Below are 257,667 nucleotides of genomic sequence, written 5' to 3' on the forward strand. Positions count from 1 at the left end.
TGTTTCCCCTTGTGGGGACCAGGCTTCGGTCCCCACAGGGAGCAGTTAATCCCCACACCGTAGTATGTGTCAGGAAAGTGGTCATTTATTACACAAGGTATTACAAATGCACACACAAACATACCCAAAAATTTGGGTCAAACAGTGAGCTGCAACACACTAACCATTTTGGAGTGTTTTGTTGCGGTGGATGGGGCAAAAGACCAACAGCAACATCCGTGATCCGATCCCATCACGTTGCATTACAGAGAAAGCCTCACCGACAGGCTGAACATCACAGCGGATCAGACAGTGCTGGTAGAAGCTGCATGGGGCCGGATGTTCACACTCATAACTCAACTGCATACAGGCAGATATTCTTCCTCATGTGGTGAGATGGAGGTAATGGAGGCTTTTACAGAAAATGTAACTTTATATTACAAAAGAAAAGCTTGCACTGCTGCCCTCTTGTTTTTCCATGATCAGATTTTGATGGACATCACAGTAGAAATTTTTATTAATTTTTTTCTGTATTTGTTTCTCTTGGGCTAACTTGGAACCGTGGAAATTTATAAAGTGATTTCTGATACTTTTGTTGAATCTAAAAATCTGAAAGGTGTGGCCTGCTGCTTGTCTATTCAGCTCTCTTTACTGTAATACCACTGAGTAAAGTCTAATTGTGTGTGTAATTCATGCAATCATATAGCAAGGCTTCTGTTGAAAGAAAATCAATTTTTGACCTACATCCAAACTGCTAGATGTAGTAGAAATCCTGGGTCAAAAATAGTGGTGGCAGCATCATGCTTAGCAGCAACACCAGGCTTTTGAGGTGTGCCTTTCTCATTTCCTAAAAAAACAAACCCCATTTTCATTTTGGTTGAATGAAAATAATTTTCGTGCAAATAATTTTGGGTTTAAATTTGATATCAAATGATTTAAATCCAAGTATACTTATGTGGTAGAATGGCCTAGTCAAATTTCAGACCTAAAAAGTGCTGAAGTGTTCATCGTGGCAAACTCTGAAACAACCTTTTGTATCTTATTTATTTCTGTATTTAGATTAATTAAATACTAGTCTAAATACAAGCTACTTCGGGCTGGAGTAGTCTGTTTTTTTCATTCCAGAGTGCAAAATAACAAAAACAAAAACAAAAAAATCCTTTCTGTGCTTTTTATTACACAACACATGAGTTTATAGAAGCATGAAAATATTCACAGCAGTCTGGCTGTATCGACTGCTGAACTTTCAGGGCCACCATAAATAGACAAGTAGTGGTCAGAGGTCTTTGGACGCCAAAAGAGAGAACTGCAATCAGACTTGCATGTGTCCCTCCGCCCCCAAGACTAAGAGCACAAAATGACATTTGACAGCAGCCCCCCGGTGGGTATCTTCATGTCAGCTTGAAAAAAATCCTCTCGCATGATTAGGAGGTCACACCAGGCCTCACTTCCACATGCGACCACTCCCGTTCCATCTGCACAAATCAAAACCGTTTCTTGGTGTAGGAAACAAATGCGCAGTGACAAACACGACGCTGTCCGCTCGGTTCGGCAAAGGTCCGCGGTCCCTGTGCTGCAGTTTGGCTGCAGGACAGAGAAGGAGTCATCGTCTTCAGCCAGACACGCAGCCGTCTCTGCTTGTCGGCCTTTTTGTCTGACGACCTTCAGGATTCGGTTTTGGGTTTTCATTTATCTGATTTATGCTATTTTATTTATTTATTTATTTATTCATTTTTACTGCTCATCAAAACTCAGTATTTCTTTGTTCTCTGTTTAACCTTCTATTAGATTTGAATTTCTGATTCTAGGCTTTATTTTCCTTTTCAGCGTCCATAAGATGACTTCTAAAAATATTAGCTGTTTAACTTTTCAAAGAAATTGGTAACACTTGTTGTATGGTGTTTATTTAAAGTAACTACAAAATCTATAAATTATGTCTTGCTAAAGTATTTGCCCCTCTGGAACTTGTTCACTCTGTCTCACATTGCAACCAGGACTTTGAATTTGTGTTATTAGGATTTTATGTGACACAGAACAGTATACATTTGTGAATTAAAACACGGTTTTCAAACTTTTTTACAAATTCATTTTAATAATTTGTATTCAAAAACAAATTCAGAGCAACTCATAGCATTCAGTAGTACTCCAGTGTGAAGAGAGAGTCCAACTGAGCTCTCAGAGGTTTACAGACATCAACATGAAATAAACAAAACTCTTTTGGTATGTACCGTGTGTACATTTGTCTACTAGAAAAGGGTTTTTCTCTCCAGACGTGACTCCACTTTTTTAAACAGGGCTTTTAATTTGCATAATTTGCAAAGCCTAACCTTTGCAATCTTCCCCTTTTTGCCATCTTTATCTTTCTCGTTTCTTCCCCACCCCTCCAGGCCCAGCCATGGGCTCCATACTCCCCCATGTAGTTCTGGGTCAGCCAGAGGATCATCGGGTGGGTTCCTTGCCATCACAGCAGTGTGGTTGTATTCCGCCAGTCTAGCCAGCAGATGTTTCACCACCTCTGGACGAACCTCGGCAAGGTCGAACCTCTCGTACGGGTCCGCGCTGACGTTGAACAGCCACACCGACTTCCCCGGCCTATTGCGCCGCTTCTCAAGCTTCTGCCACCGTTCCGGGCCGGCTGGAAGAGCCTGCGGTGGTATCCAGTCTCCATCACCCACATTTCCTGTCAGTAGCTTCCAGTCACCCACCCTTAGCGCGGCTCTCACAGCTGTGTCCCAGATCCCGAAGCCATTGAGTTCCAGCGCCTTGTCGTATGGCTCCCCGGGTTTCCTGGACACAGGGTCAATGTTTAAAAGGATTTCTGTGCGGGGGCAAGGCAAACCCTCGCTGATGCTAGCCCAGACATTATGACCGTCCAGGTTGTGGTGGGATTGCAGGGTCTCTGCTAGCCCGAGTAATGTGGGATACCAGTCAGAAATATGGATTAGGGCTCTGCTTACGATCCCCTTCCTCTTCAAAAGGGGACTATGGACAAACCCCACCGCCCGGATGCCTCCTTCCCAATAGGTCCCCTTCCCTCCTCTCAGTGGCCAGTTGCTCCCGCCTGAGAGCGGCTGTCCGCCGTTATCGGATGAGTAGATCAAGACGGAGTTTTGATAGAGACCGCTAGTCTTCAGCTCTTTGACAAGCTCTGCAATCCCCTCGTCCAAACAGCTAAGCATGGCTGCGTAGTGACGCCTTTGACGATTGCTCTGCGCGTCATAGTGGTGCAGAAAAAGGTCCGGTGCCTGCAGAGGAGTGTGTGCAGCCTGCAGGGACAGGTAGAGGAAGAGTGGCCTTTGGGAATTGTGGCTCTGCAAAATCTTCTTGACTCTGGATTGAAAAACAGAACTTTGTAAGATGCAACACCTTTCAAAGTATCTTTCTTTTGTTTACATTTTGTCATGTCAGAAAAACAAGCTTCAGTTTGTTCAGTGTGACATGCTGGAGGGATTATGTTTGGGAACACCTTGGGAAGTCTGGATCTCCCTGCTTAGGTTCTCTCCCCACAGATAAGTGGAAGACAATCGATGGATAGAGTTTATCTTAATAAACTTTATCCATCATTAAGTGGAATTAACTTAGGGTATTCATTTGTATATATTTCCTCTACTCTTGATACTCCTAACAAAAATCTTGCATTGTTAGTTTTCTTCAGAAATAGAAAGAGTTTGGGACACCTGCCAAACTACCAAGACATACAGCAGAGAAGTAACCTAGACTCCATTTGTAGCTCTGGAGGAGTTGCAGAGACCTACTGCTCAGGTGGGGAAATGCGTTTCCCGTATTTCAACGATTAGTCGCTTTAGCCAATCGCTGATTACTCAAAAAGACATGGCCATAATAAAGACCTGAAAGTCGTAAGAGGTCCTATTGGTGAGCCAGATTACATGAAAACTATATCAGCGCTGCACCTTCGCCGGAACATACCGTCCCCGCCTTAAAGCATGGTAGCAGCAGTATCATGCAGTGGTGATCGTCAAGCAGATGAAACCGGTTGCTGTCTACCATTAGCAAAAATTTTAAAAACTATCAAACATTTTTGTTCCGCTTAGCAATTTTGCACTACTTTTTGACACAAAATGTCAACATCATTTCATCACCTTTCTAAACTAATGGCCACATTGTTCTTATTTAGACAAAAAATAAAATAAAATAAAATCACTTGTTTTGTCTTTTGGCTAATATTTTAGGAAGGTGATGATTTGTGGTTGTAATAGTAATAAGTTACAAAAGTAAAGGTTGAAGAGGCATGGATGCTTTAGCATGACATTGTGTTATGCTTTGCTCCCCTTTTATGGATAATTCCGTTTATTCCTCGCCTTTCAATGTAGAGCAGAGTAGAGTAGTTCCCTCTCATCTCCCAGGCGGGTCTGTTCCCATCATGCAAGTCAAATCCACAAGCTTCAGCCCCATCGCAGCTCTGATAGGAGAAGTGGTCGCCACTGCCCGTCAGGGTTCCCAGGAAGCTCTGAAATCCGCGCCGTGTGGGCAGGCAGTTTGGCCTGGAGAATCCCAGGTGCCATTTCCCAACCATGTGCGTGGCGTATCCAGCCTCAGCCAGGCGCTCGGGCAGAGTGGGAACGTCTGGGGGCAAACAGAGCGGCTGACGCGGTCGGATGATCGAATGCTGTAGTCCAGTGTGAATTTGGTAACTGCAACCACAGAAACGCTACATTAGATTGTTTTAAACCAAGATAAAACTGATTTTAAGGTGATTTCTGATTCTATATCTCTCTCTCTAAAGTCGTGCTGTTTGTTTTTGTCCTTTGAACTAAAGGTGCGGGTGTTGGGTCTCTTTTTTTGCGCATAAAACATTCACAAACACAGAGATGTTTGCCAACATGTGATGTGTGCACAAAGATAAAAATAACTTTCACCAATTCTATAATCAATCCATTAAATCTTTTCAAAAAAAGTACTAGTTAGTACTAATGGAACTAATAACTTTTTCATCAGGATTAAGGAATTACTAACTCAAAACAAGCTCCCATATTTTGCAGAAACTTACTTGTAAGTTAGTTTAGTCTTATTTCAAGTGTACTGAGATATTTCCACTGGAAACCCGACCAAAAATACTAAGTAAGATTTTGTGCTTTTGCAGGCACTATTGTCCTTTTCCTGTTATGAATGTAATATATATTGACAAAAAGCCTTCTGGTGCTAAGTTAAAAGTCATCAGATGGTAACAAGTAGAAGCCTACCGTCCTGTCATGAGCTGACTGCGAGAAGGAGAGCAGATAGGCTGGACATAGTAATTTTCCAGCTTGACGCCTTCTGCTGCGAGCTGGTCCAGAGCAGGAGTGTGGACGTCAGAGCCGTGATAGCCAATGTCTCCGTAGCCCTGGTCGTCCACCATGATGAAGATCAGGTGAGGGGTCTTCGACTGTCCAATGCCTCCTGTGCTCACTTTGCCATCGTGCTCACACAAGCAGCCAAGAGCACTCAGTGAGATTACACTTGTCCAAAGGAGAAGCACAGAGCAGAATGCCTTCCTCATGCTCTCAAATGGTCTGATGTTCTCTCAGTGTTTTATGTTATTAAGCAAAGATAACTCCTGCTGTTAAATACATTTTTAAATGATCTGTATATCCCGAAAGTTCATCCAGTATACTTCTTTGTGAATTCAAGACGAGCCAGAGAGGCTTTTAAGGAGGCTGCTGCAGTGGGTGGAGGAAAACTGTCTTTGTGAGCTGAGAAGCTGGCAGAGGTCAAATGTTTGGGAAAGAAAGACTTATTTTTGTCATCAACTCGCAACATTCCTATGGAGGGTTCCAGGTGCCTCATAAGGTGGCTTGGATGAGTCTGGAAAGTAGAACTTTTGCTGTTGAAAGCTACTTTACAGTACGCTGTAAACTGTGTGTAGACGTTCTGGCATTGAAAACCATAATAAGAATAATTTTATATTCGCAGCAGTTTGATAAACTGACAATAATCGAGAAAAAATGTTTCAGATGAAATGGCATTTGAAAAACATAAGTAGTTGAATCATGGCCTTTCACCCCCTGTTACATTACTTCTTGCAATTCCTCATTTCCCATCACAATTCAAGTACACGTTCTAAAAATAAAGCTGGTGAAGAGCCAGTCCAACTTTGAAGAACAATCTCAATAGTAAAAAAATAAAATAAAATACGGTGCTGGAGGTTTCTGTTTGCTCAGTTTCTGTTGCACTCGGAAAGGGGCAGTTTGCAACGACGTGGGAGGTCAAGTTGAGGTCAGGGAGACCGAGACATATTTCTAGGCTACTTGTAGGACTGCCAGGCAAGCAAATCAGAATTCATATTTGACTGCCAAAGATCCACAGGAGGCTGAGCTGTTCTGAGTAGCAGAGAAAACATCTACAAATCTTATCATAGTCTGAATACAGATCGGAGGAGTCTGTTCTGCACCATCAAAATTCAGCTTTAAAAAGTCTGAAAATAAACATTTGCTGGAGTTGAACAATAATCAAAAAAACAAAACAAAAAAAAAAACAACAACTAAAAAAGTCATTTTAAGCATAAAGGGGTGATATATGTAGCTACTATCTTCCTGACAGGAGGTTTGCTTCACTTAGCATAAATCTGGATTAGTGGGTCCAGTAGCCGAAGCTAACAGCTAGCCTTAGAAGAACCAAGATCAAAGTGGGCATCCAAGTCTTAAAACAACTCCTGTCTCAAAATGTCTCGTAAAAACAAATGTTTTATTGACCTTTATATTATTTACCCAGAGGTCACTAATTATTTACGCAGGAAAGAAAGCTAGAGGTGTTGCACTGCCACTGAGCTTCATGTGGGGAAACACGGCATTGTGAAGATTAAACATTGTGAAGATTAAACATTGTCAAGATTAAACATTGTGAAGATTAAACATTGTGAAGATTAAACATTGTGAAGATTAAACATTGTGAAGATTAAACATGTCTGCCACAAAGTCACTGCACACGACAAATGGCAAATATAAATATTTTTTCACTCTTAGTTGTCCATTACTAAAATCTGCTGGTCCTCTGCTCTGAGGATTCATTCTCTTTTCTACAGGAAATTGAATTATTACTTACCTTTTCATTAGTTTTGCTGACTGGAAACACAACATATTCCATCCTTGGCACATGTTGGTGTCAGGAACATAATTAATGCCACACTGCTTTCTGCCTCCATTTCCTGTATGAATTATTATGACGTTCGGTGTAAATACCCTCTAAATGCAAACAATATTAATGGTTCAAATGAATGCTCACATGAATATCTATATGTCTAAGTCCTCTTTGGTCATGACTAGACTCAGACCAGAACAAATTAATCTGGATTTGGACAAACTAAAGATATCAATAGAGTTAGAGACTATGGGTGAGAAAAGTCCTTTAAACAAAATCTTCTTTAAAAATCCCAAAACTATCCCGTTAAGTGATTTTTGAAATAAGGTTTATGTTTCCACATTCACCACAAACCTGCATCAGCAATGTCAACATTTTTGTAAACCGTGAAGAGAAGACATATCAACCGTTTTTTTCCATCAATCAAAATTGTTAGCGTAACAACTAACAATTTTGACTGGGTCTTTCTCTCATTGCATTCAGGGCTGCCATTCCCACTAAAGAGACACATTTAACATGCCCACTTTAACTTCCCGCACTGCACACTTCAAATTATTTCCCACGTCCATAACGAAAATCAAATAATCTCTGTCATTTACTCTTTTTTTAAATTTTTTTTTTACCTTGTGGCTTTGTTCTACAAAATTAATAGAGTTACCTGATCAGAACTGCCGCCCACACAGTATGGGTCACTGAAACCTATCAGGGGAGCATCAGGCATTGTGATGAGAACATGTATCGACCACTGGGCTCTTAGCCCTCACCTCACCGCCACCTTCTTCCCATTATGCTCGGAGGAAATCAATGCCTCGGATGCGAGTCCATTTCCTTTGCTGGAGAAGCAAACTCGTGTTGCCTTGCCCTGTGGGAAATTTCACAAGCATTTTCTCCCCAAAGTGATAGTGGGAGGTCAGGACGATACGTAAGACTGGGAGATGGTGGGAAATGAGAGCGAACAAAAGAGGAATACAGGGCATTAAAGGCGCGACAAAAACAAGATGAAAGCTGGAAATGCGGACATATTGGGGATCAGAACAGCTTCGGTGTTCATGACAAGGGAATGCAACGAAAAAAATAATAATAATAATAATAAAAATGACACAAACACCCATACAGCAAGGATGGATGTTGGGGTTTTGGGGTTTAGCCATCAGTGTACCTAAGGGAAATGTAGGGAGACGTGAACCACCAGGAGAGCGCAGGACTGGGGAGTGTTAAAAATGGAAAGTGACAAAAGTCTTCTTGAGGTGTACGCCAACTTTTTCAACAACTGGATGAGCTGAGAAGGTAGAAAAAACTATACATGGTTGTCTCTGTGTTTTCTGTTCTGTGGACTCATGGTGACCGATTGTGCCAGAAATAAAGCATTTCACTTTTCTACTTTTAAAGCACCTTTCACATCGGTCAAATTTAAAATAAATAAAGAAATAAATAAATAAAGAAAGAATGGCAGACTCGTAAAGTTTTCGTTCTTCTGGATCACAGCACAGAGGAGGCCTTCATTTTATGAATTCAAGATCAACAGCAGTGTGTGTTTGCACGTTTGTGTTGGTGGGTTTCTGTGAAGCCAGAGTGGAAGGGTGTGATTTATTCATGACAACGAATGAATGAGTCACTCAGAGGCTGCAGTAAAGGTGAGCGGGGACGTTTGTGCCTTTTTGTGACTGGACTAAAGCTTTTTTGTCTTTGGCCAAATTCCATCATGAGAGAGATTTCTGGAGTCTTTGTGAATGCTACTTTGTGAATGGCCAAACTGATTGATATTTACAGGTTATATTGCCTTTCAGAAGTATTTATATCCATTGAATATTTTACACTGGTCGCATTAAAACCACAAACTTGATGGGTTTTATTCTTTCAGCAAATAAAAATCTACAGAGCAGTATCCGTTTGTTTTCCCAAGTTGCCTCTAACATGACTCTATTTCTTTTTTTTTCTCCTTCTTTCCCACAGCATGGTGGCGTCACCACCATGTTTCGCTATGACAGTGGCGTGTTCAGAATGATGTGCAGCCTTATTTTCCCCTCACACTGTTTTTTTGTTGTTGCCAGTAACAAAAGGGGAATCTTCTGCATGTTTGCTGTGTCCTCTCTAAAAGGCTTATGTAACTTTTCACAACTTTCTGCATGGGTCTTCCTAACGCTTTCATTAAGGCCAGACTTGTGGAGTGGACAGTGAGTATTAAGCTTCTCCCACCCGAGTTGTGGGTGTGCGCAGCTCCTCCAGGGTTACGTCTCAGTTGTTTCTCTGATTAATGTTCTCCTTCCCTGCCTGGCCAGTTTAGTTTTTGTTTCTTTTCTGATGCTCTCCAACAAAACCTCAAAGAGCATCTGAAACCTCGGCTATAACTGTCAGCAGGTTTAATTTTGCCTAAAATTGTGCAAAATTAAATTTAACTTAAATTTCTACTCCCGCCATTTTTATACATTGTGTAATCTAAGACTCAGGGATGGTTGAGGTCAAGTTTGTCTTCTCTTAGACGGACAGTAGAGCCTGACGGATCACACAGACGCCCGTCAGACTTGAAGGTGACACTGACAGAGATCTTAGCCCGGCTTCTCCTCAAATACTTGAGGATCATCTTCCAGCCAGCAGAAACTCTATCCACTCCTTATTCTCCTCGGCTCACTCTGTGATGGATTGACAGAGATGAGGCCGAGTGGGCGAAGGGCACCGCTCATGCCGTGGTGGCCACTGCTAAACTTTGAAGAAACTTTTTCTCCCACTTTGTCACAACGGCTTCACGGTCAGCTTATTTCATCTTACCAGACGTCTCCTGTCAGCAGCATCATGCTGGCTTAGATGCAATGAAAACAACGTGATGAATCACAAGTGCTTGTGTATTTTTTGATTTTTTTTTACAGAAAGTGGAGAGAGACACCAAGGGGATTTCAAGAAGTACTGCAAGCACTTTTGCTTACCAAAACCGAAACATTTGGCTTTTGTTAACTGAAACCAAAACATCTGTTTTTGTTCAAATTACCATGAAAATATATTTTTGTTTCACAGTGTAGCATGTTGTCCAGCTAATACTTTATTTTGTCTGACCAACTTTGAGTTTGGGTTGCTTTCCAATCTGGCTGCACATATCAAATTAAACTGTGATTTTTTTTCCACTTCACAATCAACATTTTTTGTTGGCCTATAACATTTAATTTTCTTAAAGTACATTGAAATGTGAGTGTTGGACGTTTAAACCATATTTGACAATGCCATGTACTCTGGTGTGTTCTAATTCAAAAGCTTAGACTTTAGAGTTGGAACCCTAAGTACAGATTCAGTTTGACTTCAAGGCATGATTGAGTTGTTTATAAGTCCAAACAACTCATTGAATCAGCGAGTGCACGCTAAAAAATGCTGGGTTTGAAAGAATACAACCTGTAACCCGGAGCTGGATCGAATTTGAGCCAACACAACGCTGGGTTGTTTGACCCAGAATATTGGGTTATGGAAACAACCCAGAGGTTGGGTTAGATTGACCATTGCTTAAAGTTAAAATGAGCCAAAAACACATGACAAGGGTTATTATACCACAATATTTAGGTTATTTAAAAAAAAAAAAAAAAATCTTTCTCCTTTCCTCCTTGTGAAGTCTCTAATATGCCAACTCATCAGCTATAAACGGTAAACACACTAAATCAATTGCCTATTTTTAAATAATTTTTTTCTTAGCTGAGTAGAAATACCTTCGTCTCTCATGTCATCCCCAGATTGCAGTTTCATTGACAACGTGAGGCATCTCTGGAGTGCTTGCAACCGTTCCCCCGCCCTCATACTGACTTTTTTTTTTTTGCTGTGTTTGATGTTTCCAGTTTGCCTCCCTGTCGTGTGTTGAACTCGTGACTCTGGTTTGTGTCCAGATTGACCTGCATCCCTCCCAGGACTCCCGCTGCCCAGGGAGCGAAGTGTTCACCCAGCACCTGCTGCTTCAGACAGACACTGAGCCAGGTGGCCGCCGAAAACCTGTGCATGCTGCCACCGGTGAGTCAGGCGGACATGCTTGCACACTCATCTGAGCTCACACACGAAAAACAACAATTGGGACCATCTGTCTGAGAAATATGTTGCACAAGAGATCGCTCTGAATAAGCCAAGACTGGTCAAAGGTGAAACCGGCCCAGGGTTTTTTGTCAGTGTGTCAAAATCTTTGGGTCTTTGCATGTTGGGTCTCAATTTAGGTCTTTTTTTTGTCTTTTACTGGTGTGTCTCAGTATTGGTTAATTTATTTGTGTTGAATTTCTAAGTAGTTGTGCTTTTCTGTGTGTTATTGCTTGGACTCCTTTATTGGTATCAATCCTTAGTTTTTGATTAGTTGGATCTTCTGTTTCACCTTTCTCAGTACCAAGCTTAGTGTCTTTCTGCAGCTGTTCTTTATTCGTTGATTGTACTCACTTGGTCCCACAATCACTTCTCCACAGGATATAGGCTTCTTGGTTTCATTCATTTACTGCTGGATTCTTCTATTACTTCCTTCTCTCATGTTCTGTAAGTTTATTCACTTTCATCGCTAAATTCAATTCCTATCATGCGTCTGCCTCTGTCCAGCTCCCATTTGGGTTGAAACATGACATTAAGGTGGCTGTGCTGCACCTGAAGTGATTATTTCAACCTCCTATTTGAGGGTTTATGACTAATAAGCTGTTGAAATCAGCGTAGGCAGTCGGATGTACTTACTAATGATCTGTGGCCATGACAGGAAACCTCTCATGTAGCTCCACAGTATCATCTTTGCTGTCATAATCACACCAGTAAAAACCCTTTGGGACATTGAAGATTCAGTAAATTAATAACTCACTTAAGGAGAAAGAACAGCTACACACGATGCTGTGGGAAGCTTAATTGGATTTCATGTATGCTAATGAGTGAAGCTCACACTTTTGAGAACTTGAAACTAAACAGTACTGTTTTTTTTTTTGTTTTTTTATTTTTGTTTTTTGTTTTTACAAGCTGAACTTCCTAAATGTGGATAAAGCAAATATCTACACTGCAGTTTTTAGGTGGAAGCATGGGGCTTTTGTGGAAAAACAAGCAGTGGATATTTTTCCCCCCTGGACACAGTGTGTGCTGGGTGACTTGAGTTTTAGTGTGTTTGCATGCAGGCAGTGTTAGCAGTCTTTTCGAGGACCCAAATTGGCAATTTAGACCTGTGGCTTTAAGCTCGACTACATTCAAGTACGTAACAGTAGTAATTAAAAATGAAGCATCAATCCTAAAAACTTATAGATTATACTACAAGTTTTTTGTAGCCTCTGGGAATACAGTGAAGATCATAAACTGCAGCTACATTTTGCTACATTTCTACACCTTCCCTCAGATTATCCTACAAGTATGAAAAACCTTTCCACAGCCTCCAACAAGGTTTCTTCTAGAATTGCCCTTCATTTAAAATCTAGTAAAAGATGCAGAAGGAATGCTGAAAGTACTGTATGATAAATAAATAATATCATTCAGAAGTAAGCAGAGGAACATGAGCTGACAAGTAGCTATTCTGTTCTTGACCAGTAGGGGGAGTAAGAGGACGAAGTGTTTTTTTTATTTGTTGTTGTTTTTTTTCAGCTTAATTCTGAATATCGTAGCGCTTTTTGGTGAATTCATACAAAAAAAAAAAAAAAAAAGAAAATCTGTTGTCATACAGTCCTCTTATTTGTGGTTGAACATTTTTCTGAAAACAAAAAGCAAACAGACTATGACTAGTGGACTGTCATGTTTTAGAGTGTATGTGACCCGGGGCTGATCTTGGTTACCATCCTGAGGTCTGGAGACAGGTGCAGAGCACGGCTGCCAAACGGAGCAGCTATCAGTAATGTATGCCTCATTGGCAATAGCAGTGTAACCTTCATGAACAAATTTATTCTAATGCCGAGTCCTCCATGAAAAAGTCAGCATACTTTGATTTGTTTACGTTTTCTCCATTTTGTTTTTCATTAATCAATTACTTTATGCTTTTTTGAGCTTGAAGTTTGGGATGAATTGAACTATAACTTTGGAGTAAAGTCAAAAACATTTGCTGTTCTTGTAAATTAGTTTTAATCTAACTGCATGTTCCCATAAATTATACGTGGACGAAGAGAGTAGTGCAAAAGCCAAAACACACTTTCACACAACTTCAGCATTAACATGGTCAAAATCTGATGATCTTGGGTTTTATTGTTCTTATTTGTTGCAGTGCAGATGTACAAAAAAAGCTTTTTACACAAGGCACCATTCTGATGTTTGAAACACCCAAGAAAACAGCAGTAGAAACAGATAGACTCCAAGGAGAACAACATGCAGTGAAAGGGCCCAGAAACACAATCAGTCTGCTATTTCTCAACATCACTCATTTCTATCAGCACCCTTTGGCATCATTTCAAAAACTATTTGAACGTAATTGTCCGGGATTAGTGTGCCCTTTCGCCGCGAGTCTCAGACATGAGATTTGAGAGACTGGCTGAGGGCACACTGAAGGATCCGTGATGGCCTCAATGTCAGAAATGCAGCACCATTAGGATGGTTTCAATGCTAACTTTACCTTGGTCTGCAGAGAAGATGGTGGAGCAGAAGAGGTGGCAGGGTCCTATTTTTGGAGGGGCTATCATCAATCCAGAGGCATGGGTCTGAGTGACAGGACAAGTGTTGGGCTGGACCTTCCCCCTCGCTCAGTTGGGGCAGACATTCTTCAGGGTAAGCAGCGTCAGGACACCCCCTCCCTCCAAACACACACACACACATGCACACACACACACACACATCATGTATCCCTTTCCCTCTCCTCCCCCCTCTACTGAAGTTAAGATGGAGGCAGCACTCTACTTATGGGTGGATTGCACAGGAGGGGTGTGTAGGCGCGTGTGTGCGTGTGTGTGTGTGTGTGTGTGTGTGTGCGGGTGCGTGTGGGCGTGTGCAGGTGTGAGTACTGGCCGTGGAGCTCAGACGGCAGACGGTCCGCCAGGAGAACAGCAGATCAGAGCTCTGTGAGGGGGCTCTGACTGCTAACCATGGAGCCACAGCACTGAGGGGCCGCCCTCAGATAAAACATAAAAGCCAAACAATATTGGATAAATTAACAAGAAAAGAAAAAAAACTTTAAAAAAGGAAAAAAGACAGAACAATGGTTGCAGAAGAAGTGATCATCACCCTGTCCGGTGGGGCACCGTGGGGCTTTCGTCTGCAGGGAGGCGTGGAGCATCAGAAACCGCTCCAAGTGGCGAAGGTAAGCAGGTGACCCAGAAAGGGGAAGAGACACCTGTTACATCTTGCTTTGCTGGGAAAAAAAAATATAAGTTTAAAACTGTGCCTTGGAGTCTGAATGAAGTCATGTTGCAACAGCAGCTGAGACATATCTGGCGCTGATTTAAAGAGCTGTGAAGTGGAACATTGGCTGCTGTGCAGGTTGGTGCTGGGCCTGAACATGAGTCATGATTTGGTTTAAGACGAGGCTTCACGCAGCGGCAGATTAATGATTGATTAGGCAGAGTCTAATCTTGCACTACAGAGTGTTAGAATAATTCACCATTGTACTTTTATTAAACACCTTAAGCAGATTATGCAAAGTTGAAATCATGCTGGCCCAGAACTTAGAACCAGCTTTATATTTATCTGCATGTAATGTGCACTAGAGGATTTTAACATGAGGTCAAAACTGTAAATGCAACACCACATATCTGTGCATGAGTCATATTTTAGCTGGGAGCTTGACTGAGGGTTATTTGAAAAATATTAAATGAAATTTGCTTGATTAATGTGACGTACTGGAGAAAATAACATGGATGGGAACACAAAGAATGCTGGTCTTTATTTAAAATTTGATTTGCTAGATTACACAAAGCAATGCGTCCAATTTTCTAGAATTTTAAAAACTTTACAAGAAAAGTAAAGTTTTCTTGTAAAGTCTTTTAATCTTGGCACACTCAACTCGATCTGAGTTAAGTCTTATTCTAATTTCTTTGAAGTTCCTCAGTACAGAAATTGCAGAGTGGGTTAGATAAACTTTTATCAAAAGTCACTGGATGAAACTAAAAGCACATAGAAACCGTCCTCATTCATGAATGAAAATTTATCCCAACTTATCATTTAACATTAATCAGATATGCTTCAGATAATCATTTTATGAGTGACAGACTGTCTGTAACATATGTAGTAAATAAAAATCCATACATTTAGGAAGAAAACTTTTACTTTTGGGTTTAAAATTAAATACTTGATGGTTATTATTATTATTATTATTAGTTTTTTTTTTTTTTTTTTTTTTTTGCTTCTTATGCCCTATTGGCTGGTAATCCTAAAATGTAAAATATATAGATACCCAGACATTCTCCTGAGTGAAGATTTTAAAATACTGCTCCCATTAACCTATTCAAAAACTCCTTTCCATTATACTGGAAATATTCTCAATTTGCCTTTCCAAGCATATTTTATAAGGTGCTTCTTGAAATTATTGGCTAATATTGCAGACAGATGACCTTTATGGTGGACAGCTGATCTGACTGACCGTCCAAAACCTCCTACTCCTTCACCCCTGCAAGCGACGAGGCACAATCATTGCTCGTCAGGTCTTGTACTAAATGGTTTTAAACAGGTGGAGCTGCCTAGCGTTTCAGTATGTCAGAGTTGGGTCTGTGATTGTTAGCCTGCATGCAGGTAATTGTGTGTGTATTTATAAGACAGAGTGTATTTCTGTCGTTTCGCGTGGTGCATGCAAAGAAGCACGCAGGAATATTATGAGTGTTATCATTTGCAACCACAAGGTGACTGACTGAACAAATAACTTGACATCCTGGGCCACAAGTCGGCACAGATCACTTTGAAAGGCTTTAGCTAAATGGGGAGGTGGGATTTTATTACAGGCAAACCAGAATAGCTGAAAAAAACTAATTAGGGAAACCAAAGCCTTAGGCCACGTTTAAATACAAGATGCGCAGTGAAATAAGTGCTAAATTACTTTTAAAAAATGGTCAAAATGAAAAAAAAAAAAAATCAACAAAGAAACATGTTAGTCAGTTTATGTCGGCTAAACGCCATGTTCTTCTTAGATGTCAGGAACAAACAGCGAAAGAACCCCATGAAGATGGCCGCTGGCTGGCATTTCCTTGCCAAAGTGTGTGTGAGTGCTGCCACTTGAGTTATAATTTGTGGCATTTGTCCACAGCAAGACCAGGCTGTCATGCCAGAATCTGTTTCCTGTCAGTCACTGTCAAAAACCAAGTCAGGGCAGAAGCACGGCTCAGGTCAGCCTGTTATTTCCAATCTCAGCTGTGAAAACCTAGAGATCCCGGGGAAATAATAACTTTTTCAATGAGCTACCTTGACAAAAGACTGACAGAAATATTGGTCCTTTAAACCAAATCCTTACACCTTAGAATTGTCCTAGAGTGACTTTAAGTAAAACTGAAAACATACTGGGTAGTCCATTCACATCTGCACTTTACAAATGTTTAATCATTTGACTATAATGAGAAGATTTGTTTTGGACAAATAAAAGAGCGTGCCTATGTTCTTCAGGTTCGTATTCAGATGTTTTATGAAGACTTCATGTGAGAGTTGCCCCAGGCTTATCCCTTAAATATAAAAAAGCCACATTTGCTTGTAATCAATCATAGTTCAAGATCTGTGTAACATCCTTTCTCCTTTACAGGTGCGTAAGCGTAGCAAGGCCTGCCGGGCTGGGCTGCGGGAGGCGGATGAGCTGGTATCTATCAACGAACAACCATGTGGATCTCTTTCCCATGCCCAGGCCATGAACCTCATCGACAGCTCCGCTGGAATACTAAACATCCTGGTCAGAAGGTAATGGTTTACCAACACTCTAAATGATGGGTGACAATGGACATCTTTTTAATGTTGCTAACTACTTGTCTCTATTTAGTCCAGAAAAATGTGTATTGAGAACTAGGCTTGCTTTAGCCAGTATATACAGTCCTGATTTAACCTAAATAAGAACACATTTGATCAACTGCAACCACTTTTTAAATAGTTTACATTTAGATGTCAGTGGACATTTTTGTTTCGATGTATTTCACTTTGAACCCCACCTTGTTGTTCTCTCTGTGCCTAATTAATACAGACCTTTGCTTTGGGGAGAAACATTATCAGATTATCATGCAGTTCAGAACCCGTAAAGACAAAAAGCCATACATCTCTGAAAACATCAGCAAAAAACACCAAGGCGTTCAAATATTACTGTTGTCTGTAGTCAGATTTTAAACAGTGAGCCTCCATTACCAGACCACTGGGTTAACAACTTTAATTGTTCACAGGGCGCCTGCGGCTTTTCAATCTGTTGTCCTTGTCACCCGTGCTCCGTCTCCACGGATAGATAAAGAATACCGGGCGGCTCTAAAAGCCATGTCACCAACCCAACCCCACCATGCGCCTGTCCGCGAGGTCCACCGTAGTCGCTCCTCCTTGACCAGTGGATTAACTTCCCCACCTGGCAGCGAAGCTTATTACGGGGAGACAGATAGCGACGCAGATGTGGCTGGTTATGAGAGGCAACGGCGACAGAAACGCAGAAGCCCCAGCAACTCCAACTCCGGGAAACCATCAGGAAGGACATCTCCTGAAGGAGGGGAGACGTCAGAGATGAGTGGCTACGACAGTGCTCCGGATGCCCAGGCTTTCCCTCGTTCACTGGAAGGACGTGGGGGAAATGGAGATGAAGGAGGCAACCTTCCCGGGGTCACAAGAAAAGAGGTTGTTTACAAACCGCCAGGTCCAGGAATGTGGTCCTCCCAGACGTCCACTGAAACTTCCTCGATCATCTCCTCAGCAGATGACCAGGGGCCACGGGACGGAGGACAGGAGGAAGACAGTGGTTTTCTAGAGCCGGCCAATGTGCCGCTGGTGTCCCCCGAGAGGGCAAAGGAGGCTCTGATGTTGGGTTCTCGCAGTCAGCTTGTGCCCATGGTGGGTCCCTTGAATAAACCCATTGATGAGGAACTTACGACAACCTACATGGAAAAGGCTAAGCAAGCTAGTAAGTAAAGCTGAGGAGGGCCACTGGTATAGACTCGCACTCCAATCTAGATCAAGAAGTCCCAATCATTTTCCTGTCTCACATCAGATACTATCAGCATATTTAATTTAGTATTTTTTTCCTCCGCTCTTTAAACCTTACTTGAGAATCTCTAGGTAATGAAAAGATTCAACCTTCTTCTATGGTGGAATAGAGTAATAAAAGTTAGTCAAACCTGTTAAACAAAATATAGACACTATAGTTTACTATATTTATCTCAAGCTATGTCTGTAAAAAACCCCAGCAATCAATCTGTGAGCACTGAAAAGCCTCTGCAGCTGCTTTCAGGAGTCAAGTGGCAATGCGAAGAGCCATATTTTTCCTACTCTTAGGGTTAAGATTTCTAAAATGGAGCTAAAAATATGAAAGAAAAGATAAAACAAATAACAATTTCTCCAACTTTGTTGCAAATGTCAACATTTCAGTTGGTGACAGGGCATAATAAAACATAGCTGAAGAAAATCTGCTCAAATTGTCCATCCGTAGAAATAAGCCATAAACAACTGAGCTGCGCAATCAGCTGTTCTTAAGAACTTAAATGAATTTACTGAGAAATCCCTGAAGTCATCACAAGGTTCAGGATTAAATATAATGAATACTATTCAGATGACAATTACCTTTAAAGGAAGCGGAATAAGGTTGTTAATGATTGTTATTATTACAGTGCCAAGTTATACCAGAGGTGGGACTTATCCTTTAACATTCACATCACCGTAATTTATGTTTTTCCCACATAGATGTCAGAGTGTATGAACCTAATAATGTGCAAATTTATCCTTCCCCAGCTAAATTGGGGAGTTTAAGAAACTGCCTGGATTTTTTTTTCAGAAGTGCTTCCATGGCAAGTCCAGAGAAAGAAACCTGATAAAGGCATTTTGGTCAGGACAGTTTTAGATACTTACACCAGAGTCATTTCTGGGTTTGAAGGTTAACTCTTTTTGAGATTTATTACACTTATGTTACACAAATCTGATGTTCCTAATATTTACACTTTTTATACTCTGCAGAACTGAATCGAGGGGACACACTTCAGGACAAGCAAGTAAAGGAAGCCAAGAGCAAGTGTCGGACAATTGCGTCTTTGCTGACAGATGCTCCGAACCCTCACTCCAAAGGAGTGTTAATGTTCAAGAAAAGAAGACAGCGCTCAAAAAAATACACCTTGACAAGCTTTGGGAGTGTAGATGAGGACAGGTTTCAGGACTCACAAGAGGATGACGGGGTGTTTCCTGGCAGCGAATCTGAGTTTGATGAGGAGGGCTTCTCTGGAGCTCCAGACCCAACTTGGGATAGCGACTATCTGGATAAGCTGGAAAAGAGGGCGACGGCAGGCACAGAAGGTCGTGAGGTTGGAACAGAAAACGCTTTGAATCCTGGTTTGAGTGACACTGTAGGAAAGGGTGCACAGTTGTTTGAGCAGCAAAGAAAAAGAGTGGATGAACTTGCAAAGAAAGGAGAGGCAGCACATTCTCATGCACCCGTTGACTCTCAAGTACAGGAGCACTGTCAGGTGCATCCATTGCATCTTGAAATTCCTGTGCAAGTGCAACCAACACAAGGACCTCAACAGTCACCATCTGGTCCTATACCTGCACAGGCAGTTCAGCCTCAAATTGTTAATTCCCCCCATGCAGTACCTCATGGGAACTTACCTAATTCTACAGTGAGTGCAGTTAGCATGGTGATGGCACCTCCTCCTGTAGCAGCCAAGCCAGCCACAGCCTTAGTTACTGTTCTGAGCAGTTCTGCACCCCCTCCTGAAACCCCATTGCCTGAACTGCCTGCAAGCAATGTTCTAAACAGAACAGCACGTCCTTTTACCCCTGGCTTCATCAGCATTCGAGCCGCAACTGCTCCTGTAACGTTTCGACCAGCTGTCTCTAAGAAGACACAGCGACCTGCCTCAGCAGCTGTTGTGACCCCACCATTTTCCACTGCTTCTGAAGTAGCCAATAATGCAACACCCGTTACATCACAGCGACCCCCTGGTCCTCCACCAGTGGTTCCCCCGCCATACTCCTTTCTTAAAGCTTCCCTACCTCTGACACCAGAAGCTCCTGTTACTATTCCCACTCCTGCTCTTTCTGCCCCTTTTGAAACAATGCAGTCATCACCGGGGTTAAGTGGTGTTCATCATTCTCCATTTTCTACTATGACCCCAGTGTCTGTGCCTTCAGTACCTAGACCCCCACAAACAGCATCAGTTCCTGTTTCTCCTTTGTCCAAAATCAATGACTCAGCTGATCCAATTGCCTCAGTTCCTCCACTCCAAGTGCCAGCGGCTCAGCCACCAGCTCCACAAGTTTTCATACCATCAGTTACTCAAGAATCTGCAATCACAAAGCCTGAAGCTGTTGTCGCAACCCCTGTCCCTGGTCCGACAGGTCGTACAGGAATCTTACTTGAAGCAAGACGGCGTAGTGGCAAACCTAAACCTATGTTTCATGTGCCAGAAGTGGTAAAGAAATCCCCAAATCCTGACTTATTATCATTGGTTCAGAACCTAGATGAAAGGTCCACCAGATACAAATATGGCCAAACAACTGCTGATGATGTTTATGAAGAGGAGGAAAGTGGTGAGGCTGGCACAGGAAGGGCGCCACCCCCAGTTGCACCAAAACCTCGGGTCATTCATGAGACCCCACAGATTCTTCAAGCTGGGGGCAAAGGGGCTCAATTGTTTGCTAAAAGACAGAGCCGCATGGGTATGTATGTAGTCGACACCCCACCTGAGACCTCTTATCAGCCAGATGTAGCCATGCAAAATACATCTCAACAGTGTGACTTCTATGTCAATTCTTCCCATCCCTCTCATTGGAAATACTCTCCAAACGTCCGTGCACCTCCACCTATAGGATACAACCCGCTATTAGCCCCTTCTCTTCCCTCAGGCCCTCAGAAAGATACAGGCAACCCAGACAACAAGGCAAGAGGAAGCTCCCAAAAGGAAGGCATCAAGGCCGTGGATTTCATGAAGAGGCAGCCTTATCAGCTCAACTCTGCCATGTTCCAGTATGGAGGCAGTGTCACCAATCTGTCAGCCATGCCTTCATACCAGGCCCAGCAGAACAACTATACAACAACAATGGTGGGAAGCTCACTGACCTCACCTCGGCAAATACCCCTCAAAACAGCCCGTGTCTATGAAATCAAGCGCTTCTCTACCCCAACACCTATGTCAGCTCCAACTATCACACCTAAAGTCATTGCTCCTCGCTCAGCTACCACTCTTGGAGAACGTTTGACTCGTTCAGGCATGACATCCCCACCTCCTGTCGCCTTTTCTCCAGCTTCAGCTCCTCTCCAGTCAGTCTGTACTTCAAAACCAGTTTTTTCTTCCTCCCAACCGACACGGCTACCCAACCTGCCAAAGTTCTCTGCCACCCCTATTCCATGCCCCGTACCTCCTTCGGTCCCCACACCTTACACTCCAGCCTCGTTCTCCAGTGGGCTGCAGACAGCCAAGCAGTTTCAGAGTGCTCCAGAACTTAGCATTCTTGCATCTTTGCCCCCGCTGAAAAACAACCCCGTTCAGGCCCCCAAACCACATTTTGTTGCCACTAGGGGCGGTGCGCAGCCCCATGTCTGGAGACCAGGAGCATTTTAAAAAGGCAACACACCTGTGGGGTTAGTAATTATCAACGTGAAACCTATTAGTATCAACTGTTATAACTGCTTACAAAAAGGAAAGTTTTTGCTGGCTGCATAAACAAAGATAAGGGTTTTGAGGATACTGATTTTGGAATTCTTTCAACATTTTACAATATGTTGAAATACCAAGGTATTACAAATTAATTTCCTATTTGGTAAAGAACAAAACATTAGGCAATGTTTAACCAAAAGAAATTATTTTATTATGAAGTTCAAAAAACGTCACATTAACAAATACCTATGTTCAAAATACTGAATTTGACATACGCCTTTGCTTTTGACATATAACTTGATGCTAATGGGGTAAAGTAGTACCCTGGACCTAGTTTTGATTAGGCATTTGCAGGTTTATGCCTTTCGTTTAGAAAGAATATAAACCCTAATGCTCACTTTAGCCTGGAAGGAATGATTTCTCATTTGCACAGGTCACATTATGTGAGCACAGTTAGAGCAATACTTGTCACCTGGCTAATTTTAGATGCCACTCAGGTACAACACACTCTCATTTTGCAATGTGGTTGTTTGCAGATATATGTACATTGTTAAATTTTATTAAACAAATTCTAAATATAAAGGATGTGTATTTTACTTGATTTCTGGTTTTAGAGGAATTAATGGAAAGTCGGCGCTGTTCAATTTTGTGAAAGGGCTTAAGGAATGAGAGCAGCTGTGAAGAGATGGCGAGACATGTAATGGAGTCTTGGTTAGATCGTTGTCCATTTGCCTGAAATGGACGTGGTCACATCTTTTAAAATTAAGTCTTCTGATTCATTAGATGCAGATTAAAATCTCACAGACTGTAGATGTGAACAGGATGGCCAGGGAAGTATGATCAGGTAAATTTGTGGTGGAGCTTAAAGAACTGATGGACGGAAGACAGAGGCTTTATTGGCATCTTTTTTCCCACAATAGTTGTGACAAAAAGCTGAAGTGTAATGGAAATGTACCTTGAAACAGATGCTTTGATGGAAGCAAGTAAGGCACATCTACAATTGTTTGTTCTTTTTTTTCTTTTCTTCTTTTTTTTACTAATGTAAGACATAATTTCTAATGAATATTTGCATTTATAATACAACGGCTAAAGATACTAAAATTTTGCATATAGTTATGTTGAGGTGTAAAATATGTTATTCAAGCAGCTGGATAGTTAGATTAGGTGTGAAACTATTTGTTATTTTTGCTGAGTTAGAGTTTATACTGAGTAAGAGAAGGCAAATATTTTGGAGAAATAAAGTTAGACTTGAAAGAACTTTGGTTGTCTGAAATGTCTGATTTCACACCACTGCATATGAACCTACATTCAGCTTGCTTTTGGTCCCTAAACAGAAATTTTATTGTACTGTATCAACACAGTTCTTAATTTGAATTTTTAAAAATGCTACAGAATAAATAAAGAAAAAAGTAATAATTATTTGGCTAAGCTTATAAGAAAAAAAAGGACTTGATCCATAACGACAGCACGTATGAAATCAAAATTAGTGTTCAGACATAAAATTATAAATACAACTAATAACTTTAAGACATGTATTTATCAGTTTAAAAGTGACTGAAAAGGAAAGAAATGCCATAGCAGTTTTTAAAAGGCAATGTATATCCATGCAGTATTTGAACATGAAATGCAATCTTTTCATAAAAATATGAACTGTACTCTCCCTATCCTTAAAAGAGCAAAGGATTAGTGTCCATTTGGAGATATTGGGAGAAAGTTAAATGTGGTGGCGTGTCCTGGTCAGATCAGCCTTCAGTCCCAGAATGGGGATCTGGAAGCCGACATAGCCGCTTAAAAATAACCTATGATGCAGGTTTATGAACTTTTGGGGGCCAGTGATCGGGGAGGTACTCAAACACCTATAAAACATTCAAACAGTCACAGAAATAAATACAAACTCCCATCAGAAATGTCTCAGTCACGCAGAAGGTTTGAAATCTGAAACTCCTCGGCGACAAGAGATAAGAACTGCACATCCATACCGCCCTCTACAGGAAGTAATGTGGAACAACAACTGACCTCAACCATCAAGCAATCTGGCTTTAAAACTCACAGCTGGCTCATAAAATGTAATATCAAAATTTTAATGGAGCACCTTTTATCGTTTGCCAGCATAATTTTCACAAGTCTTTTCAATAAGTCATAACATTTATTACAGCACAGGGTTGCATTAATTCTTAATGCGATAACAGGAGAGCTGGACCTCCTGTGGTGGGTCTGAGGTTCTGATTCCTTCGAGACAAATTGATAACTGAAAATTAAGCCCAGTGATCCCTAAGCCAAACTTTCACCATATAGGGCCTCATAGTTAATATAGTCTTTGAAGAAAATATAAAACATTGAACAGAAAAACCTGATTTCTCAATATATACAATATTTTTTTAATTACAAGGTTTTAATCAATCTAACTGTACCTAATGAATTATATCATAAAAAATAGGTGTGTCCATTCAATAACGTGTTTTAACACAAGTAGCAAGTCAAACAATCACAAAATGCATCAGACAACCATCTCTGAATGCACAATAAATTAATTGCCTTTTAAAGCAATTTAACTGACTAACAAGTCTGTCCCTTTAAAACCACAGTGTACCCATCCAAACAAAGAGGTACCGAATAAATCAAAGATAATACCATCATAATAGGTGTTCCTGTTCAGAGTGCACATCAATGCAACTGACCAATTACAATTGTTTTGCCCTGATTCCTAGTTTGATTTTATGGGTAGATTTCACATTGCATAAAATTATATACATATGTATGGTGATTTAAACTGACTTATTTTTTTTTTTCTCTGATCCTTATTTAACACATTTGTATTTCAAAGAAAACTGTCTTTCACATACAACTCGGAATGTCACCAAAGAACAAATCGTGAGTAATTCCTTTCAGTCATTTATTTTCTTTCTAGCGTGAACTGCAGCCACTGCGTGGCGCTGTGGCACCAGACAGATGCACTCTCCCCTGCCATTTACATTCACACAGTGCCTAATAATAGAGTTGTCAAAATCCAAACCAAATACTATTTATAATGCGCGAGGGAAATTACATGGCTATAATGAATTAAGTGTTAATATAACAACCAAAATTAAACCGAGCAAGAAATACAACTGGGTCATGATTTTGGTGAAGGTCATTTTTGAAAATAGCACACCCTGTAGTTTTCATAGGTAGACTCAAAATGTATTATTATTTTTGCTTCATATATATATATAGACCTTGTTTTCTACATTGGCTTTCAAATGTATTGCCTTTAATGTTATTATGCCTACACAACCACTAAGGTCAGTGTATTTTATTAAAATGTAATGTGACACACAAAGCAGCACACTGTGTTGAAGTTGAAGGGAAGTCTTGCAAGATCCTCAAGTTTTTACTACAAAACATCTAAAAAGTATACATTTGTCTATGGCCCACTTTACGAGGATAATCAAGAGAAGTCAGTTACCTTCGGAAGTCATCTCAGAAAATAGTCCAAATATGTGTAAGAAAATTGAAAATACGTTTGTCTGGTTAAAGTCTTACACGTTACTCTGAATGGATGCTTTTCTTCAGAACAGATAAGGGAGGCTAGTAGGAATTGATGGGAAGATGAATGGAGTCAAATGCATGGCAGTCCCAGGAGAAAATCTGCTGCAATATCGTTGGGTGGAGGTTCCCTCTCAGGTAGGACAACAATGGTAAACATAAAACCAACTGCAATAAAATGGTTCCGATCAAAGCATTTCCAGTGTTGGAACGGACCATTACAAAATCCAGACCAGAATCCTATTGGGAATCTGACAATTTTTAGATTTATAATTTTATAAACATCTTGAAAATGGATGAGATCGCTTTTTTAAATACTATCCCAGCAAGATGCTTTGAAGTTTGTGGTTACATCCATTTCATGGATGTTTTGTGCAGCATCAATTTCAACTTAAAAAATCAAGTACGTAGAATCAATCCATCCATCAGTGGTATGTTTTTCCAGTGGTTCTCCCAGCAGTTCTCAGGCTAAAGGTAGGGTCCACCCTGGACAGGTCACCAGCTCATTGGGACACACGGGACGAACAACCACTCATGTACACAATCATACCAAAGGACAATTTAGAGACCAAATTACAAAAAAGTAATGTTTTTGGACTGTGTGATGAAGCCAGAGTGCCTGGGGAGAGCCCATGCATACACATGGAGAACATTCAAACTGCATGCAGGAAGACCACAGACTGGGACTCTGGAGGGCTGCAAGGCGACTGCACCACCGTGGATATAAGATATAAGATACATCTACTACTTTTTGAAACTTTTTTTTTCAGGACTCTTTTTCTACATCTCTGATTTATATTGCGATTGAAACTGATGAGCTTGTGATGTTGGATGCCAGTATTATTCTACAATTACCTATGACTGTTAAGGACATGAGCAGTCCTTTGAAACTCAAACTGATTTGGCCTTCATGTATATCCACACATGTTCTTAACCTTTGACTTGCTCTCTCTGCACTCACTCTTGGACCCCTCCTGTTTTCTCCATGTCTTTCTTCGCACCCCAAACACGATTGAAAGTCCCCCCTGAGGCTCTGAAGTCCCGTTCCCCTCGTTCTCCGCACCTAAATATAGGCTGCGAAGCCATCTGCAAGAATGATTTTGTTCCTTTAATATCGCCATCAGCGATTTCGACCGGCCAAGAGAGACTTCTCCACCCCGGCTTAATGACCCTCTTTCCATTCCGTATTCACACTCCTAACTTCAGCCTCCTCCTCCCCGTCTTGACATCAACACTCCTACCGCACCCCCTGCAAATCCCCACCAATCCCCCCCCGCCCCCCCCAACCGAACCTTTCTGCAAGATCTGGTATCTGAGTGTTGCTTTGCACTTTCCGGGACCTGAGTCCAGTCATACGTGGGGTCAGAGGCACTAAGGGATTTGTACCTTTGTGCTTGAGATCAATATCTTCCTCTCTGTTTGGTATTTATAGGTCCTTCTCTCCTCACAGGATTACAACAGAATCCCGGTGAGTGGATCTAAACCTGTTGGTGTGCTTTTTTTTTTTTTTTGTCTTTCTTTTTCTGTAGATTACTTGACTGAACTTGCAGCCTTTCAACTCTGCATGTTGCATAGTGGCAAAAAAAAAGAAGAGGTTTTCCCAAACATAAGCTACACAGGCTATTCGGCTAATGATGGTGGGGGAAATAGATTTCTTTGTAAAGCCTTAAAAAGCTAAATAAAGAGCTGAATGTGCTGACTGTAACAGAAGTTTTATATAGTGTTATCAGAGCCGCCTTAGAGGTGGGTACCAAATCTCCACCGCTCTCCTGCCGTGAAACTATCGCACCGCATCAAAAATCCTCCTCATTAACAAGCACTCCAGTTCTGACTCTTGTGTGTCCCAAACGGGCAATTCCTGCTGATTTTCTGGAGGAGTGTTTTGTGTTCTTAGGAGTTTGCTTCAAGCCCGTTTGATAGCCTTATGACGCCATTGCATGTCGCTAAAATGTCTTGGCTGGAGATGGCTTTTAAAAATAGCCGCAGTGGGTTCAGTTACAGCCAGTAGATGTGATGTGATGTTTTGCCGCTTAACATGGACCTTAAAGTAAAAATGTTTATGGCTGAGTTTGGAGACATTTAGAATCAAATCTGCATGTGAAATGTAAAGTTAGGTACGTCTGATAAAGTAAGATGCTTATTAGAGGATGGGTCGCTTGGTAAAGCTGGAAAGTGATGTTCATGAGCTTCAGGTGGGAAAGGTCTTGACATGTGAAACGGCGGACAGTATTCCTTCGTTTTTACCTGCAGAAAAACCTGACGAGAAGTTTCTCGGCTTACTTCCGTTGACCCCGTCAGGTGTGAGAACAGATCTTGTATCCCCAAACAAAAGCTGGAGCACAGGTTGAGCTAAATGTTTCTTTCGAGGGGGAAGACGTGCGTCCCTCGGGGGAACGCAAGGAATCCAGAGGCTCTGACACTTCCTGTGAGTGTGAAGAATTAGGGGGACGTGTGTTGTCTGCAGGTGTGTTACATTGATCTCCTTTGAGCTCGCAGGGGTTGGCGGTAGGCTATGGTGTTAATGATCCTAAGTTATGCTCAGACGCTGGTGGAGATCAGTCGTAAATTAAAGCCATTCCCAACCCTCCTCGTCTCCTCAGAACCGTTTGCGACTCGCATTTCATCTTTTGAAGCTCTTTTTATTCTTCTTGCCTAGTAAATTTCAAATGCAGGAATGCTGTCCTGCGTTTCTGTACCCGCGGGTAACGTTCTATGGTTTCTCCCTCTCCCTCCAGCCATGCCTCTGGGAACACCTGCCCCCCTAAACAAGCGGAAAAAGCCCTCCAAGATCATAACCGACCTATCACATATCAGTCAGGATGGTAAGGCTGACGTAAAATGATGTGACTATGAAATTACCGCTGCTCAGTAAAAGCCTTTCGGGATGTAAAACGGGTGTACACACACACACAGAAGAGGGTTGTACACTGCAGACGATGTGCTGTGAAACAATATTAAAGCCTTAAAAACTTTGCTTCAGTCTAATTCTAACTCTTTTCCCAGACTTCCTCTGTTCTTTACAGTCATTTCACAGTATAAAACAAAGATTCTCTAAGAATTTAGATAGGCAGCGCCGGAAGTGGGACACAAACAAGGACAGAAAGACTTAAGGCAGGACACAATGGAGGAAAGAAGGACCGAAATGGTCGAACAAGGAAGGAAACGATGAAAAGACAGAAGGAAGAAGGAAGAGAAGGAATGAGAGAAGGGAAAGAGGTTTTAATGAAAAATTGGCAGCGAGACTGCATGGAAGAACAGCATGAAGACACAGAGGGAAAAAGACACAAAAAGGATAAGAAGAAAGTGAACAAGTAATAGAAGAAGGGCAGAAGGAAAGGCATGACTAAAGACACAGAGGACAGAAAGAAAGGATACAAGAAAGGAAGAAGAAAATGACGAGAGACGACGGAAGGAAGGAAGCGTTACATAAGGAAGGAGCAACACGAGGAAAAACAGAAGGATGCAAAGAGGGAAAGACAGAACAAAGTTGAACAAAGTCTCAAAATAAACCTATTTTTCATGGTCTCACCTTAATTTTCAAAACTTTTCCAGACTTCATAGGCATCCTGGCCACTGTGTGGTTTAAATAATAATATTGTAAAAAGGTAATAAACTTTGATCAAAATGTTAACTGTAATACAAAGGAAAATTATGTACAGCATAATTGATTAAATTGGCATTCTAAAATACGCTTTAGTAGTAGTAGTAGTAGTAGTAATAATAATAATAATAATAATGATAATAATAATAATAATAATAATAATAATAATAATAAAATAATAATAATAATAATAATTTATTAAACATTTCTTATTTCTTTTAAAATTTATTTTTATATTTATCTTTTAAAATTGTCCTAGTATTTAGAATTTACTGTTTATATGATTTGTATTTGTTATTGATTGATTGATTGATTGATTGATTCATTGATTCATTGCAAAACATTGACTGATAAGCCGCAATGTTCACTAAAACGCTGTTGGAAAAAAGCAACTACCATGTAAGTTTAGGGTTGCTGTTGCTCAACTGAAACCATTCCCGTTTCTACGTCTTCGGTAGAATTTGAGCTGGACCCGGAGGCATCCGAGTTCGATCTGGGAACAAAGATCAGGACTCCCAAAGAGATCATGCTGGAGGAGCTTTCCCTGATGAAGAACCGAGGCTCCAAGATGTTCAAGATGCGGCAGCAGAGAGTCGAGAAGTTCATCTACGAGAACAACCCGGATGTTTTCACCAGCAACTCGATGGTGAGGCAAAACCAGAAACAGGAGGACTTTTCTGTTCATTTCAATTAAACATTGATTCAGTTGAAAATTCATACAACACATTGAAATATCTATGAATCTTAAAAAGAAAAAATTGAGGTCTAACTCCTATATTGTTCTTATAAGCATTTAGTTTAAGTAACATTAAGTTATTTTCTAAAGGCTTGAAATTAACATTCCCAAAGTTAACCAAGGCTGTCCAGATTATTACATGTATAATGATGATTTTCATATTCTATATTTTTATGAGTACACTCCAACTGAATGTGTTATGAAATACTTAGAAAGTGCAGCATCATTAGTGACTCTGTCCTCCTGTACTTTGTGTCCTTCATATTCAACGAACTCTCGTATTTCAGGACGACTTCCAGAAGTTTGTTCCATCTTTGGGGGGTCAGGTGGGAGGTCAGTTTATCAATGTCGGAGGGCACCATGTAAGCAAAGAGACTAGACATCTGTATTTAGGAGCTACACCTGTGGGAGGAGGAGCACCGGTGCCTCCCCCCAAGCCCGGGAGCAAAGGAGCAGGAGGAGCAGGAGGAGCAGGAGAAGGAGGAGAAGGAGAACTGGCAGGAATCGACAAAGGCATCAAAGGAGAAGCAACGTGGGCATCCTCAAAAGGTTCATCCATTTTGTTTTTGTTAAAGAATTGTTGATACAAACTTTTTTTTTTTCCAAACAGGCAATCCCCTCCAAAATGTTGATACGTCTTGAAATGTTTCAAGTTGTGTCACTTTACAGTTGGCTTTTATTTATTTATTTATTTATTTATTTGTTTCACCGTTGCTCCATAAAGGCCAGTTTTCCAAATTCTCCCACCTGAGCTGTAGATTTATGCAGCTCTTCCAGAGTTAACATAAGCGCCTCAAAGGCTTCTCTGAGCAATGCTCTGTCGGGTGCGGTGGACAGATTCTGATTCTGTTTCTTTTTTTCTTTTGCTAATGTTCTCTATAAAACCTGTGAGACCTTCTTCACAAAACAGCTGGATTTAGACTTTGACTAAACTACACACAAGCAGATTCTATGTACTTAATGGCTTACTTCTGGAGATAATTAGTTTCACTGCATTAGAGTTTGCAGGGCTAAATATAAACGCAGAGCACAGTTTCCAATTTGATGTTCAAAAACTCAACAGGTTTTGGGCTTGTCATTAAGTAAAACATATTCAAGTTTGCGGTTGTAATGTGTCAAGATATGAGAAACTTTGAGGGAGAGGAGGACTTTTGCCAGGCACTGTATGTGAAAATGTTTACATACTTTTTTCCACAAGAAAAATAATTGTTTCTAATTTTTAAAAATTATCAAATTTTACCTTTTTTTTGTTTTTGTTTTTTTTGTTTTGATTGAGATGTATGTTTTTTTAATGCAGGTGCTGGAAAAGACGGCAAGGGTAAGACGCTGGTTGTTGTAAAGACGTACATTTCACCGTGGGAGAAGGCCATGAAGGGTGACGAGGGCCTACTAGCCACTCTAAAATCTGAAATGCCTGGCCCCATTGAGCGAAAAGACTTGCCCAAGTACAAAAGCTTCAACAGGTGGTTCCCTCAATACTAATTATTATTAGTATTATTATTATTTAAACTGTATCTTTGTGTTGCTTTGTGACGAGAAAAACTGTCGCTTTAATCTGTCTCTTCTCAAACACCTCATCTGGCTAGGATGGCGATGCCGTACGGCGGCTTTGATAAGGCCAACCAGTTCATGAAATTCCAGTTGCCAGAAACCGAGGTGACCAAAGAGGAGCCTGAACCCGCGGTGGTGTACCAACACGACATCAGCTGCCGTCCCTCCTTCAACCGTACCCCCATCGGCTGGGTGACCAGCAACGAGCCCAGCAGCATCCACATGGAGACGGATGCCGTGCCCTTCGACGGAGAAACAGACGAGCTGTGAAAACCCGATACTGTGATTGCAATTTCTTCCACGTTAGCCTGACTGTATGGATTAAGTTTAGCATGCACACACACATACGCGCGCGCTGTAGGTGAGCTAAAGGTTTTTTTTTTTGAGAACTGATCAAACTGAGAGACTCGGTGTGAATAACAGAAAGTGTAAATGCTCGTCATTTTCTCTGTATTGAGTTGCAAAGGAAAAGCCGCAGACGCTACTGTGTGATAAAACGTCGACTGTCGAGCCTAAATGATGAAACTGGCAGAAAAGAGAAACTTATGGATGGAGATTGAGATTTCAGCTATGTGATGTCTGTGTGTGCCCCCTCAATGTTAAAATGTTTATTCACTTGTTATTTCCCTTTGCCTTTTTGTTGTTGTTGTTGTTGTTGTTGTTATTGTTAAAAACAGATTATGTGTGGTGGTATGGACACAGCCCGCAATGCTGTCTGATTTGGAATGGAAGCTTTTGTTAAACCCTAGTGAAGCAACATCATTTTTGCCAAAATAAACCTTCCTCTTGTTGAGCGATGAAAAGAAAACTTAAATCCATTTTGTGGACTTAACACACAATTTCCACTGTTCTTTAAGAAAGTTGATTCAGACAGGGAGCTTTGAACTTGAAGGCATAATCACACGCTGAAATTTAAAAAAGTTCACTTTAATTTCAATTTGTTTGTTTAGTGGGGAAATATAAATATATATACATAAAAAAATTTTATGTTAAAAAATAAATGAAAAAAAAAAGACACCATGTATGGCAAGACGGGTTATAGCAAAGGTTAGGAAAAAAAACTACCTGTAAGCGAACTGTAGTAGACATCTATTAAATGAAATCCATATGCAGTTGGAAATAAACATAAACTTGCTAAAAGAGCTTTGGAGAAGGAAACAACAGAACCTATCCCACTGAAAAAAGGGAAGGGTAAATCAATAATTAAGAAAAAACAAATATAAACAGGACAATATGCAATGGAGGTAAGAAAGGAAGAAAACTAACGACAAACATTTACAAAGAAAATATTTATGAAGAAAGAAAACAGGAGGGAAGATGTAACAACGACAAGAGTGAGAGTTGGTCATAACTACTTAATTTAATCTTTATTTAATAATGAAATGGAAAAAGTACAACAACAGATAATGGGGAAAAAAGTAAATACAATACAGAATGGAGTCTAAAAGGAATTTTAGGAACAGAAGGGGATAAAGAGGAATCAGGATTATAAATAAAATATTCTCATTTTTACATAATGTCAAATGAACGCAGAAATTAGTAGTTGCAGGCTATGAGGTTGTACAGTAGGGGGCGGTGTGCCTCTGTGAAGTTGTTTGCAATCCGAAAATAAAACAAAAGAAGAAGAACGCGCTCCTATTCAGTTTACAGTTCATCAATGGCAAGTAGTCCATTGGAGTTAATACGGTAACTTCATAACTCAGTCTGCCTGCAGCTCACGGAGTGAACAGCTAAATTAGTTTATGGAGGCTTCCGGGTTCAGTTAGCAATGCGAAAACAATGTAAATTGTTATACAAAAATTAAGGTATCACAGGTATTTTTCAAAACATAAAATAACAGCACCGAACGAGACCTCCCAGTTCGGAATGCTGGAGCTATTAAAACCTTTGTGGAAGGTATTTAAAAGATTTACGGTAAGTAGGCCGCTTTTACAAGCATTCTGCCGGTTTAAATTATCTGGTTGTGTAAAACAGTAAATATGGTGTTTAGTTTATTTAAAATCCTTTTCATATTTGAAAAGGATGTATTATTATTCATAAAGGCATTTTTTTGGTGTTTTAGAATATTTTTTTTTACAACTCATATTCACAAATAGTCACAATTCAAAAATGTTTGTAGGCTGAAGTTAATATTTTAATGCTGTATTTACTTGTGGATTTGTTCTAAAGACATAGAAAACAAGTTGACGAACACCAGTTAATCTAAAAAAAAATTTAATTAAATAGTCATTTTGATTACAATATTCGTATTTTCTTCAATCCTAATGATTAAATAGGTCTTTGCTTCTAAAACGACATGCAAGACATGTACTGCTCGTTTCAGTCGCAAAGTAATTCACTGTGCTGTACAGTAAAATAAAGGATCAGAAGTTAATAAAATCACATTAAAAACAAGAGAACATCAAATGGAAAACTGAAAGATGCATTTTTAAATGAATAAAAATGAGCTGCTAAAATTAATTTGACATTGGGGAAACGGTCTTAAACAGAAATGTTTTCAGTTTTGTTTTAAAGGAACCAGCAGATTCAGCACACCCTTGGCTTTTAGGAAGTTTGCTCTCAAGCTGAGGAGCAAAGAAACTAAATGTTGCTTTTACTGGTTTAGTTCTGATCCAAACAGGTTTCTGAAACGCGCAGGAAGGCAATGGTCAAATTAAATCTACATGGGTTAAACCTGACCAGGAGTTATGAGATATTTTTGAGCTTAAAACAATTATTGCCTCACAGACTAGTACTAAACCGAGCCTGATCTTGAGCCTATCCTTTAGCCTACAAGGTTAACCCTCACTCAACTGTGTTGTAAAGAAATATTTGGATAAATCGGACTAAATCTGTGTATCTGACTCCCTCCTTTTCAGAGGCGTTACAGCAGAGTGACGTTACCCGATGCCATCCCAGCTGTCGCCGCTGCCACGGCCGGAGAACTTTGTCTACTGGCTGCTCTCTTTGGGCTCTCATTTTTACTCTTTTTACCAGCTGCACTTGTTCTCCAAAGGTGAAGTAGGCAGCAGTTGTTACATTGGAGTCGATGAAACAAGAATAAGAAAAATGTCACTGTTCTCTTCTGATTTCTACCTCAGAGCATGAAGCTGGTTTACAGAGAGAGTTCCAGTTGGAAAATGGCCTTTTTAAGAGCTTCAAAAGGGCAAGTTAAGATGTGAAATTTAAAAACACCACTACTCCATGCGCAGTGTATTAGTGGGGATTCGAAGGGGTTGTGAAAAAGAATGCCTCTTGATTTTGATTTTTTTTTTTCTGTCTTGTCATTATTTAATCACAAACCTTAATTTGATCTCATAGACAAACACAAGGCAGCACATAATTTGCAAAGGGCATTAAAAAGATTAGTTTAATTTTCTTTTCTAATTAAACTCTAAGTTGCTTGGAAATGTATTCTGACCATCTGTATCAATAGACTTCTTTGTAAAGCCACTTTCTCTGCAGTTGTAAAACAAAATGCATTGAAGTGACATTAACAAGGGAAAATGTAAAGAGTTCAAGGGATATGAATCCTCAATATTAAATATCTGATTATAATTTTAAGTAATAAACACGAGTCCCTCTCTGTATTAGTCCAGTAATATAAGACCAGTGTGAGAGAGGCTTATGTATGATGAAGTTGATTATTATTATTTTTCTTTAAATAAAGGACCCGTCTGACTTTGAGTGGAGCTTCTGGACTGAGTGGGCCAAAAAGTCTTTACTGTGGACTCTAGTCGGCCACGGCGTATTATCAAGATTGGCGGCTGTTTTTCACCCCAAGGTGAGGTACAATCCATACCCTACGGTACACTTAAAGCAAATAGAGTATGTTGAAAGATAGCTGTATTTTTTGTCTCGACAGCTTAAGGTGCTCGCGCTCGCAGTGTTCGACTTCTTGGCAGCCAGCAGCTTGCTGGGCTTTAAGGGTGTGGGGGTTCTGCTTCTACATCTGTCCGTTGCCTTCTCAGTGGCCCAGCTGCGAAAGCCTTCTTTGGCGTGGATCACTAACCTTCTGCTGCTCTCCACAATTCACATTCAGCCACTGCAAGACATCCAGGTGAGCCGCGTTTCGCACACTGTAGCTTTTTCCTAACGTTTGAGGCATTTTGTTTGTTTGTGTTTATACCATAGATAACGTCAAGATAATTACAGTTACCTTGATTTTGGCTGAGTGGAGGTGTAGATAAAAAACAAAAATGCCCGTCAGTTATCTAATCAGAAGCTAAGAGATTTAATGAATCTTTTTTTATTATTATTTTTTACCTGGTACAGCAGATCCACAGATACATTGTTTTTGCATGTTTTTATGTTCTCTGAATGTTATACCCATAAAGAACACAAGAGGGAAGAATATACTAAGAACATGAAGAGTCACTGAAGCTTTCCTTTTGGGTTTTGTTGAATTTCTTTGGCGCACCCTTCCTCACTCTGAGCCTTATTGCAGTCTGAATTGATTGACTTCAACATTTTATTTTAGTTCACGGCTGGAAACGCAACTAACAGCAATATCTGAACTAGCAAGGCATGCTACAGTGAAAATATTTCTGATTTAATTATGAAAACAATAGCTTGGTACTGAAGTTGAGCAAAGCGACACAGATCTAAAGAAACTCCTCGGTTAAAGATAGATTTGTGAAGAGATGCCCTCACTTTTAAGCTTCTCCTTTTGAGAAGCTTATACAATAAATGTACTGCAAGACTTTCATCACAATTGCCAGTGAATGTGTGTTACTCAGAGAGGCTGGTACAGCACAGAGGAGGAGTACTACCTGCTACTTTTCAGCGTTGCCGTCTGTGGCCTGCGATTCATCAGCTTCAGCCTGGAGCACTGCTGGAGCCCTTTAGAGTGCAGTCGAGTCGCTCACCTCTTCTGGCTGTTTTCATACACCTTCTATCATCCTTTCTTCTACAACGGACCCATTATCACTTTCAAAGCCTACGCCGAGCAGGTGAGGGTAAAATTGCCTCTTCTGGTGTTGCAATACAGGCTCGGGGTTCTGGTTTTAAAAACACTCAAGCAAATTTTGGTTCTCATCTCTTTATGTCTTTATATAATCTTTAAACGTAGGCTTTATAAGTACGTTTTGTTTAGATACAATATGCTGCAAGATCATTTTCATGTTTATCTTTTGAGCTTTTTCTACATTTTGTGTCATTACTACCACATACTTGGTGCATTTTAGTGGGATTTTGTTACTGACGATACTGACTTAGGGTTTTATCATGATATTTTGCGGTACCGTTATAAAAAAGATTATAAAAAAGATTAAAATGATGATTAAATAAAAAGCTTTTTTAGGAACTTGTATGACTCTGACTGCATGGTACAGCATTCATTTTACCACTCACACAAATATTGTTCTTGAAAACCATTTCCATTTGAAATCTGTTTCTTCAGGACAACATTTACTTAAAGAAGTGATTAATAACACTAACCCCCAAATTGTAACTGCATTTAATCATATTTTTGCATTTACTGCTATTTATTGATGCCGGGTAGTTGATGATAAAAACAACATTTCCTGTAACACAGTTTGGGTTTTTTAACCCCGTCATTAATTGGAAGTTATTGGGACAACAATAAATGAAAAGTTCTTGTATAAGACAATAAATGATTCAATAAACGCCCAGCAATGCAACAAAACCAATAAATAAAAGTGAACCTAAACAGTGGAGCTGGGAGATCAATGCATGGATACAATGTTCTGCAAAATCCTTTACTTGAATATTTTTCATCTTTTTCCATGTTGTGTCACATTACAACCACATACTTGAATGCATTTTGTTGGAGTTTTGTGAATCAGTCAATCAATCAAATTTATTTGCACAGCACATTTAAGCAACAAGGCATTTTAAAGTGCTCTACGTCATAAAAACGTTTTTAAAAATCCCAGCTTACAGTAAGCAAATTTGAAACCAGTAACAGATGTTGCATTTTGTAGAGTGCCATCATAAAGACATCAATGCAAGTATGTTTGCCACAATTGGTTTCACAAATTGTGAAGGATATGGAAAAGGATCTGTGTACACTCCTCTGTACTCTGACACCACTCAATAAAAAAATAGCAGTGCAGCCAACCGACTGATAAACATGTCGAAATATAAAAAAAAAAAGACGTTCCATTCCGCTGAAAACCCCAACACGTGTCTCATATGTTTAACCTTCCCTCCTTCAGTATGTGCTTCCTGTCTCTCCACTGCCAGATGAGGAAGTCGGCCGACGAGAACAGCGGGGAGGAATCTGTCTTTGGCTACGTGCTGGTCAGATCAGTCCGGGTCATTCTGTGGTGGATCCTGGCAGAATACATGATCCACGTCATGTACATGCACTCCATCCACTCTAATGAGACCTACATAGAATTGCTTCCTCCCTGGGCTTTGGGTAAGCCTTTCCACTCAGAGCTTGTTGTGTTTCATTGCAGCTAAAACGAGGTGTTATATCCAACACTTTCCTCCCACAGAAGACATATGTCGAACAATATATAGAGATTATATCTGCAGAAGACTGCTATTTGCTGTTACACATTTGCTAATTATCTTTGATTCATAATTTTATTAATCTGATGTGGGCCACTTTGTTTTGACAGCCGGTCATCAGCTCATTCATTCAGACATTTTCATTTCTGCTTGGGCTGAAACGATTGATCATGACGGATCGATTTATTGAAGTAATCGTCAACTAATTTAGCCGTCGATTCACCAGAGTATACAGACTCAAAAAGAGCCATTTGCAAAACGAACAACACACTGTTAAAGTGGATAGGGGTTCCACATGATTCCAGTAATTAAGGCAAAGCTGTACAAAAATATACACATTTTGCATTAAGATACAAAATAAAAAAACTCATTTATTTACAGAAAACTCCTTAGTTTTAGCTTCATCCAGTTCAAATTCTGTAAAAGGAATCCTATTGAGCGCATTTTCCCATCTAATTATTGATTGGTTATGTAAAATCAACAGCTGCTGTATTGATGTTAAGTCAAATGAAAAGGCCTGTGAGCTTTTCACATGTTGATGTTAAAAGTATTTTTTTTAGCTGCAGGTGCATCTTTTACTACAATTGATCAAGCACACACTGAAGGGATGCTGCGCTGTTGCAGTTTAGGCAACAAAATGTTTATTTTGTCATTGTGAAAAGGGATGACATTATTTGTTTATTTTCATCTTTTCATGCATTTCTAATTTTGTCCAAAAAATCCATAAGTGGTTAAGTGAAAAATCTGCAGAATCTGCCAATTTTTCATCCGATTAACCAATAAACCGTCGGGTGAATTGACAGAATAACCGCTAACTGAAATAATAGTTTCTGCTTTCAGTTATCTTTCTCTTCCTAGTTGTCAAAGCCAAGAAGTGAATTTTAAATGTTAGATACGCTAATTCGTAATCAATAATTTAGCAGCTGTTCACTCACAGCAGCGAATCACATTAAACCAAGTTAAAGTGCAGCTATTAATCTCCTGCTGTTGCTCCTCTGTTACATTCTCTAAATGGACAACTATTCATTGTTGTCTCTGTAGAACCTGAAATGATTTCAGCTCGGTGTCTCCTGTCTGCCTCAGGGGGTCTGGCCCTGGCTCTCGTCCAGTTCTTCTACGTGAAGTATCTGGTGCTGTTTGGGCTTCCGTCCATGCTCGCCACTTTGGACGGCCTGGTCCCCCCGAAGCTCCCGCGCTGCGTCAGCATCATGCACAGCTTCACAGGGATGTGGAGGTGAGAGCGCTCGTTGTCAAGTGAGTGACGGGGGGTATCTTCATGCTAGAGGCTGGACTAAAACTCGGGATCTTTGAGGAGGGAAAAAAAAGGGAACTCTTGACGCAAAATGTCTTTAAAGTGCAACTCTCTGCGTTAGCAGTCAGGTCCAGACTGGCCTGAGAAAATTGTCTCATCTTGAGTCATTACCTGCAAGAGGACAAGGGGTCACCCTCACATCAGCAGCAGTGTGTCTCTGTGTGTGCTTCACACTATAATGGTTCGTTTACTGGGACCAATTCACTGAATTTCATTTTTAAATTCTTTTTGTTTTTGTTTTTTCTAACTAAAAATAAAATAACATCAGCATTTGTCAAACTACAAAGTAAATCATAAGACTGAAATTACAGATTTTGAATTTTTAAAGAGGAAATTTAAAAAACTTATCATATGTTGCCTTTTGAACATCATTAGCATTTATTTGAGCATTGTTGTAAGATGGAGAAGACAATCGAAACAGTGTGAACTTGATTTACACAATTCTCTGGATGTACTGAAATGGGTTTGGCACATCAGTACATTTCTGATCTAAAAAGTCCTGCAATTCTTTATGGAATTCAGTGTTTAGTTTGAAGGCGTCACATTAGCACTGCCAGGTTTTGAAACATGATGCTAACTGCCAAGCTCCATTTTGTGAGGCTGTTTTTGCCAGTGGATGCAATGCACCAAGTTGGTGAAATATTGATGACGGAGGTCTAGCTCAAAGTTTGCTCAACTCTACTTCAGATCGTCCAAAGCAGACGGCTGTAACTTGGAAGCAAGTTGTTGTTCCGACAAGACGATGACAAAAATCTTCAAAAGCGGTGTTGGAAAGCCGTTACGTGAATACTGTTTACAGAAAAATGAATGGATTCTGATTGAAAACCAGAAAAACATCCAGTTTAAATTTTCTCTGCCGATTCTGCCACAAGGAGCCGTCATGTATCCAGCTAGAGTTATGACAGAAGCTCAGCCAGAGATTAGTAGTGGGGCATTTATTTATAAATGTACAAATTTGAGTCTTCTGCCAGCAACTGAATGTTAAGCCACAACATTTATTTGAAAAATACCACCTAATATTTTTAGGTGTTCTTTCTACAGAAGAGATTGTCCCTGTTTTATGCTGAAAGGGTCACAATTGCTCATGTTAACTGAGAGTCAGCAAGTGGTGCCTCTCACATTTGTATTATTCTGCATACATAAAGACCGAAGACATTATAGAGGAGTCTGTTATGTTATAAAAATGTTTTGTTTTTTTTGTGACATGACACTATTTGTGTTTAGCATCTAATCTCTGATAATTTAGCCTCTTTAGATTGGTTTATGCCTGTTAATATGATTTCAAAGTTTATTATTTAGTTCAGCTTTTCTAAGGATCTGCTAATTTTGCAGGATTCTGTTGTTAAATTCAACCTGTTTGAGTGCAAGTTGGCTAAATAAATAAATAAATAAATAAATAAAGCCTCCTGTAATCCCCTATGAAGCTGACAACTGTACTTCTCTCCAAATTTAAACCTGGTTTTATTTGTCAGAAAGCTTCAAAGTGTAGCAACTCAACTTGAGTTTTACCCGATGGCCACTTGCTGACTGCAGTAAGTCCAGTCAGCCTTTAGATTTGCTCACGTTTCAGATGCATGCAATTGTTGCTCCTGAATGTAATTAACCATGAGTAATGCTTCCTTAACTGTGAGCTCATAAAGTGGAGACAGGATGTGTTTGGCTTTGCATGATAAAATGTCCTCTCTGCAGCAGTCAGAGCCGATGTGCTGACGCCGATGCATTCCCATCCGGCTCTTATGTGCTGAGCTGGTCGATGCCGGCGACATTGATAGAATGCATAAAGCTGTCGGCCGACACCATCGAAAAACCAGTTTCGGTTTATAGATGCTGCCAGATCTAATCTTTGTTATGACAAAGTGCCGGCTCACAAACACTCGACACCGGACAGTCTAGCTACAGCACAAGGTTCACGTCGTTGGAAGCCCAGCGTTCACCTGTTTCTAACTTTGTGTTTTGTTGTTTTTTTGGGGGGTTTTTTACGTCCAGTGTACAGTGCCTTTAAATCATTTTAAATTTGTTTGTCTAAAAATTAAGGCCTTAAAATTACTTAATAAAAGAAAATATGTTAGCTACAGATCTTAAATTTGTTCGAGGTAGTGCTATTTAATGTCGTTTTTTTATCCTCAAACTTTTTCTGTCAGGCAAAATTTTGAGTCACACACAAACATTTTCATTGCATTCTATGACTTTAGGTGGTTAAGGCGGCTAGAAACTAGCTGCTAATATTCTCCTGCTATATAATAAGCTAGCAGGGGACACAAAGCTAGCTAGCAAGCTAGCTAACTTGCTAGCAAGCGTTTTGGTGTCTATCCTGGATAAATGCAAGTTTATCTCCAGTTGGCTGGTGCTACTTCTGCTGCCAATCCATACAAGGCTTGGTGTAAAAAAAAAAAAAATTAAGCTTGACACTGTGGGGGTTCAGGCTGTGAGAAGCACTAAGCTGGGTTCACAGTTTTTGTTATGCTTGATTGTAATGTAGCAAGTTCCCCCTACCATTCTATAGTGGTTTTTGAGAAGTTTTAAATTTCATTCAAGGCGATATTAACAAAAAGCCCTAAAAAAGACTTAAACTCGACTCGCTGAAACCTGCAGATAAGCAAATGTGGGCCTGAAATATTCATTTGTTTTCTGCCTCAGGCACTTTGACGAGGGGCTGTATCGATGGCTTATCAGGTAAGAGACTCTTCATCAGCGCTGGACTGACTAATTCACATGTTAATGCTCACTAAAGATGTGAGGCGCTGTCTGTATCAAAATATCTCCGTCTGCTTTTATTGCTTTATGATCGCCAGCGGTTTTGCCTTGTGCTCATTACTCACTGCGCTCTAAAGAGCGCATTTCCTCTGGGACACTGAGCTTGGCAGCGGAACAACCTTTTGAAAAAGCGTGCCGCTCGCATGCTGCCTGCTCACGTGTTTCAATACGACAGAGCCGGATGCTGTATTTCCACGCGGTGAGCGTTTCCGCTGTCGCCTTTCTGCTCCCGCACCGTGAAGAGAGGCTGCCTTGTTTAATATGTGCATGTAATTGGAGGAGTTTGTAGATTTCTCACTTTCACTTTGGACAACACACATTATTACTCGCTTTTTCTTTTAATGATGCACACTCAACTGGGTCCAGCCTGCTGGGAGTTGATGGTCTGCTTGTTAGACGCACATTTCTGCGTTGCAGCGACTCCACCGCTCCACGGTTGTCAGAACACACACACCAAAAAAAAAGTCTGTGAAAGTGATGTTTATTTTTTGCTATTTTTTCCCTCTTTAGTCTGTTTGACACATACACTAAGATCTGTCTTTTTATGTTGCTATAGCCTAGGAAACTTATTAAGGCAGCTCTAATTCATCCGCTCAAAATCCCTTCCATTTTAATTGCAAACTTACATGTTTCCATTTTAAGCAGAGCCCACTGAAAATGGGTTTTCTTCTGCTTAATGGCATCGCTCACAGTTGTCCTTCTGTAGATGCGAGATGATACTCGTGACACAATACCTCGACGGTTCCTCTTCTGAAGATGTTTTAATGCAGTTCCAAAAAAATTCTGCCGATGTCGTCTGAAGAGGGCTGGAGGAGCGTGTAGGTGTTAAACGATGTGCTCCACATGAGTCACTGGCACCTCGTCTCCCTGGGCAGCTAAGTGCCTCATTCTTTGCCATTGCATTATGCTTTCCAGGCCTCTGTGCCACCAGGTATCAAGTACAGCTGGAAAAAAAAAGAAAAGAAAGAAAGCTGCTCAGGGATGATTGATTGAGTTATTACATTTGCAACAGAGGACGGACGTTTGATCCTGCAAATATTTGTTTTTGTTGTAAATATTTATATTGGACTGCAGGTTAAGAGATCAACCTTAAGAATAGATTCTGATTATGTTAGAAGTTGAGTAAAAAATAAATAAAAAATCACAAATGCTTATTTGTGGGGGGCGGGGAGGGGGTTTGTTCACTTTATTTGTTTCTAAACCAAGTATGTCATCTTGAGAATCTGATAAAAACAGCTCTAGAGTTTTTTTAGGCTCCTTTTTCTTTGCCATATGTGAACAAAAGCCGTCATCAAGGACCTGAAATGGAGCCACTTTTCAGAACAAAAATATATTCAAAAATGGTTATAAGTTATTGCATTTGTTGGTAACAAATGGTACAGTATGAATATTATATTGTCTTTTCCTGGGTGTTTATGTGACAAGTAGTTACCTGTACAAAAACTTTTTGCTTCCTCTCAATACTTTTTGCGTTACCTCATAAAAACTTTGCGTTCCCTCAATACTTTTGCGTTACCTGCAGTTGTTAAAAAAACTTTATGCTTACCTAAAACTTTTGCGTTCTGAATACTTTTGCGTTACCTCTAATACTTTTGCGTTACATCTCGAAAAACTTTTGCGTTACCTATAAAACTTTTTGCGTTACCTGCAAAAACTGTACTGATCAGTTGTGCGGCATAATTGAATACTGTAAGACTTTCTTACGGTGGCCGCCTTTCTGATTTAATATAAGGTTATGTAAGGTTTTTCCATGAATGTTAATATCTCGTTGTGAAATATCTAAAGTTTTATATCTTTCTTTAGAATACAAAGGCACCACAAACCTGTTATATAAACAGAAACTGTGATATTCTGGGGTTGGAAGAAGTTAGCAGAGGGAATGTGGAGACGAAGTCTTTTAATGGTGGAACGCAGGAAAACAGACAGCCACTTCAGTACAGCTTTCTTGCTAACTCAACGCTAATAAGTTGGCCTAATAAGAACTATACCTAGAACAGGTATATCTGCATTTCTACCACTAGGGGCAAAAACCCACTCTATTACAGAAACCTTCCGTAAGTAGGAAAGAAATATAAATACTGTACATCCAAACTATATTTCTGAGTTATTATCGCGGCGTAATAAGTCATCTGACAGTTTTGATTGTGTCGCTGTTGTGTTGGTTAGCTAAATGGTTTAAAGAGCTGCTTTTATGTTCAGTTCCATCTCAACCTTAACAGACATAAATATGCGGTGAATGAATCGATTTTCAATCAGTTTTTTGCACCAAAGACTTCATAATAATAAACACGTTTTATTATTAAAAACACAACAAACTAATTATGGTAAAGCGTATTAGGTTAACTCGGGGAATCTCATCTGTCCGTGTATCAATTAGCTCCAAACCACTTCTTTGTTCTGTCACATTTATCGATTTATTCCATTTTGATTATTATGCTCCAGACTTTGCAAGGACTGACCAACCCGCTCACCGTTTCCTCATACACACAAACCAGCAGGCCAGTAAGCTTCCCATTCATACTTGATGACGTCACTCCCACACCCACCACCTAAGTGTCAAAATATACATTATTTTGTAATAAAATAACAAATGCTTTTAGTTATTTTATTTCAGTCACTCAAATCCTGATTTTCTTCTGGAGAGCATACTGCAGGAAATTGTAGGATACCCCTGAAAACATCTGCATACTGGAGACTTTCCCTTTCTGCAAAACGCTTGTTGTTATTCTGCACACACTGTTTGTTGTTGAGCATGCTGGAAAAATTCCCTATGAAATTTGTTGAAATTTACTTTTTGCAGTTGTTTAGAGTTAGAACCAGAAATCAGAAAAATGTTTTCCTGGAACAATAACAATTACAATCAACCCGTATGTCTTGATTTTTTTTCCTCTTCTCTTCTATCATCTCAACAAAATGTGCATCTTGTTGGACCACCAAGGACAGCGGGAGGCCATCCAACTGGCCAAATATAAGAAGTCGACATGCATAGTGTTAATGCATGGCACTGAAAATACAAGTTCTGGCCAAATGTTTAATTCAAAGCAGCACTCTGCCATTTTATATGTTGGGCAGTTCTAGTTACTTGGCACCCTGTGCTGCGGTGATGAGGTTTTGGCAGCGCTTGCAGATAAAACACTGGGCTATCTGGTCCTTTCATATTGAAGTGTTTTTGTGTGTGTGTGTGTGTTTTATCATTTTCCAGCTGCTCCTAAACTTCTCTGTGTGTTTTTGTTCCTGCGGCAGAATGAATTTTGTTGACTTAATCCTCGTTTTGAACAATGAATTTAACTGCTGTGGCGTCCGGCGGATTCAGGAAGAACCAGCCCCAGTTCTTGATCACCATTTTGATCGTCCTTTTTCCTACCGACGGTGCAGCCATAATGTCAAAGCACTCCTCCTGTCTGATGGCTCGCTCCATAAAGCCTGACAGCACGTTATTTGAACCTCCTACATTAAGTGTATTGGTGTTACATAATGGTGATTAGTCAGGCGGTCCTGTATGTCTTAAAAATGATTATCTTTTAACCAACATCTGCCTACAGCGCCTTTCTGTCCAATTAAATCGCCGATGATGAGCTGACGCCGAGCCGACGCCGAGCGTGTTCAGGTATCCGGTTTTCTTGGGTCCTGACGCTCTCCATCTGTTTTTGCTCCGACTTTCATCCGGCAATATTGCCTTGCTGGCCGCTCTATTTAGGGCTCAGAAAATGCTGGCTCATCTTTCACAAACATTGATTAGCCACAGGGAGGCTGAGATAATTAGTTTCCAGCGCGGGCGCACGCTGCGCACACACACACACACACATACAGCGAGATGTTTGCTAAGTGTGTCGCGCTTTTCAGGCTCTTGCAGCAGATGAGGTGCTCCCGGTATATGAAGCCATTTGTCACCGATTGGTGTTGCATTATGCACATAAAGTGGGGCTATCCCGGGAGCATGGCGCTGCTATTTTTACACCGCATACAGTGCAGTCTCATGCATGAATTATGCACTAAATTTTTAATGTTTGATAAAATACCACAACATAAATACTGCTTTTTCATCTATCTGCGCGTCTTGTTTATTACCCCGAAGGGCAAACTTACCCATGGAAGAAAGAAAAACAAAACATTGGAAGAAAAACAATAGAACAGCAAATCTGTGTCAAGGCTTTGGTGTGAAGCTCAGGTTTTCTATTTTTGGATTCATTAACACAGTCTGCTGTATTGTTAACGTCTTGGCAGGGATTTCTGTTCCCTGGAGCGCTTCTGTGCTTTCAGTGGACAGTAGAGCCACATTTGACTGTATAAATTTAAAAGAAATCGCGAAAATGACACGATAGTTTCTGTGTCGGGGCTTCACCGCATCGTTCCGCCTGTTATTGCCAGCAGAGATTTCATCGTTCGAGGCATAATAGCAGCATTTTTTTGTCTAACTTCTGGAGTGTTTGGAAATTGAGCAAATGCTTCAAAATGTCCAAAGTAAAATGAAACAATGATTTTCTCCAAAACAACTGAAAGTTGCAGAGCCACCTCACTCTGCATCACTGGAAGTCCTTATTTACGGTAAAATGCAGCTCATCTCCTTTTCTCCTTTTATAAAACAGATATTCCACTAGTAGTATTTTTTTTTTTGCACTCCTCAAAATATAGAAACACACCATTATATATTTGTATCCAAAAAAGTAATACAAATAGTACGAGAGTATCTGTGTATCTGTATCTGTGTGTATTCACAAGAGTAAGTAGACATTTCTGTAAACTCTTCAGATTTTTTACAGTCAGTCAGCATTTTCAAGTCTATCATGTTCCTTGACAGACAGGTTGAATGATCAAAAAGGAGAAAACAGAGTGACGTGAGGCGCTACGTGGTGAAGTAGTAGAGCGAGCGCTTTGTGCACACAGCCATCCTGCGTTTGATTCCCGACCCAGGAAGATTTGCTGCCTGTCTTTCCCCTTTTCTCTCATCAATAAAAGCCTCTTGTGCTGAAAAAAAGTCTTAAAGGTGGGATATTATGTACAATCAACATTTTTGAGGTTTATATTATGTTCTAATGTTATTCCGTCATCCAAAACATATCTGGGGATGTTGCTTTGATTCTTTCATTCGTATTTGAGAAATCCTTGTATCTCCCATGGCAACCGTTCGGGGATGTCTATACGTTTGCTCTCACAACGCTCCGCCAAGTTCCACAAAACTCCTCCTTTGAGTTGTAGTCTCCAGGCCGATCTTGCACCTCACAGAGCGACCTTTGCCCCACTCAGCTCCTCCAGACTAGCAGCAGCAGGTCAAACTACTTTTGAGGCCAACACACCTAAAATGGTTGTAAATGGCTGAATAGATAGAAATTGTTGTGACGGCACGCTGAAGGCAGAGTATCGGAATGAGCAGCAGATTCTTTGCCACTTTCAAGGCGTTAAATTGCGAAGCGAAATCTCTTTTAAATCATGTTTTGGTATATTTAGCACATTTATAGAGATTGAAGGTAACATAATCACTTGGTTTATGCTATAAAACGGCAATATGTTCCTAGAAAGGACAACACACTCAACAGTAAGTCTTGCTATGCTACATTTAGCCTTTCTCTTCACATGAAGACAGCAGCCTGGCTGCTCAGGAAATACGTTTTGTTTTTAAATGGCTTTTCTGCTTCATCTGGCATTAATTTTAAATCATTTTTCTGACAGCAAGAATAGTAAACGTCCCACAGTAATAACTTCCATACCAAAGGTTATTGTAGTTGTTGAAGCTTTGCTGACACTGATAAGAAAAATGTTGAAATCTTTATTTCCTCACCGCCAGCTTTTTGGTGCATGTCTAATTTTTAGTCACGTTTGTTGTCACATCTGTAATATTTGATTGTATTTTAATATCTGCATTTTCTTTTGTGTAACCCTTTAGTTTTCCTATTTATTTGTATTTTTCGCAGATACATCTATGTGCCTCTGGGTGGTTCCCGCCACGGTCCTCTCTCCAAAGTGTTTTCCACCGGCGTCGCCTTTGCGTTCGTCTGCTTCTGGCACGGCGGCCAGGACTACCTGCGGTACTGGGCCCTGATGAACTGGGCCGGCGTTCTGGTGGAAAACGCCATCAGAGCTCTCTTTGCCTCATCCCGCCTTCACTCTGTAGTTGTGAGTTTCTAATCAAGGCGTTAAATTCCAGCTGTGCAGCAGCAGCAGCAGCTCCAATAGATCAAATTTCTCCACTTATTTTACAAGGGAGGAAGTCATTAGGAACGTAAGTCGTGTTATTACATTTAATAAAGCAGACTGTTGATCGGCTTTACAGAGCGCAGACAGCAGACGAACCCATTGGGCCTCGTCTAATTGGCGCGACATCACTGTGAGCCGTTTGCATTCCATTAACGGGAATTTCTTCTTCCTCTGGGAGTCGGGCTCATCCTCAAAATAGTCCTAAACTCTGTTGGGGTGCCGTGTGATCCCCCCCAGTTTACGGTCACATGGATCATTTGTTTCAGCTTTTTGGGTTCTCTCGCAGAACGTCTCGTGGTCTTGCTTATTTATTTACTGATTTCCCAGGAGCAGAATTTCTCCTTGGCGATGCGAAGGCGCTGCGTCGCCCTCCTCTGCGCCTTCTCGACGGCCATGCTCATCCTGTCTAATCTGGTGTTCCTCGGGGGGACGCACGTGGGCAGAATCTTCTGGAAGCGCGTCTTCATTCAGGGTAAATTGCACCTCCACAGACATTGCATGTTTTAATCCCACCGTGTTGTTGGGGGGGGGGAGATTTTTAGATTATCAGTGCCGAATCTTTTATTCTAGGAGTCGGAGACGGCCCTGAGCTGGATGTGAATAAAAGTCATACAGCTATTTGACGCGGTGCTGATTTATGCTCAGTCTAATATTTATCCACACAGGTGCACAGAATAGCCTCCCGCTACTTTGAGCGAAGACCCGAAACTAACAATTAGAGTGGTGAACGTCGGAGGGGCACATCTGCTTCGTGGATGTGCCAGGTTCTATTTTGCTCCCTGCGGTTGTATTTGGTCCATTTGGTACCTAAAGCGAGATGGCAGGCCTTCCTGAAGCCTGTCCATTAACGATAAGCAGTCTAATGTGCAGTCACTGCTGGGCCAGGGGCTACGGGGGGTATTCAGAGCTGAAAATTCAACCCTTCGCCTCAAGAAGTTTGATTATTTTAAACCTTTCACGTGTTTAGGCTTTAGAAGACACTAAACCTATTAGTGACGGAGTAAAGCCTCTAAATGTTTGATGCAAATGTTTAAAAACTGTGTTTCTTGGTGTAAATTTAAGAGTTTTACAAATGCTTTATCAGTACTTCACACATTCCTTATACTGCGTGTCAAACTCGAGGCCTGCGGGCCGAATCTGGCCCGCCGTGGCCATTCATGTGGCCCTCAAGACGCTGGAAGGCCACATAAGTAGAACTTCAAGACAGCAGTTGTGTGCTGAAATGTTATTGAATCAATCAAACCAAATCAGTTTTTATGCGTCTGAATTATGTTGATGTGAAAAGAGGTTCAGTATTATAGAATTTTAAGAATAACTCACTAAAAGTCGTGTACTTGCAGTTTAACGGGTGGTTTTTGTCAATACGTCTGGCGCTTTGAGGACATTCATGGTCCCGATGGGACGCAAAATGAAAATGTACTGATAATTATGACGAAATGCAGCAATAGGAACCACAACTTAAATATGCACAATATTTAAAACTTGATTAAAATAAAAATACTTATTATTTTCCAAATTGTGGAAATCATCTCTCTTTATGTTACAGGATTCTTTCTAGTAAAGGTCAGAGAAATATAACTATGGTGTGACAATATTTTCCTGGCGTGAAAGCTTTTTGTAAGTAATTTTTGTAATTAAATATCTGTCAAAATATCACTTTGTCATGATAGTAATAGATGAGACAGATAATCTGTAAAAATCAAGCACCTCTGCCTCCTTGATAGGGATTTGCTGTCATCTGCTCCTGGTCAGAACCAACCAATCAGAGGCAGGAGGAGAGTCTTAGTGCTGCCAATCATGCTCTTCTACGCTCCCCCTTGCTATCACTGCTGCTTATTCTCAACAAGGAAGCTGGCCGTGAATGCTAAGGCTAGTTAGCATAGCCACCAATAATGGCGGATGAATAGTTTTCCTGTAACATTAAGTTGTTTCTCGGCCTTTAGCACATCGAGCAGCGTGCACACGAGGATTATTAACAGCTCTAGGAGCCTCCTCCTGGCTCTGATTGGTTGTTTCTGTACCTTCAATTCAGTCGTTTAATCATTTTTTTCCATCTGATTAAAGTTTTGAATTAATACTCCAATAACAGCTTCAAAGAAAGAAATGAGAAATCTGAACTGTTGCCATGAAAAATCAGCACGACACAATCCTGCAGGCGGCCTCTGCTGACGTTTTACTTGTTATAATGTTCTCTCGCTTTGCATCGCCGCGCATGACTTCCACCTCGTGCTCCTTCTGCCGTCGGATAAATAAATTAATAAATAAATCCATAAAAAAACTGCAGAGTGAGTGTTGGAAGATGCTTTGTCGCCACCATTTTGCAGACCTCAGATAAAGGTCGTATTCCAGTCGCGAGATAAGTTGTGTTGTGGCTGTAATAAATTGCTGGAAAGCTTATGGGAAATGGTGTCCTACCTTCTTCTTCCTGATCTGTTTTGAACTTCTTAAAAAGCAAGGTAAAATAAAGTAAAACAAAATCACTCGTGTTTGGAAAATATTTCCTCTTAAGAATTATTCGGATTCTTGGAAATAATTTCAGAATCCACTCGGGTGATTTAGGACTAGAATAAACGTATCCGCCGCCTGCCGCGCGTTCGACGTGTTCTCAAAAAAATCATGGAACAATCTGCTTAGTAACCTTTCTGTTTTTCTTCTTCTGCTCTAAATGTAACTGATCCAGCACTTTTCATGCCCTCTGGTGTCAACCAGGAGGATAGGGTGGGGGGGGGGATGGTTTGATTATCATGAGATCAATGTTTTTAAATCAACTCGACTGGGATTTTCACTTGTTCTGGCAGAGCCGTAATTGCTCTCTGACCTCTCTGGGTGAATTTCCTAACTACACTGTGCGTCTAAAGTTGTTCCTGTTGCCTGTCTCTGTGGGGCGAGCCCATGAACAGAGTGTGCATTTCTTCCGTGTCCTCTTGGGGGGAAGGACTCTAACGTTACAGTCAGTGTGAAGGTTCTGCTACGATTCTTCCAGAGGGCAGAATGATTATTAAGTTTCTGCTGTCCCAAACCAAAGCTGTTTTGACAGTTCATCGGTGTACGCCTAATGAAATATTGGCAATAAGATTTATTCCCTTGGCATACAGACTGTCTGTACAACAGTTGATGACAATCCATCAAATAGCATCTAGAGATTATTGTCTGGAGCAAAAACGATGAACTAATTGACTTTCAGCTCAACTCCAGCAACAAGATGAAAATCTTTGGTATATTTATTTTTTTTTGTAGAGCGTACATACGTTTGGCCCATGTTTAGAGAATTAAGTCTGGGGAAACGTTTCTTTGTCGATTTCCTCACATGGTTTGGGTCATTATCCTGTTGAAAGACCCAACGTTGACCCATTATCAACTCTCCGTACCAGATTTAAAACCTCCTGGTATTTCAAAAAGCTCAAGCCAACAAATGTGTCTTCCACTGCCCTTTTTTAAAGTTATTCATTCTTGAAAAAGAAAACTGCAGTTTGAAAGGGTGTGGGTTTTTTTCTGCTGCTGAAACTGGCAAATCCAAATATGTCTGTTGCGTTATCCACCACCTGATCCTTCATCATGTTTAACAAAGTTTGATTTGGAAACGGGAGTTTTAATGTTTGGCTACAACATGATATGTAGAAGACGTCAAACGTTTTGTCAAAATTGTCTATAATTCAACGTAACATTTTATGACGGTACCACAAATTTGCTTGCGCTAAGTCACATAAAGGTTAGAAAGTATTTTTCAGTTGAAAAATAAACTATGATGTGAATTGCTTTCTTTTTACTCGCTCAGCAATAAATTGAACATTCAACAACCCACAAGGAAGGAAAAAATAAATTTTAGGTCCAATTAAAAGGGTCTCTGATGTTTGGCCTAATAAAAGAAAAGTATTGTTTTCTATTTAGTTGGTCTAAAGAAACTTTCAGCAAAAATAGCTCCTGTGTTTAGCCAAGTTTAATAACGCCAAATATGTATTTTCTGTAAAAAGTAACGTATTTATGACCCTGCTTGCTACATCATTAAGAAGATTTACATTTTCCATAGAAAATCTCATTCTGAAAATCACTAAAAGCGTCCATCTGCATTACCTCCATTTGCTGCAGGGCCAAATTTGGAACCACTCTAAACTATTCTGACTTTAGCTCAGTTATTAAAGGATTGTGATGATTATTGTACCTTTATTTGTCCTGCCAGCGCATCTCTGTAAAAACAATTATGCTCAACCACTGAATGCATTTACTCAAATTTTAACATCACATTATACAACTGCATGGATAATGGTTTTTTTTTTAAACCCTTATTTTCCAGAATCATGCTCAATATCCACCTCTATTTCCAAGTAAAAGATAAAACTTGGTGGAAATAAAAACGTCTTCTCCTCATTCTCCTGTTTGAACCGTTCACTGTAGAGAAGTGGCTGACAGCTCAGCTGAGCTTTAAGCAGCTCATGTGTATGTGAATTAGATTTGGACATGAATAGAAGAGAATAGACCCTTGAAAAGCATTGTGGGTGCAGGTGCAGGTTACTGAGATAATTTGGACGGAGGCCAGCATGGGAGGAGGCGCAGACGGCCGTCCTTACCTGCTGCCTGCGCTCCAACCTCCAAGAATTGGCTATAAATAGCAAAACAGGAACAAAAGCACGTTATTGCAGAGCCTGTGTGAACTGAATATAAGTCGAGCTGATCAGTATTTATTTACGTAGAGGAGGAAATTGCACAAACAGATTTGATTGTAATCACCAGACGTAACGAGTGCGCTGCTTCTCGTTTCAGGGTGGTCCACCGTCGCTCCGCCGATGCTAGCCTTCCTCTACTGCTTTGCTCAGGTTGGACTTGAGCGAACGTCTTCCCCACCGTGAGTCACCTTGACGTCCTGGGAAAGTGAGAATCCCTGCCGCCCGGACAACCAGGACAACCCGCTGGCCGCAGAGCTGCGGCGACCTGACCCGACGGCCACGCCGAGTGTCCCAAACACAGCCCAAGTTCTGCTGCAGAGCAGAGCTGCACCGCAAAGCAAAAAAAACAAACAAACAAAAAAACCCCGCTGGATCCCGGAGTCTGTCTTCATTGTACGGCTTTGATGAGATGTTGCTCAGTGGTGCAGTAAATCGGAGAAGTGCAACGTTTGCTGCTGAAAACCGCTGGTCAGTCAGACTGCAGAGGGCAGCAGCAGAAACCTGACCCATGCTCTGGTCTGTACACATTTAATCAGGATGTAGCAGACATGTGAAATCACAGTAAAGTATTGGTTATGTTCTTCTACATTACAGACACGATGGGAAAAGAAAACATCCTCAAACTCACCTGTCAATACCAGTTATCTATGTAGATATTAGTTTGTTTCTGGTAACAAAAAAAAAAAAACTGCTGAAAATGTATAACTATCAATGTTCCAAATGGCAATGTCCATAATTTTAATAAAGATTACAATTTTTTAAAAAAGCCACTATTGCTATTTTACTAATAGGTATTACATGTTGTTGAGGAAATATAACTACTTTGAGTGTTTAATATAGTTAATTTCACAGCCATGTGCATTTAGGTAGATTGAACATTCTTATCTGGACAAAAACTAAACAGATGTAAGCTAGGAGACAGCCAGGAGGCAAGAGATAAACATTCTCTTGGAGGAGTTTAACCAAAACACTATTCTCTTGAAAGGCTTTAAATTAGGTGGGCCATAAACCATATCTCCCCGGCTCAGAGGTCGAAGGTCGGGGGTTTCTCAGAGAAGAGGGCTGCATCTGGAGTTGGTTACAGCCTGGTACTAACGTCTAATTTTAATACATCTTTAAATACTAATCGCATGTTTTTGATTAAAGTATATTACCCAAGTTAGAAGTATTAATCTAGTAGATGATTAATGTATTTGAAAATGTATTATCAGTGACAATTTCGGAATCAAAGGAAAATTGTTTGAATTAGAAAAGGAATTCTACCTCATTTTGTTCTGTGAGAGGACAAAGATTTAAGTTTCTGGAGATGCTGAAATCAGAAAAGCAGAAAACTAAGTTTGATGAAAATAACTTATAATTTTAACAAGTAGTAAACGACTTTTGATTTCTGCCTAAACTGAGGGGAAGGTCTAAGTCTTTCCAAGGTAGCTTTTGGTTGGTCAAAACAGGGAACGCCCTATTTGCATATATTAACAAAAAGAAACGCCTTCATTAGAAAAGTGAATGCTCAAGAATACGAATTCAGATAGCTGGTCGATTCTGTTTTTCTTGACAGCTCTCTCCAAAGACGCGTCTTTGTCCTTCTTTCTGTTTGTCTTTTAATTCTTTTCTCTCAGGTAAAGAATGTATATCTCTGTATCTCTGTAGTTTCCTTGTTAATTCATATGGTGTTTTCCCATTGGATTAAACTCTATAACACTGTGACGTCAGCACGCCTCGTTGTTTTCTTCCGGCCGTGAAATCATCCGCTCAGGACCCGGGAAAGAGGAAGAAAAAGAGAGCCAAGCTTTTTTCCAAAATTAAGCTAACTTAGTAAATTCTTCCTCAATAATGTTCAAATGACAAGACAAATGAAAAGCGGATTTTCTTTTTTTTTTTTTTTTTTTTTTTAGTAGTAGCACTTAATGCTGACAAGAAAAAGAACGACGGGCCATCATAAAGTATAAAATGTTTCATACACGCCTTACAACGTCCGTCAGCGAACGTGACATGTTTGCTTGTATTGTTAATAGTAGGCAGGAATCTCCATCAATAAGAAAACATTCTTCTGATCTTAAAAACACAATCTGTAAGCTGTCCAAACTATTCGATCAAGATAGTTTCACGACTTGCTGGGATAACAAGTCAAGCATGTTCCTCCAACTTGATTTCCAATCCATTCATTTGATTTGCGTTTTAAAATGAACTCTAATGTAAAGTTGTCTCCGTTGACGCTCGGGGCCGTTTCCATTAGCTGATTTCTTTCGGTGTGGATTATCACGTCTGTGGCAGTAAGTTGGATCAAAGCGAGCCGAGGGTCAGCCAGGAATCCTCTTAAATGAGCACAAAACTGCGAGGTTTATCTGACATAAGCAGCTCACGCTGAAGAATACACACCTGCTTGGTTACAGCGTCTTAAAGATTAGTGTTTACCGTCAGCAGTGGAGCCAAAAACAGAACGACACACACACACACAAACACACCGCCTGATTCAATCTCGTGGGGGGGGGGGTGAGGCAGAGAGAAAGGATGCAGTATGTATAAAATATTTATTATGAAGAGCACAGTATGTCACATTTCATAACAAAGAGCTCCCATTGTGCTTGAAATAGTACATCTCCCAACACAGGACGTGTTAACATAGAGGCATGTGCATAATACATACACCAAATTCAAACTTTGCTCTTTATGTAGAATCCTATCATTGCTTCATAACTTGTGCATATGTTGATATCTGTATCTTCTTCTTTTTTTTTTCTTTTAGGCAGCTTTCTAGAGCTGACCACAAAAATAGATCTTTGTTCAAATCATTTCAGTGGAGCGACGGTAATTTGGATGATGAACGCCGCTTTTCTGTCTGCAGGCTGGAAAAGGAGTCGGGTGGTGGTGGTGGACATTAATACAAAGGCACGAGTTTGCATGCTTCTCCAAGGTAACGTGAGGGTCGATGAGATGGGTTAGTGCAGTAGTTTAAGCATTTCCGTCACAAGGTGTGTCTAAATGTTAAAGCGCAGAGCTACATATTGCTTTTAAGGTTCTGAATTGTCAAATATTTATGGCCTTGAAACAAAGAGTGTGGGAGATGGTTTCCCCTCCCGGCTCCCACAAGCCGTTTCCGGGCTTTTGGGCTCTAAATATTAACGCAATGTCGAGTTTTCAGCTAAAAACAAATGCTAATTTTACAATAAAAAAAAAAAAAAAAAAAGAAACGACGTGATTTCATTAGAACCTAACAAAAGCAAAATGCGTCGCCAGTGTCCTATTAACATAACAAGAAAAATACATAGTCAAAGTGATAATATAAGAGAAAGTTTACAAACCATTTCATTCATCTGTGTCAGTGGTGAAACAAAACAAGTCGAAAGAATAAGATCGTTCACATTTTTTTTTTTTTTTTTTCAAAGTACAAGAAAAACATCTGTTGTAAAAAATAAATATCCTCTCAGCTGGATCAGGAGAAAAGAAAAGAAAGAAAGAGGGAAAATATCACCTCCTTCATGTTCATAAAAGTTTGTGTTTTCATTTCAAGTTCTAACATTCAAAGATATACAAGTTTCAACCCCGTGACTCGGGGTTTTCATCTTAAAGCTGTCATTGTGAGACTTAAAATCCGCACGAATAAAAATCCTCTCCTTACAAAACAAAACCATCTCACTTACAATCACTTTTTTTTTTTTACCGCCGTTAAAACCGTTTTACATGCTCGATGAAACAAGCTTCCTTTTTGGCGGATGGGAAGGTGAAAAAAATAAATAAAATCAGGACTCGTTTGAAACATTTTAGTCCTGGAAGTCCCAACGCCGGAGCTCGTCATCACACCGGCTGGAAGCAGAGGGGAAATAATAGCCTGGCTATATTCAGCGGGCTGTTAGTCAGCAGTGGTTGCATAGTAAGATGTTCGTGTCAGGGGTGAAAACAGCGAGTGCTGCTGTAACATGCAGAGTGAATCCCTAAATGTGTGGGAGTCGAGTCTGAGGGACGGCCAAACGCGCTTAACTGAGAAACTAAATGAGCGTTAATCCAAACGAGTCCAAGAGTGAAGGCGCCCAGTGCCACGGAAAGTATTTCAATAATAGTAATCGTAACCTGACTTTGTTTCAGCTTTTGTAGTAAAACCAGCAACAAGAAAATGCCAACAATCTGCCGTTTCTGCTGGAAATGTAGTGCAATACGCCTCATCTTCGGCAGCAGTAATTAGTCAGATGGATTGAAACTGCGCTCCTGTCTCAATCCATCGGCTCCGAGAGTGTTTAGTTGGGTTTCATTTTCTTAAAGCAATTTGGCCAGAGTGGGTAGAAAATAAGCCTGAAATGCGGCTGTCCGTGGGGGAAACGTCCGCCGCCGTCAATCAGCCTCACATTCCGACCCGCCATCCAAACTCGGCTGTTCCTGATGCACACCTGCTCTTTAAAAACACCGCTCCCGAACACAACGCACACGGTGACGCGCAAAAAAAAAAACGACGGTCATGCTGGAAACAGGAAGTTCACTTCGCTCTGTTTGGGGTTTTATTTGGCAGAGCAACGCAAAGTAGTGCGTGACAGTGAAGTGGTGGGAAGATTAGGATTTGTTTTCACGTTTTCCTCTTCACTCTGATAACCACAAATAAAATCCAATGCAAATAGTTCGAGGACCTGCCTAATTTAGAGGACATCGAGTTACGGAGAAGCAGAGTCGGGTTATTAAACTGTTTCCCAAGTTTGGCCTTCAGGGAAGAATGACAGAGAGAAACAATAACTATTTATTGCACATTTCAATGTACATGCGAAGCACTAACACCCTGAACACACCATCTCCATGGTGAAACTTGGCAATGGCAGCATCATGCTGTGGGGAAGCCTTTTATGAGAACATGGATGGAGCTAAATGAGGTGCAAACCCTGAAGGAAAAACTTGTGGAAACCTAAAAAAAACAACACTTGAACATTATGAATACCGTTCCGAAGCCACAGCTTTAACAAAGTGATTTTAAGCAATATTCATACGTTAGGATGGCATAGTCAAAGTCCCGACCTAAATCCAATTCCCATAGGGGAACAGACTGGGTGCTCTCCACCTAATCTGACTGATCAGGATTTATTTTAGAAGAGATATGGAAGAAAAAAAAATATTGTCTGGTCGAGACGTAACACAGAGGAAATGTAACGTAGGTAGAAGATTCAGTTTTGATTTGCTGCGTTTGTTGTAAAAAGTAAAAAAATAAAAAGTTTTCCTTCCACTTCACATTATTTTGCACTACTTTCTGTTGTCCCATCACATAAAAAAAAATAAAAAAAAAATAAAAAAATACTGTATTTGAACTTTGGAAAAGTTCAAGGGTTATAAATAGTTTTGTTATCATCATCTGTGTGTTACTTATATATTATTTCTTTACCAGATTTATCACCTGTGCCTCATGAACAAAACGACTACATGTCAAAAACATCCTCCCTGCTTTCCCATGGAATCCATCCGATCAGTCAGGATGTTCTAAAGAAAAGCCTGTGATAAATTCACATGTAATGAGCTTATTAAACGGTTTAGGATATGTCAGAAATGATTTTGCGGCTTTGATCACTTTTTGATCTTCTTCTACATAATTCTTATCCTCAAAGTGTCTAAATTCCCCACGTTGCTCACTGATCTCCCTTTGATCATCACCCTTTAACACGACCAACATCTCTGTAACTCCTTTGTGGTTTGAGCGCCTCCGTTTTTGCTCTTTTTTTTTCCTACCCAGCGACCAAATCGCTTGTAGAATCAGAAAAAAAAAAAAAAAAAACATGGCACCAAACCAAAACAAGTTCTCCTTCCTGTGAAGACATCCCCGTTTATTTATGCGAGCTCAATATTTAATGAAAATGGAAGCAACGGAACCGAAGCGTGGCTTTTCCCTCCGCTGTGTCCACTTCAGCTCGCCTTAAATGGGAAAGAAAAAATAAAAACAACATGCAGGGAACATTAAATGTTCATTCTAGACAGTAAATATTACAGAGGATTGCTTATTTTAGTCACAGAAAATGACTTTAGCTGTCATTTTAGGTTCAGCAAACTGTAAATTGTAAATCAGCTCAAAATGACTGGCCTGTGTGATCTACTTCAGTTTAGCCATTAACAACAGAGCATCTATTTTGGTTTCTAATATGCGCCAAAAAATGGAAAGGTTTGATTAAAAATTCAACATATTTGCTCATTCATTTTTAACTCTCATCCCTTTGTCAACTTTTAAAAGGTTTTGAGTAAAGCTTTAGCTCATTTCTTTTATTCGATGCTTCTTGGCTCCGTTATCTTGTAGTTGATGAATATTTTTTTTCTGACCTGAACATTTTATTTTTGTTCTTGTTTATGTTTACATCTGTAATGTTTAAGAACTACAGTAGTTCTTTTTGATTTCTTGCAATTATGGAATGAAGTAAAATATTTGAAATACACATACATCGTCATATCAAACATATTAGAATATGTGTTTTTCTGATGAGGGTCGTTGGTCAGAGTAAAAAAACTGGTTTTTAAAAATAACCTTTAAGCAGATATTAAACATTAAACATCAAGCCTACATTTATGTATTTCAAACGTCATGTTATTGCTCTCGTGGAATATTTTCATCTGAAATGTTTTTTTCATCATCATCAGGCAGAAAATCAACATAATTAGCAGAAGTAAAGGCTTGAAATCATCAGTCTGTCAGTTATTGAAGTAATATGTTTCACTTAGTGAACTGAGTTATTGAAATCAATAACTTTTCAACAACAATGTTGCCCAAAAATGCAGTGACAATTATAGGCTCAAAGTAAAATAAAAGAAGAATCAATTTTGTAGTGCAAATCTGCAGACTTCTCACAGTCAACTATATGTCAGATATGTACATGAGGGTTTTTTTAATATTAAATATAAACATATAAGTAAATGCTAATTAAACATGCAGCATCAGATCAGTGGCAAATGGGTTATTGATGTTTTTGTTGCATCTCATGTTACATTTTAAAATATTCTGTTGGAACCAAATCGAAACATAAACTGTATGAAGCGAAACAACTTTTTTCTTTATTCCTTTCCTATTTTCCAGGTTTTGGTCTTTTGGGATTTTTAAAATAATATCTTCATGCCTTTTAGCTATTTGAGAGAGCCAAATGACGATCTCATGACAAAAACTGAGCTAAATAAATAAATGTGTATTTTAAAGCAACACTAGAGTGAAAATATATCACTATTTTAGAAGTAAATGTTTATGAGTTTATTTTCATTCAAGATGGGATTTTTTCCCCCTGCGTTTTAAACACTGATCAGGAGTGTTTATGCTCAAAAAGACCAAACTGAAGGCTTTGCCTCCATTTATGAGAATGATAAATATTTTTCTGTAAAATAATCCATTTTTTTTCCCCCTGCAAGAGAAGCTGATCTCAGCTTACTTTACAGGTGTTACATCCAACGAAAACCGTGAAATATAAGTATATAAGTATTGTTTTTAGGACCAGAGAGAATTTAGGAGACATCTTGAACTATTGGGCTGCAACACAATGTCACTGTTTAAAAAAAAAAAAAGAAAAGAAAGGATTTTAAAAAATATAAAACTAAGAATCATGCAGAAGTACTTGAGTTGGAAACGAAATGCATCATGCACTGCAGCAGGGAGTTGAATCTGTGACACAGTTATGTAACCGCAGGTTATTATTGTCAGATGCAGATTACCCAGTGGTTTTATGCGACATTATGTCAGCCTATTCTTCGATAAATACACATTAGCACGTATTATTTTAGAAACATCGTCCCAGTGGGCATTCCTTTTCTAGGCTCATGAGATTTCCAAAGGAAGGTAAGGTGCGGAGCCACAACAAATGCTGTAGTTTGCATTATCAGATTACCCAACACATCCCCAAAGATAAAAATAAAAAAAAAATAAAAAAAAACCCCGCATAACTTTCACACAACAGTGCATCATGTATATGGCTGCAGCGCTCCCAGATGAGATTAGCGAATGCCAGACTTCAGCAAAGATGGATAACTTCCTCACTGCAGGCTCACTGGTTAGCATTTAAATTCATTTTCTATCTAGCACATCCATTAGTGCTTTATGCAAAAGACATTGTAAGTTCTCCTCAAAAATGTTTTTTTATTTTTATTTTTTTCTTTCTTCTTTTTTGGAAATCGGATTGCCCCGGCCAGAGTTATCTGTTGTATAATTCATAATGATCCCGGCAGATTTTAATAAGAGATGTGTCTGAGCAAATTACTGCGAGATTGTTCTAACATCTGGACGGAGTCGGCTCTTTCTGACTGAAATAATGCAAATGACTCGCTGTGCAGCCTCAATTAATCAAATATGGCCCCCGTCTGCAGTAACAGGGTACACATCTATTTTATATGACATGCAAAGAGTTTCATACGAATGATTCAATAACAAACCAGCGGGTCATGCTGCCTCCATTGGGGCTTCCCAACAGTTACGACTCTGCAGTAAGTTCTGAGATAAAATCGAACTAAGCACGGTATTTTCTTTCTTTTCACCCCCCAACATGGCACAGTGGAAAAATAAATTATGTACAAACATTTTTCTGTCATTTGTTACGCAACCTTCAAGCGTTGAGTGCTACGAACACCGTGACCGCTGACGGCCGCGCGTTAACCAGCAGGCACACCTCGTGTTAAGGTCGGTGGGTCTGTCGGACCTCGCCTCATGCAGATGGTGTGCCGTGCACCGCCTCAGCTATCCATTACTGGATCCCCGCTGAGCTCACGGATTGCCGTTACCTGACAAGCGCTTCTGCTCCTCATGAAAAAATGTCCTCCTTGTCCAGTTCCGGCGAAGTGGGCCTCGAAATGTCAAAAAGCGGCTGCTCTGAGCCGGTACTGGATTTCCTGCCTCTGAGGAGTTTGAGCACTTCGGCGAGCTGCGCCTCCAGGCCGGACATTCGCACGCTCAGGCTCTTGATGTCCTCCTTCAGCTCCATCTTGAGCTCCTGAAGCGAGGCCTGGAGAGTCTGCTCTGGGATGGGGTAGAAGGCATGCTTGGTTTCTGGAGGCTGGGCGGGACTGCGGTCCTGGGGAGTCATGCGAAACTCGCCCACTTTGTCCAGGCGTAGGTCACTTTTGGTGATCCCGCTGTCGCACGAGTCCGTCTTCTTGAGGGTGGTGTGCGGCTCGTGATCGGTGGTCCGCTCGGGTAAAGTCTCCATGGACTCGGCTTTAGCCACCTTGTTCCAGTTGTCGGCTTTGGCCATGGACTCCTTGAAGCGGCCCCAGCCTTTGACCTTGACCGGCTCTGCGGGTCGGCACGCCGCCAGAGCGACTGCTGAAGGCACCTGCAGCTTCGCCTTGTCTGTGGGGGGGCAGCTGGCTGGCGTTGAAGGTGAAGGGGCCGAGGAGGACGGCGTTGCTGGGCTTTCTGTCACCGTGACGATGCTGGTAGTCGTAACGGGAGCTTTCACCATCGACACGTCCACGTAGACCGGACCCTTCTCGACGTCCTGTTCGTTGAGTTCCTGTTTATGGGTTGCCATGCGGGCTTCCTTCTGCTGCCGGAAGCGCTGGAAAAGTTTTCGTACCGGGTGATCCGGAGGCAGGTTCAGAGGCGCTTCGTTTTTACGACGCTGCCGCTCCTCCTCCTCCCGTTTCACATCGCTGATCTTCCGGAAGACAATCTGCAAAAAAAAAAAAGTTACAGAGCTTACGTCAACCACAATGTTAGGCATCGTGTACATCTGATTGATAAAGGTTTTGACCGGACGCAAGAAATTCTGTTCTTTAATGAGCATTTTTCTTCTTCTTTGTTTTTTCCCAGTATAATTTCCACACTTGGACCAAATAAACATTCTTTTGTTAGGCCTTATCGTATCCATAAACCAAAAAATTAACGTCGTTCTACCCACGTCGATATTTTCTGTGAAATATCGGAAGGCAAAGTCGCTTTTTGTTTAGGAAGTGTATCGGTAGGCCAAGCTTATGTAGGCTACGCTAAGTGTACAGTCTATAGTAGCAGTAATCCAAAGAGACGGTGAAGCTGAACAAAATGGAGGAAATTTCAAATGTTGAAGTAAAAGCTGATCGAGTAGAAAGAGGAGCAGTTCATTCAATCATTTGGCAACATTTTGAATACAGTAAAAGAAAGTTGAAAGTGAAATTATTTCATACTTCTAAACTTGTTCATCTGTTCTTATTTGTCCGATACCTCTTAACAACAAAAAAGTACACACTTTCTCCATTTCGTTGCAGGCACTGTAGTTTTTAAGTTCATTAACGTGGCAAAAGTGGGAGACATTTTATTTATTTATTTATTTTTACATTTAACATTTACATTTGACATTTAGTTGTTTAACTAGGATTTTATATGATTGAGCAAACTACTGGATGAATGAGAACTGACAGCAGATGAACACGAGGTTTTCCAAAAGTTTTCCAAATTAAACTTCAAACTGTGTTTTGCCTTTGCATTCAGCCCTCCTGAGTCATTATTTTGGAGAACCACTTCTCCCTCCAATTACAGCTCTGTGTCTTTTCTGTTGTGTCTACACCAGCTGTGCAGATCTGCAGAAGGTTTTGCCCGCTGTTTTCAAATTGGCTCAAGCTCGGTCAGCTTCGATGGAGAGCATCTGTTAACGTCCACTTGTTAATAGTTGCCACAGATTCTCCAGTAGTGCTCAAGTCTGACCTTTCACTATGCATTTCTAACACCTGAAGATCCAAACCAGACTCTTGTCGCTCTGGGTATGAATTTAGTTTCCTTGCCCTGCTGAAAATTGGATCTTTTTTTCTCAGTCTCCAGAGTTTATGAGTCACTAACAGGTTTTTCTTAAAGAGTTGCCGTTTTTATGATGCTGTCTGTTCACTAATGTTCTCTAACACGCCTCTGAGACCTTCGAAGAACAGCTGGATTTACCACAAGCCAGTTGGTTTCCCTGCGTTTTATTTAGGAGTATCAGAGTAAACGATCTTCATACAAGTGCATGGAACACTTTTCGGCTTTGTAGTTTCATGGGTCTTCTTCCGGTTTTTGCGCGAAATCCAAATAAAAGACAGTGACATTTTCCTGTGACGTAACAAAGCGAGAAAAATCTGTATAAACATTGTGCATTCTTCACACGGCTCTGTCTTAAAGGAAACCATGTTTCTTCAAGGGGAGGGGGAACAAAAACAAGACGTCGGTTTGAAGGCCCGTGCTGACTGTAGAGATTTGTCAGGAAAACTGTCAACATTTCAAAGTGCGCGCATGTTGGAAATGTCACTCCTAAAGAAAACATTTCCCATAAGAGACACAGAAAGTTCACATCGAGCCTTTGGCAAGGATACACAGTGAGCGTACCGAGGCGGCTGGCTGCTACTACATCTTTCAAGACACTTAATCTTGGATGCTTTTGAATAAAAACTTCAGAAAAACGAGTTCTAATAGAATAAGGAGATAAGAAACGTACATACCGAATGACATCATCATTACAAACTTCAATGCAGCCTCTGTTCGTTTACCATCACAACTGTATCAACTGTGTCATGCAGTACCTATTGTGCAAAATGACACAGCGAGTCCTAATGCAGCAAACGACATCAAAACAGCTGCTGCATGTGAAGGAAAGCAGAAGCAGCTGTACCCGAGAAAAGGCGGCACAAAGGAGAAGGCATGCTGATAATATGCTGTGTGGCTGGAAGCTTCAAAAATGACAGAGCTAGCCAAAATTAGCAGAATACCACATTGATGTTGGTGTGTAGCTGGAGCCAACAACCTGTCCACTGACACTACTGCCAGCTTCCAGTAATGGAAATAAGGAGAGCATGCTGCGGGGATTTGTCTATCGCTTAGCAGTACACACAGACTCAAAGACTTAGCAAGAAATCAAATGTTCTTCCAGTCAGATTTGTACTTTGAGTTTGTCAGCAAAAGATTAAGATCACTAACAAGATCAGAAAAAGACAAAACAAAGCAGTGTTTAAAAAAAAACCCCAACCTACTAACGTGTTACTGTGGTTCATTATCTCCACTTCAGCCTCCTGTATGTTACATAATGATCAAGAAAACTAAAGCAATAAAAATCCAGCACATTGGTTGTTGGCATTTTATTTAACTCTGCGCCATTTGTGTGACATTTTTAATGCCTCCAATTACTGAAAGCTTTCAAAGGTTAATCAGAATCAGCTAAAATTAGAGCGCGTCAGCTAAGTTTTTCACTTATTTGAAAACTTATTTGAAGGCTGAGATGCGTTTACCAGGGAGAAACAACTTTTAAGTTGCAAACATGAGAATTTCTTATTAGCATCCGTGGCACGACACTAGCATAGTTACCCAGGCTACTATAATCAAACCAGAAAATTTAGACTCACTAAGCCACTAAAAAACAGGCAACACTTCAGCTCATCCATATAAAACCCACAAAGCAGTGAATGAATAATGATGTTTTCCCTGGTTTTTGTACAAAACTAAGCTTTGACCAATATTTGCTGACTGGAATATTAGTCAGATTATCATTAATCGTCTTAGCACAGCCAAACAAAGAATATTTCACAGCAGTTTTTTTGATCTTTTGTACAAAGCAGAAAACAGAATCAAAACGTGATATTTAGCAAACCTTTTTTTTTTTTTTTTTTTACAGATAGCAGAGATTCTACCACTGTTTAAAACAAGTACTGGATCAGTAAGGAGTACAACCAGGATAACAGAAACTAAACAGAATTGCAAAAACATTTAAAGGAAGGGAACAAAACTCTGGTTGTCCACTTGTTTAGATGTGATGCCTTAATACTTTCCTTGCTATACCTCCATATCGACACGCTGTGCTCATACTTGAGTTTGATATCTTCAATGTTGTGTACCGTTAGTCCTTTGGTACTAGTTTTGCAGTTTGAGAGTCACGATTGACTCTCACAAGCTTATGTTGGCTTTTCTTCTTCTTTATACCTCTGCTTATCATCCAACACAGCGCCAGAAAATAAATCCCAGTTCCCTCACTCATTCCTCGTTTTTTTTATAGCATTTTTAACAACATTTATTTCTCCTGAAAAGCAAGACGGTTCTATTTCTTTGTTCTTAAAGTCAAGCTGTTCTTATAACTGGTACCCGGACTGCATGTAATTTGCTGGTCTTTTTTTATCTTGTATGCTTAAAGGAGCCGAGTCTCACAAGCACTATAGGAACAGAGTATTAATCTAAATCCTCTCAATCCGTCTCTCCGTAAACAGTTTCCCCTGCAGTGTACATTCAGGAAACACGCCGATGAACAGTGACTCTGATGCAGCAGATGAGATTACTTTTTCATATGCAGGCAATTCAATCTTGCACTAACACTCTCCTGGACAGGCTAACCGGATGGATTGGTAGCGACGCTTGAACTGTTGATCACAGCCGTTTATATCTGAGATGAGGATTTAAGAGTCGCTTTAATGAATTACAACTGAGTGTTACACCTAGGTGTTATATGACGCATGTTCTGTAATAAGATTGGTATAAACAGTTTGCATGGACACCAGCTTAAGTGTCTGACAGAGCTAGCTTAGTGGTTATATCTGCAAATTTTCAATGTGGAAATCAAATAAACTATTCATAGAAAGGGGAACGAGTCTTTTTAATTAGACAGATCCAGCTGGTAAAGTGGTTGACTTTTTTCATTTAAAACTAACAAGCTCAAACAGCTTCAACAACAGTGAGAACAAGTGTCTTAACAACACAAGATTGTAAGTGCAGAAGGGGAAAGGGACAAATGGACCGCCTCTTATCTTTCTTGAAAACATTTTAGCTCTATTTTAAATGGCTTCCTGGGTCCTGAATGAGAACTGAAGAAACCATTTAGATGAGTGGTGAAAAGTCTTTATGAAACAAGAGAAGAAGTTCAATTGTCCTCAAATGACGTAGTCAGGACTCTCGTGCCCTGGATGTCTGAGAATCTACACCAACACAAGGTTACTCAATAAATTTATGACAGCATTTCTACAGCAATAAAAAAGAGCAACAGAAAATCACATGTCCTCCTGGATATTTAAAATAAAACTAATAATTATGCCAAAAGTGCTTGTCTCTGGGAAACATTTCGGTACTAAACATTCCCACCCTTTCTGAAAAACTGCTTGGCTTGAAATTTAATGCAGCAGCGGTAAACAATTTGCTGTTTCACCAAAGCCAGCAGCTATTTTATCTCTTTGTGCCCTGTAGTCCTTTTCTTATGATGTGTTTGTTCTGACAGCCTAAATACCCTGTATGCTTTTAAGTCGCTGCTGAGAAAAGAATAGTTCTAGTCGAACCTCCAGTGAATATACTATGTTATTTGGAAACATTTTCCACTCACAAAGGATTAGGATCAGAATCCATATTGATTTTTTAATTTTTATTTTTTTCTGTTTTCAGTCGGGGAGATGAGCTTATTATGTTCAAACGTGGCAACAACGGTTGCTCCTGTAAAGGTCTGCAGACAAAATGAACTGTAGACGCCCTGCTAGCTGCACAACTATTTACATGTTAAGATAATTACAGATTAGAACAGTTGGGTTGACTGGGCATAAAATCCTGGGACCAACTCGGGGAGCAGTATAACCTGCCGTACCATTTCTCATTGTTTCTGTGTGTGTGTGTGTGTGTGTGTGTGTGTGTGTATGTGTGTGTGTGTAGGTGTCTCTTCTCATGAACTGCTAGCGACGCTCTCACATGTCTCCCTTCCTATCCTCCTCTTGAGCAGAGCTGCCACTTTAGGCGCTCCTCTGAGTATCTTTTTTCCCCACAGCAGATGCAAAGCTGTGACTATGGAGCAGCATTTTTCTCTCTTTTTTTTTTCTTTTTCTCTTTTTCCTGTCACAGACGCAGGCATAGATGAAGAAAATAACAAAGCTGGATGTGCTGAAACAAGGTCCTTTTTTGTGGGACCTCCTCTTAGCAAATTTTGCACTGTGTTTTCATCTCCTGCAGAGAAACACGACATCTACAACCACGCAGGTGCTGAGTGACAAGGGGCTGGCTGCGTCATCAGAGAGGCTGCCAGGCTTCCTGGCAGGACGACGACGGGTCGAGTCTCAAACAGGTGCATCTCAATAAATTTGAATTTCATCAGAAACTTCTCTGTTTGTTTTCTTTTTTTTTTTTTGTATTTTAATAATTAATTTTTTCAAAAAAAAGGAAACGTGATAGTTTATTACACACAAATTGAAAACTAAAATGTCTGATGATTAGGGCTTACAGATGATGAAAACTTAAAACATCCCTTTCTTAGCTAATTGGGATATTGCATAAAACCAAAGGATTTGTTTTCAAATACAGGAATGTTCGCCTTTTGAAAGAATCTCCATAATGCTCTCAATAATGTACCTTTAAGTAGCGAATCAACAAAACGTAGCACGGAGGCGATCGGCCTGCGCCTCAGATTGCTCATCTGCATTGCTGGCTCTGGTGTCTCTTATCTTAATATCCTGTCATGATTTCTGTGTTCCTGCCATGTTTCATGCTGCTCTTTTGCTCTGACCCTCCTGCTACTGTTGGCTGCTGATTGCGTCCACCTGTGCTGCTGCCGATATGAACTCCTGCTCTGCGCTCAGTGCGAGATCGTCTGTCGTCATCCTTCTCACGTCCCCGTTGATGTCCCTGACCTTTTCCCGGCTCTGACCCTTCAGTGTTGCTTTGTGGATTCTGTTTCTAATTTACCTGCCTTGTTAACGACTTTTGTCGTTTCCCTGCCAACTGAATATTGGATTGTGGATTATTACCACTGATTCTTCCCCTTTGTCCTGAGAAAAGGATCCTGGCAACAAGTTAACCGAAGCTTCTGAACTTCCAGCTTATAGAGTTAACTCGTTTGCAGCATGAGGTCCCGCGGGTGAAACAATCCCCTGTTTTTTCCTGCAGCTACTTCTCCGAGGAAACAAATTGGCTGTGGGTTGATTCTCCTTGAAGGAGTTCCTGGTGGGTAATCAACTACTTCCTGTCCAGGCGATATTTACTATTTGTCGTTCACCATCCTGTTTGCTCTGTAGAGTCTGACCAGACACAGATCCAAAGGAGAAGCTGAAGATCACATTTATGTATTTATAAATAAAGATGTTTAAGGCGTTCTGGGATTGTAGCCTGACTTTAGTGTCCCATTTCCACTTGATTTATTGCATATTTAGTGGAAAGTAGCACTTTGTGGTTTTGCTTTCATGCTGTGGTTCATCCAACCTTGCAGACCCAGATGAGGTTACATTTTAAAATTCTTAGAAGAAGTAAACCCACAGCTTCAGAAATGATGTTCTTCAAAATTCATGTTGGGAAAAGGTTGAAATACTTCTATATTTACAGAACTGGGTTTCTGTCATTTCTATATGTAAAAGTGTCCAACGTGTATCACTCTGCACAGTGGCTGTGTTTCAGTCGAAATGGGGTTTTTAAATCCTTTTCATGAATGAATTTTATCACCCCAAAATACATGGAAGTAAATCAGATATTTAAAAAAAAGTCATTTCTGTATTAAAAGTGTGCTGGCATATCAACGCTGACCCGTGTTTGGGTGTATATTTTTCTGACCTTGTCAGGATGTCTCATACAACCAGTGTTGGCATAGTTACTTTGAAAAAGTAACTTTAATCGGACTACTGATTACTCCTTGAAAAAGTAACTTAGTTATATTACTGAGTACTTGATTTGGAAAGTAACTAAGTTACATTAAAAGTAACTTTTTAGTTACTTTCAGCAGCTGCTAACAACAACGCTCCGCCTCCTGTGAAAATCACATTGATCTTTGCCAATACTTAATTGTAAGCTATTTTAAAATGGTAACATCAACAATGTGTCTCCACTGATAAGGTTGAACTGAAGAGGAGATCGTACAAAAAACAGTACAAAAAATAAAAAAACGTGAGTAATTTGTGTGGTCCACTGTTGTCTGGAAAACTGTAAGTAGGATTTTAAAGCCCCCCTCCCCTCCAGGTTCTGTGTTACGGCCCTGCGTTTGATGTCGCAGCGCCCAGATCTCCTCCTGCAGCTCCACAGCTAAGATGGCTGCACAGATTTGTGACACTTATCTTAATATTAATAATTATAGTGGCGTTAAGTTGCCATTATAATTATTGGCAACTACGGACACGTTCATTCATGGCTGTTTTCACGTTTATTGCGCTGTTCAAATTATTCTCGATGTTTGCAGCGCAAATGTTCTGGAGCACAACGCGAAGCTCGAGACTGAGTAAAACTACCTTAATGACGGACAAATTCTGGGATTTATTATGAGTCTCTGCTTATTTCCAAGCCCAAATGAGCAACTTCACGTTCAAAAACGAGCCCAAAAAGCGCAACCCGCCACTCATTAAATTTGCAAACGACTTTAAAAAAATGAAGCCCAAAGCCGTTTATAATAATCGGACTTGGCGACAGAAACTCAAAATAGTTCCAGTTTTTCCACCAACAAAATGCTCGTCTCCCTCCATTGTTTACATTTCTGTCGCATAGAGACGTCGGTCACTCGACAAGACGAGTAGAGGAAATACGATTACGGTAAATAACAAAAGAAGATAGTAACGCACAGTGATTTTGATAAGTAACTGTAGTCTGACTACTTGATTTGAAATAGCAACGCGTTAGATCACTGGTTACTGAAAAAAGTGGTCGGACGTCAGTAACGCGTTACAAATTAACGCGTTACTGACATCACTGCATACAACCAACGATATTCTCTATCTGCTTGTTCCTTCTCTTTTATTATCAATCTACTGCAATTTCTCAAGGACCTGCTTCTTATGTGGGCCAATAAATGATGATGATGATGGTGGTTATCCAGTGCTGTTTCACCACACTGCACTCATTAAGCAGCTCTGCCCTCTGCACACTCTGTTCTGGAGTCATCTGCCTATTTGTCAGTATTTTTCTGTTTAAGGCATTCTTCTTGCTGTATCTGCATGGTGTTTTCAGCTTTTTCAAATTTTTTTTTTTCCTTATTACCAAACACCATTTGTCTTTTTTTCCCCAACCTGCTCCCTCCCATGTGACTGCTTGTGTTTCTCCAACATTCATCTGACCTTTGTTGTACTCACAGTCCCTGTGAGAGCAGGGATAAGCATTAAAACTGTCAGCCCGTATGAGGAATGATGCCAACTGTGCGGCCTGTATTAGAGAGGCACTGTCTAATTTAGAGCTGTAGTTATTTGCATGTCCATATGTAAACCTAAGGTTGACTGGACACATGAGAAGATTTGGCTCTCTGGAAAAGTCATCACTGATTAATTCACAGAATGTAATTCATCATCCGGACCTGCAGTCGATTTGCAAGAACAGATTTAACCTCATCCTTTGATGTGATTAAAACTGAATTAGAGATTAAAATCTTCAGACTTTACTTTATAAAAACACTCACTCGTCTTTGATCGTTTTGAAATCTCCGCTTTCAAAGAGCTGAGAACTCTGCTGAGTCGCCCCGTAGGGTAATGAAAAAGACACCCCTAGCAAAGGTGTCTGAAAAGCCCTGAGATACACCGTTGCTACGGCAACCTAAAATCCCCAGACGCTGCAGTTTTTTTCCCAACAGTTCCTCACTTTCTGGTGCCAAGATAAGTTTGACCCCTCGTCCAGTTTTATTGTTTTGTTTAAAAATATAACTCTGTCTGTAGGCCAGTAGGTCGTTGCTCATTGTTGCTCTCTCAATTTATTTTACGAGAATTTGCATTGGTGTCACTAATTGGTCTACTGGTGCTTTTATTCAAAACATCTATTTAATGACTACATATACTCAAGTCAACAATTGAACAACAAAACAATACAAAAATAATCCTACTTTGATGTGTAGTACGTAATATTTGGGAATACTGCGTTAATATGACTGCTGTGATAATGAGTTAATGACGATTCGGCTACAAGACAGTATTTACATCTCAACAAGGTTTTATTTTAAAAAGTTGCCTCTGGGGATGTCTCTGCATATATGGCATTAAAACAACTTAGTTGAAGCTGCTTCATGGCTTGACCACTAGCTTGGCTTGTAAAACTTTTTCCGCAGCATTAAACAACAAGTGACACTGAATATATTATACGGAGAGAGAGAGAGCCTCAATGTATGGAGCTTAAATAGTGAAATAATACTTCACAATATGCATACAGCATTAGGTGAGTCTGTGGAGTTGTATTTCTCTCTTCGCCTTTACTCTCTGGGAGATTTACGTTTTAAATTATTTTATTTTTTCTTTCAAGCAAGAGGTCAGATTCCAGCAGGAATAAAACAATAAAACAAAGTCAAAAATTATTTATACCCTTTGAAATATTTAGAAGAAAGATATAATTTTTGACTAAAGGGTATAAATCATACCCTTCCTTTATTTGTTGAGCAGCTTTTTGGATGTTTTTTGCTGGTAATTTGAGAAGTTATTTTTGACAGTGAGCTGCAAGTCTTCGCGGAAAGCCTCTGTGCCATCACCCTCATGTTTAGTTCCCTTCACAGATTCTCCACCAAATTCAAGTCAGAAGATTTGAATTTGGCAGAGAATCAAATTGGTGGAGATGCCATTTTGGCCACTCCAAAATGTTATCATTACGTCCAGTTAGGAGAACAAAAATGCCAGAGGGGTTAATAATTTTGCAAAAAGATGCAAAATAGTTGTTTGGAAAAGCTTTTTGTATAAGTATTTAACATGTTTCAGTGTCCGTACAGCTTGCTTTGGGAAATCAGCTAGACCTAAATAATCCAAATAAAAAAATGGATGAGTGTTTTTCTGCGGGGTCACTCACCCTCTTTCTCAGGTTGTAAGTGAGCAGCAGGTTCCTGGAGAAGTGGTTGGCGAACGCCGTGTAGAACTCCAGAACCTTCTGCAGGGCGTCGCGCTTAATGACGTGGAGGTCGCAGTAGGTCAGCGCTCTGACGTTCGCGCAGGCCTGAGCCAGAGTCACCTCCTTCCAGAAGACGTCCCCAAACACGTCTCCTTTACCTGCAAAGAGAGGACGCATTTTCAAACAGCCGAGTTACGCTGAAACGTGGTTTAGCAAAGGCAGAAGCAGGTGTGATGAATCTATAAAAAGGACCAACTGTTGTAAGAAAATATTTAAGGAATGTTTTAAAATTTGGTTATGCAGTCTATCCTTCATGAGAAGAAGTTTAAGTTTAGGTTTTCTGATTTCAGATTTAAAAAGTTAAACTCCCCATGTATATTTTTAAATACCAGAAAAGTCAGCAAATAATGTATCTATTTAGGGGTTTCAGAGTAAAAGGGGCTGAATGTACAATCGTAGTTTTTACTTGTAAAAAATCTTATAAAGCTTTGTTGTTGTTTTTTCGTTCTACCTCACGGTTGTGTACTAATTTATTTTCTGTCTGTCCCATAACATTTCAACAAAAATATTAAAAAGACTAAATGTGAAAAAAAAAATCAAGGAGTATAAATACTTTTAGCAAGTTATTGTGTCAATAAAAAATAGCCTAAAAAAGCAAAACGATTCATAACCAGTTTTACATTTCATCTATCTCATATTTTTGCTTTTCTTCTATACCGATTCTTGATTCTTATTATATCGCAAAGTTTCTACTTTACTGTACGTTGAAGGACGTCGCCCCATGAAAGCAGCTCTTTACAGACGGTTCATGAGCAGCTCACCGTTTTTTTTTCTTTTTCATAAATCAACACGTTATTTCCAATAAATTGTACCTGCCTGCACCCGTCATGACATTTACTGAAGACAACAACATGGCAAATGATTTGTTTGTTTTGTCAGATAATCTGTCTATGTGAACGTGCGCTGCTCAAACGGCTGCATTCACTCAGAGACGTTTAACTCCATGTCTTTTAACTAATAGATGACTGAGCCTCAATAAAACTGATTTCTCTTTCGTTTTAATTTAGAAAAACATGACTTTTATGAAATGAAATCTTAAAAGAGCAAAAAAAAAAAAAAAGAAAAAAGTCTCAGGCTTCATAAGAACAAGTTGTGGATTGCTCTGATAACAGGCCTTCAGCTGCTCAATAATGAGACCCAGTAAGTTATATACTAATGCTGAAAATGACTATGAATTATAGATTAGTCTCTTTCAAAAAGGTTGATTTAATAGAGAAGTTAAATGAATATCTGGTCGCTCTGCTGCCGGTTGTGACTCATGCGCAGAACTATTATGAGTTAAAAGGCTCAACATGACCATATGGGGAGTGAAAAACAAGAGGCATCATTTTAGCATGATTCAATATTATGTTTAGACCATAAAAAAAAAAAAAGATGTATTGGCTCCTTGTGACTAATCCTCTCTGATAGCAGGAATATCCTCTGATATTTGTTTACAAATATCAGTATGAAGACATTCGCCGCATGTTGTTTTTTGAGAATAACTCTGTTTGCTTAACGAGAAACCTTTTTAAGCCAGCCTTGTTTTCCCGTGTGAACGAAGGTCCTCGCTTTTAATTCTCTTCATTTGTTAATGTTGAGCGGCCGCTGATTTAGACGCCGAAAGAGCCTTATTTCACAGATGATGTCAAACCAGCTACAAATTGGCAAAGCCTTCCAAGACAATCAATACGAACTGGACCCAGCCAGGCGTCCAGGACATGTCACTGTCAGGAGTGTGTGACACGGGTATCGATCCTAACCCTACAAGGAGTTTTTCATTGTGGCGTTCTGCTCAAAAAGAGGGGGGAAAATTCCTAAAGCAATGTCTCAGAGGAAGAAATATTCCTCATATCTGTTGACAATTTTTAAAGAAAACTTCACAGTAATGACATAACTATATTAAATTGTACGAAATTGAAGTCATTAGCATCTTTCTCGGCTCCTTTGCCTCTACACTTCATGCATCCTTTGGGATAAATCTTTGTAAAAAAAAAAAATAAAAAATAAAAAAAAAGTGCCCCTGGATCCAGAATACGTAATGAGACTGCCGCTTGTTGTTGAGACTGAAAATGTCAGATTGGTCACAAAGTGCAGCAGAGAGGATTGTGTATCAGACTGGAGCAAACAAATTCTAGTCCAAATCCTGAATCATCACTCAGCAGAAAGTGATCCTCCAGCAGCTCAGTTTTCACTGCAGTCTGTCACAGTTTACAAAGTGCTACTGCACAAAAACAGAAAAGCAAGATTAGGAACGTTGCTACAAAAATGTTTTCTTGAGACTTTAAAAACCGTAGAAACCCTTTTTTTAAATTTTTTTTATTTCATCGCTGGCAGGTTTTTTTTTAAGCTAATGAGCTTCTGAGATAAATAACACAAACGGTGTCTTCATCAAAGCCTTAGAAAGAAACAATTTAAGGAGATAGAATCAAATCAACGCCTGTGATCCACTTTGTGAAATGATCACTTTGACCACATCTCTTTTTAGATGTCAAGAAAAAATGCATCATTTCACTTGGCGTAATAAACTCCATTGCAGATATAAGCTTAGAAAATAGATATGAAAACATCTCTAGACGTCCATAATTTGTTTAAAGAAAAGTTTAGCAGGGTAGCTAACTTGGATTAGCAACACATGCGAACAGCAATGTGTTTCTCTGGATTTTGCCCTTTCAAACACTAAATTCATGTTTACTAAAAGAACTTGTCATTCACTTCAGCTGCAACCCATCAGAAAAACAATCAATCTATTCCTTCTTTAGCTATAGAAAGCTAGCAGTATTGGCTTTTATGGTCATGGCTGGTCAGAAACATCAGCTCTTATTAGCATTCTGGCTTTAGATGAACCATTTACTAAGTTACACAATTTGAAGATGAAGATTTGAATTTGCATTTTAACTCTGGCACATAGGAGTTCCAGGTCCGTTGAAAGCACTGTTTTGAGAGCAAACGATTAAAGTCGGTCATAGGATTTTCATCAAACCTGTTTTCTGTCTTTCTTTATTGCTTTCTTTCTTTCTTCACAGTCAGGAGTTCTTTGAAGGCTCACCTAAAATAGCCACCACCTCGTCATCCTGAATGACTTCCAAGGAGCCGGACACCACAAAACAGAGGCTGTCCACACTTTCGCCGGCGTGGTAGATCAAGTCACCAGGAGCGCAGTGGATCGTCTGAAACTCCATAGCCAGAGCCCTGAGACACCCGTCGCTGGCCAGCCGGAAAGCCGGATGCTCTTTGAAAACTTTGCGGTTCAGGTGAACACAAATATCTGCTCTCATGTCCTTTGGACAAATCTGCAACACCTAGAACCGAGGAAGAGGGGAGAAAGCGAGTTAGAGAAGTTAGAGAAGACACACATCTCTGCTTTTGCTCTCTCGGTTACTCTTTCTCGTCATTCCAAATTCGTCTATATTTTGCCTCCGAGGAGGAATATTGTTAAAATATTAAAGATTAAAAATAATTGAATTAATCTCATTGCATTAATGTTGCAAATGGAAAGTCAGTTGCAATTATTGATGCTGCAGGGCAACAAGTGTTAATATATGTCAACTCAAAACTAATTAAAGGCCACTGAAAAACAAAATCCTTGTCAGTCAATTTGAATGGGACCGATTGCAAAGGAGGTAAAACCCTTAGCAGAAATTTAGCTTTGTGCTCAACCTCACGGGTTTGTCCAGAATACTGGGTCTTCTCTCAACTCCTGGTCTATCAAGCTCATCTTTCAGGTTTTAAAGACAATAATTTGTCCATTAATTTTTCTTTTTTTTTATTGCCGAAAAGCTCAATCTTAGTCTCACCTGACTAAATCGTAGGGTTCAGCAAACTACAAGTTACGTCGACTGGTAGGACAAAAAAGTGTTTTTTGTGGCACCACTTTCTGCATGCAGCAAGAATCAAATGGTTGTTATGGAGAGCTATAATATGCAGGTACATCTCAGTAAACTTCAATATTACTGAAAGACTAATTTATTTTAATGTCTCAATTCACTAAGTGAAACCCATTATAAAGTTAATTATACACAGAGGGATGTTTTCAAGCCTTTGTTGTTGCTAATTGTGATTATCTTTTTCTTCTGCTAATTAAAACATGATACTCTATAACATTAGAGCAAGAAAAAGAGGATTTCAGCACTGAAATATGGGCTTGATACTTAATTTAATCTGACAAATGAACCTCATCAGAACACATAACCTAATTCATTAGGTGTGACTGTACTTTAAATCATTTTGGATGTGCAATTTCTTCATAAAATGACAATAAAACCAGTTCACTACTCAATATCGATGCTTCTTTTACTTTTGATTTATTTTATTTTTTTTCCATTCGCCTTTTACACAAGCTTGCAAGGGATGCCAATAAATCTGACTGTGTTTGGATTCATTTCACCAAGTCAGCCACGGTTTGAGTCATTCCAGGATGACTTCAGCACTTATATTTCAGTTTCACAAAAGGGAAGCGTGAAGGTAGCAATCGGCTCCGCGTCTATTTGCCTGCGTGGCGAGTGTCACAGAGTGGCATCATGTTGTTCACATGCACCTCATCAACGGGATGCCAGGCTGTCGCACGGCCCTTCCTTTAAAACAAATCTCTTTGAAGATGAATGCCAAACAGAGAGAGAGATTATGTGCCATTTTTAGAGCCGTTAGCGCGGCCTGCAGCCAGAGAAAGAAAAAAAAAAAACTACATAAACTCAGAAAAAAGGAAGACCACAAGGACACAAAAAGGGTTTTAGTTTGCATTCGATTTCAAATTGATCATTAAGTCACACAGAAATACTGTTGGTAGAAATTTACATGGTTAAAGATTTGCTTCTAATTTCAAATGAAAACGGTCGGACTTAAGACAAGTGGATTTTAATGACTTGTAATGAACATTTTCTGGCTTCGAATCAGCTGAGTGGCTGCAGTCCAAATTAGCTGTTTGCAGCTTTGAATGCCTAATTTCCAAACACGCGGCTCATTTTACCGTCATCTGCATTCAGCTGAAATGTCGGATGTAAATGTCAGCCATTAAAAAGAGAAAATATACTCATTTGGTGAAAACATTTGAGATGATGGTAAGGAAACAGCGAGGTTTTTTTGAGACAAAGAATCCCCACCAAATGGTTTGCACATTTTCGGTGAGCAGAATGATTTATAATTTATTACATTCAAAATGTCAGTCATCAATTAAGTTAGATATAAACACATCCAAATTAACCAGCAAAAGCTCATTTTGCCTCATAAATGGCAAACATTTCCAAAAGACAGCAATATCAAACATAGCAAATGAAGGCATAAAAACATTATGCACGGTCTTCAGGGACACGGCTGATTATTTGTGTTTGAATAACACAAATAATTTTAAAAAGTCCTCCCATAACACTGAAGTTGAAATCTGACAAAGTTTAGAGTTGTGTGCAAAGCTTTTTAATTTACATTTCTACAAACTACATGGATCAATCTGAAGAAAAAATATTTCAACTATGCAGCTGGTAAAAGAAAAAAGTATAAAACATTTCCAATTTTCTGAAGGTGCATCCGACCTGAAGTTCTCCCCAGATGTCTGTAACAACCCATGCAGTCCACACACACACACACACACACACACACACACAAGAAAATTAAACTGTACCAATAAATTATGTGTAATTACATGGAACGACATGGGGTGAAAAGTATTGAACACGTGAAGAAACGGAGGTGTGAAAGGGAATGGAAAGTCATGGCACCAGTGGAAATCTATCAGCAATTAGAAAGCAACCCTGCCAATTAGTGCAAATTAATATCAGATGGGTCAGTCCCAGCGGATGGTCTATAAAAAGGTGCCTGACTACCGTGGTGTCACACAAGAAACATCTTATGAAGGGCAAAAATCTGTGAACTCTCTGTGAACAACGACATGCGCTCAGAATAAGAGAGCTTAACAAACACTCGAGTGATTGCTTCTCGGATCTTTTTCCCGTCCATAGTTCTTCCTCAAACACGCCGGTTAACCACTCTCCCACCAGGCCGAACAATTTCTGAATCAATTTTAGCACTTTCTGCAGTCTCCTGATTAATTGCTGGATGGAGATCAATAAATTAACCCTTCTGTCTCTTTCATCACGGCTCTTAAAAGGAATGGGAACTTATTCACCGCGCTGTTTGGGGCATTTCTTTTCTTTTGACAACTAAAATAAATTCCTGTGGTAAATATCCAGTGTGAAGCTCTTTTGGATGAACCACATTCATCTGGGAGCCTCTTTAGTCTCTTTTATCTGTCTGATAAGCATTATATTGAACGGTAATTGTGCTAATTTCTCTTGCCACAGAGGGATATTTTAGCATCTGGCAACACAAAAGAGGCTAAAAGATCATATGAAATAACACATCATCCTGATTTTAAAGAAATTTAACAACAGCAACGCTGTTCAAACAGAGAAAACATGTAACACTGTAGTGAATCTTTCCAGAAGTGGCTAGGAGATCAACATGTGATCAAGTAGGTCACAAAAAAAGAACATCCTTATATCACATTTGCCGGAAAAAAAAAAAATGCATCTTCATGATCCCAAAGATTTTCCAGAAAATATCATGTAGACTGACAGTTTCTTTGCTTCCTGGGGACCAGGATGATTTGTTCGAACTCACAGAGCCCTCAGTTCTGCTCTGCAACAAAAACTCCTGAAGAACAACGTGTGACCATTATTCTCTTTATCCTAAACTCAAGATCACGTTGGTCATGCAGCAGGAGAATATTCTCAAGTACACACAAGTAAGTCTCCCTCTTAATGAGCCCTTGATATCTATATATAAAAATATCACTAAAACAAAGCAAAAAACAATCCCTTATTGATGGCTTAATGAAATAATCATAGACTCATTGTCTTCTGCTGTAGACAGCCTGGCCAGTTATTGGCTTTTCAGGATTTTCTTCGACACACATATACCATGTTCCCTATAATGCTGCAAACTGCATTTTGTATTTATTACCCACTTATTATCTCTACCTGATGATAAAACGTGGTTGTGGATGATAAAAGTTTAAGTGTGACAAATAATCCAAAAACAGAAGAAATCTGAAAAGGGGCAAATATTTCTTTTCTTCGCACACAACAGTCACGTTTTAAATGGGACCAATAAAATGGAGCACTAACCCTGGCCTTTGCTGTGAATAACCATCGACTTTAATGCAAATAATCTCGTGCAATTGCGACACAGATTTAAGGATTGTAAAATAATTTTTGGCTTGGAGTTGTTTTAAAATGCCAGAGGTTTGCTTTTGCTCTCGTAAAAGTATTCCTGCTAAAGCCAATGTTTGGTTCAGTAAATGAAGATGTTGAGATAAATACTTACTGAAGGTAAGATATTTCTCCTCTCAGTAGAAATCCACTTCAAAAATATCTCTGGTTTGTTATAAGACCAGTAGCTCACGTTATGCCTTTGACAATCAAAACGCTTTGAAGTCAGAAAGAACAGAAATCTGTTGCTGCAGACGCGAGTTCAAGACTTGATGTCAAATTTATTAAATCCACATAAAAACTGAGGGGCGTATTAACAAGATTGCTAATGGTTTCTTCCTCTGGTTTAATCGAGAATACTAATTTAGAGCTCATCCCACGTGGATTACTGCAATCTGGGAGAGGAACAAATGAAGGCAGACTGTACAAGCTCCTGGCAAAAATCACTGGTTCCTCACGCTTGGAGAATGTTCATTAGACTCAGCTCATCTGGCTGGGTCAAATGTGCCTCCAAATGTTTATTAAATTCTTGCAATTAACACCAAATGTAGTTTTTTGATTAAGTAAATGTAAAAAAAAAAAAGTTTTAAAAAAAGGCAACAATAATAGAACATTTAAAAAGCTGTTTAAGGTTCTGGTCCGTTTACTTTTTCTGTCCACTGCTGTTAACTTTTCAACTGAAAAGACGACATTAAACAAAACAACTTTTATTCCCCAGTCATACTGTGGCGTATGGGGAAAAATAGGATCAAATCCACGCAGATGTCACGGATGCACAGACAAAAATTTTGTAATTATTCCTTATATTCATGTTTTAGCTTGCTGCTTAAAAAAAAACAAAAAAAAACGTATAATGAAAATCCACAGGGACTTTATAAGACAGCTGTGATTTCTTTTGGTCAGAAGTTGGAGGAGCAGAAACATATGAGGAATGGAAAGTAGGTATTATCTCAGGAGAAAACCGATTATGTATCCTGGACACGATTCACATTCAGTAAATAAAAAGCAAGACGGAATGTTATTTTCTGGGTGAATATGCATCAGAGTGAAGCTTAAAGAGTGTTCCAACCTACAGACACATTAACCCAAACATACAACCTGCACGATGTCAGAGAGATTTCCATTTCACTGGATGCGCACAGATTGGATTCATGAAAGCATTTCGTGACAATCCTGCAAAGCTGATCTGTCAATAAGAAGACTAGAGTCCAACTGATGACAAATGATCAGATTCTTTTGTTTTATCCACAAGTTCAAGCTATTAAAATCATTATCAAACAAGGAGCTACGTTAATTTCACACTATTTTCCTCATAACTAAGCATTTGCATACGGTACCTTTTATCAGAAAACAAAAACTCCCACATATTGCATCTTATCTGATTTCTGAAGAATAATACAGTCTCCGAAAAACATTATTCCATTATTTTGGCTCAAATATTTTAAACTAATGGACAAAGAAACGGACAAACGGTACCTTTTCAGTGTCTATGCCCCGTGACATGGACCAGGTAGAGGCGATATAGTCCATAACTCTTTCACTCAAGCCTTTGGGGACCTGGTAGAGTTTAAGGAAGTCCCGCACACTGTTGAGCATCTCATGGTAGCGATTAGTGTTGGCATACATCTGCTGGAAGATGGTTGTCACGTTACCAAAGATGGTGGCGTAAAGAAGCGCTGTAGAAACACAGGGAATTTACATGGCAGCATTTACTGAAAAACATTGTTTTACTCTTTTATTTTAAGTTTGTTTTGGTAATATATGTTTTGATTAACAAACAAGCACTTTATAAATGGTACAATCCATTGACAATTTCATTCTGAACTGTGATGCTTGCTGGTTTGTTTATTTGTTTAAAGAAATTCTCTACGTCTTTGACAAGGCTGGTTGTCGATTCGTCAAAACAAAAATTGAGTAAACGTATTGCTAAATCTATAACATTCTCTTTCAAAAAAAACAAACTAACTATATGAAAAATAATGTTTCTGTTATAACAATTGCATGATGTGAAAGTCGGCTGTTGAAACTGTGACACGCAGAAGTAAGAAAACCTGCAGCAGGGTTTCTGTTTTTATTGTCGGCTTTTATGTAATTATTTAATGATTTGCACAATTTATAAAAATATTCCAGTTTTAAAAGTTAAAGGGGAAAGAAAACTCCCTCTTAACACCCAGTGACTCCTAAAAACTTTTCCTGTTTTTTTTTTTTTTTTTTGCATCTCAAGCTTCAACACGACCTAGAAGAAAGTTACTCATACAAAGCCGAATATTCTCTGGGAGAGAAAAAAAAACAAAACAAAAACTTTTCCCGATCAATAAATACAGAGCAGATGAAAAGGTTTATATGCTTCTTCAAGTTCGAGACCTTTCGCGTTTTGCTTCTTCGGGGGGAAACTTTGGCAACAACTGCGGCATCAAAACTGTCTTCGAGGGTTTCTTTATGTATCCTTAAGCAGAAACATTCAGGCTCGAATAGGCTGGATGGATGAGGAGCATCAGTGCGTTACTATTTTTAGATTCCTCCAGTGATGCTCACTTTGACTTCAGACCTCTTCAGACTTTCTTTCCTCGTGGCCCCACTTGGGTTTTATTTTAGCTATCCTTCGCGTTATCGATTTGTCAAAAGCCAAACTTCCCCTCAGCGTGTGATACTTCCAGTCAAATTTAGCCATCCATATTTGACTCCGTGCTGACATGTTTAGCTGCTCATGTCATTGATAAAACATATAAAAGAGCCCCCAGAGGAAGAGTTTGATATCTTCACTTGTAAAGATGGTAGGAGCCCATTCACATTCAGTGCAACATATTGGCTTTCAGGCCTGAAGCTCCAAACAAACCTCACATCATCTTTATTTTAAAATGCCCTTGCTTAACCAAATAAAAGGAGAATTAGCTTCTCACTTTGTATATATTTCTTGTTTACTTCAAGGCTGAAGATGGAAAGTTTTAATAAAGCCTGAGATGTGAAGAGATTAAAATCCTGATCAGAGTCTCTCGTCATCTGTTCCAATAAACCTGAAGATTTTCTGTTTCTTGGTCTGTGAATAATTCAAGATCCTTTTGGCAAATTCCTATTAATGAGGAATGGCCTCAGTCTGGCCACTCGTCCATGAAGGTTTCATTGTTCTGCGCTGATGGCCACAGCTCTCAAAGACTCTGCCATTTTCAGTGCCTTTGCAAAAGTAGTCACGCATTGTGTCGCCGTAGCATCACAAACTTCAAAAGTATTTTATGTGATAGACGCAAGGCTGTGCGTTATTATGTGAAGAGGAAATAAAATGATGCACGGTTTTCAAAATTCTTTGTGAGCAAAAAAAAAAAATCCTAATAAAATTCTTTGTTAGGAAAGTGCAGCTTGCACTTTGAAGAACCACGTTTCTCTACGACAACACCTGAAAGTATTTCACGCTACATCTGCACAAGCTTTGCATATATAGACACCACATTTTATTATTATTTACAAAATAGCTTAGACTCAGTCAGATTGGATGGAAAACATCTGATCTGTAATTGGTAGCCGTAGCACGTCAAAATGTGAATAAAGTTTATAGGGGCATGAATACCTCATATTCATACGCCTTGTCAGGACCAAATATGCCTCCAGACCGAATATTATTTTATGCAGTGAACGCTTAAATTAATCCGTTGGGAAATTACAGAGCATTAATCATAACTGGGCCCAAACATAATCAAAGACCTCTCGCCAAAGGGGAAAACCTACTGTTTCAGCTTCAGCTCAACATGCCGTAAGCTGCTTCCGGGACCCTCCGTCCAACATCACAAGTCGACGCAAGAATCAAAACTCGTTTCTTCGATCACCAAGAAAGGCGAAAGGAAAGAGTCGAGCAGTGGATCAGAGGTGGCAACAGCTGGCGCGCGTGGATCAAAGCTATCAGATGTCGGCTCTGTGTGAACAGGGCTCTCTTGGCAAAGCAACCCTAATTAGCCCTGCTTGAAGGGACGGAGAGGGAAACATGCCAGCCAAACATTTCAATTATCACACGACGACGATGACAGTAACCTACGCAGGCACCAATGCGTGTTTGTTTATTTCGCTCTCAATCAAAGTGGTGAAAGAAGAACTGCACGTGGGGAATAACGCTAATTAAAAACAGCTCATGACTCCTTTAATGGGGTTGGGGGGGCATCACAATCTCTCAGCTGTAGAGACATGTTATCACAGGTTTTCAGACCTAAAACGTTCTTTGCAGCTTTCACTCCATTCACCGAGACTTCGGCGGACGACTGTGCGTGTTTTGGAGAGCAGGAAATGTTGCTACAAAAGAAACTTGATCTCTCGCCGCACACGGAGGAGTTTAATCTAGCTGGCAACATCCTCCTGTACTTCCTGCCGCACACACACAACTTCCCTGAATGCCATCAAACAGCTGGCTCATTTGAAGGTAGTTAAAGCACAGTTGATAGAAACTCCAGCCCCGGGGGCCACCAGTTGCTATGGAAACAGGACAAATGTACAGTACAACTCCCCCTCACCCCCTCTTACTGTTTCCCATGCCACCCTACAATCCCTCCCCACGCTGTGATCCTCTGCTGCCAGCGCCGATCCGATGCCGCTGGTAAAAATAGCAAGAATCAGCGCATCCATATTTCATGGAGAACAGCCAGGGAGTAGACTAGATTGCATCTACGACAGGATCCTCCCGAGGCGGTCTGGTTTTGAGAGATTTAAGGTGATTTGTCTCTCACAAAGAAAATTTGAGACAAAGATGGGTCTGAAAATGAGTTGTTTGTTTTGGGGTGTTTTTTTTTTTTTGCTGGGTCCACCAGCAAATCGGAGTGAAGGTAGAAGGAGGGGAATGGAGGGTGGAGCGACGGGGCGTGTGTGTGCAGGGTCGAGACTGTAGCTGAGAAAAAGTACAGCGGAGGTGAGGGGTGATTGCGGTGGGATCGGAGGGAGTGCCGCGCTAAATTGATCTGGCGGCGTCAGTTATTGCTGCGAGGCTGCTCTCTGTGTGCAGTAATGGCACCGTGCTGTACGCGGCTTTATGAGCTACAAAAGCCGAGATCCTCGTTAATAACGGTGGAAAGAAAGAACATTTCCGGCCCTTGTTAGCAGATTTTAACTTCCAGTCCAGTAATTGGAGCATAACAAGAACACCGAACGACACTGAGCGAGGGGGGAAAAAAGCGAACATACTCCGGTGTCTCGCAAAGTTATTCACACCCTTTGAACTTTTGCACAATCTGCTGGAGTCGTTGCAACTAGAAGTGTCCCAGTACAACTTTTCATTTCCGATATGATACAGACATTGCAGCTTTGAGAATGAGTCAGTACTGATATCGGCCCAATACATTATGAGCACAAATGTTATTACTTATTTGTAGAGTGGATTGTTAGAAACGACCTGATCAAGTCACATAACTCAGACAGACAATAATAGTCGACAACAATATGTATGAAAAGAATTGACCCATTTTTTTGTGTGCTGATACGGTTCGATACTTTTGGCCGATCTTCTTATCGGATCAGATCACACCTACTTTTCAGTGTTTCCACAAATCCTTCTATAAATTTGAACCCTTTCTATTATAGCTAAGGATAAATGTTTTTCAGCCTCCCACAAGTCTCCTTTCAGGAATGTCAAGTATTTTAATATCATGCATCTTCTCCGTGTGCTCTGACCAGTATCCACGTCTCTACAGCCTGGTGCTGCCACCATGTTTTAATATATAAATAATGTTTACAGGCTAACATAAGTTTCCTTGGCTTTCCTCCTTCAATACAAGGCTTTTCTGTTTAATTCACACATTAAAAACACCTAGAAAGTACATTTAAGTGTCTGGCTGTAACGTGACAGAATAGCTGTTTACGTTGCTCTAAGGTACAATTAGTTCCCTTCCTATCAACCTATGTTAACTCATCTTCCAACTGCAGCGACTAAAATGTCCTCATACTTCATGTCGTCGTATTGATTCGGACTGAGTGGATCTGACAACGGCGCTGATGAGGTTGCAAAAGAAAGTAAGGGGTGGAATTCATTAAAGCTCTTTCTGTATCACGTTAAATATTTGCTGCACGCTAACAGAACGTCAGCCCATATCGAGCTGCTCTGTTCAGCTTCCTTTCCACAAGAAGCGGTTATGTAACTCTGCGTATGTAGTGCTGAGGTTTCAAACCTGCTCAATTGTTTTATTGGTGTTGACAGTGGAGTCAATGGAAGTCTTGTTCGGTAAGATATAGCTCTGCTCAAGGCTTACGGATGGAGAGCAACCCGACAACAAGATTAGTGCCATACATCAGAATACTGCAGAGTGAGTGTAAAATTGATGTGCAGAAAAATTCCTACTCCTTTCTCTCCTTTGAAATGTTGTCACTTTAAAACTTCAAACCTTATTGAACAGGAATATAAAGAGCTTTCTCTGTTTCTAGTTTCAAAACTTTTTAAAGCAATGCCATGCATTTATATTCATCATTGTTTCTCCTCAAGCAAATATTTTAGTAAGTCTTTTGTTTTTGTCCATTCTTTTTTCCAAAACAGCTCATGCTCTGTCAGATTGGATGGAAGGCATCTGTGAGCTTCAGTTTCCAAATCTGGTCACAGATTCTCTTTTGCATTCAGGTCCGGGTTTTGACTGGACCATTATAACACCTGAAAATGCTTTGATTTCAATTATTCCTCTGTATGTTATTGTCTGTATGTTTGGGGCCACTGTGCTGCTGAGAGGTTGACCTCTGCCTCAGGTTTTTTCCCCCAAGACTGCCATATTTCACTCAATCAGGATGAAGTAACCTTTGTACAACATTTCAAACTTATTCCAAAAGGTGTGTTTGGTTTGGGGTATCAAAGTAAAGGGGGAGTGGATATAAATGAATGCCACGCTTTTCAGAAAATCAAATTTGACGTTTGTTCACAATTATGAGCTACTTTGTGTTGCTCTATTAGCCCATAAAAATCCTGAAGTTTGTGGTTGCAATGTGACAAAATATGGCAATAGTTTAATGGATGTAAACTATTGAATCTGCTCTAAAGTTTGCTATGTTTGCTTCTTAGTTACCATTTCGGGCCTACCATTTTCAGGAAGGATAACAGATTTTCTAGCATGTGTTAGAAAATCTAAATATTTTAACACGTTATCACACAGCAGACTGAGATAATGAGTGAAATGTCACTTTGCTTTATGCCTTTGTATTAAACCAGACTGAATGGAGCTGACAGCAGCGCTGATGAGATTGAAAAGGAAGCTAAGGGGTGGAATTCATTAGAGCTTTATCTGTACGATGTTAAACTTGTGCTGCCGTTGACATAAAAGTCGGCATGCAGTTATATATCTTCAAGAAGCTGTTACATAACTTCAGCTACAATAGTTATGAGGCTTCAAGCCATTTCTTTTATTGACAGTGGAGCCAATTGAACGTTTGTTGGAGGAAGAGCATCCTCATTTAAAGCTCCGGAAGAACAGGAATCCAACAACAAGATGAAGAATTGCTTTATACTCAGTTTTCTATTGTACATTTCTGTGATGATACAGGTCTTAAATTTCATTCATGATGGTCTTAAATAGCCTTAAGTTTGAGTTGGTGCTTTATACTGTGTATTTCACGTAGTAGTAGTGCTAAGCTTTTTTTGCACATAACATCGTACGGGTTCACATCAAAACTGAGCCAGTGGCAAAAGATGAACGTCGTCCCGGCGATCAAATAACACTAACCCATTTACTGATGGAAAAAAGCTAGCTAGCTAGCGATAAAGGTGCCTTAGTAGCTAGTTAGCAATAGCATCACAGAGCACAATGAAGATGTCTGCCTGCAACTCAAACTTCTGCCTGATACAGTAGCACAGTGACAGAAATACACTGCATAGAATATATCGGATTAAATCGTCCTGTCACGACAAAATGTAAGACCTGAAATTTAAGACATTTAAAGCCTTAATTTTAGGTACATAAATTTAAGACTTAAGTCTTTTTAAGGATCTCTGCACACCTATCTAATTAACCTTTAGACAGAGGTCAGTTCTTCTGAGATTTTAATGTCAGGTAGTTGTCAACATAAATTGTAAGATGTTCAAACTGAACAGCATAATGGACCACACTGCTACTCATCTGTTAGCATTCTGTTTTCTAAACTTCGACGGCTCCATTCATAATTTACTTCATCACACATGTCAACACTGTGGCTTTAAAAAGCATAACGCATCTCTGCCTCACTAGAAAGAACACATCCCACTCACATCCAATCATCATCATGGCCACGGCGAAGATTTTCTCCCCGTCTGTCGTCGGAGCGATGTTGCCGAAGCCGATGCTGGTCAGGCTGGTCATGGTGAAGTACAGGGAGGTGATGTAGACCGAGTCTTTGTTGGGCCCGCCCTCCCACTTCCCTGAACCGGTGGTGTTGAAGCGGTAGGGCCTGCCCATCGTCTCAGCCAGGATGTAGAGCCAGCTGTCCATGCGGACAACGTTGGTTTCTTCATCAATCACCTCGTAGTCTCCAATGCTATACCTGAGGGTAAATATTGATACAGCTGTTCAATTATGGTGTTTCATAATGTGGTTTTTACGCCACAAGGCACAGCGGGGCATAACTCTAGTGGGTAGGAGTTGGGGGAAATTTCAATGAAGGCCTAAGAGAAAGCAAACATTATTCTTAAAGAAAAAAGTTATTTCCAACAGCAACTCAAGTAAACACTGAAAATTTCCAGATCATCTTGAGACTTTAAAGAAACACATTAATTTATTATGGGAATAAAAATCCCAATGACCCAGTTTTGTGTAGTGAGAGTGAAGAGAGGGTAAAAATGCAACCACCCCAGAAGGCCGAGGCCATAATGAAACCTTTATTTAAATAAAAACTAAGCTGACGTCTACTGGGGACTGCTCTTATGTAGATGTGCTAAAGGTTAGATGTCCTCACTGAAACACTTCTTTGTGGAAAGCAATGCCTTCTGGAAAGGTTAAAGTGCCTCTTCTGCATCTTTATGTGCATATAAGCAACATTTTACTTAAAAAGCATCTAAAAGCCACGTTTTTTTTATCTAATTCCCTAATTAAGGCCTGCATATAAAAGGTACAAAAGATTTAGTGGAGAACAATTGACATTTTATAAGTTAAAGAGACTAAGACTTCAAAATCAGGAACATAGAAAGCTTAAGAAGCCCTCCGTTTTTGTGAGATTCTGTCTGTACGTTTTGTTTGTTCTGTATCACGACTTGAATGAGGCTCTAATCTACAAAGCAGGTCCAAGTAACCCAAGGGTCCTCAAACACATCTCACTAAAAGAACCCTAGCAGTGCATATTATGGTGGGAACCATGAAGCTGGCTATCAACTCAGTAAAGTAGCTCATGGTTTTAGATATTGCTTATGTCCAATTTCATGTAAAACGGGTGGATTTGGAATCTGTGACCCAATCACAGCGACACTAAAACAATTTAAACATCTGAGATTATTTTCTGTCTCTAAAGTCAAGTTAAATATGTGACAAAAAAAGGACATGATATCATAATATGATAAAGTGGTTTGGAACAAATTAAGTGCTTTGTGATACTGCTCTACAATTTGTAATGGATGAATGGCTTGTAAATGTTTTACTTTAGATGCTTCCAATACAGTTAGCATCAACTTCTAGATAAAAAAAAAAAACGCCTTTATACTATTTTACCAGGATGAAACCTATTAAGATGTAAAACCTTTGGACTTTTCACCTCCAAACAGGATTAAACAGTAATCCAACTCCAATTCAATTCTTCGAGTGTCAAGTCCAAGTCGAGTTTTAAGTTTCTCCTGACTAAAAACTAAATTTTACCATCAAATAATTGTCCTTCGTCCTGGACCGTCTGTCATTAGGCGTAATTTAATACAGGAACATTAAAGAGTTTATACATCTTTATTCATTTCCTCCACAGCTGAAGTTCAGATCTATGTTGAAGTTTTTGTTGGTGTAACGTCACAGCAATGCGTCTCTTTAAACTAAAAAGTCTAATCTGCTTAAAGCAGGTCAGCTTACCAACATCAGTTACCATGGTAACAAACTTAATTAAGAAGTGAACCAGCTTCGTGGAGCATGAGAATCCAGAACTGAACCACTAATCCTGCTTTGTAGCACAGATCCCAGAACGTGGGTAATTTATCACACGTGCCAGTCACGATCCTGCATTGTTATAATTCGCCTCTTGATGTCCTTCATATCCTGTCAGATCATTGTAAATCTTTTGTTTTTGTTATCCCGTTAGGCCATTAGTTTACAACATTTTTGTTTTGTTTTGAGTAACACTGTAGGCGTCACCAGTTTGGATAATCGTTTTTGAAATAAACAAACGAGGTGGCAAAAAATATTCCCCCGAGATGCAAAGTTGAGAACATGTTTGTATTAAAGTACACAATCAATCATATAAATGTGCAGTATGTAACTTTCACATTAAAAACATCATATTACATGTATTTGCTAAAACTGTCATGTCGTGACAGTATGATATGAGACAGAAAATCTGTGAAAAGATCACTCTCCTCCACCTGGAATTACTATTGACGTCTGAAGAAATGCACGGATCCTGGCCAAAAACAACCAATCAGAGGCTGGGGGAAGGTTTTATCGCCATCAGTCATCCTCATGTACTCGCTGCTAAATGTACCAACGGTGGAGAAACAACTTATTGTTACAGGAAATACCAACAATTGTGGACATGCTGACTAGCCTGAGCATTCACAGCAGGTTGTTCTAGATGCAGAGAGCCGGGGGCGGCCGAGAAGGAGAGGGTGATTGGCAGCGCCAAGATCAGCCAACTGGCTCTGATTGGTTGTTTCAAGTTAGCATGATATTAGGCAGAGGAGCTTGATTATTTTCCCACATATTATTTGTCTCATACCATACGGTCACGGTATAGTCAAAGTTTCAACGAATATGTACAAATGTATTCTTTTATAAAAGTTACACACTTTTATGTAATTAATAAATGTGATAAGATGTGCACTCCACTGCAGGTTTGACTTCAATTCACTAAGACTCGAAAGCATTTCAAAATGTAAAAACACTTTTAGCTCACAGAGACTCTGGTTTGTTCTTTACTCCTTTGTTTTTGCTTTTGTGCGCATACTAAAGAAAAGAAAAATGTGAATCCACACTGAAAAACATTTCATACAGCCCTTTTCATCCCCTGACTATCTGTAGGACTTGATAAGTCTTTTCACAAAGTCTGAACTGTTTGAACTCAACAAAACCGTCTATTCATTATACATCGTAATTTGACGAAATGAAGCTAATTGTTTTTCATGCAAAATGACCAGAAAGAAAAAGGTTTTTTGAAAGGAAGACAAATAGTGTCAAGAAAACAAAAGAGTAATAACTTTAAGGATACACAATTGAAAAAAAAACAATGATAGAAAACCACTCTGATCACAAATTAATTGATATGATAAATAAATAACCACAAAAGAAAAATCCCTAAAGATAGAAATACACAAGAACACAATTAGCAACAGATTGACCACACAAATATGAAACCCAAAAAAGACCTCAAGTTAGGATAAAAAGTACAAACAATAGTAACAATACAATAAATGCCATAGAAAAGAGATGATAAAGAAGAATGTGTGCCAAAAGAACAAAAAATAATGTCAAAACAGGCATCCTAAGCAAATGACAGCCGTTGCAGTTTGAGGCATTTTATTTTAGAAAAAGGGAAAAAAAAGTCCACTTTAGGGTTTATGTGGTTTTATGAGAGAATTTTAGTAATTCACTGTAACTGCTGACAGAATCCAGGGTGAATAGAAAAAACAATTCATCATCAGGAGCACCTGTCTGAGTTATCAATTTGCATATGAAAATACCAGGCTTCCTGTATAAAAGGTGCTTTTTTTTTTACTCTCCTTTTCTTTTTGTCTCCAGAATATAAATGAACAGAACTGGATGAGGCAATGTTTACACGGTTCCTTTTTTGCCTGATTTCCTTTATTCAACTCTTTAGAAAAATATTTTTGGGGGCTTTTTATGCAACAATAATATATATATATATATATATATTTTTTTTAAAAAATCTCCAGTGTTCTTATTCAGGAGAAAGAATATGCTTTTGTTTTTTCCAGCCCCAGAGTAAAACCAACACTTCAGCCACCTCCATTGTTCTCTGCGTAAAAGAAAGCGACAGGCAGCGAGCAGGAAGCCAGCTCCTGCAGTTGCTGCTGTCATCCCGGCTGACGACGGTTAAACTTTTCTCGAGTCGCCGACGCGACTCCGCGTGTGACCATGGCAACCACTGAAACCACAGAGGAGCTATTTTTACTGGTATCGCTGTCTGGTTTTGGAGCACCATCAGGTACATTTATTCAGGTCTGATTATGCTGTCTGGACCGACAGCTGACGCTGCGTGGAGCCTCCGCGTGAAACTGACAGTGAGCGAACATTTGTAACAAGTGTGTAATCGGGGAGGAGAGGAGGAAAGCATAAATAAAAGACATCTGCAGAAAAGATTCGAACATTGTTCACAACAACAGGGGGAAAAACAATAATGGCTTCTTCTGTTTTTCTGTGTGGGAGGAGCAATAAATAGACAAAGGAATAAATAATCTGTGTATCAGTATGTTTGTAGATCTTCTCATTAGCACAATAAATCAGTTGCAACACATCATGGCGACTTAATGCCGCCATTACACTCTATAGCGCTCCTGCTGCGTCGATGATCTGATTAGATTTTGGAGACCCATCTCCATAAATCTGCATATTAATGAGTAAAATAATAACTCTCCTCAAAGTGTAATAACTCTTTAGCCTTTGCGATTCTGGTTTGATGAGGGAAGACAAGCATGTTTACAAAAAAAATATATATATATAATTAACGCACAGATCAGCTTCACCACTGACCTCTTTTATATGAAATGGCTCTGCAATCAATGCACTGCAATATTGCGGAGTGAAAAGGCGTTATGTAATGTTTTGCTGATCTGGGACAAACATGCAGACATACCAGATGCAGGCCAACCAGTGTGCTGCCAGTCCAAAAACACAGACCAGCAGCACCAGGACGGCCGCCCCGTACTCGATGTAGTGGTCCAGTTTACGGGCGACTCGACCCAAACGGAGGAGCCGGACTACCTTAAGAGAGCTGAACAGACTGCTGATCCCCTGGAAGAAAAGCGAAACAGGAAACATGTCAGATAAGAGCATTGGGAGATTTTATTTTTAAATATGCAAAAAAAAAAATTTTTTTTGTTTTTTTTCTGTTATTCATGTTTGTGCTCAAAAGTGTCAATAAAAAAAATATTTGTTTTTGTTAGGAAAATACATATTTTGACTCAATTCTTGACATTGCTTATTTTAACGTTCTTTTTAGTTTCGTTACTGAAACATAAACTTAAAAAATTCCAAATATAGTTTTAACAGCTGGATGAGGACTGCAGATTTTTCTTTTTTGTTTGTTTTTTTTACCTTCTCCGCTGCACATTTGGGGCGATGTTTATGTACTTTGGGTTGGATTAAATCTGTAGTAATCAGAAACAGATTTTCCTACATTTTGAATACGCTCTCCTTTTTAACAGACGCTAGGATGACAGACCACTGACGCACGTCGAAATAAAATTAATCGGCCTAATTTATGCGATTCACAGATTTTTGAGCATCTGAATATTGAAGTAAAACCTACAGCAAATATGAACATAAAACATATTTTAAAAATTTGAAAGCTTTTCAGGGTAGCCACTAGATAAAAACAAAACCTTCCTAAAGAAAAAATAATTTATCCACCCTTAACAACAAGCACATAAAAAATTGCAAAAGCATTCTTCTACAACGTGATCAAACTTTACAACTCTAAGCAGCTCTAACCAAAGGCTAAATGTCTACTCAGCTTAGCTGCAACCTGAAACGCCCGCTCACTGATTCAAAGCGACAACTGCAATCCCATCAGTCTGCTCTGCAGTGCTGCTGGTGTTCTTTATGTGTGTGTCAGTGCACTATCTGGGTATTGATTTAGCTAAAGTGCTGTGGTCTGCAATGCGAGTACAACTGCTGTGTTGGCTGTCACTTGATCTGTCAAGAGATGCCCATCAGACACCTAAACTTCAGCTTGTATGAAATCACTTTTCTGCCTTTAGATCAGACACTTGTAATGGCCACTACTAAACATTGACTGTTTTGGTCCTAAAGCCACTTCGTAACTCGTTTGATGGTACACTTTGGGGTCACCGTGCTTCTGGACCAAAGCTTGTTATGCCTTAGCTTTGACTTCCTAGTTTACGGTTTTGAGAGGTTTCTTCAATATTTTTGAATAATGTTCTGTCCTAATGGTGCAATCTACTTTATGAAGTGAGGCAATCACTCCCAAAGCAAAAAAATAAATAAAGCCACACAACACAATGCTGCTACAACCAAACTTCACAATTGATGGATGTTTCCCAAGTTTGCAAGTTTCCTCCTCGTTCCTTCAAACGCAATGATGGCCTTTACGGGCAAACACTTTAATTTTAGTTTCATAGACCAGAGGACATGTCTCCAAAACTTATGGTGGTCTCTGTCTCCAAGTTTGCTTACAAGATGCAATCTTGTTTTTTATGCTGCTATTGTAATAATACCTTCTTTCTCCCTGAGTGGCCTTTTAGCCCAATACATGGATTTGTTTTAGTGTTGGTAATTATTGCTCTCTCTTACCAGCGTCAATCGGCATCTTAAAAAGGCATTTTGCTTGTGTTCTGAACAGTATGGTAGTTCGACGTTCCCACACTGAGACTATTCTTGCATGTAATTGTGTGAACAGATAAAAGCGGAAGCTTTAGACTTGAAGAGGTTCACAACTCTGTTTTTGAAACAGAGTTATTTTTATAATAATAATAATAATAATAATAATAATAATAATAATAATAATAATAATAATAATAATAATAATAGCCTGAATTATTTTTTTTATATTCCCATGATGTCATAGAAGGAGTGTGTTTGAGGCGTTGCATTGAAATACATCCAAGGTTGTGCCTCCATTCAACTCAGCTGTTGTTAATGAACCTATTAAGAGTTTTCCCTGTTTGTCTAAATGGACAGTAAGCTAAGTGTTTGTAAATTCATTAAGATGATACTAAAAATCATTCAAAAATGTTTCTCATTATTTATTCCGGCTTGTAGCAAATAAAAAATATTTTGATGATCCTGACCTAAAACATGATAACATTTGTCTGATTTAAAGAACATACGTGAGAGTGATTGGCAGCGCTAAGCACCTCCTCCTGGCTCTGATTGGTTGTTTCTGACTGAGCAGTGTATTTCTGCAGATGGCAGTAGGGCCACATGGAGATGGCAGATTTTTTTCTTCGTTTGCTTGACTTAGAGGATGAATTGCTACAAACAAGACAGCTGCGGTATTTATTTAACCCAAATGCAGAGTTTGTACTGCTGGGACAGAAGTTGGGTGGTTTCAAACAAACGTCGACCCGGGTTTTTGGGCTAACAAAGACAACAGAAGGAGGCTCATCATACTTCACAAAGCCATTTTAAGATACACAAGATGAAACTTTGTTGAGCCTCTTTCACAGGGTGAATAAAAAAAATTATAAGATGGTGAAATGTTGCTGTGTAATCATGTTAAAGTGAATGGGTTGTGGAACTGAATTTAGTTCACAGCAGAAAATGTGTTTGGTTACTTAGAATAGCATTAACCTTGTAGCAGCTAAACAAGCTAGCATAGGGCTAATGGTCAATTATTAAGCTTTTACCAAACACTTTAACGTAAAGTCACTATAGACAGACAACATTTTATTCTATCGCAGGTGTATTTTATGCTTATTTAAACTAACAAGTTTTTAAAGAGGGTGCATAATGAAAAAAAGACAACTTTATTTTAATCTTACATGTTATTCCCTGATTTAAAAAAATATTCCTAGAGTGTTGCTTAGATTTTTTTCAGGGTGCTTTCAGGGTACTTGCTCCCTCAAGTTTCTCCTTGGAGCTGCAGCCACCAGCCCAGTTTCCGCCCCACAGAAAGCGCCCTTCCCCCACACCTCACCCACTCAGCTCCACCAACTGGCGGTGGCAGCAATTAGCAAACACCTGGTGAATCTGCGCATCTGCCGAGCTCATTGCAGAAACGGTACTTCTCTTGATAATTTTTGTTCTCAGTTCATTTTTCACTCATTTTTAAATATCTTTATTTCTTGTCAGAGGTTTCCATATTTTTTACAAACAGGCTACATACAAAATCATTTTAAACAATTTTTAAATTAGCTAATTTATTTCCACTAAATTAAAAATCTGCTCTATTTTTATGAGCGCTTTTCTCTTTTTGTATATTTTGTATATTTTCCTTTTGTTACTTTTGCTTAATTTTCCACGTGTCCCACTGTCTGGCGTTTGCTACTGGTAAAACTGAACTACTGCAGTAAAGGACAAAAAAAACAAAAACTTGATACTACTCTATAAAAAGATTCAATTGGATTGGATTTCATAATGAACAACAAATCATAGTAAAGCTCATAAGTAAAAAAGATACACTTTGATAGATCAGCTGCTACGTTCTATATACTGCTTTGCATCAGCAGTTTTTTTTTTCTCTGATGGCATTTCCACCCACAAAGCGATGCCATCTCTTTTTCTGGTGCTATTCGCTTCACTTGTCATGAAGTGCAAACGTTAAGAGTCTCAGTAAGTGTGTCTTTTTCAATTCATTAGGCCCCTCTGTGCCTTGTTTATCTTACGAGTTCTGTTTTATTTCAGCAGTCTGCCCGTGGATTTTATATCTGGATTTGCTCCTACACTTTTCTGTCCCTGTGATTATATTTATTGTTTCCACCTGTGTCTCATCAGCCCCTGCTGAGATTCAAACTGCTTTGAACTTATGACTTGCTTATTTATCGTAGATTTTCTGGTATTTGGCCTTTTGCAGCCTTCAACCTGCCGTACTTGTTTGCTGGAGAAAGTTTTATTGGTCTTTTATTTCCTATTGATATTTGACCTCTCGCTACTTATTACATCATATTAAATATAAATTAACCTTATGAAACTATTGATATACCTTTAACTTTCTCGCATTTTGCCACTTTACAACCACAACTTCAATTTATCATATAGACATTTTATATGACAGACCAACACAATGTATAGTTGTGAAGCAGAAGGGAAATAACATCTGGTTTTCAAATATTTTAGGTGTGCATTTGTATTCAGACCCTTTAACTTTTGTACTCCTAAATAGAATTCAATTCAACCAATGGCCTTCAGTTTAATTAATAAATAGAGTTAATTGGTAAAACAATACATACCATAAAGGTTTGTCATGAAGATCAATAAACACACCAGTCAAATCAAGTGCTAACCTATCAACCCACGTTTGTTCATTTAAACTGACAAACATGGACCATCAGAATTAATCAGAGAAGCAACGAGGAGGCCTGTGGTAACTCTGGAGGAGTTGTAGAGATCTACCGCTCAGGTGGGAGAATCTGTTGACACAACGACTCATAGCTCTGAACTTCACAAATCTGGTCTTTGTGCAAGCATGGCATAAAAAAACAGTAAGAGTCTCACTGAACTCATCTAACGAACGCAGCAAACATGTGGAAGATTTTAGTCAGGTGAGAAGAAAAATGAACTTCCTGGTTTCCATTCAAAATGGCCTTCGTGGCGGAAGACAAATTTACACATGACTCTGAAATCCTCCTGCTGCGAAGGTGCTTTATTCAGCAGGAACCTGGAGGCTGATCAGAGTTGATAGGAAGATGGATAGCAGGCTAATCCTGAAAGAAAACATGGCTGCCAAAACACTTGATACAGCCTCCGAAGCCTAAACACACGCGCGTTACAATCAAATGGTTCCGACTGAACTTGAGCACTTTTGCAAAAAATAAAAAATAAATAAATACAGGTAAAATTCTCCAGATTGCAAAGTGACTCCATAGTAGTGAATGCAATGAAGGTACTGACTCATGGAACTGAATCCAAACGCATGTCATATTGTTAAACAAAATGCACAAGACGCATCATTTTCCTTCAACTTCACAAATATGCACCATTTTGTTTTATTCTATCAACTAAAATCCAAATGGAATACATTAAAGTTTGCATTTAGGTTCAATCCTGTGAGGCAGGAAAGAAAGAAAAGCCTTCAGATGACTTTCAACTCCGTTTCACGAAACTGTGGTCTGAAGTAACATCTGCAACTTTAATGCTAGAATGAGTAAAATTAATTACAATAGCTTTGTCATAAGTAATCCAAAACCGCTGATATAAAGACTTTTCCCATCGCTCTTATAATGCAATTAAAAATTAAAGTTGACATAAAAAAAAGAAAGTCTTGTGACTCGACCGGCTTTGACAGCCATTAACAGGATGCAGCCAAACTCGGATTTGCCACAAATTTCCAAACGTTTGCTGCAAAAGTAACGTAAAGTGTGCAACGTATGCCATTCCTGAAGCCTAATGAAGACGTTTATCCAAACTGTTTGGTAAGTGTGCATGAGTGAAGTAAAAACCCAAAACTGTGCATTATCGTATTCTAATCAAACTGAAGCCTACTTGGGTGACAGCTCGGTGGTTCCAATTCTTCCCATCACGTCCCATGCATGAACACAGGCAGAAGAGGAAGAGGGTGACGCCATGCAAACAGAATGTGAGGGGGGCAGTGGGGTGAAAAAGAAGAAACAAAAGCGAAGAACATGAGAAAGAATACTAAATTACTGATAAGCAACAAACAAATACATAGAAAAAGAAAAAAAAGAAATCCAACAATCAAAAATGAAACTGATCAAAGTGCACAGTGTGACCAAAGGCATGCGCCGAACAAGGATAACTTAGAAACCGCCATGAATAACTTTAATCGTCATCCACCCTTTCTTTAATGGAGACCTGCTGGGGAGGAACAGCCATCAAAGTTATTCATGCCAGTCATTAGGTCTGCAGCAGCAGCACGACCGCCTTCAACCAATATAAAACGTTACTGGATTCACTGAGTTGTTGGAGGCAGAAAGTGGGAGGAAAATCTTATTAATGTTTCTTTGCACACCTCTCAGTAAAACTATATTTTAAAAAAAAACCCATGAAGAATCAAAAGTCTTCAACTTTTTACATCTTTAAAATCTGATTTTCTATATTAAGACCCAGTGAATCAGTATTTTTATGAAATCCAGGCAAATGATTTAAAAAAAAAAAAACAAACAAAAAAAACATGACAATTTCTTTTCTAATCTTCATGGAGTCAGTGCAGGTTTGAAAACTTTTCCTAAAAACATTTCACAGTGTGTCCAGAAATGTTCAAATGTTTATTCCTTTCACTGATTTATTCTCTCACTCTCCAGCTCCATTTCCTGACTTATTTGGTGACCTTTTCTTTATTTAATTTTCTTGGTTTTAATTTTATGTTCAATAATTTTAAAAAAATCTAACAATCTGCATAGAAATGTAACAAAATTAAATGTATTTGACTTAATTTCAGAGACAAAAACATGAAGTTACTTTTGTTATTGCAACATTATTCTTTTACACTAGAAGCAAAGGGAAGCCGTTTTAATCAGTTTCCAAATTAGCCGCCTTAATTATATCACATAACCATTGCTCAGATTTTATTTGACAACTTCATTTCTAATGCTATTAGAACTTTTGCTTTTCTCAGCAAATCAAAAAAGTTACAATAACCCCAAACAGCATCTTCTGAAGCCATAAAAGTTCTCTGGCTTTTGCTCTCTTTGCAAATCTCTGAACATTTCTGCCACACTTGAACTTGTCAGCATTTCGGATGCTGCAGCCCCGAATGATCCCAAAAGGACCAAAACGCTGGACTTGCAGAAACAGATCAATGCGGTCTGTCCACACCCGAGGCCCTATTTTAAAGATTTAGTGCCGATTTTTACGTTACCTCAGACTCCAGGAGCAACATTATAGTCCCCAGGAGCTGAAACCCAGAGCTCGACTCTGTCCGACACACCGAGACGTTAAACGCTATTGCAGCAGTTCACACTGACACAACAACACACATGAATCAGGGAACCGTGACACGTTTAAGAACTTTGGGCACACAATGGTCCACAATGAAAACGGACAAATGTTCCACCGCAGAGCCGAGTCTAATCAATGTGAATTGAATTAAACGTAGGCAATGCATCTCCTTATGGACTACTGTTAAACCATCGCCATTTTCATCTGTCCAATAGGTTTTCCAAACTGATCCTGATCCATCGTTCTCCTGGCTCCATGAAGGGGTTTTAAACTATTTATTTTACCTTCTTCACTGACATCAAATGATACAAACAGAAAGAGTGGTGTACTAAAAAATAATCTTTTATTGCAGTACGATAAGTGTAATAGTTTCAAACAATTCCCAGCATCCAGGAACTTTTCATTAGTAATCGTCTTCATGGTTTCCTGGGGTATATATATGACGTGACACAGAAATACTTGCGCTAAATCAAAGAAGATTACTAAAAACGGAATTAAGTGTTAATAGGGAATTGAAATTTGAGAATGTGGTTGAGCAGTTCAATAGTAATGAGGGGAAGGAGAAGATTTTTCGTTTTTTGAAAAATACCGAGCTCATTGGGAGAATTTGAGGAATAAGTAGTAGGGTCCAACAGATGGCAGTAGTGCAACAATAATGGACGCAAGCAGAAGAAGACGAAAAAGAATCTTTGTGCTAAAATCTCTTCAAAATAAAAGAGTCTGCCATACAGTAAGTCAAATATGTGTTGACTTATTTTATATGATTAGAAGTGTTCGAAACAATAGCAGTCCAACATCACAAATGAGTTCAATTTCCAACTTTGGTAGCAAATCAGAAGTAACTAGTAGAGTAATAATAAACTCTACAGCTAGCTGTTGCTAACACACTGAATATGTTAGCAACAGCTAGCTGATGCTAAGTTCATGTGACAGAATCATTATAAGCAAGGGGCAGACGGGAAGCTTAAAGTAACATTTTGATCAGTGACGTGGTTCATTCTGTGGAAAAGCAGGTGTCAAACAGGTGACTTTTTATTTAAGCCAACTTTATTTACAAGCACAGATGACCACATGTCACAGAAAAGCATTAAAACACAAACACAAGATGGCACACAGAATATGTAAGAAAGCAACTTGAACAATAAAAATCATCAGTGTTACGTCTATTGATGGGTGAAGGTGGCCAGTGTTGTACATGTTCACTATAGAGAATTCCCCTCTGCAAATCGGTGTAAAATGGGTCATTGCAGGCCTGAACCAGAAGAACCCAACAGTTTCACAAGCAATCGATTGGCGGGGGAAAATATACGTGTCAGAAAGGACGAGCTGCTCAGCCTAAATGTTATTAGATGCTATAAGATGGAAAGCAAAACAGAAAAGCTGTAGAAGGAAACCGAAAACTACACAACACTTTGAATGGATTTAAGGATACCCAAGATGCCAGGGAGAAACAGTGGTTACGCAACTCAAAATTAGCTCAGTGACTCAAGGGGAAGTTAAATTGTCAAGCATTTTTTTAGATTATATTACAATGAATCTTTTCTGTTTACAAAAAAAAATCAGACAGAGCCTTTCCCAGCTGTCTGCAGAGGGATATAAATTTAGATAAATATTTCATTCTGTTTTTCCTGGGAACAGGACGTGCACTGCGTAGGATTCCTAATGCATTTGTATGAAAGGGAATAAAAAGTATTGTACAGATTTTGCTCTCTGCTGACGTTTTCAAAACACGCTGGTCTCATATTGAACCCAACTGTTTCTGGCTGCTCATCTGATCTTTCACTTATAGTCAGAGAAATCATTAAAATGATCAATGATGCTGTGGGCCTGTTTCTCTTCCAGACCCAGGGATTTTCATTAGAGTGCATGAGGTCGTGAAGCAGATAACCCAGCAGCCTCCACCAAAGGAAAAAAATAATAATAATAATGCGTCATCAGATTTTACTAAATAAACAGATCTCCTTTATCAAACACAAAATCAACCTCCTTTCCAGATGTGAATTAAAAATAAAAAGGTGTGGAGTGAGCTAAAGCAAAAACCCAGTACTCTTGATGATTGAGATTTTGCCAAGAACGCTCAAATGTTTCTTGTTTTCTCTGTAAAACACCATAAATGTTGAGTTAACGTCTCCTAAAGACATTGGGGATGCTGTCGAAATGCATGGGATAAAGAGTTCTTTTAAAAAAAGAAAAAGAATCTGCGTTAAATTATGCTACTGCAATAAAAGATAAATTTCATTCTAAGGCTTTGCTCCAAAAAGCGTTGCCCATAATTCTGGAGAGTGCAATAAACTTTATGGGACTCTTTTCTCCAAGAGAAAAATGGGATTATCAAAAAAAAAAAAAAAAAAAAGGAGCCAGATATTCAGAAACCCCCTCATTCACTATACCTGAAATAAATCATAAAAACAGCAAATCGAGCTAAAACTGTAGAGTTCAGCACTACAATAAAAAAAAAAAAAAGGAGGGGAAGCCTTTAAACCACATTCTCCAATGAGTCAGTCCTCGTCAGCTTGTCAGAAGGCGTCAATGGTTTTCGGGTTTCAGTGTCGCAGAGCTCTGGAGTGCACCCTAGTTTAACTAAGAGACGCCACTTTGCCAATTAAAATGTGCCAATTATCTCAACATCCTGTGATGGCTCTTCAGCAAACACTCGTCACCATGGAAAGAACATTTAGGTAATTCATAAACGAGCATGCTCTTCGTTCTGACATCGCTTCAACCAATCAAAAGTGTCCAACCTAAATGGTTCTAATTGACGATTAAACGTGATCTAATATCAAATGAAAAAGTTATAATCTGTCAATTCAAGCATTTAAATTGCTTTTGAAAACAGCAGCTTTTCCTCTAAGACGACCGAATGAGCGACCTGACGAACTTGGGACTTTGAGCGGCGCCTCTTCGGGCAGCGGCGGACTCACCTCGTCCACGTTCTCGAAGGCATTGATGACATCATAGGGCAGGCAGGAGAGCAGGTCGATCACAAACCAGGTCTTCAGGTAGTTCATGCGGATCAGCTTGGGGTCCGAGATGACCTCGCCGGCGGGCCCCACGAAGGTGGTGTGAAAGTTCAAGACGATGTCCACCAGGAAGATGACGTCCACGATGCTGTCCACCACCAGCCAGGCCACGTTGTTCTGCTTCGTCTTGAAGGAGACGTTGTAGGGCACCATGATGGCCGTGTAAAAGGTGAGGATGAGGATGACCCAGTCCCATGTGGTCTTAAAGAGGCAGTAGTGCAGGATGATGTGCGGAGGGGTTTTGGGGGTCTCCTGTTTGTACTGAGGTAGGATGTCAGAGCCAAGCTGCAGCACCTGCAGGGCGCAACAGGGAAGATGCTGGAGAAAAATACACACATTTGTCCCTCTTGGCTAGCAATATCTGCTGCGCCTCAAGGTTGAACCGGTCTTACCTCAGCGAGACGGGAGTGCTTATGGACATTCTCTCCTTTATGAACTGTAGGTTGTAGCTGTTGTAAGACTCCCCTGCTGCTTGTTAGCGCTCGAGTCAATCGGGCAAACTTCCCCCAACCTGGAGTTCGCACAAACAAATCGTAAGTACTGCATGTTTCCAAGAACATGTATTTAAGTCATAGGAGTCCTTGCTTTGAAAAGCCTCTCTTTCCACTGCAGAAATCCTTCTCACCAATAATAGGTACAAAGCATTAGTAGCTTCTTTTTTCCCCCATTTTCACGTCCAGGCAACAGACCCCTGTCCGTCTGCAGACTACGCAGAAGATGTTTTGGCCTCTCTTGAGGCTCCACCAAATTTCTAGTGCAGTTTACAGATCCACATTCAAGCTACATGTGCTCTAATCACTTCAAACTTTCTCTTTTAGGGTTCAGTTCGAGTACATCTATTTATTTTATCATATTTAATCTATTCCTTTTCATTTTCTGTTTTATATTTCCCCTTTGTAAAACTCTAGGCACCAATTATAGCAATTCTAAGTCTTTCGGAACATAATAAGTTATCAGGACAGCATGGAAAACTGGCTTTGCTAGCCAGTAGTTAAATATTAGCATTAAAACCAAGAGAAACGTCACATCAGTGAGTGAGAGAGTAACCAATGTGAAATTGGGTTTTTATTAAAGTTTAATGAAGTGACTATGAAGCTGACAGTTTAAATTCCAGGTTTTTTGTATTAGCAATGTTTCAGTATAAATGTTAATGTGTTTGTTTGGGTTTTTCTTTATTTATTTTTTTATTTGCTTAAGTATTCTGATTGCTGAACAAATGTGAACTGCTGGGTCTAACCTTTGGAAGAATCATCCTCAATGGGCTGCTTGAAGGCTGTGATGTCGCTGAACGTACAGAGGAACAGAACCACTTTCTCTTGTTCGTTTCGAATGGGAGCAATCTTCACAAAAAACCAAACCGGCGTCCCTGGAGACAAACAACACAAGATTAGGGGCGGCGTCTGCTTTCTTTAGGAGCAAATAGCCCTTTTACTAACACGGAAATTAACACAACTAGTTGAACGAGCGTAAAATAAAAAACTTTTCATTGTAATAATCTTTGATTCAAAGTTCATTAAAGTTTTGAATCAAATTTTCCAAAGATTACAAACAACAGCTGTTTCTATTTGTGATCCGCGAGATTCAAGTCACAATTTCTCAAATTTTTTCTTTACCTTAAAAATGAAAAGACATTTCAGAATCAAACAATTTGCTTTGACGTCAAGCTAATTTAAAATGATAAAATCAAGGCAAGTATTTATAGATGAAAAGTAGAGTTGTTGAATCATCACAGTAAACAACTCCGGTTGGACCAACTTATAGAAACTTACATTTTTATCTTCAGACAAAGAAAAAGTCTGAAAATTTGAATATACTTTATAGTCCTTTTTCTTCTCATAATCGTCCAGACATAGGAAACACTTAGAAAATACTTTTTTAATAGTCTTGCGTTTAATTCATTTCAATCAAATTGTTAAATAAATTAGCCATGAAGAATGTTTCTCTGCAAATAAGTGACACTAGAGCTGCACAAGTTAAACCATTAATTAAGACATAAATGGACTGTGAAGTGTTTGTGATAGTTTTGTCAAATCAAAGGGAAAATAAGTTAATAAAACAACAAATCTGAGAGAAGATATTTTAAAAATATTTAAACTAATTTAAGTCAACTCATTCCACAGATTTATTAATTATAAAAGAAATCCTTGTAGTTTTGTTAGTACTTCCAATTTATATCAAGAAATATTTATTATCTGATTTTACATGAAAGCAATAAAAAGAAAAATTAAAAGACTATTTTCATTCATCACAGTTTTACAACGGGCCTTGGTTCGCCTTTGTTTCGCAGTTTTTTTTCCCATTACATAATAGGGGCCGTAATATTGTATTAGTCTACACCTGCATGTTGAAACAAACAGAACCATATTCTCCTTGGGAAGGTTTTTCAGTTCCAGTCTGGCTCTTAAGCCAATTAGCACATTTCTACAGACGCCGAACTGTTCTGGGCTGCCTTTGAACTCCGGCTCCGCTCCGCGCCAGCTCCGAGTGCATTTGCATTACAAAGGCGAGGAGGCTCTTGTTCCTCTCTTCCTTCACATTCGCCACCGCTACTTACTGTTCTTCTTGTACATCAGGATTTCAAATGAGTTCATCTCATAATTCTCAAACGTTAGTCGGACTTTTTCCGTCGTGTCCTTGTCGGTGAGCTCCCCGTACATAAAGCTGAAAAGAGGAGAGAGGAAGGGAAGGGGGGGAAATGTGTACATTCAATGGACGCCTCTATGAAGATTGCTGAGCAAAGCAAAATTTATGACTGTATCTAAGAAGCTTTTTGTGTTTGTTTGTATATGTCAGTTTGGGAAAAGGATGTTCAGAATAAAAGGATGCGCTATTCTTCTTCTTGTTTTCTCTCTCTTTGTCCACAAATGACAAAATGCAGATCTGGTTCCTAATCAGCTCTGCTGTCAATTCCAGACAAGCCTCACCTTCAAGCTGCCAAATTTGCCCTCATCAATTCCAAATGAGCAGCTGCTTCTGCCATCATCATTGTTGCAAACTCTCTGGAGACACTCTGCTAACTGTAAAATGTCTCTGCATCATGCAAAATACGCCACATTTTCGGTTGCCATAGGCTGTTACTGGAAGCTACTAGTTTCAGTGTGTTTGCGTATATTTTTTCCTCGCCTTTTTGTCAGCTAACCGTCAAAAAGTTTAAAATCAAATCAAATGTTATTTGTATAGCACATTTCAGCAGCAAGGCATTTCAAAGTGCTTTACATCATATCAGACACAAAAACACAATGCAACATAGCATCAACAGTCAAAACACAACAAAGTAAAAAAAAAAAAAAAAAAAAGATCATGAAAAAAGTTTCAAAATAAAGCCAGGAAACCAATTCATTTAAATGAGCTTCTGATCAGTGGAGCTCTCAATTATCCAGCTAGAACCTTGATGGCAACGGAAAGCGTACATTTTCGTTGCAACTTCCAAAAGTAACTGGAAGTAAAAGCTTTCGACGCAGCGAAAGCTTTTACTTTAGCTGCGTCGGAATTCACTCGCTTTGTCAACAAGTTCAAGCCAAGACGACAGACCGCCTTTCTAGGTTAACGTGTCAAAAACCTGAAATGCCTTGCAAAGCAAACAGCAGACAATTTTAACACGACCACCAGAGTTTAAAGGTTGCCTGTTACATCTGCAGTCTAGGCTGAATTTATGTATAGACACAAACTCACTGAAATGTACCACGAAACAATAAAAAATGTGAAGCGATGTCTAATTGGTAAAACGAGTCTCTTGAATAGGAGTTTAACCTAAAGATTGTCTTCAGCCACGCTCCTGAGGGATTCATCTCACTTCATGTGTTACTGCTGCCTTAAGCAGCGGTTTCCAGCATGATCTAAATATATCTTGTTATGAAATACAAAAGGAGGCCCGTATCTAATAAGACAGTCTGATGCTTTCCGAGTAGCGCTTGATGTAATAACGCCGATTAATGTCGCCCCTTTCTCATTCTGTCTCTTCTTTGCCGGGAGGAGAGCGACTTTCTTCAAAGAAAAATAATATTGCATAATAATTTCTGAAACAACTTCCTTGTCATGTGTGGAAATTCCCAAAGGTCTGCCACAGTGTTTACAAGATCCAGCACGGGTAAAAAAAATAAAAATAAAAAATTTTAAAAAACATCACGGATACACAGGAAGATCAGTTAAGATGGAAATAGCCTCTTTGATCTCAACACATCTGCAGCACATAGGGAGTTAGGTTCTGGACTCAGGGAGGAGGAGCATGCATTTAATGTTTGCATCGTGCTCAAAAACATCCAAGAGCCACAATGAGTGAATATTTTATGGCCGCACAACGAGGCTCAAAAAGATGGCTTCAGACAGAAGCTAAAAAGGACTCAAAGTCCATGTGATGATTAAAGCCAGGGGGAAATGTTTGAAGAGAAATGAAAGCAAAAAGTGAAACTTTCTGAAGGACTCTTTGTTTTAAAACTAATTAAAGGTTGGAAAGTCTACAAATTATGCAGATCATTCAAAATCTACCTCTAAAGAGTTTTATTTGGAGGATTGGTACTCAAAACTTCGCAAAGGCACATGAAGCTGAAGGAAAAGAGAAGATAAAGGACGCACAATCCGGGTGCAAAGAGTATAGCTAATATAACTGTGTATGACACTATAATGTCTTCTTCTAGTGTGTGTAGTTTTGAAGAGAACAATAAAATGGGTCTAAAAGACATTATTAGTCTCATTATTCTGAAATTAAGCCAACAGGTGCACTTTTTTCACTTCTGATACCGATACAGACATCTGAAGTTTAGCATCGTCCAATTCCAATCCAATAAAACGTTGCTGAATTGACTTCAAACTTTTCTTTAAAAAAAAAAAGATTAAAAAAAAGCAGACATAAATATACTGAATTACAAATCTATTTGATAATTCTACACTTTTACAGGCACACTAAAATATACAAATAGCTTCAGAAGCTACATGTGAAAACAACACAACTTTAATGTGTTCACTCACTGCAGTTAGGAGTAGAACAGCCAATATCAAATGAATAACAAGGAAACTGAAACACTGAGACAGACTGGCGACCTGTCCAGGGTGAACCCCGCCTCTCGCCCGGAACGTTAGCTGGAGATAGACACCAGCAACCCTCCCAAGCCCTTTAGGGACAAAGGGTGAATAGAAAATGGATGGATGGATGGAAACTGAAACTGACAAAATCAACAGGCTGACTATCTTGGTCAAACATGTAAAAAATAAATTGCAATAAAACCTTCTTTCAAATAGTTCAGCAAGTGCAATTAGAAATTCTCAATATATTTTAAATTAAATAAAGCATTTGGAGCACAAAGCATAGACTTAGACTGAATTCATTCGCCGTTATGGTTCGGGCACATTTTCTCCGATACCCGATCTAGAATTGTTTTCAATATCGGGACCAATACAGATATTAATGTGGCGTTATTGGTAACCATAACAGACAATGTAAATATCTGGTCTCATCTGTGTTTGTCCCAAAATCAGAGGGTTATCTCTGGGAAACAAAATGCAGCAAGAACAGCGAATGCTCATTAACTGTACCCAAGTGCGGCACTGGTTAGTGGGAGACGGAGAAGACATCCAGGATCTCTGCAGTTGTTTTTGGTTTTTTTAGGTGGGGGGGTTCTTTCAAGGTGCAGACAGGAATCCAGGATGTGTCTGTCAAGCTCTCGCATGAAAGCTTAAAGTGCTACTTTAACTGATCAGGATGAGGAGGACAAACGTGCAGCTGCTCAGAGGATGTGGGGTCATGATAACTTGCACTTTTGAGAGCGGAGGCTCACGGAGGAGCCGGTGCATAAAGGGAGCAATCTTACAGCCTATTGGCATGTTGTGGAGAGGTATGCAGACCCATTAAGCCTCTTATAAATCTATGGGGTGTTTGCAATGACATCACAGAATGTACCCACAGCCCATCTTGTCAGAGGATAAGATGTACGTTTAACACTAGCAGCCAATTTTGAGGTATCACAAAATCAAAAGCAGTTTTTAGGAGAGGAGAGCACAGCCCAGAAGCACAATGTGGCGAATCATTGCTAGTAGCATCTTGTTATCACTCTGTTCTGTCCGTCCTTAACTGATGTGCTAATGCTAACACCCTATTCCAGTGCTTCCCATTTCCAGTCCTCAGCTCCCGCTCTGCGTGTTTTAGATGTGCCTCTATTCCAGAACTATTCTATTCAAATGATTGCATGACCATCGAGTGCTGCAGAAGCCTGTTAATCACCCACAGACTCAGTCCAGGTGTGTCGCAAAAGGGAAACACCTGAAACATGCGGGGCAAGGCGGCGTGAGGACCGGCATTGAGAAACACTGCCCTGTTCCAACACTGTGTCGTTTTAAGACGGCCACAGAAAACACGCGCCATGTGGCAACGACTCCCTCAGGATTGTGAAGCTTATCTCGCTAGCCTGACTGACTCTAGCATTAGCACATGTTGCTAAACTAAATAAGGAATAAAAGGTCAATGAAACAGATAGAAACGCTAAAAGTCTAAAAGGATAACATTGTAAACTATTTCCCTGGTAATCCCAGCCGTTGTCGTTCATGCTTGTTTGACCAAAAAAAAAAAAAAAAAAGGAATAAAAATAAAAATTACCACCTTGATTTAACAGATTGAATATCTTCTAGAATTATTCATATGTTTCCATTTATTCCAGTGGCACCGAATAAGTGCAATCACCATATTGGTGAAATCAAATTATAAAAAGCAACAGATGAACTAAGAGCTATGTTCAGTGTGCAAAGTAAGAGGATTTCCAAACACACAATGCTTGAATCAAAAGGCGGAACGACAGCAGGCTGTGCAGAGGCCTCATCAGTAATCATTCATTTGCTTCAGGTGTGTTGCAGCAGGGATGCAGGATTTGAGCTAATTTTAGAGTTCATATTTCTGGACTAAATTGCTGCACAGTTGGTAGAGCTGTTGCCTTGCAGCAAGAAGGTCCTGGGTTCGAATCCCGGCCCGGGGTCTTCCTGCATGGAGTTTGCATGTTCTCCCTGTGCATGGTGGGTTCTCTCCGGCTTCTTCCCACAGTCCAAAAACGTGACTGTCAGGTCTTGGTCTTTATTGCCTCTCTTCCGCTCTCAAGCTAAATATCTCCATCTTTTCTTTCCGTTTCCTGTCGTTCCCCCTCGGTGTCCTCGCTTACTATGTCACCACCGCCCACTCGTTGCTCAGGACCTGCAAGCGCTGCCCTAATCCCTCCTCACTCTATCATTTATTATCGTTGCTCGGTGCTGAATCCTCACTCCTGTCTGTCTACATGCGCCTTGCTTGTTTGGATTTGCGTTTATTTATTTATTTTTTTTCTTTGTCTTTTCTCTGTTCGCCCGGTACAAGTCATGTATTTGGCTCATTTTAAGGTGATTGTACAAGAAAACTTTTAAATGTTGTGACAGCAGCCAGTAAGCCACTGGCGCCGCCTTCAAAGGTGGAGAAGCCGCTATGTTTTCGTTATAATTTAATGACAAAACTAAGAAGATGCTTTTTACTGGAATATTTGGAAATAAAATTCAGATTCGAACGATTGAGGGTAAACCTGCACGACCGCAGGTTTCTATTTTCTTACTTAAAATAGCTTTTTTACTCCATTTAGAAAAAAATCCTTCTACAACAAGGTCTCTGAGATCCCAAGCAAAGAGTCAGTAATAACTATGCTGCTCCAGTCAGTCCTAATAACCACATTAATAGAAGTTTGAAAGAAGATCTTGAGTGTGGCTAAAGCAGCGTTGATGTTCTGAGATCAATTGTTCATGCTTTCTTTCATATAACTCACCTCATCTTGTCTATTATTGCCTACTTCATCTTACCTTTGAAGGCTAATGAGAGCAGAGTCAGGACGAAGCGAGACGGATGTGGAAGAGAAAACTTCAACACAACTCCACAACTGTCGCAATTTCTAGCTCAGAAAGTGACCGTGTGCTAACTTCCCTCCAGAATATTCAGATTGCATCAGCTTGGCTTAATTCAATCCACCAAAATGACAATCTAAATTTATTTTATTTAGACCTATTAATATTATTCTGATGTACTCTAATCAGCATTTTTACCAGAAGTAGGAACAATTGTTGCGTTTCCACCTGAAACAGTTTTGACTGTTCTACATTTTTTGTTTTAAATGTTTGCGCAACTAACATTATGCCATAGCGTGGCACCTCATAAAAACCGACGCCTGAAGTGGACTTGAGTCTTGGATTCTGTAAATTGCTGGGAGTTTGTTTTTTTTTGCACCAACTACATAAACTTCAGGCTAAACGTTTGGACGCGACGCCCAGACAGGTCCAGACATTTCTATTCAAACCGCTTTTCCTTCAAACCAGTTTCATGGACTCCAGGTTGCTGAGATCATTTGCAAGAGTGAAACGTTTTAGAAAGTAAAAAAAAAAAAAAAAAATCACGTTAAAACCAGAGAGCCTGAGGTTAATTTAAAGAAGGCAAAGTCAAAAGCAAGATGGGAAAACGTCTGAAATGTATCCTTTTCAATAAAATGATGTGTTTCTTCCAAAATCTTTGGATCTATTCTTCTATTTATCTATATTTCTATAAGTTTATGCTTGCAGCACTAATCAGTAGACCTAAGCAGCACTAACTAGCATTTGTGCTCCTTCCTTTCAAATGAACAAAGCTTTAGTTGCCCATCTGTGGAAGACGCCTCACCGATGATTATATCATTAGAAATAAATACAGTATATCCCTCCTCTAACTCATTACAATTACCTCAGCTGGGGGTTTGGAGGAACTTGTCATTAATCATTCATTAATTGCCAGGTTGTGGTATCGAGTGCCCTCCAAACTCATTTGTGAGACACATTAATAAATGTTAGCAAAGCGCTTTCAATCGGCTCCCCGATTCAGTCGGGAGGTTTCCAGGTTTGTTTTCCTTCCTCTTCCTCTTGTTTTCCTTCCTCTCCCCGCAGCGGTCTGGAAATAAACCTAAAACAAATCATCTGACACTCGCTTTTAATATTTGTGTTGGCAAGTGTTCTTTAGCTTATGTTTACGGGGGCCGCATGTCAAAAATAGTGATAGCCGATGTGCCGGCTGTGACGAACACCATCTCCCGGAGCAGATGAAATCTCCCACGGCTCCTTAAAATCTGCCAGCACCAACTGTGATCCTATTTATTTTGGGCACTGACTTGCTTATTACAGGCACAGTGAAAACACTAGTTGGATAATAGCACACCCCTGCTAAAGCCGAAATATTGCTCATTCGCGATGGCTTTTTATCACTTTACGAGTACAGTTTAGGGGCGCTAAGGGGAAGATTGTATGTGCACAGTTTTACCGTGTCAGCTTTTACTGTTGGAAACACCTACTGGACTTTGAACATCGCATCAGATTTTCGTTGTCTGGCGTAAAAGGAAGAGAAACGCCGTCCTGAGTGGCTGCAATTAGCCGCTGAACTCTGCACACGCACTTTAATCATTAAGATAATCACCCGGGGCTCTCGACTTAATTGACGGCTATTTAAAGTTTATTGTAACGACAGACAAACGAGAAAAAAAAAAAAAATTTTTGTCGGTTCGTCACAGCTCGGCCTTTGAGCCTTGTCGGCGTCGTGACTCTGTCAAAGTCGATCAGTCAACAAGTCTGTCACTTTGGCCCACGCTAATATCTCCACAACTCTTTGGAGGGTTTTCAAGGAAACTAGGTCAATGATCCCAATTCCCAAAGAAAAAAAAGAGACTTTTCCTGGAATGACAAAAAAAAAAGAGAGACTGTTTGGTTGTGTTGCAACTATCTTGACAATTAAATCAGTTTGTTTTCTTTAAATAATTGCACTCCTACACATATAAATCCACATATAAGTCCATATAAATGAGGGGGAAATATTTCCACAAATACAACTTTCGGGCCTGCCTCATTTGTCCCTCTGTTGTTCTGGAGCGCTGCCTTCCAGGCACCTTCCTGCAGAAAGAGGCTATCGTGTAAACACAGGAGAGAAAACACTGCAGCTGCAGAAAAGGTCCAGATTGGCGCATGCTTCAAGGCTCCTCTGGCTTTTAATTGACACTGTTGTTGTTGGTTTTTTTTTTCGTTTTATTTTGTTTGTTTGTTTGGGTTTTTTTTTACAATGAGCCATTAAAATCAACAAGAACAAGAGCCAGAGGGTGTTCAGTTTTTCAGTATTTAAGCATGTAGGTGGAGCATTTATATCACTGTCACTAAAGATTTAAAGTCTCAGACAGAAAGAAAAAAAACAAAACAGAGGAATTCAAGTTTTATGTTTTAACAAACTCAATGATTAGTAGTTGAATGTGTTTTTCTGAACAATCACTCCCTGTGTGTTTTTTTTTTTGTTTTGTTTTTTTAAATATTACTCTATATGCATACTTAAAACATTTAAACACACTTCTCATTTGGACTTACTAAAAAAAAATGACTGAAAAGCTTATATTGTGTTCTTAGCTGAACTATATAAACCGTGCCTTTCTAAGATAAACTACATCCAACTTCCATGTGCTGCGTTAGGATTTGATGTGACAGACCAAGACAAACAGCCCATGCGTCAGTGAAGGAAAAGGAAACGATTTGTAGTTTTTAACATTCATTTTACCCCTACGTAAAATTCGACGTATAAAGACTCAAGAGTTTGTTAGACGAACAAGAAACACTTCGCCAATATGGCCGTTTTGTATCACTGTTGAGAAGAAAGCAATAATAAAATAAATAAAATAAAAAAATCTCAGTTTGCAGTTTGAGTCATGAGGGAAATAGGAAAGGCCTGGAAGAAGGTACTCTGGACCAATGAGTCCGTAATTAAATGCTGTGTCAACATCTAAACCACTGTCTGTGGTGGAAAACTAACACACCGCATCACCCTGAACACACCATTCTCACAGTGAGCCTTGGTGGTGGCAGCATCATGCAGTAGGGAAACTTTTCTAAAGCAAGGACAGAAAAACTCCTTTGAGTTCATGTTAAGAGTGATGAATCTATTACAGGCAGAGATTCACCTTCCAGAAAAACAACAGCCTTAAACACAACAAGAGCAACAATGGACTGGTTTTGAAGTTGTGTTTAACAATAGTAACTTAATAATAATGCTCATTTGACTCATTTGCAAATGAACTACAAACATTTCAAATGCGATTGTCAGAGAATCAGGTGCAAGTGCAGGTACGTGTTTAGTTTTCTTTTTACTTTTAGCTGAGACGTATAATTTGGAACCGAAAAGTTAAACGTGTTTCTTGTCCTAAGTTTGCAAACCAGTCAGACTGGGTAACTGCTAAGCTCAATAAGCAGGCTAAGAGCTGATGACAAAATATTTTTTCCCCCCACATTTTATACTTTAAAAACAATGTAGCAATGTGTTAACTAAAATATATGATATAAATTTGTTTGTGGCTGCGCACAAATCACGAAAAGAACAATAAATACATGCAAAAATACAACAACAACAAAAAAACTCTTCAAAAGTATCACTGCAGTTCTACCTCACAAGATGAGTTTGGGAAACATTTTCCTTACTGATATCTGTAAGGATCTGGGTTTTGGTGCGCGGTTATTAGTTAATTTAGTCCCTGTGTTATCTTGTGGAGTTCCTGATTGATCCCACCTGTCTCTTGTTCCCCTGATTATTTCCCTTGTGTGGTTTAACCTTGTCCATCTCCTCAATTCTCATCTACTAACCACTTTGTGACGCTATCAACTTCAATCTTGAATGCCTTAGTTGAATTCAAATGTTATCACAGGAACACATAATTAAACAAATAACTAAGCTTCAACTATCAATGAGATGCTAATGGAAGAAATTTTGTTTTCTCAAACTCCAGCTGTACTGTTTTTTTAGGAACTAAAACGACAGTTTTAGGCTCATTTCTTAAGCAGTGCAGGTTTCTACAAAGTCACGGGATCACTAGTTAGTGTCGGTTTAATGTTTTGGAATGGCCCAGTCAAATGTCAGACCAAAATCCAACCAAGAATCTCCTGCAATATTTGAAAAATGAATGTTCACAAATGTTCTCAATGAGGTTAGTGAAAGGAACATTTGAGAATTGCTTCCGTCGTCGTATTTTTATTTGTAATAATAAAAATCAAACCGGGGATCCGTTTCTCTTTACTTCACATTTATACGCTGCTTTCTGTTGCGGAAAAACTTTCCTACCAATCATATTCCTGGATATGATTGGATATATTTTTAGGAAATAATGGTAGTTCGCTATCCCATTTCCTACGGCTGTGAGACTACACAGATTTTATTGCAGACATTCAGTCCCGCTTGATTAAAACAGAAGAACATTTTAAGCAAATCCTATGCCAGTCTTCATAAATAGGGTACAGAATCAGAACAAAAAAAGAAATCCAACTAAAAACACAGTTTGAAAGATATTCCTGGAATTTCACAGCTGTTTCCACTGGTGAAATACTGACCAACTTTATTATATTAAATCAAAAATAATCTGTAATTGAATATGGATAGTCTAATAGAAAGGCTTTCAAGACATTTTTTGAATTTACATTAGAGAATGTAAAGGTTTACAATGAAGGTGCGCCAATTGCAGTTTTCTGGCTGATCGCCGATTACCAATCTTTTTTGGTAATCTGTCTTTTTTCTTTGTCCAAAATGTTTCTCAATAGAGCAAGAAAGAAAGTTGTTGCGTTGGCAACAGTGGGGTCACTATTGTTAATTGTAAACATGCAGATATAACTTGGAGGGCTGGGCTGTCAGTCAAACCTTTCTCACCAGACAGCAAAAGAGGACAGTACTTGATTCTTACACATTTGCTAAGCTAGATAAGATCAGTGGATAAGACATATGTAATATGCATGTAATAATCAGCCGATCATCAGTCTCCCAATACTAAGGAAATCATCATGGATAAATCAGTACACCCCTAGTTCACAAACTTCAACATCGTGATTTATGGGCGTACATCTCGTCGCCCCCTACCTGCAGGTGCTGCTTTTCTGCATCACCTCCGCCCTGTGGTACCCCGACAACTTGCAGAAGCCATCGTTGCTGTAGACGATGGGCCAGTCCACTATCTGAGCGTTGCCCAGGACAAAGTTGGTGTCTGTTTTGAAGAGGACATGAAAGAAAAAATAGCAACTTTAGATGACAGGGTGCTATCAAAAGCCATCACATCCACAAGCTAAAATGATGTTTTGGCTTAGGAGAAGGTTGAGATGAGCGAGTCCCTTGGAAACTCAAAGGAAATCCAACTTAAAAACATCTTTAAACCAGAGTTAAAAGCTAAATATGTCTTGAATCTGTTTTTGTAATTACAGACAGAATTTTACGGTTCAAAAGTATTTAAATATTAATTGGTTAGCTAAGGTACATCCTCATAATTTGAATCTGTGAAAGCTGTGTGAAACATGGATTTTTATTGAAAAAGTGTGTTTACACAGTAACGCTTACGCCATTAGTTAAAAGTAGCAAATACGCTGCCTTTGAGTGCCAAAACGCTTTTAAGTGGTTGCCATCAGGGTCTCTAATCGTCTACGCCTCATTAGATTCTTCACACTGGGTAAAACTCTTGCTTTGAGACCAGAACACCATAAAATCAGCTTTTCTTTTGTCTTTCTTTTAACTTTCTCTGTAGAATACACAAAAAACTCTCCTTTTGACTGCTCTTAATGCAGAGTGTGTAAGAAACCCAATTCATCATTTAGCCAGTTGTGTGAGGTTTGATCTGATTGAGGTTTCTAAGTTGAACGATGTAGAAACCTAAATATTCAGACACAGATACAGTTACAGCTTTGGTCAAATGTTTGTGTTCATTCATCAGGGGGTTGGAACGCACTTTAATTTGAGGATTTTTAGTTTATTTGATTTTTATTTGCCGAGGGCGGAAATGATCATACAGCAAACAACTAAGATGAAGATTTTTCATCATGTGAACGATTAGGTAGTCTTTTAATTTTACCAACATGTTTCTTCTGAGTGGCGATAATATTAAACATTTTGGAGTCCTGACCTAAATATGATAAAAGATTTGTTCAGAAAGCCAAAGATTAGGGTGATGGTAAGGAGCCCTTCCAACTTCGAAGGCTTGAAGCTCATCATCAAAGATAAATCATCCAAAAACAAAGCTTGTTGGTAGTTTGAATAGGGTTTTCCTGTTGATTTTTGAGAAGAGTAGGTTATAAATGGCTTGTAATGTGTCATTTTGTTATTAAACTGTGAACAAAATAAAATGTTTTTCTAAACTAATGATTGTTTTAGGTCGTTTTGCTGAGTTTTGAGACATGCCTGTCTCACTTCCAACCAGAAACAAACTTGGTTTGGATGAAATTCATTTTAAATTTACATCAGCCAGGGGTGCGAGTCATTTTGCACTTAACGGCAACCTCAAAAACGTTCTATCTTAATGCAAGTTACCGCTGTGGAAACATTATTAAGATTTCAAAAAGCGTCTGGCATAAATGTTACTGGATGTTGGACTGCTCTTGCACAGAAATAACTAGGTTGCCATACTGGCATAGAGCTGGTTTTAACCCTACTGCTTAACTTTTCCCTTTGAATTTAAGTTCGACAAATGTCGAAGAATCTGACAACAACCATCCATCAGTATATTTGGGACAGTCAAGATGAGCCTTTAACTGTGCCAAGCAGTCAGGATGGAGGTGAAATCACCGTGATGTGAGGCTTTTTTGATGTTAGTCTAAACATTTTCTAACTTTGCTCCAAATCAACAAATGGATGCATGAATTGCGACGCAGTCAAATGTTCCCTAAAGACAATGTCACCAAAGACAGGCCCAACTTGGGCTGAGAAGTGATAAAGCAGACTTGGACTAAGCTTTTGGAACGTTTTAAGTCATGTTGATAAAATTTATTTAAGTTGTTCAAGTGTACAATCATTCCACCCTGGAGAAAGAACAATTCTAGTAAATCATTAATAAACTTAAAACTCATCTTGTTGTCATGTTCGTCTGTCAGAAATCCTTAAATATTTATTTATATTTCAGTTTTTGGCTATTTTTGGCTACCAACATGTAAATCTCAATTGTTACACTTATTAAAATATGTTTGTATTATTAATTAGATTGACCAAACTTTTGTAGCAGAATAAAACATTTGCACCTAATTATTTGGCATCTTCCGACTACATTTTAGGAAAATTTGCAGAGATAAATACTTGAAGGAAAATCAGTCTTTTTGTTTTGCAGATATCCCAAAGGAAAAAAAAAAAAGTTAAACGTAGAATAAGGGTCGCATTCTTTTTTTAAAAGCAAATAAAAACAAAACAAGCATTTTAAAATTAATTATTCTAATTTTCACAGATGAGATTGTGAGTTTTAGTCTAAGAAGAACCTTTTTATAGCTACTACAATGTGGCGATAAAAGGGTTGGTAAAAGAGCGGGGAGGCGGGAAATATAAAAAAAAAACTGGCCACATAAAACGGAAAACTTTCATCGACACAGAAAGTCACAGCAACACAAACAGCAACTTAAAGCATCAGCACAGTGACAGAAGATGATCCACAACACATCACATGCCCATGTGTCCTTCACAACAACAGCCACATGCATGAGGGTCTTTGTGAGAAATGGGGTTGGAACTGAAACTCTCTCTGGCTGACTTAACTTCTGGGAAATACACGTCATAGAAACAACTACAGAGCTAGCAAGGCGCAGAGAGATACTGAAATAGGGAGCACTCCATGTTAAACTTCACAGTGTACCTGTCTGTCTATGTGGCAGTGTCCAAACTGAAATGTTTGAAAAGAAAAGAAAGTTAAGAGAGCACAGGGAGAAACATTTGAATGAATGAAGCATGTCAGACAGAGATGACGATCTGCAATAAACAAAAGACACACAGCTCTGGATCTTTAATCCCAACGGAAATTCAAGTGCTTCAAATGTTTTCCATTAACTCCCTGTACGTTTCCAGGTAGATGCAACATGGTAGCTTTATTAATATTAAAAGTCCACTGGTTATCATTTTCGTGGCCGATTGTCGATCTGTGGTCTTTATAAAGCGTTGACCTGCTAATCGCTGCATCATCTGAATCTCATTAAGAACTGCAATTCACAACTTCAAAACGCTTCTTCCTGGTTTCCTGCTATGAGCGGTCAATAATTAATGTCACCAGGAGCCGAGGCAGCGTGTCCCACAGAGCAAGCAGTCGTTGTGAAGCAGATTTTGTTTTTTTTTTGTTTGCTCCTATATTAAAAAGCACATAGAATAATTGTCAAATTGATGTGCTTAAGTCTCTCGAGCATTTTCTATTAGCAATTAGCAAAGTTAGCGCAGCTAGCATTGATTAAACAGAATTCTTTCAAGAGACTGTCAACCTTTTTCTTTATTGAGAAACTTCCAAGAGGCTGAAACCATTCCCAAATCCAGGATGTTCAATGACAGGCAAAAATTAGAAACTCAAAATGCTAAAAAAAAATAAAATAAAAATATTACAAAAATTAGTATTTTTTTCAGCCTTCCTGTTAGCTAGTGAAAGTCTCACTCTCTCTCACACCACCAGAATGAACAGCTGGAATATAGTTCTCCAACTATTAGCATTTCTCTTTCATTTTTAAACGTAGCAGAGATACTGAATGTGGGGCGGTCCTCTGTAGTTGGCAACTTCATTAACAATTTGTGTTGTTAGTTTCACCAAATTGGCTAATTGTGTCACACGAACATCATAAAACACTGCCTGAAAAATAGAATGTCTACATCTAAAGTAATCGAAATAACACAGAGGCAGACACTAACTGTCAGTAGGGGTGAGTAAAGCCAAAAGCCACACAATTACAGTGTCATATATAAATATATTCAACCTTAACTTAACTCTGCTAGCTGCATTTTCCCTCTATGAGCTTTGATATGAGCTGCTTAAAAATGTGCTCAACCTGCATGCCGAACAGAAGAAGTGAGAGCAAAAATCCTGACAGATGTTATAAGAGCAATTACAAACCGTAACCCATTGCAAATTTATTTTCAGCCCTATTTCTTCAACACGCAAACAATGGTGCCAGAAATAAATAAATAAATAATTTAAATGACGGTAAACAGCAGAACCTGCAGCACGCAGAAGATGCTGCGCAGGCTTCACGGCTTTAGCTGCCAACGTTTTCTTGGCTGCTACTTTTGATGCAACAGAACCCGGCTATTTAGTGTTGATGCGAAACAGACGCGGCAACACAAAAGTGAAACCGCTTTGATTAGAGTCCAAATTTTACTTCTTTATTTTGCTGACAGGGGAAAAAGAAGCTCTCATGAATAAGAGTACCGTATTTTGTATTTAAGAAGCAGAAAATATACAATTTCACTTGTTTTGTTTTTTTGTTTTTTTTGGAAGGGAATCCATGGTGTAAAATAGCTTTACAACAATATGCCGTTTTGGGGTTAAACAAACATTTATAGTCACTTTCAGAAGAATAAAAAGTCAAGCCAAACATGTATCAATCAATCAGAATTGGGGCATTTACTCTCTACTTTTACCAGTGATCCGTGAAATGATGAAAACTCAAAGCAATTCCATCATTTCATAATTTCTACTTTATTGACACACAAACCTATGTAGTTTGTTGCAACTTTCTTGAGTTGAATGAAAACCAGACAAAGATTAGCGATCCATAATCTAGTAATGCCTTCGTTTTCTGTTTGATTTAAATCTAATACTTCTATATGAAAAAGCAGGAGCACATTTTGTTCTTTTCTTGTGGCTTATGCCCTAGAGGAGAAAAAAAACCCAACAACTAATCAATCAAAACTGGAACAGGCAGGTCAGACATTAGAGAAAACCAGAAATCAGCGTCAGCCGGAGAAAGAAAACAGAAGTCTGATTGATGAGTCTGTGGCAACATGAAAACACTCTTCTCTTGGATTATTGGTCTCCATTTCCTGTCCCTTTGGCACGACACAGAAAACAGGTTCGACACGTGTAATTGTGTTAAAGCTGACCCACTGCAGATTCAGCACTGATGTCGAGGGTGTGAAAAAGCTCTTTATCAGGCCGGATCCAATAAGACCCAACAAAGCCCACAGATTTTTAACTTTTTCATTTTTTTGCAAATTAGCTATAAAAATCAATAAACTGGTTAAAAACATAATTTTTTCACAAAACAGAGACAGATGTGGACAATTTTCTTGGACCCTTGGTGGAAAATAAATTGTCTTCATCGCAGCCGAATAATCTGAATTTGAAGACTTAAGAAAAACTAGGCTTTGACTTCACCATATTGGTTTAGAGGAGGGTCAAAAATCCACCTTAGGAAATATTTTTTCTATTTTTATTACTGATTGCACAGTTGTTAGCAAATATCCCTTTAATATAAATGTAACGTATGTCTTGAATTTGTACTTTACTTTTGAAATTATTTTGTTTGTAAAACGTTGAATTAAAAAACTATACATTTCTGCTTCCTTGGTGTGTAGATGTGACAGCACACATAGTTCGACCCTTTTCTGTCAGGTTTCTATAGCAACAGTTAAATGGTTTGCTGATTTGTTTGTAAGTGAAGCCACCAGAAAGCCTCTTCTGTCCTACCTTCACAAACGTAAGCACGTGGAGTTTTTCCAACTCTAGTGTGGCTCAAGACTATGAAACACTCCGAGTGAGATCAGCATGAAACTACGAATGAAGATGTGAAGAAGCGCATCCTGCCCACTGTTAATGTACAGTGCAGAATCCATGATGCTGTGGGCCCATTTCCCTTCCTTAACTCCATCTAGAGAGATTTTGTGATGAGGAACGTGTGAAGATTTCTTTTTTTCTAACCTTATTTTATCTTGTGAGAAAAGTGCTTTCCTTTTTCACAGAGTGTATTGCGTGTGTTTTGCGTGCACAATAAGCGCTTACAAACACAAAGTCATACTCATCAAAAATCTGCTTTAAAACTGCACGTCTGAGTTTAAGGGAAGTCGTTCACTCATCATTTCTGTTATTTGAGAGCTACAGTCTAAAAATGTCTGTAGAGCCAAAGATCTGTAGCAATTTTTAATTAGTGGTAAGAGACAAACTACTGGCTAGGAATGTAAAAATCAATACGTTTAGGCAATTGTGATGAATTGCTTATTTAGCAGCAAAAGGAATGAAGTTCCTTCATTGCTTTACGAGCTCCCACCCACCACTGTCCCGGTGGCATCCTGCAGATTTAAAGATTCATGTTTTTTTTTTCTTCTTCTTTGGTTTATTTGTAGCAATAAAACTGCTTACTAATCAATAACCACAAGCTCATAAGAATGGATTTTTTTATTTATTGTTTTTCAAGTTTGGATTTATCTTTTTAATATTTGGTAAGATGTTTGTTTTCCGTCATCGCGTATTTTAATACAGATGTCTTTTTAAATGATGGTGGCGCTGAAGGGTTTGCTCCTGACCAAATGATCGTTTCCTCTGACAGAAAAAGCTGCGACCGTGGGATGTGTGCACACATACATACATACATATATGCATACATGCATACATACATCGTGGCTCACACCCAAAACCACACTAGCATCCCTGCTTCGGTTTCACAGATCACTGCTCAGTGTTACACCTCTCCAGCTCACCCTGCCACTTTCTATTTCATCTAATAAAGGCCAAAGGGTGACAGGAAAACGATGCACAGGGCTTCCAATTTTCACAATACACTTCTGTGTCCAATATGATGGATTATCTATTTTCTATCAGCAAAAAAGAAAAAAAAAGAAAAGAAAAAGCTTGATTTTTCTTTTTTTTTTTCAAGCTAGAAATGGATACAAAAACAATTCACCCTTCTATTTAAGAGATTTTTTTTTTATGCTTTGTGAATAAAACTGTGATTATGTGTCAAGGGTTTAATCTGAATCCGTTTTATCCTGAAACAAAGTCTGTAATTACTTGTTTAATCACACCCTTTGACAATCAGCAGCATTCTACAAAAACTACAGGGGTTTTTATTTTCTTTCTTTCTTTTTTCTGCCTGGGTGAGCAGAATCTGTTGTTTAGTTAAAGCTGGATGTTAAATCCTCTTAACAGCTTGAGGCATTTGCAACAAGGGCTTAAGTTGAGTTTCAAACTGCACCCTGGATGATGATGATGATGATGATGATGATGATGATCCCCCCCAAACACCAGGAATGACAATGAGCTCTACGGCAGTTCTGCACCTTTCTGCGTGTTACCAGACAATCAGCACCTTGTAAGGTGGAAATCCCTCTCCGTCCCTATCTGGTCCATACGTTTCTCAGCGGAGACTTCCTTCCACTGGTCTTATGTAATCAATGTAATGATTTCAGTGACCTGCTGTCTCTCCATGCACTGCAGGGACTAAAACTGGTGCTTTAAATAATAATAAGAATAAGAATAATAAAAACCTATTATTCTGAAAATAGATAATTACATTAACAAGAACTAGACACACTTGAGTAGTTTTCTCTTACAACTTTTTTTTTCTTCTTTTTCTTCTTTCAAAGAAAGAAATGTTGGATTCTGTGCAACTAAGCAGCCTCCTGCTTCCCTTCGTTGTGTGTTTATTTGATGCTGTCTAACAATTTCTGGCTACATTGAGACCTTTGCTAAACTGTTCGCACCTTGCAGGTTAGTCTACCGTGATAGTGATCATCATCCTTACCGTTCGACCGTCTGACAATATTCTCCAAAAAAGTATTCTGGGGGGCCACAAGTCCCCTCCGCCCCCCCGCCATCCTGCGGCTTCACTCAGTCCTCTGCAGAAGAAAATGTACCCCTCAGTGCCTCGCTGCTCTTCATGCTTTCTCCTGTGTGTGGGGTTTTTTTTTTTTTCTTTTACTGAGGGAGCTGCGTGCGTTTCGGAGCTGTCTGCTGTGCTTCGTTAGCTTCCACCACCTCCTCCTCCTCCTCCTCCTCCTCAGCCCGGTGGGATGCGTTGGCGCCTCACGCACCGCCTCATCATGCAGGAGTGGAAAACAAGACCGGGACGCACCGCACTGCACAGTGCAGGAGGGGCAAGCCTGCGAGCCGAGCCTGGAAGGTCCAGGAGCGCCATCTGCCGGATCTGCTACAGTTCTTTCAACAACAACAAAAAATAATTAGAATGATAATAATTTATATCTCTAAAAAAAAATATATATATATTATTATCATTTACAACCACAAGCTTCAATATATTTTATTGAGACGTAATGAGAGTAATTTAAATATGTTGAAATGAATTAATGTGTTTGTCCTCTGTGCAAATCAAATTCTGTAAAGTGTGGAGTGCATTTTCTATTTAGCCCCTTTTGTTGCGAGTCACTCTATTTCTTTCCTAGCTCACCTAATTGCAGTTTTGTTCCTTATTTAATATCAAAACAAAAACAGCTGCTCTGTAGCTGTACTACCCACACTGTAAAATGTAAAAGTAAAGTGTACTCAAAAAGAAAAGTGACCTGAACTCATTCCAGCTTAGTCTGTTGACTATACTAACTTAAACTTAGCAAAGACAACTTTCTACTGAGGCAAGTAATCAAACTCATCAGCAGCAAGTAACCCGAACTTGGAGTTATGAGTGAGCAAAACGCATCTGCATAACCAGCAAAAAACTCGGCATCATTCGGCAGCTCTCGTTGAACGCACATGCGCATTGGACACTGACAGTGACGGCGTGTTGAAAGAAGCTCAAACTGTCAACAATACGGCGGTTGCTGCAGCTAAGTTTTGTCACGGTAAGTCCCACTGTTTTTTAGCAAACTTATATTCGTTATCTCGGCCGTATAATTCATCCGTAAGTCCAGGTTTTGAGGTTAACTTTATGTGTAATGATTTAGCGATGCCTGGGACTAACGTTAGTCGAAAATATCATGTTTATTTAGTGGCAACAAGATGGAGCGACAGTGCAAAAAAGCTGTCCGGGGCGCAAAACAAAAAAAGGAAAAGGGATAAGGATAAAGATGTTGGCGGGTTAAAAAAGCCGCTGTACTGTTATAGAAGGCTTATGATGAGTAGACTGCCATAGGTGGGGCAGCTGTAAACTGTAGGAGAAGCAGCCGTGATTAAGAAGTGTAGGGTCACCAGATTTGGGTTTCTGAAAAGGAGGACACTTCTTTTTTTGTTGGCGGGGGGGTAGAATCGGCGGACACACATGCGCCAACGGGGGGTCGGTGGGGTAGAACCAGCGGTAGCACAAGAAATCGGTAGCACATGTGTGTACATGTTAGCACATGCGTGTACATGTTAGCACATGCGTGTACATGTTAGCACATGCGTGTACATGTTAGCACATGCGTGTACATGTTAGCACATGCGTGTACATGTTAGCACATGCGTGTACATGTTAGCACATGCGTGTACATGTTAGCACATGCGTGTACATGTTAGCACATGCGTGTACATGTTAGCACATGCGTGTACATGTTAGCACATGCGTGTACATGTTAGCACATGCGTGTACATGTTAGCACATGCGTGTACATGTGCTACCGATTTCTTTGCCATACAAAGAAACCTGGAATGGAGTAGTGGAACGGAGTGGCAATGTACTCACAATGCACTGTAAGCTATGTAATGTGTTTTGAGGCAGTTGACCAAAATCCCTAACGATTTTTAAATTCCCCCCGGACATTTTTTTAGGTCTGAAAAGTAGGACATGTCCGGGAAAAAGAGGACGTCTGGTCACCCTAAAGAAGTGTTACGTTGATATGTAATTGTGGTGTTGCTTCTATTGTTGTTAGGACTGCGAAGACCCAGATGTGTCTCACACCCCCATTGGGATCCTGACCATCATTCCTGAGGACAGGCAGGCCTCCACTGACTCACTGCACCTCCAGTCTTCAAGTACTGCCATCATTTTGGAAGGAAGTCTTGTCGTGAATGATCTTGGGAATCTTCCACATGCCATGTGCTTGCTCTTTGGACTTATTTATACTCTGAATTTGGAGTACCCTCAACAACTGAAGTACAGCTTTGACTTCATCCAAAGGGTGCTTCTCTCACTTGGACATAAATCCCTAAAACCAAAAATACAATCACTCAAAAATCTTCTGATGCAATGAGTGAATGTGATGTGACATTATGGATCAACGTTGATACCTTTACCCTTATTGGAAAAGTGATTTTTATTTCTTGTTTGATTCTTTTTTTGTTGGAGAGAGCATCATTGCATTTGCAGACTACTAAATGGTTTTATGTTAATGAGGAGAAACATTACTTCACTTCACTACTTCACTATTTACTTTATCAATGTTATGATAAATGTTAGGCTCTAGTATTGAGAATTGAGTTTTTGTTTCACACCAGTCAACTAAGACATTTAAGCAGGGATTCTCAAAGTTTTAAAGACTGAGGGCCATTTGAAGGATTCAATATTAGATTGAAGGCTACCCTAGAAAAAAAGTCGTGTCATTTTTTTTCCTTAAAAAAGTCTAAGAAAAACTTTGTTTCCAGGTTAGTGTGTATGTAACCACACTTGAGAAACTTGTATTTAAGGTAAACTTGTTTAATTATTAAACATTTTTTTCCATTCAAACTGTCTGTTGGCTCTTCGTTCCAATAACTTAACACTTTTGGTTCATCTTACTTGAACATATCAAGGCAATTGGTTTCCTGATATTTTGCAAGTAATGTGAACTCTTAAACGTGTAAGCATAACTTATTTTTATGAGTACTGCTTAATTGACATAACTCACAATTTGAAGTAGTCATAATTGACATTTTATAGTTAACTTTACTAATGATTTTGAGTTAACGGCACTCAAGTTTACTGCCATTGCATGAGTTGTCTGAATGAATATTTTACAGTTAACCCAATTAATGATTTTGAGTTAACCGCACTCAGGTTTACTGCCTTTATCTGAGTGATCTAAACATAGTTACTTTTAGCAATAACACCTTAAAATGAATTAGCTACTTTACTTGAAGATTTTGAGGCAATCGGTTTCCTAACTTTTTTTAAGTAAAGTGAACTTATTACTTTTTACAGTGCAGGGCAGCTAATGTAAGAAGTCATTACATTAGCTAACGCTATAAGCGTTGTAGTGCTTGGTATTATGTATCCTAAACACTTGTTCCCATTCAAATAAACATTAAAAAAACAAGCAAAGATGCAGCAGTTCTGGTTTTTTTTTTTTTACTGGGCAGTTGCCTAGGGCACAATTCAATAGGGGATGGCACGATCACAGTGCAAAAAACATAACCTACTGCCTAATGTCTTAATGCGAATGATGTGACTATGAATTTTTCAGAATACAAACACCTGACTGCCAAAAATACAAAGTTTTCATCAAATGTGAATGTCTATGATTTTAGTCTCCCTTAGTTTTAAAAGGGAAACCAGTTTCCAAATGTAAATTTTGATCAGCTGGCATGTACAGCAAATATTGGTAGTTATGGTAGTTATGATCGTTTCTTCAGAAATCTAGGTAATTCCAGACATGAATTATAAGAACAGGGTAACACAGCTAGACGTTAGTGCAGGAATTCAAAGGAAAGCTGATCTTTAAACATTTTTCAGTTTATACAATTAATAGAAACAAGTTTTTATGTGATATTTGCTTTGACCTCTCTTTCTGTACACTGATACATTTTATTTCAGAATGGAAAGTGCGCTCCCAATGACTTCACATTATAAAATGTTTGTTTTCACTCACTTTTTACTAAAACACACTTTGACAGAAGTCCATGTAAGCAGCGTGACCCTTGCATCGGAAGTCCAAATAAAGCTTACTAGGTTACTGGGTATGTTCCTACAAAGGTAAGTTGTACTTCAAGCCAGTGTTTGCCTTGTGTGGCGTTCACTTGCAGTCGGTCCTTAAATGGTAACAAGCGTGGCCTAACTTACAGCCTCTCTCCTTATATTGCAGTTCTCACACAAAGGCGAGGCTTTATCAGACGGGCCGTTTATCTCGTGCCATAAAAGCAGTTTTATCACAGCAATGTGTTGAAAAATAATGAAATTCACTGGTTCAGATACAGACTTCAACCATAATAGTTATATAATTGAGACTGACCTAAATAATTTCTCAAATGGTTACAAAATACTTGAACTTAATCTTTAAAAACGACAGCTGAATGAATGCAACCAAACTTTTTTTCTTTTTTTAAATAAAGACTAAAGTAAAAATTACTGATGTTGGCAGTACTAATATAGAGAGGACAAATTACACACCGAGCTGTGACATACATTTTTTATTACTACAATCACACATGAGCAATGTCTTCGACAGACATCAATTTTCAGCCGAAATAGTCTGATTTACATAAATCAGAAAACAAACATTTTGTTGAGAAAACCAGTCTTTGCATCAAAAAAAATAAAATAAAAATCGGCCGGCGGCGTTAACTCGACCACGTCTTGGTGATCCTCAGATGACTCAGGTGATCCGTTATGCGTTTGTGTTCGGGAAAGTTGGCGAAGTTGGCCTCCTTGATCTGCTGCCAGGTTCGGGCCCTGCGCTCGGCGGCGTGGCGGACCTCCTGCTCCTTCGTCAGGTACGGCCGGCTGAGCCAGTACTCGTTCTCTGCCTCGCGCTCCAGGTGCTTCACCATCTTGGTTTGCATCTGCCACGTGATCTGCCGCGGGCGGCGATGCTTCCCGATCCACTGCTTCCCGGGAATGCCTTTGCGCAGCAGCATGAGGGTGAGGAACATGGCGGCAAATTATCCCACCTGGAACGACGAGAGCCGTCAAAACGTTTGAAAACAATTCTTGATAAGGATAGAACTCAGCCGACCTTCACATTATTGGTTTGGACTACTTTCACTGGTTGAATAGTTGTTTTTTTTCTTTTCCTCTGCTGTTCCTTTGAAATCAGTATTTTTGTAAAACAGCACCACTTTATGCATCTGCTGAAATAAAGCAGGTTGTTCAATAATTGGTAAGCAATCCAAATCAGAAGAAACAATGCAAGTAAATGAAAAAAAATACAAGATATAAATACAAATAATATTTAATGCTAATCATCTTGTTGCTGTGCAATGTCACTGGAGTTGGATTAATGACTCTTATTTCTCGTCAGAATTATTGCTGAATTTTATTTTCCAACATTTGTTTCATTGAAATCACCAGAACAATGACACACAGAGCTTCACTGTGTTATTTATTTGCATACATTTTATATAATCAGCGTATATTTCATACGTCGCACTATTTAAGTAAAGTACCTCTTTCTGCCATTTTTTAATGGAAATTTTAATTTCTGTGGGAGTGATTGGGAGCATCCTCCATTTTTTTGTGACTCCCAGCATAATAAAAATAAAGTCCATTCTAATAGTCATTATTATTCATAATAATAATAATAATTAGTCTCACGGAAAAATAGGCGTGCAAAAATTTTACCAACACGATATGAAGGTTTAATTTGCTGAAGCTTCATCGTAACCTATCTTAGCTATCACTACTTTCTGGTTTTGGAGTTTAGTATTTGTTTTACTGATGTAAACACATTAACTGTTCTAACTGGAACTGAACAGTAGCGCTGTTTCTTATTATTGAGACAAAAAATTATATGACAAAACTCACGTAAATAATCTTACTCCCAATCCAATAAATCTAGCTAATTTATTACTTTACTAAAAGCTGCCCTTTGCACACTGAGTCACAATGATGATCATTTTACAACAGGAAGATAGTGATTACAAAAAAGTACTTTATCTTTGCGTGTTTAGGAGGGTTATTGTGGAAAAGGGCAGAAGATAGAAAGAAAAAAATATTTACGCAGCTCGCACAATTTTATAATAAGTTTCACATAAAACTAATGGAAAAGAGAGCTGAAGAAAGCAACGTTAGCATTTTAACGTTCTGTCTAAGCTACAAGCTAAAGCTGAATTAGCAGCAACAAGGACAGACTAAAACAGAATAATTTTAAACTTACAGCACAAACGAAACCGTAAGAGACAATTGTGTTATTTCCCCCACCTTTAACAAGTGTTGAATAAAGTCAAAACGTTCGACGTTGACATAGAAACGCAGCCAGAATTCAATAAGACAAGTCAAACATCAAAAATGTGATGGCTAGCTAGCTTCTGGGTCATTTGTAATATTTCCGGAGCAGCGGCGTGTCGCTGGAAACCGAGTCGGCTCGATATGCTGATTCATTCAAATGAACGACGAAGTTGAATGCAATGTCCAAATAAATATGACTTTTCACATGATTAACTTAAAATAGTTTTGCATACATTTTTCTATATAAATATACTAAACACATTCCAAAATTTTATTTTCATTTTTTTAAAGCAATAAATGACAGAGATATTTATGAGCAGAAATAATCGGCTCTTTTTCTAGTGAGCCGAAACAAATTATTCCGATCTATAAAATAGAGCCTCAATTCCCATTTCGGTACGGCGCAGGAGAAGGTTCAAACGCAAATAAAAAAAACAACTTTTTTTTGTCATAAACACCCAAATAAAGATTTACAAAAAAATGTGTATAATAAGCATGTAATATTGCTTAATTGGTATTTGAGCCTACATTTGTAAGGGCTGAACCTGCTGAGGAAGATAATTTTAAGCAGCAAATTAATAATATATTGGTTTGAAGCAAAAATACACATCTAAACGAATGGAATGAAAATAGAATAAAACCAGGCAAAGGGCAAAGGAAGAAAAGTAAGACTGACGTAACCCTCAGTTTCAAGACTCCTCCCCTCAATTGTGGCTTTAAAAAGCAGCTTGTTTGACCTCTCTCCTGCATGTTTCATTCTGAAAGAGGAGAACATGGATTTCCTGATGTTTTCAGCAACAACGTGGACTTTAGTGGCTCTGGCTGTCACTCTGTTATTACTGTAAGTATTCTGCAATACTGTATGTTTTCATAACAGTCCAGGAAAAGAGTCTAATTCCTTCTGTCGCTTTCTTTTTCTCTCTTTTGGACATTAGATATGGAATCTGGCCGCATAGGTTTTTCAAAAAGATAGGGGTATCTGGACCCAGACCCCTGCCTTTTGTTGGAAATCTGCTGGGTTTCTCGAAGGTAATGCCTAAAACAAACACAGAAAATTAAAAATGAAAGTGCAGATGAGCTTTATGGTTCACTACTTTTCATTCTCCTGAAAGCAAACACTGATTGCTCTAAAAAGAAAAACAAAAACTTGGAGCTTTTCTTTACAACCACCTTCTGTAATTATCTTCTTCAGGGAATACTTACCTTTGACCGGGAATGCCAAGCCAAGCATGGGGATGTCTGGGGGTGAGTAGACAATGAAATGAAGTTTGTTTATTTATGGAGCAGTTCATGAATGTTTCGGTCCTGAACTCAGATTGTTTGAAAAGCTTTTTAATCTAGTGATAAAGACGTCCTTTACCAATAACTTAAAATTCTGTTTCGCAATGTTTAACTATGAATTTGAGCTGAAATGCATGCTTTGTCACATACCTGTACTTTATCAGAAGTGAGCTTGTAATCTTGTTTTCTTACCCCCTTTTTTAGTTTGTATGAGGGGAAAACCCCGCTACTGATGGTTGCTGACCCTGACATAATAAAAAGCATCTTGGTGAAGGAGTGCTACACTGCATTTACAAACCGCAGGGTGAGATGCTGCATGTAACTATGGAAATCCAGCATTTTCAACTTTATTTTTAGGGAAGTGATCCTTTCAGCTGACAGTATTAATAAATTGGCTAGTAATTACTGTTTGTTGTTATTAAAAACAGCATTAAATCCACCTGAAAACACAAAATTAACTTCATAATTTTAATTTTGAGGAATTCATGTCAATAAATAGGTTAGGCTTTTGAGGAATTTCCCAAAATTCCTCAAGGTTTATTAGACCTGTTCTAAGGATTTGAGAAGGGTCACGTCCAAGTCCCACCCACGCAGCCACAGCATCTGATACAACAGGAAGTAAAAGTCCGTTTTACTGACCTGTCGAAACCTGTAGTGTAACAATGTCACAATACACTCTGCTGCACATAAATTCAAAGCAGTGCTTGTCATGGCCTTGTTAGTTAATGGAATATCTCCTGTTCTATATTTAATGCTAATATTTGTGTGTACAATAAAGTCATCTACTGGTCAGAGTCAGGGCAGCTCTGGGTACAAAAACAGGAAACTGTCTTTCACAGTTGACCTGGTAATAACCCTGGTGTTAGTCTGATTATAGTTATACTGGTGTGGTACTTAGATACACCCCAGCAAACAACATAAAGTCCTATAGTCGGTATAGTTTCTATAGCTACATAAAAAAAGCTAATGTTGTGAAAAACTTAAATATTTCTGTTTATTCTGTTCAGGAAGTGTAATTTATGTATTACACAGATTGACAAGTCAAGTATTCCAAGCCTTTTTGTTCTTTTAGTTTTGATGATTGTCATTGACAGATATTGAAAACCTGAAATTATTCTTATTTTTAAAGTTTTTTGGCACACAGGGGAAAATGGGAAGGCTGTTAGCAGTCAGGTGACATGAATGACAAATCTGAAACCAAAAAGACACATTTCTCATTTAGTCCAGTCAGTTAAAAGGATTCTGGAGTTAAAAAAAAAAACAAAAAACATTTTGGGGCTAGTTTTTGATTAAGTTTACACAATGTCCAGAATCTGCATCGTCAGCTGAAACTGGAATAATTAATCCATCTAAGTAAAGTGTGGTGACGCATAAAAGGCTACAGCAGAAAAGAGTCATGAGATCGGAGAACTGCCAGAGCTGAGCAGAGGCTTCGTTCGTTTACAGATTATAATTGGAGACGGCGGCCCTATGGAAGATGCCATCACAGCAGTGAAGGATGAAAGGTGGAAACGAATTCGCGCCACAATATCTCCATGTTTCACCAGTGGAAGACTTAAGCAGGTCAGGATCTACAATGCTGCTCGTAAATCAATTCTCAACCTGTGCTTTCCCCCCGAACATAACTCATTTAATCACCCATTACTAAATGTGTTAACGCGTTCCTCTAGAGACGGTCGGGGTTTCAAGTCTTTTGTTTAAATTTCCATAATAAAGAATTTAATACCCGTTTTTTTTTTTTTGTTTGTTTGTTTTTAAAAAAAAAATTATATTACAAATTAAACTGCATATATCTTGAAAGCAAATCTTGATTTGGCAGAACTAGATGAAATTTTCACTGTCAAAATTCCTTTAAGATATCAACATATGAATGAGAAATATCTTGAACACAGATGTCAAGCTATTTCTCAGATCAGTGTTTGTCCGACGCTGGTCCTCAAGACTCACTGCTCTGTGTGTTTTAGATGTTTTCCTGCTTCGGCGCAAATTATTTCAGCTGATGGCTGATTAACAGGCTTTTGCTGATCTGCAATAATCTGAATCAAGTGGGTTCAAAGCATCAAAAACATGCTGGGCAGTGTGCCCTAAGGACTATAATTGTTTTAAATCGATCATAAAACAATTAAGGTGTTTTCTGTAACAATAGACAAAACATACAGAGCCTCACTCATTAATTTGTGTCTCTTTCTTCCAGGTTTTCCCTTTGGTTGTTAAATTTGCAGACAGATTCATGCAAAAACTTGGACAAACGGATTTGAACGAGTCCATTAATGTCAAGCAGTATGTTGCATCTGTTATACTGTCAGATTACGGACATTTTAATTTATTTTAAATAAACATGCAAGCCCCTACCTTTTGGCTTTTTATTTTTCCCCCTCTCAGACTGGTTGCACCGTTCAGTTTGGACGTGGTGACCAGCGCTTCCTTCAGCGTGGAGATCGACTCCATCAACAACCCCAAGGACCCAGTTCATACTCAAATGCAGAAGATCATGAACTTCAGGTTTTGGCCTTTTCTCTTTATGGGTACGTCGACTCGTTGCTTGCTAGGCATTGCGTGTGGTACGATTTTTTTAAATTTACCAGTTTCATTTTGCCTTCTTAGCTGTGTTTCCCTTTGGTCGTCACCTGCTGAAACTCTTCAAAGTCGAGTTCATGCCCAAGTCCAGCGTAGACTTTTTCTACGACATCATTAAGAGATTTAAAGACCAGCACATCACAGAGGATTCGGTGAGTGTTGACTTGACAAGTTTTAGAAAGGTGATTGGTTTAGTTCTGAGTCAAATGAAGATAATAAAATAGTTCGAGCTGTTCGCTCATACGAACACAGTCTGAAAAAGCTAAAATGGCTCACTAACTTTTTTATGCAAAGCTTTCAGTCATTTCTGTTTCCGATCCAGACTCAGGGAGACTTCCTGCAGGTGATGATCCGGAGTGAGATTCCAGAATCCGACATAAAGAGCGAACATGAGCAACCCAGTAAAGGTCTGAAAGTCACAGAAACAAAGTCTTACTTTACATTAAAACGATTTTTATCAAATCTTTTAAAGTCTTCCATGTTAAAGAATGAGGAACGTGAGTTCACAGGTCCAATCTACAGCAAATTTCAAAGGATAATATGACAAACGAGGAGAAGGGAAATAATTGACAGACGTTGGTGTAGTTTATGGTCGTTAATGTAATAATACCAGTAATGATTAACTAGTTTCAGTGCAATACAAATAATCATAGATTTCTCTCAGAGTCAGATGTAACAGTGATTCATCAACTCTAAAAAGTCATCTTTCTACGCTGGAAATGTAGAATGATTATTTTTTTTAAATGCCGGAGAAATACAAAGTGTTTTAGTCTCAGACACATGGGAGGCCGAACGTCAACCTGCACTGAACAAGATATACCAGCTGACCATCAGATACAGAGCTCCATTTTGACTCAGACACTAGCAAAGAGGAAGTGGTACTGCAATAAAGTCTTGTATTAATACAGATGAGTTAGCAGGATCATTTCAGACCGAAGATGGACTCAAATTCACCGGAAAGTTTCCAGGAGACACTACCTACAAGCAGAAATATCCATCTATCCATCCATTTTATAACCTCCTTGTCCCTAGTGGGGTCGGGGGGGTTGCTGGTGTCTATTTCCAGCTTCGTTCCGGGCGAGAGGAGGGGTCACCCTGGACAGGTCGCCAGTCTGTCGCAGGACAAAAAAACCATTCACACACACACACACACACACACACACACCTAGGGAGAATTTAGAGAGACCAATTATTCAGTCATGTTTTGGACTGTGGGAGGAAGCCGGAGAACCCGGAGAGAACCCACCATGCACAGGGAGAACATGCAAACTCCATGCAGAAAAACCCTGGGCCGGGAATCGAACCCAGGACCTTCTTGCTGCAAGGCAACAGCTCTACCAACTGCGCCACTGTGCAGCCCCCAACCAGTAATATATAGGAGTAAAATTGTCAATGTCCAAGAAAACCCTCTTGTTTTTATGTAGGGCAATGCTTTAGTTCTGTAAACTAATATACTTAGATGTACAGAATGTTGTTGCCCGGAGTGCGCCGAAAAAATCTGGAAAAACTATAAGTGTGACTATAAATACATGTACGGTAGATAAAAGAAAAATGTTACTGGTGCAGAAAAGAAAACAAACTAGTTTCCCCTCTAATAGTGCTTGTGTTGGCTTTGTTACGGTCTATGCATGGTATTGATTATGGTAAAAATACCAAACAGTAGGAACACTTTAAATAAAACACATATCAGTAAATTACTATCTATCTAAAACAAAAGAAAACTCTGCACAAAGCATCACATGTGTACTACACAAAGTGTGTAACACTTCAACATATTAATTCAAAAAAGTTATATTTTTAATTAAGTTGCTGATATAAACTTTATGATGAAGTCATGTTTTATTAAGGTGCGTCAATGTTCCTTGTTGCAGGTTTGACTGAGCACGAGATTCTTTCCCAGGCTCTGACGTTCATCTTCGGTGGCTACGAGACGACCAGCACCACTCTGTCTTACACCCTTTACAATCTGGCCACAAATCCTGATGTCATGCGGACACTGCAAAAAGAAATCGACGGCCGAATAAAGAAAAATGTAATTTATGGTGGCATATTGGCTTTTTGAATCCAGCAGATGCTAGCATTTTTGTGCATGCCTTCCTTATTTACGTTCAACTTTCTTTGACGGATCCAGGCTCCCATTTCCTACGAGGACCTGAACAGTCTGGAGTACCTGGACCAGGTGTTTTGTGAGTCGCAGCGGATGATTCCCACCGCGCCTCGACTTGAGAGGACATGCAAAAAAACGATGCAGCTTAACGGTGTCACCATCCCAGAGGGAACGTTAGTTGGGATTCCAGTGCATTTGTTGCACATGGACCCACGGTACTGGAGCTCGCCCGAAAGCTTCAAACCAGAGAGGTAAGAAACAGAACACAGGGATTGGTACTGGTATCTGAGAAAGAAAGCTATTTTCACAAAGCTGAATTGCTGATTTTTCTTTTTTCAATTTCAACTTCTTAACTGGAAACTTCAATCTGGTCCCTGCAGGTTTAGTAAGGAGAATGAGAAGGATCTGAACCCGTACGCTTACATGCCGTTCGGACTCGGCCCTCGGAACTGTGTCGGGATGCGATACGCGATCCTCGTCATGAAGATGCTCATCGTTCGCATCCTGCAGAATTATTCTCTGGAAACGTGCAGAGACACCCTGGTAAGACCGACAGCCTGCAATAATTCAGTCGTTCTGCTCTGCCGCCATGTCAGCGTTTCATTTCCATCTGTTTCCGTCTTCAGGTCCCAATTCAGTTTGACTGGAAGTTCCAACCAATCAAGCCTGTGAAGCTGAAGTTTGTTCCCAGAGAACTTTAATTCTAATTACTTCAAACCTCTGGCCTTCTCGTCAAATATAATTTATTTTTGATGGGCCTGTAGGATTATTCTTCCTGTGCAAAGTTCTGTACTGTTTAACACTGATTAATTTGAATGTGTAATTATTTCAATTTATTCTTATATTGTCTTTAGTCCCTATTTTTACCTGACATCAACAATAAACAGATTGTTTACCTGCAGAAACTTTTACTGGTGTTTTTGTCTTCACCTACCTGATCAAGCAGTTCATTTTCATTGCTGCTGCCAGTTGGAAATATGCTGAGTTACAATTTGTTCAGGTATAAATTGTATAAATACAATGTTTCATAATATTGTTTGAAGCCATTGTTTATGTCTTTTGGTAAGGTTACTAAAGTATCTCCTTGTTTAATGGCAGGGATTGTGTTCAAAAAATCTTCTTTTTTAACTTGTCTTGCTAATAATTTGCCCGTTTTCTCCCCTCCCTCATAAAATGAAGTTTTTAACCTAAATAGAGAATATTCCACTTTTTTGTTATAAATTTCATTTCACTGAAACTTAAGCCCACAAATATCTCGATAAAGTAAATCATCATAACACCTAGCCAAATTGCTTTCTTTAAGTTTGATTTCTCTTTCCAATTTACGAATTTTACATAGACTCTCTTTTTTTCTTCCATGAAGTGTATGCTATAAGTTTACCTCTCAAAAATGCCTTAGAGGCCTCCCATGCAGATTGAACATGCTCTGTACTGCCAACATTCATTTCAAAAAAGTATCTCAGGCATTCATTCTCCATCTTGAACCTCTTATATTCCCCAGTCCTAATCTTATGCATAATTCCATAGCTGCATGGTCAGTGAGTGCAATAGTTTTAATATCACAGCTCCGGACATTATTTACTATGAGTTTTGAAACCAAAAACAGATCGATCCTAGAATAGGATTTGTGACAATGAGAATAAAATGTGTACTCTCTTTTAGACGGATTGATTAACCTCCAAACATCTACTAGACTCAAATCTTCCTTTAACATATGGACTGCATCCTTTAGAGCTAAGTGAACCTTTTGGTGAGCTTTTATCAAGAATAGGATCCATAACTTCATTAAAGTCCCCTGCTAATATTATTTGTCCTTCCATATCCCCCAATATACTATTTATTTTGTGGAAAAAATTAGGGTCCTCCTTATTGGGTGCGTATATGTTGCAGAGTATGACCTTTACCCCTTCCATCATTGCTTCGACGCAAACTATTCATCCCTCTGTATCTTTAGCTTGTTTTATCAATGAAAACTGAATATTTTTCTTAATAAGGATAATTACTCCATTGCGAGCACTCGAGTGAGAGCTATAAAAAATATGTCCTACCCAACCCATCTTAAACTTGGACTCTTCCCCTTCATTTAGGTGAGTTTCTTGGAGAAATATTATATCGACAGTAACTAGTTAACTAACTTTTTTGTACTTTTAGGAGTAGTTTCACAACGCTGCACTTTTAACTTTTACTTGAGTACTATTTTTTTTAATCAAGTATTGGTAAGTGTACACATAAGTTTTCAAATTTGACAAATGCATTAAGACTTGTCAAAATACAGGCGTTTTAATGGCAATGAAAGAAAAAAATATGCACTTATATCATATATAAGCATATATATGCTTATATATGATAACATAGCTTATATGATATATGATATCATATATATTATATATGATATCATATATATATATATATATATATATATATATATATATATATATATATATATATATATATATGCTTATATGACTTATATATACAGTACAGACCAAAAGTCTGGACACACTTTCCAATTGAATTCAATGAGAAGGGGTGTCCAAACTTTTGGTCTGTACTGTTTATTTATATATATATATATATATATATATATATATATATATATATATATATATATATATATATGTGAAAAGTCAATGAAATGGTCCCCTGTCAAAAATCTACCCACATTGTCCAATTGGACCCCAACATAACCTGCAGAACCCCCACCCCAACACTAAGAATTGACCACATTCTTTAAAAGTCAATACAATGGTCCTCCTGACCAAAATCTACCCATAAAACCTGATATGTCCTGCAGGACCCACCCCAAATAATGAGGGTCGACCACCCCTCCTGAAAAATCAATAAAATGCTCCCCCTTACCAAAATCTACCCACATTGTCCAATTGGACCCCAACATAACCTGCAGGACCCCCACCCCAACACTAAGCATTGACCACACTCTTGAAATGTCAATACGATGGTCCCCCTGACCAAAATCTACCCATAAAACCTGATATGTCCTGCAGGACCCACCCCAAATAATGAGGGTCGACCACCCCTCTTGAAAAATCAATAAAATTCTCCCTCTGTCAAAAATCTTCCCACATGTCAGGAGAGATTCAGACCACCATCAAAGCTCTTAGACGACAGAAAAAAGTCTGCGGTCCTCAGTGCAAAGCATTGTGAGTTTTTCCCTTTTCTTGTCCATGTCTGGGAGAAGTATAATATCTCCATTCTCCTCATTTAGCCCCAGCCTTTGCTCCTTAGAATACGTTTCTTTAACCATCCTGAATTTCTGCTCAGTCGCAGAACTTCCTTAGTTAGTTCTATGATCTTGCATTCTGTTCACAAATGATATCAGCTTGTATTCCAATTTTTATTACAATTGTTATTACTGAGAATAACTTCTGTGGCTCTTCTGTCTTTTTGTCAGAGCGTCTTCTCTCTGCGTTTTCAGTTTCATGTCATCTTCCCGTGTACGCAGGAGGTCCTTTTCAAATTTTATCTTATTTTCTTTGCTGTTGTCTGTCGTGTCATGCTTTATCTTGTCCTGCTCCACTTGATCCTTAAAAAATTTTGTCTCTTGCTTGGACTTTTCCAGGAGTGTCTGGGTTTCAACAATCTCCTCCTGAAGATTTGCTGCAGAAACTTTTAGTCTTTGATATTTTTTTTGTATGTTTGCTTTTTCTGTTTGAGCACGTTCACATTTCTCCTGGAGGACTTGGTATGTCGACTCTTGTTTTGACATCTTCATCTCAAAATCATGCAAAGACTTTTGTAGTGACGTGATTTTATTTCGTAGGCTCAGATTTTCATCATCTCGGCGTTTTAGTCGCTTCACTGATGTTTCTTCATTCTGGCGATTTCTTTTTGCCTCCATTTCTGTCTCTTTGCGTAGTTTTTTAATCTCCTCGTTCAGAGCATCGATTATCATTTGCTTTTCATCCAAGATAATCTTAAAATTGTCAATTGTGTCGTCTTTATTTTTCAGTATATCCGACTGCATTTTAAGCTCGGCTTTCTGCCTCTCTGATTCATTTCTAGATAGCTGAGACGCATCTAGCTGTATTTTCAATCTTTGATTGTCATCTTTAAGTTCTTTCACCAGTTTTTCTGCATCATGGGCTCGATCTCTGTACCCCTTCAGTCGTGCCACTTTGTCAGACAAGTCGCGCCTCCGTGCAGTCTCAGCCGTGAGAGAATGTGTCTTCTCTGCAAGAGCTTGTTCCATGTTTTTTAACTGACCTTCTAGTTCAACAATCCTAGTTACACTTTCCAGAAATTTTTCGGAAATCCCTTTAAAGTTGTTGGAAAGTTTAACATTTTTAGCCTCCAGCAATTTAATTTCCTTCTTCAGCTGATATGTGTTCTGTTGTTGTTTCCGTAAATCTTTTTCAGCTTGTTGGACTCTCTCCTTGGATGGAGAGTTTTTTGTCTGGTTGTCCTCTGGCCTGATGGATCGCCGTGTTGTGTCTCTGGCTCTTTCATCCCCATTTTTCATGAGGGGCTTTTGGGATTGAGAATCATCGTCAGTTAATTCATCCTCCATGGTCTCCCATTCTTGTATTGAACGTCTCATTTTCGTCTTGTTTTGGGATAGCAATCCTTTTACAAACGTATAATCACAGAAAGCAATCCTACCTTGGAACGCTTGGAGCTCAATGACTTTGACACAGACAGGATCACTGACTATGTCAAAGTCATTGTCTATGACATCACTATGTCATGAGTGATGTCATGATCTTTGTCCCCATGACATCACTGTTCCTGCAGCAGTACACTAAACAATGAGGGTCTATCTCACTTGAAAAGTCAATAAAAAAATATTTTGCATTGCATCTCTGATCACAGCAGCTTATCACTGATAGAACTTTTTTTCTTTTTTAGGTTTTTAAAAAACCTTTATTGCAGACTCCCGAAACAAACACTCCAGTCACACAAATGTAAATAAAGGCCTTGCTTTGTGACCAACTGACACAAAAAGGTGGTAATTCATGCTATTACATGATACACACTATCCATTATTAAATTTTTGAGTCAATGTTTTAAAATAATTTCATTACTGAAAAAATTTTATGTTTTTCTTCAATAGCTTTTTGTGCCTAGCATAAACCCTCTTGAAAAGTCAATAAAATGCTCCCCCTGTACCCCCCAGCAGGGAGAAGGCCCAAGAGACGTTATTTGTTAGTGCATTTTTCTAAACCTCACTGCTTATTTACATACATTCACATAAGAAATTAAACAGTTTAGTCCAACTAAAACTGTTAGCAACTACACACAGGTTTGGAAGAAATTAAAAACCCACTGCACTGAACCCCATTGAAAACCTCCTGGTTATTCCACCAAATATTGATTTCTGAGCTCTTCCGGAGTTAAAACATTAGTTTTGTTGTTACTAAGTAAATATAAACTTGGTTGTTTTTTTTTGTTTTGTTTTGTTTTGCGTTATTCGAGGTCTGAAAGCACTGCATCTTTTTTGTTATTTTGACCTTTTCTCATACTAAGTTTTTGCTTGGAATTTCAGACATGTTGTCAGTAGTTCAACAATCTTCATTTTACTTAAACAGGTACCTACAAAGAGTAAAATCAGAGGACTGATCATTTTGTCCAGAGTTGTATATATATGAAACAAAATCAGACAACATCATACCTCCCAACATCTGCTAACATTAATGAGAAACATGCAGATGTGGAGTGACACAGTCCAAGTGTTGTCTGCTCCCCTGGAAATTAAAATAAAATCTACTCAAAACTATGCATTTCATTTGAAGAACATTTTATTAAATTCGTAGGATTAATAAAACTAAAACCAGTTTATAATCAAGGCAGAAGTTCAGGGTAATGACTAGATCTTACTACTGAACTTTATTTGAAAATCATACTTGGAAATTGCATTACCTTATTTATACCTGAACGTTATGCGGCTGATGGCGTTTTTCCTTTAAACAAGAATGAATGTCCATCTATGGAAAAGTAGACATTATGAGTCAGGGTTTTACTATTTCAGTTCACAGTTCATGAAGTGAGCCTGTCATAGTTTCAGTACCAAACATCTTTTTCTTTGCAAAGAAACAGCCTAAATCTACATTCTGTGCTGTTCTTTAGTTTTACCTTATTAAATGACTCCAGAGAAATTTGGGTAATTCATTACAAAACAACACAACATTCACTAAATCAAACGTCAAAAATAGAAACAAGAGTAATTAACAAGGCTAAGTACCAGGATCAGACTAACCCATTATCTACCTAAATATTTTGCACACATACAACATTTTCTACTGAACAACTACAAAATAATATTGAAATAAATAAAGCCCATGCTGTACACAATTTCCATTCATAAATATAACACAAATATAATTCTAAATTAAGTACTGCATTGCCCATTGCAAAAAATTACTAAGCAGAATATTTTGCATTGCAAATTATCATCTGAATAAAGATGGCAATTGACTTGAGGATGAAGTCTGGCCTCTTTTAGCTGGTTAAAAAAAGTCTGTATAATGGTCTTTACTGTTTTCTTTAGAGGGTGGTTCTAGACCAGATTTACCACAGGGGACATTGTAGTCAGTGTGATTTATGGGGAACACTTAAAAAAGAATTACACAAAAAGCAGAGCTTATATCAAATATAAGCATATATATGCTATATGATATCATATATATATGTGTATATATATATACATATATATATGATATCATATATATATATATGCTATGCTTATATGACGTATATATACAGTACAGACCAAAAGTCTGGACACACTTTCCAATTGAATTCAATGAGAAGGGGTGTTCAAACTTTTGGTCTATACTGTTTATTTATTTAATTCTACATATTTATATATATATATATATATATATATATATATATATATATATATATATATATATATATATATATATATATATATATATATATATATATATATATATATATATATATATATATATATATATATATATTGGTGCACCTAAAAATCCCACCACAATCTTTAGGGTTTTTTTTTTATTAATTTGTAAATAAGTTTCAGATAGAATTTATTCTATGTTCTAAAAGAAATATAACAAATTGCATTTTTGTTTACAGTTTTAATGCTTTCCTGGGGTGGGGACGGGAGTGGTAGCGGTGAGGCGGAACCTTCGTTTGGGGGCGGGGCGTTGCTTCCAGATTGGTTTTGGGATGGACTTCCGCTCTGCCCCAAAAGCAATCTGGAAGCTAAAGACAGCGCTACGCTTCACTGCTGACTCCTCTCTGTTTTCCCTCTAGGTCAGTATATAGTGAAGAAGGCCCACTGGGACAACTTTGTGGGATGTTTGTGTGTTGCCTGACGTGATGTGTCGCTAATCCGCGGTTTCTGTGCGCTTTGTTGTTGGTGTTTTCGGGCGGGGGTGGTATTGCTGTTGTGCCCTCTCGCTCTGGGGACCGTTATGTTTCGGCTTCTTCATTTGGGACCGTTGAAATATAACGTCTCTTTTTAGGACCGTTATATTTTAACGTCTCTATATTTTAGAAGTTTGATTTAGTTCTTTTTAAAAAAAAAAAAGGAAAAGAAGGAATATGGTAGAATTACACTCTGGTTTTGCGGCGGTAGATTTCTTCTCTTTGATGTATATGCCCCGGTTCTCGTCGACATTCAGGTTGATTTTTTAATGATTTTTTTTTGCATTTCATGAAGTTGGACCTGTTGTAATGTGGAGTAATTTGCTTTTGTATATTATAAAGGTTTTGTGTGTTCACAAATAAAAAAAAGCAATCTGGAAGCTAAAGACAGCGCTACGCTTCACTGCTGACTCCTCTCTGTTTTCCCTCTAGATTGCATCACTACTATTACAGTAGTTCTGATACTCGGGACCTGTAATAATATATATAGACCACCCCTCTTTACTGTCTATGATAATATCTGAACCAAATGGAAATTGTTTCAATGAAAATGTGTTGTTTAGTATTAGAAAACTGTTCAGGATGTATGTGATAAGGCAAGGATTCAAATCTTTGGAAAAGCTGAATGCAGTAGACCAGAATTAGGTTTGTGAAGATAATCTTTCCTTAAACTAAATTACTTGATTTGGCCGGGAGGCACTCCGAATTTCACAGGTATCTGTGAAGTCTTGTTGTATGCTTTTATTTGCCCAAATGGCCTTAGAGCCCAGGAGACCAGGATGCAGCTGCTTGCTCCATTGTTCTTCCAGAGAGCAAATGGCCTTTGATCTCTGGCGTGAAATTAGGGTAAGTTCTAAGTTTTATTGGCGTCCAAGGTAGCGTCTGATTGGTCATACAGAGCTACACCTTAATTGAATACATTAAAAAGTTAGGAAACACCTCCAATATAAGAGATCGAACACAGTGATAATATTTTAGATTGCTGGTATATTTCTGCCGTTTGGCATCAGCCTTCTCCAAAGACATGTCTTTGCCTTTTCTTTCTCTGTCATTATCCCTTTGTCTTTTAATTCTTTTGTCTCAGGTAAAGAATGTATGTCTCTGTAACTCTGCGGTTTTCTTGTTAACTCATACGTTGCTTGTTGTGAGATTAAACGCTGTAACTCTGTGACGTCATCACACATCGTTGCTCCTGATTGGCACGCGCTGCTTGCTGGAAGAACCCGGGAAATAGGAAGGAAATAGAGAGAACCAAGCTTTTTCCAAATTAAGCTAACTTACTATTTCTTTCTTTAACAAGTCCGAACAAAAGCGGAATGTATTATCTGGCTTAGGAACCAGAATGCAAGGAGATGCCCAACTTGACGAAGATGGCTCAGCTATTCCATTTACCAACATATAGTTCACTTCTGCATCAAGACATTTTCGTTTCTCCATGTTTACACGATAAAAATGTTGTTTTATCGGACTCGCTTGGCCTACATCAATATCATGTTCCAGCAAAGTGGTACGCCCAGGAGTATCAGAAAACAAGCACGGGAAGCTATAAATCAGCTCACTCAATTGTTTTGAATAATGTTCAGAAAGATGTGATAATAATACATCCAATTTCTGCAGCGACTCAGAGTTGGAAAGACGCCCGTGCGTCATGGTGCTATCCAAGGTACCAGTCTCCTCGTTAGAACAAGTGTCCAAAGAAACCTCAATAATTGCACAAACTGGGCGTATGTGCTCGGGAGACTTTTTCACATGATCTCGTGCATAGTAAGGCTTCAGCAAATTCACGTGGCACAACTGCGTGTTTTTTCTGCGCTCAGGTGTTTCAATGAGGTAGTTCTGATCAGAGAGTCGCTTTAACACTGTATACGGGCCAGAAAACTTTGCTTGAAAAGGAGATGCAATACTGGGACACAGTGCCAAAACCTGATCCCCGGGCAAAAATGAGCGTTCCACTGCTCGACGATCAAATAAAGATTTAATTTTCTGTTGGCTAGCAGACAATTTTTCTTTAGCCAAATTCCATGCTGCATACACTCTACGCCTAAAACCATTCACGTAGTCAATCAAATTTTGGGGTGGTTCTGGTTCTTTCCACTCCGCTGCCACAGCTGCCAAGGGACCCTTAACGGTGTGTCCAAACACCAACTCATTTGGGCTAAAACCTATGCTCTCCTGAGTAACCTCCCGAGCAGCCAATATCAACCATGTGTTACGGAGTAAAGCTTCTTCTCAAACAAGACGGAGTCTCGTATTTCTTTTACTGAACCTTTCCGTTCAGTATTTATTGAAGAGAAAAAACAACGGCCTCAGCAGAAAAGCGAATAAAACAACTTCGGGCCACCAACCGTTCGTAACCAATAGCAATCAGAAGTCAACAAAACAAGATAGTGACAAAACAGTAACAGATCCTTAAGCATTTTTCAAATTAAAGGACTTCCTCTATTCAAATAAATCATGTCTTGCACTTAAATATATTTCACTTCACCTTTGTAATTATATACAATCATGTTCAAAACAATTAATAATAATCATCATGTAAATTATGCTTAACATATAAGTGTAAAAAAGTCACAACATCCTCCCGCCCGATGAACAACTGTTCATTTTCCTTTCATTTAAGATACCTCTAAAGGGTACAATAACTGAATGGGCCTGCGTAACAAGCCACCAGTCGAAGTGCGAACATTGCATGAACGTATGAGACCATCCCTGCCTGGAAAGACCTCTACAATTCTACCCATTTTCCATGTCTGTCTGGGTGTATTGTCCTCCCCCAAAAGAACTACATCTCCTACTTTAAGTAGTGTTGGAGTAAGACTGTTCACCCTGTGGGCTGATTTCAAGTCCATCAAATAATCTCTGCGCCAGCGTTTGCAAAAGCGTATCAAAAGTTTCTGTTGGTATTTCCACCTTCTACCTAGCTGTTTGCGGTTTGCAGTGGGAACCTGATTTAGGTGAGGTGAAGGAATAATCCTTGGTGGCAAGGAAGTTAAGCGTTTACCAACTAGGAAATGAGATGGAGTAAGTGGTTGGGGCTCTAATGCATCACTAGTTACATAGGACAGAGGCCTAGAGTTCAACACTGCCTCAACTTCAGTAAGAACAGTTGTGAGCTCCTCAAAACTCAAAGATCCCCAGTACCTTTCTTAAGCATGTTTTTACAGATCTCACAAGCCTTTCCCAGAATCCCCCCCACCAAGCTGCTCGCTCAGCGATAAACTTCCATGTGATTCCCTTGTCAGTGAAAAACTCTGTGAGTGTCGATCCTAAGATATTTTGCCACAACTCTTTTAAATCTTTGTCAGCCCTTTTGAATGTTCTAGCATTGTCAGAGTAAATGACCCTACATAGACCTCGTCTTGCAATGAATCTCTTTAAGGCCAATAAGAAATTCTCTGTAGTCTGATCTGAGACCAACTCTAAGTGTACTGCTCTTGTCACTGCACATGTAAACAGTGCTAAAAATGATTTTACAGACCCGTCCTTAGTTTTAACATATAAGGGTCCAGCAAAATCTACCCCAGTAACTTCAAAAGGAGGTGATTCTGTCTCGAGGTAAGGGAGCAGTAATCTGTTGTGCTGCCTTAACCTTTAGTTTTTTGCAAATGTAACATTTTGAAACAATGTTTCTTACAAGCTGTCTGCCTCTCAAAATCCAATATTGTTCTCTAACTTGAGTTAATGTGTCTCTTACACCAGAATGCATCACTCTTTCGTGACATGACTGAACTTTTAGTTCAGAATACTTGTGATTTGTCGGTAGTATCCAAGGGTGTTGTTCTCTGAAACTAAGATCTGAATTCTGCAGCCTTCTCCCAACACTTATTAGACCATTTTCATTTAAGAATGGTTTCAAATCTTTGATTTTAGAATCTACCTTTACATTTTGCTTTGACCTTAGCTGCGATATTTCAGAACTGAAACAACTCTCTTGTGTAGACTTAATCCAGTACATTTTAGCTGCACCAAGTTCTTCTGTACTTAACTCTCCCTGAACCTTCAAACAAGATCTTGTGTTACTAACAAACCGCTTTACCCATGCAGTGATTCTTAACATGGTCTTAAGCTTGCTGTACCTTTCTAAGTTTAACAGAGGTTCAGTTTGCTCAGTGCCAGTGAGCTGCACAACAGTCTCATACCCAGACCTCAGCTCTGCATTCACTTCATCTACCACATAGTCACTACAAATGTTCAGTTCCTTCTCATCCGTAGACAGTGAAGTGGGTCCCTTCCACCACAGCTGGCTCTCAATAAGGCTCCGAGCATGGTAACCCCGTGTAAGAAGGTCGGCAGGGTTCATTTTGCCAGCACAGTGGGACCAGAGTTCTGGATTTGTGAGCCCTTGTATTTCTGCCACTCTGTTGCTCACAAATGGTTTCCATCGACGTGATGAGCTGCGGATCCATTGAAGAAACCAAAATCGAACCAAAAACAACAAACTATTCAAGTGCAACCGGGTTCAACTAATGACGAGCCCCCATTTTGTTACGACCCGGCTCGTGAGCCGTAACAAAAGCCAGGGAGACACGGCCTTCAATAAAAAAATACGCTCTTTATTGAACATCCCAACAAATAAACAGAGCCAAACAGCAACAAACGGGTGGCCCCCCCTGTGGCCGATGGCATCTCTGAAGTCAGTGATGAACGGAAAAATCCTCTGCAGGGCAAAGCTGGGTGAAGAAGCCGACTCCCTCCAACCAGCTTCAACTCCTCTTCTCCACGCTCTGAAGTGGCTGCTTCTATAGCGATGAAGCACTGGGCCTGGCAAATCCTGGTCCCGCCCACTCTGCTCCACCTCAGGACAAAACACAATAACTGACAGATCCCTCCACATAAAGTGGAGGGGGACGTCAATGGTCTTTACTCTTTTCTTTAGAGGGTGGTTCTAGACCAGATTTACCACAGGGGACATTGTAGTCAGTGTGATTTATGGGGAACACTTAAAAAAGAATTACACAAAAAGCATAGCTTATATATGTGTTAAAAGTCCGTCTATTTGAGTAGCACTACGTTACCCAGGATGCATCTGTTCATTTTGTGGTTCCGTTTCACATAGCTGAGTTTTGTTTTTTCTGTGTGGCTCGGTGACATAGAAGTGGCATCCGTGGACATCCACCATCAATCCTCTGCTCTCTCATGTATGAAACCTGCGTGCGTTTTTCATGATGTAAGTGCAGTTTCATATTCTATATTTGTGTTTGTGTCGGTTGTTGGCCCAGGAGGTGATGGCGTCCTTGTGTTTCTCTGGCTGCCGATAATGCAGGCGTTTACTTATAATAGCTCAAGTTATTATAACTACCGCACATTTCATGGGTTCTGACGGTTTAGTCATTTGTATGTTCGTTACATTTAACCGATGGTTCATTTGTGGTGTTGTGGTGCCCTCTGGTGGATTTCTGTGGTGATGCGGGCCATTTTTCATCCTGTATGTATATGCAGCCGTTTTTGCTTACATGGCTATTAATATGTACCTTTATTGTTTTTCTTTTTCAGATAACCACACACACACACATACACACCCACACTCATACACACACATTTGAGACTTCAATAAACCTTCTGAGCTGCACCGTTAGTCAAGGGCATAGGTTTGGTCTAAGTTTTGGTGGGACCTTACAACTTACTGACCAACTTACTGAATTTTACATCAGGCTGGTATGGCGCACTCCCCATGTCCAGGCACTGCTGCCTTGACTTCCCTGGTCACTGGCACTCACACTGACTGCCTCCTATAGAGCAAACAAAGCGTAACCTGGTTTGTATTCACACTAGCTTAACTTAATTTAAGACTAACACTTCAAATGCCATATTTACTGAGATAATTTCACAGTTTATTACATATCTGAGAACTACAACCTCACCTGGAGCCCTGAAGCTCCAGCCACCTCTCCATCGTTCTGCTCTGCCCCTTGCTCTGCTGTCTGAGCATCCTATGTGAAAAAATATTACATAATTAACAGACCTATTCTACCTCACATTCAGTGCTGACCTTACTAAACACTGGACTTTACAACAAATGCGTTGCGCGATAGATATCTAACTTATGGGTCCACTCACTGTACTTACAGCCGAGATAGCGAAATAACTTCTAATGTCTGTCATCCTTTTCTTTTTTGGTGGCGACATGGTCTCGGAGACTCATAATAAATGTCAAACTCAGAAGGAGACGCGTTCACTTTCAGCACCATGGACCAAGCTTCCGTTCCGCGTGTGGCCAGCTGGCCGCCGCCTGTTGCAGCCACTCAAAGAACGTAGATCCACGTTCCCTTCCTGCATTCCTACCACAGCCTAGCTGTGTAGATATACACAGCAGTCACACAAGGGATCAGTTGAACATCATGGCACCAGCAAGGCAGGACAACAGAACACCTGTGAACCTACTAAGACCAGTAGAACCTGCTGCATCCTTCTCATCTCTAAAGGCAAGCCCCACGGTACAGACAGCACCATGGCCAGGTACACAGCCAAATGTACTTGCAGCACCTCAGCATATGCTTCAGCCACCACCTGCATCCCAGCCTTGGATGAACACGGCCTTCAAGCCTGTCGGTCAGTCTGTACCTTCACCTGTTCCACAGCCAAGGGGCCCTCCAGTTTATCCAGGAATCCAGTTTGTATCGTTACCAGCTCCGCCTCCTAGAGTGAGACATGTGATACAGCGTGCTCTACAACCTGACATCCAAGTATCACAATCCATGCAGCTTGGGAAGCTCGAACCACATTAGGCCGAGTCTCTATACAGTCAGAGATACCAACATCCGCAGCTACCAAGCAGCGCTAACCAGGTTCACTCTGCACCATCATACAACCTCTCTGCAGCCTCCGCTACACCTCTGCATCAGCCACCACAGGGAACGGCAGCACAGTAGGACTACAGCCAGCATTATACAGTTCCACCTGCTGATTTTCCCAGGCATTACTCTGCTGCTTATCCATTACCTCCAGCTGCATACCAAGCTACAGCCCCCTACCTCTGACAGCAGAAGTCAACCAGCCAAACTTGATGGAGATGATTGTGGCATCATCATATGGTATCCCAAAGCCTAGACTGGAAACATTCAAATCAGGCCGAGAGAGTGAATTTGCACTGTTGAAGAAAGGATTGGACAGCCTACTAGGGCCCCATGCACACCTCACAGAGGATTATAAATATCACATCGTGCTGGATCATTTAGAGCAGTGGTCCCCAACCACCGGGCCGCGGACCGGTACCGGTCCGTGGACCAATTGGTACCGGGCCGTGCAAGAAATAATTAAATATGTCCGTTCTATGTATTGAGTATGGAGGAGCTTTTATTTTGAAAATCGTACACCGGATGCCGAGGTTTGAGTCATGCGCTAGCTCACAACGCACGAACACCCCCCCCCCCCGTTCGATCTTCACAACGCACGCACGAACCCCCCCCCCTCCGCAGGAATTTACGAAGGCTTGGCCCGGTCCGCTGTACTAAAAAGGTTGGAGACCACTGATTTAGAGTATCCGTGTGCTCTACAAGTTGCCAGGCGCTACATTCACGACCGCACTCCCTACACTAGTGCAATTTGAGCACTGGAGCAGAGATATGGACAGCCTCGACAGTTAATCCAGAGTGAACTCAGTGTTATCCTTAACTGCTCTCCTGTTAAGGCCGGTGACCCTCAAGCCTTTGAAGATTTATCCCTAGCAGTGTCTAGCCTTGTAGGTCTTCTCAGTACTATGGATGATGTAGCAGCCAGTGAGCTCCAGTGTGGTTCACATGTAGACAGGTTACTCACCAAACTCACTCCTAGCTACAGAGACAGTTTTATCGAGTACTGTATCACACGTGGCATTATACGCACTGGTAGTGTAGTTGCAGAATCATTCTTTAAACTTTTTAAAATTTTAAACTTATTAGCTTATTAGCTGAACAACAACAAATTGTTCAGCTAATTGAATTTGGTCTATCCATCATGAAGATTTGACAATGTCATTTACTCATTAATATGTTATCAATTTTAGATTTTGCCTTATCTAATATATTACATTTTTCTTTTTTCAAAGTCTTAAACTTTGTGCTTCTATTGATTTTTAGTTTCTGAGTCCAACACACCACTGTAACGAATGCTAAATGCTAACTTTATTATGCTAACAGAGCGTATTCTAGTCCTCTTGGTGTTAGATTGTGAATAGTCTGCTACAAATCTGCTACTTTCTTTCCAGAAGTTGAGAAAATGATAAATTATATAATAAAGAAAAAGTTGAGGAGTAAAATGTAATTTTGTTCAGTTGTATCTTTTACGTTACTGTGTTTACTGGATCTCTGCTGCTGTACTGTCCAGCAGTGTCTCATATTGGCAGTTGTACCTTGAAGGCAGCAGAGTCTCAGTCTGGCATGTCGCCCCACTGCTGCCTGTCAGTGGGAGTTCACACAGTGGCCCAGAGAAAAAGATGGGAGACTCAAGGACACCACTGTCACTCACCCAGTGCCAGATCCAAACACACTGACACTCTGACAACTCATGTTAGTGTAACGGTGGCAAACAATCAAAAGAGAGATGGGTTTTCTTCATCTATACGCACGGAATACAGCACGATCAGCACAATCATGACCGGGCGCGGATGGCATCGTGGGGGCGCCCACTCCCAGTCCACGAGAGGTACCCCTTCAGGGAGCGCCAGGAAGGGCAGGACTCCTTCCAGCAGTGGAGCCGAGAGCACAGGGCCCCGGGAACACCGGCGAAGTGCCGAAGAGCGAGGTGGGCCAGAACCCTCTGGGCGAGACAGTGACGGCGACCGGGACCAGGAGCAAGGCCAAAGGCACAGGGGGGCACCCGAGGAGTCCGAGGACGCCGGGGAAGAAGGGTCCGAGAGAGGGTCTTTTACGTACGAGGAAGACCCGGAAGAATCAGATGAGGAGAGGGGCTCCGAGAAGGACCACATACTGGCACGCAGGTGGGGCCCGGCGGACAATCCCGACATTTTTGCCGCACTAGTCCAGGGAGGCGGTGTCCTACCCTGTCTATTCCCCAACCTCAACATCGAGCCATTCTCGCTGGACGTAATGGCTGGCCGAGGATTTGCCATCGAACATCTGGCTGTGATTGGTGTGCTGTGCGCCCTCCGGGTCGACAGGGACCAACCAGCCCTCGTTCGGCAGCAAATCATCGCGGAGGCCATTGCTCCGAACCTCCCAGTCCGTCATTTTATGGAGGAGGAAGAGGCTCGTGCAGAGCTGGAGCGAGTGTTGAGGGATACGGTCAGGTTGAGAGATGCAGGGTGGTTTTCTGACGGTGTGGCCCGGATGTCAGACGGGGACCTGACCGGCATATATGATAAGGCCGCAGGGACCTGGGCTGCTGGTGCCACCTTAGACGCTAAACTTAGATTGATCCAACGATTAATCACACACCCAGATTGCAGGGAACGACAACGGTGCTTGTACGGCGTCTTCATTCTATTAATCTCATTCGCAACCCGGGGGACTCTGAGTAATAGAAAGGCTGACCGCATCATGGGCGAGCTCAGGCAACTGATGCCCACCGTGGTGCAGATGTTTCAGCACTCGGACGTTGCTTTGACCTACCAAAACTTCGGCCATCTCATTCATGATGAGAATGCCCATCTCATCATGTCGAGGTGGCTGAAGCAGGTCCCGCAAGCGGCGATCCGCCTCCGCGTCCTGTTGGCCCAGGCGGCTGGTTCGGGGATCACGGCTTTAGATCTCGTGGCACGCGCTATCCACCTGCATCCGGGTTTCGGATGGGTGGTGGTTAGGCGGTTGTACCCGGACCAGTGGCAAAATGTCATGCTGGCTTTCCAGGAAGTGGGCGGGAGGATTTACTATGGGTTCCGAAACGATCTGGGGGCGGTGAGGGCTCCGCGGTTCCGATCTATAACCTGGGTAGCCCACAAGCTCCTAATTAAGCTCGGGGACCAGGAACTCAGCGGCTACAGAGGGATCACCCCTGACAAGAGACGAGAAGGATTGATTGACGGACTGATAGACACGTATCTAGCAGTCATGGATGATGATACCCAGCTGAATGAAGCCGAAACAGAGGAGGAACGTGAGGCGTTTGAGGGCTGTCGGAGGGCCGTCGCCAACCACCCAAGCATAGCCATCGAAGTCGCCTCTTTGGAAGGACATGAAGGGCCCCGTGTACCTTACCGTTCTTAAAAGGCCACAGGTCAATAGTGTGTGGAGTGAGTTTGATTTCCCACGTCATTGATCGGTACAACCGCTCGCAGAGCCTAGATTCTGTTCTTTACTGCACCCGCACTCGGCTCCCAAGGAGAAATGCGGAGTTGCACAGTTACCCCCGTCGGTTAAACCGATTGTTATGCATCATGCACCTTCAGCCAGAGCCATGGGACCAGAGCTGACACGCTACTTCCGTTTGAAGAGCGGTTAAGTTATTGTTTTAAAAAAAAAAAAGAAAAAAAAAAGAACGCATCCACTTCCGTTCCACAACCTTCGTTACCTAGCAACGGCGGAGTGATATTCACCCCCCTCCGCAACCACGTCAAACTGCGAAACCACTAGTAAATAACACACATAACGAAACACATAACAGTATTAATAAACACAAAACAGTATCAATTTACCTCAACTATTCCATCAAAATGGCCTGTGTGCCACAGTAGCAGCCGCACATACAACATGTATGACCTCTCTGAATGGCTCAAACGTAAGTCCCAAGTTCTTCAGCTATCCACGCAAGCCACTCAGCCACAGTCATCCGACAGATCATGATCGGAGAGAAGTAACTTCAGAGCACCTACAGGGTCTAAAGCACAGAGTAAGTCTGCTTCCATATATTATGGTTCAGATCCTGCTCAAATACAGACAAAGACAGTCACTAAGGTAAAGCTGTTAGTCCTTCTTCCCCTTCCAAGAAGAAACAGAAATTTAAGCAATATTGCCCATACTGTGAAGGAACAGAACATTACCTCAGTGGGTGTGTAAACTTTAAGAAGCTAGACCTCACAGCTGTCGCCACTTGGCTAAAGGATAAATCCAAATGCTGGCGCTGTGGCCGTAAACACACTCCCGAACAGTGCACTCTGAAGAAGTCGTGCACCACCTGTGGAGAACAGCACTTATTAGTGCTTCATGACCTGGCTGAGGCTATAAGGCGGACCCTAACATCCTAACAGTGAGTACCAGCAGAATATTTCTGGATCCTGTAGACATGAAACTTCATCCCTTTATTCTCCCCATCAGAATGGGTCAGCTGAGAGAACATGGAGAACTATCTTTGAAATGGCAAGATGCATGTTAATTGAGAGTAATCTGCCTAAAGATTTATGGACGTACGCAGTTCAGACGGCTGCTATTATTCGTAATAGATGCTGCAACAGACGTGTTGAGCAGACTCCATATTACAAGTTAACAGGAAAGAAACCTGCCCTTTCAAAAATGAGAACTTTTGGATCTGAATGTTATGCATATAACTACGACAAGAAAAAGTTGGATCCACGTTGTAAGAAGGGAATTTTTGTTGGTTATGACAAAAATAGTCCTGCATATATTGTCTTTTATCAAGATACTTAGTAAAAGTACTTAAGAATAGGTTGGTAAAGTTACTAACAAAAAATACCAATGAATGTGACACTCAGACTGATGATGACATAAATGAGAATATTTTACTCAAAAAGAAAGTTGAGAATGACCAATCAAAACCAGATTTGAAAACGATTATCTCACAAGAGGTTAAAACTGATACTGGTGATGTAGATGGGAACTTGGATCAAAGTGAAGGTAACCCTGGTTCACGTTATCCTAAGAGAGAAAGGAGACCTCCTAAATTTTATACAGATCAGGATTACAAAATGCAATGTGAGGATGATCAAGTACACATGATCATTGACTATTGTTATAGGATCCCATATGATGTGCCTAAAACAGTGGGAGAAGCTATGAGCTCACCACAATCAGAACTATGGGCTAAAGCTATGAAGGATGAAATGGATTCTTTGATAGAGAATAATACTTACAGCCTAACTTCACTACCTGAGGGTAAGCAAGCAGTGGGGGGCAAATGGGTATTTACAATTAAAGAAAATCCTGTTGAGACACTTTATAAGGCTAGATATGTAGCAAAAGGCTATAGTCATATTACAGTGAGACTTTTTCCCCGACTGCTGACATGACATCTGTGCGTGTTCTGATGCAGCTTGCTGCTCAATATGGTTTGGAATTGCACCAAATGGATGTCAAAACGGCATATTTACATGCCCCTATCAATTGTGAGATATTTTTAGAACAACCTGAAGGATTTGAGGTGGTAACAGAGACTGGAGAAAAATTAGTCTGTAAGCTTAATAAGTCACTTTATGGTCTGAAACAGTCAGGAAGAAACTGGAATAAAATGTTACATGATTTCCTTATTGAAAATGACTTTGTGCAGAACCCTGCTGACTATTGTGTTTACAGTAAAGAAAATGAACATGAGAGAGTGATCTTGATTATTTGGGTTGATGACCTTATTATTGCAGCTAGTAATGATCAAATACTTAAAAGTGTGAAGAAAATGTTGGCTGCTAAGTTTAAAATTAAAGATCTTGGAAAACTTAAACATTTTCTAGGAATTGATTTTACACAGAATCATGGTCAAGTAAAAATGAATCAGAAAAGATACATCATGAAAATCTTGGAGAGGTTTGACATGTCTAACTGCAAACCAAGGTCAACCCCATGTGAAAATAAGATGAAGTTTGACAGTGAAGGACAACCTGCTGATCATAAAAGTATGGTGAAGTAGTGGGAAGTTTGATCTATGTAATGATGAGCACTAGGCCAGACTTGAGTTTTATTGTCAGTAAGTTGTCGCAATACTTGTCTGAACCAAAACAACAACATTGGGTTGCAGCAAAGCATGTATTGAGGTATCTCAAATGTACACTAAATCAGGAATTATGCTTCAAGAAAAGTGATCTAAATCTTAAACTTGTGGCATACTGTGATGCAGACTGGGCAGGAGACCAGAGGGACAGACGAAGTATGACTGGTTACTGTTTTAGTCTATCTGAAAATGGACCTATTATTTCCTGGAAATCCAAGAAGCAATCCACAGTTTCTTTATCTACATGTGAAGCTGAATATATTGCTTTGGCTGCTGCTGCACAGGAAAGTATTTATCTTGTGAATCTAATGAATGGAATGGACTTTGGATGTGAATGTGCGCCTGTCACCGTTTTTGAGGACAATCAAGGTGCAATTGCTCTTTCTAAAAGTCCGGTCTATCGTCAAAGATGCAAACACATTGACATTCAATATCACTTTATTCAGGCAGCACTCAGTGATGGAAAAATAACTCTCTCGTACTGTCCAACAACAGAAATGGTGGCTGATATTTTAACAAAGCCTGTAACTAAAATGAGAATGGACAAATTTGCATGTTTTGTTTTTGGTATGTAAATGTAAAGCAATGAAATGTAAATGTATTATGTCAACATAAGAACAAGTGGGGGTGTTGAATCTTATTGTTAAAGTTCTTGTTGACTTCCTGTTGTGGGTGGAGATTTACACAGGTGTGTGCAATCTGCTAATAAAAGGCCACAGGTTGCTCTGATGAGCACTGCTGCATTCAGGCCAAACTTAACTGAAGGCTATGTTGTGTTTCCTTCGTCACCACCTGGCATTTCCAGCCCTTTAAAGATGGCAGCGTCAACACTGGCTCAGTCTACATTGACTGAGACATGCCGCAGGAGCCTCCGCAGTGTTCCTGTGGTGTCAGGGGAGTTATTCGGGTCTGCTGCCTTAGAAGCGCTGCAGCGAACTGTTCAGGCGCGGCAGACTAGACAACAGCTCTCAGGCCTCAGCAGAGGTATGCCCCCTCCTCCTCATAATCCGAGGCGCCCATCGGTTGGCCCCAGCATTCGGCCGCCTCGGGGTTGTGATCAGCCTGGTGGTTTTTACCCTCGTGTGGTACAGCAGAGACCCAGCAGGGACTTTCGTGTGCCAGGCCGTCAACCAACCGGGCCCACCCGGGCCGCAGACTCTGGCCGCCACCCCCCCAGGATCCCTACGGGTCGTGGGGAGAGAAGGTGATGCTGCCAGGCCAGCCGTCGGACGTTTTTCTCGTCAGCAGCTCAGTTACTGGGCTGCTCTCGCTGTGGATCCATGGGTGGTTGCCACTCTGATCCATGGTTACCGGCTACAGTTCCGACGGCGGCCTCACATTTCACACCGGGTCAGGGTGACTGTCATCACCGACCCGGTGAAAGCTCAAGCCCTGGACCATGAGCTTTCCGCCCTCCTGGCCAAGGGTGCAATTGAGGCAGTAGATCATCTGCGGCATCCCAGAGGCTACTATTCAACTTATTTCCTCGTGCCAAAAAAAGACAGGCGGATTTCATCACATTTTGGATCTCAGGAGACTCAATCAGTATTGGGCAGTTCTGTGTGCTGGCCCCTCCTCAGGTTCTGTATATATGCAGATATGTAGCATATATATAAGCATAGCTCATATATGCTATGCTTATATATATATGCTAGCATATATGCTATATATGTGCTAGCATATATGCTATATATGTGCTAGCATATATATAAGCTTAGCTCATATATGCTATGCTTATATATATGCTATGCTTATATATATGCTACATATGTGCTAGCATATATATAAGGATAGCTCATATATGCTATGCTTATATATTTGCTACATATGTGCTAGCATATATATAAGGATAGCTCATATATGCTATGCTTATATATATGCTAGCAGATATGCTACATATCTGCTAGCATATATATAAGGATAGCTCAGATATGCTATGCTTATATATATGCTACATATCTGCTAGCATATATATATATGCATAGCTCATATATGCTATGCTAGCACATATGTGCATATAGCATATATGAGCATATATGCTATGCTTATATATGCTACATATGATAGCTTATATATATAAGCTATCATATGTAGCATATATATAAGCATAGCATATATATATATATATATATATATATATATATATATATATATATATATATATATATATATATATATATGAGCTATGCTTATATATAAGCATAGCGTATACTTTCCAATTGAATTCAATGAGAAGCATTTTGACCCCAACATATCCTGCAGGACCCCCACCCCGACACTAAGAATTGACCACATTCTTGAAAAGTCAATACAATGGTCCCCCTGATCAAAATCTACCCATAAAACCTGATATGTCCTGCAGGACCCACCCCAAATAATGAGGGTCGACCACCCCTCCTAAAAAATCAATAAAATGCTCCCCCTTACCAAAATCTACCCACATTGTCCAATTGGACCCCAAATATCCTGCAGGACCCCCACCCCAACACTAAGCATTGACCACACTCTTTAAAAGTCAATACGATGGTCCCCCTGACCAAAATCTACCCATAAAACCTGATATGTCCTGCAGGACCCACCCCAAATAATGAGGGTCGACCACCCCTCTTGAAAAATCAATAAAATTCTCCCTCTGTCAAAAATCTTCCCACATGTCAGGAGAGAGTCGGACCACCATCAAAGCTCTTAGACGACAGAAAAAAGTCTGCGGTCCTCAGTGCGAAGCATTGTGAGTTTTTCCCTTTTCTTGTCCATGTCTGGGAGAAGTATAATATCTCCATTCTCCTCATTTAGCCCCAGCCTTTGCTCCTTAGAATACGTTTCTTGAACCATTCTGAATTTCTGCTCAGTCGCAGAACTTCCTTAGTTAGTTCTATGATCTTGCATTCTGTTCACAAATGATATCAGCTTGTATTCCAATTTTTATTCCAATTGTTATTACTGAGAATGACTTCTGTGGCTCTTCTGTCTTTTTGTCAGAGCGTCTTCTCTCTGCGTTTTCAGTTTCATGTCATCTTCCGGTGTACGCAGGAGGTCCTTTTCAAATTTTATCTTATTTTCTTTGCTGTTGTCTGTCGTGTCGTGCTTTATCTTGACCTGCTCCATTTGATCCTTAAAACATTGATTCTCTTGCTTGGACTTTACCAGGAGTGTCTGGGTTTCAACAATCTCCTCCTGAAGATTTGCTGCAGAATCTTTTAGTCTTTGATATTTTTTTTGTATGTTGGCTTTTTCTGTTTGAGCACGTTCACATTTCTCCTGGAGGACTTGGTATTTCGACTCTTGTTTTGACATCTTCATCTCAAAATCAAGCAAAGACTTTTGTAGTGACGTGATTTTATTTCGTAGGCTCAGATTTTCATCATCTCTGCGTTTTAGTCGCTTCACTGCAGTTTCTTCATTCTGGCGATTTCTTTTTGCCTCCATTTCTGTCTCTTTGCGTTGTTTCTTAATCTCCTCCTGCAGAGCATCGATTATCATTTGCTTTTCATTCAAGATAATCTTAAAATTGTCAATTGTGTCGTCTTTATTTTTCAGTATATCCGACTGCATTTTAAGCTCGGCTTTCTGGCTCTCTGATTCATTTCTACATTTGTGAGACGCATCTAGCTCTATTTTCAATCTTTGATTGTCATCTTTAAGTTCTTTCACCAGTTTTTCTGCATCATGGGCTCGATCTCTGTACCCCTTCAGTCGTGCCACTTTGTCAGACAAGTCGCGCCTCCGTGCAGTCTCAGCCGTGAGAGAATGTGTCTTCTCTGCAAGAGCTTGTTCCATGTCTTTTAACTGACCTTCTAGTTCAACAATCCTAGTTACACTTTCCAGAAATTTTTCGGAAATCCCTTTAAAGTTGTTGGAAAGTTTAACATTTTTAACCTCAAGCAATTTAATTTCCTTCTTCAGCTGATATGTGTTCTGTTGTTGTTTCCGTAAGTCTTTTTCAGCTTGTTGGACTCTCTCCTTGGATGGAGAGTTTTTTGTCTGGTTGTCCTCTGGCCTGATGGCTCGCCGTGTTGTGTCTCTGGCTCTTTCATCCCCATTTTTCATGAGGTTCTTTTGGGATTGAGAATCGTCGTCAGTTAAATCATCCTCCATGGTCTCCCATTCTTGTATTGAACGTCTCATTTTCGTCTTGTTTTGGGATAGCAATCCTTTTACAAACGTATAATCACAGAAAGCAATCCTACCTTGGAACGCTTGGAGCTCAATGACTTTGACACAGACAGAATCACTGACTATGTCAAAGTCATTGTCTATGACATCACTATGTCATGAGTGATGTCATGATCTTTGTCCCCATGACATCACTGTTCCTGCAGCAGTACACTAAACAATGAGGATCTATCTCACTTGAAAAGTCAATAAAAAAATATTTTGCATTGCATCTCTGATCACAGCAGCTTATCACTGATAGAACTTTTTTCTTTTTTAGCTTTTTTAAAAAACCTTTATTGCAGACTCCCGAAACAAACACTCCAGTCACACAAATGTAAATAAAGGCCTTGCTTTGTGACCAACTGACACAAAAAGGTGGTAATTCATGCTATTACATGATACACACTATCCACAAATGGCAAAAAACTAATCTGGATCAAGTTCATTAAATTTAGGCAATAAACGTAAATTACCAATAACATCAAATTCCATATAAGCACCATCCAAAGCAACTGAAGGAGAACGAGAGACTCCAGACGCGACACCCTGTTTAGCCAAATCTAACCGTGTCCTTTCGATCTCCAACCTAGTATGCTCTGCCTCCAGTTGTGCTTTCATTTTGAATTTATCGTGCTCAAACTGTAAGAACAGTAATTCCCTATGCTGCTCAAATGTCAAACCAGGGGGTAAAACAGCAGACTTAGATGAAGTAGTTTCACCAACTGATCTGTGCAACACGTCCTTTTCAACTAAATTTGCAACCAAAATGGACTTCACGTTCTCTTTAGACCGTCGGCAATCAATTTCCACACCGTAGTGTTTCCCAATCTCGAATAACTGCTCTTTTGAGCAATCTTCCAAAAACTCCTCTGAGGGAGAATCAAAAAACCCAGAGAGAGAAGTCATGATCACTTATAATAACAGAAGTCAAACAATAATCAGGGAAAAGCGCTAAATCGTGTACACAATAGTCAGACTGAGGAACCCCCACTACCCTTGTCTATATGCAAAACTTACCTAACAAACAACTGATCCCTAGTCTTCACGCTTTTTGGCGGCGGGTTGTTATGCACCTTAAACCAGAGGGCCAGAAAGGAAATCTATACAGATCCCCTGACTAGAATCCCACGAACGTGCTCCCGAGATAACTGTAAACAGTTAACACGAACCACCTAGAAGCAACACTACAAAGACAACGACCAGATGAAGTCCAAAGGAGCCACACCTCTATCGCCTATCAGGGGACCAAAGCTGCAAACAGGTGCACACAATCAACACTCAACACCCTATTTACAGAAGAGAACAAAAATAATAATAATAATAATTAAATAAATGAAGCGCCATCCAAAAATCACAAAATAACTCCCAGCCGTGTCTTGACCCAACAGTGGACATTTAAACAGAGAAGAAAAAAATCCAGAAACCAAAATCGAACCAAAAACAACAAACTATTCAAGTGCAACCGGGTTCAACTAATTATGAGCCCCCATTTTGTTACGACCCGGCTCGTGAGCCGTAACAAAAGCCAGGGAGACACGGCCTTCAATAAAAAAATACACGAGGACTTCCGGTCATGTCCAATTTCCTTCTAAATACTAAATTAACAATCTGTATTTTTTTTTTTTTTTGCTTCTTGCCTCTTTAGTTAACTGTACTAGTTATCGCTGACCAGATGGCACCAAAGAACACAAAACCAAACTCTAAAAAGGTTTTAATAACGTCTATGTTGAGCCCAGCGCAACAGTCAAGGAGTAGCAGGCTAGCTAGCACTAGCACGGCCTACAGCGACGGGGCAGCTTCTCCCCCAGTTGGCAGTGACTCTTCGGATATGCCTCCCGTCAACAACGAATCCGCAGTCACAGATGGAAATGGTCTGGCTGCCATCGAAGCAGGCAGCACCAATGACCTCGTGGCGGCTATTAAGTCGATGAAAGATGACTTTGGGAAGAGATTTGATAGCCTGCTGACGGCTATCCAGGGGGTGCAATCGGATATAAGAATTGCTGCCGCACGTGTTACTCAAGCGGAGGACAGAATCAGCGCTAACGAGGATTCTGTTGCTTCCCTGCAAGCCGATAACACTGCTACGAAAACTACCATTGAAGCTTTGCAACTAAAGATAGACGACCTGGAAAATCGTAGTCGCCGTTCCAACCTCCGTCTTATCGGTCTCCCTGAGGGGACTGAAGGTTCTGACGTGTGCATTTTTGGAGAAATGGCTGCCTGACGTGCTTGGTGCAGAAACGTTCCCGATCCCGCTGATCATAGAGAGAGCACACTGAGTCGGGCGAGTTGACGCTGCGGGGACGCGGTCCAGAGCGGTGGTCATGAAGCTGCTGAACTACGCTGACATGAATTTTTATACCTTTTCCAATCAGTTCCACTTTCCCCTCCCCTCTCCTTCTTTAAGGAGATAAATAAAACTTTTTCCAACTTCATTTGGAACGGTAAGCGTCCTAGAGTGAGACTGTCCCTTTTATATCTACCTTATGACAGAGGTGGTCTAATTTATTATGGTATTTCTAGGCAGCCCAGATCAGGGCAGCTATGTTTTATTTTATTTCCAAAGAGCCCCCAGCGTGGGTTACAATGGAGTCCCAGCATATCTCTATTCCTTTAAACTTATACTTGTATTCGTCAGACAGGAAAAAACTTATTAAACAAACAAAAAAACCTTTTTTGAAAAATACATTGCTTATCTGGCAAAAAGTACTTGATTATTTGGGAGAAAAGCAACAGCTATCCCAGTTCTCACCTATTTTTGGAAACAGGGACTTTGGTCCAGGTAGAGCAGACCTAGGTTTTAAACTCTGGTCTGCTAAGGGGTTAGCTAAGGTATCTGATCTTTTTATAGGAAGAGTATTTATGTCATTCACAGAACTTAAAAACAAACATGACATTCCTACTAAACATTTCTATAAATATCTTCAAGTTAGGAATTTCATTTTATCCAAGCAACAAAATAATCTTGATCTGCCCTCCTTGTCTTCACTAGAAGACATTATTGTAAGTCACCTATATAACAGAGGACAGGTGTCTCTAATTTATTCCTTGTTTGTTGACAAATGTAAAGAATCTCCGGCCAACATCCTAAAAGCATGGGAAGCGGACTTGGGAGAGAACTTGTCGAGTGAGGAGTGGTCAGAAGCCTGCACTTCGATTCATACACAATCTGCTAACACAAATTCCAAATTATTACAATACAAATGGCTGACTAGGCAATACATCACTCCAGTTAAATTGCATCATTTTAACCCTAATATTCCTGACACTTGCATTAAATGTACTTCCCAAAAAGGTTCTTTATTCCATTGCATGTGGGCGTGTCCTCGAGTGTTGGCATTTTGGAAGGATGTATTGATTGTGATAGGTCAGATGATTGGTAAAAAAGTTCCTTTGAATCCTAAAATGTGCATCTTGAATATTTACCCTGAAGACTTTGTTATCCCAAACAACTTGAGATCCTTACTTAATGTCTCCTTTTTGGAAGCCAAACGCTGCATTGCAGTCTCTTGGAAGAAAGAGTCATTATGTGGAATTTCACAATGGACCACACAAATGACGTTCTACTTTGCACTTGAGAAAATCAGTTATTTTACTAAGAATAAGCTTGATAAATTCTGGGTGGTCTGGTCTGTCTTTTACACTTGGCTGTGTCAAAATGATATCCAACTTGATGGATGGAAAGAGGATTGGTTATAAGGCCATATGGTGAGGCAAACTGATGTTTATGTAGGTTAGTCTATTGAGGGTCTGCTCCAACCCCCTGCCCCCCCCCCCTTTTTTTTTTTCTCCACCTTGTGTATATGTCCTTTGGGTTTTTGTCTGGTCTAGTTTAAGTATTTATAAGTGTATATATGTATGTTTCTTGTTCTCCTGTTAAAATCAATAAATAAATGTTTAAAAGAAAAAAAAATACGCTCTTTATTGAACATCCCAACAAATAAACAGAGCCAAACAGCGACAAACGGGTGGCCCCCCCTGTGGTCGATGGCATCTCTGAAGCCAGTGATGAACGGAAAAATCCTCTGCAGGGCAAAGCTGGGTGAAGAAGCCGACTCCCTCCAACCAGCTTCAACTCCTCTCCTCCACGCTCTGAAGTGGCTGCTTCTATAGCGATGACGCACTGGGCCTGGCAAATCCTGGTCCCGCCCACTCTGCTCCACCTGAGTGGGCGGGATCTGTCAGTTATTGTGTTTTGTCAGGACAAAACACAATAACTGACAGATCCCTCCACATAAAGTGGAGGGGGACGTCAATGGTCTTTACTGTTTTCTTTAGAGGGTGGTTCTAGACCAGATTTACCACAGGGGACATTGTAGTCAGTGTGATTCATGGGGAACACTTAAAAAAGAATTACACAAAAAGCATAGCTTATATATGTGTTAAAAGTCCGTCTATTTGTTTAGCACTACGTTACCCAGGACGCATCTGTTTATTTTGTGGTTCCGTTTCACATAGCTGAGTTTTGTTTTTTTCTGTGTGGCTCGGTGGCATGGAAGTGGGATCCCTGGACATCCACCATCAATCCTCTGCTCTGTCATGTATGAAACCTGTGTGCGTTTTTCATGATGTAAGTGCAGTTTCATATTCTATATTTGTGTTTGTGTCGGTTGTTGGCCCAGGAGGTGATGGCGTCCTTGTGTTTCTCTGGCTGCCGACAATGCAGGCGTTTACTTATAATAGCTCAAGTTATTATAACTACCGCACATTTCATGGGTTCTGACGGTTTAGTCATTTGTAACTTGTCACCAGCCTGACACCTCGTGGTTAGAAGTTCACCTTGCACGTATTTGAATTTGCAAGAAACTAGACTTGCAGTTTTTTTGTGTTGATTTAAACTGGTTAAGCTTATTTCGTTCCATTTTACTTAATCCAATTTTAATTATTTAAGGGTTGTTAAAAGCAAAAATATAACTAGAAAAAAATTGCATTTTCTGCAAAACTTCAGTGTGAATGCTGAAAGCAGATTTGTTGGTGACAATTGCAGAAGCATTTGAAGTCATCTACAGAAGGCTTGCATAAATGTAGGAGATGGCCACAGGCAGCAGAAGAAAGCAAAAGCAAAAGCCTACATACAAAATAACTGCTGAAGAGGAGTGAAAACTTTCAGTCAATGCAGACATCCCACCCAAAAACCAGGAAGTTGTGAACACTGTTAGGAAATTGTTAGGTCATAGCATATCATAAGGTAAATTTAGGTAAAAAGTTAAAGCTAGCTGACATACTAATGATGGCATGTAGGCTATACTAGTAAGTTGATCTACAGTAAAATATCAAATGCAGTGTGAAAGAAATAGATGTAAAAGCTAAAATTAAATAGAAGGCTAATACTAGCTAAATACTAATGATAGTAGCTAGGCCTATAGAAACGGAAAAATAATGATAAATGTGGAGGATGTGAGGGAAAGAAAATTTTGAGTATTGATGAATTGTGAAATTTATGAGCCTGAAATAGAGAGATTGAGGAAAACAGTAAGACGGACAGGACAGGAATGAAATCTTTTTATTGGTACCCACAGGCAACATAGAGGATATTTACACATTAAGTAAAGCATTGTTTATTTATCTTTATAATACAAACTTAAAAAAAAATAGGATTTAATGGATGTGAGTTAATGATATCATTGCTTCTACACACGCATATGCAGTAGGTGGCGGTATGTACCTTGAAGTTATTTGCAATCCTCCATAATAGAAAACGAAGAAGAAGGAGCGACACAAAACGGAACTGTTGTAATGCGACTACATTTGATGTTACACACATCTATTTTACCGAGCCAATCAGAAGCGGCGATGTCGTTACGTAGTTCCATACACGTGACTGACTGTCATGGCAGCTCCTACTTGGAAACTGTAACTCCTCCTGGCTTTCTTCAGAACCGTCTCTCGCGCTTTGGGATTCTGTAAATATGAGGTATTTAGTTGGACTAGGACGCTCGTTCGCTCGCCTCCATGTCCGTTCATGTCACCAGAGCATTTATAGCAGGAACTCCAACCCACGGAGAGTGGGAGTAGACCTTGGAGAGAAGTGAGTTGACTTTCATTCTTTCTTTTCTTTCTCATTAGCTGGGACCGAGCTCAGTATGAGTTCTGTTCTCGGTAGATTGTGATAAATGAACTAAAGCTGTTGTTTAGTGTCTCTTTATGCTCTTGGTCTTGTAGGAAACTTGAAATCTCTTCAGGGAGTTTGGCCAGATTTGCTGATGGGTCTGCTGTAGTACAGGTAGAAAAAAAATGCCAAAATTGACTCTATTTTAACTTTCACGCATATATATATTTATATATTTTAAATTTTGTTTTGCGACGTTTTACTCTGAAACGTCGTAGAGTAAACACATTTGTACACAATTTCTGCCACCTCAAGGGAAGTTTTTCAGCTCCTGGCAAAGATGTTATTTTAGTTACTTAAAATAACTAAATCTGAATTGCAGAAGCATCATATCCTTCTGGGTTAATTTGAAATTATTTAATGTATCATTTGATAATTGGTAAAAAACAAAACAATGTGCCACCATGTATCAGTTTTCCTGCAAAACGAGTCTGTTATTGTGGAGAGATACCTTAACTTTGTGCTTTGGGTTACTATAGTTTGTTATATAAGTTAATCTAAAACGTTTAGAAGCTCTAAAGAAAAAAAACAAAACCTTTTTTATTTAGACTATTATTGTCAATATTATTTCTGCAGATAATATTTAAACCCATGTGCAACAGCACTTGCATAACTAGATCATTTCTCAAACGAGTTATGTTTAAAGTATTTTAAAGAAGCATGTCTAATTTTGAGAAGGGTGACAGTTCTTCATCCTCACTCTGCAGCTGGGAGACACCTCAGTGATGGTGACCGCCGTCAGCAAAACCAAACCGTCGCTGTCTCAGTTCATGCCACTTGTTGTGAGTTCCCGTCCACTGCTGAGAAATTTCCAACCCTGTGTTGTTGTTGTTTTAATGAATGCATTTAGCTAGTCATGGTCATTCAGATGAGTTTTACACAAGGTGGATTAGATTTTTGGATTCATCTCGGTTAGTGATTGTTATTTCCTTTGACAGGTGGACTACAGGCAGAAAGCAGCTGCTGCAGGTCGAATCCCCACCAACTATTTGAGACGAGAGCTGGGCACTACAGACAATGAAATCCTCACCAGCAGACTCATCGGTGAGCTGGACGTGCCCTCCTTTCATCACGTTTAGATACTTGTGTTCTCTTCCTGCCATTAACCAGCTCCACTTTGTTGCTTAGATCGCTCGATAAGGCCACTTTTCCCTCCTGGATACTTTTATGACACTCAGGTAGCTTCAGTTTGAATTACTGATTACTCAAAAAAAAACAAAAAACGAATTCATTAATTTGTTTTATTAATTATTCATTTAAAGCTTTGCACTGATTTCCTTTACTTCAGAAATGACAGTATTCTTTATTGTTTATGTCTCCTAAAGGTTCTTTGTAACCTGCTTGCAGTTGATGGTGTCAATGATCCAGATGTTTTAGCAATTAATGCAGGTAATCAAAAAAAGAAAAAGAAAATGAATCCTGGAAACTCATTATTACAAAAAAAACATAAAAAAATCCCCACCTTTCTAAAACTCTGCTTTGTTTCACTAAAGCTTCGGCTGCTCTGGCTCTGTCGGACATCCCTTGGCATGGACCCATAGGTGACAAACCACACAGCAGTTTCTGTCCCGCTCAGATGTTTTAGATCGACTCCCTCGACATTTCTGGCTGTTACATTACGGTCCTGATGAAGGCCTGCTCTGACTGGGACTGCTTCTGGGTCTGCAGGTGCTGTGAGAGTCGGCATGGTTGATGGAGAGCTGCTGGTCAACCCCACCAGGGCAGAGATGGCGTCCAGCAGTCTGAACCTTATTGTGGCCGGAGCCCCCAGCAGTCAAGTGGGTGAGTTTTAAAAAGCCTGTCCTAGCGTTCGACGAGGTAAAATGAATTAGAAGCCGGGGGGGAAAAAAAAGAAAGAAGTCAAACCTCTGGTATGTGTAGGTGCATCTTGAGTTGATCGCAGATGTCAGACTAAAAAGGAATCAGATTTAATTATTTGAGGATCTTGTTGCTTTTGTAAAGCTAAACTATTTAGTTTATTGAGTCTAATAGTTAGATATTTAGCTTATTTTTAATAATTTGCTGCAGCCTTTGAATTAAAAGCTTTTTAAATTTCCTCCAGGTTAAAAGCGAAAATGTTTAAATTGAGAGCGAGAAAGAATAAGACCAGAGCTCATGACGTGCCGCCTGAAAAAAAAAGTATGGAATTTAAATTAATAAGTCTTTACGTCTGGAATAAGTATAGAAACAGAACAGATAATGTGGTGAAAAAATCTTTTCACAACTTTTTTTTCCTTTTTCTATTACCAAAATATAGAATATTTAAAGGAGTATCTGCCATAAATTTATCCATCATCTCTTCTTGTCCTTTAGTCCATCTATCAATCCATTTATTATCTATTCCTTTAAGTTCACATTGAAATTTAAAATTTATGCAGAAAAAGGGCAGTAAACAATGTTTGTCTGGAATAGGACGGATCATTTTAGCATGAGGAATGTGCAGAATCTCTCTTATGGAATATCGACAATGAAAAAGTCAACACTGAAGCTCAGCATGCATGTCTTTTATTTCAGTAATATAATTATTGGTATATTTTAGTAGTGCATCCATTTCAGTTTTCTGGCCAATTTCCAACTTTTACAAAGCAGAAAATTGTTTGTGTTACTTTTTGGAAATTACAGCAGAACTTGCCTGAAATTCCCGCAGCTACTTCTCTTTTTCTCCACCAACACTCGGCTTTTGACCCAAATGTCCGTTTCCGTCAGTGATGATCGAAGCGTCGGCTGAGAACGTGCTGCAGCAGGACTTCTGCCATGCAGTGAAGGTGGGAGTCAAACACACTCAGCAGATCATCCTGGCCATCCAGCAGCTGGTGCGGGAGCAGAAGATCACCAAGCGAACGCCGGTGAAGATGTTCTCTGTTCCCACGGAGATGGTGGAACACGTGCGGCAGTAAGATCTAAAGTGAAACAGTCGTTCTGTTTTGGAACATTGGACGCAAAGTGTCTCCGTCTGTGTGAGTCATGATCTGTTTTTCTCTATTCTAGATCATTTGCTGAGAGGATCTATGCTGTTTTTACAGATTACACACATGATAAGGTAGAGCTTGCTATCCCATCCATTTATTATCATCACTGAAAGAGCTCGGGCTGCATATGATGATGAAATTTATTACCTTCTCATAATGTCTTTCCTCTCATGTCAGATTTCAAGAGATGAAGCGATCAATAAAGTTCGACTGGAAACCGAGGAAAGCATAAAAGGTGGCCAATGTTTCATCTTCTTACTAATCTTGATTTCTAACTTCTGACTTTCATCAACTTATGTGGTGATTAATGTTTATGTTCAGAAAAATTTCCGCTGGCTGAGCCGTTTGAAGTCATCGAATCGTTCAACGCTGTGAGCAAAGAGGTCTTCCGAAATTTAGTGCTTAATGAATACAAGAGGTTGGCGTCACCTGTGTTACTGTCATTTTACATCTCAGTGATGCTTTGGGATCTTTGTTTATAATAAAAGCTGCTTTTTATTTATGTCAAAGATGCGATGGGAGGGAACTGACGGCTTTAAGGAAGATTTCCTGCGAAATTGACCTCTTCAAGCCGCTCCATGGCTCCGCTCTGTTTCAGAGAGGACAAACTCAGGTGTGTAAAAAAAAAAAAATAAAAAATAAAAAAAATAAATAAAATGTGTTTTTACTGTGAATTTTCCTTGATAAATTCATTTAATTGTTCCAAAAAAAAAAAAATCCTGTGTAGCGCTGCTGCAGTAAATGACAAACTTATTTTTAAGTTCTTCTTTTTTATTATTTTCTTTACCTATTTTTATGAGACTTTGAAAACAAATGTGTCCACATGTCCAAAACGTTCGGTTCCATTTTACAGTGACATATCTTTTGTTTTAAAATGCCTAAGACGCAACACATCAAATGAACAGTCAATACAATTTTTTAAATAAAAAAAAAAAATCTTAATAGACTTATTTTTTGTACTTCCTGCAGGTGCTTTCCAGTGTTACATTTGACTCCCTGGAGTCCAGCGTCAAGACGGATATCATCACTACGGCTCTGAGGTGAGACATTCACCTGCTGTTCATTTGGTTATTTTTCTAGAAATGAATACTTCTGTTAAAACAAACAAAAACAAAACTGAAGTCAGGCATATTGTGGTTGTTGAAAATGAGTTGAATGTGTGAATTATGACTACAGACAAAATGCAACAGTTTCTGAAAAGGAAAAAATAATGTTTGAAATCATGATTTAATTTAGGCATAATCAGCATTTATTCAATGTTCAGATGTAGAAATTTCACTATTATGGTGCTTTAGTATTGCATGTTGTGAAATCTAATGAGAACCTAATTCTCATTAGATTTTACCCAACCTCCAAACAGACTTAAGCCTCTTTTTTTTTTTTCCCCCACCAGGGGGTCTTTTGTGGGCTCTAGTGTCCCTTATTTGAAAGTAGGCTGACAGGAAGGGGAAAGGAGAGGGGGGAAGACATGCGGCAAATGTCAGCCGGGTCCGGGAATCGAACCCACGTCGAGGACTGAGGGCCTCTAAATGTGGGTCGCGCTGTCCCCTACGCCACCGCAGCACGCCCAGACTTAAGCCTCTTTTAATGGAGTCAGACTTTTCTGGTTTATGTAAATGCCCTGTTTAGCATTTTTACACTATAATATGGACATATGATGTAAAGTACAGTATGTCTATTCTTGGGGGCAATGCAGTTAAAGTTTGTATTCATAAAGAAATTGTACAATTTGAATTCAGACAATAAGCAAAGTCCTTTAGACTACAGTTTGCTTTTGATCCGTCTACAAAGTTAGCTGTAAGAATGATCTCCTGTGTAAATAATCAAGCAGGTTAAAATGAAATGGTAATAAATCTTTCTTTTCTGGTTTTTGTTCTGCAGTGGCATCAAAGACAAAAACTTCATGCTTCATTATGAAGTGAGTAAAATACTCATTTACTTGTTCAGTGGGAGAAACATAGAATCTCTTTTTTTTTTTTTTCTTTTCTGCTTCTCCAACTAATTTCAAAATCCAATTTGTCTGATTCAGTTTCCTCCTTACGCAACGAATGAGACCGGGAAGATGGGAGGACTCAACAGGAGAGAACTAGGACACGGTTTGTTCACATTGGCTGCTGGTCTTTTTTGTTTCTTTTCCCTATCAGCGTCCTTAACGTTTGTAGTTTTGGTTGTTTTGTTCCTGAGGTCTGAATTTGAGTAGTCTGCACCGGGATGCTTCAAACTGACCATAAACACTTTTCATAACTGCCTTGATGACCAACAAATTTAATGTTCTTATCCAAAATATACTCATAGTTTACTGGAAGGAAGTACACTTGTATGACTCCAGAAACAGAAACCATTTAAAAGTATTTTAGTTTGATCAAAGGAGCAATTTGTCTAAACTTTATTATATTTTCTGAAAGTCCACTGGCCATTTTGCTTGTATTTATCTCCATAATTCCTAATAAACATATAAATACAAACTGAAGTAAGTAAGTGTTTTTACAGGGACAAAATGGCTGCAGGAAAGAAAAAAAAGGCAACATGATATGTATCGGCCTTAGACTGCGCCTCAGTACTGTATTGCCATTACATTTCTTGCTTTGTGTGTTTGCAGGTGCTCTTGCTGAGAAGGCTCTGAGGCCCGTCATCCCTAAAGATTTCCCTTTCACCATCAGGGTCACAGCTGAAGTGCTGGAGTCAAACGGTTAGTGCTGGGATGCATTCTGGAAACTGTAGTACAGTTTAAAAGAGCTTCCTAAAAAGCCTGTGACTCCAATTTTCTGGTCTTGATCTCCTTTCAGGGTCGTCTTCAATGGCTTCGGCATGTGGAGGCAGCCTGGCTCTCATGGATTCAGGTACAAGAAGCGACAAAGCTCTCCACTCTGTTTAGTAGCACATTTCATTTAGAGTTTAATCATAAATACCTTAACAAAAAAATACTCGCCAGTGTTGCGTCATACATTTTATGTCAGTGTTATGCACCACTCAGTTCACATATCACTCATCTGAATTACAATGATGCCTTTTGAAAAACAAAACTTCAATTGATAAATATGTCTTTGCTTTTGCTGGAGTGAGGATAACGATCATTTTCATCTGAATTTATGCAGTCAATACTAAAATATATAGAACTAATTGACGTTTTGGTTACTTTTTGCAGTGATTGTTTGTGCATATAACTAAAACTAAGAGGTTCTTTGCTAATTTGTGTCCATATTTGTGTTACCAGGTGTTCCCATCTCCTCTGCGGTGGCAGGTGTCGCCATCGGTCTCATCTCCAAGGCGAACCCGGAGAAACCAACCGAGATAGAAGACTACAGATTGCTGACAGATATTCTGGTACAATTATTTTGCTTAATTTAGCTTTTAAAGAAGATCTGCCAGTGTAATAATAATAATAAAAAAAAAATGTTAATGTTTGCCACTTATTCTTTCCTGAACAGGGAATAGAGGACTATCTGGGAGACATGGACTTCAAGCTGGCAGGAACAAACAAAGGCATCACTGCTTTACAGGTGCTGCGTTTTAAACCTGCCCAGCTCTGTCTGAAAATATAGAAATGCATCTCGTTTTTCAGACAAACATTTGTTATGTTGGAGTTTCTATGAAAATCCAAACAATCCCTCATTTAAGATTCAAAAAAGCTTTAAATGAACACATGCAGTTAAAGTGAATTGACATTATGTAACATGGCAGCTGCTAACAATAAATGTCTCAATGGTGATTTCAGTTCATTTCTTTTCTTTTCCTTCAAGGCTGATGTGAAGATTCCAGGTTTGCCTCTAAAGGTGGTCATGGAGGCGATTCAGCAGGCCACAGGTATACAAGTCCCTATAGAAAGTCAAGATTACTTTACTAAAAAGTAAATGTGACACCATTTTTGATTGAATGTTCTTCTGTTTCAGTGGCGAAGAGGGAAATATTGGGCATTATGAACAAATGTATAGCAAAACCCAGAGAGAACAGGAAGGAGAACGGACCGGTTGTTGGTAGGTTAGGAAAGTCAGGCAGTTTGGAACCTGTTAAAATAAGATTGTTGGTATGTTCGACTTATGTTTCGTTGTTTTTGTCTTTTTGTCTCAGAAAATGTCCGGGTGCCTGTGTCTAGGAGAGGTCGCTTTGTTGGTCCGGGAGGATATAACCTTCGCAGAATTCAGGCTCAGACAGGTACTGTTCAAGTAATGAGGTCGTGTCCGGAAGATGTAGGAATACAGAGCCTCGAAAAAGTTTTTCCACTTCAGTTTAGTTAGAATAGCAGATTAGAGTGTATTTTACTGGGTTTTCATGTAACAGAGCAGCAGATTGTAGAGCATGATCGAAGTAGAAATAAAATGAAACATGTTTGGGGTTTTTTATATATATAATTTGAAAAATGCTATCAGAAAATGTGAATGTGTGACATGCATTTGTATTCATTTACTCTGATACCGCTAAATGAAAAGTTAGGCTTGATGAGAACAGTGATAGAGCTGAATAAAGGGTAATATCAGAAGAATAGCTGAGGCTCATCCTCCACATTTGGATCCAATCCAAATAAAAAAACACAGACGTGTGTGATTGTAAAGTGTCCCAATATGGACAAGTTCAAAAACTTTTGAAAAGTACATTGAATTACTACAAACTTTTAGCAGAATATAAATAGCATACATTTTATCCCCCCCCCCCCCCCCCCCCTCCCTCCCTCCCCAATCAAGGCGTTACAATAAGCCAGATGGACGAGGAGACTTTTTCTGTGTTCGCCCCGACACCTGGAGCGATGAACGAAGCCCAAGACTTCATCAAAGACATCTGCAAAGACGATGTGAGTCCTCACCTGGTTTCACAACAGATTCTCTGGCTGGAACTGTCCCCTTCCTGAATTTAGCCACTCTATCTTCAACATTTATAGAGTTATGGCTTTCTATTGATTTATGAAGCATGTTAATGTTGGCATGTGTGTCTTTGTTTGGCAGCAAGAACAGCAGCTGGAGTTCGGAGCCATCTACACTGCCACAATCTCAGAGATAAGGTGTGAAAATACTGCAATACGTTTATAATAGATGTTAGCAGCTTCGCTAAGGCGGCACTGGTAGAAATATATTCAAAGTTTTAATTTCTCAATATAAACTCATTGAAATAATTGTCAACTACTTTAGTCATTGATTAATCGTTGACTGGAAAGGCCAATTGCTGAAAAAAACCCAACATATTCAAAGCTGTAATAAAGCAAAGATTGTACAAAATATAAACGCATTTCCATTTAAAATAAAACCAAATTTGTCTGTAAATATGTTTTACCCTAAACTTTTCAAGTGGCACAGTTCTAGCTTCACTTTGTTCAAATTCAACAAAGTAATAAAGGTGATAAAATATTTGTATTGTTTAAAGAAAGAATTGAATCATTAGGGGGTTTTTTTTGCATCTTTTAATGCATTCCTAATATTTTATGTATAACAAAGCTTAAGCGGTTAAATGAAAAATCTGTAGAATGTGCCAATTTGTTTATCCGATTAATCATCAGAAACGTTCCTTCCAGGAAGAGTTGTGGCCAAAATCCTATTAAACTCTGTGTAATTGGAAATAAGGTGTTAGTTATATGAAGGGAGACGAGTGAATGCTTTTGGGAATTTACAAGTCCAGTTGTTTTAAACTTAAATTACTGCCTTGAGTGCAGATGTTGGCAAGATTACCCGAGTGGCTATTACATTGTCTCAATAAAATTCAGCACCTCCATCTTGAAAGTCATGTTCTCTTGTATTTCCCATTTTGTGAGGCACCCTGTTGTTACTGGACTGGCAGGAATCAGAGATGCTTGAAGACAAAGTTAACTTCTACGGTGCACTGTAACTCCTGAATTACTATATAGTGACTAATGGCTTTTCCTTTCTTCTGAAGGGACGTTGGCGTTATGGTGAAACTTTACCCTAACATGACTCCAGTCCTGCTGCACAATTCCCAGTTGGACCACAAACGAGTCAGTACATTTGCATCTGTTTTAAGTTTAATGAAGGTTTGAAAACAGATTGTAATTTAATTAGTCCCTTGTTTTAGATTAAACATCCCAGTGCTTTGGGCTTAGAGGTGGGACAGGAGATACAGGTAGGTGTTTATAAATCTGGTTGTTTCTTGATTTCACTCTCTACTGCAATGTAATGTTTAATTTGTGCTGTGATGACAGGTAAAGTACTTTGGTCGAGATCCAACAGACGGAAGAATGAGGCTCTCTCGGAAGGTGCTTCACTCCCCTGCTGCAACTGTTGTCAAGACACTGAGTGAGAAGCAGAGCATCTCCATGGGCGCCAGCAGCTTCCACAGGGACAGCAGCGATTCATGACCGGGCGCCACAGCAGGCTTTGCCTGACAAAAAGGGATTCACGCTGCGGCGATGTCTTTAGGGCAAAGACTTGACGGAGAAGGCTGGCAGAGGGAGATGTTTTTGTGAACTGAAAAAGCAGACGTGAAGATGACAGAGATGCTGTCAGACGAAACAAGCAGCCTGGCGGCAATCTGCCTTAGGAGCACAAAGTGAGAGAGAAAAGTAGCTGTCGTCTTGGTACTGATCCTTTTTTTATGTCGTCTCAGTGCATGAAACGGTTTGGAGATCTGTTCACCACGTCGCAGATCAACTCCGCTTTTATTACTCACACCTGAGTTACAGTGCTGGCTCTTTTTGATTTGCAGCTCCATATTTAATATCTACGTCTTTATAATGTGCACCGACAGACTGCCGGGATCAAAATATGGACACAATAATGCGAAAGACATAGCCAAGACATTTGTCTTGTGTTATGTTTATAGTTTGAAAGTGATCTGTAAATAAAAGAATTTCAGGTTCTTTTAATAGTATATTTGTTGTGATTTCTTGTTTATTTTATTGAGTGTAATAAAATAGTAGTTTTCTAAAACAAAAACGTGAGACAAATATTCAAACACAAATTGTGTTAATACATAAAACGGTGCTAAGAAATACATTGTAATAAAAATGTATTACATTGCAAGTAAATAAACTGAAATGAGCATAGAGCACAAAAAGTGAATGCCAGAGAAAGATGCACAAAAAAACAAAGTATCACTTCTGTCATTCTGCACTTTGAAGGTTACATATTAAATAAGAGTTTAACATAATACAAAATAGTTTAAAACCACTGAGAATAACAAGGAAACATAAAAAAGGCTTCCCTTTCAGGTGAAACACTAGTGGTGATTTGTAATACAAAAAAGAAAAAAATCCGCAAGTTGTAACGCAAAATTCTTCAATACATAAATAAGAAACATCAAGGCTCATGTGCTGCCTGTAATGGTGGAAAAGTATGAAATTTGATTGAGAAAATTTTCCAGATTTGATTAGGGGAGGGAATGAAATTGCATCTATCACTTTGTCATAACCTGTACATCCATATTACAGTCTGTTTATGCAGTTTTTTTTATTTACACCTGGAATATCTCACAAATGTTTATTATTTATTTATTTATTTGAGAAAACTTTAATATTAACCGGGTTTTTTTGTTTGTTTGATGATCCAAAGGTTTCTGGCACATAACTGATAAAGGCCACATGCTGAAATGTGTTAATCTGTTAATAACGTAGGTTTTTAAATGAGCCTTTTCACGATCAGAAAAAGTGTGGATTTTGGATATGGAAATTGTTCAGTACCCTAAAATATATAGATACCTTTTGCAACATGTGTCTTATGGACACTAATTGTGTCACACAATGTTGAAATTATATGAATATATGAACTTCTCTGGGTGGATGTTGCTGCGATTCTTTTCTTTGCCTGCAGGTGGCGACCTCATGTAGCCCTTGTCGGGAAGCAAAGCTCCGCCTATCCGACGGCAGTTTGATTGACATCTACGAAGATCGGATTACAAGATGGCGGTCTGTGGACGTTAGCGAGGAGGCCGTTAGAGTTGTTGTGCTTTCTTTGAATTTTACTGTTTTATTAGCAGGCCTTCTACTTAAACCCTTTATGTGGTAGACGTAATATGTTTATGAACTAGGTAAAAAAATTATATAACTGCTGCCGTAAACTTTCATTAGACGTGCATGTTTTATAACATGCAGGTGGGAAAAAAGTTAACAGGTCGAGGAAAACACTAGACAGGGCGAGCTGATAGCCTGTTAGCTCAGACTCGGTTAACCATGTCGGACACTCGGCGGCGGGTGAAAGTGTACACCCTGAACGAAGACCGACAATGGGATGACCGGGGCACCGGACACGTTTCTTCCACATTTGTGGAACGACTGAAGGGAATTTCGTTATTAGTTCGAGCCGAATCTGACGGTGAGTTCCTCGTTAGCATAGCCGCGTTTACGATACGTTACCTAGCTTTAGCATGCTATCTACTGCTTGTTCGGACTCGGGGCTTTCAGTTGATGATTACTTGTTTTTATGAGGCTATGGCCTATAAATCCAACTGTCTTTGACAATTAAAAGGGTTTATGTTGTTTTAATCTAAAACGGTGTTTAAGGATTATTCGGTTTCCATTATTTATTTGGGTAACGAGACACCTTTATAGTAACACGGGGGGTTGGGGGGGGGTTTCACTGCACACGTACAAAGTTATCATAATAGGCTAACCACATTTGTTCGAGGAGAGATTATACAAATGAATCTTACTTAATTTTATGACCAGGTTTCTGCGAATGTTGCCTTTTTGATTTTTTTTCTCAAGTCTTATTTAAATGCCCTAATTGCTTAGGCATATAATTTACAATAAAGTTGCCTATCTTACTTTTAACACGTCACCGTCGCTTTAATAAGCCACCTTTCTCACTCTTTTAGGTTCATTATTGTTGGAGTCGAAGATAAGTCCGAATACCGCATATCAGAAACAACAGGTAAACGGTTTACACTGAGCTGACTCTCTCTTTGAGCTCAATCAAGTTGTGTGCCTTTATCTATTGCGAAAGCTACTAATTTATGTGAATCAAATGTGGATCTTTGAGTAAAACTGCGTGTTTCTTTATCTTGTTTCCAGGACACACTGATTGTCTGGTCAGAAGCAGATAATTATGACCTTGCCTTAAGTTTCCAGGAAAAGGCCGGCTGTGATGAAATCTGGGAGAAGATTTGTCAGGTATTGTCTAACAAACAGATGTTTTGAGCTTCAGGTCAATTCACAACTTGGCTCATTTACAATCGATGGTCACATCCATTTTGTACCTATAAACAAAATATTTTGTACTTACGGTTGCATACCGATTTATCTTCTTAATTAAACATTTCATTCATTTATTCATTCAATTATTTGTCAAACATTTGTCGCCCAGGTTCAAGGCAAGGACCCTGCTCTGGATATCACCCAGGACCCCATCGACGAGTCCGAAGAAGACCACTTCGAAGAGATCCCAGAGACGACCCACCTGGTCGAGCTGCCGCCCTGCGAGTTAGGGCGGCTCGAAGAAATCGCCGACCTGGTCACGTCCGTCTTGTCCTCGCCCATCCGGAGGGAGAAACTCGCCCTGGCGCTGATGAGCGAGGGCTACATCAAGAAACTCCTGGGCCTCTTCAGAGTGTGCGAGGACCTGGACAACCGGGAAGGCCTGCACCACCTCTACGAGATCGTGCGCGGCGTCTTGTTCCTCAACAAAGCGGCCCTGTTCGAGGTGATGTTCTCGGACGACTGCATCATGGACGTGGTGGGTTGTCTGGAGTACGATCCGGCGCTGGTGCAGCCGAAGCGGCACCGGGAGTTTCTGACCAAGACGGCCAAGTTTAAGGAGGTGATTCCCATCACAGACTCGGAGTTGCGGCAGAAAATCCACCAGACCTACAGAGTTCAGTACATCCAGGACATAATCCTGCCCACGCCGTCAGTGTTTGAAGAGAACTTCCTGTCCACCCTCACCTCCTTCATCTTCTTCAACAAAGTGGAAATTGTCAGTATGTTGCAGGTAAGGACAAAAGCAGGTTTACTTACAGTATGAGGAAAAGTGACGAGTGGATGCCTTTTGAGAAAGTTTATATTATTTGATGGGATTTTCTATTTGTACATTTAATTTTGATGATCCAGTGTAATTTTTAGATTGAATGTTCTTCAGTGTTGTCTCGTTTATGATGCTCTTTCTTCCCTTTTGTCAAATAAAAAAAAAAAATAGAAGCAAATTTTATGATGGCATTTAAAACTATTAATGAACATGACATTATATGCCTGTAATTATTTATTATTTTGCAAATGAAGTTTTGTATGTCAAAAGTTGCTCTGTAGCAAGAAATCAAAGTTAGTGGGGAAGCATACAGAATGAATGGGTTGAGATGCATTTTAAAGCTTCCTGGTTCTCAACTAATTTGTACTACGCAACATTTTTCATTATTATATATAATTTTGTTTTCTTAAAATTCTTCAAATGTTTGTGTATTCTCTGTTTTTCTGACCTTATCTGTTCAGATTTTCTCTGTTTTGAGAAAATGTTTACGTTTCTGCCTGTCACGTCGTCTGGCTTAAAATTAAAACATGTTGATCTGAGATTTCTGGTCTTTGTGTTGACACGTCTGAGAGACGACTAAGTGTACTTGCCGTGCCAAAGTAATGCGCAGAAGCAAATTAACGTTAAAGGAATGATGGGAGTATAAATTTTCTGTTAGTTCTTTCCAACTGTTCTTACACAGGTGAATGGAAACATTTCTAGAGATAACCGTCATGGTAAGCTCCAATAAATGTCAGGATTGGGTTCTCTTCTTTCACCATTGCTTGAGTTTATCTCTAAGTCTTCTTACTTTGGTAGGTGTCTTTGTTTCTAACGTATGTCTCGCTGTTGTCGCAGGAGGATGAGAAGTTCCTCACTGAGGTCTTTGCACAGCTTACAGATGAAGCCACAGAAGACAGTAAAAGAAGAGAATTGGTAAGTCACTTGTTAAGACTCAAAACCGGTTTGAAGCCGTGTTTTTAAAGTCCATTCTGTTTGGAAATTTTAAAATCTGTATTTGTTTTTCTCCTCCACTCTTTAGGTGAACTTCGTCAAGGAATTCTGTGCTTTTTCGCAAACATTGCAGCCGCAAAACAGGGATGCCTTCTATAAAACTCTGGCTAATCTAGGGATTTTACCCGCTCTTGAAATAGTCATGGTATGTCGTTGCATTTCTCTGAGTGTAATTGAAATATTTATTTAAGCAAATCTGTACAAAAGCGAACACTCTTGACTCATTACACTGGAACTGATCATATTTAAAGCATTTTAAGCAACAATTTTCTATCAGCCCTTTTTTTTTTTGTTCATGCTACAATTAACAATAAAAGAAATAAATGCTCGAGATATTTCAGTTTAGGCAGAATTTATTTTACTTCTTAAATTGAATTATTGATATAAATTAACTTTCAGGTGATGTTCTAATAAAAAAAACAAAAACACACACACAAATATGTGCAAATCTCACACATTTGAGTTTACTACGAATTATAATTATGTATGGTGTTCACACTGAACTGTACAGTCTGCAGTTTATATTTCTTCAAAAGGAAGATAAAAGTTGCGACATAAGCAACACCCAATGGAAAAATATTCACCTGAACTGATGTGAATTTTGCGTTGTCTTGGTTTTATTCTACAATATTGTTTCCCAATATGTTTGCTTTTCTGTAGGGAATGGATGACTTGCAGGTGCGAGCAGCAGCTATTGACATATTCTCCTACCTGGTGGAGTTCAGCCCGTCGATGGTCAGGGAGTTTGTCATGCAGGAGCCACAGCAAACCGAAGATGTGAGCAGAAATGTTCTTGTCTTGAAAGTGTAATATTCAGCGTCGCATATTAGTGTCTTTGATATTTTTATGACATGTGGTGTGTGCGTGTCTCAAGATTGGCTTGTAGCTCTGCAGCCATTTAATGAGGAAGTGTTGTACAATCTGAGATGCAAAGTGTAATTCAACACAAAATAATAATAATTAAAAAAAATCCTGAAGGGGTGTAACATTCACTCAGCACTTATTACTATGAACATACGATCAAACTTACCGAACTCGTTTTAATATATTCATCGTTTTTAATGAATGCATCTTCTCCCGTGTCGGTTTGGGTTTTGTGCTTCTATTTTAGGACGTTCTCCTGATAAATGTTGTGATCAAGCAGATGATTTGTGACTCTGATCCAGAGTTGGGAGGGGCCGTCCAGCTAATGGGTCTGCTCAGGACTCTAATCGACCCTGAAAACATGCTGGCTTCCACCAATGTAAGTAAAGCCAGTCGCAAATCTGCCAGTTATCAAAAGAGAAACGATGCCCAGACTTCAGAGCTGTTTGAGACTGTTCAAAGATAACCTTGTAAAGAACCTTGCAAAACTCTTCCCATTGCTTTAACATTTTCACATTTTGTCACCTTCCAACCTCGAACGTAAATAGGAGGGCACAGAATGATTGCATTGAATCCTCAACGGATGAACTGCTAGTTGTTTTAACGCTGTTTCCACTTTCACTAACTTCTTTCAGAAAACAGAGAAGACAGAATTCCTGAGTTTCTTTTACAAGTACTGCATGCATGTCCTGACTGCTCCTCTTCTGGCCAACACTGCACATGACAAAAACTCAAAAGGTAAACCTGGCCCCTCAATGCAAAGCATAATCATAATGTTAGATTACAGAAGTCTTTTTTTTTTTTTTTTAAATATTGATTGCCATCACTTTCCAGATCATCCAGAAGGATCTGCAAAGATTAACCCAGTTTGTCCAGGTGGGTCCAGTTTAATTTCATTGAACAACCAATGGTCAGCTATGGGATCCAGTCGAAAATTAATTTGCACAAAAAAAAAAGTCTTCTTGTTGCATGTTTGAAATGTCCTGACTAGAGCCGTTTTTGTATTTTGCAGACAACTTCCAAACGGCTCAGCTGCTCGCTCTGATCCTGGAGCTGCTCACCTTCTGTGTGGAGCATCACACCTACCATATCAAGACCTACATTATGAACAAAGACCTGCTCAGGAGAGTGCTGGTGCTCATGAACTCAAAGCACACCTTCCTTGCTCTTTGTAAGTCCTAACCTACAAACCTTTATGTTGCTCTTCCCAAAACTCTTACAGTTCTAGCTATAGGGCTTCACTGAAAACATGACGGTTTTTCTTTGGCGAAGGTGCGCTGCGTTTCATGCGGAGAATCATTGGACTAAAAGACGAGTACTACAACCGCTACATCATCAAAGGGAACCTGTTTGAACCCGTCATCAATGCCCTGCTGGACAACGGCACCCGATACAACCTCCTCAACTCGGCCATCATCGAGCTCTTCGAGTTCATCAAAGTGGTACGTAAAGGTTAAATTCCTACCCAGATTAAAAATATGTCCCTTGACATCTCAAGAGAGTTTCACTTTTTTTTTTCTCCTCTCCACAGGAGGACATCAAATCTCTCATAGCTCACATCGTAGATAATTTCTACAAAGCACTTGAATCCATCGAGTACGTTCAGACTTTCAAGGGCCTGAAAGGCCGATATGAGCAGGAAAAAGACCGGCAGAGTCAGAAACTCAACAGGTCAGTGAAGACTGTAAAATGATTGATTTAGTCGTTTTCTTTAAGGGATGGTTTAGGGTTTATGTGATGAGTTTTTGATAAAAGGTACAAACAATAAATGTCTTACCTCCAGTAGATGACTTTGGGTGAAATCCAAAGAGATCCAAAAGAGATTTCTACATTCCAAAACATCATATCAGTCTATTTAAGCTTACATAAGTAAGTGTTTTTGAATGGCCTTGGCAGCTCTTTGACTGTTAGCCTCTGTTTCCAGGTCACAAATATCTGGACTTATATCAAATAAAGATACTAAGACATTTAATTACTGCATGTAAGTTATTAGCTGTTTCAGGATATCTGCAGGTTTCAGCAAGTCAAATTTAAGACTTTTAAAGACCTTCTTAATTTCACCCTGAATAAAATTTAAAGCTAAAAATATAAGGAATGTTTGGGGGCGCTTGATGCATAACAATCAAGCACAGCAAATACTGTGAACCAGGCTTTGTTCCCATGATGGAAGCAAAAACAGTAGCTAGCTAGCAAGGGTATATTAGCTGCTAGTTACAGGTAGCCGCAAGACTTTTAAAGATTTTATTTTATTTTTTTAAAGACACCATGTATGTGGTTATTCTTGGCATCCCAGTTTAAAAAGCCCTATATTATCCTTTCAGGTTGTTGGCCACAATTAATATTTTCCATTGTCAATAATGACTTGGACTTCCTTGCGATATTCTACATGAACCCTGTTATCATCCGCAGGTATCGTAGAGACGCGCGGTCTATGGACGAGGACGAAGAGTTGTGGTTCAACGATGATGATGACGACGACGACGGTGAGGCGGTGGAGAGGAGGATGGAGGAGGATTTCTCCGACAGCTACGAAAAGTTCATGGAAGCCAAAAAAGGTAATCTGCTCAGCTGCGAGTGCTTTCGACACCCCGGAAACTTTGTGTTGAACTCCCGAATCACGACGTGGTCATCGTCTGTCACTGCAGGAGCAGCCAACGGAGCAAACGGTGCCAACAATGGCAAGACTGGAACCATCCCGCCTGCCTCGCCAGCCGTCACGTCAAGCAACAGCTCGTCTTCGTCTGTCAAAACAGTTGCTCTTCCTGCCACTCCTGTTGTTAAGGTAACCAAACGTCACAAGCGTGGAATACTTTCATCAAAAAAAAAAAAATCTAAATGCCTTTTTCTTAATTTATTTAAAGCATGTAGGCACTTTGTCAGTGTTTTCTCTCCGTTTTTCTTTTAGACTGCTCTTGTCGGGTTGGTGGACTACCCTGACGATGAGGATGAAGAGGAGGAAGACGAGGAGGAGGAGGAGCAGCAGCAGCAGCAGTCTCCGAGAAAGCGACCCCGTCTGAGCTCTTAAGGCTTATAATAGCTCTCTCTGGTTCGGCCATGGCGGACGGACGTGGAGTCCTTCCCATTCCCTCTTTCCCCAGGCCGTCTCATTGGTCCTCGGCCTTCTGGCGCCACCCTCTGGTCCCTCAGAGGCGTCGCACTGAGCCAGACCAGCCTCCCGCCTTTCCTCAGTCCTGAACTCTGCTCCTTGCCCCTCTTTGGAAGGAGGTGGAGAGCTTCTCTGGAAAGACAGATTGCAGTCTATTTCTGTAGGCTGTCTTTTTCTTTTTTTTTTAACTTCCCCCCTTTTTTTATTAAACACATAACCCTGTTTGGGAAATCCATATCTCTTCTTCCATTTCTTTTTTTTTTTTACCACGTTTTTTCCCCCTCCTTTTCTTCACCATTCAGCTGTCCAAACATGACATGGCAACACCAGTTCAGACACTGTTTTTTCTTTTTTGTTTTGTTTTTTTCCCCCCCTTGTTCCCTCTGTATTTTTGTTGCTGCAGCAGCCAGAAAGCCTCTGTATCCATCTCCAAACCGAACCAGTGAGGCAAGAAGAAGCCAAAAACCCGACCAGCCAGCGTACAAACTGTTCAGCCGGCCGCCCAGGCTAGCGGGACTAGCCCTCAGATTTGACTGACTGGAGCTGATTGTGAGCCACCCGGTCAGATTCAGAGGGATTCAGGCAGCGTAGAAACATTAAATGGAGGGGGGAGGGGGGACGAACGCTTAGCTCCAGTAGAGCAGGACTCGAACGTAAAAAAAAAAAAAGCCATGGCATCCGTTTTGGGGGCAAGGCACACAGAACTTTAACACAATATTTTGCGGGATTGTGTTAGCCAGGAGTCTTGCATTTCACGAGTTTGTTAAAGTACTGTACATAAGTTTCTTTGCCCTTTCGAACCATTTCACCCCCCTTCTTCGGCGTGGTTTTGAAAGGGGAGGAAAACTCCACCTGATTTTTTCTTTTTTTTTTTTTCTTTTCACAACTCATAAAAAGGTGAGGGATCACTGTTCACCCTTTTTTCAGGTGATTTCATTTGATTCGGTGTAAACTCTGGAAAAAGTTCAACATGTCAGTTTTAAGGATTCCGCATTAAAACTGTGGCAAAGTCACGTTTGTGGCCAACGTTTTGAGGATGTCTGGAGTTTTTCTTGTCACTTTCGAGTTTGGCGATCTGCAACCGGATGGATCTGCTCCTGGTTTTGGTTTTAACCGAAAACGAGGGCGAGAAATTCGACTTTCAGACAGATCTCAGGTGCAGAGTTGGTTTCCAGGCGACTAAGAGCAGCTTTTCTCCACGTATGTTTTTTTTTTTCCTCTCCTTTTCATGCAGTTAAATGAGTTGAAGGAAACGTGCTGCAATGATGAGATGTAGGAACGGGTGAGCCATTTCTTTAGTTCTGATCAAGACCTGATTTGACCCCCTTCACGCCTCTCCTGCGGTTGAGGCAGTGTAGCTTTTTAACGTCGCGTGTTTTACACGGCCAAAATGCACAACGTCAGATGAAGGGATTCAAAACTGTCGGAGAATGAAAGCGGTGTGGGGTCAAAGCAAGTGAAACGTCTGGACCTGAGCGGGGAACTGGCTTTGCTCCTTTCTGCCAACGTCACCCAACAAAGACTGATTCTGCCCAGTCAATTTGTACCAAGTGCATTTAGTACCACTATCCATTCTTAACATTTGTATGAATTTATTTGATAAGTTTTGAAATTAAATGTGATCCTGACATTGAATTTGTGAAGTTTTTTTTTCTTTTTTCTTAATTGTTATGATTTTATTCGTTTCTCTCCAGCCTGGACTTGGAATCCCTCGTTGTTAATATGATCAGTGCATCCGGTTGTAAATAGATGCTAATTTGTGATTAGCAGGTGACGCCTTTCTACAAGCTTACAACAGCTTAAGATTCAACGTATGACCGAGCCACCTTTGACCCCTTACTGTTATTTCTATGGTTTGGAGTTCAAGTTGTTTCTACAAAATGTGATTTATTAAAACAAGCATGTATAACGTATACATACAAACACAAACCGGTGCAACATACATGCTTAAAGAGAAAACTGCGGATTGCTTTGAGAATAAATACTGCACTCGTGTGAAGCAGCCACATCACCTTCTTGGCCCCTTTAGGAATATGTGATTAGTGTTAATCTCATGAACTCTTGACTAATATAGGGATCAACCGTGTGAACGGAGGAAGCTTCCCTTTGCTAATGGAAACGGCGTGAAAAGCCAAACATGCGCAAGCTAGCACCATCAGCGTTGATAAACCACCACATCGTTGTTTCCATCTTACTTAACCAACACAAACTTTTGTTCCCCATTTTCAAGTTTGCGCCTCAACTCCCTGTCACTGCTACAAAACAGGATGTTTGAGCTAATTCTGGTGAACCACAGAAAGTGCATTTAAAAAAATTAACAATGAAATGAGTGGGTTTCCATAAGCCGTGATTGTCAAAATGAAAAAAAAATTACATGGATCGCTGTAATTTTATAGGAGGTTCACTTTTTGAAGTACTGAAATATTTATGTATATATAGTTTTACCTCAGTGACTTCACTTGCACCTTACTTATGGCGTTATTGCCTTTTTTGCACACTTGCAGCCCCATGATGGTGCCTTCATTCACTCCCACTCAGCTATAAAATGACCTTTTTGAGCTAAAACTCTTAACTTTAGAACATAATTTGAGTAATATCTTTAAGCCACTGTCTTATGTATTTTATCAGTTGCAGTAATATCTAAATAAATATATATTTTTTTACCTCAAATCTGAGGAATATTCAACTGTGATTTCAGCAGCATTTTCGTGGGAAAACAACTGATTAGTCAATTGTTGCAGCTTTGGAGATATTTACAAATCGTGAACTAATATCCCAATGCATGTTGTGAATTTTGGAGAAATCATCAAAGGTTTCTGGAAACTGGATTCAAAAATACTGACAAAATGACACTTCGTAGTGATTTTGGACAAAAGCTAAGTAGGTCATTCAGTAGCATACTGCTGCAGCAGACTGGCTGTTTAGTTAGCTTAATAATCATAATAAAGTTCCTTAGTGAAAAAGTCCGATGCATCACTTCAGAAAAAAGAAAAGTAAATTTTCTACTTTCTTTTGAAAAAAAAAATATATATATATCAGGTTTTGTATACAGTTAATTAGCGTGCTGTGTTCAAGAACAGAGATGAGACTGGATAACTTATTGCGTACGCCTTGACGGTTATTATTTCTTGATGACTTCCTCCTTCAGCTTGTCAGCCAGATGTTTCCTCTTCTGGAGCTTCTTCTTTTCCTCAGCAGAAATCTCCTGCGTGAAGAGGTCAGAACAGACAGAGAGGTCAGTGACGCTGAGCAACAGCTTCGGCCCGAATGTTAACAAAATGATCGCGCGCTAGCACCTAAGCTAGCATGTGCATCTTTGAATTAACTAGAATAATCTCTTTCAAATAGATTAGGTTTCAATACCTAAAGTTTCGCCTGTGTGGGAGAAAACACAAACACGGTAACACTAGTGGTAAACACTAAGTTTACTGTGCTTTCAAACAGTGTTTTCACACCTCTAACTTTTCCACATATTTTGTCACATTGCAAAGTTCCTTTCCCCAATGTATTTGCTGGGGGGAAAAAACCCCCCAAACAAACAAAAACAAAGTTGGGAGGTGTGGAAACATTTGTCAGGCGCATCAGGGATCTGATGGATCACCTTCTGTTTGGTGGAGTTGGTCGAGTGTTGTAATGGAGGAGGAGGGGAGCTGGCCCCGTTCATCTGGGGCTCTCCCTCTGCCTCCTGACAGGCCAGAGCGGAGAAGATCACACATAGCAAGAAGGAATTAAAGGATAAAAATGAAATAAAAAGAAATGTCAGGAGTAAAATCCCTGAAAATCAATTGTGAGCCGAGAACTTGAAAGATAAAAGAAAACATGGTGCAGGTGCGTACACCTTTCCCACAGGAAAATTCAAACACTTTTCAAGCATTTTCAAGGTAATTTTTCAAACTGAAACATAAGAAATTTTTTGTTTTGACCTGTCTAGACCGCACACACACACAAAACCAAATGTGCCCCAATCGTAATGACTTTGTTTAATGCAAATATATAAGATAAACCTTATTTCAATTACACAAATCAGAAAGTCACAGAGCCATTGGCAATTATAAATATTCATTAAATTGAAACAATCCAAATAAATCATGTCAAACTAAATAATGTTCCTGCTCAAATTAAGCTCAAACCCAATATGCAAAGAAAGTCACAAAACAATCTCTTAAAAAACGTTCTTGCTGGGTTTTCTGGCTTTTAGCAAACAGAAATAATTTGGCAAATTCCAACAAACTTAATACTTAAGTGAGAGCTTACAGTTATTCATTTGGAAAGACAGAAGTGCTGTACTTACCGAGTTGGCGGTTGGTGCTGGTGTAGGGCAGGCTGGTGGCTCCTCCAGGACGGCCATCTGTCTGATTTTCTGCTGTTCTTTCTTCAGGGCGTGCAGCTTGTCTCGCTGCTGACGCAGGTACGCTGCCCTTTGCTGGAGCTGCTCCTGCTCTGACGGCAACAGCTCCTGCATGCAGTTTAAGGCCAGAAATCTGGAATTAGCACAATCGTTTGGGGGAAACCAAAATTCAAAATTTGGTAGGGGAGTTTACCTCTGCCCCCACAGTGTTTGGACTGAACGGCTCTACAGCCTGCGGAAATCCACTTGGAATTTTTTTGGAAATCCTCAGGCAGTGCAAGCGTTACACAAGGCTCAGACTCACGGTGTATGGCTTGGAGAAACCCGCCTCCCGGTGCGCCTCCTCCAGGTAGGCCTCGGCCGCAGCCTCCCTGCTGTCTCTCTGCTCCACGGTTTGACGGCTGTCGGCGTTGGAAGACTTGCTGGATTTCGTAGGAGTTCGCAGGGCTGGCAGCACTCTGGACTGGATGCTGCTACTGCCAGAGTCTGCACAAAGGATTTACAACAACCCACGGGAGCTGCGTTATCTTTTGGCACACCTTCTAACGTACAGTGGAAGAAGAATCTGCTTTATTGTCTCTCACTGGAGAAACTCCACCCTAAGTTTTTACTTCTGACACTTGGGAACCGACATGCAAACATTTCTCCGTTTTTCTTGTTTGTTTTCCTCACAGAATGAACGCTCCATGTCAACCCAAAGGAGTTCTATTAGATCAAGGTCCTGGGATTTTGGTGTTTTTTAGAGTCGTTGCTTTGTTGAAACACCAATTTTCATCAGTATTCCTTGTTGTCAGCCAGATGTTTCTCTTCTGGAGCTTCTTCTTTATCAGGCAACATAAGACAATCCAAGCTTTCTACACAAATTTCTAGATCTTAAAATACTCTCTTATTTATTTTTTTGTGTGTAAAATTCTGTACAGTCGAGTGAACCGTTTCGTTTGAATATCTGTAGGCCGCACAAATAATAAAACGACACAACGCAGAAACTGGCTTCGGACGTTTGGTTTGTGGACTACAGCCGCTGCTTTTCCAGGACATGGAATAACTTCAATCAGTTATGTCTTAACATCTATAACTCTTGGACTTATCAAAGACAGAACGGAGCGTCTTAGAGCAATTGCATTTCTTTACGGACAGCTTGTTTTTAACTCGCGTTCAAAATGTGACACAGAAGCACAATTCCCACTGAAAAACAGCGATGGCTCTGGTTAGTGATGTCGAGTTGCATGTGTTTTTACCACACCATTTTCCGACGTTAATGTCGTTTTGGACGTCTCTGCTTTACCTGGCGTGCGTTTAGAAGAGTTGCTCTGCTTGGACGTCAACGTGGCCTCTCCAGCCTCATCATCTTCTGTGTTCGGCTTATCTGAGGATCTGCTGGAAGTGGAGCCGGCCTTCTTCTCTAATTGCAGCCTCCTGGACATCTCTTCTTCATACTCCTCCTTTGACTTCCTAAAAAAACACGGTAGAGGGAGAAAACGGGTCTAATACTGGAACAGAGGCACAGTCGATTACAAATGACAGAAAATATTTTTTTTAAAGTTTTCTTCATTATTGTTGGTTTACGAGAATATAGTCATAATATTAGCAGAAGAAAGAGTCAACTTTACCACAAGAACGTCTCAAAAGTCGTTTAATGAGAAAGAAATATCCATGGACTTACTAAGATCTGGCGAGAGCAGCTCAGTCCGTGTGATTCTTTCTACAAAATAGATTCAGCCTTTCGCACAATTGCCTCAAAGTTCTGCTACTGCTGGTGTGTTAAAAGATTACATATTGTAAAGATTACGAGGTCAAAGTATAACTTCATAAGACACGTGACATTCATCATAATATTTTGTTGAAACTCTCTTAAAATAACAACTTTATTCTCGTAATATTTTGTCTTTATTGTTGTACAACTTTTGTTCTCTTATTACTACAACCATGGTCTTGTAATATTTTGACTTCATTCTTGTAATAATAAAAAAAGCTTAGCCTGGCTCTAATGTTTCATCGTAGAGTTGACCTGAATTCAATGTCCTAACAAACAGAAGCTTTGAAATACGCTCGTCAAACAAGACGGACCTGCTGACGTACGGGAAGGCAAAGAGTGCAACCCAGATTGTCCAGTGAAAAACAGTAACTTTTACTGATGTATTATTTACATTTCTCGAGATGCGCTTGCACCTTGTCGACGGATTTCTTCTACAATCTTTTTGCTCTTGAAATATTTGTGCTACTTCAAGCTAAGCCATTTAACCCACGGCACACACACTGCAATCGGGCTTCTGCGACACATTTTGCAGAGAGGAAAGAGTGAGACGCAGCTACGGGGACGGCTCCCCGTCAGAAATCCTGTTAGGTGTTTGCAACCTGCTGGACCAGACTGAGGACATCCTAACCTGGATGTGTTGAGACTCGGTGTCACCTAAATTCAGTGTTGGACAAGCTGTTTAGTTAAAAGTGTTTCATGAGTCAAACTTCTTTCGAGAAATTCGAAAAGCCTGACATTTTCTGTGATTCCTCTGTTGCTCTTAAAAGTCGATACTGGACACGTTTTCCAGACTGAAATGTTCCTAGAACGGCCAGATCTTTTTGTGACGACCTAGGAAGGAAGGGAGCCAGGATGAAAGTAGCCGATGTAGCCGAGCAAGACAAAGGGGATGAAAATTTTCTCATCGCATTCTAACTTTCAATCCCGATACCCTAAATTAGCTGAAAGCTAATGAGCTTAGCTGCATTCCTATTGGATTCGGTGTGTTTTATTTGGCCTGGCTGTCACTGGCAAAATCCTATTAGAGAGCTGGGATATAGGAGCTTCAAGATGCCCGGTCGACGCATACAGACAAGAAATGCATAGTAAAGAAGAGTCGTGTGAGAGGCTGCACCTCCACCTCTGTGCCACAGTTAAAAAGCATACATGTTATATTAACTGCTTAATTTAAAACGCTCTCAGGAGGGAGCTGTTGTCTTCCTTTCATTACTACGGGAGCTGAATGGATGATGGCAGTGACTGTCAGAAGACACTGACTGGTCAGCAAAACGGTTTTATGGGCTACGTCAACCATGTATCCTCACTGCTGGTCCTAAATAATTGATCACATGGGAATGGGCGTGGGAAAAGAGAAACCTACCTGCATATCAGTGTTTTCGAAACAGAAAGTAACAAGTGAACGAAAACAAACAGAGGGGACGTACTTGAGGACTTCCTCCAGGATTTTCATCTCTTGCTGCTCCAATTCGGTCATCCCGTCAACCCCATCGGTCAGACACTCTGGTAGGGCCCCTACACACAGATTTTATTTGCAGAATTCACACTGAAAATGCGTGCTTGGGTCTGCAGCCAAACTGTGTCTGTGCTTTTCTTCCGTGTACCGTTTTTTTCTTTAATGACTCTGAGGGCTTGGAGCTGCAGCTCCATGTTCTTCTGAGCCATCAGCGAGCGAAACACCTGGAAGTCGTCTGTAGCCAGAACTGGCTGGAACATGTCCTGAACAAACAGAAACAAATCATAAATATAAACTGATTTTTTAAAAAAACAACAAAAAAAACACGGCAAGGTTGCTGCCGAGGTAAAATTTGTAAAAGGTAGAATATTTTTTATTCCACCTTAGTTTTTGCTCGTCACCAGGTCTTTCTGTTTTCACGGCGACTAAAATCTGGTGCTGCCGTTACAGTCAAACAGTACATCCAAGTGTGTGTAGCTTAAATGTTTCAGAGTGTAACAACATTTCTGACCCTGTTAAATCATGAACTAACTTTCATCAACCACAACATTTTGGTCTAATATCACTAGTGAGGGGTTAAACTTGATTCCTGTTACGACTTTTTGAATCATGAGATCTCCTAAATAGAATCTGTTTGACCACATGAAGTACGCTAGGCAATCTTAAAACGCAAAACATCCCCGCCTCGGTCAAACTCTGTGTTCCTGATTCAACAATAAGACAGGGATTGGACAAAACCTGCCTCCCCCCCGCCCCCCAAAACAAAACCCATTGCTGACCAAAAAAAAAAAAATTAGAAGAAAAAGAATCCGTAGAGGAATGTCTTGCATTTTCCCCAAAAAAGATTTTGATGGCTCTCAAGGCTTTTTGTCAAAATTGGACATTTCTGAAGTACAGGCCATTTACCGTTTAAGCTGACTTGGATATGAAGCTTTTGCACTGCTCAAAAAATAGGAACTGACTAAGGAAGCAAACAAAATGAAGGCTATTTTTCCCAAAATGTAAGTGGTGCATCTGTATCAGAACATCTCCAGGACGCAGACTCTCCATGAACACCGCAAACGGGATCCAGAATACACACACGAGACAGTGAGGGAGAAGCTACAACATGTCTGCACATGAGAGATGATTCTGATCCAGGAAAAGAGCCCGGATTCACCACATGGGAAATACCCAGATGCACATCCCCAACACAACAGCAGTCCTCTATCTTAGAAGACATTTGGCATTTTTTTGTTCCAAATGTCTGACTTGGCTTCTGAGCTTTTGTCTGACAACTTTAATAGTTCAACTGTAATGAACTATACCATGTTAGAGAACATCATTGTTTTTAATATTGTAAATTTAAACAGCTAATAACGAGAAATTGTGGATTTCTACATTAGCATATATCCAATGTATTTCTTGAAAACTTTTTAAATGAATTTCAAAATCTAGGTGTTTCTTGGCTTTATTTTTTATTTTTTATTTTATTCACAACATTCCTAATAGCCCATCATCTTATTTGGAGTCATGCTTTTCTCAATAATGTCGCACCAAAAATGATATAGGGGCATCCAAAAAACTTGGAAAACAAACTAAGGAAACACAAATCAATATCTAGAACATTCATTTCTGTTCTAAGTGGTATCTAAGACAACAACAACAACAACAAAAATCTTGATTAGGATGGTATTGCAAAACAAACTGTTAAAGAATTTAACTGACTACAGCCGGTATGAACAAGGTATCACAAAGGGATGCACTTACTGTACCGTAAATAATCCCCACGTATACCCGGCTATGTTTTCAAACACTGCGACGCTTACAGCTAATCTTATAGCCTGGCTTCCTGTACTACTAGGAGCCAATCCTACATCTAGGCAGCAGTTTGGCAATGTCATTCAGTGCAACTGGATCTTCTGACTAATTAGCCTCTTCATTTACTGTATATAGCTTTCAATGCACGGTATATGTGACAACAATAGAGGAAGATTCAGCAGCAGCAGAGTTGCGTCCAAATTACAAATGAATTTTCACATTGACTAAAGTCACAGTACAGCCACTAAATATTAAACTGTAGACACAGTAATTAAATATGTCTCTAAGTACTGTGTTCAGTGATTTTGTCTCGGTCTTTGACTATGCTTTATTTGCCAGGGGTGCTGATGGTTCCTCAGCATCACGAGGAACCGTCATCAACTTGTAATTCTAACTAAAAGCACAAAACATTTTTTTTTGACAAATATCATAAATACGTTTCTGCCTACATAAACCCCAGCTTCTACCACTAATAAATCTTTGCTTTTTTTTTGTTTTAGCAAAAGTGATTGTGTTTGCAGGCAGTAACCATTTACCTTTAAGGTAATTAATGAGATGTGAATTACCTGGGTACAGCAAATAAATCCCAAACTTAATCACTGCTGATCTAGCACAGCCATGTCACACTCCTTGATTAGTACCAATCAAATTCTAATGCAGTTTTTCCTGAACCCCAGACTCTGGGGCCCACTGTCCAGCATGTTTTAAAGATTTCTCTGCTGCTACACGCCCACTTACAGGTATTGGCCACTAAACAGCCTTCTGCACAACTTCATAGAAAGCTATTTTAGGGAAACCTCCAACAACCGGAAACACTCACCGTTATTCACCCATTAAATGACAGTGAAAGAGACTGAATGAGCAGCTGCTTAGATTTAGATACCCACAGCCGACTGACTCAAATCCAGGACAAACCCCCCCAAAAGCAAAAACCTTCTTTAACATCTTTTTGTGTGGGTCTTCTAATTAGTGATTCAATGTTAATGTTATCCTATAAAAACTGTTTGGGAAAATGCAGCGCAAGTGAAATTTTAACATGATTTCAACAGGGTGTTTTGTTGCATATAAGATTTATAGTTCTCTGCACTATAAGCTAGACATTTGGAGGCAACTCCAATGCAGGCCAAATATTTAGAAGCAACTTTATGTTGCTGTTAGAAGTGCCTTTATTAAAACCAGTATGAATGGACTTACGGCACAAATAGATCATTTCCACGATTCACCTTTAGAGGTTTAAAGAATTATGGACCTGGTTCATCCCTAAGTGCAGTTTCTACATGTCTGAATGTGCCAATTTTGTCTGTTTGAAACTATTATTGGGCTGCACAGTGGTAGCACTATTGCCTTGCAGCAAGAAGGTCCTGGGTTCGATTCCCAAGGTCTTTCTGCATGGAGTTTGCATGTTCTCCCTGTGCATGGTGGGTTCTCTCCGGGTTCTCCGGCTTCCTCCCACAGTCCAAAAACATGACTGTCAGGTTAATTGGTCTCTCTAAATTCTCCCTATGTGTGAGTGTGTGTGTGAATGGTTGTGTGTCCTGTATGTCTCTGTGTTGCCCTGCGTCAGACTGGCAACCTGTCTGGGGTGAACCCAGCCTCTCGCCCGGAACATTAGCTGGAGATTGGCACCAGCAACCCTCCCAATCCCAACACAAGGGTGATAGAAAACGGATGCATGGAAGCTATTATTTGCAAGCATAAATAGCATGGCTCTTTTATTCTATAAATGTACGGTGAAAACGCTGGCGGAAGCGTCTAAGAGTGTCACCATCTTCAATGAAACGAGTCCAACATGTGAGGAAGATGCACTTTTTGGAGACATGTGTGGTCTAATGAAACTAAAAATCAAAGAATCGTGTTTTGAGGAAAAAGTGGGAAAGCTTGCAAACTTGAGGACATTATCCCAAGTGCAAACCGCAGGGACTGCACCATCATTTTGTGTGAATGTGTCGCTGCCGGAGGGACTGGTGCACTTCACAGATCACATGAAATCATGAGAAAAGAAAACTATGTAGAAATATTAACCCAGCATATGAAGAAATCACCTAGAAAGTTAAACATTGAGCACAAACGGCATAAGCATACGACTAAATTAGTTAAAAAGTAGCTTGGCGACAACAAAGTCAATGCTTTGGAGAGGCCATAACAAAGCTCTGATCTCACGCCCATTGAAGATTTGAATGGACCAAAATTCCAGCAAACTATTCTAAGAATATTCTGGAAATATCCCAAAACCACTTAACCCATGTCACACAGCTTAAAGAACAATTCTGCCAAATACCAAGGTTGCATGTGAACCCTTGACCCTGAAGAAAGTTGATTATAAAATTCTCTTTCTCTTTATTCTGGCATTTAGAAAAAGAAATTGTTTTGGTAATTCTGCCAGACCTAAAATAGGAAACAGTTTTGTTTTCAACACTTTATGTAAATGTTCAATTTTAACAGTTTTTTTATCTGATAAATGATTCCTTCTATAATTTTGTATATTTTGTTACAAAGTATCCTGACTACACTATATATATATATATATATATATATATATATATATATATATATATATATATATATATATATACAAATCTGATCTAGTATTCAACCTTTCGACCTGTAGAGTGCTTTTAATATACAATTGCAAAATCTGGATTGCAGATTACGTCACAAACTTAAGCTTCAGATTTTGCTTATTTGACAGAAAAACTACATTTCCTTGAAGGAGGAGGATGAGGAGGAGAGATGGGTTACATAAGCAAATCCCATTCTTTACTTTGCAGTCAGCCTTTGCATTCAGGTCAGCTGGCAGGGATCCAGTGGTGTGCAGAGGAAGCTCAAAATACCTGCAAAGATTGAGACTTGGCAAAGGGAGAGGTGCATGCATCCAGGAACTGCTGCTCGTTGATGCCAACCTCCTGCATGTAATTCTCCAACAGTTTCTCCACCTACGGTGAAACGAAGACAGCTTTTAGCAGTCCTGTTTGACGAGGAAGCAGTTTCCGACACTTCACAATTTATGTCAACGCACGGAGTAATGAAACTGGTGAAGTTTATACTCACAAGTTTCTTATACTGCTGATGGATTTCTGTGTATGAGAGCTTGTTTTCATCCTCGTCATCAAAAACTGGAACACAATTATAAATCACACGACTTCTCTGGGGTTGAGAGGAACACTTTGGTATTCAGTTTAACTACACGCATGCATATCGGATCTTAAATGTGCAGAAGCCATAAACACAACTGGCGACGCAACCACAATAACAAGTTAGCGTTAGCTTAGCCGCCTTGCAGTTCACAAAGCATTCGACTCCACATATGAGTGAAGTGAAATATGAGAGCTAAGTTTCACCTGTACATTTGTGTTCCATAAAGTCCGTGACTGGGATAACCCATTCGGGACTTCCCAGGTAGCCGACGATGCTCTCTATAATCCACTCGCTGTCCTCCTCAGCCATGTTGGCCGACGCTGGGGAACAAACGTACGGACACGGTGATGACTCCAACCCCTCAGGTCCAGCTCCGCGGCAACTCGGACATACACAACCCCGACAAACGGACAGAGGCGTAAAGGGAGCTCTTCCTCACGGACATGTCGTCATGTCTCCGTCGAGGATGTGCGAGTTTTCAGCCTGAAACCTCGAGAAGAAACGCGAAGTCATGAATTTGAAAGTAGAGAGTGGTGACGCCAACTCGGTTGCTGTGGTAACTACTGCGTCAGTACGCTGCTCTATGACCGTTAGATTTTAGGACACCAGATGGCGCTGTTATGTCCTTGGTCTGAAATTCTGCATCTATTTTCAGAAAAGGTGACAGAACAGGTATATGACCTCTGACCTGATAGCCGTCGTGCTTAGTGTAACGTACCTAATTTCGGGGACTCAAACAATATTAGAGGTCAGATAAAAGCATTTGCTCCTCCATCTTAGACTATGCAAAAAGTTTGTAACGTTCAATTTGTTGTTTCTGAGCATTCATTGTGTGAGGAATCTATGTTGTTTGTGTCATTAAAAGCTGCAATATTTCATTTTAAAGTGTATACCATGAATATTCTATAAAAAACAGTCTGTTAGTTAAAAGAAATTCCTGAGTTTTTAAACTTTATTTTCTTGCTTTAATTTGAAACCTTTTTTTTTCTTTTACAAAGTTTGAACATTTATTTTGTAAACATATATACTTTTATAATTAAAATGTGCCTAAGCACAATAATCATGTAAATTAAGACATGTCTGCTCTAATGTTTGCCAACATTCACCTGCCAAAAACTGATTATAGTGAAATAATTCATACAGCTTAACAAATTGATTTTACAGAGGATGTTTTTGTTTGTTTGTCCTGCTTAAAGATTTTCTTTGTACAATATAGGTTACCTTGAATTGGCTACTTTTTACCAATATATATATATGTTAGTGTTAGGCATGGTTTATCTTAGTTTTTTGAAAAGATGGAGGGCTTACTAGAAAAAACTGGGACCTTGTATATTTTCTGATGATATAATCTATTGGACGGATGCACATGTTTAAAATTCAAAATATATTTATCAGCTTTTGTAGAAATGAACCCTGATGCAATAAATTTTCAGAACTGATGTGCCTGTAGACAAATAAATGCTGAGAAACATAAAAGTAGCAAACAATATTAGGATATTTATTTTTTTATTAAGAGTAAAAACTAAGCAATCCGGTAAGCAGTGGTGTGCATTACAATAATATTCCATAAATATACATTCTATTCATGTCTTTAAAGGTATATAAGAGTTCCCTTTTAACTTAATTTCTATGAAGGCTCATAGCATACTGTGCAAAGTTCATAAAGGCAGTGCATGCAGAATGTCATGCCGGTACAACAGAATAAATGTAGGCGACTTTGAGAATCTTTAGCTTTAAAATGAAAGTCATTTCTTCATTCTGAAATTTGTATCTCCACAAACACCTTTGTTCCACCTGACATCATAAAGATAGTTTAAATCCAAGAAGTTTCACAAAAATAAAAATTCCTCAGATCCTATCAGTCAAAGTAATCCCTAGCAAGCAATTCAGAAACAAGCCTTTTTAATTTGCCATGAAAGCTTTTGCAAAGTCGTTTCTGGTTTCAAACCTTGACAAGTGACATGTTCAATGTCACTTTTTCCAAGTAAAAACAAACTCCAGTGTCATGCATATAGTCCCTGCTAAGAGGGAAACATACAGGCAGGTATTATTTCACACAAAGACATAGGCAGAGTATATTAGCAGCATTTTCTTTTCTTTTTACCAAGACATATCACAATCAGCTGATAATTGCAATGTTATCAATGGCATTCCAGATATACGTCCAATGTGACAGTGTGGTTACAGAGTGCATTAAACAAAATGGAAAGTACATACACGTGTTAGAATTAAGCATGTTGTTGGTGTAAAGTGAAATTTATTTTTTTTTTACATCTGTTGAAATGTAATAACATGAAACGACAGGTGTCAGAACACTTTCAGACCAAACTTCTGCTGAAATTGGACATTACAGTTTGTATGTGAAGTGACATACATTAGCCCTGTAATGAACTGAAAACCACTGTCAGTGCTGTTTATTAAAGGGTTTTTAGTGACTTATATAGCAGCAATTGTGAATCACGTGAAACATAATGAAACACCTACACCTGACAAATATTTTGTCCTACATATAGAAAGTTATTTTTTTTCATATCGTCCACCAGGTGGCAGAAGATATTCATGCCAAGATGTTTTATTTATTCACTTTTTTTGGCACATGATTGTTCGATCTTCCACTGAGATCACTGATTTGGCATTAGATGTTTTCTCTGTCTGTGTAAGACGGAGGTTACAAAACATTCCCTTGATTTTTCTTCTCCAAAAGTTATGTTATTGCATGATTAATTGAGCTACTGATGAATTGTTTGGTTAGAAACGGTTTGGTCCAAAAATGCTTAGGCAAAAGAAACACAAGGTAAACAAAAATAAAAGTCTCCGACTCTTTGTCTCCAGCAAAGAGTAAAGTGCAGTTGACCCAGACATATGCTTTACACAGCGTCTTGCAAAAGTATTGACACCCCTTGGACATTTCCACATCTGTGATTACTTTTATAAGGCATTGTAAATACCTATGGGTGGACCGCTATTTCTTTTTACACCAAACTTCTTTGCGTTTGTGCTTAATTAAATTTTTACTGGTATTTTCCATGGGGCTAAAAGACAGACAGTTATTACAGATGTATTCATTTTAGCCGTAATCAAGACAAGATGCCGAAACATCTAACTGTATTTTCAGCTGATAATGCCTTCCTGTTTGTTTGATTAATGGCTTTTAGAGTAAGAAAAAAAGAAAGAAAAAGAACCCTTAGATATAGCTTTTAACCACAAAAAACGTGGCTAGAGGTTTGCGTAAACACAGGCTACATGCTAACATTCAAAATGCAAAAATGAAATTTGCTACAAGCTTTCAGTCAAGTGCTAAGTGGTATTTCTTTCCTACCAATCTACAGCATAGCTCTGACTACGTTAAAGGGAAGGCAGGTAAGGTTCAGGGATGACGTTACAGTCCAACATGTCCGTGAAGATCCACAGCAGCTACTTCAGCTGTCAGCTTGGTTAAAAATTCATTGCATTGATTTAGTGTACAGCAGAGATCTGGTCTGTTGTCTGGTCTGTCAGAAAACAGACCAGAGAAAGAAGAAGGATGATTTTGCAATAAGATGCAAATACTGATACAGTTATATGTAATGATTATTTTTCCCTGTGTGCACCCTGGTTACAGTGCTGTGTTTGGAAAGAGTCAATATAAATGCACGGTTCCTCCTGGTTGGTTGGGATATAGGAATAAAAGTAGAGTAACTTTTGTTTGTCGGGAGCCCTTCAGAGTAAAAGCCCATCGTCCACATTGAGAAATACTAAACTGTATCTCCCTGTGTGTGTGTGTGTGTGTGTGTGTGTGTGTGTGGGGGGGGGGGGGGGAGTAGTGAGAGTGTTTCAGTAGTAACAATGCAACAAGAAAATTGTGCAAATGCTTATATCATTTAAATCTGTTTCAGTGTCAGTAAAGTAATTCACTTCGATGCATACAATCTTACGTGGTTTCCAGTAACTTGCAACCAACTAAACCATGATGGATATTGATTTGTAAAGAGCCTTTATGCACTCCAGTTTCTCTGCTTTGGGTCGGTATTCAAAAATCAGTTTCAGGAGTTATTTCCATTAAAAGGACTAAAAGCATTGTCTGGGCAGAGCCACATTAGTGTCTATTTCTCATAAACAGAGTAATGTTTTTTTTTTTTTTTTCGTTTTTTTTTAGTTAGAAATGTGTTCTCTCTAAAAGTGTTACTGGATATTAAGAAAACTATTTACAAAAAATGCAATTATTATAAAGCTGATCCATTTTGGAGAGCTACCAAATAGATATAGCTGCTATAGCTGCACATTCTGCACCTCTTCCCGTCTCTGCATAGGCATGCAGGTGTTATTTTTCCCCTTTTAAAGGGCGTTAGGGTATGACTGCCAAAAACATCTTATAGTGCATATTCAGGCAATCGGTTTAACTTCACTTACATCCTTTGACTGAAAATTGGTTAAATATGTTGCAGGTATGTTTGTTTTTTGTCTCTTTTGAATCGTGACATCCCACGATCTCAGGAGGAGATCGTGGGATGAATATTTGTGTGAACATTTGCCAACCAGACTATGCTTAAATCCTGTACTCAGAAATGACAATGTTAAAATGCTACAAAAGTTCAGTAACAGAATTGCCCTTTACACGTCACAGAGATCCATTGGAGATCTCTCTGAAGCCGCTGCTTTCAGCCCACCGGCTGGGTGGATCCTCTGAAATGTTAAACTTCCAGTCTTTTACTTGTGCACGCTCGTCATCAAGGTCACTCGTTTTGATTTTGATTCCAGCCCTCTCTTGGTGGTTGTTCATAACTGGCCCCTGTTCATTGGCCAAGCTTTGCGAGCTGATTTTTTTCAGCCTGTCTTCACGGCGTGCTATTTTGTCCGGTGTGGGTCCATCAGCTTTTGGATGGTTTCTCAGTGGTGCAGGTCCAGCGTCATGTTGGCCTGGTAAGGGTCCAAAGTTTCTGTGGCTGGATTTAAAAAGCACCGACTTGTTGATCTGTTGCTTGCTGCAAACTGGGATTTTATTAGTCTGTATTGTGTTGGCGTAACGTGAAAACCAGTCCCGCTTGAAAACAGCCTGAAGCTGCTCCACCACTGTGGAGTTCCTCTCTGTCACATTCGCTGGATGACTGATCACAAGGCCTGCTCCTGCGTTACAGGTGAACTCTTCCCCCACCCAGTCAAGGTTGCCTGTCAGACAACAGACCAGAGAAAGAAGAAGGATGATTTTGCAATAAGATGCAAATATTGATACAGTTATATGTAATGAGGATTTGTTGAGAGCTTTATGGACTGTTGTCTCATTTGAGCAGAGTTCTTTAGCAGGCATTTTAATTGGAAACCAAACTCCACATGTCCTCCAGTGCACTGAACAAGATTATATGTAACATATCCGTTTCATTTGACTGAACCAAAAGCCAAGAAGAGTGATGATCTGTTTGGAGGAAAAAATCCACAATCAGCTGGCTGATTGACTGCTCAAAGGCTAGTATTTACCCACAATCCTTACTCAGAACAATTGAATCAGATAATAAGCAATATTGTGGTTGTGATGTCCACTGAATTTACATTAGTCACTTTAAATATCCAATAATTTCCATAAATGGTGACTTGTTGTCCTCTAACAAACGTATACAATTTGGAAGATAGCTATAAGTATCCACAAAGGTGCTAAGAAAGATTATATGTAAAACTTCATTTCATGTCGTGCATGCTTGTGTTAAAAACCCCCCCCAAAACAAACCTATGCTTTGAGAGCAGAGGTGTAAAATTCACAGTGTTCGACTGCATCCAGGCCAGGTATGTTACCTTTCAGTGATACCAGAGGCTTGTTAAAGTTTTCACTTCAGTTTCAGCTGACCACATGGTAATGAAATTTCTATCCTCTACATGGGTCCAAATGGGATGATAACAATTTATACGCTTCCAGAAGAAAAAGGCATTCTCCCAGATGATTGGGAGAATGCCTTTGGCGCTTTACATAAGTTTATAACAAAAATATAGACCTTGATAAAAAATGAATCATAAAGTGCTTTAGATAAAAATGCTTATAGACTCTGTTGTCGCATGCAGTAGTAAGTGAAGAGTTCAAACAGTAGCAACTCCGCAGATCAGCTCACCTATATAAACGGCTTTGTCTGTAACCATAAATCTATTGTGATTCATTCCACTGAGACTGCTGTCCTTCTGCGCGTTGAAGAACTTCTACACACACAAACAGAGGCACAAAATTATACAGTGAGCGTACAGCGCATATACAGGAGCTGAAAATAGTACAGAGTGGTGTGGCACTCACAGCTTCCAGGGAACAGTTGGCCTGCTCCATGCAAAGGCTCTTCAGGGACCAGATGAAGTTGAAAGTAAGAGGATGAGTTTCTTCCCAGCAACTTATCAGCAGACGGACGTGAACCTTCCTCAAGATCAGCGCCTCTCTTAAAAGGCCGTCGATACGAGACCAGTATCTTGGCACCGATGCAAAGAAATCCACAGGCATTGAGCCAGAAAGACACACAGAGAAACGTGGAGAATGATAAATTACTTAGGTCAAAGCAATGAATTCAAGTTATTAATGGTCAAGCTCTGCCAAAAACGGCGTAGAGTGGCAGACAGACTCTAACCGTTGCATGTTGAGGAGGGGCAGATAATCAATAGTGGAGATGTAAATGAAATGGCGGGCCTGTTGGATGACTGCGGAGATTGCTTCCAGATCGCTGCTCCGATCCTTGGTGATGAAAGCATCTGGCGAGCTCTGTCAACGGGGAAGAAGCAGAGTGCAAATACAGTTAGGATGCGTTACGACTGCTGGACTGGGAGTACACAACTGCTGACTGTGTGCTGTACTCTGAAGATGACTTCAGAGCGTTGTGTAAATAGTTTATTACCGGAGAGACTAGAACAAGGATCTTGATGATGAGCAGAAATCCTTTGAAGGGTAATGCTTCTAATATAATGCTAATGAACAAAGACCATTTTAGTTTGAAATTTACATCAGTGTCAGCCTATTTATAACGTGGGGGGAAGAAAATACTGAGTCATATGTGTGGTTGTAGCCTTAAATGACAATCCTTCAAAATTAGATTCTGTTGTGAAGTTATTCTTTTGTTGTATATATTGAACGGATACTCAGATTACAACCACAAAAGCCAAGGTATTTAATTGAAATTTTATGCAATAGACTACCACGAATTTATGAATTATTGCCAGTTCTTTTCTCAGCAACAAAAACACAACAAGAAACAATACAATGACTTCATATCTTGAACAAATATGTATTTCATAAATGCATTCTTAATCCCACATCTAAAACTATTTTGTAAAAGCGGTCATCTCTAACAGACACTGTGAATCATGAAAAAAAAAAGAAAGAACTGTGCTAGGCCCAGGTCATGTGTGAAGAGTCGTGCAACTATTTTAGCTACATGTACAAAAACCATTTGTTTATTTGCATTTTTGTTAATATGAAAATATATTAATACGTTGTGCTGCCATGCTTTGTGGGAACACTAAAACGGTATGCGCATAAACAAACCAACAGGCGTCTCTTTACATCAACTTAAATCCCATATTTGCTTCTCTTTGGCCAATATCCCATTACGTTATGACTTGAGGATTCTGGGTAATTAAATCTGCTAGAACATAAATTAAATGTTACATTCATGTCATTCGACAAATGCAAAAGTGACACTTTTGGTTTAACTCTGACATAAGATGTTAATTATTATCAAGTGAAAAGCCTAAAACCTAAGAGACTTCACAAGTCACTGGCTTTAAAATCCAAGTTAAGCTCCGAGTCTTTTTATCGTCAGAAAGTTTGTGACTCAAGTCAAATTCTGTTGTGCGTCTCTGCTTGCTAAAATAAACTGGAGTCAGTTCATCTCATGCCCTTTATCGGTATCAAAATTGTCGACTCAGTGAAACTAATTTAAAAAAAAACTGATACTCTGTAACTTACGGAGATGTAGGTTTCAACTTTTGCTTGGTTAACTAAGAGACTTCCAGGTTTCTCTTTGCTAAAGAAGGGAAAAAGACGCTTGGACCAAAAGGTTGGGATGGAGGTTTTATACTGAAGCCCCCAGTAGAGGCTAAAAACCTTGTGCAGGTCCAAGGCCAGAGGTTTGCAGTCGTACACCACCACACCAAGCTCCTTTCTCTGCGGAACAAGTAGAACACAATTAGACACACAAGCAACATCAACTACAGCCATATTCAGAAAATTAGAATATGCTTTCTGATGAGGCTCATTTGTCAGATTAAAAGTACCTTAAAAAAACAACTACCTTTCAGATGGTATTAAACATACTTTCCACTAAACCCATATTTCTCTATTATAAATGTTTTCTTTTATTGGAATGATGTAATATTCTAATGCAAAAGTGTAATATTTTCAATACTATAAGCAGAAAATCATCATAATTAACAGGAAAAAATGACTAGGAAATATTAATCTGTGAGGATTTGGTTTTTCTGTGTGTCAATTTAGTTTCTGTGTCATCTAGTCTGCCCTCGATTGCGTGTTCCCTGGTTCCCTTTTGTGTGTTTAATCCCACCTGTGTCTGTGTTTCCCCGTCGGATTCTTGTCTTCGCTGTCTTACGTTTTGTTGTTTCACTACCAGTGCTAGAGTTCTTGTTACTTTGCTCACCCGTGCTGCCTGGACTGTGTGCTTGCTCTTTATATTCATTAGATCATCAAACTAAGTTGCTGCTTTTGGGGTCCGAACCTCAAACCACCGCAAATCATGACATAACCGGTGTGTAGTTAATCCATATCAATCAAATGTTATCTGTATGGCACATTTCAGCAGCAAGGCTTTTCAAAGCGCTTTACATCATAACAAACACAAAAACACAGAGCCATGCAACTGCATCGACTGGAGAGTTGGGTCGGACTCTCCGGTCCAGTCCTCAACTGGTTTGAATTGAGATTTAAAGGACTCTCTCCTTTAAATAGTTCATCTACATAATGCATTTCACTTTGTGGATAAAGTTCCAGAAATGCATGGAGTTTTCAATGATATTCTAGCTTATTGAAAGTATCTGTAGCTATTTATTTGGAAGACATTACTGTTGTGTTTTTTTGTGTAAATTATGGTCCAGCGAAAAAACAAAACAAAACAACTGAAACTAGGAAGAATACAGGCAGCTCTCATTATTATTGTGTCTTAGGTGTTAGCATCTTGGGTTGTTTTGGGGTTTGATTCATTGATTCAAATTTCATTGTTATCCTTTGTTCCTTAGTCTCTTTATTTGATTACATCAGCCTTGTTTCTGTTTTACTTTAGTTCAATCCTTCTTTGTGATTCTAGTTTATTGTGTTTATTTTATTCTAGTTATTCTAGAGCTTCTTTTCTCATCTTTTTCTTTCCTTTTTTTATTAAAGCATGTTGAATCACCTCGTGAATAAACACACTTGCTTTGCCTCTCCTTTTCCGCAATATTATAATCATTTCCCTCCACACTTTCCACTGTAATATTTCCGCTTTTGTTCATGATGTACTTTGAGGTGGGTCTACATTACGGTGGTCAGAGATCTCCAGTCCATGCTGGCGCTGCCGATGTAGAAATGCTTCCGGTCGACGACCCAGAAAGACGACTTGAGGAAGCCTTTGGTTAGGGCTGTCATGTTCACCTCGTGGACCTCAGCTCCTGCAAAATTGGGAGGAAAAAAAAAAAGAAGTAAAAGTACACGCTTAAGCCAATAAAAGACAGAAGTTGTCATTTATGACATGGACAACAAAGCAAGAGACTAACTCAGAACCATGTCCAGGAGATTTAATTACTGACAGATTAGACATGTAGAGGCAACATGTCTTGTGTTTAGCTAAAAGCAGAAGGGTAGAGCCGACCGTGATTGTCTGCGAGCGTCTTTAGCTCTGCTGAGTCGAAGTCTCCTGTGGAGATCTTCAGCTGGATTCCTTTGTCTTTCAGTCCCTGCAGCCTGGACAGCAGAGTCCTGCCCTGAAACAACCCAACAGACCCTGAGCTTAGTATTCTAATAAGACAGTTCACTTCCTAAACTTATGCTATTCATGCTGTTTTTCCATGTGGAGGGCTACAGTATCTGTGATGTTGTTTTTCATTTCTGGTCCCAGTGATAGTCATGGTTATTCGTGTTACAGGTGCACCTGCGAAGCAAAAGTGTCTATTTTAAAACTACAAAGAGTGTACTGACACAGCACACGAAGAATGATGTGATGGATCACATTCGTCTAATAAGACGACAGATCAGTTTGAGAACAGCAGTGAAACAACATCTCTCTATTGGCGAAGCTTTATTTTGTACTCAAAGATAACGCTCACTAACATGCTGTCAAAACACAAATCTATCATCTTGCTGTTTCGGTCATTAGGTAACCATCTCAGGATCTTTTTGTTGGCTACATTTCAGTCATGTCTGGCAAGAATATAATTGTAAGGATCCGCAAAGTTAATGCGAAAAAAGTTGTCAGAAAACATCGTTTTGTTTTGTTTTTTCTTTTACGTTTTGAGGCCCTTGCTCTTGCACTGAAACCAAAAACTGAAACACGAGCGGGGAAATATAAAACAGACAATATATGTATCAACGAACATCACAACCTGTGCGGTGTAAGGTGTCTGAGAGCTTGTCTTGTTTTACCTGGCCGGCAGCAGGGTAGAAGCTGAACTCATAATCAGAGGAACTGAGGAACCAGACGGGGGAGACGATCTCCACAGCAACTCGAGCTTTGTCCAGTAAGCTGTTGAGCCCTGTGGAGAGAGGTAGGTGGAAGGCGCTGTCGTCTGAGAACGACATGTCCGCTGGGATGTTCTCCACAAGCACGATGCTGTGGAGAAAGATAGTAAAAGTAAAACTGCCTTAAGTATCAACAGTGTCAGGCTCAGAGCCTCAGATATGCTTCATAAATTTCTTTCTTCGCTTAGTTTCACTGCAAGTGTGGTTCATTAATTCATCTTCATGTTTAATAGGTGTTGGCTCTGTGGATCTTCGTGTCCTTAGCTTGTCTTTAGTCATCGGCCCTGATTCATGGCTGACAGTTGTCCCTTCTGTTTCCCTGATGTGAGCTGAAGCGACGGTTAGATTTATCCTCATTTCCCAGCTCGACTGACCGAGCTCGGGTATTTATTACAGTGTGTCAATTTCTGCCAGAATTAATGAGCTCCGCAGTCTTTCAAAATGTAATTACCCGTTTACCTTCGTGGCAGAGTTATACACACTGCTAATGAAATGAGATTTTTTTAAATATATGTACCTTCAACCACAAGGCAAATTAGTTAACAGCGTTCTTCTTCCTTCTTCTCTGGATCATTTGCTTAATGAGTGAAATCAAATTTTTTCACACACATGCCCCCAGATTCCGTTAAAAATTATTCAATTTTGCACAAGATCGCCTCTAGCAAATACTGGGAACAGCAGTGGACTGATGAGATGAGAGTAGTGCCAGCTTCATTACTACTTTTTCAGGGAAATGGATTCATTTGTGGTGTAATATTCTTGCTGCGTTTCTGCTGCTCACTTCATATTAACATTAGGGATTTTATTTTGGTCTGTCTGTCTGAGTTTTCTACCACATGATATATTTTAAAGCAGATGCGAGCAGAGTATTGCCAATACCAATACGATACCAATACTGGTTCATATATCGTTACTGTTAGGTGTTTTTGTCCTTTTCCCCCCCAGTGTCTTCAAAAAGTCAGCATGATTAACAGAAGCAATAGAAAATGAACACTTTTTTTTCATTCATTTTTCCTAGATAAAGCACAGGAAAAATGATCTGAGAGCAAATCAAAACAAAATCTTTTTTGAGGTAGATTTGAGAAACTACAATAGAAGAATGAAATAAAATTTCACTAGGAAATTTGAAACTAAAGTATCGGCCTTACCGTTCTAGTTTTGATACAATACTCATATAGTCTTAGTATTAATTTTATCGATATTTTGGATCGATCCGCTGAACATCTATTTCAGGGTAATCATCAGCGGTTTGGAGACGAACAGCAGCCATGTGCATGTTGAGGAGATATACACAGATGCATTAAAATTTTCCGTGCATCAGCTGCATGCTTGATTCAGTAGATTGTGTGAAATAGATCACAGGCTCTGCTACATTCTCTGCACAAATGTAGTGGACTTCATGATAAGCACTAGTCTAAAAATAAATGCTAAATGATGGGGAAAATGGCCTCCACGGTTGCCGTTTAAGCCTTAATGTTTCCTTAAGTTGTCATTTAGAAAAATCAAGAATTTTTCCTATATTTCACAAAGTTCTGTGAAATTAAATCAACAAACGAGAGTAAGAATGCGAAACCTATTTCTGTTGCCATTTTCAAGCTCAGCACTATTCAGGAACAGATGCTGAATTAACAACGGGATTAAACAACAATTTTGGCCAGCCAAATCTTTAGAGAGAGGAAAAAATAAATAAAAAATAGACAAGCAAGCAGCTGTTTTGTGTGGCTGAACAGCTTTACTGCAATCTTCGCCGCTTCTTGGTTGATCAAGCAGCCGGATAAAATGGTTTACAAGACTCTTTCATGACCACTCCTGACGGGGAAACGAATTCAGTGACGTGTAAGAGAGAATGGCCGGAACTAAAAAGTGTAATTTAATGGAGATTGGTTTGCAGTTGCCTCTCATTACAATTTTTTAATTGTAATGAGAGTCAGTATGACTCAAAGGTTAATTTGGTTAAAATGATGCTGCTAATATCCAGACAATGTGTCACAGTATTACAGCCTAAATCAGCAGAGGGCTCACTATTGAGCTAGGCTGCTGTCACACATTTATTGCACGCAGCCAAATTAGATTTGAGAACTGGGTTCATTCCAAACTCACACAAACAGCATCAATATTTGGTGTAATTCTGTAACCCACTGTGCACACATGGGATATTTAGAGTCATTTAGTTCTTTTTTTTCTTGCTATTCATGTTATTCTCACCTTCACCCTTTCCTTTTAGTATGCTCGCTTGCTATTTGTATGATTTCTATCCTGTTGAGTTTTATTATGTTATTTTTCTTTACATCTTCTTGGATGATTTATTGATCCATTTATATTGATTAGATTTGAACATATCCAGCAGTTAGTGGAGGAGAGCACACGTTAGCCATGTAGGCTTTGCTTGCTTGCTTGGCTACAGTAAATGTATTTTATCATGAATATTTGGATTAGACAGACAAATGTTCAAGATGCATTTCTCTTAGTCAGTAAGCTCTTTATGGATAGAAGCGAATGAAAGTCTGGACGTGTTTTCAGATAGGTCCGCGCTTTCAAATTTTGAGCCTATTCTTTGATTCTGTTTTCTTATGATGTTTTCTTTTATGTCTTCATCTATGAGACTACAGTCACTCATGCTGAAATTGTGACATTTTCTCAAGCTGCAATTCAAGATCGCAGAGGAGACAAGACTTCACATGCATTGTGTTGACTCAGTTGATTCAGCTGGCTTTGTCCATTTGTTGCTAGGGTTTGGTTGGGTTAGTTTGTAGCTGGTCAAACTTGGTTCAGTGGGTTTACTTGTTCCTTGGGTTTCTGTTTGTTGAGATTGATTGCGCGCCTGTTACTGTGACATTTTGATCCCCTTTCTTGAGCCCCGACATTATTTTGGGGATGAACCTGCCAGAATCAGTAACTGTGAAAGACAAGAAGTGGCATCTCGGTTTTTACATAACCAGAACATGACTCAAGGACATAAGGGTCAGAAAATGTGTTTTAGGTGATAATGTAGTGGAATCAAATTGAGAGGCCAGTTGCCAGCTCTCCGCTCCCAAATGTATTCCTGGCTGAAGAAGAGCCGAGTCAATTTGTGGAAGCAGGCCAAGGGTCAAACTGTTTGACTCACACACTGTCTAATAAAAACATCCCTAATATGTCCTCATGGAAATGGCGGTCAATAAGTTCAGTGAAGAAATGGCTTCAATGTAAAACTGGCCAATAGATTCTGTAAGGTTTGATTTCTTTAAAGTCCATGAAGCGAAATGGGTTTTCTAGCAACCGTATTTCAAATTGTGAATGCACAAACAAGCTTGGGCAGCTACAATGCACGCTCCGCAATGATTGAAAACAAGGATGGATGGAAAGCAAGTGGAGGAAGGCATAATCCTATTGAGAAACAAATGCAGTGAGCCTTCTCTAATGGCCCAGAGGTATGATGAATAGTGATGGTGACTGGCTCAAACACCCAGACAGGGTTCTGTATAAAAATCAGACAAAGCAGGAAGGCAGCAGTTGTTTATCCCCGCGGAAGATTCATTGATTTATACAGTCTGTGCTGTCTGTGGCTGGTTCCCTCCTCTGTAACCCATCTGTGCAGTCATGGGTGCCATTCAGCCCCAGCAGCAAACAAAGCAGTTGGGTAAACTTCATGCTGCATTTGTGTGCAGAAACAGTCAAACAGGAAGAGAACGAGAATGTGACTGAATGGAAAAAAAACCCCCAACTTTTTCTTTAAGTGATACAACCGGGATATTGTTTCACAATATCACACAGCCGTCAGAGCAAATATGTTTCCATATCGAACACGCAGCACTGAATATAAAAATGACTAGTGAGTGTAAACATGCGGTACATAATAGTGCCGTGTGCTTGCTTTCGACTCCTTGCGCTTACTAGAGCACTCTCACACTAACAACCTGGGATCATGCTGGAAACCACAGCGTGGCAGAGTTGGCTCTTGAAAAAGGATGTGAATTATCTGCCCTCTCACGAGCCGCCCTGAGCTCGCCGTGTGCAGCAGCGAGAACGTTCATACACAGGCTTCACCGCTGCCTCCATCCTGCTCACACAAGGCATTCAATTTAGTTTTACCAGGGAGGAAAATCCCACAGGGGAAAAAAGAAACTATGTCCATTCAACGGGCGTTCTTTATTTGTTGCTAAAAGCCTAGACAAGCTTGCAAGAAGTTTTTTTTCCATGTGTGTGTTGGACTATTTTTGCTGATGGTCAAATATTTTACACATTTTGAACAAGTTAATGGAAATATAAACACTGCATCTGTTTTGCAGAAAAAATAAATGTGGAGAAGTTAACTGAAGTAATGGATGCAGGGCAAGCCTGTTCACCAGGGTTTTGTTACCAAAGGTTGGGTTTGTGCTGTTTGAACAGACATTAGGCAAACTTTGGGTCAAGAAATATAAAATCAGTTACTTTCACTTTATTTTCATCAACTTAAAAGCTTAAATGGGCAGTATTATGTTTTCATCCAGTCGCACTTTGCCAATTTATAGCACAATCAAGAAACTATGTTACTTTCAGTTGCTGAAAAAATGCTGTTTATATCTAGAAATTGGGACCCTGTCTCTTTAAAAAATGCTCTTTCTCAATCTCAGCCTTAAATAAGTCATTATAACATGTCTTCTTTGTTAACTCTTTAACAGTGTTTTCACCAGAGTTGCATTCAGAAGGAGCTTGTATAATGATCTCAGCTCCTGCGCAGTTCCACCAGGTGTTTGCTAATTATTGCTGTTGGTTAGTCTGAAGGAATTGAGTGGGGGAGCTGCAGAGGAGGGCTGCTCTGTGAGGCAGAGGTTTGGAAGCTTAGAAACTGCAGGTCTGAGGAGGAGCTGTGTCTCGAAGGCGGAGCTAGGGGTCCACCCAGGCATTTTGCACTGCCATGGAGATTAAAGGATTTCTCAAACATGGATGTAAGGTATGCGACAGACTGGCGACCTGTCCAGGGTGAACCCCGCCTCTCACCTGGAACATTAGCTGGAGATAGACACCAGCAAATGGATGGATGGATGAAAGATATTGTTTTAATGAGGAAGTAACGCTAAAGTCAAATAAATAAAATTTTACATAATACTGTCCCTTTAAGAAATGAACTAGGTTAATTATCCTTCACTTTTTAGACTACTTTGAGTAAGGATTTGACTTTACTGTACTGTTTGATAAGTAGGATTAATTGGAATGCATGTATGATTTTTTTTTTCCCCTAAAGAGCCTCGGGACGACATTTGTTATAAATTGCCGCCATATAAATAAAACTGGATTTATTCTGATGAAATTGTGTAATTTTATTCCATGGAGGCCTACAGAAGCAGAATGGGGAGCAATAAATATCTTGGATTCTCTTTCTCTTGGTACACAACTGGTAACTCATCTCACCATGCAATCACAACAGAACACAAAGAACATCTGCATAAAAAAACCCCCACAATTGTAACATCACAGTAACTCCTGAGTCATTGGCTGTGAGGCTTCAGAAAGCTTTTTCGATGACGAAAGCCCATTAGCAGGAACAAAGGAAGAGGAAATTAAGTTAATCATTTAGTTGAGCTACATGTTTGCTTTAATGAAGTGCTTTAAAGCTAGCCTGTGTCCCTTGAGCAAAAATGTTTTTTGTAATTATTAATTCAATGCCTTTTAGTTCTTTGTTTCAGTTACAATGCAAGCATTATCATTAACCATATGAGTTCATGATAATTACTCACATGGTAATTATCATGAACTCACAGATTTCTGGAACTTCCTTTGAGTGTTCTTGAACGAACGAGACCCCCGTCATCCCTGACAGCGAGCCAATGAAAGCTGATGAATCTATTCAGCAGCCTCGTCTCCCTCCATCTGGTTCACCCTTCTTCAACCTCATCCGTGTCTCTCAGCGTGACCCAAGGGGATGCTTCAGTGGACAAGGAAAATTCATTCGGCTTCACAAGTTGGGATTTTGCTTTCAGCCTCAAGTGGGGAGAGAAGGATGTTAATGGTTGATTTGAGGAAGAGCAGAAGAAGGAGAGAATCGATGGCCACAGACATGAGGGGTGAAGAAGAGAGAGAGGGAGAGAGAGGGAGAAGCAATCTGAGGCGGGATGTTAAATTGAACGCTGAGGGTCTAATGGTGGAGAACCAGCAGGAAGTGTAGGAGGAGAAAATAAAAACTGCTGTTTCAGCTCAACACCTGCTGATTAGCCGCTTTCACTCGGGACCACCAGGACGTACTGCGGTAGTTTTTAGACTTCCCGTCCCGGGATTCATATTCCTACATTTTGCATCGACTGTATAATTTTGAAAAAGCTTTTTCCAACTTTTAGAGCAGCTTCGAGGAAGGCTGAAGTATCTACCGCATGGCCAATTAGTTAGACAGAATGTTGTGTTTCCAATCCAAGAAACAAACTGTGCACAAATGACTAAAGAAATTGTTTAACAAAGAAATGATGGAAGAACTTCCAATGTGACATCAAACAGGTCTGAAGAAAAGCCTTCTGGATTTCCTCATGATCTGATTCAGCCACTAACTTATTGAAATCTGTTAACGTCACTGAATGCAGTTGACACTCATTGTCTTGTACACAGACACAAGTACAATCGTCATTACTGTGCAATTGGCATTCAGGTAGAGATGACCGACACCTGATTGAACGATGACATTTTTCAGGGACTCTGTTTCTGAACAATAAAATGCTTTCGACACATTTCAGTGTTGTGCTACATTGGAGAGCTCCCTGCTGTAACATTTTTTTCACCAACTGCAAAATCAAATGCACTTGCTAAAATGTCATGTGACCATTGCAGTAGTAAACCAAACACAATTCAGCATGGTATGGGGTGCTTGCAGTGCTGTGAAAAAATATTCACCACCTTACAGATCTCTTCTGTTTTATTATTCTTACATAGACAATAGACTCAAGCTCAGCACAAGAGACGTTCTTAGATTATTTCACAGCAAAAGATTTAGTCAATGACCAATAATCACTCGCTTAGGAGAGAGATTTAATTCGGCCTTTCAGTCTAGAGTTAAGCCTAAGCAAGATAATGGAGTTTGAATAAAAAATTTGTTTCAGACCAGAAACAAGAATTGCTTCATCCGTCTTACAGAGCCCCAGCATTTTGTCAGTCATTATTGATTGCTCTTAACTTAATGTTCCTCAAGTTTTCATCAGATAGAGAGAAAGAGAAGAGTTTCGTGGTTAGTAGATGATATTTATCACTTATACAACAGTGACTGTCAGATTTTAATGTGAAAAATGTTTGTGTCAAACACCATCGTGATAGTTTTTATGCAACCTTCTAGCTTTTAGTATACTGTATATTTTTTTGTTGGTTTAGAGGAAAATAGCAACGAAAACATTTCAAACTACAACCATGGCCGCCGTGTTTATTATCTTGCCATTTATGTTGATCTACAGAAAAATGTGTGTTATTAAGCAGGTCTAAAACTGAGGAAGTAAAGCAGATTCTTGCTCTTGTTTTGTGAAGTGAAGTTGTGTCGACATTGATGTGCCTCCACCTTGAATACCACATGTATAATGGGATGAAGGGTGTGAAATTCAGGGTAATCAGCTTCATCAGGACTGTGATGCTATTGGTCTGTGATATCACCAAGTATTTTTTATTTATGTATAAACTGACCATCTGTGAATTAGCAAAATCAATGTCGCTTTTAACCTCCGTAAAGCACTTTGTGTTAGACTTGATTCTGTGGAAAAATGCTCCATGATACAGTTTATTTGATCGATAAATTGGTCATTTTGTGAAGATGTTGTTTATTTTTACTCATTTTATTATTTGAAAATGGCAGGCTAGCAACATATGGGTTCACTACAACGATGCACATACACTCACTGCTAAGGACAATTTAGAAAGACCAAGTAACCTAGCAGTCATAAGAACATGCAAAGACCCTGTGCCAGGATTTGAACCAAAAATTGGTATAAATCAATACTTTTGTAGTTATATTTATATACCCCTTTTTGGCAACTCTACCATCTGATCACTGGCTTCAGGTATCAGAACAGAAGTGTCACAAGAAACCTCTGCTTCAGCAGATCTCACCTGCAGTTACTGGAACACTCTTCCTCCGTTTCTTCATCTTCTCCCCAAATATCCACTGCCGAGAAAATCAACGCCATGAGCACAGCGAAGCAGCACACCAAGGCAAATATCACAATGCACTTCTGCTGAGACTGCAAGAAAGGTGAAAAAACAAAAACAAAAACCACCAGATTGATTACTGAGGTTTATTTTCTGCTCCTGAACACTACTGTTAAAAACAAAAAAACAAAAACGAAAGCAAGACCAAAGTTCCCCAACCTTAGATTCTAATAATGGCTGGCTGACAGAACTGATTTACTGTGCAGCTCTGCAGGTCAAAGCATGATGGAGGAGAGTTCAACACAAGCCTGTTGTGTCATATGTGACCTCAGAACATCAGATCTAAATTTAAACACAGTGCATGAATAAAGATGGATAAGGGCTCTAAAGGAGCAGTCAGTAAACCCCCCCCAAAAAACACTTTTAATAGAAAATGGTGAAAGCAAAAACAAGATAAATCACCTGTAGATTTTAAGCTGTTTTAGTCCAGAATGTAACAAGTTTGGACTCATTCCAACATGGCCGAGAACAAAGTGGGCTTCTTTATGTTCTTTATGGTGGAAAATGGAAGGGCACTGAAATACCAGCTGCTTTCACTCGCTTCAATCCAGCCGATGTAGCTGCTCATTGTCATCTCTGCTTTATACATAATTTCTCGTCTTCATAAGTAACCCATTTAAAGTACTACATAACAGGGTTAAACATTTTAAAGACACGTGAAACAAAAAGAAGGTGCGGCGATTTTTTATTTTTTTTTAAATGTAACTTTCAAATAGTTAGATGGAAGACTAAAAGAAGCAAAATTGAGTTTCTGCCACGTTAATTAGGAAAGAGTACATTGATAATGAAAAATTAAGTATTGCTTATTTCTTAATCTGCTTTTTTCAGAGGTTATTGCAGCTTTTAGGAAAAGAACACAAACTATCTGGAGCCCACCAGCCAAACACGCCCTGTACAAACAGAGCATAATCCATTATTGGTGACAGGAGGTGGGAATTTGTTCCTGTTTCTTCCAAAGGATTTGTCCCTGGAGGAACAGAAGACCTTTGAAAGAGATGTAATATATTCTGTTGGAGATTGTTATGGGGAAAATGCCAAAAATCCTAGCGTGTGGTGTGATTTTGGCTTAGTACCATCTTTTTTTTTTCTCCCCACCAGGGGGTCTTTTGTGGGCTCTAGGGTCCCTTATATGTCAGTAGACTGACAGGAAAGGGGGATGGAAAGGGGGAGAAGACATGCGGCAAATGTCGGCCGGGTCCGGGAATCGACGTCGAGGACTCAAGGCCTCCAAATGTGGGTTGCGTTATCCCCTACGCCACCACAGCACGCCTGGCCTAGTACCATCTTGCTGCAGATCTACATACTATATCCTTTTTTCATGTTTTTGTTGGTTTTGACATTTTCCACATACGTTTAATTCAGCCAGACCTCTGCTGTGTCTCCAGTCCCCGTTTCTAACACTAAACTTCTCTTCTCCATAAAGCAGTAGATGTACATCTATAGGTGATCCAGTTTTAACTGGGTGTAACAACAAATACTGTGCTGTGGCAAGGACCGGGTAGTTATCGTTCCCTCTTTTTATTTTTATTTTTTACTCCCTCCAGGACATGTTAGAGCGATTGTAATGAGTTGGCCTTTTGCAGGCTGGGTTTAAAGTGGAGGTGAAGGATGAGTATGGAGGAAGCAGGAATGTTTTTTTGTCCACATTTTGGCACAGCGTTATGGACAAAACATGGCATGTCAAGCCTTTAATAGTTTTAGCTCATTAAAAACTGACCGAATATTTACTCCTGGGTGAGTTTCTGAATTTACATAATCCATCTATATTGTCATAGGTTGACAAAATCCCTTGAACAAAAAAATATTGTTTTTTTTTTTTGACATCCACTTTATGTAAAATTCTCTGCTTTCTTTTGTATCATAAACAGAGGTTTAGTGTTTTACATTTGTTGCCCCACAACTCCATACAATGAGTCAGAAATGGAACAATGAATTAAATCCTGGAGTGTTAAGATGTTTATTAATTTTATTTAAAGTCCACTAATTTGTTTTATATATATATATATATATATATATATATATATATATATATATATATATATATATTTAGATTTCCAGGTAAGTTTATAAGCCAAAGCAACTCCCAATAATTTAGCTATTTAATGGACATTGTAATAAAATTATTCATATTTCTTTTCCCAAAAATCATAACTTATGTTTTATAATAATTTTTTTGATAATTTGAATCACTCATTAAGTTTAGATATTTCACAAGCCAAATGTTCTGCAGTCCTTTTTAAATAATTCCCAGAACAAAATATATTTGTATCGTCATCAAAACGAATGTGCAACATTCTTTACACTTAACAAATATTAAATTTCCCAAGCAAGACGTTTTGGTCCTGGCACTGAAACCTGGTGGACTCCACATATAATCGATCGAAGACCTGATTTTTAAATGGCTATCTAACAGTTTTCTGGGGCACCAGATGATCATCAGCATAGTGGGAGAATCAATCTAAATAATTAGAGGCTCATCTCTAGGCTTTCTCTTATGTATATGAGAAAGTATCCAAAACTTGTCCACCCAGTTCTGGCTTTTAAAAACAAGTGTAGTGGTTTGTTGTGTCTTAAAACATGTCTGTGAGATTCTGTTTGGTAATCTATATTCTGTGCCACAAGAATTCGCTGTAGAAATATCTATCAACGTTATAATAAATATCGTGGCTGTACATCTTACATAGAAAACTATTCTTGTTAAATAAATACTGAAATCCTGACTGTTTCACACAAAGCATATTTCCAAATGATTTTTTTTTTAAATGAACTTCGGCATTGAAATACAACAGTACAGCATGTAAATGTACTTTATTTGTAAATACCTTGAAATTTGGTCACTGGCAAGTCTATATGAAAGAAACATCTACAGAAATGGAAACACTGATTTCCTTTGTGTCAACTGTGTGTGTGCTCTTAAAAAGTGTTCACTGTTGACAGAAAAATCATTTGCACTTTGAGAAAACAGTGGTTTCATCTTTCACAATATTTGCAGTAAGAAATACCTTGTTTTTTCAAACACATCTAAATGAAAATTATTTCAACACAATACAGAAATGGTCTCTGTTTTTTTGCCCTCGTACCACTGTACTCTCTTCATTCTGTAATTCTGTTCAGAAAGATGCTGGCACTTTCCCCCAGCAGCACTCCTCAACTATTCATAAAACAATAACAAAATGTCACCTGACCCACCTCAAACCTGCCTGATGAGCTCAAACTAATTGCTCGTGAACCTCACGGACCATTAGCACAGTCGGCTAAAGTCATTACACTCAGAGGCAAAACTCACTTATGGCAGAACCTTTGTGAGACAAACACAAAGGATTCATTAGTTTACCGTGTGAGAAATGTATGTGTTTGCGTCTTCGCATGGAAGATAAGTTAATCTCAAAAACAATTGGTGATAAATTTCCCAATGAGCAGAGATGTTACAGAAAGGTGGCGACTCACAGAACTATTTATCAAAGCAAGGGCTTTCATAAACAATGCGTACACACCAAAACAAGGCATAAGCCTTTTTCCCCTGAATGTGCACACCTCATCCATTCTTGAAAGCAAGCATCCACATTTTATGATCTCCATGGTTTATTAAACGATGCATCGTTACCTGAAACTGTGCGGACTGAGAAAAAGTGGCTGGAAAACTGCAAAACTAAATAGAGATGGGTCTAAGAAAATGAGTATATTTTCTGGAATACTACGTCCCACCAAAGCTATAAAGTATCTGCCAGTTATGATGGCAAAGTGTTGTGTTTTGGAACGGAGGGTGTGAAATATACAGGACAGAGTAAATATTTATTCCTCTGATAACATAATCCTAGTTTTCTTTTATATATGTGTAATAATTACCTGACTGTCTTCTGTAAATTCAGAAAAGACCCTCATGTGACCAAATAGACATAATCTGAATTAGTGAGAAAGTAGATTCAATTCCCTGCTGTGTCAGCCACAGTGAGCCTTCACAGGTGCAGACAGAGCGCCTGCATAAAATAGCACAAGATTAAATAATGCTATTATTTTTCCTAAATTGCCTAAATTTGGTTGCCAATATGCAGTATGTCTGTCTCCGATAAGTTGCTCTACTCATGCCACAGAATCTTTTTAATACTCCTAGAGAAACCATGGTAACCTGGCCCAGCAGGGAATGATATCCAACAGTATCTTATAAGTAGAAAAGTGACGCGTTTTCCTGCACCATTGATATTGAGGGTAGATGTACCATACTGATAAGGGAGTCAAAATTATCATCATTTCAAAGATGATATTTGAAATTAATGACCTACTCTCTGAAAGACAGTAAAATCAACAAGTTTGATTGAAAAACCATCAGAGACCTGGGAGGAGATAGAAACTTTCTTCTTCACCTTTGCACTTAACAGGAGCACTCTCAGCAAACACTCAAGGGGTAAATGGAGGTCAGATCAAAACCTATCAGTCAACTGAGCCAAATGTCAGCAAAACAGGCAGCTGTATATGAAAGCCCAATTGTGGGAGAGCTGCCTACCTCCGGTACTTTTCAATATTTCTTTGAGGCTACATTCGTATGCGGTGTTGGACACAAGTGAGCATGTAGGATACACAAAGAGGTCACTCAGGTACATCCTACGGACAAAGTAACTGACTCTGCAATGCAGCCGGATATCAATGCGTCTTCAGTTACAGAAAGTAGACTGCAGAGACAGTTGCTTGAGACGCAGGCCACAAATAGACACAAAAGCAAACATTTTATGTATGGAAATTTTTGTATTTTCCGCTGCCTGCGCTGTTTACATTTGTTTTCAAGTTGGAGTGATTGTATTTTATGGGGTCGCAGTGGCTCAGGAGGTGGGGGTTCATCTAGTAACCGGTGGGTTGCTGGTTCAAACTCTATCCTTCTCAGTCATTTTGCCAATGTGTCTTTGGGAAAGACCCATCTGACCACCACACTGGTGACACAGATTGAAAGGCGCCGTCACTTCTTCCGGTCTTCCCCACGACATAGTCTGCCATGGGGAATACATTATAGCCATTGTGTGTGTAGGCATTTTTAAAAGGCACTGAGAAAAAAACTACCTGTGGAAAGTTATGGGGTGGATATGTGCCTGAACTGGGGAGGTCTACAGACAGATGCTGGTCAACAGACTTTCAGACAGGCTATTGTGATGTGGCAATGATAGCAGACAGGCTCAAATCAGCCTCTTTGCAGCTCATTTCAAAGCCCAGCATGCAATTCACCACATAAATAACAGATCATTTGTTTGTCCAAACACACTGTAGGAGTCAGCGCCAGGGGTCCAACGCATAAGCCGATGCTGTCGCCCAGAATTACACCTTAAGCAACAATTGTAAATGTTTGAATCCAACTAAATGGTGAAGCACAGATTGAGTTTTATTGCTCTATTAAGTATCTATTTGTCTCATTTAGACTCCAAGGAAGACATTCAGCACAGAAAGCCTGAGTGACGTGCAAAGCAATTTGACTCAATCATAAATACAACGATTGAGTCAAATTGCTTTCTGGCTTTTATTTTCTTTTTCTAATAGCTCCCCATGGCCCATTAAAAAAAAAAATAAAAATAATAATAATAATAATAAAAAAAGTTCTGTGCAACGCGAAAGGCAGCATGGCACTTTTCCTCACACGAAAACAAACACACTAAAACTGTTAATGTCTCCCCCGTCTGTCGGCCCTCTTGGCACGCAGACGGGTGAAGGCCAGAGCAGCGAAGGTGGATGTTTACATGCTCACATCAGAGGCAGCTGTATTAAACAGAGACTGTGTCCTGCTCTCCCTCCAACTCCCAGCCAGGCGTCCATTAATCTGCTCCACAAGATCTGTCAAAGGACGGGATCGTTCCTCTCACCAAAGTGTGAAGTGGAAAAGTCTGTTTTCCTGAGCTCCTGGAACAAAACTGCTCACGTCTCTTTGCCCTGAGCTATGTCAGCAGATTCAAAAAAAAAAAAAAAAGAAGAAGAAGTGTGGAACCAAAGCAGGTTCGCGTCAAAAAAAAAAAAATAGTACAGAGAGCAGATAAGTTTGTGACAGCAGCGCACCCTACGGATTTCGAGGCTCATCTTAAAGTAACTCTAAAGAGCGCCAACAGAGAGGGAGAATAGGTTTCTCCCCAGGAGAGAATGAGGAATGCGTTGCTGTCCCAATTATCTGCTTATGAGTTGTCCCCGTGTCCTGAGGCGACAGAGCAAATCCAGTCAACACAAACAATACGGCAGTTTAACTACAAAGAAAACATCCTGGTATGATTTGTTTAGCACACGTTTAGCCCAGCAGAGGTTGCGCTGATCTTTGGACGTTTGTGCGAAGCCATGGTGGAAAGCGTCTTCTCTGTTTAATGGACAGCGTAGAATGATGTTACTGCAGTGGAGAATAAGTAATCACACACTTTCAAACAAACACAAAGCCAAAAAAGGTTAAGCTGTTAAATGTTAAAAAATGTTAATGTTAATTACCAATAAAACATTTTTCTAGCTCTGTTTTTAAATCAAATGTGTTCGACTTCTATAATCAGCTCTATTAAGTCATAACAGCTTTTTTTTGTCTACTCAGACATCTAAGTATATTAGTTAGGTGTGAAAGAATCCTTTTATTGTGAAAACTTAAAAGTTATTAGTATTTATCCTTTTAATTACCTGTTAAAGAGGTTGTGAGGTTGCCAAATCACATTGTCAAACTTGACTTAATCCCCTGTGTGATTACGTTACCGTTTGGTGATTTAAATGGAAATTTGCATTGCTGCTGCTAAAATTATGTGGAATGCAAAATGTTAAGAAAATTTGATGTAATCCGACTAAATCACTCATAGGATTTGAGCCTTTTTTTATGATTATTTATCTTTATAATTCATCAAAAATAGATAACCAACAAAAGTAGTAAATTGATGCACAAAAAGCACATGAGAAGGAAACGGATCGACTTTTCACATAATGGAATACAGTTGTTCTTTTTTTCCCACATTGATAGGGACGTTTTCTAACTGTTAAAACTAAATTTGATTTCAATGGTTTCCCAGTTTAACCATGTTTTCTGTCTAAAAGTCAACGTAGAATAAAGAACAAACAAATTCACCCACATCATATTATATGCAGGAAACGAGGAAGTCGGCTACAGCTGCTGTTGTCTTTTGTTGAAGGAAACCTTTCATATGTCCATCAGCAGGAGAGGTCAGGCTTTGGTGTCAATCCATCAGCATCACAGAACAAAAGCTCCTTTGCAGGCTCTAGTTTTGTGACCACATCCAAAAACATTTACAGTAATCTTGATGTAGGTTCTAGTGTACGTTCCCCTCCCGATGCTAAACAGAATGCAATAAAGTCCTCCTACACAGGGATTCTGCACAGTGCGTTTCTGCAGCGGGACTTTCTCATGTCGTCCACAGCTCACATTTCTCATCTAGCCATAAATGGATTTGTCATGCGGTTTGATTTGTAGACGAGGATTAGCTTTTACTTGCTTTTTGTTTCAGGGAAACGGCGTGTAAACCGGAATATTTAAATCCTGACCCGCGCAGAACACAGTAGCGCTGCTTCACAGAGTTTGTGTCTTGTTCTTTATTGTGGTGTCGAAGTGCGTCACCGACCGCTGGAGAAAAGACGCAGAGCAAACTTTAGTACTTAGCGCTGCAAGGAGATCAAATAAACAACCTGATCTGGTGGATAGGTCAGTCGACTTTCACTGGTTCTTTGTCCAGATTTAAACTTTATTTCCTCTGGAAAGTGACGTAAAACATTGACAAGGATAACTGAACCATTAAATGTAAAAGTATCTTTTAAAAAGCTCAGACTAATTCAATTCAGCTGCTTTTGCACATGAATTAGATTTTCGACAACTACTTTTTATATGTTGAATATAGTAGTAATTTGTAAAATTTTTCCTGCTTTGTAAAGTTGATACAATGTGATATTTTGCTCTTAGCAAACCATTTAGAGCATTCTCTCACATTGTAAGAGGATGATTTTGGACAGCTAATCTTAGCATTGCGGTGCTCATTTTAGCTAGCTACTTAGCAAAAAATAAATAAAGAAGTACAAGTAATGTACAGTAAGTTACATCAGCACTTACAGCACCCAGCTCTTAATGACTTAGAATAGACAAGTGAGACGCAAGCTGGACTGCTGATTCAGGGAAATCGAATAAATCAGCAAGAACAGTGTAGAATCTACGAATGATTCACTGCAGATGAGTTGAAGAAAATTGGAAAAAAATAAACTGTAGGAACACTTATTTAAGATCAAGTTTGGTCTGATGGGTTTCTTTGAATAAGAGTGGAGGCTTAAATACTTACTCAGCTGTTTATTTTGAATATGAAAAACAACCTTCACTTTTAGTGAAAAAATGGCTGGCCTATTCTGTGGTTTGAAACTTAAACTGTCACTCTGTCTTTTATTTCTTACCGTTCTGTTTCCTTATTATGCAAAACCTTTTTTTGTTGTTGCTTTTAACATAAGAATCACAGCATTGGGAACTAAACTTTATCGTAGGAGAATTTCTGCTACGTCAGTCTGACTTGAACGCATCTCCAGCTCGTCAGTTTGTTTGTGTATCCATGTGGGTACGGCAGCTTTTAATAAGTTGGAGGTGCAGAGAGACTGACAGCAAGGGAGCAAAATCTGACAGCACGCTGCCATGTTCCCCAAGTAAGTGCTGAGGAAGCAGGTTGTCTTTGTGTCTCTGAGTTTAGTGTCGATCCCTCAGGACAAAAAAAAAAAACCCCAGCAAGAACTGGATTTCAGTTTCTCAGAAATGTAAAAACTTGACTTGCTTTTTTTTTGTTGCCATTTTTGAAACCATCCATCCATCCATTTGTCCTTGTATAGCACATTTCAGTATTTCAGTAATCCCTTTTTCTCTTTTTTAGTGTCACATTTAATCTTTATCAACAAAGCCATATTGTTTATCCTACATGATAAAACATTCTGTCTAATTTTTATTTTTATTAATTTTTTTACTCAATATCAAACCTGTATGGACAATTCTAGGAACTATAGAAAACTGTAGTTAAATTACTCACTTCAACTTGAAACTATAATTATTCATAGTGTCTATAGTATAGAGTAATTGAATTCTTTTAAAGAAGAATAGAGTTATTCTTCTTTAATAATAATATTATTATTAATTCAATGCTACAGGTGAACATCAGCAAACCTATTCCCTGCAAACCCACAATGGCCGTTGAAGATACAGAAACTATTGTTGGCCATCTGCAGCTGGTTACCATGGTGACTGGACACAGGCAGTTGCAGAGACATTGCTGGATGATGATCTGCAATTTTCAGAAAGAACTGAGTGGTTTTGAGTTTTGCTGTACAGTGCCTTCCCTTCTTAATCCTGTATGTCCTAAATGTATTTTTAGAGTCTTTAATCAAGATAATGTCAGTGTTTTATAGTGTCGTTTATGGAGATGGAGATACAAAAATAGCCCCCCTGCAAATTCATCAAAGCTGAATGGAAGGGTATTAAAGCAACACTCAAAAGCAGTAAGTCAGTCACACAACCCACATGTGAGTATTTAGGCGTACTTCTTTATTAAAGAGCATAAAACATGTTTGGTTTTGTAACCTTGGCTCTGATCTCTTCACACCATTGCCATGGTGCTAAATGTGTCACGGTGTGCGGAGTGTATTTGCATGCTCTGTGTGTGTGTGGGGGGTGGTGGAAGGGTGGAGAAGAAACGGACAATGGGTCGACAGCGGGTGTGGCGCATGAAATGCAGAGTGAGTTGGGAATTTGAACAGCTTACGTAGATCATGTTTGTAGTGTGTTTTCTGTGGAGTTTGTGAAGGAAAAATATCAGAGGTCGCTTGAAAACCATTGATTCCAGATGAGCAGAAAAATCAATTTGCAGTAAAATCTGTATCACTAAAGTATCCTTGTTACTAAGATTCAACATATCTCAGGTGGAGGATTTATTGACACCATACATGTAAATATATAAATACCTAGCTTCCCACTTATTACAAAATGACACATATTTCACAATAACTTAAGGAAGCACAATAACTGAACTGATAATCGCTGAAAGCAAGCGGGATGTTCAAAAAGGAAAATAATGATACTTATGAAATATTGTACACTATTCAACCAGAAATAGAAAAATAGAAGCGCCAAAAGCCTCAAGTAGCTAAAACTGCAGCTAAATGGTTCACCTCGTGTTATTGTGTTTTTCAAGTTATTTTTAGCCAATTTAATAATTTTTCAGACTAATTGACATTCCTGAAGAAACACTGTAAGAGTTGAATGAATATCCTTAATGCTTAGTCCTGATGTACTTCAGTGAATCAGGCTCTAAAGCTCACACAGAGAGCGGTAGAGACATTCACTGTAAAGAAAGAAAACTTTACATATGCTTATATTCTGGGTTCATGGTAGTCAGTATCACTATCAAAACTTTTAGCAATAGTATCCCCATTACATATTTTAATGCTATCATTTAGGCCTAATGTGAAATAAACTTCATGGTTACACTGCATTACGTGAAATGAATGGTCGCCTGTCTGCTCATGTTATGCAAAACGAGGTAAAATCGGACCTCTAAGCGCAGGAGAGTTGTCTTTATCAGCGTAGAAGCAGATCGAGAGAATCCATGTCTGTAACCGGACTGAGGCTCAGGCAGACGTGCGAAACTTCAAATCCGCCGATGAAACTTGTTTTACGCAGATCTGACTGGAGTAACTAAGAATTTTCTATTTGCAGATAAGCAGCAAAAATCTACTCTGCTTCGGTGGCTGTACCTGCATTTCCGCACAAAACGAGATAGAAGTGGAAAAAACAATGCATCTGTTAAACCTGTCGTGGCTGTTTTCTGCATCCTATGCACCATTTTATTTTATTTTTTTAGAAAAATTGACACAAGATGTTTGGCTCCTTTATCCAGGACTGCTGCTCCCTGCCAGCTGCAGACGCAGTCAGACAGCTCTGCCCTTCCTGACTACCATCAAACAATTTTTATAAGCAGATCACTTCCTGGTAAGAGGACTCGCGGAGGAAGCAGGTTGGTTTTATGAGGATTTCTTACTGTCCAGGTAATGAGATTTTTCAGAAACAGAGCTGGGGATAAAGCCTCGAGGAGGAGTAGGAAACATCTCCCAACACTATAAAGTAAATCAAGTTAAAAGTTGAAACCTTGGACGCTGAAATTATTTGGCAGATGGCCCTTTTTCCATTTCTGGTAAATCAGAATGAGAAGTAATCACCTCAGCTCGACACAGCTGGTTAAATCAAAGAAAGGAGTGGATGAACAGAATCTGGGCGCTTGGTTTGTCATGGCTGGAAGCCCAGAGCTGCATGACTTTGAAGATTTATTTATTTTTCTTCCCACCATCAGTCTGTTTAACTGCTCTGTCCAGTCCGACGCATGCGTGGAAATGCTCACTTTTGCTACAGACAGTGGGGAGCTTCTTGAAAACAGGCATAATGTGAATTATTTACATTGCACAAAAAAATGTACGCGTAAATTTATTAGGTATCGACCACGTTTATATTGCTATCCACCGCGTATCAATCACAATTAGAGTTTTGCAACATGGAAGTAAACACAGAGCAAACGAATTCATTTATATTAACGTAGATTAGTGTGTTGGAATGGGCAAGAGCAACATCTGATTCTTGAAAATGTTCAAGTTTCTTAATAAACCTTATAAACATTTCACCCTCTACTGTGGAAAATTGAATATAACAGTATGACGCTGCTGCGATGGACATCACAACATCACAGTAGTCTACGGTAAGTAAGCAATGTTAATGCTAAAGCTACGCGCTATAATCAATCATTTTCATATACAATAAGTTGCTAAATGTAGCAACTGATCAACATAATCTGATCACTTGGAGACAAAGGATTCATTTATTTTTGTGCAACTGATGCTGACACTACGTGGGCAGCGTACAGTAAATCAGAAGCATATAGCAGAAATAGCGTTTGAAATACTAAAATTCAGATTTTTATCTCAGTAAATGCTAGAATCTTCAGTTTTGGTTTAAGATGTTGGCTTTAAATGTATTATCTCAGTAGCTTTTGAACATTCACAGTTGTGGTTTAGGTACAGGTTGCTTCAAAACGTGTATAAGTCGATTTAGTTCAACTAAATGTGATAATATTCACAGATTTCCATGATGTAAACAAAGATGATGTTAATTACGATGAGCTCTTCCATTTTTGTTCATTCCCAGTTGTCAGATGGTTTTGGGAAACATACCGTAAACACTTGGTGCATAATCATGGAAACCCCTAATCCCTACTAAATCCTTTATATAGAAACACAATACACAGAGGAGAGGAGTGGATTAGCAGTTCAAATATACTGCAGCTACAAAGACCCTTATCTCTTCTTGTCTCTTCGTCTCCACTGTTTTCACTAAGGTCAAGTTCTCGCTTCCTGCCACACGTTTTTGTGAATATATGTTATTGGACAGAATGCAAATGCAGCGACCTTGATTACTGGTTTTAAGACACTTCTTCAAATCTTCGCCTGCATTCTCATTCTTGCTTGCACGCTGCAGTTTATAACAACCTAGAAGCAAAAACCACGGCGCCTCACAGAGATGTGATCCCATTACTACTAAGTCAAATTAAAACCACAAAAACAGTCTTACTTCCCGAAGAGGACTTTCATTAAAACGCCCCGTCAGTCTTGTCAAGTTTTATTCATCTTGACTTCGTCCTTTTGTTTCACTGGAGTAGTTAGTTTGACATTTGGGAATTTATTCCGCTGGCAAAATTCAGAGTGGAAGATCAATACGACTCTTATATCTGAGCAACAAGCCAGAAGGAAATGCCCATTAGCTGAGATTAAACGAAAAGACGAAAGAGAGCAGAGAGTACATGCTGCCCTCTCTGTGGGAAATTGACAAAATAACCCTGATAGTTACTGCATGAGGCGACGAATAGCACAATACTTTGCATGAATGTTCATTAAACTCACATAATGTGTTAAATTCTAAGGTTTCACTTTTGTAGCCTCAGATTAGCTGCGATCCACAAACTAAATAAAGTCCACATCTTCAGATGTGAAGATATTATAAGGATGCGCTTTAAAGTGCAAAGACCGGTCGCCAAGCAACATCTCTATTCTCACAAGCTCCTTTCTAACAACACAATAGAGCGTTTTGAAATATTAAATTAATACATCTTTTCTCAGAAATCCTCACTGTTTGGTTTACTAGCTGAAATGTCTCTGGCAAGTGAGCTGGTGGTCCGTTTACAAAGCATCTCCACGGAGAAATGCCTCACAGGGCTAAAAATACTTTCTTCTTTCCAGGGGGTTTAAGGTTAGCTTTCAGTTTTCTTCTTCACCCCCCAACAGTTCACTTTGGATCCGTCTGAGATTTACATACACCTATGTTACACAAGGGTGACAGAAAAAAGCAAACAAAAACAAACTAATATTGATCTTCAGTTCATTAGTGTTATAAAGAACGACTGATTTTCAAAGCGTAGCTGGAAGATGTTTCCTTGATCTCTGTTTGTTTTTGTTTTTTTATTAGTTTATTTGATAGGGACAGACATACATCGACATAGACAAACTGAAAGAAAACAGCAGTCCCATGTTTATGATACAGTGCAATAGCAAAAGCTAATTCACAGCACTTGTCCCTAGAAGGGCTTTTAAAAAAAGTTGTTTTAGTGTGAGCTGAAGTTTTTCATATTTTAGTTCTCAAAGGGAAATAAGAAACACACAAAATCAGCCCCATACGTCTTTATAGTGGTAGCTCTAATGCATGAAAAAAAAAAAAGAAGTTTGAAAAGGTTTTACCACATCTCTTACATTCTTTGCCTTTCAACTGAGTTTTCTTCCTTTTCATTTCATATCCAACAACTTATGCAGTGGAATAAAAGCGGTTTGCCACTTTTCTTTCTCTTTCTCTCCTTGCATGGCTTAGGGATGTGTTTAAAATCGAACTCGACATATAAAATGGTTTGAGTTTGAATCCACATTGACTCCTATCGTCAAACCAATAGAAGCTACCAAAACAAGGTCACGATTCACAGACTATTCTAGTTTAATTACTTAGTTTTGAATCCGGCGGCTTTGAGCTTAGTTTGACTTGTAAGATCAAAGATGAGCAAAGTACTTAAGGCCAAGAGTCTGATATCGAGATACTTGTTATCTTTGTACCAAGTATCGAAAATCAAAAGGATTTTAACAGATTCTGAGCTGTGATCTCTAATAGTGATTAAAAACATACAAAGCAACCAGGTCAGCTGGTAAACAATAGTATTGATTTATTTTTTATTTTTTATTTTTTTAAAAAGCTCTCAGGCATTCTGCTTTCTAATCCATCCATCCTTTGGGAAATATTCAGTGACATCATCAAAGAAGGGAAAATAGGATTTCCATAACACATTTTGTAAACATCAGATGGCCTTTATGCGTTTGGTTTTTGGTTTCCTGTTCTCTGATAATCTAAATAATTAAATATTTTGGTCATATGTTAGAACAATAGTGCAAATGTGTGATTAAAAAAAAGAAGAAAAAAAGCAAAACAAGTCCACAATAAAAGACAATACGATGTTTTCCTCAAGTTGCCTGCTGACGCCTTTTTTGAGATCCCGATCAGGACTGAGTTGAATGGAGGAACGGATGTCTGGGATGTTAGATATTCACTGTGCAAAAAATGACTTTTCTTTATGTTTTTCTAACTTTGTTACAGGTGTAGGTCTAGACAATTAAAGAAAAGTCCAAAATTGTGTCCTTATCTGTTTTTAGAGCAGCAGTCTGTTGCTAAATGGCAGACCGGACAGTCACTTTCTCCAGGATCCAAGTTCCACGAAGAAAATGCTCTTCATCATGCTGCTTCAGTGTTAGGATATTGAAGAAAGAAAAAAAAGCTATTACAGTCAACACTCAAACAAATGACCCATTTCGTCTGGCTTGGCAGAGTTATTTATTACATTTGTTTTAGGAGTCTTTGTTGAATTGCTTAAAGAAGTGCTCTCTTTCGACCCGAATCCACTTTATTTCAGATATTCTCGTACAGATGAGTCCCGTATGTGGAACTGTGAAGAAATGGACAGGAAGTCACCAACAGCATGGCCATCCATCACCTCCACAGGCAGGAGGGAGAAGCTATGCAGTCCCAACAGCTCCAATCCTAACAAGATTTACCCTGAAAGAGACGCATCGACTTTAAAAAAAAAAAACTCCATCAATCCCGGCCCTGCTGGGAAAAGTGCTGTCGTCTTTCGGTCCTTTCATTCCACGTCTCTGTCTGTACCCTTAACCCTGAGATCTATTTCCCGGCTCCAGGATGAGGGTGGAAGGTTTGGCACTTTGGAACCCGGTTCATCTTGTCATGTTGAGTCTGTACAACGTGGAGCCGAGACACGCGAGACGAGCAATTTGGGCAGAAAATCTCGAATTGGTTGCGACAAAAATCTGACTTCAGTTTCAGCTCACTGGACGCAGAGCGTTTCCCGGGCCGGAACAGACTTTCGGCTTGAGAAGTAATTTATGTGCGACAGGCTGAAATTCACGGCAGCAGGGAGTGACTGGTGCTCCTTCCTGGATGGGGAGGGAGCAGAACCGATTGAGTCAGCGACCGGAGCGGATACTCGTGTTGCGTCATCCCATCCGGACTGGTGAACAGTGGATGTGGTTGTTAAAATTAGTGACGGTCACAGCTCACCCTCGTCTCGCATCCAACAAAAAGACATTGAGGAGCTTTTTAAGCATATTTATTATTAGACTTGAAAAATAACATTTTGTGAACAAAAAAATAAATAAGTAACCAGTTGTACCCTTATAAAGGTATATTTGGTTGACCTTTTCCTCCTATTTGTGAAGGCTACTGTGTATCTTTGAAGGCCTTACGCTGACATGAAAAAAAATTAATTACTTACGCAAACGCTCTTTGAGCTTGTGTGTATGTGTGTGTGTGAGCAGGCGTGCATGTTTGTGTGTGACATAATGAAAAATAAAAGAGGACGAAGACCAGATTGCTGCTTGAAAAGCCAAAAAATCGCTTTGTTTTTTTTAAAGCTTTGGAGCCTTACCCTTCCAGTGGAGGAATAATGGTAAAACCTTCCCACAAATGCACTAGACAGATTACTGTAACTCATTAGAAAAACAATCTTCTTTACCAAATGACTCAAAACGGCTCGACTCTTAACTGGAAACGTGAGTTTTGGTTTCTCTGCATTGGTTCTGCATCGGCTGCCAGTTTCTTATCGGATTGATTTTAAAAGTCTCTTATTGGTTTTTAAAGTTACAAATGGCATAGCCACGGCTTACCTCCAGGATCTTCTTCCTGACCATTCGGTTTCCACAACAATTTGATCAGATAATAAACCACCCTTATTAGCTACCAGAACCAAACTGAAAAGCAGAGGGGACCAGACTCCTAATTTGTGGAACGACTTAAACTTCAATACTAGATCTACCCATAGTCTGTTTCTTTCAAAAAATACTGACAATTCAAAACTTCTCAAAATGGAAAAAATCTACATTTTTGACAAAGATCCTATTGTTGTTACTGGCAATAGAATAATATCTGAAGACCAAGAAAATCTACCCTGGCATAGAGAACAAGAACAATAGTCAGAAGAACTGGAGTGAAATGGTTCAGATCAAAACATATTTATGAGTTAGAATGGTCCAGTCCAAGTCCTGACTTATATCCAATCAAGAGTTTGTAAAAAAAAATCCATCCAATCTGAATAGCATTTCATTCCCTAGCTGGACGAAACAGAGACCTGGAAGTGCTTTCAACTGTGTTTGGAGTGAAATGTTCATTCTTCATCACAGTTCGTTTGAGTCCGTGTGACTGAATACACTTTTCAGGTGTGTATTCAAACTGTTGCATGCATTCTCTTCTTCTACTTCAAAATGATGAACCACTTTGTTGTTTTCCTCATTTTCCACTCCTCCTGCTTGACCTCCGCCTTGGTCATGAAAGCAGCAGCAGCAGCACACAGTCTGAGGCCGTTAGGTCTTTCACTAGATTTTCTTGTACTTCAACTACCTCAAATTTGCATCTTGCTTCCATCTGCCGTGGACAGAGCTTCTGTGTGAATAACGACAGCTGATTATGTCAAAAGTATTTGTTTAAAAATGTCCCCACTTGCCAGTTTTCCTAAAAAAAAAACTTAAAAAACCCCCCAACACCTGGTGTGATGTGGACACCATTTCCACTCATCACATTGTACTCTATAAGTTATAAAATGTCGCCGCTATCCACTTTTAGTTGTGACAACTGCTCTGCGAGGAGTTTTGTCCTTCTACTTTGTCTCTCGCTCAGCACACTGATCACGGCTCTGCTCTCTGAATCGATGCGTCGATTACAGTCCCATTGAAATGACATGAGAACCCTGCTGACTATGATGAGACTTGAGCCCACTCCATCAACTGCTCGGCGGCAGCCCTGCTCCAGCATCCGTCCTCGTTCGTTCGGCTGCGACCGTTTGGCACGTGTTGATGAGAAAGGAGACGCAAAACTGTTCCGTGGTTGTTTACATTTAGGGAGTTTAGTGGTTATTTTGCTTCACTAACATTCAGTGACTAGGTACTAATATCTGTTTCTAAAATTCTTTTGGCCACTTAAACACGATTAATCCACAGATACTAAAACAATTTTAACATTTTTAACTTGATTTAATTTTTTTCCCCCTTCCAGCTGTTGCATGTACGATTCTTCGCAAATGTTTTTGTACCCTGTTGTTTCTTTAACACAACGCATTAGTAATGGCTGCTAGTGCTAACCGTATCAAAAAACAAATGTGTTTCTGAATCTGTTTATTGATTATTTAAACAATGATGAGAGCCACGGTGTGATGTTCAATCGGAATCACGTCAAATTCTGGGTGTTGTAAACGATAAACTGATTTCTGGCACTTACACAACAACAATTGTCCAAATAAGCTAACGGCAACTATTTTAAAAAATAAAATGCCTCTTCAAAACAATCCTTCAGAAAGGCGTTGCAATAAAATATTTAGAAAGATATTCTTTATTTTGTCAAGAGATCGCTGCCTAGTCTCAGAAGTAAAAGGAAATCAGATAAAAATGTTCTCGACATGACAAAACAAGAAAGAATGATAGCAAAACACAAGAGGACACGATGTACACTATAATGTGCCACAATTGTGACAGTTTTGGATCAAGTTTTCTATTGGTTTTAATAACATGTTGTTGTTTAAGTCCAATCCTAACTGTATGTTTCTTCATTACACTGAATCTGACCCTGCATCTTAGAATACTTGCTGCTACTCAACAGGAAGTTTGTAATTATTTTGAAGATCTTTTTTACTTTTTTAACTATTATCATGGGAGCCTGTGGTTTGGGTGAACCAAAATAGATACTTCTTTATGAGAACAATATACTAAAACATTGGGTAAAAAGGCAGAGCAGCAGAGACTGTTGTTGGATTAATCTAATAAAATATTCCTTCTGAGTGCTCTAATGAGAAGCCATTCTTTCTCTTGAGGGCTTCTGTTTGCATGCAGAAGATATTGGATTTTTTTTTCTCTGTCTTGGTTTTATCTTAAAGTTTAATTAACTTATAGCAGTTGGAGGAAAAAAAAAATGAATCTAAGTCTCATGTTTTTCAACAAGGTCATTATTATTACATTTTTATTGTATCTTATTTGTAGACCTTATTTATCTGTCACTATTTGGAACCAATAGTTTAGAAGATGAACAGAAAATGGATTGGTTTGCCTGAATTAAATTCTGTCATAACGTTCGTTAACTATATAGTTATTCTGGTGAGGGCTTCCTGTTTGGTCCCCTGCACCAATCCCAAATTTTTACGAATAACCCAATACGACTTCTTTTTTTTTAATCCTATACTGCAGAAATAATTTCATCAGAGTTACAATATAACTCTCCTTCTGTTACTTCTGCCCCTTTTCCTTAACAGCTAAATAATCTCAAAAGAATCAACACCAGCTTATTTGGTTAGGAAAGCAGCTATGATATTCTGCCAAAATGTAATTTGCAACTGAAGATAACGTGTGACTCCACACACATATAGTCATTCATAAAGTCATGCCTTGCTCATGACAAGTGTTTGCTGAAGTAGCATGTTCAGTGCTACTTGCATTATGCAATATTTCTGTTATTTCTTCGGTAAAAGTGATGCTTAAAATTACGCTATACTGTATGTATTATCACGGTCACAACAAACTGAAGTTGATGGAGTGACAAGAGCTTTTATTGAACGTTTGGTGTTTCCAACATTTTGAAGCACACGGCACGTTTTAGTGCCAGCCACTCTGCTTATCTCTTATTGCTAAAGTATCATGTTGTCACCGGACATGTCACGATCAGCAGTGTGTGAGGGAATGTGTGTGTGTGAGTCTGCAGGTTAGAGCTGGAATCAGCAGGATTTTCAATTACACTGGCTCAGCTGGTGTACGTAGAAGGAGGATGGTTTACTGAGTGTGTGTACACCCACCCACACACACACACCCGCACCCATCTACAAAGGTGCACACACTATACGAGCTGAAAGTGTTTCATTAAAGTTTTGCCAGCTGAGCTGCTTGGACTTGATATCCCGACAAGCTGCAGGGCTTTGGCTAAATGGTGGCGATGGAAGGGAACAAAAAAAAAAAAACCAGGCAGAGAACAGAGGAAGCCCAAAGTGAATCACAATGAGAGATCAGACTCCCATCTCTTCTGCTTTAATTCATCGGATCCTCTGAGGGGCTGCACTCTGAAATGCATCATTCAGGGAAACAACAGGATGAAATCACTTTTTCCCCCTGATGAAGCATCACCTTGGTGACGAAAACAGACAAATTGCTCTACAAAAGATGCTTTGCGTCTAGTGAACAAAGACACATTTTATTTAAAGCCGTCCAGCCTTACCCACTGCTGAACTTTAGTGGAGCCGAGCATTCTTCCCAGGTGACACCTCTGACTGTGTGTTTTGAGCTGCAAGAGATTCATTTGCAGTGTTGAAGAGGTGCTGCTGAACAAGAGCAGTACTTGTGCATGCTAACCGCTCTGACTCGTTTATATGTGTGGGTGCGTTTTATGGCATCACCTTGTCAGCCGTATGATTGAGCACTTGCGTTACGTGTATTATGAAGAGCAGAGTTTTTTATAAAGCACTGAATTTAAATCAGAACTGAAAACAGAAAGGTTAAGCAAAATATCCATCTCTTTTACACTTACTGCAACTATATATATTCATCCATCCATCCATTTTCTAACACCCTTGTCCCCAGTGGGGTTGTGAGGGGTGCTGGTACCTATCTCTATATATATTTTTTTATATCTAAAAATTCAAATAAAATTTATGGATTTATAAGGCAGGACTTCACAAAGATATGATGTTGTTTTAATATAAATGTCTGTTCCTGCTTAGTGACCAGGGAAAAGCACAGTAAATAGACAGTACTTGTAAGCATCGAGAGCTGAGTCACAGAAATTAGCTCCATTTTTCTGGCATTAGTAAGCGCCGTTCTGGATGAGCGAGTTTCAATAGATTCCACAGTGGATCCTGAAAGATCTTCCATCCAGGCAGACGGACCTTTTCGCTTTAGAATGAAAATCTCAGACAGAGGTAATGTTTCACCTGCCTGGGTTCAGTGTTGCATGTTTGAGCCAGAATATGAATCTGATTATCCACAGGCCATTTTAGCTGCTAATTCAGAGGCTGAAACAAGCTGTGATAATGATACTGATAATCTTCATAACTTGAAACGATGAGAATCTATTTATATTTATATTAAAATAATTACAATTGTCCTCCTTAACACAGTAAGTGCTATCATATTGGTAGTATAAAGCAAATAAACTGAACAAAGGAGTTCATTTTGTGCATCTATAATAAATTTGGATGAAATAAAATACATGCTCTTCCCCTTAAATAGGATTTTTAAATATTTCTTGAGGTATTCTAACCAAACAAGCTCACAACCATGGCAAACCCAGTCTGCGTAAACATCATCATGTAAAAAGGCCCATCTCTTTTATTTCAGGACTATCTATACCATTGTTGGTTTTGTACAACCTTATTTTTTACTTTCAGCCAAGAGGATGTGAGTTTGTTTTGTGCGTGCTGGCAGCCTGTCAGCCCGCTGCAAACCTCATGCAGCCTTTAAGGATGCTGATGCTTGCAGTAATGAGCTGGCCTATCCAGAAGTTTAGTGGCACACATGAAATTGGGAAAGAGGGGGCCAACTTAAAAATAGCTGAGCCAAGATTATCATTTTTTTGTTGTTGTTGTTGTTTTGTTAAATTCTGAGTGAAAAAAGAACAGGAACTGGAACTTCTTGTGTCACAGAAATGCCTTTTTCTTTACTTCTCATTCTTTTTATGCAGCCCATTCAAACATCCTACCTACCTACCAGTTTTATCTTTTTGAAACCCGTGACGGCTTCAGTCAAAAAGACAATTCATCAACTAATTTTTCCTTATAATTGATGCACAGAGCATGACAGTGAATAGTCAAAAGTCTCACATTCATGGACATTATCATTTTGTATTTTGCTCAGTATTATCATGAAAATTGTGTCTTGTCGTATAAACTCTGTATGTTCATTCTCAGCTCATTTTCAAACATGTTATCCGTCCCTGGGAAAACGCCTCATGCTAATGCTACATGCTAATGCTAATGTGTTGAAAGGGAACCCAGTTTTTATGGGTTAACAGCAGGAATGAGTAGAGAGAGGTATTATTAATAGATCCCGTATGGAAGTCATCAAATGTTTTGTACTGATCTGGGACACATCAAATGTAAAAAAATCTCTACAAAACAACACATTTTTCCATCTGAGAAGCCTTTTGATAGTTAACACCTTGATGATTCTGGCTGTTGAACCTGCTAGAGCTATCTGTCTTGGCATTCATTGTGTTTTTTGGATGTAATTCATCTTTGTGCCTTGCATTATGGGATTCTCAATAATATAAGTTAAAGAAGAAATTGAAATTCAGCTCATAATGGGTTGAGCTACAGTTCTCCAACGTCAAGGCTGTAAAGCAGTTCTGTCCACTCAGCATTGTTTTCATATACACACAACTTTTTTACATTTTGACCATCTCTCATTATCGAGAACTTCCCTTACTCAGCTAAAGTGAAATGGACGTAGCTCTTAATCGATCAGTAAAAAAAAACAGCTTAAGGAAAATTATAACTCCAACTGTTTCAGACTGAAAATAGATGAGCTTTCACATTTTTTATGTTCTTTCAGACAACAGCTGCAAAACAATAAAACTACGCTGGTGGAATATGTTTAACAAGGCCCAGATGCTGTGTTTGACCATAAATGTGCAGATAGACCCTCGAACACTGACCAATAAACAATTGATTCATTCTCCTCGGCTCCCCCTTAGCTCCACATCAGAGACATTCATAATTAATGCGTTGATAAATCAGACAGCGTGTTCTCTGCTAAGATCTTGTAATGTTCTGAGAGGTGTCATCTGTTATGCCCGGATAATCCCTTGTTAGCACAGGATGACAAATAATGTGTCTGTCCAAAGTGCAGAGTCAGATTTTTTTCAATTTGCAAGTGTGATGGTGTGTGTGCGTGTGCGTGTGTGTGCGTGTGTGTGAAGATATTAAGCTTCTGCCTCCATAAATGTGTCGGGGCGGCCGGAGAGTCACAGCAGTTTGGATGAAACTGTTTCTTTCTCTCATACAGAACCTACTTTAAAAAGTAGGTTCTGCAACTTATGTTTATTTACTTTTTTACTTGTGCTTCAAAACCAAGTAGAAGCTGGCTTCTTGGGAAAACTGGACCAATCTATTACATTACTGTATTGTTCCAGACTCCATCTGTAGGGACACCTCAAATAAATATACATCTTTCTTTTCCTTTGTAAAATATTCTTATTTTCATGTAAAAAACAAAATTGAGTGCCAATGAAATTCTGACACAATCAAAATGTTGAAAAGTTCCCTTAAGATATTTGTCAGCCTATGTTAGGGAGCACGTCTTCATGTTTACTGCTCCACTGCATCTTGTCACAGGTCCAGCTGCTGAACTAAGAGAGAAAACGAGATGGTCCAGCTTACAGAGAGCCGGTGTAATTTAAGAAGTGTGTGTCAGCAAGTTAAATTTGTAATGTATCTAGTATCAAAAAAAAAAACAAAAAAACATGTTTGTCTGTAATTTGAAACTGCAACTTTGTTTAGGCGATAGCAAATGTAATTCTTCGCAGGAGTTTTCTTAACACACATCTTCCTGTCCTTTTCATAATACATTCACTGACCACTTTAATAAGCGGCGCCTCTCTGGTCAGTGAATGTATAGCACAGAGTGGAAACTGAAATAACTTGAAACTGGTAAAGGTAATAATGAATGAAAACTGAGAGGCCATAAATGATCCTGTCTGGGGCTCCATCTTTCCTCGAAGATGTATTCCTTGGCTCACTAAAGGTAAAACAGATAGAAAGTGGGTAAGAAGAAGTCCTATTGTAGGAGTCAAGGTTTTTTTTGTTGGTTTTTTTCTTTGAGGATCTTCTTCAACGCCTTGTCGTTTCCAGAGAAGGAATCAAAACTAACCCAGAAGTGGCAAACAGAGTTAAATCAACATATTCGCTCCAAAAGCCTTTTCTGTGCCCTTGTTGTGAAATCACCTTTTAAAACACTGCCACAGGTGGCGTGTTATTTAACGTCTCTCATCAAGGGTGGTATCGCTTCTCGAAACAATACCGAATCAAGCGTGAAATTTTCCTGTCGTTCAAAAAAATACAGACTTCTTCCTAAGAACCAGCTTCAGACGATGCAACACCAAATCCCACCGGGACTCGTGCGATTTCAGCGACTTTGAAGATATTAATTTTTAAAGTGTCTTTTTGGCTGTAGAAACGCTTGGCATCTTCTTTGCTAATTAAAGGTGTTTTCATTTATTAAATATTGATATTCCTCACCAAGACAAAGCATCCGAGATCTGCCTGACGCCACTGGAAAATTACTTCAATAAGCAATCCGACTTGGGACAGTGAGTGACAGCAAAGAACACAAGTTGCTGATCCATAGTTTGGAACCTACTGAATAATACATTCCAATTTTCACATCTTCTTCTCCATCTTCTTCTTCCAGCACAGATGTTGTAAGTTTATAGCATGCAAACTGGTTTTTGACACACTCAGCATTCAGGTAGTGCGCTAGGTGTTTCATTATGTGACAGGTTTAGGCAGCGTCTTGCAATAGGATCAGTCTCAGTAGGTCTCTGCTATAGAGTAATAGAACTGTTAAATATCTTAATTACTGTCGTTTGAAATGGTGAAAAGTTTCTATCTTTATATCTTCATCCCAGAGTTTATCCTAAGCCCTGAAGGACTGACTTTGGAAACCTCTGCCGTAAACATTTTTTCAAATCTAATCTGTTGCTAAGCTTCTTTTTGTGTACCATATTTCAACACATTCTCTTCTTTTTTCCACTACTGTACTTTAAATCATTATCCCACTCATTCTTTTTGTTACCCCCTCTCTCTTTCTCTGCCCTCTGTTTTACATCACTCCTTTTCCTCTTGCTGCTCCCTGCAGTCTTGCTAAAACTCAAACTAAGCCTCTTTTTTTTTTTTTTTTTGCTCAGCAGTTTACTCTCAAGGTTCTGCCCTGCAAAGTAAGAAACACGTGGCACCAGAAGACAAAAGGAAGCATAAAATCAGACGAACGGGTCTCAGTCTCGTGGGACGGCGCAGTGATTTTTATTGAAACGACAGCTGAGCTACTCGGTGTATGTACTCTGCAGCAACTCTAAGAACACTTATAGTTCCTGATTAGAGTTGTGATGAAATCACGAATTTGGATAAATATTTCTGTTTTACTCAGCAGGGATTTAAACCTTAATTCAAAAGCTGTGACTATGCGCAAAAGAACAAAAAAAGATGGAGAATCTCTGGGTACATATGTAACAACAGGTTAAATTTTGTCTATAAGTACATTTTTCAAGCATTATTACTGCCTTTCAATACATTATTAAACTCTCAAGCAAGGGATGAAAGAATGATGAAATTAAACTACTAAAAGATAAAACAGTAACAGAGTTTATCTGTTGTGCGAGGGAGAAAAACCCCCACCTATTGCAGTTATTTGTTTTCTTTCTGGTTATATCAGCGAATTTCATTACACAGTAATTGCATTTTCAATAATGAGTGAAATGTTTTGGATGAGTTACTTCCTCTTATAGACATGCGGTCCTCGTGTCTCATGTGACAAATGAGGTAATTGCATACACAGTTGGGAGCAGTGACTGGAAAAATAAGAATCATTTCTGACAGATTGAGTTATACTTTTCCTTCCTGCGAGATAAAAATCTTGAATATGTAACATCCGAAGCTGAACGCCATGTAGCTTAAAAATGAGCTAAAGATATAAATCAAAAATAAATACTAATACAGTTTGCATCACTCGTTATTTAGTCATACAGGGCTGGTAAATCAGATTACATACAATCATCATTCCATAGTACTTTTGGTTTAATTGATTGTACAACAATCAATATAAATGGTTTAAAAGTAATTTTGAAGCAACTATATGGACTTGAATGCATGAGTTTTATGCATTCAGTGTATGTGATACGTACATTTCTTGTGAGCACCACAAGAAATGTAGACTTGTTCACTCAATTGCTGTCATGAAAGTTCCATACTGCCACGATAAAACTACATCCTCAATGAAATAAATCCCGATAGGACATTTCTGATTGTGATAAATGTCAACTTCTGACCAGATTAGTCGTACATCCATGAACACAATGTTTTAAAGTGCAACCCTGTGAGCTCACTGCCTTCTGAAGAACGTCCTGTATTTTTAGTTTGACAATGCGTAGAGCGATTCTGGAGTAAACCTCTCTGTGGTTCAGGTGCACGAAACCCTGCGCACTTTAAGGCTTGCATCATCTTAACGAGGCATCCACCCTCGTAAATAATAATCTTTTTTTTTTTTTGCGACCCGACGTCTTGTCAGTGCTTCACCAGCTTCAGACAGACAGTTGCTTGGAGGAAACTAAAACAAACTAACTGCTTCCCCAACTTGAGACACGTTTTCAGAGGAATCCAGGAAGACATGTATAAATATGTATGTAGATTAAAAAAACAGATAAGTACAGAAAAACGCAGATGACTCAATTACATGTTTCCATAGTCAGATACACTTCATGCCTACATGGGAGCAATTCCCTGGTTCTAACCTGCCATAAAGTCAGCCTATGGCAAATTTCCCTCCCCTCATCAACATGTCACAGTAAAGCACACCAGCTTCATAATAAAACCTTGCAGACCAATACAGAGCTGTCTACATTAGTATGTACACTGACATGGCTGGATGCACACTGAATAGTTCTAAAAACATCAGTGAGGTGAGCACAAGCAGGGACAGCACAGCCAATCTCTGCAACCTGCTACAGTCCGTCTCCGATCAGCACAGCTGCTCTCCAGCTGCCGAGACCTCCTTCTGTGCACTTAGTGACTTATCACTTTCTCCTCCACTCCACAGCGAGCCAGGCAACGCACAACACGACGCCGGCAGACAGACAGACGCAGCAGTTGTGAGGATGCAGAGCTCACCTTCATGATGCTTCCCTCTGTTGTCCAGAGCACATGGGCTTCTCCTGGCGTGCAACAGAAAGAGTGTATCTACGTCTCCTGATCCTTAGCTCCTCCCCCTTTTCCACCCGGAGACACAGGCGAGGGGAGTCCTTCCCTCTCTGCACAGCAAAAAAATCTCTGTGTTGCTGTTTGTAAATGTGTGTGTGTGTGTGTGTGTGTGTGTGTGAGAGAAGAGTGTGTGTGGCTCAGGAAGAATGAGAGAGCAGAAAGTGGCTCCCTTTCTTAAAGTCTTGTCCAACTATATGAATAAAAACTCTGAATCTATCTATCTATCTATCTATCTATCTATCTATCTATCTATCTATCTATCTATCTATCTATCTATCTATCTATCTATCTATCTATCTATCTATCTATCTATCTATCTATCTATCTATCTATCTATCTATCTATCTATCTATCTATCTATCTATCTATCTATCTATCTATCTATCTATCTATCTATCTATCTATCTATCTATCTATCTACCTCTTCCTGTTTCTTTTCTCCCCTCTGTCTCACTTTCCTCCTTTCCTCTCATCTCACCGTATCGAATGTTTGTCCACCTTCTCCTTCTCTCTCTCTCTTCATCCCTGCCTCCATCCTTCCTGTCTTCCTCCCTTCTCTTCCTCCTGCTATCTCGCCTCTCTTCTCCCTCTAATAGCAGGCTCACATTTCCCTGCTCTCCCTGCACACACACACCCATAAAGGGGAGGGGAGAGAGGGAACGCAGTCCAGCCCCGTACATCCATCCTGCTTGTCTCTCCTCTTACCTTTCGGAGCTTGTTCTGCTGTCGTTACATCAAACACAGTATGGAGTAACTCTCCAGTTTGATTTAACACTCAAACTGCATTAAACAAGGGAAACGGAGAGACAAAAGGTAAAAACGGAGAGACAATCTGTGTTTTTAAAGGATTTGCTAAAAGTAGTTCTTAAATGCCAGTTCCTTTCCCAGACAATAACGTGGAAGGCTCTCTAAAACTCAAGTCAGATTCTGTTTAGACAGCAACTCTGTGCTGACTCAGAGTGGTCAATAGGGGGGAAACAACTGCACTTTATTACTGTTTTTCTCAGTGCGTTTCTCAGAACGGAATTGAAATTCTAAGAACTACTTGTTCGACCTTCGAATCACTGTGTCACTTGTGCCTGTCGGGGGGGGGGAAAAAAACAACAACAGTTTCTCATTTTGCTGAAGAAGTTGTACATCCATGTAAGTGACCACATTCGATTCCCTGCTTCTTTCCTACGTTTTCTATTGCTAATGGCATGTGGCTCAAAATGTACTTTAATGTTTTCTATTGAATAGTCTTAACCTCAACATTTAAGGATAAGTTTGTTGTTTAAGTGCTGCCATGAAAACATCCTGTCTGACCACTCTCTTGCTGGAACAGGTTGCCTTGCTTTTTTGTTGTTTTTTTGTTGTTTTTTTTAAAATCTGTCCTCCATTGATCAATCACTCCCACTTGAGTTCTGAGTTTCTTTAAAGTAGGTAAACGTACAAAGCATTAGGTCAACCAATAGTCAACAAGTTTTCTGAAATAACTCAAAGGTGCATCCCGTGAACCATCGACTGCCAAGTATATAGTACATGGCATGCAGCCAGATCACAACACAATATTGCATTTCTTACAAGGATTCGGACATGATGAACAGCCATAGAGGAGCTGCAGCAGCAGAAGAAGAAGAGGCTGCGAACATAATGGCTTCAACATAATCACAATATGGTTTGTGACCCACAGCGGGACGCTGATGGAGTTCCTCTCTCGCCCTGCTCTTCATTTCTTTACTCCATTGGTGAATTACTCCCACAACGGAGATGGACATTCTCTGACCGCCGTCCATATACATGGATTCCTTCTGGCTGCCATGGATGCAGCGTCTGATGGCGTCACAGACGCCTGCAGAGGCCTGAGTAAGACGCTCTACAAAATTGTTTCAGAGAGGATATTTGTTGTGAAGAGAGTTTGTGGTCCAACAGACAGGTGTAGGAGGCTCTGTACTACCTACAGCACCACAGGGGTAGTTTTCCTTTAGGAGGTGGACTCAAACTGCAGTCCTGAGTCCTGCAACGTTTACATGCATTCCTTGTCCTACACACTTGAATCCCTGTTTTTTCAGTCACTTTGGTACATTTCTCGAATCATTGGCAAGAGCCAATGTCCTTCTCAATATCCTTGGTTCATCGCTCAAAACTAAATATCTGTCAATTACATGTTTCCTGAGTCAGGAAACATGTAATAATGACAAGTTTTTGTTTCATTGTGTGTGGATAAGACAGTCAAATTGCTTAGTCAATATGTCAATATAACAGTGTGGCTAAAGTTTTGATGACAAGTGTCGTAAATTGTAACTCTGGGCGATCACTTCATGTACATAGCTAAATAACTTCTATTTTACTGTCATTCCTGCACTTTATATTTAATATTTATATTTATATTTATATTTTATATTGTATTTTATTTATTCTGGAGTAACCTCATTGGAACCTCAAAACATTGTCCTGAGCCGTATGCAACGAAATTTTGTTATGTATACACCCCTGTGCATACAAAATGACAATAAAGTCTGTCTAAGTCTAAGTCAATGGCAAGATTCACATTTAAGGTTTTACAATAATTTGTTGACAGATTGTGTCATTGTGATTCAGACAGGAGTAGACAGCACTGCAGAGCGCAAAGAAAAACAAAAGGAAAGTGGAATCCATCCATCCATTTTCTAATCACCCTTGTCCCTAATGGGGTCGGGAGGGTTGCTGGTTCCTATCCCCAGCTAACGTTCCGGGCGAGAGGCGGGGTTCACCCTGGACAGGCTGTCGAAAACAGACAGGACAAACAACCATTCACACACACACTCACACCTAGGGAGAATTTAGAGAAACCAATTAACCTGACAGTCATGTTTTTGGACTGTGGGAGGAAGCCGGAGAACCCGGAGAGAACCCACCATGCACATGGAGAACATGCAAACTCCATGCAGAAAGACCCCAGAACGAGAATCGAACCCAGGACCTTCTTGCTGCAAGGCAACAGCTCTACCAACTGCGCCACTGTGCAGCCGTGAAAGTGGAACCTAAAGATGAAATACTAGACTGAATCATGTCCGTTACATTTCATATCGAACTAAAACTTCAGCGGCCTCAGAATCTAGCATCTAACAAAAGATTTTGCTCCCATAAATCAACCGCTTTAAACTTTTTGATTCATTTGTTGGCAGCAGTGACACGTCTGTGATGAGCTGCTGACTCACTTTCCTTCTGCTGCTGCTAACTCAGAAAGCAGGCAGCTGTTATTGTCTAATTCTGTCACTTTATGTCCCGCAACATCATCAGTCTTTGAAGTGCCAGTGAGCCCAGAAATGGCAAAGCATAAATCTCAAAGGCAGGACGATACGATAAGACCTCTGAGCAGAACCCCAAGGTGAGTAATTGGTTGCCTTTTGGTTTGTGAAACTGCATCTCGGCCCGATGTGAACGGTCTTGTGAAGTTTCCGAGTGAGCTCCGCATCGCAGGAGCCGTCAAAGAGACTATAACGTCAAGGGACACTTACCTCGCACTCTTGAAAGGAAACATTCTCTGACAGAAAAATATGTTAGATATTTTTTAAAATGTGTCAGTTTCAAGTTTCAAGTTTTATTGTCAAACTGCTACTTTCAGCTTTCTTGCTGCTTACAGCGGATCTCTGTTTTACCCTGTATGCTGGTCGACAGCTCCGACCGGGCCATTTCACAGCCAGCCTGTTTTTACAGTTGACCTTAGCACTTTTTTTTTCATTATTATTATTTGCCGTGCTCTCTGGCAGATGGTGGGGGGGTTCCTCGGACGCTACACAACATGGAAAGGTCAGCTCTTGCTTCAGCCAAACAGCGTGAGAGAGAGAGAGATGTGAGGGGGTGTGCGGTAGCTGCTTCACTTTCTCTGTTTTCATGTTTTTAGAGGACGGCTTTCAAGCCCTGACTAAACCCACATAAACCTTTGGAAAAAAAAAATCTCACAGATCAGGAGGAACTGTATTAAAACATGATCATAAAATAATAATTTGTCTTCTTAAGAGAGGAAAGAGAACCTAATGGGTCTCTGTTAATTATCCAATTAATGAAAGTCACAAATTGGTCTGGTTATGCTTTTCAGTTTTTTTTGTGTTTTTTTTAACTCAACTCGATACAACTTGATGTCTCAATGTGAAAAGATACAACCAATTAACTGCAAATGAGTTGGATCTATTTGTTTGCTACATTGTCCAACAGCTCCCCCTGCTGGCGCAACAGCAAATGTAAGCTAAACGTCTTTGAATAAAAGGAGAATGCATCTAAAATAACGTTGCATCACTTGTCCGATGCAAACATGCAGCACATTTCAAAAGTATTCACACCTCTTGAACCTTTTCTCATTTGGTCACTCTACAACCACAAACTCCAATAAATGTTTACTTGGCTTTTGTGTGATAGACCAACATGTAGTAGCTTTGAAAGGGAAGGACAAGAACTTTGTTATGGAGCAACAAAGTAGAAATAAAATCAGTGCAACATGCAGTCTTGTGAAGTCAACTAATAATTAAATTCAGCAGGCACATGCAGTGGGGGGGGCAAAAGGGGGCCTTAGACAGGAACCCCCTCCCTTCCAGCCCCCCGAAACCCTTCCTACTATGAACCTCAGATTCACTAATAGTGTTTCTATATAGATAAGGTGAAGTCTTTGACAGGGAGGTTTATTTAGCCGTACAGTGCTGGTAAATCAGAGTACTCTACATCATTTCTGTCCTGATGGAATCTCTCCCCAGATTCTCAGGAAACCGATCCAGATGTTTGAACAATTGTTGCATTTTGATGCTCATGTTGCATTCATGGTTCAGAAAGTTGACCTGGTTGAGCAAAACCAATGAAATTTTCAGAGTCAGCACATCAAAATTACCCTAAAACAGCTGAAAAACCCCAGACAATTTTTTTGGCTGTTGACCAGTGTAATATACTGACACACACATAGATGAAATTTGAAGCACCTTATTGAGCTACGTCTCTTCCCATCATCAGATTTGTAGCTTTAACCAAAGAGAAACTGTTTGCCCGAAAACAGCAATTCATGGTAAAACCTCCAAGGGCGATGTTCTGAAAAATCCAACAAAGTTCATGTTTAATCTGTCATCCAATAACGGACTGCAAAGTCCGTTATACACTCCATTAATCTGCCCTGTATGAAACATCCAGTGTTGAACTTCCCAACAGCAGTTCAACACTTCTGTTGGGAAGCATGGAGAGGAGACAACAAACAGACTCTGATCATTGAGACCACAACAGAACTTCTCTGCCTACATGCAACGCCATGTGTGGCTGAAAACAAACACTGCACAGTACCCTGAACACACCATCTCCTCAACATACGATGATGACGGTGGCGTCATTGTGTGGGGGTAGAGTTTACTCCAACTGGGATCGAGGAAACTGGTCAATGCTAGTGGGAAGATGGACTCACATAAATACAGGGGGAATCCTGAGGAAAAACCAAAGTGTACTTTCCTGCAGAGCAACAATCCTGCGCTGAAATGCATGGGCTAGTCTGGAACTAAATGTAGTTGAGAATCAGTGGCAGGACTTGACTCTTCACGACACGTTTAATCACGTCTGAAGAAGCTGCCGCTGCAGAATGGATGAGGCAGGATGCGAAACAGGGAGCGAAACACCCGGAGCTTCTGTTTAGTGGTCTCCCGGAGTTTGTACTAAGCTTCCAGCTATGCGCAGCTCACATCTAGTTAGATTTTCAAGTTCCAGATACAGATGACACTTGCAGACAATTAGAAAAGGCAACTTTTGTCAAATGGGCTGTGATGTGCTTCCTATTTGATTTTATTAACCTCCCATAACCCTGGCTGACTTCCCAGAAAGAAAGCATCTGCTTTAACAGACAACAAGAAAGAGCTTTAATTAAAGCGACTCCGAATACTGAATACAGAAAAGGGTGTGGGGCAGCCGAAAGATCAAAAAGAATCATTATTATGGAGCTGCTGCTTAATGCCGAACTGCTGAGAAACAGCACAAAGATAAAGGTGACTGCTAATGACTGCCAAATAAAAATTCACCAAGCACAGATAACAAGGAGACGAAGTCTGAAAATAATTGCCCATAGCTGCAGGAATGGGGCCTGTGCTGCTGTGAAGGTGGACAACAATGCCTGAGATGATTATGGACTAACAAGGCTGGACTGCAGAGATTGAGTTTGTAGGAAATGAGCAGAGAAGACAGCAACTCTTTCACTCAAGCACTGAAAACTTTAGGAGAAATTCCACTTTGTTTTGTTAGCAGGTTTGCTGTAGTTCGGTAAAGAAATATATATTTTTTGTGACATTTTATCTTTATTCCAAATTGTTCAGTAAGTAAGGTCAGTGAAAACACACATATGTATATGTACAGTATATAGTTTGGATCAGGAGTTTACACCTATTTATATGTATGGAACCCATGCTAGTCTGAGGTTTGTGATCATTTATTTTCTTTTTAATGCATACCATGCACAAAATTATACATAAAGAGTTAAACGCTGTTTGCACACTCCCACCAAAAGATAAATGCAGCCATCAAAAAGCTTCTACTATAATTATGTCTGGATTTTTTTCAAAAAGAAGTGCTAATCTGATCAGATTCTTATTTTGCGTATTGGAATAAGCAACTTAAGCAGCTAAATTTTGCTTATTCAAAAAGAAAAAATGTAGCCGCTTGCATTGTACCAAAAACAAATGCAAGCAGCATTTGTTTGGTATAAACGATGCTGTTTTTTCATACCAAAAAAAAAAAAAGCAGCAAACCTTTTAGAAACATTTTTTTCTAAAAAGAACAAAAGATTCTTTTTTTTCTCCTCTTTTCTATTTTTTTTTTTTTTTTTTTTTTTTTTTAGAAAGAATGAATTTGGCTTTTTTTTTTTACAATCTAGTATCAATCATTTTCTACAATCAGACTGACTGACCAAATGCAATGCAGCTGACAGGTACTGAAATCCCGGGTGGTGTGTGAAACTTTCCAAAAACATTCCATCAAATTCCCAAGATGGAAAACCAAGTACATGCAGTGATTTCTTTGACTCTTAATCTGCAACACTGAATTCATGTCGCTTCAGCTGGGATAAATGCTGCTTTTCCTCATAGACTTCATTCCATTAGGACACATATATGGGAAAACGAATGAACCAAACTTCCTCTACGTTAGGCTACGGGGAGAAATCTCCTTAGTGCCTGATAAAGTCTGACCAACATTACTGCCAACTTAAGCCGTTCATCAACCCCGCTCCCACTGAAGTGAAAATACAGTCAGCTTCTCCACTACAAACTATCAATCCCTAAAACTCCTGCGGGAGATTTCACTTTCTGTCTAAGTGATGCAGAGTTAGCCTCCTAGCCAGCCTGTCAGCTGCTGATCTGTTTTGTTTTAAACAAACACACCGGGTCCATCAGCTGACAGAGGGAGTTAGAGATTGCACAGTGTTTCCCAGAGTGACGTGTGAATCTAAAAGCAAGCGTGTGAAGCCGGGTTGACGTTCGTGTGCAGAAAGTCCAGAATAACATAATGACATGATGGACAATCTACTCAGCTCCCACTCAAAGACTTTTAATGCATCATTTAAGGCACTTGGTTTTAGAAAAGCCACTTCAGTGCCACACGAAGTGGAGCTGAAAAAAAAAAAAAGAACATAAACAAAAAACTAATGAAAAAAGCATCAACCTACACTTGTGAAAGTCCAGGATAAAAGTGAAAACCAACCTCAAATATTCAGCAACTAACAGTCAGATAGATCTTATGAAACCTTTCAATAGCGCCTCTGTTTTCAAACTCAAATTGTTGCTGTTTTGGTTTGTTTCATTTAATTAATAATTTAATTATGGTTTTTTTTGTACCTTTTTGTCCTCCATAAACAATTACTTATGCTCTTTATTTGTCGAATTCATAACATTTTTTTTTTTTTTTAATGTTTTGTTATTGTCTTATGAAGCAAGTCTTCATCTCAATGGAGCCATTTGCAGGCTAATAAAGGTTTGATAAAGAAGAAACTAATATTAAGCCTTCCAGTGGCTTTAATGGTTTACCATCTATGATTACAAAAAACGTTTTTAATGTACATATCAACCAAAAGCAGACTTAGGATCAGACGAAGTACCTGTAGCTTTGCTGTGATGAAATACATCTAATGACCAAACAGAGCGCCGACAAAAATCAGCAAACGTTCATTTAAATGTGAGGCTTAATTTTTGGGTTTTTTTTGGTAACTATTCGTAAAAGACCCAGATGACACTGACAGATTATGATGTGGTAAGACTCTGTTTACTTTTTCCCAGCAGGGCAACATGTCTCACATAAAGTAGGGTGGATTATATCACACTTAACAAGATGCCTGTGGAGCAACTCTTAAAAATGTTGGACCGCAACATAAAACAGTAGACCAAATGTTGGTTCCCCTGTGGGGCTCTACTGAAAGTATACCACAGGTTTTTACAAGTTTTTTTAAGATGCAGTTGAAACTATACCTTTTATTTTTAGCCTTTAGAAAGTAGAAATTAAACTGACCTAAAAAAAGAGAAGTTTAGTCTGACTCAACTTCGCAGGCAGTCAGAGAAAAACGTGTATGTGAATTAGATTCAACGGTAGAAACATGGCTTATAATTGATATTTAGTAATGAGAGCATGAATTCCAAAAGAACAATGCTTCTGAAATAAGTATAAGAATGTGAGTATATCAATCTTTAAGAGACGTGTTGGCCGAGAGATTGTTACAATGTTACTCTAATTATGCATCTTGATTTTCTCGGTTGGCCGTGTTAAATAAAACTGGTCAACACCGACATCCGGCGGCACTTTTCATCAAACTCCTCATCTGTTTCCTGCATTACTCCATTTATCATTTCTGTCAGCAGATCAACTCCTACTCCTCCCGTTAGATTTATGTGCCGACCATTTTTCCCTAAGAAAATCTCATTAAACGTCTAGTTTTTCATGGCAAGTCCGGGAAATCGAATCCGTCGGATGTTATCAACATTCAGCTCCCTCTGTAATTTTCCCCACCGCTCTCAAAGATCTGCAACAACAACAACAAAAATTATATATTGAATAAAAAGTATCTCACACTGAGAATTTTAAAGATCCGATTATCAAGTTGAGCACATTTATTTAGTGGAGAGTAGTTTACTTAAGATTCTATTCAGGGACATCACTAAGTCGTCTCCTGATCGGGTAGCATCTTTTATGTGTTGTTTCTTTCGCTAATTAATAATTTTTTCTTATTTTTTTTTAGAAAAAAATTATTTGACTTTTATGTAAAACCTGGCATTTTAAAGGCTTATTGATAATATGCACTCCAACAAAGTGTATTGGGCCTTTGAGACAGAAACAGACCCACAGACTCACATATCCTTCACCATTCAGAACAGTTTGCATAAAGTGCTTTTCACATATTCATCCTTTTTTTAAGTCACTCTGGCACCTGAAGGGTTAGTTGTCAAAAAGCTGAATCTTAGTGTCACTTGAACGCTGAGATTTGACAATGTAGCAAGAGTTAGACATTCACGTTTGTGATTGTTGGATAGAAAAAGCTTTTAAAATGAGGAAGCGCAGATGAATTATGGATTGTTGTCCTAACTTTTACTGTATGCCCAGTGACCTCAGTCTTTGTTTATTTAAACATACAAATATTTATCTGAAATAATAACTTAACATAGCATATGCTACAGAGACTTGGTGATCCCTATTTAGAAATGATCATTTAGTGCTTTAGACTAATAGCAGAATTATAATCTATTCTTGGACAAAAGGGGAGCAAATGCTGTGATAGGATCGCAAAAATAATGAAAAACAATTCCAGCAGCAGTAAGGTTCAGGTCCACTTTGGCTACTGTTTAATAATGCATAAAAAGCCTACATATATGTGCATGTGATACATTTGGTCTGCAGAAAATGAAAAGAGAATTTGCTGCGAGGTCTGTGATCTGGCATTTGTAGACAAGAAAAATATTTATTTTTTTCCCAGAAAACCTTTTTAAACTTAAACTTGTGTCTCCGTTCTGTGAGACTGCAGGAGGGAGACAGGCTGCTTCATCATCCCGGTTGATTATGCAGACAGACTGCGAAGCAGCTCTCAGGACTCGACGCTGTTCACCTCCACCATCAAATATTCAGCACGCAGCTTTTCTACACTTTTTCCTGATGTTAAATCTCCACACTTAGAAGCCTAACGCTGAGTGTTGATTCTGTTTACCTGCAGGCGGGGGAGCCTCCAGAGCCGCTCCTGACTTCTGTCTGGTAACGAATAAAACACTAACAGCAAACAATGAGTCTAAGAAGCAGCTTGTGTGAGGAAATTTCTCTCCGAGTGCAAAAATCCCATGGTGATGAATTTTGAAAAAGGCACAACAGCACAGGACTGATATGCGTCGCAGCTTTCAGAAAGGCAAACACGGTCGTGGTTTGATGACCTTTTTTCGCATGTCTTCCCTCCCTCTGTCTGACCACAAATACACTACAGCCAAAAAGGACTTTAAAAAATAAAGCTTAGTCAGATTGCATGAAGTCACTAAAAATCAATTTTAGAGTCTTGACATAGATTCTCTTTGAATCTTTGACTGGGCCATTCTCAGAGATGAAGCAGTTTGGATCTAAACCACTCCATCTCAACTCTAGCTATAAATTTATAGCTATTGTTCTGTGTTTAGCTAGCCCTGAACAAATTGCTATGAAATATCACCCAATCACCATGTTTCCCCGACCCAGTTGGCCCACATTATGATGCTGCCGCTACCAAACACTCCCAATTTTTTTAATAAATTGATTGAATGAATGAATAAATTTCATTCCTCAGTTAACATATAACCCCACGTTTTAGCAATAACATTTTGATGATTTAGCTTGTAAGACAAGGCTGTCCAAAGTGTGGCCAGGAGGCTGTTTGCAGCCCTTGATTGCATTTCAAGAATAACCTAAACTTGGTTTGATGGTTAAAATCTTAAAATGGAAAATGTAATATGTAACAAAAAGGTATTCTTCCAGGATTTGTCTTAACATCCAGTGGCCTTTATTAAAATGTAGACCCCATTTAATAAACTTGGACAAATAAAGCAAGACTGAACCATGAACGATTAAATACAAATATGGACAAAAAAATAAAAATTTAGGCATACAAAGAACTACAGACACCTGACTGCTTTGCTTATTTGATTAAAATATAGTGTGTAGTTTATTTAGCCAGTAAAAAGAAAAAAGAAAAAACTTTTTCCAATTAGAATTAAAAGCACAAAACATTTTGTTTTGTACTTTACCAAAAAGTATACCACTACTATAAGGGTGACGAGTTACATCTTCAGCACTGACTCTTGTATCCTGACAGCTCTGATATACCAGCAGTCAGTGTGGCTGCACGACTGCAGCCACACTGAATCTTCCTCTTCTGTATTCAGTTGTTCCAGTATTTCTCTGCATTCAGGACTTACGTGTTCGAGCTTTTCCCTCCTGCGAAGCCAAACGCTGGCCGAGTAGTCCTGCTGCTGGACCGCAGTTATGATGGAGCTGGCCGGGAGTCCAGGGGGCTGGAAGCCAAAGCCGATCCCCTGACCCTTCAGGTCGTGACCTCCTAGTTGGCCCCGGGTCCCTCGCGCCTCCATGGCTGGTTGTTTGACTGATTTCTGCAGCTCAGTTTTAGTTACAGATTTTCTTTTAAAATCTGTTTAAATTGCTTGTTGGTGTTTTAATAAGTGTTGAAAACATTTTTTTTTTGTCCCCCAGCTGCATCATGAACATTTAGCACATCACATTTCTAATAATAACAATAAAAAAATATTTTAAACAATGAGCTGCGTGCATTCAGTTCCAGTCTTTTCAGAGATACAAAAATATGCATAAGACTAGCATTAACAGCTTTCCTCAAATGCATCAAGAAATAGCTTTAGCTGCCGTCATACCCCTTATTTTCTTCTTCACCTCTGTGGGGATGAAGTCCAGAAGCTGAAGATAATCTTCCAATATCTGATCTGTCCGAAAAGTGAGGATTCATGTTATGACAGTGTCCTGAAAAGGTCTCTGTATTTGATTTAGCCTGAGCCAGACCTGTTAAGCCCTCAGCAGACCAGAGTCTCTGACTAACAGTGATCAGGGCTCCCACTGATCCAGCCATCCCCAGTGTGTGTGTGTGTGTGAGGAAGAGAAGGAGAGAGGAGAAGGGAGGGTGCTGGCAAACCCAGAGAAAGTGAGCAAGGGTAAAAGGAGTGCAGCATCACAGAGAGAGAGAGGAAGGAAACACCAGTGGAACCAGTGGATGGACACACCCATTTCTACTTTGCTCTCTCTTTTTTTTTATATCTTCCTCTCACTCTCTCTTTTTTTCCCCAGTCCTTCCTCGGTTCACAAACGTTTCTCTTTTAATCTTTGTTTTCATGTTTTCCTTTCCTTTAAGTTAATAAATGTGTAAACCACACACACACACACGCACACACACCCACACACACCCACGCATGCACACCCACGCACACACACACATACACACACACACGCACACACTTAGCTCTATCAAAGCAGAGTGGTGCAGTGGAGCTGCAGCACCTCTCTTCCTTTACCTTTCCTCATCGTGCCAGAGAAGCAACAGAGCTGAAAGCCTTTAATTGGCACCTCCTGGGCAAACTCCTACACCGCAAAATACTCATTCACTCTATTATTTCAGCCTCCGTTCAGAAAGAGCGGCTTGTCTTGGTATGTATTTAAAGCTCACCACAGCCATAGTCGCAGTCCTGTAGCTTTTTTAATAAGAAAGGTTGTCCCCCTTCAGGGAGATGTGTCGCCAAAACAGCGGCTGTGAACAGAGAATTGAGTTCCCACGATGTGAGCAAGACAACTTTACTTCCACACACACAAATCACATGGTACAAACAGTGGGACCATTAGTGGCTGGCAGCCAGAGAGCCTTGTGCACTGAAATGGAAATGATGGATCTTAATTGGATGCCAGAAACTCCAGGTTCTGTTAAAAATGTCAGCAACGGACATCAAAACCATCAGCTTAGAGAACTGAACGATCTGCCTCATGTTTTTATGTAAAAATAAAAGAAAAAGGACCATTAAGTAATTTTGAAAACGTCACTCTGTCTATAGACATATTTAGATGTTAAACTAGCTTCATTGATTCACTATAGTGATATTGTCATCCTTTCTGGCAGATATGGCAGTCATATTCACTTAATTAGAATATTGTCTTATTTCAGTATCTCTGTTGACTAAAATAGCGTAACAACACTTACGCTGATGTTTTAAAACCGCTGTTTCTGTCCAATATGATGATTTTCCACTTACGGCTAACGAAAACAAATAATTTAAGATTACAATAATATATCAGACAAAAAAAAAAAAAAGTGTTTTTAATACAGATATGTTGGCTTGATGAAAGAAAAAGAAAATGAAGATGCACGTTTAATCTGACAGCCTCATCAGAAAGCAGATTATAGATGGTTGAATATAACTACTTACTTGTGCTTCTATTGAAAACAAAAAACTCTTATTAAAACGGCAAACAAAATTTAGAGGGTCAGGTTGCATTTTGAGTAGTTTGCTTTATTTTTATTTAAAAATGTTTCTTAAAAATTATTGACACACATCTTAAAAATAAATGGAAAACTCTATTGGCATTACATCAATTAAGCGCTCATCTTAATGCATTGATGGTGGTGTGTAATGTATAATATCTCCTATAGGAGTTTTAGCACATTTGGGAAGAAGAAGCACAAACTTTATTCCAGTTTTGACCATTGACCAAATAAAATAATGGTGGACAAGATCGCTTAGAGCGTGTTTGAGGTTTTCATTGTCATTTGTTTGAACGCCATTTCATTGGAAAAGATGAACTCCAAAATCCGCAGGCAGGTTTCAGTTTATTGGTCCAAAGTTGAAAGGTTGGGATACGCAGAGTGATTGAATAGTTAATCTTACGGGAAGCTAAAGCAGTGCGTCTGAACTGTCCGTGCTACTGATTCAAAGCTACAGTCAAGAGAAATGTTGTGCATGAAAATCATTTCCCCCCCCCCACCTCCCACCAAAGTCGATAAAAGCTGACTTCTACTGCATAGTCTTTGAAGGCTGAATGTTTGTATGTTTAATTAAACAAAGACTGAGATTACTGGGCACGCAGTAAAAGTTAGGACAATAATCCATAATTCATCCGCGCTTCCTCATTTTCTCACGTGGCAGATAATCTGTTGGTTCCAAGAAAATGCTGAATCATGCACTTTTGGGAAGAAGTGGGCACATTACATCCAGCTCCTTCCCCTGCCCATCCACTTCTCCTTTCTGCAAAGCAGCTGCGGCCAGCGACCATCAATGGAAACACCAACTGAATACTGAACATGCGGGTTAATTAGAGCACTTTACTGAACATGGGCCAACTCTGCCCACACACACACACACACACGCAAAAAGAAGCCTTCTGCTTCCTAAAAAGCTTTGAGATTTGAGCCTTGAGAGGAAAAGTTTCGGGCTGCAAGGACGTACGATTGGTGAAACGCTTTCATTTCATTACCTGGATCAAAAGTGATCCCCAGTTGGGGAAAAAAAAAGACAGAAATTAAACCGTAAAACTGTCAGGGATAGCTTAGCGGGCTATTTGCATTATTGCTGTTTGCAGAAAACAGCAAAGACGTAAAATGTCACATCAGTAAAACATCCGACAGAGTTTATTGCTGTCAAATGCAGCAGTGCATATTCTGTCATTAGTCGTCTGTTTATACCACAGCAGAGAGAGAGAGAGGGGAGGCAGCAGGCAATAATTTATTAATGCAGTCATCTGTACAACAGTCTTAAGTGAATTATTAGTCAGGAAATGATAACTACTTATTATTTGTTTGGCTAGGAGAGGCTAGCCAATTTTGAATGTTTATAGTTTATATTGACATTTTTTTTACTCTCTTACATTAAATCCAAATACGTTTTTTGGGGGTTTTGGTCAGATAAAATGAACAAATTTACCATCTTTTTCCTAAATACCTGCTAAGAGCTTCTTTTTAATTACTTTTTAGTGTTCTAAGATTTTTAAAAAGTCCTCAGTATTTGGTAAAATTCTTTCTTAAGCCGCATAACTTTGGCCAAATATTTCTGGTTATCTTTCCATCAGCTTTTCAAAATAGTTTGCTGGAATTTTGACCCATTTCCCCCAGACAGAACTAGTCTAACTCAACAAAGTCTGTCGGCCAACTTGCTCACATATTTTCAGCTCTCTGTACAATTTTTCTGAAATTCAAATTCAATCTTTGACATCTGAGCTGATGTCTTGAGATTCCACATAAACGTTCTTTCTTTGTGATTCCATCCATTTTGTAAAGTGTACCTGTCCCTTCTGGTCCACAGGTGACACATATGGAGCCGTCACCTTCCCAGATGTGGGAACGTTCTCAGGTTTGGAAGATCCCTCTTTTCCCTCCAAACATTACGTCTGTCATTATGGCCGAACCCTTTAATTTTTGTGTCAACAAACTCCTGGACACGTTTGTGGAAATTAAGGCTTTGATCCAGAATTTCCAAACTGCAGTGTAGCTTTTAAAAATTGCTTTCAAAGTAATGGCTTATTCCTTGCTGGGTGGCCCTGAGCCTGTTTTTGATCAGGTCCATTTGGACGCTGTCACGTTTCTTGTCATCATCTTCTTGTTGCTTGGGTTGGATACAAAAACTTTGCTTAAATGCACATTTATTTCTGGAACCCAAAACTTACAAACTGCTTAAAAGCACAGTATCATCTTGATATCTTCTCAGTCTAAAGAAAGTTACAACACTTCTGAAACGCAAAATCAACAAAAACAAAAACAAAACAACACAAACCAAAAATAACGATGTTCCATATTAAGTGAAATAGGGGTGATTCTGATAACCCTAAATGCACAAAACAAGAGAAGACCCCTTTTTTCAAGATGAACGCATCAAAACACTGACCATGAAAGAATATTTAGATTAGAAATAAAAAAAAATTAAAAAAACACCTGTCAAAACCACTGGACATAAAATGAATATTCAAATAAATTATTTTCCACAGACCTCTATAAACTAAAACATCCATTTGGATCACTAATTAGATGAACATCACCAATCTTTTTCTTTTTCTTTTTGACACTAAAATGTTAACAGGCTAATTAAATAATGGATGACATTTTAGCCTGAAAGGTATAAAGGACAAATATTTATTTTCTGAACATAAAAAAGTTCATGTTTTTCTCAAAGCTGATTTCATGCGCTCTGGCCTGTATATCTGTCTTTTCTTGATGTTCGTGGTACATAGACACACTTCCTAACAGACGTCAGTGAAATCCCTGCACCATAAGCTTCTGTGACCTTTCCTTTATGGAGGCGTCCAAGGATTAGTCAGCCAAATGGGACAAAGCCACAATCAATAACTGCGCTAAATCACCAACAGCAGTGAAGACCAGAGACGCCTTACCTCCATGGCTCCTTAAACACCTCCATGCCTCCAGAGGGACGTGCTTAGGCAGGGTTTCAACTCGTCTAACAGTATGCAGAGTGCCACTGCAGCTTAAAGAGGCAGTAAAATGTGTCGTCTCTATCTGAGATAAGCCAGAGTGACGAGAGGTTAATGCACTCTGTCCTAAACAGGTTACAGAAGAAGCGAAAAGTGGAAAAAAAAAATCATCTTCGGCAAAGTAAATCTGTCTAAATCTATTGGAGC

At 39.5% G+C, this 257,667-nt stretch overlaps 11 protein-coding genes and 1 long non-coding RNA gene across 24 annotated transcripts; 7 read left to right on the forward strand and 5 right to left on the reverse strand.

Moving 5' to 3' along the window:
- Positions 1-2,219: 2,219 nt before the first annotated feature.
- On the reverse strand, positions 2,220-13,777 carry si:dkey-174i8.1 (arylsulfatase I). 2 transcript variants are annotated; one of them, XM_044136474.1, is made up of 3 exons: positions 13,565-13,777; positions 4,299-4,631; positions 2,220-3,309 (listed from the first exon to the last, which is right to left on the reverse strand). In XM_044136474.1, the coding sequence occupies exons 1-3, from the start codon at positions 13,762-13,764 to the stop codon at positions 2,226-2,228; spliced, it is 1,617 nt and encodes a 538-aa protein (XP_043992409.1). In that variant the 5' UTR covers positions 13,765-13,777; the 3' UTR covers positions 2,220-2,225. The 2 variants fall into 2 exon arrangements, with proteins under 2 accessions (XP_043992409.1, XP_043992408.1); XM_044136473.1 differs by lacking the exon at positions 13,565-13,777 and adding an exon at positions 5,181-6,626.
- On the forward strand, positions 10,151-13,677 carry LOC122842519. Its single transcript, XR_006372573.1, has 3 exons — positions 10,151-10,677; positions 10,866-11,034; positions 13,577-13,677. It is a non-coding gene; the product is annotated as an uncharacterized LOC122842519 (long non-coding RNA).
- Positions 13,778-13,881: 104 nt separating the features above from the next.
- synpo2la (synaptopodin 2-like a) lies at positions 13,882-22,946 on the forward strand. The gene is made up of 4 exons (XM_044136472.1): positions 13,882-14,245; positions 16,667-16,818; positions 17,289-18,007; positions 19,054-22,946. Exons 1-4 carry the CDS (start codon positions 14,144-14,146, stop codon positions 21,651-21,653), a joined length of 3,573 nt encoding a protein of 1,190 aa, XP_043992407.1. The 5' UTR covers positions 13,882-14,143; the 3' UTR covers positions 21,654-22,946.
- Positions 22,947-26,524: 3,578 nt separating this feature from the next.
- Positions 26,525-31,910, forward strand: myoz1a (myozenin 1a). Its single transcript, XM_044136179.1, has 6 exons — positions 26,525-26,682; positions 27,950-28,036; positions 29,274-29,461; positions 29,839-30,100; positions 30,849-31,014; positions 31,138-31,910. The coding sequence occupies exons 2-6, from the start codon at positions 27,952-27,954 to the stop codon at positions 31,370-31,372; spliced, it is 936 nt and encodes a 311-aa protein (XP_043992114.1). The 5' UTR covers positions 26,525-26,682; positions 27,950-27,951; the 3' UTR covers positions 31,373-31,910.
- A 164-nt stretch (positions 31,911-32,074) lies between these two features.
- Positions 32,075-54,189, forward strand: hhat (hedgehog acyltransferase). Of its 4 annotated transcripts, XM_044136178.1 has the most exons (13): positions 32,075-33,016; positions 33,961-34,097; positions 34,183-34,247; positions 34,752-34,865; positions 34,947-35,141; positions 35,821-36,033; positions 37,289-37,466; positions 38,603-38,795; positions 41,511-41,546; positions 47,537-47,738; positions 48,147-48,291; positions 49,366-49,436; positions 52,578-54,189. In XM_044136178.1, exons 2-12 carry the CDS (start codon positions 33,989-33,991, stop codon positions 49,395-49,397), a joined length of 1,482 nt encoding a protein of 493 aa, XP_043992113.1. In that variant the 5' UTR covers positions 32,075-33,016; positions 33,961-33,988; the 3' UTR covers positions 49,398-49,436; positions 52,578-54,189. The 4 variants fall into 4 exon arrangements, with proteins under 4 accessions (XP_043992113.1, XP_043992110.1, XP_043992109.1 ...); XM_044136174.1 differs by lacking the exon at positions 49,366-49,436 and having other exon boundaries at positions 32,080-33,016; XM_044136177.1 differs by lacking the exon at positions 49,366-49,436 and having other exon boundaries at positions 32,084-33,016; positions 38,645-38,795.
- Positions 54,190-54,998: 809 nt separating this feature from the next.
- LOC122842049 (potassium voltage-gated channel subfamily H member 1-like) lies at positions 54,999-122,956 on the reverse strand. Its single transcript, XM_044135555.1, has 12 exons — positions 122,733-122,956; positions 115,135-115,258; positions 104,803-104,909; positions 103,486-103,614; positions 102,641-102,759; positions 102,150-102,542; positions 92,285-92,442; positions 87,558-87,829; positions 80,843-81,042; positions 75,214-75,466; positions 72,087-72,283; positions 54,999-62,076 (listed from the first exon to the last, which is right to left on the reverse strand). The coding sequence occupies exons 1-12, from the start codon at positions 122,803-122,805 to the stop codon at positions 61,207-61,209; spliced, it is 2,895 nt and encodes a 964-aa protein (XP_043991490.1). The 5' UTR covers positions 122,806-122,956; the 3' UTR covers positions 54,999-61,206.
- Positions 122,957-127,225: 4,269 nt separating this feature from the next.
- On the reverse strand, positions 127,226-129,117 carry mrpl57 (mitochondrial ribosomal protein L57). Of its 3 annotated transcripts, none has more exons than XM_044135556.1 (2): positions 128,970-129,117; positions 127,226-127,720 (listed from the first exon to the last, which is right to left on the reverse strand). In XM_044135556.1, exon 2 carries the CDS (start codon positions 127,700-127,702, stop codon positions 127,391-127,393), a length of 312 nt encoding a protein of 103 aa, XP_043991491.1. In that variant the 5' UTR covers positions 127,703-127,720; positions 128,970-129,117; the 3' UTR covers positions 127,226-127,390. The 3 variants fall into 3 exon arrangements, with proteins under 3 accessions (XP_043991491.1, XP_043991492.1, XP_043991493.1); XM_044135557.1 differs by having other exon boundaries at positions 128,926-129,104; XM_044135558.1 differs by lacking the exon at positions 128,970-129,117 and adding an exon at positions 127,786-128,685.
- A 492-nt stretch (positions 129,118-129,609) lies between these two features.
- LOC122842051 (cytochrome P450 3A30-like) lies at positions 129,610-135,862 on the forward strand. Its single transcript, XM_044135559.1, has 13 exons — positions 129,610-129,837; positions 129,932-130,025; positions 130,189-130,241; positions 130,482-130,581; positions 131,724-131,840; positions 132,472-132,557; positions 132,660-132,802; positions 132,882-133,006; positions 133,177-133,261; positions 134,726-134,886; positions 134,986-135,212; positions 135,342-135,504; positions 135,588-135,862. Exons 1-13 carry the CDS (start codon positions 129,770-129,772, stop codon positions 135,660-135,662), a joined length of 1,497 nt encoding a protein of 498 aa, XP_043991494.1. The 5' UTR covers positions 129,610-129,769; the 3' UTR covers positions 135,663-135,862.
- A 27,845-nt stretch (positions 135,863-163,707) lies between these two features.
- Positions 163,708-175,176, forward strand: LOC122842052 (polyribonucleotide nucleotidyltransferase 1, mitochondrial). 2 transcript variants are annotated; one of them, XM_044135561.1, is made up of 28 exons: positions 163,708-163,858; positions 165,451-165,511; positions 166,105-166,179; positions 166,336-166,441; positions 166,526-166,575; positions 166,723-166,786; positions 166,891-166,938; positions 167,066-167,179; positions 168,104-168,290; positions 168,386-168,437; positions 168,544-168,601; positions 168,688-168,784; positions 168,877-168,979; positions 169,336-169,406; positions 170,248-170,284; positions 170,396-170,462; positions 170,966-171,055; positions 171,153-171,206; positions 171,581-171,690; positions 171,795-171,866; positions 172,107-172,170; positions 172,257-172,340; positions 172,435-172,518; positions 173,046-173,152; positions 173,304-173,359; positions 174,226-174,304; positions 174,382-174,429; positions 174,509-175,176. In XM_044135561.1, exons 1-28 carry the CDS (start codon positions 163,854-163,856, stop codon positions 174,662-174,664), a joined length of 2,199 nt encoding a protein of 732 aa, XP_043991496.1. In that variant the 5' UTR covers positions 163,708-163,853; the 3' UTR covers positions 174,665-175,176. The 2 variants fall into 2 exon arrangements, with proteins under 2 accessions (XP_043991496.1, XP_043991495.1); XM_044135560.1 differs by lacking the exon at positions 163,708-163,858 and adding an exon at positions 165,040-165,316.
- Positions 175,177-176,167: 991 nt separating this feature from the next.
- On the forward strand, positions 176,168-184,860 carry LOC122842054 (serine/threonine-protein phosphatase 4 regulatory subunit 3-B-like). Its single transcript, XM_044135562.1, has 16 exons — positions 176,168-176,615; positions 177,118-177,173; positions 177,314-177,412; positions 177,606-178,229; positions 179,100-179,177; positions 179,284-179,400; positions 179,916-180,032; positions 180,367-180,498; positions 180,755-180,857; positions 180,954-180,995; positions 181,132-181,290; positions 181,392-181,561; positions 181,651-181,790; positions 182,529-182,674; positions 182,765-182,901; positions 183,025-184,860. The coding sequence occupies exons 1-16, from the start codon at positions 176,474-176,476 to the stop codon at positions 183,142-183,144; spliced, it is 2,382 nt and encodes a 793-aa protein (XP_043991497.1). The 5' UTR covers positions 176,168-176,473; the 3' UTR covers positions 183,145-184,860.
- Positions 184,861-186,318: 1,458 nt separating this feature from the next.
- On the reverse strand, positions 186,319-196,355 carry cfap36 (cilia and flagella associated protein 36). 2 transcript variants are annotated; one of them, XM_044135563.1, is made up of 10 exons: positions 195,921-196,355; positions 195,631-195,695; positions 195,414-195,515; positions 190,931-191,045; positions 190,754-190,841; positions 188,859-189,025; positions 187,878-188,059; positions 187,517-187,681; positions 186,827-186,910; positions 186,319-186,430 (listed from the first exon to the last, which is right to left on the reverse strand). In XM_044135563.1, the coding sequence occupies exons 1-10, from the start codon at positions 196,024-196,026 to the stop codon at positions 186,347-186,349; spliced, it is 1,158 nt and encodes a 385-aa protein (XP_043991498.1). In that variant the 5' UTR covers positions 196,027-196,355; the 3' UTR covers positions 186,319-186,346. The 2 variants fall into 2 exon arrangements, with proteins under 2 accessions (XP_043991498.1, XP_043991499.1); XM_044135564.1 differs by lacking the exon at positions 186,827-186,910.
- An 898-nt stretch (positions 196,356-197,253) lies between these two features.
- On the reverse strand, positions 197,254-253,087 carry LOC122842056 (inactive phospholipase D5-like). Of its 5 annotated transcripts, XM_044135568.1 has the most exons (11): positions 241,541-241,622; positions 240,973-241,112; positions 214,415-214,545; positions 206,285-206,471; positions 205,515-205,626; positions 205,187-205,314; positions 203,624-203,821; positions 202,290-202,420; positions 201,968-202,133; positions 201,792-201,876; positions 197,254-200,862 (listed from the first exon to the last, which is right to left on the reverse strand). In XM_044135568.1, the coding sequence occupies exons 2-11, from the start codon at positions 240,976-240,978 to the stop codon at positions 200,315-200,317; spliced, it is 1,692 nt and encodes a 563-aa protein (XP_043991503.1). In that variant the 5' UTR covers positions 240,979-241,112; positions 241,541-241,622; the 3' UTR covers positions 197,254-200,314. The 5 variants fall into 5 exon arrangements, with proteins under 5 accessions (XP_043991503.1, XP_043991502.1, XP_043991501.1 ...); XM_044135567.1 differs by lacking the exons at positions 240,973-241,112; positions 241,541-241,622 and adding an exon at positions 252,450-253,087 and having other exon boundaries at positions 203,762-203,821; XM_044135566.1 differs by lacking the exons at positions 240,973-241,112; positions 241,541-241,622 and adding an exon at positions 252,450-253,087.
- Between the last annotated feature and the right edge of the window lie 4,580 nt (positions 253,088-257,667).

This window comes from Gambusia affinis, linkage group LG13 (assembly GCF_019740435.1).
Source record: "Gambusia affinis linkage group LG13, SWU_Gaff_1.0, whole genome shotgun sequence".
In the NCBI taxonomy this organism is placed as follows: domain Eukaryota; kingdom Metazoa; phylum Chordata; class Actinopteri; order Cyprinodontiformes; family Poeciliidae; genus Gambusia; species Gambusia affinis.

What these genes read in the sequence shown, in the direction of transcription:
- si:dkey-174i8.1 (XM_044136473.1), bottom strand. Translation starts at nt 5,476, where the DNA reads ATGAGGAAGGCATTCTGCTCTGTGCTTCTCCTTTGGACAAGTGTAATC. An exon ending in AGTCAGCTCATGACAGGACG is followed by an intron (nt 4,632 to 5,180) that starts GTAGGCTTCTAC and finishes CTGTGGTTGCAG; the next exon opens with TTACCAAATTCACACTGGAC. An exon ending in ACTCTGCTCTACATTGAAAG is followed by an intron (nt 3,310 to 4,298) that starts GCGAGGAATAAA and finishes TTTTCAATCCAG; the next exon opens with AGTCAAGAAGATTTTGCAGA.
- synpo2la (XM_044136472.1), top strand. Translation starts at nt 14,144, where the DNA reads ATGGTTGCAGAAGAAGTGATCATCACCCTGTCCGGTGGGGCACCGTGG. An exon ending in CTAAACATCCTGGTCAGAAG is followed by an intron (nt 16,819 to 17,288) that starts GTAATGGTTTAC and finishes AATTGTTCACAG; the next exon opens with GGCGCCTGCGGCTTTTCAAT. An exon ending in GGAAAAGGCTAAGCAAGCTA is followed by an intron (nt 18,008 to 19,053) that starts GTAAGTAAAGCT and finishes TATACTCTGCAG; the next exon opens with AACTGAATCGAGGGGACACA.
- myoz1a (XM_044136179.1), top strand. Translation starts at nt 27,952, where the DNA reads ATGCCTCTGGGAACACCTGCCCCCCTAAACAAGCGGAAAAAGCCCTCC. An exon ending in TTTTCACCAGCAACTCGATG is followed by an intron (nt 29,462 to 29,838) that starts GTGAGGCAAAAC and finishes CTCGTATTTCAG; the next exon opens with GACGACTTCCAGAAGTTTGT. An exon ending in AAGTACAAAAGCTTCAACAG is followed by an intron (nt 31,015 to 31,137) that starts GTGGTTCCCTCA and finishes TCATCTGGCTAG; the next exon opens with GATGGCGATGCCGTACGGCG.
- hhat (XM_044136174.1), top strand. Translation starts at nt 33,989, where the DNA reads ATGCCATCCCAGCTGTCGCCGCTGCCACGGCCGGAGAACTTTGTCTAC. An exon ending in GCTGCACTTGTTCTCCAAAG is followed by an intron (nt 34,098 to 34,182) that starts GTGAAGTAGGCA and finishes TTTCTACCTCAG; the next exon opens with AGCATGAAGCTGGTTTACAG. An exon ending in CGGCTGTTTTTCACCCCAAG is followed by an intron (nt 34,866 to 34,946) that starts GTGAGGTACAAT and finishes TTGTCTCGACAG; the next exon opens with CTTAAGGTGCTCGCGCTCGC.
- LOC122842049 (XM_044135555.1), bottom strand. Translation starts at nt 122,805, where the DNA reads ATGGCGGGGGGGCGGAGGGGACTTGTGGCCCCCCAGAATACTTTTTTG. An exon ending in CCTGATGTACAAGAAGAACA is followed by an intron (nt 103,615 to 104,802) that starts GTAAGTAGCGGT and finishes GTTTGTCTCCAG; the next exon opens with GGACGCCGGTTTGGTTTTTT. An exon ending in CTTACAACCTGAGAAAGAGG is followed by an intron (nt 62,077 to 72,086) that starts GTGAGTGACCCC and finishes TTTTTTTTGCAG; the next exon opens with ATTGTCTTCCGGAAGATCAG.
- mrpl57 (XM_044135556.1), bottom strand. Translation starts at nt 127,702, where the DNA reads ATGTTCCTCACCCTCATGCTGCTGCGCAAAGGCATTCCCGGGAAGCAG.
- LOC122842051 (XM_044135559.1), top strand. Translation starts at nt 129,770, where the DNA reads ATGGATTTCCTGATGTTTTCAGCAACAACGTGGACTTTAGTGGCTCTG. An exon ending in GCTGTCACTCTGTTATTACT is followed by an intron (nt 129,838 to 129,931) that starts GTAAGTATTCTG and finishes TTTGGACATTAG; the next exon opens with ATATGGAATCTGGCCGCATA. An exon ending in AAACGTGCAGAGACACCCTG is followed by an intron (nt 135,505 to 135,587) that starts GTAAGACCGACA and finishes TTCCGTCTTCAG; the next exon opens with GTCCCAATTCAGTTTGACTG.
- LOC122842052 (XM_044135560.1), top strand. Translation starts at nt 165,198, where the DNA reads ATGAGGTATTTAGTTGGACTAGGACGCTCGTTCGCTCGCCTCCATGTC. An exon ending in ACTTCATGCTTCATTATGAA is followed by an intron (nt 170,285 to 170,395) that starts GTGAGTAAAATA and finishes TGTCTGATTCAG; the next exon opens with TTTCCTCCTTACGCAACGAA. An exon ending in CAGAATTCAGGCTCAGACAG is followed by an intron (nt 172,519 to 173,045) that starts GTACTGTTCAAG and finishes TCCCCAATCAAG; the next exon opens with GCGTTACAATAAGCCAGATG.
- LOC122842054 (XM_044135562.1), top strand. Translation starts at nt 176,474, where the DNA reads ATGTCGGACACTCGGCGGCGGGTGAAAGTGTACACCCTGAACGAAGAC. An exon ending in CCGCATATCAGAAACAACAG is followed by an intron (nt 177,174 to 177,313) that starts GTAAACGGTTTA and finishes TCTTGTTTCCAG; the next exon opens with GACACACTGATTGTCTGGTC. An exon ending in CAGAGTCAGAAACTCAACAG is followed by an intron (nt 181,791 to 182,528) that starts GTCAGTGAAGAC and finishes TATCATCCGCAG; the next exon opens with GTATCGTAGAGACGCGCGGT.
- cfap36 (XM_044135563.1), bottom strand. Translation starts at nt 196,026, where the DNA reads ATGGCTGAGGAGGACAGCGAGTGGATTATAGAGAGCATCGTCGGCTAC. An exon ending in TATGGAACACAAATGTACAG is followed by an intron (nt 195,696 to 195,920) that starts GTGAAACTTAGC and finishes ATTGTGTTCCAG; the next exon opens with TTTTTGATGACGAGGATGAA. An exon ending in AGTCATTAAAGAAAAAAACG is followed by an intron (nt 190,842 to 190,930) that starts GTACACGGAAGA and finishes ATCTGTGTGTAG; the next exon opens with GGGCCCTACCAGAGTGTCTG.
- LOC122842056 (XM_044135566.1), bottom strand. Translation starts at nt 252,620, where the DNA reads ATGGAGGCGCGAGGGACCCGGGGCCAACTAGGAGGTCACGACCTGAAG. An exon ending in GGAGGGAAAAGCTCGAACAC is followed by an intron (nt 214,546 to 252,449) that starts GTAAGTCCTGAA and finishes CCTTTCTTGCAG; the next exon opens with TCTCAGCAGAAGTGCATTGT. An exon ending in AGACAAAGCCGTTTATATAG is followed by an intron (nt 200,863 to 201,791) that starts GTGAGCTGATCT and finishes GTTGTCTGACAG; the next exon opens with GCAACCTTGACTGGGTGGGG.